This window comes from Leopardus geoffroyi, chromosome A2 (genome assembly GCF_018350155.1).
Source record: "Leopardus geoffroyi isolate Oge1 chromosome A2, O.geoffroyi_Oge1_pat1.0, whole genome shotgun sequence".
NCBI classification, from domain to species: Eukaryota; Metazoa; Chordata; class Mammalia; order Carnivora; family Felidae; genus Leopardus; species Leopardus geoffroyi.
In genome coordinates, this window is record NC_059331.1 from 70,020,309 (window position 1) to 70,308,666 (window position 288,358).

General features: G+C 44.4%; 1 protein-coding gene and 1 long non-coding RNA gene across 3 annotated transcripts; one reads left to right on the plus strand and one right to left on the minus strand.

The window, feature by feature from the left end:
* Positions 1–6,632: 6,632 nt before the first annotated feature.
* On the minus strand, positions 6,633–10,331 carry LOC123606209. The gene is made up of 2 exons (XR_006716163.1): positions 9,316–10,331; positions 6,633–9,147 (listed from the first exon to the last, which is right to left on the minus strand). It is a non-coding gene; the product is annotated as an uncharacterized LOC123606209 (long non-coding RNA).
* Positions 10,332–10,362: 31 nt separating this feature from the next.
* On the plus strand, positions 10,363–223,665 carry EGFR (epidermal growth factor receptor). Of its 2 annotated transcripts, XM_045494307.1 has the most exons (28): positions 10,363–10,726; positions 156,813–156,964; positions 158,027–158,210; positions 161,357–161,491; positions 164,940–165,008; positions 165,861–165,979; positions 167,587–167,728; positions 169,769–169,885; positions 173,502–173,628; positions 173,728–173,801; positions 174,644–174,734; positions 177,532–177,731; positions 178,665–178,797; positions 181,043–181,133; positions 182,769–182,926; positions 184,963–185,001; positions 188,197–188,338; positions 189,225–189,347; positions 190,011–190,109; positions 196,616–196,801; positions 208,094–208,249; positions 209,165–209,240; positions 212,466–212,612; positions 214,061–214,158; positions 215,523–215,690; positions 216,101–216,148; positions 216,865–216,967; positions 217,640–223,665. In XM_045494307.1, exons 1-28 carry the CDS (start codon positions 10,639–10,641, stop codon positions 217,996–217,998), a joined length of 3,624 nt encoding a protein of 1,207 aa, XP_045350263.1. In that variant the 5' UTR covers positions 10,363–10,638; the 3' UTR covers positions 217,999–223,665. The 2 variants fall into 2 exon arrangements, with proteins under 2 accessions (XP_045350263.1, XP_045350264.1); XM_045494308.1 differs by lacking the exons at positions 10,363–10,726; positions 156,813–156,964 and adding an exon at positions 157,769–157,934.
* Positions 223,666–288,358: the final 64,693 nt, after the last annotated feature.

Genomic DNA, 288,358 nt, shown 5'->3' on the forward strand with positions numbered 1-288,358 from the left:
AGTCACCTGTCCTTGTCACGAATATTCTCTTCTAATCCCTTTATGACCTCATTCAATCTCAATCTTTGAGTAGTATCTGTATATTGATGGTCCCAATTTTTGTCTCTTGCCTGGACCTCTCTCTTAAAGCCCAAACTCGTAGCTCCAACTCCTAACCCAATATCTCCATTTGAAAATCTAAAAGGATCTCACACATAGCAAGTTCAAAACCAGATTCTTAGATTTCTCCCTTCCAAACCCCTCCCCCCACTCTGTTTTCCATCTCAGTGAAGACCACCATCCTCCACTTGCTGACCAGGAACTTCAGGTCATGCTTGGCTCCTGTCTTCCCCTCCTGCCCCAGATTCAACTCATCAATAATTTGTATCAGCTCCTGTATCTACATACAACCAGAATCTAACCACATCTCATCACCTCCACAGCACCAAGCCAGGCCCACATCTCACCTGGATTATTACAAAAGCTTCTTCCCTGCCTTCATTCTATTCTGGACTCAGCCACAAAAGAGATCCAGTCAAGACCTAAGTCAATCATGTATCTCACTTCTCTGTTCAAAGGCTTCCAATTTTTTCCCTTTCTATTTTTTAGGAAAAGCTGAAAACGTTACTATGCCCTACCAAGGCCCTGTGGTCTCCCTGCCCCTCTGACCTTAGCCCCTGTCTCTCCCATTCCCTACCCCGAACTCCATTCCAGCCACACGGGCCCACCTGCTGTCCCCTGTATAAACAAAGCCTCCTCCTCCCAGACCCCTGCTGGACTCACTGACTCTCCTCCATGAATTCACATGCTCCCCTTCTCACTGAGGCCCTCCACCCCATCTCATTTAAATTCATCGATCTTTATGCTGCTTCCTTACTTTGTTGTTCTGCACAGCCCTTATCCTATAATATTATGTGTACTGGCAGTCTTTTGCCGGTTAGAAAATGTGCTGGGCACTGTTCTCCCAATTTGGCAATGCACGAATAAGCAGTGCTCGGTACACAGAAGTCTCTCAACCAAGTGCATGTGCGCAAGTGTGATGACTGAGGAGTTTACTACACATTTAACTGGAACTTACGGAAGGCCATCTTCCACTCACTCTTCTCCTTAACCCCAAACAAGATGCGCAGAGGTCTGTTCTCCATAGCTCTGTGTGTCCCACAGCCGGTATAAGAGGTGATAAACCAAGGAGCTGTCTCGGGAGGCGACCGGAAGAACATCCCGCTGCTGCTGGAGAAAAAGAACTGGTGATTTCTGTGTATCAACCGCCTTGGAGAGGGCACAGCATCCTGGAGCTTGCCCTAGATTGTCTGGTCATAGCAGAACCCTAATTCCTCGGCCTTGGAGTCAGGTAACATTCGAGGCAGAATCCTGGAACCAGGGAAGGGGGCCCTGCATTTTCCAGAAGATGGTCTCTTTCTGTCTTCCGTACCCTAGAGGGCAGCCTTAGGTTCAGGGGAGGGTACATCACCATTGAAGATTGGTCCGTGAGGCTGTCTGATGCCACAGGATTTATCTTAATCTTTATCTAGAACGTGGGGTCATTAGATCTTCCAGGAATAGGTAAAGGTGTCACACTCCAGTAGAAACACAGCCAGCCGACCTACCCAAGGGCTGGTGGTACAGGAACTATAGGGATCAGGTGACAGGGAGACATGAGAGCTTCTCCGCTCCCCAGTTGTCATCTTCTCTCCTCCAGAAGATGTGGCTACTCTTCTTTGAAGTTCTAGCCTGTCACATAAGTCAGTTTAGAGGGGCTGTAGAGTTGGGGTGCGCAGGTTACCCCCTGGCACTCCCCTGAAGACTTCCTGAGGACTCTCCAAAGGGTCGGGTGTGTTCAGTCACTTTCTGGGAGAGGAGTTAAAATTGGTGGCCAGGGAGGAAACTGGTGTCTCCCACCTAGCACACTTACTCAGCACAGCTGGGTGAGGGGAGCAGGGCCAGGACTAGGGTGGGGGGAGGGGGCACTGGAGGAAAGGCTGGGCCCTATGCCAAGAGCAGGCTGACCAGGAGAACCCTGGCTCCGTCTAGGGTAAACTGAGAGCAAAACAACCCTGTAAGGGAGGAGAGGCATCTCAGGGCTTGTCTGAGGCACTACGCACAGTGGGATATGCCCTCCGTGGTGGAGGGCCAGGACCCCTAGGGTGGGGCTGGGAGCTCAAGCCACTGCTTTTTTCTCTGGTTCCCCGAGGCCCCAGGTGTCCCCTGGTCCACTCAATGCTGCCAGCTGAAAAAGAAACCACCCCAGCCAGTTGCCCTGGAGACATCTGGGCCCTCCCTCTTCTGCAGGTGCCGGGCAAGAGGCACTGCAGGAAATCGAACTAACAATTCCAAAAAGAAACTTGAGAAACCTTCCAAATCTCAGAAGAGGAGTTGGGGGTGTGGGGGAGGAACAGATATCCCCATTCTTCATCGTGCTGAAATCAAGCTACGACCCCCATTCTCCCAGGCTGGTCCGGCTTCCAATCTCTCATTTAAAAGTGAAAGATTTACAAAGAGACAAAAAGTTCCCCGGGGGGTGGGGGGGGCAAAAGTAGTAAAAGGAAGGAATTACAAAGTATCCCAAGGTGTGGCTGGGATGTGGGGCCTGCTGGCCACAGGTCTCGGGTGAAGCTCTACAGGGCCAAAAATCCCACGAAAATCCCGCCCGGGGGCAGGAGGCCCTGGGCTTTCCCCGGGGGACTGCCTCTAGTCTTTGTGGAAGCCCTCAGGGCACCGCCAACCTCCGACTACGCGCGCTGCACTTGGCCTCAAAATCCCTCCGGCTGGAACACAGCTAACTTCACCTTCACAGCTGCTCTGAGATCCCGATATCGGTCTGGAACCCGAGACTGCTCCCCACCCCCACCCCACAGGAAGGGAAGCGGGATTGAAAGCCACCTTTGAAGCCAGGCAATCGGGGAGCTTTTGTGCTGAGGCTCCAGCCGGGCTCCGAAAGTGCCAGTCGAAGGAGCCTGCGTGGTCCCCGTTAGCGCGTCCATCCGCAGGCGGCTGGAGCACCGACGGGGGGGGGGGGGGGGGGGGGGGGGGTAGGGGGGGGCGGCCCTTTCGGGACATTCATTGCCCCTTTTTCCCTTGCAGCTGCTGCACCAAATAGCAGTTCTTTTGAAGGCCAGGAACAAGGCTGGTCCTCAAAGTTCATAATTAGAAATCTCAGGGAGAAATCACTGTTGCTAAGTTATGCCATGGGGAAGGGGGTTTCTTTTTTTGTAATCAAAAAAACAGAACAAAACGAAAAACAACACTAATTCTATGTTTAGATTGTTCATATGACCATAAAGACCAACTGACGGATAAATCTAATGGAGTGCACTTCACGGCAGGGGGCTCAGAACAGAGCCAGTGAACTGTCTTTGTTTACTGCTGTCTGCAAATACAGAAAGCTTAGAAAATCTCCAGGGAAATGAAAGAATGTTATATATGCAAACCATAGTTCCAAGAACACATGTACATGGTAGGTTTTGTCAACTGCCCTGTGCTAGGTGCCTACATTATTTCAAGTCATAACAAACCTGTGGGGCAAATATTTATGACAATTTACAGAGGAAAAAAAAAAAAAAACAAACCTAAGGCTTTGGAGAGATTGAAAAAAATAAAGCATGCTCAAAGTCACATTTAGTTTATGGCAATTTTTACATCATATGGTTATTCCATGTCCCTCCCAAGTTAAATATATATATATATAAATATATATTTATATATTTATATATATATTTGTGTGTATATAATATATACAGAATATTAATATGTATATATTATAGAGACATATATATGAATGTATAGCAAACAAAAATAATTTAATATAAAGTATACATAAAATCTACAAATATTTAATTAGGGGTTGAATACTTCTTTTATAAATTATTTTAGTGTATGAGGGAGTAAAAAACAACCTGAAAATTCTGATAGCCTGATAAAGGGATCATTGCCTGGTACATTTCATGCCCATCATGTAGATGTGACCTATGTGTCCCCCCAAGAAGGATCTACTCTTTGCCATCAATTCCACTCCAGGCCCAGGTTGAGGAGGAAGCCACTCTCTGGAGCATTACCGGCCAACAAGATAGAGGGAGAGGTGTCACAGGAACACCTGTGACAGAAGGGGTGCCCGGCTTCCGAGAGCTTCTGCCCAGAAGTGACGTGTTTCCCTACATTACCATATCACGCAGCTGACTTCCAGGGGACCAGAAAGTACCACTCTCCCTTGGGGGTTGGGGTAGCCAGATCCTGAGGGACACACTCTACATTTTTTCCCCATTGGCTACCGTGGATTGTTCTCAGGCGAGGTTACTTGCCCAAGAAGGAAAGGCAGCAGGCACTTGCCCAATTAGCTCACCAGGTAACAAAACTAAATGGCACATTGTCAGAACAACTCACTAATCTCCAATGACATAGTAATTTCCCTAAATGTCAATGCAAGCATTGAGAATTCATTTTAAGTGGAATAGCAAAACATCCTTTTTTTTTTTTTTTTTTTTTTTGGTGGTGTTTAGAAATCAGTGAAATTGATGATTAAGGTAGAAAGGTTCTTTTTCTTACATACACACACATCTGGTTCGTCTAGGTGACCATTTACAGGCTGCTTATAATTTCTATGAGAGCAGGAACTGGTACCCGACCTCTGAGTAGGGTACTTCAGACTCACTGAGCAGACAGTAAATGCCATTTTTTCCAACTGTGAATTTTAATAAAATAGCTAACAACCCTGAGAACTCCTTTGTGTTTTATTTTACTACTGAAATATTATTAGTCCTTCCCCTCCCTGAAACAATTCATTTGGACAAGGTGCTCACCCTGTCATCTGCAAAATGGCAGGGCCCTCTCTCTGATGTCCCTGCCCAATCTGAGCCTTGACTCAGGCTTTCTTGTGGCTCAGTTCTACAGATTAACAACTGCAATAATTTCTAATTTTCAATTGAATTGCAGAAATAGAAAAGCAATTAACTTGGATTTCTCCAGCTCTGTTGATCATTTTTAATCTACAACATTCTACTCCTTACAGACCCTACAGACCCTGCCATCATCTAGAAATGCCACTTTGAGGGGTACCTGGCTGGCTCAGTGGGTACAGCACGTGACTCTTGATCTCGGGTCGTGAGTTCAAGCCTCATGCTGGGTGTAGAGATTACTTAAAAAAATAAAACCTTAAAGAAAAATTAAAATTCCACTTTGAATCTAACTTCCGGAGACCCCCTCAAAAGCGATTTTTTTTCCTTCTTTAGTACAGATCAATCCTTCATTCATTTCCTCTATATTCCGTATGAAGAAAAATAAAGTGACACAATTCTCTCACTTTGTGAAGTGCCCTGAATTCCTGTTTAGAAGAAACTAAGCTTGACAATAGGTCTTTGCCACATGACCTTTCTTACAAGAGAAAGGACACAATTATATTAATTAAAATAAAAATTAAATATAAATAAATGAAAATAATAAATACAAATAAATTAAAATAATAATATTAACTTATAAATAGCTAAAATACCTCAAAATGTCTCCTTAGTTGTTTCCTTATGAAGCACATATTCTATCATGTGTTACAGTTTATTATAGACAGATAAGCTGGGCAAAACTTGCTGATTTGCAATAATATTTAGTACACACAGCCTTCTAAGCCCTTACCTCCTACCCCCGATTTTCTCCAACATTAGCACATGGTCAGCTCACAGTACATGGTCATTGCACATACAACCATCCATTGAGAAGGTCCTTCTTTCTTTATCCTACGGTAGAACTCTATTTGTCTCCAATAATTTTTAATTGACATATATATTACATACATATATATGCCTATAGAACGTCAATCATGATAATGGTATAAGCATGAGCTTTGCGTTTTTTGGAAAAAAAATAGAAATATGCTAACGTTTGAAATATGCTAATTTAAAGTGAGGTCTATCTTGATATGCTATGTATTATGACTCGGACCGAAATCTATCCACAAATGCACAGGCATACTCACGAGGTGAGTGAGGATGAGCCGGAGAGAGAAGGGAAGATAAGGAAAACCAGAGATGAGAACCATACCTAATGCATCATTGGCATTAGCATCCTTTAACTGGGAAGGACACAGCTGTAAACTTGAATGCCTGCAGTAGCCATGAAGATCCATGGACTGATGAATCCAGCTGGTGTCATTGTGAGCTACAGACTTGATGTCCTTTCTGAAGGGGGCAGCTATGACCCAGCACATTGCCATCTCACTTGAAAGAAGACACAGTTGGCCAGCACTTCCCGGTTTTCAGGAGGAACATAAAATCTGGGGCACCTGGGCGGCTCAGTCTATTAAACATTGGACTTTGGCTCAGGTCATGATCTCGAGGTTCCCAAGTTCGAGCCCCATGTCAGGCTCTGTGCCGATGGCTCAGAGACTGAAGCCACTTCAGATTCTGTGTTTCTCTCTCTCTCTCTCTCTCTTTGACCCTCCCCCACTCACTCTCTCTCTCTCAAAAATAAAAAACATTAAAAAAAGAAACACAAAATCCATATTTTAAATATGAAATGTCCTGATTTTTAAATGTTGCTGTTAATTCGATTAAAATAACTATTGAATGGGTCACACAAGCCACATCCTGAACTTGGTCTTCAGGCCACTAGCTATAACCCTGAGGCTAATGCTTTCACTTATAACTATCCCTGAGAGAAGCAGTAATACCTTGGACAAAATTATTTAATCTCACTTTGGAACCGTTAACATGGGCAAAACATTGTGCTGTGTCCAGAAGCTTCCTACAAGATCCTTTGCAAAGTAATTAACAAACATCTCAACAATGCTAGAAACTAGCATTCAGAAATGTGATCCTGCTTTTCAAGCATTACGTAACCCTCAACCCTAGAGATAATGAAGAATACTAATGACATATAATGCTAATAAGAATACTAATGACAAATGAATGCCTCAGCAGTTTTGTGCTAGCCATATTATCCCCAAAAAAGCAGCAGCTTCTTCCCTACTCTCTGCCAGAGATGGCTCTCAACTCAGAGTCAAATGCAAATAACTTGACTCAAAGGGAGAGAATAAATGGCTGAGGAAAGGAAGAATGTCTGTAACCAGGAACTACCCCCCCCCCCCACCCCCTCAGCAGCAGGCCTACTGAGGTCACTGACCCTCACCTTACAGAAATAGGTACTGTTCACAGTACAAAATTGCAAAGGTATAAAAGGACAGTTGAAAAATAGGCCTCCTTCCAACCCCTGACCCCCAGCTAACTAATATTCTTCCCCAGAGGCAACCCTGTTACTGAATTCTTGCATCTTCTTAAAATAAATCTTCAGAAGAGCTGTTGAATGGATGAACATTGGAAACGTATTTTAGAAATACACGCTCTTTTGGAATTTTAGGATTCGAAGGGACCTGGTTCAGTCCTTAACTCGCAGCCTCCCTTAGCACTGCTCATACATACCAAGCTTTCTAAGGATAAGAAACCATTCCATTCAGAGGTGGCTCATTCCACTTTTCAATTGCTCTAGTAGTTTATAAAGACTATGTTTAAAAATTTTGAAATCTGCCAATCAGGTGTTTTTCGTCACCAATCCTTGCTTTGCCTTAAAAGGCCAGAGAAAACAGGTGGTCAAAGACCTTTTGCCTGAGAAGGAACTTAAAGTATTTGAGGCCCTCCTTTCTCTATTCTGTCAATAATTTGTTTCTCTTCCCTTTCCACAGGGTGTGTGGTTGCAGAGGACCCACCACCACGTTCCTTCTAGAAAAGATTAAGCTCTTACTTAAAATACTCAGGAAGCTCTTCTAAGAGGAAGACTGCTCGTAAGAGGAAGAAAAGAGTTTCCGATTTGTAGCTGGCCAAGAGAACGGACAGCCTGTGTCGTGAAAATTGATAGACCATATGAGATTTAATGTGGGAAGTACTGGGGTCTCAGTACATACTTGCCAAGATGGTATGCACGGATGCTTTATCCAGAAATTTTTTGGTCAAGCAGCAATTTTGGTTGTAACTTCTCTAAAAACTTGCCAAGATATCCTGAAACACAATTTAGGGTCCTGATGTCTCCACTTGAAATGTCGTAATTGAATGATGGAGGACACGGCCTGGATCTGGATTCAAGGCTGGCTTCATGACTAGCAAATCTTACTTTGGGACTTTTGGGGAAAATTATTTATTTAACTTCTCCAAGCCAGTGTCATCTTGCTGTAAAAGGCAAACACCGTATAACCTAACTAATGGGTAATCAGATGAGCTCATTTCTGATCAGTACTTAGCACGGAGTTGGGGTTGCCTCTGCTATTCGTATGGTGGTGGTGGTGGTGGCCTGGGGCCCAGGACGTGCCCCGGGAGCACTCTCCACAGAGACTGAGTGCCTGGGAATCCTTTATGCAAGGCCCAGTCTGGGCGAAGCTGTATTCTCTTGAGAGGATGTCATTTCTGCCAGCTTGGCCATATGGTTTTTCACTTCACAAATAACACATTATCAGGACACTCCACATACCTACCAAAGAGCACAAAATCATCTGGAACGTCACCCCTTCCATCACAAATTCAGGGGAGAAACTGAAACTTGAGACAGGTGCCCCAGGAGGATGTGAAGGTTACTCCTTCCTCCCCAGTCCTCTCCATTACTTGGGATCAACCCAATATCAGATTGTGTGCCTGAAGTGTCCCACTGCCTCCTCGAGTAATTGTTTTCATAAAGCTTTGCTTCCTGAGATGCCATCATATCATATCAAAGGTCATTGGAACAAAATAGCTCTAGAAAGCTTAGTACTATTACAAAAAGGTGGCTACTAAGAATTCTGAAGTCTTTATACATTGTCTTCTTTTGAGGAGTCCCTGGAAGAAATTGCTATGCGGTCTTAAAAATTAGTTGTAGCTTCAATTGATTAGTGTTTTAACCTATGGACAATATGATTTGTGCCACCCATCATATTTCCTTGACAGACGCCTTAGAGTCAAATCCGTGGCCTTGTTAAGTAAACGCACCGAACTTTGCTGTGTGCAAATCTTCTGTGAGACGCCGTTCCAGCTTCATTCCAGGTTCCCCTGTGGTGTTTCCGGTTTGCTCTCCTCCAGTTTGGGATGCTTCTGTAGTTGTGTTTCTTTGCAAAGTGCTTTCAGTCCTTGTTTGGAACACGTGGAGGGAACTAAAACATGGCCTGCAGAATCTTCATAGCCTTCCCCATCCAGGGGCTGAGTGAGTTCAGAAGGCTCAGTGGCTGTCCTGATTTGTTAAAACAAAGGAACAAACGAGAATGACTCTAAATTCAGGTGAAAAATATATATAGGTTCTATGGATGGTGAGGGGCCCTGTGCCCTGGACCCCTCCTCCAGCGACAGGAAGGTTCTGGGCTTTAACTCCACTTACTTTAGGTTAGTAATTCCTACTTACACAGTGGGGAGGCCAGAGCTGGATCAGACCCGAATGTCACTAGTGAATCTTGTGTGGAGAGGAGGGAATCCAGTTGTAGAATGGGGCCTGCAGGTATCTGTCAGGTCTAGGAAGGAGACTGTACTCTGCAAAAGAAATGTCGCTCAAGTTTCTGCTGCCAGAGAACATCTGATTTCTTCTGGCCAAACCCTTAGTGAATTTCCCCGTCATTCCTCCTGCTTGAGAGGCCTGGTTGTGGCAGAGAGGTGTGTCTCCACTAGCGTTTGTGTTGTCTTCATTAGAAGCCCTGTTGTTTGCGAAGTAATTTACCAAGCACGTTTGCTTTTCAGGTCCCCGTGGCTGGTTGATACGAAATGCTGTGGACTCTGTCGGTACTCATGCATTCATTCAACTAATATTTTCCAAGGCCTGTCTCTGAGCCAGGAGTTGGGTGCCCTCATTCCAGCGGATTTCTAGGTTGCTCGACGGGATGTGAAAGGTCCTCAGACTTGAGAGTTCCCATGTCAGCAGCCTGGCACTCCCGCCACGTGGGTGCAGCGTGGCCAGGCCAGCCTCTGACCCCCACTAGGGTCCCGGGGTGCTGTGGAGGAGTTGGGGGCCAGAATAAAGGGATGGTTTTCCATTCCTGCCGTTACCGGGTCTTGGGCCTAAGGCTCGGCCAGTTTGCCCTGGAGCTGGTACAAGTTTGCTCCGCAGGTTGGAGGGACGAAAGGCGGAAATGGGAACCCTGGTACAAATTTGGCTCCACGGAGGCTGGGTCACTGAGTAACTGCTCGAGTCCGCGAGCTCCGGGTCCTGAGGGACAGCGCAGGGAACGTCCTGAGGGCACCCGCTCGGCTCCCGGACATCGCCTCCTGCCGCCACCCCAGCCCTGCCCCGAGCGCTTGGACCCCACGCGGGCCACCGCTGTACGCCACCTCTAGTCGCCGCCCGCCCGAGGTCCAAACTGCCGGTTCTTCCTCCCTTCTCCGCGCTTTCTGCTCCTCCTCTGCTCCTCCCGATCCCTCCTCCTCCGCCTGGTCCCTCCTCCTTCCAGCCCAGCCTCCCCGGCCCCCGCCCCCGCGAGCTAGACGTCTGGGCAGACCCCGGCGCAGCGCCGCGGCAGCAGCCTCCGCCCCCGGCACGGTGTGCACGCCCGCGGCCAAGGCGGCCCGAGTCCGAGCGGGTGCCGAGCTGGTCCCGAGCGAGCCCCGGCGGCCACCGCCTCGCAGACCGGACGACAGGCCACCTCCGCGTCCACCCGAGTCTCGCCTCGCCACGCACTGCCGTCCGACTCGCTCGCGACTCACTGCGGAGACCCGGAGCCGGAGCAGGGGGGCAGCGATGCGACCCTCCGGGACCGCGGGAGCCGCGCTCCTGCTGCTGCTGGCTGCGCACTTCCAGGCGAGTCCGGCGCTGGAGGAGAAGAAAGGTAAGGGCGAGTCCCGCCGGCCCCGAGCCGCAGCCGGCCCGGCCCGCACCCGCCGCACCCGCTCGGCGTCCCGCGCCGCCCGCCCCTCCTTTCCTGTTTCCTTGAGGATCAGCTGCGCTGCTGGCCGGTACCGTGGGAGGAACTGGACGTTTCGTTTCTGGGCTGGGCGAGGCAGAGGCGGCCTGGGACCCGAGGCTTCCTGCGCGGGGCAGCGGGGCTGCGGGCGGGGTGTGGGAGCCGCGGGCCGGAGCTCGGCGGCCCGGAGCGCTCGCAACTTTCTGTCCTCACTTCCTTGGCCTCCCGCGCGGGCTCCGCGTCCGAGCGCACACACTTGGCGCGGGGCGGCTCTGGTTCCCGCGGTGCCGGCTCGCGTTCCCGCACGTGCGCCCCGCGCTGTCCTCCGGGGGGGGGGGGGCGGGCCGGGGGGCGCGCGCCCGGGGTGGGGGTGTTAGGGAAGCTAGGGAACAGCCCCCGGGACTCCATCGCACCCCTCTCGGACCTCCTAGGACGGGCGGTTTCCCGAGCAGACCCACCTCACATCTTGCCTACACCCGCGTCTCGCACTTAAGCCACCCCGCCGGCCCTGGCCCTGCCAGCGTTGCCAGGCCCACGTCGCAGGACCCTGAAAGCCCTTTTCCTAGGTGTGGTGCTGCAGCCCTGACCTGAGTGAGACGCCCGAGCGTCTCGTGTCTGCCTCAACCCGTGGCTACAGGGAACCGGGGGCTTCGTTTCCTCTTAGGCAAAAAGGGGGTGGGGTCGGACCCACCCCGTGGGCGCAGACCCCCGACGCTCGCCGTGCTGTGGGTCCTCCTATCGGTCAGGCTCCGCGACAGCCCAGGGCTCCCTCCCAGGCATCCACGCCCCTCGGGTCCATGGGCTTTTGTGAACTCGTCGCTTCACGGGAACTCCTGAGATTTGTCCCCACCTGCAGCCCTTTGGTTGCAGGCTTTGCTGTGGAGCCGGACCCAGAGGTGGGGCCAGCAGCCACGGGACAGCTGGGTCCTGCTGCCGGAACTTCCTAGGGGCGGGACCCATCCTGGTCAGGTCCCCACGGTTTTTCAAAATAAGGCTCACAGCAAACTTTCCTAATCAAAATCCCGAGATTTTCTCTTTGGGATGTTTCCTTTAGCTTTTTGAAGAATTTGACATTGGGCCAACCAAAATATTAAACATAATTTAAAAAAGCGGGAGGGGGGTGGTGGTGGAATTGATGTCCGTGGTTCATGTGTGCCAAATGTCCAGACCAAACATGAGCGAGTCTGGCTTCGTGACTACCGACCATAAACCCACTTGACATGAGAAACATGCCTCAGAAGGTTTAATTACACAATTTCAAAATCAAGCAACCCGGGTTCCAAGAGTCAGGTCTGTACTTGCTGTTGATGTCATTGGCATAGGGAGTTGGGGCTGGAGCTGAGTGAGTTTGCTAGGGGAGCGGTAAGGCATAGACCAGTGGTTCCCCAAACTTTGTTGCACGTTAAAATCACCTGGGATTTTAACCAAACAAAACAAAACAAAAACTGATGTCTGGCTCCCACCCGCAGACGTTCTGATTTCATTGATCTGGGATGAAATCTGAGTGTTCAGGAGTTAGAAAAGCACCTCTGGTGATTCTGTGGGGTGGCCAGGTTTGGAAATCACTGGCATAGAGGAGAAGCTGGTAAAGTGTATGGAAAGATTACCTGCCAATGTAAGGAACTCTTTTTGAATGTCTGGAGTTTTAACAGTCTTGCAGAATATAGGAAAAAGGAGGTGGGGGCGGTGATTTCAGTAATCAGGGATTAGTCTTTTCACTGAGCGAGCTGGTGGCAAGCTTTCTGTCCTCTAAAGAGTCTGAAGGGCTCCCTCTCCAACTTTGCTATGAGCCCTGGGGGCTGTGGTCCTGCTCCTGAATCAGCTGGCAATTGGGTCCTCTTAGGCAGGTGGTATCTCTCCCTCTCTGTCACAGGAGACCCCTCCTTTTTTAAATTTTAAATGGACTCTTGGAAGGCCTCCAAAGCATCACTTTTTTTTTTTTTTACTTGAAATGTTCACAGCGCTTTGCTGTTTGTTACCCCTTTGAACACTGCTATTAGCGCTTGGAGATTTGTTTCTGAGAAAAATATAAATACCACTTCATTTGACTGTCCCGTATCCACTTAAAACAGAATGCTCCTGAATAAAATTGTGAGAGTAGGCGGACAAATGTCATTCTGTTAAAGTAACATTAAAACACCCATTTCAAAGGGAAAATCATTAAAAATATAAAATGAAACATTTTTACAAAAGGTGTTAAAGACCTGTATCAAATTCAGTCAGTGCTGTGCAGGAAAATTTGCTCATTTTAGAGAGACTTGTTCGGTCTAAGACGGTTATCTTCTGTTCTCACTGCACCTGCTACTGTCAAACACTGTTTTAAGTGTCCTTTTATTCCTTACATTAAGCATATGTGGCGGGTATTCTGTTTATAAAAGGGAAAACTGAGGTACAGAGAAATAAAGCGACTACCACATTTAGTAGAAATGAACCAGGATTCGAACTCGGGCCTTCTCACCCTCTTGCCCTCCCCCAACCACCTAACTGAGCTGCACTGCCTTGTGTGAAACCTGGGAGAGTCAGGTCAGGTGTGTGTGAACGTTTCATGTCAGATGCTGGGAGCAGGGAGGAAAAACACAGGAACGGGCACGTTTTAGGATTGGACTCTGTGTGAAACTTGGAACAAACATCGGCCTGTGCGGTGGTCTAGACTCTTGCTCATGTACTCAGTAGTCGCTCTGCTTGCCTGTTGTGGAGGCAGCTCAGGCACCAGAGCAGTGGTGATGTTGGAGATCGCTTGGGGGATGGAACGGTAGAGGTGTCGCTCTGGAAGAGACGCTGGGTGGTATTTTGAATTGTATCCCAAGTGAGGATCCACTCCCCGCCTTTCTCTAAGGAGTTCAGATGTGAGGAAGTTCAGTTCAGTCCTGGCCTGAAGCCAGGACACCTGCCTTCTCCTTGCAGCTCTGAGTCAAGGTGGACATGTCACCGACCAGCTCCAGGCTCCTGAGTCCTCATTTCTGAATTCAAGAAGTGGTTATTGAGTGTATAGAGTGTACCAGACATTATGGGCTAAAAGGGGCAGGGGTGATTTTAATAGTTTCTACTGTTGCTTCCACAGTGTGATTCTTTAAGTCCCTAATTAAGTACAGATGGTCCCCGATTTTCGATGGCTCGACTCACAGTTTTTTTTGTTTTTGTTTTTGTTTTTGTTTTTTATGAGGGTGTGAAATCGATGCACGTGAAGTAGAAACGGGACTTGGAATTTTAAACTTGGTTGTTTTTTTTTTTTTTTTCCCGGGCTAGTGATATGTGGTACAGTCCTGTCCCGTGATACGTGAGACATTCAACACTTCATATAAAACAGGGGCTTTGTGTTCCAGGACTTTACCCACCCGTAGGCTAATGTAAGTGTCCTAAGCACGTTTAAGGTGGGTTAGGCTAAGCTACGATGTTAGGTATGATAAAAGCATTTCAACTAATGTTTCTAATTTATGGTGACATAACTCCATTATAAGTCAAGAAAGATCTGTATTTGGAAATTGCTTTTCAAATCCGAAAAGGAGACCAGGGGTCTGTGTGTCTATCATACATTCACAGCCGTGGGTAGCTCTGTCTAGCAGTAACTGGTTGAGCTCCGGTAGGTTTTTGACCATTATTTCTGGCTGTATCTATTTAGTTTCATAGTCTGTAATTTTTCAAAAATTCATTCTCAAGTTTGAAGAAACCGATGGCCAGAATCCACTGTGCTACATAATTAGACTTGGTCCGCGTGACAGCACTAACATGTTTTGAAATGTTTTTAGAGGTAGTGTCAGTAAAAGATGAAGGATTCCGCCCTGTTTAAAAAGAAAGTACTTTTTTTTTTCTTTTTTCCCTTTGATCTAAGTTCCAGGGCCAGCAGCTAGTCTGAAACTTTACTGACAGGAGGTCCGAGCCAACTCTAATATTAAGTTGGTGATTATGGATGTTAAGAGAAGATAGCCCTACCCTGGTGCCCCAGGTCCCGAGATTAGGATGGGATCAGAATGTTGGGGACGTGCGGCTTGTTGAAGGACGCACCTGGGAAATCATTTGGCCCTTGCCATGTAGCTTGCTGTGAAAGTTGTGTGTTTATGTGTGTGTTTTGATTTGGACTTAGTACAGTTGAAACGGGCTTATTTAAAGTTAGGTTTTTAGTAATAGAGGTATGTTTTGAGAAAAGCTCCAAATTCTAGAATATGGTTCACCCATGCATCGTTTCCATGTACACAGTTTCAAAACTAGAGTCTGCTCCTCTGATCTGTACTGAACTACTTTCATTTTGTTACCTTCTGTCACTTTTGGACATTTGAAATTGTCACAAAAGACATTTTTGGCCTCAGTTATTACCGGTTTATTCTCCCACCATCAACACACATGGAATAGAGTATCAATCTTGTTCTTGTGGGCCATTCCTATTCAACATCAGCACTTCTCATTCCTTCCTTTTCATTTTCCTCCTAAAAGGTTGTCTTTTCTAAGACAATTCCCACAGTTGCTCTTTGCACAACATCTGAGTCTGCCATCCAGCTCATGGCCATGAGCAGGTTAGTTTGAATTTGGGCAAGGATCCAGTCTTACGTCAAATAACCGGTTTGACTGAAATTTTCACTTTTTCAGAGTCGTTAGGTACAGCCTCCTTCCTACACATTTAGATAGACACACTGAATTCAGTTGTCTAGAAAGTTCCCTGAGCCAGCTGGGAGCAGGAGGGATATCTAGGGCCAGTGAGCAGTGGTGGCTTGTTTACTTAGCCCTGTTAGAAGCTAAGTGCTGGATTTGACATTTTAATCTCTGAAGGCCCTGAAGTATAATATCAAATGCCTGACTGGCCCTGTTGACTAAGCATCTGTGAATTGCATACGCTTAAAATAAATTTTACTCCTACCAAATTTCAGCAGCTTGCTTCGGAAAGTAGTATGTGAAAGCTAACACAGGGGGATTGAATTTCCCTCTTCGCTCCAAGTTCTAGCCCATGCTGGTGGGCCAGCACACCTGGCCCTGATTTAGTAGAAATAATTACCTAAGTTCACCACTATTGTTTGTCCTCTGAGTATAAGGACGAGTATTGCTACCTATTACAACTTAGGCTCTTATTTGCTTTATTTCCTCCCCCCATCCCCTTTGTGTTTGAGCCACAGTGAGCAGTTCACACTCTTCTATCCACATTTTGAGATTTAGGAATGAATCAGAGTTGGCACTTGCCCTTAAGTCTCTGGAAGTCAGTTCGGGAAAGAGGAATCTATAGGTGACAAGTGTAGAACAGCATCAAAGAAGCAATGGTAGGATTCTGTACAAGATGATAAATTCTTCTGGTGTTAGTCTTTGCTTTTAATTCTACCTGCAGAGGGGAATATCCCCCAACGGAAAGGTGTACTCATCTGAGGCTGCAGAGAGCTTTAGGTATTTCCCTGGAGAATACAGTCGGAAGACATCCCAAGAGTAGTGCCAGTAGTAGCAAAGGTCTGAGGAGCACTGGTTATTTAGTGCACTGGGAAGAGAAGGGGGAGATGGGGAGGCTCCAGTTCATAAGGGCTTTGCCGTCTTCCCCTGTGAAGGGGGCTCACTGGGGAGTTCTCAGCTGAGAACCCACATGATGGCTTTGAGGTTTAAGAACGAGGACTCTATCAGCAGCATGGGGAGCAGGTTGCAGTGAAAAATGGGGAGATAGGTGATTCCTGTGGGCCAGGAGAGATACAGAAGAGGGAGTAGCGAGGATGCAGAAAAAATGACTCAGGCTGACCTGGAGGCAGTTAATGTATAACCAGTGCAAGGAACATGGAATCCCAGGTGACACACAGCAGTTCTCACTTGGAAGGCAGGGTAAACACTGTAGCCATTCACAGGTTGTGAATGCTCCCGGGGTGGGGGTGGGGGTGGGGGTGGGGGTGCGGGGAGTAGAGTCAGCCAGGGGGATGTGAAGGGCTCAGATGGAAAAATCCAGGGGGCAGTAGAGTATACAGGTCTGGAGCCCAGGAGAGCAGCGTGGCCTTGAATTGTGTTTTATTAGATGTTTCAATTGCAGGCATTGTCTTTGGCCATAACACAACCCGCCTCCAGCCTGTCTCAGGCTCACTGTCTCCATCTGTTTTGAGTCAGGCTGGGTTCTTCTGGATTACCAGCTTTTTTCTTCATTAGGCTGCTGTGGTTACCAGCCCAATTAGTTGCAGTTATCAGCAACTGATAAGTAATATATCATGCGTATAAGTACATTGGGATTCCTATTTGTGTGATGCTGCATATCCTTAGATGGGTATCCCCCAGTTCTATCTAAGGCAGCATCAGACTACTTGGTGTGTGTGTTAGGGACTGAACTGAAAAGACTAGAGGTGACTTTTTTCCTTTTTTTTTTAAGCAGTAGCTTTTGAACCTTGAATGTACCTTAGAATCACAGGAGGAGGATGAAAAAGAGTGTGCCTCATAGCACCCTAGACTTCCGGGGGAAGGAGTGCCAGCATACGTGTTTTTAAAAATTTCCTAGGTGATCCCGATGAGTGCATTAAGTAGTGTGTTTCACTTCTGGCAGAGAAGAAGTTTTGTCTTTGTTCTCAGACTCACTGCCTGAGCTTCCTCAAGATCCAGGAACAGTGTTATATTTCATTAGTAAATCATCTCAAAGTTGATTTTTTTTTTCCCATGAATTCTCGAAAAGTCTATTGCAGTGGCTCCCAGAGTGTGTTACCCAAGAAACTTTGAAAAAGCTGATAGAAACGCACATTCTTGGATCCTTTACCTGGACCTCTGAACAGGATACTAGAACATGAACCCTCCGAGAGACACTGACACATGTCAGTTCCAGAACCACAGACACTACACGCAGACCTCATGCTGGGTTCTGGAAGTTTAAAGGGAATAGGATAACGGCTTGTCTTTGAAGCACTCACATTTGGAAGGGCTGAACAAGGAGAACCTATTGTAATGCAACATCTCATAAGAAGTGTGATTTGGGATTTCAGTGTGAGCCCCCAAAATGGGGTTCATTCTATTTCTGTGAGGGGGGAGGTTTCTCAGAAAGAGAACATTTAGCTGGATCTCAACGATGAGATTTTGCCCGTCTCCAGGCAAAGGGAAAAGCAGACGGACAGTTTGTGCACTTGGCGATCCATCAGCAAGCCCATCACTGGTCATTTTCTAAATGTGAGTGTCTTATTAGAGCTCCGGCTAAAGTTTTAGAATTTCCTGCTTTATGTTTCTAAACGACCATGAGGAAACTTACAATGTCAAAAGTAAAGTGCCTGAGAGGTAGCACATTTTACATTTAAAAATGAAAATGGCAGTTTTTTAAAAACTTATGGCCGGATGTGAAGAATTGAACTAGAATCTGGATTATAGTTGATAGTTTTAACATTCTTCCCAGTAGCATGACTTGGCCCCTAAAACTTGTTATGAATAAGAAAAATGATTACTTTACATTCTTGATTTGACTCCTACCACAGAGAGCAAAGGGAGAAAGGAAACAAAAGTCTGGGTAATTCTAGACGTTTAGTAAATACCCATTGAATCACACTGAATCAGAAAACGTCTCTCAGATTAATTGAGCTCCTGCCACTTGTAAGTTTGAAGACATCTGTGTCCTGATTCATTGTTGATAATTGCACAAATTGACCTGTTTATTTGCAGAGATCATGTGGAAACAAAGGGTAACATGTGGCTGTTGGTGCTACCTTGGGTACTCAGGCCTCTCTTTATGCAAGAGGAAATATCCAAGTGGTTCTAGACCGTTTTGCTGCACAGTTGTTTTAAGAGCATTTTTGAAGGATTTTATTTTAAAACCAGAAATACACGGGTGCCTGGGTGGCTTAATCGGTTAAGGGTCCAACTTTGGCTCAGGTCATGACCTCGAGGTTCGTGGGTTCGAGCCTCACGTGGGGCTCTGTGCTGAGCACTCAGAGCCCGGAGCCTGCTTAGGAGTTGGTGTCTCCTTCTCTCTCTGCCCCTCCCCCTCTCACACCCTGTCTCTCTCAAAAATAAATAAAACATTAAAAAAATTTTAAGATAATAATAAAAAAGAAACCCAGACAGGTGATACCTGAAGGTGTACCGCTCTGCTCATGGAGGCCTTCACGTGCTGGGTGATGTCATGACTCCCTTAGTGGTTGTGTTTTCTTAACATGTGATTCCATTAGAACTGTTTGAAAGTCCTTTCACCCCAGGTTTCGTAGAAAATCAATGCAGTGCCTATCATCAGTCTCTCCGATATGACACACTGACATTTTTATGTGAAAAACTGTGCATGTTTTAGTTTCTTTGCCCATAGTCATAAATTTATTGCTATTTTAGAGTCTGGAATAAAAACCAATCATTTATTGAATCTGTGCTAATCCTCAAGGGCGGGCGTGTGCGCCTGGAAAAATTCTTACCGTCGTGAATGAGATTTCAGAAAGGGTTTCAGGATTTTTTTGTAACATCAAAACCTGGTTTTGCTTCTTTACCAGGAAACATTCAATACCTGACAACTGCAGGGGAATTTCATCACCATGGCTTCTCTGCATTTACAGCGTCTCCTGATTCATTCTTATATATTGCAAGCCATAGCAGATGGATACATTGTTTTGAGCAAGATAAATTAGACAAACTATTTTAGGTGTGTTCTAGTATTCACTTGCAAGGTCCTTTTTAAAAAGTAGATTTTAATATAGCATTAGAAATTAAATTATCGTAACTTTTCCAGGAAAAGAAAAAAAAACCCAGAACCCCCCCGAATTTCATCGACTTTTGATTGCATCCAGATGAATGCCAGAAAAATAAAAGGTGGTTGTTGAAGAATTATCACTCCACCTGTTTGGTTTTTAAGATACTGATTTTAAGGGTCTTTTGACTATGATGAATTTCAGAACTTTTTCTTGGCTTTGATTTGCTGCAAAGTGAATGGAGAATCAGAAACCTTATCCTTACAGCACTTCTTGATTTCTTTAACTCTGCCTCCATTTCCTGGTACTTTAATAGATTGTATGCATGGAGCATATTTATGAGTGAGAATAATGTATTGCCTTAATCTGTCCTCCCTCCCTTCCTTTCCTGCTTCCTTCCTCTCTTTCTTTTTTGCAAGCTGTTATGGATAAGTCTTCACAAAGAAAGACTTTGACGTGTGATTATAAACGAAAAACCCTGACAAACGGCTGGAAAAGTATACTGTGTAATTTTTAAAAGTTAGGACGTCAAAGCCATTCGGTGTTTACGATGATTTTTAATACAAATATGAATATGCATGTATCATTCCTTCAAAAGTTGTATCGCTAAAGGAGTTTTTCTGAGGACATGGCTTCACGTGTTTTTCCCTGTAATCTGTTGTTAGTTATGATAGGAAGAGAACACAGGTTAGAACCTACCTTCCCGGTGTCATCTTCCATAAAATAACTAAACTAGATTGTTTGATGGAGCCTTCCAGCTGGAAACATCTATGAAATTAAAAGCAAATATAAATGCATGCAAGATATGTATTTAAACATTTAAATAATAAGTATGCTGTCCCTATAATTTAGATGCCAAAACACTGATGTCATAATAATCATAATAACACCTTGCATTTGTACAGCACTTTACAGTTTACCCAATGCCTTAACATCCATCTCTCCAAGCTTCCTAACAACCCCACAGGGTGGGAATAATTATCCACCTTTGAAGGTGAAGGACTCAAATTCTGCCGTTTGCCGATGATCACCAGGATGGTCAACATTTAGGTGCGGGGACAAACACTGCCTCCTGACACCGGTACCAAATGTCTCCAAAACTCTCCCTCTTCCTCCTTTAACACACCATTGCTTTTCTGTTTTTTTTTTTTTTTTTAATTTTTTTTTTTTTTCAACGTTTATTTATTTTTGGGACAGAGAGAGATGGAGCATGAACGGGGGAGGGGCAGAGAGAGAGAGGGAGACACAGAATCAGAAACAGGCTCCAGGCTCTGAGCCATCAGCCCAGAGCCCGACGCGGGGCTCGAACACACGGACTGCGAGATCGTGACCTGGCTGAAGTTGGACGCTTAACCGACTGCGCCACCGAGGCGCCCCTGCTTTTCTGTTTTTGATGTCTCCTCTCACTTTGAGTCTTATTTGTGAGTCAAAAGGCTAACATAAAATATTCTCAAGTTTTTTGTTACACTTCTATTACACCCAGTGCCCCTTCCAATTTTGGTATATTCTGCTCCAGTGTTGTTCTTTCCTGCTTTTTTCTTGTTGTGAAGCAGTTTTTCCTAGAGTTAAGTCTCATCTGTGTATTGTAGTTGCCCATTTCATAAGATACAGGGCAATACATTTATGCACCTTGAAAACATCTACTTTAGAAACTAGAACTGTGGCTTTTTGCAGTTATGTCATAAACTTCTGCAAGTTTGCCAGACCTATAAATACTTGAAGTAAAAAGGAGGAGAGAGAGGCGCCTGGGTGACTCCGTTGGTTGAGCACCTGACTTCAGCTCAGGTCATGATCTCACGTTTCGTGAGTTTGAGCCCCACATCGGGCTCTGTGTGGACAGTTCGGAGCCTGGAGCCCGCTTCGGATTCTGTGTCTCTCTCTCTGTGCCCCTCCCCCACTCACACGCTGTCTCTGTCTCTGTCTCTCTCTCAAAATGAATAAACATTAAAAACACATTTTTAAAAAAGGAGAGAAAGCAACTTGATGTAGCAGCTGAGTCAGTGAGCAGTGCCTATGGCAAGATGCGGTAATTCACTCACACAGATCTGGAGTCATTTATGTGATTTAAATGAAGCACACGCTTAAACTCATTAGGGTGTGTAAATAGCTCTTATGAAGAGAGACAAACTTAACAAGTTGTGTGTATTCCAGGATTGCTCATTTTCTGTATCAGACCCTTTATAAGAACGTTTTCTGCCCGAGATGATATGTGGAAGCATTGACTTTAAGGAGAAATTACTACAGAAGTCATAATTCTCACTTTGAGGTGCTTCATTGTTTGAACGAATAGAATTTGGAATGTGACACTTAGTGGGTCTCTCATTAATGGCAATATAGCTTTTCCACAAGAAATTTCAAAATACAGTGTGTGTTTTCCTCCATTAGGAAGGAAAGAACTTTTTGTGTTCTTGTTTATTTCTAACATCATGGAAACTTTTCAGCACTCTAGTAGATTTTCCCCTCAGACACATGTTTCTTTTTCTTTCTTTCTTTCTTTCTTTCTTTCTTTCTTTCTTTCTTTCTTTCTTTCTTTCTTTCTTTCTTTCTTTTTCTTTCTTTCATTAATTTTGGGAGAGAGAGAGCAGCATGAACAGGTGAGGGGCAGGAGAGAGGAAGAGAGAAAATCCTAAGCAGGCTCCACACTGTCAGCATAGAGCCCGACATGGGGCTCGATCCCATGAACTGTGAAATCATGACCTGGGCCGAAATCAAGAATTGGATGCATAACCGACTGAGCTATCCAGCCACCCCAACACATTTACATTTCTTAATTATAAAGCAGAATAGGAAAAAGTCTCGTATGTAAACAATAGTTGATCCTTAGCTGTCATCCATGTAGTGTAGGTTTAGAGAACATCACGAAGGGAAGATGTTGATTTTTTTTAGAGCCAAAGATGATGTATCTCTTGTTGAAGAAGTAAATTCTTGCAGCAAACAGGCAGTTAGTGTATTGATTTCAGGGTGGCTTGCTTCGTAACTGGCCTCTATGCATTGCAAAAGTTATTTGGGCAAAAGCTATGCCATTTCACCTTCAATCAACAGAAATCTACCCAGCCAAGACAGAACGGAAAGTTGAGCAATTTGCTGAAATGGGACAACATAGAGTCAGACTAGTTGCTCGTTTTTCACTTCACTTTTGACTTCTCAGGACTCTCGTTTACATGCAAATCTCAGCGCTGTGCCTGGTTTGGAGGGGACGCATTGAATGGGAAAAGTCCCAGAAGGATCCAAGACCCGGGTAGTTATTGGAGTCCATCTTCCCTCATGACAGTCTGGTTCTTAAAGTCTTGGCTAGAAACGACCGGCTTTTAGAGTGTTGGGCAGTGGCTACTACAGATTCATAATGTTGCCCAGTTGCAAAAACAGAATGTTCAAACAACAGCCAGGAAAATAGGTAGTCAGGGCCTGAACCATGCTAATGAAGCCAGTGAAAATGGGGTGCCCGAGTGAGGAAAGTTGCCGATAGTGTATACACTTCTTTTGCAACTGGGGAGATTTTTTTCTTTCCTCCTTGGACCTTGTTTTGGGAAGAGGTTGGACGTTATTTCCCCTCTGGGCTTGCATTCTCTCATCTAGGTGATAAGGGAAGAGGTAGGGGAGGTGCCAGCCACAGGTGAAGCACAGTGTTGGTCAGATAGGTAGCCGAAGCTGAACGCGGGTTTGTCGTCTGGCATCATCTGGCAGAAGCTTTACGAGCTGGGTGACTTCTGAACACTATTTACAAGGTTGACTTTCAGTTAAAAGAGAACCCACTAGGTGCCACGTAGTATAATAACAGTAGTCCTGATCTTATGATCGTCACTTGTGCTGTTCACAAGATGTCCTGCTAAGCCAAAAAAAAAAAAAAAAAAAAAAGCCTAGGCTAAGTTTAAGAGTAGTTTTACAATTAACAGAGGATAATGAATACCCACTGATGTTGAAGTGAGCCATCACATGTGTCAACTCAGCAGGGTCCTCTTAGAGATGAAGGGAGAACAGTGAAATTAGCAAGTCCATGTCTATTTCTGAGGAAGCCCCGTAGTATGGCCGGGCAGAGTGTTCAGTGCACCTCTGGGGGAGGAAAGTATGTCTGCGGGTGCATTTCCTTTCGAAGAGAGTTCGATCCAGTGAAGTTTCATTCTCCGAGGAGAGCTTCACCTGCACACACTTCTGTTGTGCCTTCAGAGGTTAGCTAGCAGAACCCTGGTATGATGAACATTGATTCCAATATTTTGGGGGGGGGGGCGGTGTATCATAACATGGGTGACAAGGGTACATTTATGGTTAGCACATGCTGAGCCCCGAGATATGTGGCGGCTTGCTCTCCTGGCCGTGTGCATGGGTCGCTGTGTCTCCGTCTGGCACTCTGACCGCATGCACTCCCTGTTGGTATTATTTTGCCAGCACATGCTTATGGTCGCTTATCAGCTAGATGTGCCCACTTGCTGGCATAGAATTGATTCTCCTGAAGAATCTCCGTCCATTTGCATTTTTTTGTTCTTGGTTGTAAACTGGAATGCGTATGTCATTTACTTAAAATGGGAAAAATGTTCTGGGGTTTCTCAACTCAGAGAAGAAAAGGGGACACTTCCTCAGCCAGGAGTTGACTACAATTTTGGGGTGAAGGGGAGTGACCAAGCCAGAGGTCAAAATGCCACCTGTGGGGTACCTGGCTGGCTCAGTTGGTTAAGCGTCCAACTCTTGATGGCAGCTCGGGACATGATCTCATGGTTTGTGAGACGGAGCCCCGCATAGGGCTCTGTGCTGACAGCACTGAGCCTGCTTGGGATTCTCTGTCTCCCTCGCTCTCTCTGCCCCTCCCCTGCTCGTACATGCACACACTCTCTCAAAATAAATAAATAGGGGCGCCTGGGTGGCGCAGTCGGTTAAGCGTCCGACTTCAGCCAGGTCACGATCTCGTGGTCCGTGAGTTCGAGCCCCGCGTCGGGCTCTGGGCTGATGGCTCAGAGCCTGGAGCCTGTTTCCGATTCTGTGTCTCCCTCTGTCTCTGCCCCTCCCCCGTTCATGCTCTGTCTCTCTCTGTCCCAAAAATAAATAAACGTTGAAAAAAAAAATTTTAAATAAATAAATAAATAAATAAATAAATAAATAAATAAACATTAACAAAACCCAAGCCACCTGTGCCAGTTGTTCGGGGCTCTTGGAATAACTCTGCTCTTAAAACAAAGGCTACCCTAGGTGGGTGTTTGTGAGGTTCCACTCCCTCTAAGTGTATCCAATGATCGTGTATGTGAATAATTTCCCCAATCTGAACATTGTTATGATGGGCTAAAGAATGTAACTAATCATTAACATTTGATGGATGTTTTTGTTGGTGGTGTCCAGAAAAGGCAATAATAACCCTTCTTAAATCTAGCATCTATTTGATGTTAAATTTTTTTATAAGGAGGAAAACCAAAATGTATACGTGGGACTAAAACATAAGTATACAAAACAATATGCCAAAGAAAAAAAATGTCTAGACTTTCTATGTGGTGCTTTTCTTTGGACAAAGGTGATGCCTTAAGAATTTGTCTCCACACACATAGGACGGTGCAGGCTATGATAGATAGGGGTGCTGTCTCGGACCCAGGACCCCTTTGGTTTCAGGGTGCTGTTGGCCAAGTTGGGTAACTACCATGAGGCCTGGTTTCCTCATCTGGAGAATGAAGGTAATAATGGCCCTTATCTCACAGAGCTGGTGAGAGGATGAGATGAGATGATTCATGTAGAGGAAGGAGCACAGGGCTCTGTCCCCGAGCACATTCCAGAAATGGTGGATATGATCACCGTTTGAAGTGCTGACTCTCACTGTGACCTCTAACCCTCACCGTGACCCTTATGATCCCTGCTGTAGGTGAGGAACCTGGGGTTTACAAAGGTTGTGTCACTCTCCCAAGGTCATCTGCCTAGGAAGGGGAGACCGTGGCCTCCGGCTTGGAGGCTGTGCCCTTAGCGGCCGCCTGCCCCTGCCCTAGATGTCTGCCCTGCCCTCAGGGCCCTCAAAAGGCCACAGGAACCAGGCAGGGTAAGGCTCAGCTCGCCCTGCCCCCCTCACCTCCTATCTCAGGACTCCCAGAGCCCAACCATCTTGACCCCTGTTTCCTTCCATGGTGGGTCTTCTTTTCCCTCAGAAGAGGATCATTGTTTCCTTGCAGGGCGCCTTTAACATGCTCTTCATTACAATGTGCAGCCTAATGGTTTATTCCTGTGCTGTTTTTACTTTCAGACTTTTGTTATGGCTACTGTGAAGGCTACTGTTTTGTCTGTTTTTTCCTGCCATCCTCTCTCCCCTTTCACGGCACTCGTGGCAGTCATGGCCACGCATACTTACCCAGTCCGGCCTTTATGTCTTCGTGGTCCCCTGGATACCTGGACCACCTCCCAAGGAGGGAGGCAGGCGCCCCGGAGCCCCTGGCCCTTTCAGCAACACTTAAGATTTCTAAAGAGAGAGAAGAATAGAATCTGTATTCTCTCTTTTATTATTTGACCTGAATTAACTACGCTGTCACAGGGAATGCTTCGTGCACTTGGCAGTGCGTTTTGAGCCACTGCATGCCCTTACCCAAGATACCTTCATCTGGGACTCCACCCTCACAACGTCCTTTGCTGCTGTCCTGTAATGTCCGTAATAGCAAGGCCTGCAGGTGTTTATATGGACCATGAAAACACATCAACTCATCTATCATCGTTTTCAAATTTTGCAAAGTGACGGACTGGTCGTGCATTAATACATGCTAGAGACTTGCTGTTTCCTCCCAGCAGTATATTATTCAAGTTATTGTAAAAGTTGTTTTAAATCTGCGAGCAAAAATAAATTGCTTTTGCTGCAAGAAACACCAAAAATGGAAAAGCTAACAGTTCAAAGATGATCATTTATCTCAGAAGCCCTACTGGCAGCATCACAGTTTTAAACAGTGAGATGATTTATGAGATGATTTGATCTACAAATGGGTTGAAGGGAGGTCCAACCTTTGTGCCACTTTTCTCTGAGCTCCCTGGACCCATAACGTCATAGTCATGGAGATGTGATATGCTTGGAGCGGTCTATTTGAAAACATGACAGACACAACGGGAAGATACGATCACTCCTGATACGTGAGGCTTGGGAGGCAAACTTTGTTTTCTTTGAACATTAACTTTATGGTTAGCATTTTTTTTTTTTTTTTTTTTTTTTTTTTTTTTGTGTTAAAGCAGTTGATGGGGGATGTGGGGTTAGGAAGGAAGGATTAAGGAAGTTAACTATCATGCATACCCTTGATAATGTTTTTGGGCATTAAATTCTTCACTTTCAAAACACATTTTAGAGTCAGTATTTGAACTTAGTATTTTGATCTTATTTCTTCTCAGTACTTTTTTAGAAGTTAGTACAGAAGTTAAGAAAAGTTTTAAAATTTGCTGTCGTTGGAAAAATCATACTGAAAACAAAGCACTGCCCACGTTATATAAATAAGAATAGTGGTTTGCTGCAAGACCAAAAGCTTTTTGTTGCTAGCTTTTTATTTTGAAAGAATTACAGATTCACAGGAAGTTGCAAAATAGGCACAGGGAGGTCGGTGCACCCTCTCCCTAACCTCCCCCCAGTGGTAACATCTTCATACAAAGTTTTAAATATTTAGTTTGGCATCTTTATCTAGTATTGACCTAGGCTAAATGCTCACTGTTTTCGTTAACTAGTGAGAAGATATTCTAGAATTCAGAGCCTTCACAATGCTGTTTAGAAGTTAATTTTTTAATGAAATTTTTTGGCCTTTAACATTTGGGGCTCTGCAGGAATGAGGAGGAAAGGGGAAGGAGGGCTAGAGGGAGAGCCTAGGTAGGCAGACAGACGGGCAGACAAATAGACACAGAAATAGGAAAACAGTATGGAGTTTCTTCAGAAGGTGAAAAATAGAACGACCTTACAACCCAGCAATTGCACAACTGGGTATTTACCCAAAAAATACAATAATATTAATTTGAAGGGATACATGCACCCTGATGTTTTTGGCAGCATTACCAACAATAGCCAAATTATGGAAAAAAGTCCAAATGTCCATTAATTGATGAATGGATAAAGACGATGTGGTACACACACACACACACACACACACACACACACACACACACACTAGAATATTACTCAGCTGTGAAAAAGAATGAAATCTTGCCATTTGCAATGACGTGGATGGAATTAGAATGTATTATGCTAAGCAAAAGAATTCAGTCAGAGAAAGACAAATACCGTATGATTTCCTCCTATGTGGAATTTAAGAAACATAACAGATGGACATGGTGGGCGGGGGCGGAGAGAGAGAGGCAAACCATAAACAGACTCTTAACTATAGAGAACAAACTGAGGGTTGCTGGAGAGGAGGTGGGCAGGGGGATGGGCTAGATGGGTGATGGGTATTAAGGAAGGCACTTGTGATGAGCACTGGGTGTTGTCGGTAAGTGATGAACCACTAAATTCTACTCCTGAAACTACTATAACACTATATGTTAACCAGTTAGAATTTATTTTTTTTTTTTTTAATTTTTTTTTTTAAAAAAATTTTTTTTTTTCAACGTTTATTTATTATTGGGACAGAGAGAGACAGAGCATGAATGGGGGAGGGGCAGAGAGAGAGGGAGACAGAGAATTGGAAACAGGCTCCAGGCTCTGAGCCACCAGCCCAGAGCCTGACGCGGGGCTCGAACTCACGAACCGCGAGATCGTGACCTGGCTGAAGTCGGACGCTTAACCGACTGCGCCACCCAGGCGCCCCAACCAGTTAGAATTTAAATAAAAAGTTGAAACAACAAAAAAAGAAAAAGGGAGAGAAAAAGTGAGATAGAGAGATGGAGTCGTTCATTGATTGGACCAACCAAATGCCCTCTTGTAGTTTTTGGACAATTTGCATAAGCTATGTTTCTATTCTATTCAAATCACAAATGGTTGGGTTTTTGTGTGTGCACCGAATACACATTCACTCTTGTTCACTCTTTATTTATTTTCATTTATTTGGCCTAACTTGCCGCCTTAATATTAAGTTTATAGGTGCCCTTGATGAGGGTCTTCTGGAATGCTGATAATGTCATGTTTTTGATATAGATACTGATTACACAGATGTATTCATTTGGTGAAGAATTCATAGATCTGCACAGTTTTGATTCGTACCCTTTTCTACATGTATGTTATACTGCAATGAAAGTTTTACATACCATACTCACAGTCACTTCCTAGAGAAGATAACTTACAGGAAAAGCTCATATTTTATGAGAAAATTCAGGATCTCAAAGGAGGTGTCAGATTTCAGTCAAGGCAATGCATTTCTTCAGTTTTGGTCTGTATGACAATAGTCTCTTTAAAAGTGACATGACTCTGGGGTTCCCCGGGTGGCTCAGTCGGTTAAGCATCTGACGTCGGCTCCGGTCACAATCTCATGGTTCGGGAGTTCAAGCCCTGCATCAGGCTCTGATGGCTCAGAGTCTCGAGACTGCTTCAGATTCTGTGTCCCCTCTCTCTTGGCCCCTCCCCCGCTCACACTCTGTCTCACTCTCTCTCTCTCAAAAATAAACATTAAAAGAATTTCAAAGTGAGATGACTCCTACTTCAGTTTGCTCTAAGGTATTATTTTACAAATCCGGTTAAAAGAGAGTAGCAACAAAGTAGCATGCTTCCCCTCCTTTACATTCATCTCTAAATCCCTGTAGGGAAGGCCTCTGGTAACAGGTATTAACCAAGGACAGAATCTTTGTGGAAAGACCGTGTCTCTGAGGGTAACCACAGCTTCCATCCCTGTCTGTTACTTCCCGATGTCAGGCTCTTGTGGGGCTAGATTCATACCAACCCTGGGAAAGAGAAAAGAAAGTCGATCCCATGCTACAGGAAAGCTCCCACTTTCACACACCACACTGCAGATCCTCTTGTGGAGTGTCCAGAACCTTCCAGCTCTCCGAGCATTCTGAGCCCTGATTCTTATACCTGTCCTATTGCACAGCCACAAACTAGGTTTGCAGTATGGCAGGGTGGTTTATTTTAGTAGATGGGTATAATTTGGCAGAATCTTCTGTGCATGTTTTGTTTTGAGTTTGCAGTTTGGTTCCACTCAGTAGGCATGCATTAAATGTTTACTGCATCCTGTATACTAAAAAGCTGCTGGGTGCTGGGCTACATAGAAAATGTAGCCTTTGCCCGTAAGGAGCTGTAGTCCAGCACCCCGTTCATTCTGCCACGTTCCCAGAAGTGAGAATTTAGTCTAGTGTGGTTTGTGAGTACTTCAAAACTGAATGATGGTCACAGAAACCACAGGGGGGTGTGTATGAATGTTAAGTGGAACATAATTTTGCAGAGCACTGTATAGCTTTCTCAGAGCCTTTGACACACTTGATCTCACTTGAATAATCATGTGATAATGACCTGAATTCGCTTTTTGATCTCTTGATCAGGGAGATGTAAGAGGTAACAAGCCTCCAGCTTCTGTGCTCATGGAAGAACTCAAGTAGTTCTGAAAATCTGCGTGTACTCTTCACATTCCTGTTTCTTTTTAATTCTTTTTTTTTTAATGTTTATTTGGAGAGAGAGATAGTGAGCCCGAGCATGGGAGGAGCAGAGAAAGAGGGAGAGAGAATCTCAGGCAGGCTCCGTGCTGTCAGCATAGAGCCCCATGAGGGGCTCGATCCCATGAATTGTGAGATCATGACCCGAGCTGAAATCAGGCGTCGGCTGCGTAACTGACTGAGCCGTCCAGGCGCCCCCTCTTCACATTTCTAAGTTGACATCTGAATTGTTTGTGACAGGCTTAATAGTTGTAAGAGAGAGAATTTGAATCATTTGCTAAAGCAGGTAGTCAACTGCTTTTCTACCAAATTGATTCTGACTTTTAAAAAAAAAATTTTGGGGGCGCCTGGGTGGCACAGTCGGTTGAGCATCTGACTTCAGCCAGGTCACGATCTCGCGGTCCGGGAGTTCAAGCCCCGCATCAGGCTCTTGGCTGATGGCTCAGAGCCTGGAGCCTGTTTCCGATTCTGTGTCTCCCTCTCTCTCTGCCCCTCCCCCATTCATGCTCTGTCTCTCTCTGTCCCAAAAATAAATAAACGTTGAAAAAAAAAATTAAAAAAAAAAATAATTTTTTTTTTTTTATGTTTTATATTTGAGAGAGAGACAGACAGAGAGCAAGTAGGGGAGGGGCAGAGAGACAGAGACAGAATCCGAAGCAGGCTCCAGGCTCCGAACTGTCCACACAGAGTCCAACGCGGGGCTCGAACTCACAAACTGTGAGATCATGACCTGAGCTGAAGTCGGACGCTTAACTGACTGAGCCACCCCGGCGCCCCTGATTCTGACTTTTTTAAAAGTGATTTTCTGCCAGAAAGATTCTGATTTGTTTTCCTGATCAAAAACAGAAAAAAAAAAGTTTGTTGTCAAAAAAAGTTTTTGTTCATACTTTTCTCAAAAGATCTAAGTTCTGACTGCCCGTTCTAGGATGGGTATTTGACCCCACAGATGCGAAGGTGAGGCAAAGTGACACATTGTGAGTTGGTCACCTTCGGCCTCAGTATTTCAGCGCTGAGTTAGCCTCTCTGCTGTCCCTCCGTGCGGCACCTGGAAGGGCTTGTCCTGGAGGCTGAAGCACTTCCGGTGGGAGCAGGTGAGCAGGGGGACTGGGAAGGGGAGGAGAGCCCGAGCCCGTGGCGCCCGCAGGCGGGTTGGCTTTAGGAAGGAGCACACATGGAAGGTGAGAGCCTGGACGTGGCTCTGTCGTGCCCCTACCCCTGGGACGTCCCTGCACTGCAGGGAGACACCCCAGTTTGGGGACTGCCGCCTCGGGCCCGAGGACAATCCACAAGGCCGTGGTGGGAATTGACACCCGATGAGATTGAAGGGAACACTTGACACTCTTGGCTGTCAGGAAGCTTCCCAAAGAGGAAGCGCCGGCCCCTGGGTACCGTGCGTGCCGTTGGGTCCCCTCGCACCACAGGTGCGACGGTTTATACGGCAGCCTTGCACTGAGCACCTGCTGCTATGTGTCATGACCCGCGTTTGCACCTGGGATGCACACACATGTGTATTTGTTATCCCCCCGTCAGGGAAGCTGTAACGAAGCAGTGGCACAATGATGAATCTGCTCCAGGATCATTTTCTCAAACTGGCGGCCACAAATGTACCCTTGGACAAGGGCCCTGGAATTTTATCCTCTTTTTTTATACTACTTTAACATTGTGTTTATTCATTTTCGAGGGCGATCTAAATTCTTGCAAACTTGGGTGCAGACCGCTTTAGAGCAGTAAATCACGATTATCGCGTATGTGCGTATATGGTAAACTCCACCTTGCAGTGATATTCTAAACAGTCACTTGTATCCTAAGGGAATCACGAGGGAGAAAATATGTATTGACTCACATATTTACATGTGTTTCCCTTCTCTTAGGTCATTCAGTCCTGCCCTGCCCCATTGTCTGTTGCCTGAAAACAGTTGCCCCAAATATTTTGCTCGGTTTTCTGGTTGTTTACAGCAGGAGGGTACATCTGGGAACAGTCGACTAGTTGCTAGAAGCAGAAGTGTATGGCTGAAATTTTATAACTGAAAAACTCAGTCCCACGGTCAGTGCTTCTCCAGTTGGGGTCTGTGGAAGTTGTTTTTCTGTAAAAAGGACCAGTATGTTATTAAATTTGAGAAGTATCACTAGAAGCTCATGTATAAGATGTCGTGGAGCTCAGAGGAGCAACGAGATGGGCCGTCTTGTTCCACATGATATGTTAGGGAGCTGATTATACACACACACACACACATATATATGTATTTATTTATATACGTGTGTGTGTGTGTCTGTGTGTGTGTGTATACACACACATATATATCTTTCTTTTAAAGTTTAAGAGAGAGAATGCAAGCAGGGGAGGGGCAGAGAAAGAGAATGCAAGCAGGCTCCGCACTGTCAGCACAGAGCCCGACGCAGGGCTCGAACTTGCGAACGCTAAGATCGTGACCTGAGCCGAAATCAGGAGTTAGATGTTTACACAACTGAGCCACCCAGGCGCCCCTGGGAACATTTTTCCATTGGAGAGGAGCTTTGGTAAATACAAAATGGATGGGATAGGCTTTTGCAATTCATTTTACCCATTGGTATTTTTATTTCAGAACTGATTTGAAATATTACAAAATAAAATGTAAAAGTGCTTTCCTAAACCCTCCTTTACTCTGCATTTCATCATTGGATGAGTAAATAACTGGAGAGAGAACTTTCTTTGTTTTTGTTTTTTGGTGTCTACTTAATAAAAATATGTTGTTGTTGTTTTTTAACTACCGTGTTTTGGGGACAGCATGCCTTTTCCCAGAAAAATCTCAGGTTAACATTAAATAGGCACTGGCTGTTTATCTGATCTTGTTTATAGCAGCATGAGAAATTCAGTAACCTTGTATATACTTTATGCTGTTAACTGGGTAAGAGGTCATTGGAACATTTAGAATTCCCTTCTAAACTTCTAAGAATATCAGGTGAGGGCTGCTGTGTCGGTATCAGAAGATGTTTGTTATTCATCTAGGAATAAAATTAATGATGTGAGAAAAAATATATGTGGTTCTCTTTGGAAATCTCCATCCAGTGACAGACACCCTGACCAAACTTCAAGTCTTTTCCAGAGTTAACAAGGGCCATCTGTCTGGACTGTTCACAAAGGTGTGCGACCTTAGTAAATTCAGTCTCAGCTTCTGTTGTGGTAAGTGTTGTAACTACACACGTGATATCAGAGTCACTGATTATGAGTCAAAGTTATATATGTATAAATAAACACGGGGTGAGCCTGAGGAACCCTGTACTTCTTTGCCGACATTCTCTACTGCATCATCATTGTTTATATTCTGGTGGTAAAGCTTTCTCACTAGATCGTAAACTCCACGCAAAAAGGAGCTGAATGGTTCATTCAGCCTCATAACTCACAGCATCATGCCATGTACACAGTGGGTACTAAATAAGTACTGAGTGCATACACTGAACATATCTAAGGCATGACTGCATTTCAAATAAACCTCTGAAAACCTAACATATCTTCATTCACTGACAAGCATAAATGTAATTATAAAAGGGGGGGGTGGCAGACTTTGTTTAAAGCAGCAGATTATTAGATTACAGTGATCTCAGTTCATGAATTTCCTCATTGGCCTTCTTTATACTTAATTTGCAGAATATAGAGAAACAAGCATGTCTAAAAGAGTATGGCAAGTGTTTTCTGGCTTGTTTTACTTTTCAGACAATTCATCTGTAAAGTATAGAACATGCATTGGTTTAAAAGTATTTTTAAGGAATTGGTAGTTGGATTAAAATTGGTTTATCAAGGAAGAGTATCTTCACTTCATATAATCATGCTTAGATCTCTTCATAAAGAGGGGTCTAAGAGTTATCTGCAGTATTTGCCGTCATCCAAACAACACAGAGGTATAGATTCCTTTTTTGTTTTTTTTTTTTTTGTTTTGTTTTTTTTAAATTTTTTTTTCAACGTTTATTTATTTTTGGGACAGAGAGAGACAAAGCATGAACGGGGGAGGGGCAGAGAGAGAGGGAGACACAGAATCGGAAACAGGCTCCAGGCTCTGAGCCATCAGCCCAGAGCCTGACGCGGGGCTCGAACTCACGGACCGCGAGATCGTGACCTGGCTGAAGTCGGACGCTTAACCGACTGCGCCACCCAGGCGCCCCTCCTTTTTTGTTTTTAATTCAAGTTAGTAGAAATTAGCAGGCAGTTCAGAGAAATATATGAACTTCAGAGTCCTCTCAGTAATGAAAGGAAAACTATTTTTACATCAATTATGATAAAATGAATTTAAGTGCATAATAAAGGTCATAACCATGATAACTCTTAAATATTACATCAAAGAAAAGTGAGTTTGACTTTCATTTACTTGGAAATAATAATTAACTGTAACCTCAAGAAACACTATGAATGGTGAGCTCTCTCCCCACCGGAGTGTTGTAAAAGTCAAATGGCTGGTGGTTATTTACTAACAACAAGAGGCAGAAGTCATGCGCTGTATGTCTTTGTGTGTCTGGAACTTCCCAGAGTTGGCACAGCGATGATAAGGCCACCATCACTAAATGACGAGTTATTAGTGAAATAAAATTGAATTTCAAGGACAGGGAAAGCGAAGTTTATTTAATTCTGTGATTCATGTCCTAAGTGTCATATGCTTTTACACATTCAGTGCAAGATATCACATTTCCTATTTTTAATTGAATTTTATTTTTCGAGCTAGAGTGCAAGTGGGGGAGGGGCAGACAGAAAGGGGGACAGAGGTTCTGAGATCTGAGGTGGGCTTTGCACGGACAGCAGTGAGCCCAGTGTGGGGCTTGAACTCATGAACTGTGACATCACGACCTGAGCCGAAGTCTGACGCTCAACTGACTGAACCACCCAGGCACCCCAAGATACCCCATTTTTAATTATATTTCCATGTGGTATGGATGTGGGTGGGAGTCTCATTTAGAAAAAGAGTTAATGCAATGTATTCCGTGTAAGCATATGAGAAAGTAGTAAGATAGAAAATTTTGAATGATCAGATTTTGAATGATGAGATGATATTTTGAATTTTCGAAGCAAAAGACATAAAATTGAGAGAATCAAAAGAAATATTTAAACAAAATAATAATAGTGGGTCAAACTTTGCTGCCACACGTGAGTCTGGAGAGGAGTATTGGCTTGATCTTGTGCGTACAAGCTTAAAAAAATGGTTATTTTTCATTTTACCTCTGGAAATGTAAATTGGCACTGTGAATGCCTTTATTGGGATGTGGAAGCTGTCTGTAAACTTCCTTTGTTATTTTTAAAAAATGGACTGCTCCATTTCAAATGTGAAAAATTAGGATAAATCGTCATCCTTTTGAAACATAAAGCACAGCCCTCTGGTGTGCATTCCACCTCTTTCAAATGGTAGAGCATCTGTCCTTCAAGCTGCCATTTTGTGTCTGTGTGCTACCTGCAAGGTGTTACCCTCAAAGTTAGGACTTAAAAGGTGGCCAGGACTTGCGTCACCAGTCAAGCTAATAGATTTCAGGCATATGGAGGTTTAGACCAGTGGTTCGTAACTGGGGACAGTTTTGCCCATCCTCTCCCCTCCGCCCCTCCGAGCGGTGTTTGGTTTTCACCCTGGGTTGTGTTACTGGCATCTGGTGGGTAGAGGCCAGGATGCTGCATAGGACAGCCCCCACCACAAAGAATGGTCCCCAGCCCATGATGTTAACAGTGCCGACAGTGAGGAACCTTGGGCTAGGCTGGGCCAACCATACTCAGCTCTTAGCCATTTCTTTAATATAACAGCAGAATCCATTTGTATTCTTTATGCCTGTTGCTGTGGGGTTAATTATGCCTTTGCCTGGGTTTTGTATGCGCCCAGAAGTGAAGCAGCCAGCGTGAAGGTTGGCGTTCCAGACAAGTCGCTTTGCCAGCATTCCAGCCTCACCTGCACCATCTTGTCCAGCCTGAAAACTCACCAAGTGAAAGCAAGAGTCATGTGAAGACGCCTTAATTATACCCACTTGTAAACTTGCTTAAAAAGGAATCGGCAAGGCCCTGGGAGTTGGAAATTGGCCCCTTCGCTGTTGTCGAATCAACGGAAATTTAACATAAAGCACGTGCTTTTCTTTTTCCTTCTTTATTCCCCCTCCCAGGCGATGTAAGAGCGCCATTGGGTAAACAAGTCTTTCACCACGCTGCTCTCTCAGAACCCAAAGAAAAACCAGCTTGTTCTAGCACAGATTTGTCATGGACAGACGGCAGCTGCCCTATTCTGAAGTCTCCTTTCTCTGGGTAGCAGCCTGCCCGAGGCTGAAAACGTGTTGAATAGTGTGAGTTGCACAAGGGAACCGTAAATGTATGCCTGCTCCTGCTCTGTGGTATGCTGTTCGGGCTAAGGTTTTATTTACTTATTTTTTTAAAGTTTATTTATAGATTTTGAGAGAGAGAGAGAGAGAGAGAGACAGTGAGTGTGAGCCGGGGGAGGAGCGGAGAGAGAGAGGGTGAGAGAGAGAATCCCAATCTGCGCTGTCAGCACGGAGCCTGACATGGGGCTCAAACCCACGAACCGTGAGATGGTGACCTGTGCCGAAATCAGGAGTCAGGTGCTTAACTGACTGAGCCACCCAGTCACCCCCTTAAGGTTTTAGATTACTACACCTAATGGCTTAGCAGAGGGACAGGCAGCCTCCTCCAGGCAGAGGTCACCAGGTCAGAGTTGGGCCTTGACCCACCAGTTTCTTGAAATCCCCCCAAGGGCTGAGAAGTCCCATGCCTTTTGCCATACCTGAAGGGAGTTACCAGAGTCTCGCAACAGAGCCACACACCTGTGGGGTGTTCCCTGGACATTTGCACAGGACAGATGACCATTGGTCCTGTTGGAATTTAGAGGCCAACTTGAAAACCAAATCGGGTTGTGAGCTTGAGTTGAGTAACACCGGTCTTTCCCTTGTAATTCACATGTATCATAAAACACAACAATTTCTTTAATTTTACAGCCGCATCCTATAATAATGCCTAGCATACACCAGGTGCTCAATAAATATTTGTTGGGTGAATGAATGAGCTCAGAACTGGATGGGATCTTGGTCCAAGTCTCTCATTTAACACGGAAAGAAACTCAAAGTCCACAGAGGTTCTGTAATTACAAAGGAAAAAGGGTGCTTTCGTGGCCTGTGGTTTGTGTGGCCCTGTGAATCATGTGCTCGTACACCCAGAAAAACACGCCACAAGCCACCCTGCTGGCACGGGTACTCTCCTGGTCCTCTTCCCAGCTTTCTATAAAAGGGCCTCCAAAATTGCTTCAGCTTTAAGTTCCCCCAAATCTGCATCACACCCAGTTGAGAAAATCAAAAGAATGAATAGTCAGGGGGTTGAAGACCTCAGTATAATTATTAGTTTCAAAACAATGAAATAGATATTTTCTTTTCCTTCTCTTAAACGTTTATTTATTTATTTTGAGAGAGAGCGACCGAGCAGGGGTGGGGCAGAGAGAAAGAGAGAGAGAGAGAGAGAGAGAGAGAATGAATCCCAAGCAGGTTCTATGCCATCAGCACAGAGCCTGATGCAGGGCTCAAACTCATGAACCATGAGACCATGACCTGAGCTGAAACCAAGAGTTGGGCACTTAACCAACTGAGCCATCCAGGAGCCCCTGAAATAGATATTTTCAAATGTTTGACTCCATTAAGTAAGATTTTTTTTTAAGTTTACTTCAGCATATGTTAGTAATTGCTGTGTGTAAATGCTATGCAAGTATCCTGTGTAAATTAATAAGTTTTAGAGAATCAAACATAATTTTTCAAATACATCGGACAGATTCTAATCAAACTTAGTGTGACTACACCCAGCTATATAACTGATTGAACTTAATTTGAATTTGCATATGATGTTTTTTCCAACAAAAGACTCGAGTTTTCCCATCTGTAAAAAGAAGGGGTTAGATTGCATGGTGGCTAAGGTCTTCCAAGTCTAAGAAAAGTAGCCTAAAGGGAGGATTCTGGACAGTGTTCACTGCAGGGGGTGGGGGAGGGGTCCCAGAGCCCCAGAGATAGTACCATCACTTGGTGGCTGTGTGGTCCAGTGGAAACACCTCGGTGTGCCTTAGTTCCACACCTGCCAAACACCCAATACGATGGGATCTAAGGCTGAAGGCTGTCATGGGGATTCAGAGAGGTAGAATATGAAAAGTACAAGATGTATAGAAGGTGTTCAATAGATCTTAATCCTTTAATGCTGCTGCAATTATTGCTGTTGTAGTTTCTAGATGACTGCCATCCAATATGGTAACCGTGAACCCCATTTGGTTGCTGCTGAGCACTTGAGATGTGGTTCATCCAAGCTAAGATGTGCTGATAGTATAAGAGACATGCTGGATTTTGAAGACTCAGTATGAGAGGAAGGATGTAAAAAATCTCATTTAAAGCTTTTTCGAATTAATGACATTGACATAAAAATATTTGGAGCGTTTGCAGTAAGTGAAATATATTGTTAAAATTCATTGTGGTGGTTCCATTTTTGTTGTTTTTAATGTGGCTACTAGAAAAATTTCGATGATGTATGTGGTTCTCACTGCATTAGAAATGGTACAGTGAGTAATCTATATGGTTATGGTCTGCAAAATGTGCTGCTTGTTTTGTTATAACCTTAAAGTATCTCCTAGTCTCCTCTGCCTCCAGCCCTTGCATCTTCATTGGACCTGAAATCTTTTATTTTTTTAGCTTTATTTCTCTGAAGGGTTGGCATAGATTGAAAAAACAAAAGACAAAAACAAACCTAAACATCTAGGCAAACATGAATTTAATTTGTTATCTGACCATTCTATTCTGGCCGAGAGAAGTATGATCTAGGCGTGAATCTGCCTCCAGTAATTAAAGTGAGGTGCAATCCCTTCCTCTTCAGGGTGCCCACTGAGAAAATGTCACTGAACTTGCTGGGGTATCCTTAATGGGATTGGGTGTCATTATCAAGGGCAGCACTTTGCTTGGTACTCCTTCAATCAGTGGCTCCCAGCTGTATTCCTTAGACACATGTTAGTCTTAATAGAAGTTCTTGAAAAAAAGTATTCTGCAGTCAAGTAAGCTTGGAAAGCACTGTGTCTACAAGACCACTCCTTGTGTATGTTTTATATTAAAGATTCTCAGAAGTCCTGCAATAAAGAGGCCGGTCTAACATGTTACAACCCACAATTACTTACATTTATTTGACTACAGATCAGTTTTTCAAAGAACGCCTGTAAGACACACCCCACTGCTTCAGAAACACTGTTTCAGAAACACTCTCTCATATAATGAAAAGGTCCACTCACCTGAGCAGTGTTTTTAGGGAAGGGTAGGTGGAAACAGTTCCTCTGAAAATGTTTGTGAGGTCACTGTTTGCAGGAAGAAATCGCTGATAAGTATGTGTCTCCGGAAGGTGAGAAAACAGGGGGATTGCTGTTTTGTAAATACGTCCCCTTTTCATAAAAGAATGCCTTGTTGACATAAGTAAAGTAAGGAAAAAATTACAAAAGTTCTGCCTTAAATTTGTATTTATTTATAGTCTATTTTCTGAAAAGAGTTGACACATCTTATAAGTGTTACAAATATGACAGGGCGCCATTCCAGCAAAATGGTTAGGTAAGGAGAATGCAGTCCTAAAGGAGCAGAGATGGCACTATTAGAAACTAGAGGCTAACGCCACTGAGCAGGAAAGTGAGTTCTGAGCCTCCCTGCTGCAGAGAAGCCTCTGCAGTTTCCTGACCCCCACTCCAGACCTGACCTGATTGCTGCCTAAGTTATAGTGTGCAAGGTCAGCTCTGGGAGTATCTCCTCGAACATGTAGTTACTGCAGATTTCAGTTTATAGGACTTTGCATTATTGGAGAAATTGTAATGCAGAAATTCTTTAAGATAGAATAAACCTAATGCCTATAAAGAAACCTAATGCTTTCAATGAAAATGTTTTTTGGTTTATTTTTTTTAATGTCTATTTATTTTTTGAGAGAGAGAGACACAGAGTGTGAACAGGGGAGGAGCAGAGAGAGAGGGAGGCACAGAATCCGAAGCAGGCTCCAGGCTCTGAGCTGTCAGCACAGAGCCCGACACGGGACTCGATCTCACAGACCTTGAAATCATGACCTGAGCCAAAGTCAACTGAGCCCAACCGACTGAGCCACCCAGTCGCCCTATCATTTCTTATTTCTTAATGTGCAACATACATTAGTACACTATATAAGTGCATTATAATTAAATAACATTTAGTAGAGGGATGTTCTCAAAATGTTTTTTGCAAGCAAGGAATGATGATTAAGAATACTTAGACCTTCCTGCTCTATTTGATCCACTGACTTATCAGTAATGAGAGATATTTATAAGAAGTTTTTAAAATGGCATATGCCTTATTATGGGATGAAAGGTCATAGGTGACAGTCGTGTGTCATGGAAAGCTGTGTAAGCTGGTATCTGGGTCCTGCTAGGAATGTGTCTTACAAGCAATAACGAAGTTGACAAAGTTTAGGGAAACACAGCTGGGACTGCCGTGATAGCCTTTGGGTGACCTTGGACATCGCTGTAATTTACCTTTGGAGATGCACACGCACATCTTTTCAGCATTATAGGACCTTCCATGATGCTTTTCAAGTGGTTTTGATTGTTTGTTTGTTTTGCTCAACAGACTTTTCGTGGAGCCAATAGAATACGGTGGTCAGAGGCATCTCTTTGTAGACAGACTGGGTTCAAACTGGGGTTGCATCTCACTGGCCCTGAGACCTTGGATGTGGTCCAGTGTCAGATTCCTCAGCTTAGGACGGAGGGTTGAGCCTTTGCCTTCTGTTGGAGGCACTGAATGGGGTAGCTTAGTACAAATGTCCATGGTGATTATATGGCACTAGCTGTGGCCCAGCTCGGTAAAATACAGTAGCAGCTGATTCAGAATTCAAACAAGGAGAAAGTGAAGTAAGGGACCTAAAACAGGTTTCCTTCTTTTGAATGACTTCCAGAATTAAAATAGCCTAAGATGCTGGTGGCTCTAGGAAGGAGCTGTGCATCAAACACGGCCTGTCCCTTAATTAAAGGAAATGCAGCCTATTAACACAACTGGTGTGAACATGAACAAGCCATGTATATACACCTCGAACCAAGGCTCACCAAGATCTCCTTTTTCTTTTTTTTTTTTTTTTTTAAATTTTTTTTTTCAACGTTTATTTATTTTTGGGACAGAGAGAGACAGAGCATGAATGGGGGAGGGGCAGAGAGAGAGGGAGACACAGAATTGGAAACAGGCTCCAGGCTCTGAGCCATCAGCCCAGAGCCTGACGCGGGGCTCAAACTCCCGGACCGCGAGATCGTGACCTGGCTGAAGTCGGCCGCTTAACTGACTGCGCCACCCAGGCGCCCCGATCTCCTTTTTCTTTTAATAAATACTTCCCAAACTGTCCACTCTGATTTTTTGGGCAGACACCAAGTTGTGTGTCCTGCTCTCAAGAATACCTGCTAAGGACCCAGAGGGGATCGTTAGTTTTAGGGGCTGGGTGTTTGAATTCTTGTATAAAGTGGCAATAAAATCACCCGACTGTTGTTGCCTGAACTTGGAGACACTACAGTTATTTTTTTAAAAAAAATTCTTTTTTAACATTTGTTTATGAAAAAAAATTTTTTTAATGTTTCTTTATTTTTGAGAGAGAGAGGGAGACAGAGTGTGAGCGGGGGAGGGGCAGAGAGAGAGGGAGACACAGAATCTGAAACAGGCTCCAGGTTCTGAGCTGTCAACACAGAGCCCGACGCGGGGCTCAAACCCATGAACTGTGAGATCCTGACCTGAGCTGAAGTCGGGCGCTTAATGGACTGAGCCCCCCAGGCGCCCCAGGAGCCACTGCAGTTAAATCTTGTCCACGAGTATATTGTGATGCTGGTGGCAACCTGGCTGCCGATACAGTGTCTCTGAAACATACAAAGGGTAACCACGTGTGTAAAATCAACTCCAAACAAGTTCTTGTTCTTTTTGCCTTTTAAAGCGCTTAATTCTCTGCACACTGTGTTACAGACAGGCAAGGGTCTATTGTCTTGGCTGTGCTTTAACTGAGCCGATGCTTAAAATGTTCTCTGAGTTTAAATTGTACAGAAGCCATATTTCACTTTTCCAAATGTTTATTACTGGGTCACTTTTAACCAGCCTTCACTGAAAATTGAATCTATATTTAACTTTTAAAAACGAAGAAAAAACTTTGTTATGAGTGTCTGTTATGTCTAACACCCACCTCCCTCTGCACAATTAAAATTAAGCGTGTGTGGTTAGATTTGCCATACGAGACACATTCGTCCAGTCTCAACTATTACATGCACACACGCTCTCTCGCAATTTGAAAAGAAAAATAAATCTGAAAAGCAGGTTGAAATTCTTTTATTAGTCAGAAAAAGGTGCTGCGCCAATATTTTTATTAGCTGTGAAAGATCGGTGAAAATGTAACCAGAATTGGTTCGTGCGTTCACCAGCTTTTATAGAATTGGGTGCTGTCTCAGGCACTGGTATACCTAAGGTAATAGGGTCAGGAGATCACGTGACTAGTTAGCGAACACTTATGACCAAAGCCTAGATCTTTAGACCTTTGTTGCTTCTGTAACATCAGAAAGAAGAAAGTCATTTAGGAAAAAACCCAGGCTGTGAGGATAACAGAATCTCACTAGCTTATTTCTTGCTAAGAAGACATTCCTGTAGCGTAGACTCATGGAGAGGCTGTGTTTTAATAATTGGAAGCCCAAATGTCCCGCAGTTACATCCAAGATAGAAGTGGAAACTCAAAATGCTATTTTAAAATAATATATATATATATATTTTTTGAGTGTCGTTGACACACAGTGTTACCTTAGTTTCAGGTGTACAACATAGTGATTCAGGTTCTCTAGACATCGTGCTGTGCTCACCATGAGTGTAGCTCCATCGGTCACCATACGACAGCTTTACAGTATCCTTGACTCGATTCCCTCTCCCGTACCTTTTATCGCTGTGACTTATTCATTCCATAACTAGAAGCCTGGCCCTGTCATTCCTCCTCACCTATCTTGCCCATCCCACGTCCCCTCCCCTCTGGCAACCATTGTTTGTTCCCTGTATTTATAGGTCTAATTCTGCTTTTTGTCTGTTGGCCTATTCATTTTGTTTCTTTGTTTTAGATTCCGCATAGGAGTAAGATCATATGGTATTTGTTTTTCTCAGTCTGACTTTTCACTCAGCATAATCTGCTCTGCGCCCATCCACGTTGTCACCAATGGCACAATCTTATCCCTTTTGATGGCTGAATAATATTCCAGTGGATTTTTAAGTAATATTTTCAGCTCTTTAAAATAAACAGAAGTGTTATTTACTTCTAGTATGCATGCTTTAGCAATATGAAGTACTTTGATCTTGCTAACGCAATTACGTGTATTCCGTGGCTTTTTATGCTCAACCTAGTGAAAGTAGGGATTCCACCCACAGTATAAATCCTAATATGATCTTTTATAGACTGACCATAGGAATAACGATCTTTGATATCTGCATAGAAAGCTCTACTCCATGTTTGTAACCTTCAGTAGGAGGCACAGAGAAAATAGAATTTTATTTTATTTTTTTTTTCAACGTTTATTTATTTTTGGGACAGAGAGAGACAGAGCATGAACAGGGGAGGGGCAGAGAGAGAGGGAGACACAGAATTGGAAACAGGCTCCAGGCTCTGAGCCATCAGCCCAGAGCCTGACACGGGGCTCGAACTCACGGACCGCGAGATCGTGACCTGGCTGAAGTCGGACGCTTAACCGACTGCGCCACCCAGGCGCCCCGAAAATAGAATTTTAATATGTCTTCCATACGGGGAAAACTTGAAACTCTCGCACGTTTCTGCCTCAGGGGATTTCATAATTTCATCTTCAGCACGAATCCTTGGAGAACTCGGCCGACTGGGCCTTTCCGACAGAACCCTGCACGCGGGCTTGGACCTGGGCCTGTACATACCTCCAGAGAAGGAAATTTGATACTTCTTTCCTAGTTTGTTTCTGACGATTGGGGATTAGGTGTTCCTTCACATCAGGCCCTCGCTTTCTCCTTCACTTTCCCCCCCCCGCCCGTTCCCTTGTCAGCAACTAGCTGAGGCCACTTACGGGTCCGGTCCGTGCCACTGCCAGCCCTGGCCATCCATCATGGCCGTTCCAGGCCTTTGAGATGCATGGAACCAACAGAACAGGGCCCAACAGGGGGCCAGCAGGGTTCTTTGATTTATAAATGCATAAATTCAAACAAAATATGGACTGTGTGTCCACTCGATCAGAGGAGCGTAAGTCCCTTACATGTGGCGTCGAGGACAATTTTTTTTTTAATTTTTTTAACATTTATTTATTTTTGAGAGACAGAGAGAGACAGAGCATGAGCGGGGGAGGGGCAGAGAGAGACAGGGAGACGCAGAATCTGAAGCAGGCTCCGGGCTCCGAGCTGTCAGCACAGAGCCCGACGTGGGGCTTGAACCCACAAACCGTGAGATCATGACCTGTGCAGAAGTTGGCCTCTTAACCGACTGAGCCACCCAGGCGCCCCAAGAGGGCAACTTTTAAAATTAGCCTGGACCTGGAATCTGGGCATCATCTTGACTGCAGAATCCCCACGTGTGCCCTCACCTCCACAGGCTCCCACGTTGTCTCCGGAAATGCTGCTTGACTCTGTCCCTTCACGCCCCCCACCTTCCACCACCCTGGTCTCACTGTGTCACTGTGAGCAGAGCATTGTGACAGTCTCCTGCTCCTCTGCCAAGCCTCCTTTGATCAGCCTCACCCTCTGTCTGCCTGTCTGTCTCAAACTGGTTTTGGTTGTGATAAAATACATACAAGACAGCATTTGCCATGTTGACCATGTTAAGTGAGCCCAGTGTCCATGGCTGAGTGGACCTTGCATTTCCATCGCCCTCTGCCTGTGTCCGTGCTCTGTTCTCCATCTGGAAGCTGATTCCTAGATCTCTGCATGGTGAGATCTTATTTCTTCTTAAAACATGACAACACAACACCTAGAGAGCTCAAGCGTCCTGGCCTGAGGTACAGCATTCAGCAGGGTGCCTGTTCCCTGTCCCTCCCTCCACAGTCGCACCTTGTTATGTGCGTCTGTGTCCGTGTCACCTCTGGGACCTGGGCTCCTGGACGGTGGGCGTAGCATCTGCTAAATCCTGGAAATCCTCCTCTCAAATTAAGTGACCAGCTTCCTGGAACTCACTTACTTCAGGGGTGTGACAGCTCCTGGCCCACATGAGAGCCCTTCTGAAGTTGTTATTCTGTAGATTCCACTTGTTGCCAAGGTCTTTGCAAGAGTTTATCTGGTCACCGGAGAAATGGCCCGTGTGGCAGGTGTGACTCTCAGAATCTTCTATGCAAGACCGGCTTTTGGCCTTTTTGGGTCAAGTTAGGGTCATGAACCTCTCACATCTGCTTGTCCAACATTAAAAGGAACTTTTCAGGGGGCACCCGGGTGGCTCAGTCGGTTGAGCATCCCACCCGACTTTGGCTCAGGTTGTGATCTCGCAGTTCGTGAGTTCGAGCCCCACATCGGGCTCTGTGCCGACAGCTCGGAGCCTGGAGCCTGCTTCGGATTCTGCGTCTCCCTCTCTCTCTGCCCCTCCTCCGCTTATGCTCTCTGTCTCAAAAATAAGTAAACATTAAAAGGAACTCTTCAAGAGCTGCACTCAGGCTGTGGCCCCACCAGCTCTCGAGCGCATGCTGTCCGACCCGCTGTCCCCTGGCTCACTTGGCTCTGGCCACACTGGCCTCTGCTTAGTTTGTCACACCCAAGTTCTTCTTCCCTCAGGGCCTTTGCACAAGCTGTTCCCTCTGCCTGGAAAACTTGTTGTAGGATCTCACTTACCTTGCAAGAGTTGTTGCAAGGTAAGCACCTTTGCACAAGCTGTTCCCTCTGCCTGGAAAACTTTGGTTGTAGGATCTCCCTTACCTTGCAAGAGTTGTTGTTTGCTCTTTATTTATTTATTTTTTTATTTAAAAAAAAAATTTTTTTTAACGTTTATTTATTTTTGAGACAGAGAGAGACAGAGAGAGACAGATCATGAATGGGGGAGGGTCAGAGAGAGGGAGACACAGAATCCAAAACAGGCTCCAGGCTCCGAGTTGTCAGCACAGAGCCCGACACGGGGCTCGAACTCACGGACCGCGAGATCGTGACCTGAGCCGAAGTCGGACGCTTAACTGACTGAGCCACCCAGGCGCCCCTGTTGTCTGCTCTTTAAATGTCTCTCTAGCTAGACTGTCAACACCAGCAGGGCGGAGCTCCTATCTGCTTCTCTCACCTGTGTACCCACAGAGCCCAGCACTGTGTGGCAGCTGGATGGACATGAGATGTGCTGGGTTGAAGGTGAAAGAACCCGGATCCTGGCTCTGTGGCACCTTCGGTACCTGTGTGAGTTTGGTCAAGTCCCTTATTCTCCCTGGGACTTAGTTTCCTTTTGTGTCAAGTATGACCAGTTCCCCTCCCTGGGCTGTCTTGGAGGACTCATGTGCAAGGACACGGAGCCAGTGCCTGCACACTTAGGTCAAGGAACACAGTTCCAAGCCTTGCAAGAGAAAAGGCCGCAACACGCCTTCCTCGTGCACAGCTTAGCTCTTTAATTAGATACGTACGGAGAGATGATTTCTCAGGAAGTGATTGATACGTGCTCAGCCCTGATGGCGAGTCTTGGTCTTTGATGTCCTTGCCTGAGCCCTCCACGTTGCAACTTTTGTTGTTATTCTTTAAAAAATCAGACTTTTCTTTCAAGACTTTCAGTAATCAATCAATTCTTCATAGCAGTAATCATAATGAGAGTAATCCTGCCCCGCGCTGGCTGTGTTGTATGAAAAGCAAACTACAGGGGCGCCTGGGTTGCTCGGTCGGTTGAGCTTCCGACTTCGGCTCAGGTCATGATCTCACAGTTCAAGCCCAGCATCGGGTTCTGTGCTGACAGTGCAGAGCCTGCTTGGGATTCTCTCTCTCTCTCTCTCTCTCTCTCTCTCTCTCTCTCTCCCCCCCCCCCCGTCCCTCCCAAACTTGCACTGTCTTTGTCTCTCTCAAAATAAACTTAAAAAATAAAAACAAACAACAAAAAAAACCAGGGGCACCTGGGTGGTTCAGTCACTTAGGCGTCCGACTTCCACCCAGGTCATGATCTCACGGTTCGTGAGTTCGAGCCCCGCGTTGGGCTCTGTTGCTGACAGCTCAGAGCCTGGAGCCTGCTTCTGATTCTGTGTCTCCCTCTCTCTCTCTGCCTCTCTTCCCCCACCCCCCAAATAAGTAAACATTAAAAAAAAGCAAGTTACGTGCTGCTCTCCTCAGAAACCTCAGGGAGATTGCCCCGCTCAGGTGTGTGGGTCCCTGATGGCTGAGGAAAGGTGCAGGCAGGTGGAGAAGTGCTCCTGGCCTCCCCCTGCATTTGCCAGGCTTTTGCACAGGGAAGTTGAACCAAGGGGCCAGGGAGCAAATTCTGGGCAGGGCTGTGAGGTAAGGAGAGGCTCCCAGTGGGATTGGGGTGGAGCCGGCTGCCACGTTATAATGTGGCTGTTCTGGAAAAACAGCAGGTAAGCTCTCTAGTCTCCACTCCTTGTTTCTGCTTCCCTGGGGTGGGTCAGCTCCCCAGAGATCCTGAAGACCATGAAGTTATCAGGAGAGGACCCACACAAGGAAAACTGGACTTCCCCCATTGGACGATCCCCCTCCCCCCTGTCTGAAAACAGTGCCCTTTAGACTTTCGGGGGATACGATTTTGAGGAGCAAGATGTTATCGTAGCTTTCTGATTCTTAGAGCATCTTTGCCTTTCTTGGGTCAGGGAGAAAATGCAACCCATTGCACCTTCTTCAGGGCAGACTATTTTAATTATTACCAGTTTAATGTGTGCTTTGCTTATTTAAGGAAAATCCCTGTGGTTCCCTGACATGCTTCAATGTCCTAACTCCGTGTTTGGGTAAATAAGGCTTCACAGCCTGCCTCCTGCAGGAACTAATCCTTTGCGTTGAGGCCGGGGAACCTCCATGACCCCTGGGTGGGAAGGTCGTGCCTCTAGAAAGGAGGCCAGCCACGCAGCCGAGGTCACCTTTGGCAAGAAACGAGCATGTTCTCTGCTCCAAAGGATGATGCCTTGTCTGCAAGTGTGTGTATTCCAGAGCATTCCGTTTGCCTGTGGCAACTTTGCGAGACCATTCTGCAAGTTGGGTGTCTTTTGGCCTTGTCCAGAATGTTCCAGTTTTGATAGTCCTTAGAGCTCCCTCCGCCCCACCCCCACCTCCCGTGCCTCATTTCTGTTCCCAGGAGGTTCACCAAGGGATCACAGAACGAGGCATTTCATTAGAGAGCTCCGTTTACACCGCTTTCCATGTAGAAACAACGCAGTCAACCTGGGCTGACAGGTTGAAGGGACAAAAGCCAGGCAGCAGCTGCCTGCTGGGAGGCCTGTGTGCCAGGAGCTCTAATAGCCATCCTCAGCCTGTTGCTGTCCCCTCCCTGGTAGACCTGGAAGAAATGTGGATTATGTAATTATTTGCTGGTTTCCCAGGACCAAAAAGGAAAGGTTACAATTGAAATGCCAGGGTTGGTGAACCCTTGGATTCCTACCTCCCCTGCTCAGGCCGGCCCTGCCCTGTCTTCTCCCCAGCCCTGCCTCCCCTGTGTCCCAGGTAACCTCAGTGGGGTGGCACATTTCCTAGGAGGACATTTGATTCCTGGCCATTCCCTTGAGGTGATTCACATGAGCTTACAGTGTTTTTTCTTTTCTTTTCTTTTCTTTTCTTTTTTCTTTTTTCTTTTCTTTTTTTCTTTCTTGCTTTCTTTCTTTCCTTTCTTTCTTTATTTCTTTTTCTTTCTTTCCTTCTTTCTTTCAGCTCTTAACCGATCTGCTTTACACTGAACTGGTTTTGTTTGAAGCAGACAAACCCAATCCCCTAAGGACAGTGATGATTTCTTCAGTCTCTAAGGAGGAGTTTTCATTTTCCCCAACATGCAAGAAAGACACGGGCTCTCCCTGCCCCTCAGTGGAAAGTCTCCCATTTATAATGACAATTGCTGAGTGCAGTATGGGTCAGAAACTTCGGTGAAGCCTGGAAGAGGAAAATGTTGCCTACCAGGCTGCCTGTTATTCAGTCTCTGCCTCGGAGTCCCCATTTTCCCCCTTTCTGGAAGGTTTAAGCAAACCCGCTTACAGCTGGCATTTCCTCTTTACTCTTTTAGACCACCTCACCTGTGTCTCTCAGATCCCCCAGGGCCCCAGCCTGCAGCTAGAACCTAGGAGTTCTGGTCTGACACCCTACTTGACCTTGGGTGACCTTGAACAAGTTTCTGGGAATTTCATCCCCAGGTTGTCCTCACTTTGGTGTGTAGGACTTAAGTTAACACCACATGGAAAATACCACCTGAGGACTGAAACCCGTTCTGAAGACAGTAGGAAAGGCCACGCTTGTCCAGACAGGCATGGCATGGGTCTGGGCAGACATGGCTTTAAGGTCACCCTGCCAGGAGTCCCCCGTTATTTCTGGCTCATCTGTGGGGGCTGGGGCTGCATCTCTCAACAGTCGCTCTAGATGGTCAGCAACTATGGTGGTGCTCCAGGCACTGCTGGTATCTTTAGTTCCAAAATTGGGATACTTAATCTGAAGTAGAGCTTGGCAACAAGCTCGGACGTGTGAAAAATGTTTGGGAAAGTCTGGAACACCTGGAGGCCAAAACCCTGAACACAGACCAAGGGGCAGCGGATACTCCGGTGCATCTGTGTTCGCCTTCCTCATGTGGTTGTACGTAGGTCCTCGCTGTCCCTCATGGCATTACCGCTCTTATTTTCACGTCAGGATCCCCCCACCCCCATCCTTGACCTTCCCACCTTGTTCCGAATTCTCCTCTCCATGCTCATGTTTGGAGGCGGCCTCTGACTCACAGATGGAGAGGGTCCTGTCTGCATTATTGTTTTGGAGCCCCCGGGAGGATATGCTGGCAGACCCCGTACCCACTTCCAATGGACCTCCTCCTGCAGTACAGTGGGGCTGTCACTCCTGTTTACTTACACACCTGAGTCACCGGAGCCACTCTAGACGTCCCCAGTTTCCCCACTTCACCCATCTTGTCCTCTGGGTCCCCGTGATGATGGTCTTGGGTCAGCCCTCACCATCTCTAATTGTGTCCTCCCTGTCTCCCCTGCTCTGTCTCAGCGCTTCCCTGCTTTGCTGCCAGAACCATTTCTAGAACAGGGGTTCACAACCTTGGCTGCACATTGGGATCCCCGGGGGGAGTCGAGACGACTCCTAATGCCAGCCCGACTCCTGATATTCTGCTATAGTGGGTCTTAAAGGAGCCTTATAGGTATCTTTTGAAAGTTTTCCAGGTGGGAATGTGTAGCTAGGATTGTTCTAAAATGCCAGTCTGATCATGTTACTAACTCTGTCACTCTTTTAGGTAGCTCCCTTTATCTAAAGTTCAAAATGGAACATATCTGGAATTAGGATACACATTTATACTTGTGCATTAAGTCATTCAGCCCACGGGCATTATTTAGGAACTCTTTACTGTAGTTGTAGATAAGATGTGATATGCTTAATAGTACACATGGTTATTTTCCTCAAAAATACAGGACAGATGGGTCTGTCCTTGCACTGATCCACATCTGGTCATCCACTTTCCCCTCTCCCCTTGTCCTCTCCTCTCTCTGGTCCCCCCGACACACACAAACACACACACACACACACACACACACACACACACACACACACACGAGGATCCACGTTAACTACATTGAACTTTATCTTGAACTCCTTTAAGTCTGCGCGATTTACTCTATTGTTCACCCGCATTTTCTCTTCCTAATTATATTTCCACTTATTTGAGCTTCAGGCATTCACATGCTTAGAAAAGATCTCAACAAATCTGAAGGAAGGAAAGGCAACTTCTGGGAGCCTCAGTATCCTCATTTGTATAATAAAGCATTGGGTTGGCTGATCCACTGGGTTCCTTCAGTTTGCTCTGAATAAAGTGATTCTGCAACAGTTTATCTGTTGAAAAGAGAATACAAAAGGTGAGTTATCTCTTTGGCTTGGAGCAAATGATTCACAAAACGTGGAAAACCAAATAGGTGAGGGCAGATTGAATGGAAGGCATCTTATAATTCTGTAGCAATATTGTTAGTTTAAGAGTTTTATGGAAAACTTGTGGAGTATTTTCAATATATAAGTAAAAGGGTAGTCATCCTGGGTTATGTGTAGTTCATACCTGGAAAACTAAGGAACTTGTCTGACGTGTCCTAGTCAATAAAGTAGTTACCAGTGCTACTTATATCATTTCTATGAATAATCTTTTTGACCGAAAGGTTCGATTTCCACTGATTTTCAAATCTGACTCTTAGAAATATTCTTTGTGCCCCTCTGAACAAACTCATTTGAACATAAAGTGAAACGTTTGACCTCATTTGTCTCGTGCGATCCACATTTCACAGACCACTGGATTTCGGTGAGGTTGTTTTGCCTTTGACAACTAGCCGATAAATGACACAGCTAACTGTTAAATTAACGTGAACACATTTAATTTGAGGTTCACTTGCAGGTCAAACGTTCTTGCGTTTCCTTAATCTGTTTGTCGCCCCATCATCTTATGGAAAATTGTCAGCTTTCGGTGTGGAAATAATTTTCTTGAAGGCAATATTTGTTGAATGGCTGACGGAATGAAAAACACCGGTTGCGTAAGTGTGAAAAAGATCTGGGTGTTTTAGTTGGCTGCGAGTTCAACATGAGCCAACAACAGTCTGACGTTGATGTTGGAGTATGTTAATAAAAGTACAGTGTCCTGAATTCAGGAGGTAATCATCTGGCTAATGCCGTGTGCTGGTCAGCATGTGTGTGGAGGTTACTAGGTGATTCAGGGCCCGTTTTAAAGGGACCTCGGCAAGTGGAGTTTGTGAAGCAGGCGTGGCCAAGGGGGTAGAGGGTTAGAGTCTGTGCAAAGAGGGACGCTCGGCACGGCCGACAGACTTCTGGGTGCTGTGACAGCCGTCCTCAAGCATTTGAGATGCTGTGATGTGGCCAGGGCAGCCGGCTTATTCTGGCTGCAGAGCACGGAACAGAGACAAATGGTATGAAGTTGGAGGGCGGCAGATTTTGGATCAACATAAGAAAGAATTTCATAAACAGCTACAGCGATCCTAAAATGGAATTTGCGGTTCATAAATTTGTAAATGCCGCGCCCTGGAAGTGTTTAAGCAAAGTTGGGATGGGCAGTTAGTAATCTCCTCTCCCGAGAGGAGATGCCAGCATTCGCTAGGAATTTGGGCTTCACTGGCCTTAAGTATCTCTTTGCACAAGCATCTCCCGTCAGTTAACAAACTCAGGATGGAAAAGAAGCCGTTTTATTTACGTTGAGTTCCACAGTCTGGGTTTCTCAGGAACGCCGTTGAGTAAAACGTACCTACTTTTCTGCAGACACTACAGAAAAGTTGAAGATTTTTGGTTAGGGTAAAACTGGAATTTGAGAGAAAGGTGGTGGGTGTGGCTTTATTTTCAACTGACACTTTTGTGCAAAAGACAGTTACCAGGCCTTCTTCTGTGTTTGGGTCAAGTCATGTAATGTGACACCCCAGGGGTTTGGTTTTCTTACATAAAATAAGGGCGATGCTGGAACATTTCAAGTTCTTGTGGGCTGTACCCTAAATTCTGCTAGGTCAGTACCCGAGAGGTATGGCTGCATTTCGGAAAGCCAGGGGGGATGCATTCTTGCCTTAGGATAGTCACAGAACCTCTGTTTTGCGGGAAACACTACCTGGCAAAGAAGGCACAAAGATCGATGACATTGAAACGCTAAAGCCCATTTCGCTAAAGAAATGAATTCTTGGGGCACCTGGGTGGCTCAGTTGGTTGATTGTCTAACTCTTGATTTTGACTCAGGTCATGATCCCGGGGGTATAGGGGTCCCCACTGAGCATGGAGCCTGCTTAAGATTCTCTCTCTCTTTCTCTCTCTCTTCCCCCCTCCCCCACTGGCACTCTCTAAAATAAAATAAAATTAAAAAGAATTATTTTAAAATAGCTGATTGGGGGCACTTGACTGGCTCAGTCAGTGGAGGATGTGGCTGTTGATCTTGAGGTTGTGAGTTCAAGCCCCGTGTTAGGTGTAGCATACTTAAAAAATGAAATCTTAAAAAAATAAATAATATGCAGAGTTTTGTAAGACTTCTCCATTACGTCATCATTATGAGAAAACAGCGTTGTCCCAGAGATGTGCGGAGGGGACACTGGCTGTGTTCTTGGCTCAGGTAACTAGCTGGTTGTGGAGGAAAGTTGAGTGGGAGACACACAAAGCCAGTTCTCAGTTCCTGGCCCTGCTCGGCCTCAGGGGAGCATATGTTGAGTTACCTGCTGGCAGCGTTGGGGGATTACAGGCTAATCTGTGTTAAAAACACCTCTACCCCCAAAAGAACAACATAATTCTTTTCTTTTTTTAAGATTTTATTTTTAAGTAATCTCTACACCTAACATGCAGCTCCAACTTACATAACTCAGACGTCAAGAGTCAAGGCTCTACCGACTGAGCCAGCCAGGTACTCCCCAAAGAGTAGCTTAATTCTAATTTATTTCTGTCACTTTCAGTTTTCTTAACTTTTTCAATGCACAGGTTTATGAACGTTTAATCATGGAATTCACATTTATAGTCGTATGATTTTGTTTCATTTTGTTAACGTGTTCTGGTTTGTTCAACCATATTTTCATTGGGCTAATTTCTGTGGTTGTGCGATACTTGTGTTTCCAATGGTGCATCAGTAGTTTTACACAAAATTAGTTTTCTCTTGTGGGTTATTTCCATACAGTATAGTTCAAGAAGTGAAATTAATGCAGTCTTGTGGTAAATTTTGGAATTTTACAACGTAATGCTGATTTTTTTTGATGTTTATTTATTTTTGAGAGAGAGAGAGAGAGAGAGACAGAGCATGAACAGGAGAGGGGCAGAGAGAGAGAGAGACGGAGACACAGAACCCAAAGCAGCCTCCAGGCTCTGAGCTGTCAGCACAGAGCCTGACATGGGGCTTGAACCCACGAACCGCGAGATCATGACTTGAGCCAAAGTCAGACACTTAACCTACTGAGCCACCTAGGCACTCCTACAATGTAATGCTGATTTTTAAAGTTCCATATTCTATAAGGAAAGTGTACTGAGGCACAAAAAAAGCTTTAAAACTTGACCTTTTAAAAGTATCTTTTCCATTTATGTTTGTATTCGGAATATCTGACTACTTCAGGAGCTCAAGATCTAATAAATACCCCTGAATAAGTTTGGCCACTGTGGGTTTCTTGATATTTAACCTCCATTTCTGGAAAACATTTTATAACATTTCACCTTCTTTCACTTTTGGGAGCCATAGATAGTTATGGGCAGGAGGCTGGCTGTATAATAGATGCCATAGTTTTAGATGATTATTTGAGATGGATCCCAGTGTAATAATGCAGTTTCCTCTGAAAATTCAATGAGTAGACTTTTGGAGCTTTGGATGCTGCATAGCCTGGAGAAAGAGTGTAGGCTTTGGAGCCCTAGAGACCTGGGCTAAATCCCTGTTCTGCCCATTACCAACTGTGTAACCATGTGTTCCTTAAAAATTACATGCACGCTTTGGTTGGCATAGGGTAGGAGCTCAGTAAATTATTTTTATTTTCAATTGTTCACATGGACCTGGTCAAATCCACTGTATTTTATCTTCTGCCACATAACAGTCTTTTTTAAAAGTTTACTTATTTTGAGAGGGACTGCGTGCACGAGCGAGTGCACACACATGGCGGGAGGGGCAGAGAGAGAGAGGGAGAGAGAATCCCAGGCAGGCTCCGCACTGTCAGTGCAGAGGCAGACATGGGGCTTGATCTCACTAACCGTGAGATCATGACCTGAGCTGAAATCGAGAGTTGAACGCTTAACCGACTGAGCCACCCAGGCGCCCCCTGGCACATATCAGTCTTTTAAAGTGACTCTAAGCAAGGTAGACTATATGTTGGGAATTACTCCTTGTACTGTTTGAGCAGGGTGGTGCAGACCACAGCCAAAGCCCCCACGCAGGCTGCTCTTTACCATATTTCCATCAGCAACATTTGTGTTGAAAACCAGTTTTCCACTGTGAATCATTTTCAATGAATCCAGTGGATTTTGCTCGTTATATTTAACACGCCATCGTAATGGACGTTGGGTCTCTTGTGTGGATGGGGATTCTGCCTTTTTTGTAAGATATGTGCTGCAATTCAGCCGTCGGGTCCCAGGCCTGGGAAGGCTACAGGGCCTTTATAAACTGGCCCACCCACGGGAAGGAAAGCGATTGTCCAAATGTGGATGGCTTTGCCTCCCACTGTTCTCAGCTGTTTCCAATTAGCCCCGATATACATAACCCCGGGTTGTATCTTTATCAGTGCAATTCTCCCATGTCGATGCAAATTTTAAACCACAGAGGAAAAGGAGACAACAATGAACATGCTTTTATAACACAGCTCTCTCTTTCATTGCAGCTCTTGCACGGCATAAATTTCCCTTCTCTGATTGAACTGCTTCATAGGCCAGATTGGTTGTTTGTGAGGCGAGCTCTTCCCTACCACGGATGAGGGTCCCAAAGGATGTCACAGATACAAATCACCATATAAATATAAACATATCTCTGTGTGAAACTTCATTTTCCATATGCAAATTTTTGGAACCAAGACAAGTGGAACTTAGCCACAAGACTGAAACCCGTAGACTAACTATAACCTGATCTCCTTGACCTACTAGGCAGTTTGTTATAACTCGATTGGCATGATTTATGTGCCATCCAAGAAATGAGTCTATTTATGTATTGCAAGCAGCAAAGTCACTAATGGGTATGGTTTTTGGAGATGAGTGGTTTGCTCTAACCATTCCTCAAAAGATCCAGTGTTTGGTGATCACTTTTAGTTGTAGGTTGGAATGGGGGAGCAGGGCCCTATTTGCCCAGGGCGATGGAACTTTAATTTCTAATTTGGGAAAATTTAGGAACCTGGAGGAGGGACCGAAAGACCCCAGTGAGCCAGGCGAGGAACTCAGTGCTGGGGAGATAAATGAAAAATAATAGCTCCAGCTTTAGGAGCAAGAGAACCCAAAAGCTAGAAGCTAGAGGTATAATGAAGAAGGAGGTGAGGAAGAACTGTTCTAGAACTAAGTCTCAGCCCGAGCACCAGCCGCATCCAAGACTTTGTAGAGAAGGAAACTTCATTTCTGAACCCTGATTGGTCTTCAGAGTCACGGGAGAGGATTAAGGTACTTATCTCTTGCCTTCATGGTCCACCGTGTAATAACAAGGAGTTTTGGCTTTGGATGTGTCTGAATCAACATCGGCATAGTCCGTGAACATGGAAGGGTTAAACAGTAGAGAAATGAAGGATTTCACATCCCAGATACCCTTTATTAACCCTATTTAATTAAGATCATAGCCCTACTCACTCACAGCAATGGATAGATCATCCAGACAGAAAATCAATAAGGCCACTTAATGGCCTTAAGTGGCACATTAGACCAGATGGACTTAACAGATATTTAAAGAACATCCCGTCCAAAATCAACAGAATACACATTTTTCTCAGGCACGCATGGAACAATTCCAAGATAGATCATATGTTAGGCCACAAGGCAAGTCTCAATACATTTCCGAGGATTGAAATCATCTCAAACTTTTTTTCTGATCACAGTGGTATGAAACTAGAAATTAATTACATAAAGAAAAATGGAAAAATTACAAATAAGTGGATATTAAATAGCATGCTGCTGAATAACCAGTAGGTCAAAGAAGATATCAAAAGAGAAATAAAAAAAAAAATGCCGCCTGAGTGGCTCAGTCAGGTGAGTGTCTGACTCTTGATTTTGGCTCAGGTCACGATCTCATGGTCATGGGATTGAGCCTCATGTTGGGCGAGGAGCCTGCTTGGGATTCTCTCTCTCCCTTTCCTTCTGCATGCCCCTAAAATACCTTGAGAACAATGAGAATGGAAATGTAACATAGCAAAATTTATCGCATGCAACAAAAGCAATTCAGAGAAGGAGGTTGATAGTGATCATAGGCCTACCTCAAAAATCAAGGAGAGTCTCAAATAAGCAACTGAACTTTACCCCAACTGAACTTCAAAAAGACTAGAAAAAGAAGAACAAACAAAGCCCAAAGTTAGGTAGAAGGAAGAAAATAACAGACTAGAGGAGAAATAAATTAAATAGGGACTAAGAAGGCAATAGAAAAGAGCGAAGAAACTAAGAGCTGGTTCTTTGAAAAGATAGACTAAATTGACAGACCTTTAGGTGGACTCCTCAGGAAAAAGGAGAGGACTCAAACAAATAGAATCCAAATGAAAGAGGATTTGTTACAGCTGACACCACGGAAATATAAAGGATCATGAGAGACTGCTGTGAACAAGTACGCACTAACATTTGGACAACCTAGAAGAAATGGATAACTTCCTAGAAACACACAACCTGAATTCATACCAAGACCGAATTATGATGAAATAGAAAATCTGAACAGACTGATTGCTAGTAAGGACTGAATCAGTAATCAGAAACCTGCCAACAAACAGCAGTTCAGGACCAGACAACCTTGCTGGCAAATCTGTCAAACATTGAAAGAATAGCAATCCTTCTCAGACTCTTTAAAAAAATGGAAGAGGAAGGTATTCCCCTAAACTCATTTTGCCTGTCGTATCCTGATACCTTGATCATAATAAAGACCCATGTGATAAACCCACAGCTAACTTCATACTTGACAATGAAAAGCTGAAAGCTTTTTCTCTAAGAACAAGAATAAGACAAAGATGCCCACTCACTACTTTTACCTAACATAGTATTGGAAGTCCCAGCCAGATTTAGGCAAGAACAAGAAATAAAAGACATCCAAATTAGAGAGGAAGAAGTAAAATGGTCACTACTTACAGATGACATAATATTATATATAGATCATTGTTAAGACTCCATCAAAAAAGCTGTCGGAACTAATAAATTCAGTAAGGTCGCAGGATACAAAATCAATATGCAAAAAATCTGTTGTTTTTATACACTAATAATGAATTACCAGAGAATTTAAGAAAAAAAATCCAATTTACAATTGCATCAAAAAGAATAAAATGGCTAGGAATAAATTTAACCAGGGAGGTGAAAGACTTGTGTATTGAAAATTATAAGACATCAATGAAAAAAAATGGAAAAAGATACAAATAAATGGAAAGATATTTTATGCTCATGGATTGGAAAAATTAATATCATTAAAATATCAACACTACCTAAAGCCACCTACAGATTAAATGCAATCCCTATCAAAATTTTTTTTTTTTTTAAATTTTTTTTTTTTTTTTCAGCGTTTATTTATTTTTTGGACAGAGAGAGACAGAGCATGAACGGGGGAGGGGCAGAGAGAGAGGGAGACACAGAATCGGAAACAGGCTCCAGGCTCTGAGCCATCAGCCCAGAGCCTGACGCGGGGCTCGAATTCACGGACCGCGAGATCGTGACCTGGCTGAAGTCGGACGCTTAACCGACTGCGCCACCCAGGCGCCCCCCTATCAAAATTTTAATAGCAGTTTTCACAGAAATATAACCCACGATCTTAAAATTTGCATGGACTCATAAAAAACTCCAAATAGTGAAAGTGGTCTTGAGAAAGAAGAACAAAGCTGGAGGCACCATGCTCCATGATTTTAAACTATATTACAAAGCTATGATAATTAAAACAGTATGGTAGTGGTGTTAGAAAAGCAGACACATGGGTCAGTAGAGCAGAATAAAGGGCCCAGAAATAAACTCACATGTATACAGTCAATTGATTTATGACAACGAAGCCAAGAATATATGGCAAGGAAAGGACAGACGTCAGTAAATGGTGTCTGGAACGTGAACAGCCACATGCCCAAGAATGAAACCGGAGCCTTACCTCACAACAGGAATTACACACAGGAATTAGTTGAAAATGGATTAAAGACTTGAATGTAAGATCTGAAACCATAAAACCCCCAGGAGGAAACATAGGCGGTAAGCTCTTTGACATTGGTCGTGGCTATGATATTTTGAATCTGACACCAAATCAAAAGCAATAAAAACAAACATAAATGAGTGGGACTCCTTTAAACTAAAAAGCTTCTGCACAGCCATTGAGGCCCGCACAGATCCCAGCCTGCTTGTGGTGTGGGATTGCTACCTGGATTTGGCATCTTCTGGAAATAGGGAGGCAGGGCTTGAGGCCTCATGAGTCTGGGTTTTCAGCTGAGGGAAAGAGAAGACAGTGCTTATAACCAGAAAGTCTAGAGCCAGGTGCAGTGCCCTCCAGGACTCGTTACCGTTAACCCAGTCTGGGCTTCATGACCATCATAGAAGTGGATTCCTTAACAATAAAATAATGCAGTTAAAAAATAAATAAATAGAAGCCTCCTACACAGCAAAAGAACCCATCAATGAAATAAAAAGGCAACCTACTGAATGGGAGAAAATATTTGCAAATCATATCTCTGATAAGGGGCTCATGCCCACAATAAATAAAGGACTTGTACAATTAAAATACGGGAAGAAGATCTAAATAGACTTTTTTTTTTCCAAAGAAGATATACACATGGCCAGCAGGTACATGAAAAGATGCTCTACATTACTAATCATTAGAGGAATGCAAATCAAAACTGAAATGAGATGTCACCTCACACACACTTCTGGTTAGTTATAGGAGGAAAATGAGTTCACTAACTCAAAAATGTCTGTACTGTCATGTTCATCACAACATTATTTACAATAGCTAAGGTATGGGAACAATCCAGTGTCCATCCATGGATGGATGGATAAAAGAGGTGTGAGATATATCTATATCTATATCTATATCTATATCTATATCTATATCTATATCTATATCTATATCTATATCTATATCTATATCTATATCTATAGATAGATAGGTAGATACACATACACACACACAAAGTAGATATATATAGACACACACACACACTGGGATATTATTCAGCCATAAAAAACATGCCATTTGCAACAACATGGATAGACCTCAAGGGCATTATGAAATATGAGAAAGAGAAATACTATATGATCTCTCTTACTAGTGGAATCTAAAATATATATACACACACACACACACACTATATTAGACATATAACATACTCCATACACTATATAAAAGATATATAACACATTCTATACACACTGTATATAAGATATATAACATATCCTATATGACATATAGGATATGTTATATATGTTATATGTATAGAATATGTTATATATGTATGAAACAAGTTCATAGATACAAAAAACATTAATAGTTGCCAGAGGTGAAATGGGGGGGTGGGGCGGTGGTGACAAGTTAGAGAAATGGGCAAAACTCTTTTTGGTTTTGTTTTTAGTTTAAATAAATTGAATTTAAGAGAAGAAAACAACAAAAGAACATAGCCCTGAACCTATTTTATAAATAATCCACTGTCGACCATGTATATCTTATGTTTTCTCTTTCTTTTATCACTGCTCATTTGCATGGAAAAGGGTGCATGGGCTTCTAAATATAACTTTGTGCTTCTTTCCATTATATTTGTGCCACGGATCATATTTGATATGCAGGCAAACGGCCATGTATTACTGCACATTGTTAAAGAACAAAAATCGACCCGAGTAAATGGAGTAAATGTAAAGACCTAATTGGCATTATTTAGTGATTCGTGAAGTGGAGCTGTATTCTATCGAACAAAGAGATGGGGGCTCTGACGAGTTGTGTAAAATGGAAGCTCTTATAAGCAGAAATGGGGCAAGACAAGAGAGAAAAGAAAGGATTGTTTCAGGCAAGGTCACCTTCCTTTAGGGCCAGGGATCTTATTATGCAGATTACTTCAGCGGTGCGGATCAGGAAATTCCAAAGTGATTGGCTGAAGCTTCCGTTAGGTTAGGTATTAAGTCTGGTGGGGCTTAACGTCAGCAACTCCATTTTCAGCTGTTTCTTTTTAACAAGGTTCGCATTGTTATTTTATACGGAGATGGTGGGGCCAGGGGATGCTTTGGATTACCAGCTACCTTCTTTTCTTCTCCATTCTTTGAAAACATCAGAAACTGACTTTTGGCCTCTTTGCAAAGCTACTTCAAATGTAATGCTAGGCCCTGTGCTAGAAAATGTGCTCTTCATACAGAATTTATGGAGCCCTTGCTTATATGAGATGGATCTTACCATGTTGTGGATGCTTGTCTCGTGTGCTTTAAACCCGGCATTTCCTCATGTTAGTGCTTAAAATTAGCCTGCGAGAGAGACACCATGGTTCCTTTTCATGGAGGATCAGAGAGGTAGAGTGATTTCTCCAAACTCACAGAGCTAAAACCGGAGCCCAGGGCTGTGAGCTGCGAAGCGTGTTTACCCCTCTACACAACGCTGCAGCTCCAATCTCATCATCTAGGGTCAGATGGAAAGAACAGATGGGGTCAAGTTTCAAACAATAAGAGAAATTAAGAAACCTGTGCCCGGAAGAAAGAATGTCTGCCCTCATTAAAACTGGCTCCGTCCACCTCCTCTCATCCCCATTCTTTTCTGCCTTTTGGCACTCTTTCTCTTCCCCCGTGTTTCCTCCTTGATCTTGTTTGAAACCCCTTCTCTGGTGAAGTCATTAGGCCCAAGCTTTTATATTACTTTGGCCCATAATTTAGATGGAACCACATGTGCTGATGTGATTATGGAAATCTCTGGACAGCAGTAGGATTGTGGAGGGGTCGAGCGCGTGTGTTTGAGAGTAAAAGACCAGGTGTAGGAGAGGAAATACAATAAACAAAAAGTAGGGTTTTAAAAAATGAATACTAAACCCGCACTTACGGAAAAGACTCCCTTCCCAGGAGATCCTCTCAAAGTATCTTACCATTGGCACACACGGAGGTTACCCTCAGTCTCCTGAGCGGGGGCCATCTTGAAATCAACTGGAGGACAGATAGCGCCAGCCAGGCCAACCGAAGGTACGTCGTGAGCGCAGAAGCAGGTACAGATTTCAGCGCCGGATCTGTGTAGTGAGAGGAGCAAATCACGTGGATGGAGTGACTTACGAAGATATGCTATTCATGAGGAAGATGAAACAGTGAGGCAGACAAGGGGCGCCTCGAGATCGGAGGCAATTCCTAACTTGTCCTGGATTGTGAATTCCAACCGTTCTCTTCTTAAACTAAACAATGCCGCTAAATTGGCACGGCCATTCTTGGCGATGATCTGCTGGGTGCTACACATTTTGTCTAGTCTTCATTGGCTTCTCACCTCCACGTGCAGACCTCAGAGAGTAAAAACCTTCATATGAAACATTGATTGCCACTGGTTTTCATTGCTGATGGGAAGGTAATTCCTTTCAGTATTCTTATTTCAGCCTCCCCATGTGTGATGAGCAAGTGGCAGGAAAAATGTATCAAGTATTTTAGGTTTGTTTGCCTGAACATAATAGGAAATTTACTTATTTTTTTTAAGGTATGCTGTAGACCCATAAGTATAGAGAACAAACTGGTGGTTGCCAAAGGAGAGGATGGACAAAATGGGTGAAGGGGAGTGGGAGGGAGAGGTTTTCAGTTGTGCAATGAATAAGTCACAGAGCCGAAAGGTATAGTCTAGGGAATACAGTCAGCGACCTTGTAATAGCATTTTATAGTGACTGTTGATGGCTGCACTTGTGGTGAGCATAGCATAAACCGTGGCCGTGTGGACTTACTGTGTTGTACGGTTGAAACTGATGTAACATCGTGTGTCAGCTCTACATCAAAAATAAATGTTGTGTCTTTCACCGACCACAGAAACTTCCAGGACCAGCTGGACATCAGTTTTTGATGTACAGTTTTTTTTTTTTAACATTTATTTATTTTTAAGAGACACAGAGAGACAGAGTGCGAGTGGGGGAGGGACAGAGAGAGAGGGAGACACAGAATCGGAAACAGGCTCCAGGCTCCGAGCTGTCGGCACAGAGCCCGACGTGGGGCTTGAACCCACCAACAGTGAGATCATGACCTGAGCTGAAGTCGGATGCTTAACCGACTGAGCCACTCAGGCACCCCTGTACAGTTTTCGATGTACAACAGGATATAGTTCTTTAAACTGTGTCCTTGATATTCACAGTTTAATTTAAAAATGCATGCAAGTTCTGGGGGCGCCTGGGTGGCTCGATCGGTTAAGTCTCTGACTTTGGCTCTGGTCCCACGGTTCATGAGTTCAAGCCCCATGTTGGGCTCTGTGCTGACAGCTCGGAGCCTGGAGCCTGCTTCGGATTCCGTGTCTCTTGTTGAATTCTAGAAAGTCCCAGGTCGAATTTTGAAACAAGGGAATGGTCAGGGGATAAAGGACATGATGACAAGTCGATACAACCTGGTAGTCTAGGTCATTCGTGTAATGGCAGATAGCAGAAGCCCAGGAGACCTGTTTGTCCTAGCATCGCCCGGGTAATGTAACCAACCTGTACTGCCATGGAAAAGTTCAACTACACGCCATAGCACAAACCCAACATAGTAACATTGGAAGGCATATAGCAAGTGTTTTAGGGATGTGAGTATCCAGAAGCATTAAGCAAGATTCTCAAGTCTTACAGAAGTCAACCTGAGTTATCTAGAAGGTGACTTTTTTTTTGATGATGGCTTGATCCCCAAGAAGTGGGAAGAACAGAGGGAGGGGATTTCCTCTCTCCCTTCTCAGAAGTGTAAAGTGTAATTCTGGAATTCCTTTAGTCTTCCTGGAGATCCTTGCTGCATTCTGGGGTTTTCATGTGTAAACACTTGGATGTTCGAAGCAAGTAACTCCCTAGAGAGGAGAGGGTGGAAAAGGAGTAACCTTTCCTTGGTGACTCATGAGCTGGGTGGAAATTCCCTCCCTGTGCAAGAGTGCTGCCTGAGTCTAAAGAGTTAATGCACTTGCAAAAGCCTCTAATTTACTCTTCCCGCAGAGTAATTGACTCACCAGAAGTATCTGGGTGCCTATTAACACATTTGTAGCCTTAAGATCGGTTCTATTTTAAGATTAAAAGTACAAAGCAAGAGCTGGAAAGTCATTAAAAACTGACGGCTGGTTTCCCCGTTTTTTGCGAGTAGTCATTAAAAGGTTCCTGTTGCAAAAGGAGCAAGAAATTGCTTGGGATCATGGCACCGTGAATTATATTGTAAACATGTGAACTCTGGCTGGGGAGAGGTCTGTGAATAAAACCAAAGGTAAGAGGAAGCATCACTGGAGGGTGTTGGAAGAGGCAGGAGACAGGGACCCAATATCCCTTCTTCTCTCCACTAACAGCCTTTAGATCTACATGGCAGGGCTGAAAGGCACTGGGGGACAACAGCGTAAGTGAGATAATTTTTCTACCAGATGAAGTTGAGTCATATAGGCTCTGCCATTCTAAAACTATCCTCTGTTACTATGTGCCTCTCACTGCTGCCTCCCTTTGTAATTCCGGAGAGGGGTTCCTGACGTGTGTCCCCCTTACGTATTCTGAAAAAAAGTAAACGATTCCAAATAGTTTCACATTGTTTCCTAGCAGTGACTGCATGATGAAAATGCGGTGCAGATGTGACACCTGTATACAGTGCTAAAAATGTCTCCAGCAGCATTTGGAGAAGTCCCCCTATGCATTCCTTTCTAGCTTCCCTTTTTTGCAAGTTAACATCTTCCCGCTGTTTAGAAAGACTCTCTTACCTTTCAGCAGGTGATGCTCTCATCTTCGGAAATATAAAGTAACATTTGCAAATCACTATGATCGAGATTCATTTCAGAGACTTACAGACCAGGTTAAAAAAACAACAACATAGAATTGGTGCCTAAAGAATCAATGCTGTGGTCCTAATATAGAAATGACGTTTGATAGAAAATGAGTCATTGCCATGATTTCTATTGTTTTCAGACTTTGGCTGTACTTAAAAAAAAATACAAACAAATGCTTTGGGTGAAATGTGCCACGGATGGGGGCGGGACTAGTGTGCTCAGGTCGTAATCTCAGATGCACCACAGCCGAGGAGTGTCGTGAGCCTGTACCAGACAGAATTCGGTTCCAGTATGAAGCCAAGATTTCTGGATGCAGTTTAGTTCAGAACTCACTGTAACAGATTCTCTTGTCCTTCACAGAGGCGGCTCTTTTCACTGTCAAGTTTGGTTTGCTGGGTTACAGAAAAGGGCAATTCAAAAACTTTGATTCTTAGATTGATATGAGGAAAATAAGATAAACTTTTCCTGCCTGCTCGGGTAGGAGGCCACACTCGAGCTGAGTGTCTTTTCACTGCACTCAGTGTTGTGGATTTGTAAAGCCCTTCTGCACCTGAAGGTCGAGTTCTCTGGCGGCCCCTGAGGTTGGCTGCACAGTCCTCTTCTCTGAAATACACTGCAGCCTAAGCTAATGATGGGTGTGATTCTTTTTTTTTTTCTTAAGATTTTATTTTTAAGCCCTCTCTACACCCCATGTGGGGCCCGAACTCACAACCCTTAGATCGAGAGTCGCGTGCTCCACCGACTGAGCCAGCCGGGTGCCCTGATGTGTGTAATTCTTAAGCTTGAAAATGATACAGCAAGCAAAAATACATCATTTCACATTCACAGGACATCCCAAAGCTTGAAAGTAATTAATGTACTCGTGTACAGTGGACATTATAGAACTTGGGGTTGAGGTTGGTAATTGCCAGGAGGCAGGTGGTGAGACACAGGTGGTAGCAATCCAACAGGTTCCTGTGGATGCCTGAGCTCCATCACCCATGGCTGACTAGGTGATATGAGCCACTTCCACATCCTCAGGCATCTCTTTTGCTCCACTACCCCTGGGATGGTCGGAGGGGAGGCTGCGTCAGAATGAGTACCATTCTGCTGTTTCAGAGCAAATGACGAAGGTCAGGGAAAAAACCCAAGATGGAAAAGGCTGTTGTGCCCTCAAATGCTTTCAAGATTAATTAGGGACGCCATATGAGGGGGGAAATGGAACCCATGAGAGTATTATTAAAAAGTATTCCACTTATTAGACAAAGTCAATCAGTCTGGAAATGTCCAGTAAACGAATGAATGGCCGAACAGACAGAATCGTGATAAAAGCCCCCGGAATGCTAGCCACTGGGTGATGGTGTTCAAAACCTGCGGTGAGAACGCTCCAGAACAGTCATTGCTTTGGTTTGGCTTCTTGTTTTGGAATCTCAGAACAATGATAATTTTCCATTGACAACATTCCTCAGTTAACACTCTCGTTCTGTTTCAGATATTCCTCATAGACTTGGGGCTCGATAGTGAAATTCTTTTCCGAAAGCAGAGAAGGATACAAAGACGGGATTCAGAAATATCGACGGCAGCCCCACTCTCTTCATCTCTCACTTTCTGCTATCTTGGGTTTCCTCGGGTTAGCGTGCTCACTGGCGTCGGTAATCCTGTCAGTAGCTGCATCAGATAGACAGTGGTTTTCCTAAGAGACAGCCTAGAATGAACGAGCCACCCAACAAGGTCAAAGCAAGGATTGTTGGTGTCTGCCTGTGCAGGGCACAGTGACCGTCAGCCAGCTGGACGTGCCCTGAGGTCTTGGCCTTGGTGGTTGCTGTCCTGTCCTCAGGCCAGTCCTTCAGAAGCTCCACCACTGTGCTGGGGGTCGGGGGGGGGCATCATGTCAGTGCCTCCAAGGACTGAAGTATGGAAATGCCCCATCGGCCAGGAGGCAATATTCTGTCAACATCTGAGAACAAACTTGGATAAAGCTGAAAGGAGAGAGAGAGGAACCCATGAAAGGCTGCCTCCACGCTTACTGGAAATGTATAAAAATGAGTTTGGAGAGTAGGGATGGGACGGGGAGCATGGGGGGAAGTATCCAGCCATGTATTTCGAGTAGAGAAGTCTGGCTTTGTTATTGAATTTCTAGGACGCTTTGGGAACAGTATTTGTTTCTTTTTGATACTGTTTATTAAAAAAGTCTTGAGACTCAAGTCTTCTTATAAAGCAGCTTGAGACATTCAGTTTCAGATTGAATACGGAGGAGTGTGAAACTATTGTTTTTACCGTATTTTTTTAAAATGAAATTCTCACTTCAGGAAAGGCAAAGAAACCTTGTGAAAGCTCTTCAGTCCATTTTTCTAAAATTCAACGTTTATTTATTTTTGGGACAGAGAGAGACAGAGCATGAACGGGGGAGGGGCAGAGAGAGAGGGAGACACAGAATCGGAAACAGGCTCCAGGCTCTGAGCCATCAGCCCAGAGCCTGGCGCGGGGCCTGAACTCACGGACTGCGAGATCGTGACCTGGCTGAAGTCGGACGCTTAACCGACTGCGCCACCCAGGCGCCCCTTCATTTTTCTAAAATTCAGATAATTAAGGCCACTGATTCTCCTGAAATTGTTGTGCTTATAAAAGAAAAACATTTTACACAGGTGTCTCTTGAGTTCCATGAGCTCAGCTGCAGAACAAAGTCATTCGTGACTACCCAGCAGTAGACGACTTTTAGCTCTTGCAGGGGTTTTGCTACACATATATGTCCAAAAATAATTTGTTGATTGAATAATAAACAGCCTCAGGAAAAGAGGCAGTAAGTGTTTGTCTGTGTATGGTGCCGTGCCTAGAGCCCTCATCTGGCCCCATGGGGCCCCGGGGCCCTGGTGAGCAGGGCACATCACACCGGGGTCTTGCTCAGTCCTGGAGGCCACAGAACCCACAGCTGTTTTACCTGCTAAGACCCAACTCCCTGTCCCCCCTTAACCTTGTCTTCCTTTCAAGGACTGGAGACCTCCTAGGTCATGATACTGTGATGGGCAGGGATCTTCCCTTTCCCTCCTCACCGGTCCAGCTCCCTGAGACACAGTCAGTGGGAATTTAAATAATAGACCACCGACAGCACAATTGGGTACATGTGGTGAACCCAGGGAGATGCCTGCATAGATTTCCGATGTTTTCAAGGAGAAATCGTTACAGGGCACCCCAAAAAGTTACCTGCCTGAAACTTCCACCAACCCCAGAGATTTGATTACATACAACCACGTATTCTCCCCTCTCCTCCCTCCCTCCCCCCCCTCTCTCTCCCCCCTCCGTCTCTCTCTCCCCCTCTCCCTCCCTGCCTCCCTCCCTCCCTGTCTCTCTCTCTCTCCCCCTCTCTCTCTCCCCCTCTCCCTCCCTCCCTCTCTCTCTCTCTCTCTCTCTCACACACACACACACACACACACACACAATCTTGTTGCTTAGCTTTAAGATTCTTCTTCCAGAAGTTTCCAGGGATACATTCTGTACCAAACTGAGATATTACCGAAAGCTTCTTTAGATCAACACATGATACAGGCTGTGTTATTTTTCACACATCACACTTGAGAACACATGACCACACACATACGTAGAAAAACAGGTGTTTTTTTTTTTTTTTTTAAGTTTATTCATTTTGGGAGAGACAGAGACAGCTCTAGTGGGGGAGAGGCAGAAAGAGACGGTGAGAGAGGGAGAATCCCAAGCAGGCTCCGCATTCTCCGTGCAAAGCCCAACTCAGGCCTCAAACTCATGAAACAGTGAGATCATGACCTGAGCTGAAACCAAGAGTCAGACGCTTAACCTACTGAGCCACCCAGGCGCCCCAGAAAAACAGGTTTTAAACTATTTATTTAAAGATTTTTTTATTTTTAAGTCATCTCTATACCCAACATAGGGCTTGAACTTACAATCCTGAGACCAAGAGTCTCATGCTTTACTGCCTGAGCTAGCCAAATGCCTCTCAAAATTTTTAAAATGGAGAATAATGCTATTTGGCTCATCCCACCTTTCTCTGAAGGTTCTGTTTCTTTCTCATCCTAGGCTGCATGCATGCAGAAAAGCAATGTGCTCTTTTTTGAATAATGAAGCCGTGCGCTGCAACCCCCCACCCCCCGCCAGTCACCTTTCAATGCACAATACTGTCCTTTATTTCTGGTTAGACAGGCACAGGTGTTGATAACTAAAATTATATGCTTCTGACTCTGCTAATATCATTGATTTTTTTTTCTCTTTTAGGCATCGTAAGAATTGCTAACTTTCCTGCCTCAGCAAAACTTCCACTGCCTAAAGTATAGTAAAGGGACTCATTCTTTAAAGGGTTGCCACAACTAGAATGGGAACAGAACCAGCACGTGGAATTTCTTATCTAATTTCCACATAGAGTTCTGGAATTTAAGTACATGTGTACACACATACATAAATGCGTACAGAAGAGAGAGTAGCACTAGCCTTTATTTATTTATGTATTTATTTATTTAATTTAAATTTAAATCCAAGTTAGTTAACATATAATGTAATAATAATTTCAGGAGTAGAATTTACTCACTTACATATAACTAACACCCAGTGCTCATCCCACTAAGTGCCCTCCTTCATGCCCATCACCTCTTTAGCCCTTCCCCCCACCTACCCCACTCCAGCAACCTTCAGTTTGTTCTCTGTATTTAAGACTCTCCTACGGTTTGCCTCCCTCTCTGTTTTTATATTATTTTTGCTTCCTATCCCTTATGTTCATCGGTGTTGCATCTTAAACTCCACATCTGAGTGAAATCATATAGTTTTTGTCTTTCTCTAACTTACTTCGCTTAGCATAAGGCACTCTAGTTCCATCCACATAGTTGCAAATGGCACAATTTCATTCTTTTTCATCGCCAAGTAGTATTCCATTATATATATATATATATATATATATATATATATATATGTATATATACATATATATCTATGTATGCATGCCATATCTTCTTTATCCATTCATCGTCGATGGACATTTGGGCTCTTTCCATACTTTGGCTATTGTCGATAGTGCTGCTATAAACGCTGGGGTGCATGTGCCCCTTCGAAACCGCGCTCCTGTATCCCATAAGAAAATTGGATAAATACCTACCAGTGCAATTGCTGGGTCGTAGGGTGGTTCTATTTTTAATTTTTTGAGGCACTTCCATACTGTTTTCCATAGCGGCTGCACCAGTTTGCATTCCCACCAGTAGTGAAAAAGGGTTCCTCTTTCTCCGCATCCTCACCAACATCTGTTGTTGCCTGAGCTATTAATGTTAGCCATGCTGACAGGTGTGAGGCGGTATCTCATTGGGGATTTGATTTGTATTTCCCTGCTAATGAGTGATGTTGAACATTTTTTCATGTAAACTAGCAGTAGACCTTAAGGTGACGGCAAGACGCTGGAGTTGGGATGGGACTTTGCTCCAGCTCAGTGGTCACCTTTTATAGACGGGAGACAAATGTGGATGGTTCAGTGTATGTCATTATTCATGGCTAGTGCTTATTAGCAAGCAAACCCGTGCAAAAAGAAATCCCTCAAGCTAGGGCTTGCATTTCCTCCTATCTTGCTGTTTCTGTCCATACACAGACTATCTGATCCAAGGCTCCATTTCTCTTATCCCCCCGTATCCTGTCTTGTAGACAGGAAAGGAGGTGGAAGAAAGAAAAAGAAATGGACAAAGCGTGGGCTCTCTTCCCAGAAGAATCTTATTTAATCCCAGCTTTCTAAAGTGTTGCTTCATTCCATGGCAACGTGGGTATATACACATCCCGCTGGACGCTTCAGTGGTTTGGAGCAGGTGAGGTCTGTGCCAGATTCTCGGAACTGGAGCCAATGAAGGTGAGCCCCAGAGTTAAAATGCCGGCTCTTTTCTTATCCCCTCCGTGTCTCAGCCTAAAGATCTCCCTACTACCAACCACTGAAGCAGAGCAAACAGTCTGGGCAGTTTGCAACACCGTTAGGAAGAAGTGACAAGGAACTGGGAGGATTTGTGTTACTGTTCAAATGCAGGAAGAGCTTGTGAGTAAAAGGGGCCTGGCACTCCCATTCCATTAATTATATGTGACAGTGGAAAACTCATAAAAGATACAAATACATATGCTTGTTTCCGAAATTAACTTTGTGTGTTTTTGTGTGAAGACTTTTAGGGGCAAGAGGAAAGAAGCAATCATTTTGAATGTATCCTTCAGTTTGCCTTCTGTTACCTATAATTCTGTTTCACCTGTTCTTTTTCTTTTTTAAAATTTGGAATCTTCTAGAAATCAATGGAAAGTTCTCTCACAATTTTTTTTTTTTGAAAAGATAATTGAAAACCGGTAGTCTGAGTGTATTAAAATACAGGGCCCAGGTTCTTCTGTTCCTTACAACCTTTCTGTCTAAGTCAGTCAGTGGTTATTAACTTGCTCCCTTCAATATTATTGTCTCTTTCCAAGTGTAAATGTTCTTCCTTTCTAAACAGTCTACCAATGTGCCTGTGTGTGTGTGTGTCTGTGTGTGTGTCTGTGTGTGTGTCTGTCTGTGAATGCACTGGGTAGCTCACAAGGACACTAAACAGATGTATTTCTGCTAAAATACTAATATGTTTGCAATCTTTATTTCAAATATTTATTTTTTGGGAGAGTGCAAGTGGGCGAAGGGCATAGAGGGGGACAGAGCATCTAAAGCAGGCTCTGTGCTGACAGGTTGACATCAGCGAGCCTGATGCTCAAGCTCACAAACCGCGAGATCGTGACCTGAGCCAAAGTCGGACGCTCAACTGACTGAGCCAGCCAGGTGCCCCTGGAATCATTATTTCTAATCAGTGCAGAATCACATGATTCTCTACAAATTGTGTAAGAGAAAAAATAACCAACATTTATTTTACAAAAATACTCTCAGCACATTTAGGTCACATATACAAAGATGTTCCAGAATGCAGCTTATCTCTTTAAAGACAACACTGTTTTCTGGGCAAGTCAAGGCAAAATATTCAGTAACTTAGCAACATAAACAGAATAAAGGTTGATATTGCGGGACATTTTTCTCTTGGATTGGACTGGAAAGCACACAGAGGAAACCGTGAAGAAAAACCTGACCTACATCAGTGCAGTTCCCAGTAGGTATACTGTAGGAATACGAACGGGCATGCTCCCCAAAGGTCCTCGGCCAGGACTTGGAGTGCAGCGTTCATTTGGTGTGGAACCTACAGGAAAGGGGAATGTGTATACTTTATAAATTTCAATTGCAAACTTCATTTTAAATTTACATAACATTAAGCGTCACAGCTGTGGCTCTAGTGCAAAGTAATTTGAAACTTTCTTCTTCGAGGCACTTTGCTCAGACGTAGACGCATATACCTTCCTGAACGTGTTTGGACGTTTGTGCTTTATTTGTAGTGGAATTTGTAGTGGAAAAGCATGTACCTCGGGGTCAGAGGAATGAGGTACAAATCCTGGCTCTCCCACTCAGCAGCCGTGGGATTTTAGTAAATGCCGTAAGTTGTCTGGTGCCTGTTTTCCCATGGGACTATGGGTGTGATCATTGCACTTCCCCTGAGAGGGCTGTGGCAGGGTGAGTTTGCTAGCATGTGTAAGTAGAGAGGTGCCTGGTACATGGAGTGTTGGCTGCTGTGGTTAATGATGCCGCCGATGGCCTCCCTTTCAGGGAAGTGACTTGTCCTTGCAAAGGCATAAGGATAGTTTCGTGTCAACTCATTTATCCATTCTTTGTTTCCACGAATAGGGCTGGAGTCAACTGCTTGGTTATGTCCCCATAAATACTGACACATGTTTTTAAAAATCTGATGTTTTGTGTCCTCTTGTGGTGCTTAAAGAGATCCCTGAAAGATGACAGCACAGATAAAGAGATGTCAGGAGTCCCTTGACGTCTCCAAGTGAAATTTGCCAGTTTCTAAAATGTCATCTACAACGGACATCCACCAATTTATTTTAGGCACATGGCTGCAGTTCAGTTCAGTCCGTCGTCTGGAAAGTTCCCTAAAAATCAGACTAAAATTTCTCATGTTAACATCTCATTTACTTTCAGGTCAGAAATATTCAGGCTTTGCTGTGTCTGATCACACTTGCAGGCCAGGCTTTCCGCTAACTAGCTGACCTTTTTTCTGTTAGTTAACAATTTAATTACGATTTTCCCAAATACTCAACTCTGATACGTCCAGGATCCAAGCAGGGGTGGTCAGATATCGGGGAACAGCATCACGCGATGGCCGAGTGCTGTCGTCCATGTCATGCTAGTGGGTTCTGTGTGGCCTGGAATAGCGTCTCACCTGTCAGCCTGTTTGCTCATCTGTGAGGCTGGTGTGAGTATGGTGCCTCCCTGCTAGGATTTTTTGTGAGAGTCAAGACTTTAGCACAGTATGTGGACAAGGCACGTGCCGTAACAATTCTGCCGTCACTGGGATTGATGCCATGCCTCGTGTAGACACTGCAAGGATATATGCGTATTACCCCAAACTCCCTGACCGTGACCTCACAGGCAACTCACGGTCTGTGTGTGGCCCACAGGGAAGTGAAATGTGTGATATTTTATAAAGCTCAAGTGTGAACTCAGTTTTGAATTTACAGAACATTACTGGCTCTTGGCTGCTGGCAAGAACATTTATGTCTATGTATGCTGTCCCATTTTTCCCTGAGGGCACCAAGGAACAAAAATTAAAGTACTTTCTAGAGTCATCTGAATCCCATTCCTGTTCTTTTGCCACACTGTTAATTATACAGAGACATCCACCTCTACATCAGATTTGGTTTTCCCTACCTCTGAAGATGTTATCGGCTTCGTATTAAAAGAAAGAATAATAAAAAGCAAACGTGCTGCTTACTCTGTGCCCTCAGTCGAGCAATTATAACAATTATAACATTTTTCTTTCAAGACGTTGTGACAGAGATGTGTGTCCTCTACAAGGATTACGTTTTAGGCAAATTATGATTACGATACTGTTTACATCTCTTTCCCTTTAGAATCGAAATAATGATTTCTTGGATTGGGTTAAAACAGGCCCGGAGCCTCTGTCAGCCTGGTTCTGATGCACATGAGGCAGTGGCCCAGGGGTCACCAGTGGCTCTCCTGTTCACGATTTGTGGTCCTTTGGTAGTATACAGCCACACTGTGTCATTCCCACAGCACCGTGGCTCGCTCCAAGGTACACACTATTAACCCCAAGAGAAAACAAAGAGCCTGGCTCCCCGCCCTTTTTTCTGGCTCTGAGTCATGCTGAAAATGTTTCAGGATATCTGTGTGGACAATAAGTGCTCATCTGGAACCGCGAAAACCTTCTAGAGGACCATTTGTTTACTATGACATCTCATTTTGATCCCACCCCCTCCGCCCCAGCTGATCGATTACTTCATGACTTTTACGCCCTTGCTATGTTCGCATGCTAGCCCTCTCCAGGTTAGAGTTGAAAATATAAAGATGTCATCGAAACAGAGCCCTGGGTGACAGCTGGTTCCCTGGTTGGGGTTGTGTATATAAAACAGAAACAGAAAGTGTAAGTAGTGACATGGTGTTATTTCACTCATTGTGAAAACCACTGGAAGTTTTTTCTGAATGATTTTTGACACAGATTTAAAAAAATTTTTTTAATGTTTATTCAGTTTTGAGAGACAGAGAGAGACAGAGTGCAAGTCGAGGAGGAACAGAGAGAGGGAGACACAGAATCCAAAGCAGGCTCCAGGCTCTGAGCTGTCAGCACAGAGCCCAACACGGGGCTTGAACTCACGGACCAGACTGCGAGATTGTGACCTGAGCCGAAGTCAGACGTTTAACCGACGGAGCCACCCAGGTTCCCTGACACTAACAGATTTTTAAAAAAATAATTATTTTAAACATCTTTTTACCAGTTCTCCATACACCTGATGTGTTTGCCTAAGATATATAGTGTTATTAAAGAATATATAATATTTAGGGATGCTTTTTTAAAATTATAGACTACTACTACAAAATGATCCATTCACTGAAGTCAAAAGAAATTTGTAATTAAGTAGCAAGCTGATTAGCTGGCAAAATCAAGATTATTTTTGCTTAAGGCAGCTGAAGAATAATGGCTAACCTAACATTCTAATTACTAAATAAAGAGATCTCTTTGGAAGGCTATTTCAACAAAACGTTTTCATCCAGAATTTGAACCTTAGGATTGCACGGTATTTTAGAAACTATTTTTATATTTTCAGTGAAAGTTCTTACTGAAAATGTCACATGAATGGAAAATGAGTATAAAAAAAAAAACCTCAGGAAGACACCTCACGATACCAGTATCATCATTTGTAACCCTCTTAAAACTTTTACAGAACACTTGTAAGTAACTAAATAGAAGGTCAATGGTGTATAGGTAACTAAAACCTCAACTAGCTGCTACAACAGGATCCAGCCGTTCTGGTCTTCATTCTCTAAAGGGAGGACCGATTTGACACAGCAGAAGGCAAAGCTAAAAGAAACAAATGTTTTGAATAATCCCACCAACCAGAGGGCACCACCTGAGACAATCTGGGCCTCACTAGTTTCCGTCCTTGTTTTAGGATGATCAGAGCCTCCGGCTTCTTCAGTACCTCTGTAGCCATGTCCGCGTGTGTCTTAGCCCTTCGGATGGAGGCCATTTTATCAGTTGACTTGTAGACACAATGACAGAAGTTCCCGTCTTAGGGCTTTTATAATAGAAAAATTATATTGAATTGCAGAATATGCTCACTGGGGAGTGGACATAGCAACAACAAGGACACAAACGAAAAAGAAACCCAGTGCCTTTTGGAACAAATTTGTCCATCTGATTGTTTCCCCAGATTCAGTCACACATCACAGCTGATACAGAGCTGTGCCCCTCCCGAATCTTGGGAACACATCTTCTTGCACTGGATGACCACAGGGTACCTGAAGCTCCGGTTCCTCCGACAGGGACACCTCAGGGGGCAGAGCCGGCCACAGTGGTGAGGACGATGCTTAGGGGCTACCACAAGCGCCCCACAGCTGCCTTCCCTGGCAAGCTCCAAGCTACACAGTGTCCTCTGGAGTTGGAATGCTTTATGTTTTTCAGTTGGTTTGTAAATAGCATTGCACAAAAAATCCATGCAAATCAACTCTCCAAATCAGAATTTGCTCAGCTGAGAAGACCATTAAATTAGATGGACTGGCTTTCAGTTGGTGGGGGTACAATAATATAACTCTGCATAACAGTCCTTTAAAAAAGACAGGCAAGCACATTACATGATAATTTCCATTAAACTGGAAATGTCCAAGCCTGTTTCCCTCAATTAATTGTCCTTGTCTACTTCTCCAGCCTAGCAATTATCCATTAGTAATTAGTTACGAATAGGGCATTGGAAATGAAAACATTTGAGGTACTGCTACTGCTTATTATCACATTCTATTACCATTTTTTAAATCAGCATGAAGTGTATTAAAATCCAAAGTATATATGAGCTTTATTAGTTTTTTAGGTGGCATACCTAACTGAAATTCTGAACTGAAATACGATTCTCATCATGATAAGGGGCACTACAAGACAGTTTTTTTAATTTTAAGTTTTAAATGTTTTATTTATTTTTGAGGGAGAGAGAGAGACAGAGTGCAGGTGGGGGAGGAGCAGAGAGAGAGAGGGAGACACAGAATCCGAAGCAGGCTCCAGGCTCCGAGCTGTCAGCACAGAGCCCGACGTGGGGCTCCAACCCGCAAACCATGAGATCATGACCTGAGCCGAAGTCAGACGCTCAACCCACTGAGCCATCCAGACGAGCCGCAAGACAGTTTTGTCATCAAGATTCAGGGATCCCAGTAAAAGTTGGTCATGTTGATTAGAGAGAATCCCAATAACCACTGCATTTATTCATTTTTATGATTAAAATTTTCAGTATACTGTGTGGATTGTATTTAGGAATGCAATGTCGACAATCAATGCTTTTATTTCTATCATCTGGAATACCTATTTTCACACGCACTTCTCCACACATACACACCAGCAAAAACAACCAGGCAAACACACACACACACATTCTCCCTCTCTCTCTCTCTCTCTCTCTCCCCTGCCTTCACCTATTTCGTTTATAGGAAATATACTCACCTGAATATGACCTACTTAATACTTGATCCCTGCTTCTTGCAACAGTCTTTTTCCTGCCACGAATACTTTTCCTTTGAATTTCATTTGTAGAGTATAGGGCCCATTCTCTCTTCAAGGAGTTATTTGTATATATGTCGTCCCTCCTCTCCTAGAATATAATGTCCATAGAACTCCGAACACCCCTTTATTTATTTGGACCTATGTAATGCCTGCCATCCTGTCATCGACATTGTCCTGTCGGCTGTCCATAAATATATGATAAGTAAAATAGAATGAGGGAAATTGGCAAGCCACCAAGGGTCTGAAACTTCTCTGCTCTGGTGTTTGAAAACTGAGCTCACTTACCATTATAGTACATGAAAGGCAGAATGAAAATTGTACAAAAATCCACATTCATATCAATATGTCAGTACAGTTGAACAAACAGCCATGTAGTGAGGCGTTGATAAACCTTATTTGATGTCTTGATGAGCTCAATTACAGATAATTATTTAGGTGAAAAAATTCCAACAAAAAGAATATTTAGGTCAGATCTTCAGCCTTTGTAAATATAAGTGAAAATTGGCAGTTTAGTATTCTGCACTAGATGTGGCATTTTTTAAAAGACATAATCTGTGTGCCTAGCATCGGACCTCGGGCACACGGAAATTCTTTGATAATTATAGAATAAAATTTCAAGGTGAAAGCATATTAAGACTGTGAAATTATTTTCCTGGGTGGTGAAAAGAGTAAATAGATATTTTGCACAAAATAAGTTGTACAATTTTATTGCTAAATTTTCTGATCTTGGTCTTGTCAAAAATCTGTCTTCTGTATTTTCTTCTCTGATTGTGAAAAATATGTGAGTGTTGTGTGCCATTTCACATGCCCTACCTTACAATCCCTCGGCTAATACCTAGATTGATTGTGCATGATTATAATGTAATCAAATGACAGAAACATTGACCTCTGAGTGGAACTAACCCAGTCTTCAGACTAAATGGCCGAGGTCTGGCAGAGAGCTGGAAAGCAGGCAAGAGTAGAAATATCAGGTCCCTCCAGAAAAGTTCTGGAAGGCCACGGAGACTCTTCAGTGCCAGAGTTGGTTAAATGCTCATAAAAAGAGGCCTTGTGGAGGTACTTTTCTGGAGGTAGCCTTGGTTTTTCTTTTAAACTAAGGCAGCAGCAGACAGCTGGACGTTGTCCCCTGGGCTGGGCCTGGAGAGTAAGCTCTGACGCCATTGAGTTTTGTTTTGTTTGGGTAGCAAGGCTTCACACAATTGTAATGTTTCACCAGCTAAACACCATGGTAGTGAGCCAGAGGCTCTGTGGGTGTGGAGGGGGAGGAGGAAGGGAGGCACTTTAGCTGGCTCTCTTGGGGTAAAGTACACAGTGGGCCTGGCTTCCCACTCTGAGCGGAGAAATAGTCTAGAATAGGCTGCGTATGCCCCGCCTGGCTTTCTAGAGACTTTGGAGTTTTTATCCCTTCCCCCTTGGTGATACGTTCCAGTTCCTGAGCCTTCTGTTGCCTTTGGGCGTGTGGGGAGGGGAAGGTAGGGGAATAGGGGAACAGCTGTTGTGGCCAATGGTGGGAGGGCCTGCCCTCCAGGCCCCCCCCCCCCATACCTTCCCTCAAACCCACAGCAGTGCCAGAAAGCTTTCCCCTTACAGCCATACCTTTAGGTACCACACTGTCTCTAGAGGTACCATATACATTTAAAATATATATATATATATTTTTTACTTTATTTCCCTTAATTCTTAGGATGTATGCTGAATGTACTATTCCAAATAATACTTAAGTATACAAAGAGTTTACAAACTGTCCTTTCCTCTGATCCCAGCACCCTGCCCACAACATGGGGCTCTGCTGAGGACAGAAGTTTGGGCTGCCGTGGACAGCCCTAGGTTTCTGGGTCCTAGAGCATCACCTTCGCCCTCTCCACACAGAAATGGAGTAAGAAAGACAAGAAAGAGTTTCAAGAACTCCACTGTTTTGTGGAGCCCCCACGTCTTCCGGTAGCATGGCGTATCTTTCACACGTCTTTCCCCACCTCCAGGTACCAGGCAGGGAGCTTACGTTCAGAGAAAACGAGTTCACCGCTCAGGAGTCCTTCACTCTTTTCTGCTCTGAGCCACAAGCATTCTGGATGCAGTGGCTCCTAAGCCTGGCCAGCAGGAGGGAGCAGGGAGTAAATTAGCCCACCGGGGAGACTGAGGCAGGAATAGATGGGCCAGCGTCTGGGGCTGGGTGGAGAAGAAACACCCACAGAGGGGCTTGGAATGGAGCACCCGGAGAGGGGAGAAGACAGAGCAGGGAACCCTGGGTCGGAAGGGGGCAGACAGGGGAGCAAGCCGACACTTTGTGGGGGCTCAGTGCTGCAGGGCAGAAGAGGGGCCTGGAGTGGCTGCCATCAGACGCAGGAGGAGCACGAATGGTCCTCATTATGTGCTGAAAATCACCTGAGAAAATAAACTGAAACTCCCACCCCGAAAGCTGTGTTCTTTCCATTGTTTTTCCTTCTGTGGCCAGAATTAGGTAACGAATGAGGTGGACATTGAATCCTGTGTGCATTACATTTCGATACTTGGTCCATCACGGATTTTATGACATTAATTCAGGTTATTAAAAATATTGCAAGAAGGCGCCTGGGTGGCTCAGCCGGTTAAGCATCCGACTTTGGCTGAGGTCATGATCTCACAGTTTGTGGGATCAAGCCCCGTTGTCGGGCTCTGTGCTGACAGCTCAGACCCTGGAGCCTGCTTTGGATTCTGTGTCTTCCTCTCTCTGCCCCTCCCCTGCTCAAACTCTGTCTCTCTCTGTCTCTCTCAAAAGTAGATAAACATTAAAAAAAATTTTTTTAATATTGCAATAAATATTATTTGTCCTGATTATAGTCTTTTGGTGCCCCCTTAAATTTCACACCTGAGACGTGGGTCCTGTTTTCTTCTTCCCTTCCATCATTGGTGAAGCATCTGAAATACCTGAGGAGAGAAAAGGAAGAGGCCAATCATTTGTGAGAAACTAGCCCTTTCTCCCCTGGCCCGGGCATCTTCCAGAGGTGGAAACATTTAGGCTGTTGCCAGAAGTGAGCATTTGTATATTTTGGGAGCTTCTTGTGTATTCTACATATGAGTCTTTGAGCAGACACGTGGTTTTCAAATATTTACTCTCAGTCTGTAGCTTTTCAACCCCTTTATAGGGTTTTTTGCTGAATAAGAGTTTTTAATTGTGAAGTCTGATTTCTCCATTTTTTTTTTCTTTCATGGCTCGTGCTTTTTATGTCACATCTAAGAACCTTGTACCAAAATCCAAATCTTGAAGGTTTTCTCTTATGATACCTTCTAAAAGTTTCATAGCTTTGCATCTGAGACTTAAATCTGGGATCCGTTTGGAGTTAATATTTGTATAGTGTGTGAGGGTTAGTTAGAAGGTCATCCTTTCGCCTCTGATGTCCAACTGCTCTAGCACCATTTGGAAAAAAGACTACCTTATTTCAAGAGTTATTATATAGCTCTAATCATCAGAAGCTCGTTTATATTTGTTGTGTTTTTAACAAATATCAGTCACTGCAACCTGGGTGTGGTAGGAACAAATGGGGAAGATTCCTCTATGTTGAGCTACAATCTAAGGTGACCCAGTGACATTAATCATTTATCAGGAGGTGGGGGTGCTGGTGATGGTAAGCTCCCCCCCCCCCCACATACCAACCCATGTCACTGCACATTAGGAAAATGCCCTGCAAAAGGTGTACATCAAAGAATGAAAGCTCAGTCCTGTATTTTGAATGCTTGGAAAGTACTCCTGATTGCCACGTTTATATCAAAGAGTTTTCCAGGTAGGACTTTTTTTTTCTTTACAGGTAGAATTTTCCTCATGGAAAAAGCAATAGCCGTTTAAACAGAAAGCATTTTGAAATGTGCCTTGCTTGGCAAGGCTCCTTGCAGATAGGGAGTGGAAATGATTAACAGGGCAGTTATCAATTGTGGGCTTTCGGGAGCAGAAGGAACATTATCTTCTGATGTAGTGTCGGCCTGGGACATGTACCCTAGATATTGGTGATTGCCAGATTACCCTGGAACAGGAGTGACCATTTCTGCACAGCTCCTGGGTGCCTGCTGGCAGCAGAGTGGGTGACGTTTGTTTGTTTTTAATTTGCAAGCTGTTTTCCTCTCTCCGGGACATGCTGTTAAGTGTTTTCTTGCTTATTCTGTAAGGAGTTTTGAAGCCACGTGTAGACTCACGAAAAGTTGGCACCAGAAAGCCTGCCAAATAGAAATGTTCAGTGGCTTTTGAGCATTTTTAACCAAACCAAAGTACGAAATGCATTTTGAAATCATGACATATACATATAGCTGTATGTAAAGTTGCATGACATAATTACTGTGTTCACAGGACCTGGTTGAGTAGAGGGGTAGCCTTGAACCTCATGCATCTACAGGAGATGCATCAACCTCACCTTATTCACCTTCTCTTCTTTTCCCTTTTGCCCCCCTACCCTACACTTTCTTCCTAAGCATCTTTGTTTTCCTTTCATTTCCTTTGTCTCCTACCTATGACTTGCAAAGAAACAGCGTGTTTAAACTCAGCTGGTGGCAGATTCCTCAGACACAAAACCACCAAGGGGAGCAAAGCATCTTCATATGGTTATTTTCCAGAACCTCAAACATGATTTGTTTCATGAAGGATTACTGTCCAAGGTCTGCATTTTCAGCCCCCTTATAGACTGTCAGTCCCTCTGTCTACATATGTAGTAGGCCACTCCTTCACGCATTTCTGGAAGTCACCTCTGTCTGAGACCCTCACTTGGAGGTATGGTGGGAGTGGCCGGTTCCGGGCAATCATAGTGTATTAGTTCCCTAATAACTAATAGCAAATACAACCAACCATAGCAGATTACAACCAACTGGGTGGCTTAAAACAATAGGAATTTATTCTCTCCCAGGTTTGGAGACCAGAAGTCCAAAACCAAGGGGTTGGCAGAGGCTGGCTCCTACAGAGCCTGTAGGCGAGAATCCTCCCTTGCGTCGTCTTAGCTTCTGGTGTTGCCAGAAGTCCTTGGTGTTCCTTGCCTTGTGGACGAGCCACTCCCATCTTCGCCTCCATCATCACACATCATTCTCCTCTCTGTATACGTGTTGAAACTTCCCTCTTCCCGAAAGGACACGAGTCGTTGGATTAGGGGCCCACCCTAATCTAGTGTGACCTCACTTTAACTTACTTACATCTGCAAAGTACCAGTCTCCAAATAAGGTCACATTCACAGGTACCAGACAGAGATTAGGACTCGAACATGTCTTACTGAACAATTCAACTCCCAACAGTCGTTTACACACTCCTCCTTGGGGACTTTGATTTTGGTGGTCTCAACCACTGCAGTATCAACAGGGCCACAGACAGATGAACTGTGGGCCCTCTAAAGTGAAGGACTTTCTTTGGATGTTCTTCACGACTCACTCCACTGAGCCCACGCCATAGTCCCGGAAGGACTGTAGCAGATGCCTGTGCCAATGGTCTAGAGCTCTCTGTAGAATACTGCCTTTGATGAGCGCATTATGAGAATGACAACCATTAGTTCGTACAGGGGCAGGAAAACCTATCTGCACTGTAACAGAAGTGATCCCGTGAGGCATCATACGTATCCAGAGCTTGATTCTAGGCCAAGTGGAGACCTATGGTGGGTCTACCGATGATTATTGGAAACTGAGGAAGGAGAATTCTCTTTTCCCTAAAAATAAATTGCTACTCATTAGCCAAAATTGTGTTTTAGAAATATGTGCACTAGGGACACCTATGTGGCTCAGTCGGTTAAACATCCTACTCTTGCTTTTGGCTCAGGTCGTGATCTTGCGGTTGGTGGATTCAAGCCCTGCATCGGGCTCCGTGCTGATGACACAGAGCCTGCTTGGGATTCTCTCCCTCCCTCCCTCCCTCTCTCAAAAATAAATAAATAAACTTCTAAAAAGTAAAAAAAAAAAAAAAAATATATATATATATATATATATATATATGTTCACTAATATAATGCAACCAACCATTAACATTTAAATATACTGAGGAGTCTTTGGTGAAATGAAATCCCCTGTGTCTGTATGTTATTATGTACATGGGTCAGTGGCAGCATGCTAGGAATGACTGTCCAGGTTCAGTGAGTACCCAGGTTTTCTGAATACAAGAAATGAGGAGAGATGATAACACACAGGTTGGCTAGATGAGGATCCTAAAACATAGCCCACGATAAACAGAACAGAATTAGGGACTTTATCCGTGACAAGGTCAGGCCAAAGCCAGCTGCCGAGACACAGGGTAGAGAAAAGCTGGCTAACAAATAAATGCACCTATGAAAAACAGTTGGGGTAGTTTTTACCATAATGAAATAAAAGCCCAGACCGTGATGTTGTCACAAGTTACCACAAATGTTGTGGCTTCGAACAACACACACATATCATCTCACTGTTTCCATGCCTGTGTTCCTGGGGACTCCCAAGGCTGTGATCGGGCCAGGTTCTCATCTGGAGCTCACTGTTCTCCAGGCTCATCCGGGTTGTTGGCAGAATCCAGCTCCTGGAGGCGGCAGGACTGAGGCCCGTGCTCCTAGAGGCTGCCCCTTTCCGGGGCCTGTTCACAGAAGAACTGTTTGCTTCTAGTATCTCCTGCCAGGAAGGGCGCAGACATTTGTTAAAAGCTTTCACCTGATTGAGTCAGGCCTACCCAGGCTAGCTCCATTTCGCTTTGGGACTTTAATGACTTCTGTAAAATGCCTTCCCTGCTGCCATTTGCCTGATCGCTAGAGTATTATCCATCTGTCATTTGGGTTGAATTGCAGTAAGGGATAAGAAGGAAATGGGAAGCTGGACAAGCTTCTGTCGGTTAGAAGTGCTCAGTTCCAGAGCTGCACGGGGGAGGGGTGTTTGCAAACCGGACCAGGCCCAGAGGTGGGGAAGGCACTGGGAAAAAGTCACAGCAACAGATAAAGGTGGAGCGGGATGTTTTTCTGAGGGAAAACAAAGGGAGGATATAATAGTTGTCTTCAGGTTGCTGGAGGGCAGTTACGGGGAGGAGGAATTTGGCATGCTGGTGTTCTGGCCTCCGATGGGAGTGAGGAGGTGTCCTGGGGCACTCATTCCAGTCCGGTGCTCGCCTGCATTCCTTCGTGGCCCCCTCAGTTCAGTGACTTGTCTGAATTCCAGAAGAGTACGGCCGGTCCATAATCTTTAACAAACAGAAAAACAGCAGAAACGTGGCAGTGGCACGTTTTCATTGGAATGAAGGGCATGCTCAGATCCAAGGAAGTACTTCCTTGCCTTCTCTGGGTCTCTAGATCCTGAGATGATCCTTGTAGCAACAGAAAATCAGGACACCAGCAGCCTTCGAAAGTGGACAGCAGTCAGCCTGCCTTGAATAAAAACATTCGCACAGGTAGTTCATATTTAATCGTGTAAGGGACTCATACCAGGTTGAAAAAAAAAATACTAACAGCCACATTATGAGTTAGATCTTGCCGGAGGCATGGGAGTTGACACGTAGTCGCCCTCTTTGCACTGCATTCCTATAAATCCTCTCAATATTACAAAAACCCAAGTCATTCCTGTATTCTTGAGGTCTCCAGCGTGCATTTGTTTTTCCACGGGTTTCTGTTTGGTGGCATGGAAAACGCATGGGCTCCCGGGTCAGGTAGGCTCTGTGCTCTTTGACCCCCAGACATGGCTGCATCTTACTGGGCCCATTTGATTCTCTATAAAATGAGGATGATTCTCTTCTCCAACGGAACAAAAGAGTCCAGTACTTGGTTGGTGCTTCAAAACTAATATTTCTCCTACTTTCTGAAAATATATCTGAAGTAACTGGACAAGAATCCCTGAACATTTAGAAATTTAGTTTTAGCCATACCATAAAGTGAGTGGTGTGAAAGTCTGCTAAATAAGATTTGCTAAGTATCAGGACAGAGGAGAGAATTGGCATTTGAGGTTTCTGTCTCCTGGCAACACTAGGTTCTTTATACATCATACCTCTTTTTCTTTTAATTTTTTAAAATTTTCTTTATTTTGAGAGAGAGCACAAGTGGGGGAGGGGCAGAGAGAGAGAGAGGAGAGAGAGAGAATCCCAAGTAGGCTGTCAGCACAGAGCCCTGTGTGCGGCTTGAACTCATAACCGACTGAACGCCTACATTGTATCTCTTAATTTTCACAAACCCACTTTTTACTGTGAAGATAAGGAAATGGGGGTTCATCCCGGCCCCACGAGACACAGCGGGGATGCAGAATTCAAGCTCATGTGTATTTAGCCCCATGTTTCATGGGACCCTGAGTTGGACAATACTCATGATTTGAACATCACTCTGCCCCAGGAACACATGACCTTCTTCCACTAACGACTTCCTTTATGCCTTGGACCTCGTTTAAAACCATTATTAATAGTATTTTAAAAGCTGCTGTTGGGGTGCCTGTGTGGCTCAGTTAAGCATCTGACTTCGGCTCAGGTCATGATCTCACGGTTTGTGAGTTTGAGCCCCGTGTCGGGCTGTGTGCTGACAGCTCAGAGCCTGGAGCCTGCTTTGGATTCTGTGTCCTTCTCTCTCTGCCCGTCCCCACTTGTGGGCTCGCTGTCTCTCAAAAATAAACAAATGTAAGAAAAAGAAAAAAAAAAGCTGCTGTTTGTCAAACACTTACATATACCAGGCCCTGTGCTAAGTAATTTTCATGAATTGTGTAATTTCTATATTGGTTCACAATTTCCCTGCTTAATATCTCCAGTGTCCAGTGGAGGAAAGTGAATCTCAGAGGGTGATTTGCTCAGGTTCACGCAGCTGGTCAGTACAGAATCAGGGGCTTCTGAGCCGGGGACACTCTTAATGCCTTAAAACCATAATGACAACTTGTAAGATTTATAAAAAAAAAAAAAAAAGAAAGAAAGGAAAAAAAAAAAAGCCTGTGGTAATCCAAAAAAGTGAGATGATTTTGCTCCCTTGGAGGAAAAGAGAGCATGAAAAGACGTATCACTAGAGTCTGGGAAAAAATGAAGCTGTGGCTTTTCTGTCGGCCACGTCTTTTCTTTCCTGGCAGTCTCTTGGAATGAAACCATCTATTCCAGAGTTTTCTGCTTTAATAGGAGCTGCAGGGTGACTCTTTTCTGTCTTGCTTTTATCGCTCTCCCCTTCCTTTTGTCTGCCCGCCCTGCTGCTCAGGGTACCGGGGTGAGACCCCCAGCCTGGGCAACCTTGACTCCCCTGCCCAGGCAGGGGGGGGCCAAGGATGGAGGGTGGCCACCCAGCTGTGGACAAACAGCAGCTGGCAGGCCGAGCCGGAGGGACGTGTGAGATGTGGGGCTTTGACGGCCCATGAGAGAACAGCATTTTTATTTTCCCTTTGTGTTTTCCCTTCTAAGCCGTGAATCGGTCTCTTCCTTCTTCTCTCTCCCCCACCCCGTGCCCCTCTCCCTCGCTCTGTCCACCTCCTGTTGCAGGCTTGCATGCTTGCATTTTTTTGGTACACAATCCTATCCTAATATTTCTCTTTCCTGCAGGCAGGAAATGAGAGACCCATTTTTTTTAGAGCCATTCAGGAAGTCGTCCAGAGTTATAATGGCCCATTATCTAATGGTCAGAGTTTACTTAGGCTTTCACTGCTCCCACTGCCCACTTGAAACAAGGGAAAATATTTCCCCCACCGCCACGAGGGTGCTATTCACATCTGACCACAAATGCTCAGAGGCTGCGCGTTTCCATCGAGAACTCGAAGTCGGCAAAACCGTGTTGTGGTGCCCAGCACAGCAGTTCACGTGAGCACTATTTTATATTCATTTCGAGACGCTTCTCAATTACGTGTGTATAAGTCTGTGTTCTGAGCATGATTCACAATCCCTTTAATCCCAACGTTTCTTAGCATTAACGCCAGCAATGGCACTTATTAAAAATGCATAATCTGGGGCGCCTGGGTGGCTTAGTCGGTTAAGCTTCTCAGTCGGATCTCGCGGTTCGTGAGTTCAAGTCCCGCTTCAGGCTCTGTGCTGACAGCTCAGAGCCTGGAGCCTGCTTCGGATTCTGTATCTCTCTCTCTCTCTCTCTCTCTCTCTCTCTCTCTCTGCCCCTCCCCCATTCACACTCTGTCTCTCTCTCTCAAAAATAAATAGACATTTAAAAAATGTTTTTAGGGGCGCCTGGGTGGCGCAGTCGGTTAAGCGTCCGACTTCAGCCAGGTCACGATCTCGCGGTCTGTGAGTTTGAGCCCCGCGTCGGGCTCTGGGCTGATGGCTCAGAGCCTGGAGCCTGTTTCCGATTCTGTGTCTCCCTCTCTCTCTGCCCCTCCCCCGTTCATGCTCTGTCTCTCTCTGTCCCAAAAATAAATAAACGTTGAAAAAAAAAATTTTTTTTTAAATGCATATTCTTAGACTCTGCCTGGTGCCTACTGAGTGAAATTGTTGCAGGGTGGGGATCTCAGGGATGTTCACTCTAGGAGTCTGAGTCTATGTGACCACAATAGGAAGGGCCATCGCTTTAACAAAAGGCAGTTTGCACCGGAAGCATGGAAAGCATTTAAAAGGTATGGCAAAACGTGTTTTACGAACACCAAGGATTTATGATTTTTATTAGGAGTGTTCAGAACAAGATCAAACTTTGAAGGAGGAATCAGAGAGTGGCATTTTTCTCATACGATTTTTGTGATGTTGTGACGAGTTAGAAGGTTCCCCATGAGGTTTATCAGAGCGTGAACACCGGTGTCCCCAGGTTAGCCCCAGCCCTGCCCTGCTCTCGTCAGGATGCAGAAAGGGCTGACTGACTCACAGCTTACAGGAACTTGTGCTGGTGAGCGGGAGACATCCTAACACCCGATGTCTCTCCTCCTCCTCAGCTCCTCCCTCCCGTGTGGCGGGCCATGGAAGAAAGGAACTGGTTGTGGTAGCTTCTCTTCTTAATCGTGTAATCAGAGGGGGGAAGGGAATGTGTGTTGGCAGCTGATTGAGGTGGCCCACAGGGAGGGAGATAAATGTAAATCGTGATCTTCTTCCTCAAACCTTGATATAAGGGAGGAGAGTAAAAAGCTCATTCTTCCCCACATCTGTGGCACCTGTGCTACCTGCTCATTCCTCTCTCATCTGCATAAACAGCCCATGAAGCCTGAAGTACCGAGTCAGGAACACGACGGTCACCTCCAAGAAGAAAGCCTGTTTTCAGACTCTGTACTCTGGGTTCCCATGTGCCTCTACTCTGAAGATGGGATCAATTCAGGGGAGGCCCTCTGGGCACCAGGGACCCCAGGAAGACCCCAAAATCTAATCTGTGAAGCTGCAAAACATTTCCTAGGAAATGTTCTAGGACTTCTTCATGAGTCAGAACACAGGTGCATCCAACACCTTTGCTGGAAATGTCACCCCACAGCCTGCAATTTCCCATGTGCAACTCTCCCTGAGGAACCCTGGTCACACTTCTGGCTGTTCAGATTACACAGGGGTAATTTCAGAGTAATTTTCACGTCAACTGCCAGGCATCTGCACTTGCAAATTAAATGCCTGGCCCATGATTTTGCTAAGGTAATAGTTCATTACGATACAAATTACAGGGTGCACCTGGGGCATGTGGCCTCCACAGTCATCTGACTTTCCCTGTGATTACCCGGGGTGGTCATCCTTGCCTGTCAATCCTGATGAAAGCCTCCTTCATTCTGCTAATGGGGACCTAGCTCCATTATGAACCCCGTTTCTTTAATGCTGACATTGTTTTCTTTTTGGAACAAAAGGCCTTTGCCACTTGAACTAGAATGTCGCCTGTCTTACCCCTGGCCCTTTGCATATGAAAACATCAAGCTCTGGAATTCACCAGCTTGCCTTGCTGTCCTGCATTCCTTTAGTCTTCCCTTTGTCTTCCACTCCCTCCCTTTTTTTTTCCTGTCTCTGTTTTTTTTTTATTTATTTGGCTGTATTTAAATTTTTTTAAAGTTTTTTTTTAATGTTTATTTGTTTTTGAGAGAAAGAGAGCAGAGGAGGCGCAGAGAGAGAGGGAGACAGAGGATCCAAAGTGGGCTCCATGCTCCACACTGGCAGCAGAGAGCCCGATGTGGGGCTTGAACCCGAAAACCGTGACATTACGACCTGAGCTGAAGTCAGATACTTAATCGACTGAGCCACCCAGGGGCTCCTGCTCCTTTTTTATTTATTTATTTATTTATTTATTTATTTATTTATTTATTTATTTTTAAACATTCATTCATTTTTGAGAGAGAGAGAGAGAGAGACAGAACCCGAGCAGGGGAGGGGCAGAGAGAGAGGGAGACACAGAATCCAAAGCAGGCTTCAGGCTCTGAGCTGTCAGCATAGAGCCTGATGCAGGGCTCGAACCCACAAACCGGAAGATCATGACCTGAGCTGAAGTCGGACGCTTAACTAATCCACCCAGGTTCCCCAATTTATTTATTTATTTTGAGAGATAGAAAGAGAGAGTGGGTGGGGTAGGTGCAGAGAGAAAAAGAGAGAGAGAGAGAGAGAGAGAGAATGTCAAGCAGGCTCGATGCTGTCAGTGCAGAGCCCGATTTGGCTGTATTTTCATGACACAATACAAAAACACATCCTCTTGGGGAAAAGTTCAGTGGTTACAGGAAGTTGGATGTTAGTAAGAAGCAAGAACCATGCTTTCAGATGCCCTCGGATCCTACTCACACTATCAAGCGTGTGGGAGGTGTCCTTCCAGAAGTTTTTCTCTGTATTTTACATGCAAATGCATGTTCACATAAAAATAAGTTTTGTTCCTACTTTTGTACAGATGGGTTCATATACTTGTGCCATCGTTTTCTTTTTAACTTAATTTCACTTGAGAGCTTTCCAAATTGCAGTAGGTATGAAACAGCCACCTTTGGGGGCGCCTGGGTGGTTCAGTCAGGCATCCAACTCTTGGTTTTGGCTCAAGTCGCGATCTCATGGTCTGTGGGTTCGAGCCCCACATCGGGCTCTGTGCTGGCAGTGCAGAGCCTGCTTGAGATTCTCTCTCTCCTTCCCTGCCTCTCCCCCACTCGCACATGCACTCTCTCTCCCTCTCTCTCTCTCAAAATAAACTTAAACAAAACAAACAAACAGCCTCACTTGTGTGATTACTGATGGATACTTAGATTGCTTTGGATTTTTTTTCGCTGATAGACTGAGCACTGCCATCAGCATGTTTAAATAAGCCGCTCTGTTGCACATCGGAAGTAGTTTTCCAGGAGAGATCTGGAAGGGGAGGTGCCACCAATGGACTTTTTAATACTTTTTATTTTTTATTTCGCTTAACACTCAGAAGTCAAAACACACACCCAGAGCCCCTGACCGTCAAGCTTATTTTGCCTTTCATCATCCACCCTTCCGTGTCTGAAATAGTTTAAAACCAGTCATGTCTCAGCTGAGGAATCATGTCATGCAGCACTCCAGCCTTCACCCTGAGCATCTTCAAACACACAAGACTTAACCACCACTCTTTTATGTCATGTACCAACCAGTGCATTGGCGTTTCTCAAAATGCCTTTTTACTGGTAGATGGCTGGAACCGTGATCCCCAAATTGGGCCCACGCCTCACCTTTCCTCGTGCTCTCTAGCCCCTCGAGGGGACAGCCCCTTTCCGTGGTGTGTGGGCGACTGTGGGAACCGGCGTTCGCTGCATCAGTGCTGGGAAATGCCCCACCTGCCAGATTTGCTTCCCATGCTTCCCTCCAACTTGCTGGGCTGTTTTCTCTACTTCCTGTCACCACAAGCTGCCCAAATTTGATGAGATGCAAATTCAGCTTTCCAGCCTGACTGCTTGCTAGGTAATGCTCTGTACTTCATAATGCATCAAGGGTGACATGTGTATTTTTAGTTTGATCGTAATGTCTGTTTTTTAAGAAAAGACTTCAGATGGTCTGTAAGGTGCACACCCTTGTTTGCTGATAGAAAAGCTGCCAGTACAAAGGTGTGAGGTGGCAGGCTAAGGACACACAGGCAAGAAGCCTTGTCCCCAGGCCTCTCCTCTGTCTGCCGTCCCAGAGGAAGTGCTTTCTTTAATACCACTTTTCCAGCTTCCCATGGAATTGGGATTCATGAAATGGCCATGCAATTGAGGATTCAGAGACAATGACCAAATAGTAGAGAAAACATAACATAGAAGCCTTGAAAAGAGTAGAAAACATATGACTTACAAAAACACCAATTTTACAGCTTGAAAGATTCACTAGACTTTTGAAAAGTGCGCACGTTAAGCCCTAACTAAAAGTCAAAGCTTAACTTAGATGTATGGCTGGAGATACCAAGGAATGACAAGCCATGTGTGTTGAAGGAGTAATCTGTTACTATTTGGACTTCTAAAATACTGTATATATCTTCTCTTTCTACATCTTTCTTTTAAAGACAACCATCTCATGGGGCACCTGAGTGGCTCAGTCGGTTAAGTGTCCAACTTCGGCTCAAGTCATGATCTCGCGGTCAGTGAGTTCGAGCCCCGCATCGGGCTCTGTGCTGACAGCTCCGAGCCTGGAGCCTACTTGGGATTCTATGTCTCCCTCTCTCTCTTTCTGCCCCTCCCCCACTCGCACTGTGTCTCTCTGTCTGTCTCTCTCAAAAACAAATAGACATTAAAAAGAATTTAAAGACAACCGTCTTGACTTCAAGGTGCGAGGCCACTGAAAGGTAAAATTTTATCTGTAGGCAGAAATACCCCTTAGTTGTAGAAGAAAATCTCGTTTTAACTCTGAAAACCCAAACAGCATTCTGGTTTTCAAGGACCTAACCTATAGCTGTGCATTTTATAAAAGACAAACTATACTTTCATATGTGAGGTTTTTGGGTATGTGGATTTTGATTTTTCCAGATATGGGATATTCTTCTAGATGTCAGGCGCCGTGCCTGACACCTCTCCTTTGATCATGATCTCATCTGAGCTTCTCAGCAGCACAGCTAGAGAGGCACCACCCTGGGCTAGGAGAGCACCATCCCTGTTGCCCAAGATCACCAGGTTGCCAAATTATAAAGCCAATATTTTCAGCCCAATTTCTAATGTAAAGATTAGTATCATTTTCACGGTATCATGCTTTATTTTTTTAATTTTTTTAAATGTTTATATTTATTTTTGAGACAGAGACAGAGCGTGAGCGGGGGAGGGGGAGAGAGAGAGAGAGAGAGAGAGACAGAGACAGAGACAGAGACAGAGACAGAATCCGAAACGGGCTCCAGGCTCTGAGCTGTCAGCACAGAGCCCGACGCAGGGCTTGAACTCACGGACCGTGAGATCATGACCTGAGCCGAAGTCAGACGCCTAACCGACTGAGCCACCCAGGCACCCCTATGGGATTGTGCTTTAAATGTAAAGGAGGATGCCCTCAACTTTGCAAAATGGGCCCTTCGAATGAAAAGGATCAGCAATATCTAGAAAAGAGCTATGATAATAGAATATCATCAATAAGTCTTTTACCAATAATTGTGGGATAAAAAGTGATGGAAGCTGTTGTCTTGAAAGATTCTGCTGATAGCAGTTCCTAATGCAGAGAGGTTCGTGGGTTGAAAAACTAGCAGCAGTTCGGGGAAAACGAGATGACGTACCGGCTGGAGGGAACACATGGTCGGCTGTCATCCCCTCCGACCTGCTCTCGTGTGCATGCCTCTGATCGTCACCTGCCAGAGAGCAGGGCTGAGGAGAGGGGGATATTTCAAGAAATGCCAAAGCCGTCGGTCGAAAAAGCCTGGACTGTGTTCTAAACTCTGGCCCTGACGAGTTGCAAGCAGGCGTCCTTGAGGAGCACTTGAACTTGCCTCAGAGAAGGCCCATCATTCTTCCGAAGAGCTGCACACTGGTGCCACCAGGTCCAACACTAATTTGTTGTGAGCACCCACGGGAGAAGGGTGTGCTGGCACGAAGCTGCCTCTGTCCTCCCCTTGGGCCTGAGATCCCTGCTGTGCTGAGAGCAGAATGGCCTATAACGCAATACTGTGGGTGAGATTTTGTACACTTGTCCCTTGCTTCTTTTGCATTTGGCCCGACAATTCAATTAGATGCTGAGTCCTGCAGATGTATTTGAGGAGTACAGGAAATGCCCCAGAGGGTGAGATTAGGTGGCTCCCTGTCAGGCTGAGTGTTCACCTTAATTACTGTAGCAAGATCTACATCAGTAGCATTAGCTCCAGCCTCATTTGGAGTCCTGCGGTGAAGCCACATTCAGTGGGAAGCGTGCTCCCGTTTCCCTGTTATTCCGTAGTGCAGGGCCCATGCAAATACTAGACCTACAGTCCACTGCTCTTAAATTTTACACAGCCCCACAAATGCAGCAAATAAGATGAAACTGGTTTTTATTCCCCAGAACTGCCTTTTCTTTTCTTTTTTAAAAAAACATGTATTGGGGCGCCTGGGTGGCGCAGTCGGTTAGGCGTCCGACGTCATCCAGGTCACGATCTCGCGGTCTGTGAGTTCGAGCCCCGCATCAGGCTCTGGGCGGATGGCTCAGAGCCTGGAGCCTGTTTCCGATTCTGTGTCTCCCTCTCTCTCTGCCCCTCCCCCGTTCATGCTCTGTCTCTCTCTGTCCCAAAAATGAATAAACGTTGAAAAAAAAAATTCAAGTTTATTTAAAAAAAATAAAATAAAAAATAAAAAAACATGTATTTTTGGTGCGGGGGGCACCTGGGTGGCTCAGTCGGTTAAGCGTCCGGCTTTGGCTCAGGTCACGATCTCACGGTTTGTGGGTTTGAGCCCCGCGTCAGGCTCTGTGCTGACAGCTCGGAGCTTGGAGCCTGCCTCGGATTCTGTGTCTCCCTCTCTCTCTTCCCCTTCCCCCGCTTGCACTCTATCTCTCTCTCTCAAAAATAAATGAATATAAAAAAAAATTGCTTAGAAAGAAACATTTTTAATGTTTTTATTTTTGAGAGAGAGAGAGTGCGCGCGTGTGCAAGTTGGGGAGGGCCAGAGAGAGAGGGAGACACAGAATCCGAAACAGGCTCCAGGCTCTGAGCTGTCAACACGGAGCCCGACTCGGGGCTCCAATCCACAAACCGTGAGATCGTGACCTGAGCTGGAGTTGGATGCCCCACCGACTGAGCTACCCAGGAGCTCCTGCCTTTTCTATATTTATTATAGAAGCATTGGTTTTGAAGAAAGTGTTTGAATTTTCTATCACCCGAGTTATCTCTGGAATCAAGTTTAGATACTTTTTCAACAGTTCAAAACATGCTGTCCTATCAAATGTCACCGAGCACAGTGGCGAGCAGATGAATGTCATTTCTGTGCAGGGCTAATGACAGCCGCCTGCCCTTGGCGTCAGCCACTGGTGGGGCCAGCTGGTGCTGCATCTCGAGCAATTTGCAGATAATGAATGTGATTCTGATGATGCTGCTAAAGGTCTGTTCATTCTGAAATTGGATTGGGTGTCAGAGATTCAGAGGGCTTCTCTCGCTGGCAGTTATATGGTTAATGAGAGTGTTGTGGGTTCTAGCCCCAAAACCTATATGGAAACCCATATAGGACAAAAGTTTACTCAGTTGGTCACCTTTATGTGTCCCACCTTTCTAACTTGCCCAACATTTTCAGGTGGGCCATTTAATTTAATCAAAAGAATCCAAACTTAAATGGTACTTTGAGAAACCATTTAGGCTGTGTCTTGATTTCCTCAACTGATATCTAGAGAGAGAAGATGAAGTCACTGGTCTAATGGGTCCCTTCCAAACGTACGTGCCTGTGAAGTGCTCACGAGGGGGTCAGGCCTGTAAAGCCCCTTTGTCCGTTGTAGCTGATTTACCTTCTACTCTTTTAGTTCTACGTTCCATGTTTGAAATTATAGAGGTCACATTTCTGTGCTTTTTAAATGGAATTGCTCTTGTGTTCGTGGTTGTGTTAGTCATGTAGCCCGGAGAATCGATAACAAAAATTGGTAACACACAGTTAGTAATAAATCACATAGGTGGGGCGCCTGAGTGGCTCAGTCGGTTAAGGGGCCGGCTCTTGGTTTCGGCTCAGGTCGTGATCTCACAGTTCGTGAGTTACAGCCCCACGTCAGGCTCCACAATGACAGTGTAGAGCCTGCTTGGGATTCTCTCTCTCTCTCTCTCTCTCTCTCTCTCTCTCTCTCTGCCCCGTCCCTGAGCTTTCTCTCTCTCTCTCTGAAAATAAATAAACCTTAAACATCAATCACTCAGTCAATCAATCAATCACATAGGTGCCCAAATCCATGTACTCATTTCACTACTTTTTTGCAGGTTTGAGTCCTAGTTAATGACACACAAAGCAAGAACGTCTCTCACCCGATTGTGAGGCACCTCTCACTACGTTTCCTTGTGCTTTCACAATGTGACCCAAGTTTCTGTTCCTGGAAACAGTAATTTCTACTCACGTCTACACACAATCAATCATGAAGACGTGATTTTTGGACAAGGACGCTGCATTTATGCCCATTCTAATTCTGACAGGAGACTTTCTGCCGGAGACCGGGGTTTTGTTTGTGTTAGGGTTTTTGTTTGCTTTTCATTTGCCTTGTCTTAGCATCTGAGAGTTCTCTTCATTTAGGGGCGTGAGGAAATTTGTGTCTGTTATCTCAGCACGAACGTCTCTTGAGTTTCTCTTGGGCGGTGTGGGTTAAGGCCTCATGCTTGAGTTCAGTCTATTCGTGGCAGCAGCATTTTCCTGCGGGTGTCGTAACTGTTCCTGGAAGCCCAGGGGTTTGCTGAGGAAGCATGGGAGTGTGGAGGTGCCGACGGACATGGAGCAGTTGGCTCCATAAAATATCAGTTACGTCGCGGATGATGGCAAAACCATACGTGGGACAGGAAGCGCGTCCACCAAGAACTAATAATACAGCCAACGTGAGGCATGTGAAACTTTCATACAGAACTGTGCACAGGCTCACCAAAGTTACATTTTCTCCGAGGCTGAGGAAAAGTTTGTTTTCAAGAAGGGCTGCTTGACAGGATGACATCTGGTGATAACATTGATTCATTTGGAAATCAGGCTTCGAGTGAGTTTCCGTTGACTGGCGAGGAGGAAAATGAATTGACCTAACTAGCAAGCAGCTCCTTACTCTCAGGAGAGCCTGTGGCCAGTCAGGAGAGGCAGCTGCCCGATTGGAGCGCCAACTCCAGAAGCTTTGCACAGTGCTCTTCCTGAGCACTGCAGTGGCGCCTCACAGGCGTGGGCCCTCCTCTCGAGGTGGTCATTTGGGGACAGACTGGCCTGTTGAGTAGGAAGTCTGGTCATAGACGGGTTTCCAAGGAGTTAGGTTTGGAGCAGCCGAAGACCAGTGCTCGGAGAATCCTAGTTGGAGGCCAATATCTAGGTCATAGTTTTCTGTTAAGAGTCCATAGGAAATAGGGAAAGGAATGTGCTACAGAGCATTCCAAAAATTCCCTTGGAACTTCATCTTTCACAGGGCTAGATCCCCTAGGGCCGCTTATCTATGCTGTTATCTCAGGTCTGTGTGGAAACCAGGTGAAGAGAAGTGAGTGCACAGTACCGTAGGTGTATTTTTGGCCTCAGAATTGCTCTGGCATTACATTTTCACGTGTGTTTATCTTATGGGCTCTAGACAGACCCCGCTCTTTGGCAAATGAGGCAGATATCTTTGGGATATGAGAAAGGCCCCAGATGGATTCTGCAGAAGCGTTTTGGACCGTTCGAAACCAGGACTGGTTTGTAACACAGGGCTGGTTGTAACACAAATTCATTGACTCTAACTTCAGTTAAACAAAAAGAAACAGTTTGGCGGGGGTGGGGTGCAGTGCAGACTTGGGATACTGCTCTGTAGACTTTGGAAGACATGGCGGAGGGGGCTCCCTCCTGAGTGGTATGCCTCTTCTCCTTTCTCAAGTGAGGACTCCAATAATTTGGAACTGCCCCCTTCCAGCTGAAATGCCGTGCAAGTATGAAGGAAAAGACAGTAGTGATTTCCTTGAGGATACCAACTTGGTCTTACTCGTTTGTAACTGACCCGGTGCCCAGACTCAGGGCATTGATGGCATGATCTCTTGAGACCATCTCTGGACCCCAGAATGCTCACTGCAGTTCACGGGTACATACACTTGGGAACTGTTGGGAGAATGAATTTATGACCTTGGAAACAGCACTATCTCCGGTAAACAGGAAAATCAGGGATGAAGGCAGGTTGACGCTGGAGCTTTATCCACTTTCAATACTGATCAGGGAAGCCTTTCTGGAAGATTTGGTTGGAAAGATGTCACAGATAAATGAGAAAATTGTATTTTATAACTAAAGTCTGTGTTTTATTTACTTTTGACTCAGTAAGCACTACGGAATGCCCTTCTAGAAGCCATCCTGTGAGAACTGAATGTTTTAATTTTCAGTTCCTAGTGGCACTTACAGAGCCAACCACAACTTTGGGAAAAGGGGCTTGTACGGCCCCCTACGTGGGCCCGTCTTGCACTCTGCTCCTGGTTACCAGCTTCCGGGAGTTGCCTTCTCTTTCTCCACCCGAAATCAGTGACATTCCAGTTGTCTCCACAAACACAGGGCAGGTCTCCTGACAGAGGAATCCACCTCAAAGAACTCTCTGGGTCCCACTCAGATGCATCCCGCACACCAGAGAGTCAGCATTTCAAGTGTCAGGCGCTCCAGGTGGACTAGCAGAGCGAGGTAGACGAGCAGGCCGAGCAGGCCGGGGCTGGCCTCAGATCCCGTAGGAGCCAGCAGGGAGGCAGCACCGGGAAATCCCTCCCCACACGCTAAGCCCAGGGTGCGGCCTAGCGCCAGCAGTCTTATCTCTTGGCTCTCTTATCTCTGGCTTTTATTTCTCCTCATAAAAGAGAAAAAAAGACTTGTGTCTTAAAGAAAGCCAAGACTCGGAGGTGGGCTCCCTGAGAAACTAATGGCACTCAGGCTTCGGGGCGGCTCTTGCACGGGCCCGCCCCTTGGTCCGGCTCCTACTCTCCTTACACATTCATAACTTGGCACTGCTTTCTTCAGCCCCAGCCCACACTTACCAGCTCCAGGACCCACCCTTACAGGCACGTCTTCTCCTCTGTCACAGCCCTGTAACTCAGTTGTCCCTGCGCCATGCAAAATCCAAAAGGTCAAATCACTTAACCTTTCTAAAACTCCATTTCCTTTTCTCTAAAGTACGGAAATTAGGAGACGGTTGTACGGATTCAACGACTGGAGCTCCCACGTGATATGAGCCCGATAAGATTAGCAGCTGTTCTTATTGTCATTAGCGTCCTCTCTGTTTTTAAGCAGGCACACCACAGAGGACTCACTTCCCTGAGCTGTTGCAGGGGCGCTGCTGTTAGCTGCTGTGTTAGGCCCTGTCGTCTGGGACAGGCAGCCCTGCTTCCAGTGACCGTGGTCCTGCTCTGTGCAGCTGTGGGAGTTCAGGCCGGCTTAGCCAAGACGCCTCAGTTTCCTGATTTGTGCAATGTCAAAGGATCACATACAGGGACACACAAACAAACACATATACGCACATGCACACTCAGACTCACATACACACAGACACAGACACAGACACGCACATACTACACACACACTTAGACACGCATACATGTACACACATACAGACACATGCAAAGAGACATACAGAGACACTCACAGAGGTGAAGTAATATTTACTAGTCAAGCGGGAGAAAGTGGATCTCGTTCCTCTCCACTTTTTACACAAGGAAACATGGAGACTCAGTGCAAGGCGAGTAAAGTACAACACAGAAGTGTATCCCAGGCCCCCTGTGAGCCCCGTCTCTGTGGTATTTTCTCTCTCTCACACGGACACACGTGCTCAGATATTTTTCAATGTCTTTTTTTTTTTTTTCGAACTCGTAGTCTTAGCACGATCTGATAGCAAGAAATGGTAATAATTATGCAGGTTACATCAAAGGGACCGAGGATAAATGTGATAAAAACACATCCATGCCTGAGAAGCAGAATCTCCAAGTTAGGAAAACCAAGTCACAGGCACAGGGGAAAGAGCAGAGAGGCTCGTGCACAGTAAGGCGCTGTGAACCCCAAACAATTCCTTATGTGTGCATCTGTCTTCATAATTAAAACACACAGGCACACACAAAGTCAGTCTTATTTAGATCAGAGCCTATATTAATACCCAGCAGATGGGAGCATACAGCATCCTGACGGAAGCCAGGTAGAACACAGAAGTCAGGTGACCGCTTCTTTCTGCCAGAAAGCGCTCTTCCCTTCTCCGACCCTTAGTTCAATGGTTCTCAGCTCCCACTGGTCAATGAAATCATCTGAAGAGGTTTTACACATCAGTGCCTACCCTAGAGTGATTAATTCAGACTCTGCAAGTAATATTTTTTAAAAGCCGTCCAGTGGCTTAGCATGACTTACTGAATATCTGACTCAATTAAGCCGTCGACAAGTTTTTTCCCTTTAATTTTCTTATTTGTCCATGGGAGCTCCCTACCTGGTGCCTCCCAGGCCTGGTACTTCTTGATTCTATTTCATAGCAGCGTTGGCTCCGCCAGTCAGAATTCAACTTACGACATGTTTCTAGAAAAGTGTAGGGGGATTTGTCTCCTTGGCACATAAAAAGGGGTGAATTTGTACATTGATAAGTTTCTTCTTCCGGATGGCAGTTCTCCGATTATTGTGCAGTAATTCTGTTTCTAGTCAGCTGACAATTACATTGGATTTAAAAAAAAAATGTGTCGACAAACCCTGAGTTATCGTCAGTGGTGGCTAGTTACTAATGGATGCATTCGCTCCTTTAGTTCAACAAAGGAACTTTAGTAGAGCAAACATTTGTTCAACACCATCTATCAGGTGTCTACTGAGTGTTTATTGATCATCAGGCACATGTGGGCACGAAGATGTGGAAGAGGCCCCGTCCTACCTTCTCATTTCCCCCGTTGAGACAGTCCTAGTTGGGCCGACTCAGTCGCTAGTGTTAAGTGGATTGAATCCCCCTCTTGGTGTCGTGACAAACCCTGTTCTCACCTCCCTTGTCTGTTGTTGACTTGAATCGTATCTTTTGGATTCACTTTCCTCGTGTGTGAAAATTAAATATTACTGTGGTGCTGCTCGCCGGGTCCTTAACCTGTTCTGCAACAAATCACTTACCTTCAGCTCATTTGTGGCTCCCCGCCTTTTTCTAGTCTCACCCCCCTGCTCTGTGTTTCCTTCCGCACTTGTGACTCCTAGAGGGATGGATGGCCCTTCATGGCTCTCCTGTGCTCTCTCCAGACAGTTAGGTCCCCACCTCCTCATCCTCCAGGCTTATCATGCAGTACTCAGGAGGATGACTCATTCAGAACTCCAAGGATCTTCCACTCCAGATGGCTTTTTCTCCCCACTCCCAGGGCATTGGAGCTGTTTCACAAAAATCTTGAAGTTTAATATCCCCCAACCGAAACTTAAACACTATGGTTAAGAAAAAATGCTAGGGTTGCACCAACACCTATTTCATTTTTTCATAGTGAAACTCTCGTCCCTTTAAGGATGTGACCCCTTTTCCCTCCTGGTTAAATTCTAGTCTTCAGGTCTTCAGTCTGTCTTCATCATGTCTTCAGACATCTTCCAGTTCAGCCCCTCTGTCTTGCTTTGGTGGGGGGGTGGGAGGGGACCAACTGGTGTGTGTGCAATTCACCATCACGATGGTTTCGAAATCAGCTATCAGAAGATCAGTGCCTCTTGGTATTCTCCGGACACTGTTTCCTTTTCTATAGACGTGCGGTGTGTCGGCTGTGAAAAGTGCTGCAGGCGGCTTCCCTGGCTGAGGGTTGCCCGTGGCCTTAGGCTAAAAGCGATTTGGACGAGCTGATGAGGCACGTTCATTTCTTCTGTGTCCAGCTTTCCAAGCATCCTGATAATTACTGTCATTCCTCCTGCAATTAGAAGCCCTTTTTCCTTATGCTCATTTACATAAAATTCACTTTGCAGATTCTTGACCGAAGGAAGACTTTAAACTCTTAGTTGAGATGGCTTTCCATTTATTTTTTTTTAATTTTTTTTTTTCAACATTTATTTATTTTTGAGACAGAGAGAGACAGAGCATGAACGGGGGAGGGTCAGAGAGAGGGAGACACAGAATCTGAAACAGGCTTCAGGCTCAGAGCTGTCAGCACAGAGCCCGACGTGGGGCTCAAACTCACAGACCGCGAGATCGTGACCTGAGCCAAAGTCGGCCGCTTAACCGACTGAGCCACCCAGGCGCCCGATGGTTTTCCATTTATATCGACCGAAGTACTTGGTAACAAGTGAGAATCCTCTGAAACATACCCATGCATATTGAAATTTGTTTTAGGGTTAACTCTGGGGCACCTGTAGATTAAAGTGTGAATGTGTATAATGGAGATAAAATGTCTTCCCAGTCCATGCTTACTTTTTCTGCTCCTTCGTAAACATTGTATCAAGTGATGGGATTAGATAGCGGTGATCACCTCTTGTTTAAAAACAGCAGATTCTATGTATGGCCATTTGACGTCCAGGAAGAGATGGAAGCATTATGATCCCAGACAGAGACCAGGAACCCAAAATGTTTTTTCCGCCCTGACATAAATTTCTGTTCCGGTGGGAGTTCGAGGCCAAGCTGCTCCTGATTAAACTTCCACGGTCACATTGGTAAAGCAGAAATGTATTGGTTCCCTTTCAAAAAGACAGCGCTCCTCTCCCTTACACAGGTGACAGTCTGCACCATTTTAAATTTTTTTTTTTTTCAACGTTTATTTATTTTTGGGACAGAGAGAGACAGAGCATGAACGGGGGAGAGGCAGAGAGAGAGGGAGACACAGAATCGGAAACAGGCTCCAGGCTCTGAGCCATCAGCCCAGAGCCTGACGCGGGGCTCGAACTCACGGACCGCGAGATCGTGACCTGGCTGAAGTCGGACGCTTAACCGACTGCGCCACCCAGGCGCCCCAATCTGCACCATTTTAGAATCCTGTCAGCTCCCGTGTGGCTCAGGGGGCAAGCAGAGCTTTGGGGTGACTGTATTTCTGGAGCGCCCCCTTCCTGAAGGTACTGGAAGGGCCTGCCTGGATTAGATACTAATTAAAGTCTTCATGCACCAGGCTTGTGTAATGGACCTGATGGAATGGAATGACTGTAATGAAATCCATTACCCCAGCTCCTCACCGATCCTCAGGCACGTGTTATTAGCTTCTTGTGACTGCTAAGGGAAATTGTGACTTACCCGAGGCCACATGACCTCTGCTCTTTCTGAAACCTGAATTACTGGTTCTAGAACTTTAGCATACAAAGAAGGTTCTGAGGATGTTTTTTTCAAAATGCAGATTTCTGTGCCCTACCCCTCAACATACAGAATCGGAGTCTGTGGAGTGAATCCGATGACCCTTTGAAAATCACTTGCCTAAGGTGCTACCACCTAGAATGCAGAGCTCCAGCCTCCTTGCTCCTGGCCTGTGGCCCCAGTGTTGTCAGATCCACAGAAGAAGGGGGAACAGCAAAATCAGTGTGGGGATGGCTTCAGCGGATAAAGCTTCCCCCTCAAACATTTACCCAGTATTGTTTTCGTAAAGCAACAACACAAAAACTGTAACCAACCCAAATAGCCTTCGGAGCCAATGGGCCAGTGTGTCACCCCACAGTCACTTAGAGGGGATTTACTCGAAAGCGAATTAAATGTACGCTCCTTCTGAGGCCCTGGGTGGTCCCAGCAGTGTGCTGGCAAGGTCCTATATGTCACGAAATTTGCAAAAGGAAACATTTTGTCACATTTGGGGGACTTCTTGTTCTAGTACTCACTTTCCCTTTGTCCCTAATTTCGTATGCAGCAGCCTAGGACCCACAAACCCCGCGTCTACCTTTACAGTCACCCAGGGGACACTGCACAGCAGCAAACAGATTGACAAAGACGACAGTGTGCCCAGTGAGCAGTGTCCAAGGTGGATTCTGCACTTTGTCCCACAGTCTCCACAGGACGATTCTGTTTGTGAAAAAAATATGTATTTGTGTCTCTAAAAACTATGTATTTTTTTGCCATACCTGTCTGTACTCTTGAGATCCCCAAACGTGTAAAAAATGACATTCATTCTATTATTTTTTCCCAATTAGAAAAGGATAGATTCTTTTTCGTAGGACGTTTGAAAAGTAATTAAAAACAAAATGAGGAAAAAGTCTTAAGTCGGTAGCAGTAACTACCGCTAACATATATGCAGTTGGTGTTTCTTCCAACGTCGATCCCAGAGTTGCCCTTTGCATTGGTGATATAGTCGCTGGAGAAAAAGCCTCCTAACTGTAGGTTCTGTTTGGTTTCAGACCCCGAAGAGAGGACAAAAATAAGGGTGTTGGTAGCCTTATCAGAAGCTGACAGCTCATTGATTTTCAACATATAAAGAGCTCAGGTTTCTCTGAATAACCAGTTTGTGGACTGGTGGGAAGGGGGTGTGGCACTCCTACTCACCTACTGGTGGTGCACCGGCTTGACTGGAAACATGCGTGACCTTCCAATAACCAGGGAGGGATGGGTTAAGTACCTAATGGTTAAGTATATAACTACATATGCTAGACAGTAAAAACTATTGTGTAGATAAATATTAAAATGAAAACTTTTGCAATATAGTGAATGAAAAAGGGCAAGTGTCAATGAGTGTATGTAGTAAAATCCCATTTTTTATAAATAAATTCACCTACCTGCCATGTACATATAGAAGAAAAATTCTGAAAATATAATTACCATATGGATATTGTTGTTCATTTTGTCTTTTTCTCTATTTGCTTATCTGTAATACCAATTTGCTTCAAAGAACATGTTACTCCATCAATCTAAAAGAAAATAATTAAGGGTGCCTGGGTGGCTCAGTCGGTTAAGCGTCTGACTCTTGATTTCGGCTCAAGTCATGATCTCACCGTTCATGAGTTCGGGCCCCACATCGGGCTCCGTGCTGACAGTGCAGAGCCTGCTTGGGATCTTCTGTCTCCCTTTCTCCCTGACCCTCCCCTGCTCTCTCTCTTTCTCTCTCTCAAAGACACAAAAAATTAATTAATTAATTAAAATAATTAAATTATATTCAGAAAGAACAGGCAAACCTGGTCCTCCAAGCTGTCATCCTTGGTAATGTGAAACTTGTTTTCTTACTTGTTGGAAAGGTTCAACAATGCACGGAGATAGTATTTGACAAAGTGCAACATCCATTCGTGATACAAACTCTCAACAAAGTAGATTTAGAGGGAACATGCCTCAACATAATAAAGGCCATACACAAAAACTCGCAGCTAACATCATTCTTAATGGGGAAAAACTGAGAGCTTTTCCCCCATGATCAGGAACAAGGCAAGGATGTCCACTCTTACCACCATTGTTCAGCATAATACTGGAAGTCCTAGACTCAGCAATTAGACAACATAAAGAAGAAAAAGGCATCCAAATCAGCAAGGAAGAAGTCAGACATTTGTTATTCACAAACGACATGATACTCTACGTAGAAAACCTGAAAGACTCCACCAAAACACTGTTAGAACTTACACACAAATTCAGTAAAGTTGCAGGATACAAATCAATGTACAGAAATCTGTTGCGTTTCTATACACCAATAACGCAGCAGAAAGAGAAGTTAAGAAACCTGTTTGCAATGGCCTCGGAACTAGTGAGATAGCTGTGAACAAACCTAATCAAAGAGGTGAAAGGTCTGTACTCTGAAAACTATAAAATGCTGATGAAAGGAATTGAAGATGACACAAAGAAATAGAAAGACATTCCATGCTCATGGACTGGAAGAACAAATATTGTTAAAACGTCTATACTACCCAAAGCAATCTATGCATTTAATGCAATGCCTATCAAAATACCAACAGTGTTTTTCACAGAGCTACAACAATCAGGGGCGCCTGGGTGGCTTAGTCTGTTAAGCCTCCGATTTTGGCTCAGGTCATGATCTCGCGGTTCATGAGTTCTAGCCCCACATTGGGCTCTGTGCTGACAGCTCAGAGCCTGGAGCCTGCTTCGGATTCTGTCTCTCTCTCTCTCTCTCTCTCTCTGCCCCTCCCTCACTCGTGATCTCTCTCTCTCTCTCTCAAAAATAAAATTAACATTAAAAAATTTTTAACAAATCAACCCTAAAATGTGTGTGGACCCACAAAAGACTCCAAATAGCCGAAGCAATCCTGAAAAAGAAAAAAGGAAAGCTGGAGGCATCAAATTCTGGACTTCAACTTCTATCATAAAGCTGTAGTAATCAAAACAGTATGGTACTGACACAAAAATAGATGCATACATCGATGGAACAGAATAGAAAATCCAGAAATGGACCCACAACCATATGGCCAACTTCTCTTCAACAAAGCAGGAACGAGTATCCAACAGCATAAAGATAGTCTCTTCAGGGGTGCCTGGGTGGCGCAGTCGGTTAAGCGTCCGACTTCAGCCAGGTCACGATATCGCGGTCCGTGAGTTCGAGCCCCGCATCAGGCTCTGGGCTGATGGTTCAGAGCCTGGAGCCTGTTTCCGATTCTGTGTCTCCCTCTCTCTCTGCCCCTCCCCCATTCATGCTCTGTCTCTCTCTGTCCCAAAAATAAATAAACGTTGAAAAAAAAAAATTAAAAAAAAAAAAAAAGTCTCTTCAACAAACTGGACAACAACATGCAAAAGAATGAAACTGGATTGCTTTCTTACACCATACAGAAAAGTAAATTCAAAATGGATGAAAGACCTAAACCTATGGAATGGGAGAAATTATTTGCAAATGACATATCCAATAAAGGCTTAGTATCCAAAACATAAAGAACTTATAAAACTCAACACCACAAAAAAATAATCCAATTAAAAATGGGCAGAAGCCATGAACAGACATTTCTGTAAAGGTATCCAGACGGCCAAGAGTCACATGAAAAGATGCTCAACATCACTCCTGCAGGGAAATGCAGATCAAAACTACAATGGGATATCCCCTCACGCCTGTCAGAATGGCTAATATCACCAACACAAGAAAAAGGGAACACTTGTGCACTGTTGGTGGGAATGCAAACTGGTGTAGCTACTGTGGAAACCAGTATGGAGGTTCCTCAAAAAGTTAAGAATAGAATTACCCTATGATACAGAAATTGCACTACTAGGTATTTGCCCAAAGAATACAAAAACACTAATTCAAAGGAGTACACATACCACTATGTTTATAGCAGCGTTACTTACAGTAGCCAGGATATGGAAGCAGCCCAAGTGTCCACTGATTAATGAATGGATAAAGATTGTGTGTGTGTGTGTGTGTGTGTGTGTGTGTGTGTGTGTGTGTGATGGAATATTATTCAGCCATAAAAAATAATGAAGTCTTGCCATTTGCAGCAACCTGGATGGAACTAAGGAGTATGATTCTAAGTGAAGTAAGTCAGAGAAAGACAAATACCATATGATTTCACTCATATGTAGAACTTAAGCAAAACAAACAAGCAGAGATGGAAAAAGTAAGAGAGACAAAGCTAGAAACGTGCTTGACTATAGAGAACAAGCTGATGGTTACCAGAGGGGTGGTGGGGGGGGGGGGGATGGGTTAAATAAGTGAGGAGGATTAAGGAGTTCGCTTGTTGTGATGAGCACAGGGGGATGTATGGGAGGGTTGAATCACTAAATTATAGACCTGAAACTAATATTACACTATAAACTATAAATGGAATTAAAATAAACATTAGAAAAAAATAATAAAGATTTTAAAAAAAGAAAATGTTCAACAAGGTAATGAAATGATATGTGAGTAACCACACCTTGAATGGTGTTCAAGTGTTTGTCCATGAGTCCATCTATTAAGTAATTCGACTCCTGACTCCCAAAGTCCTCTGATTCCCAGGCAGCAGTGGGCACAGGAGAGTCTTCTTTTGACTCACTGTCAAGAATAGAACCTTGAAGGTTCCTTCACAGCATTCAGCCCTTAGCTGGCTCTTAACAGATGTGTTTTCTCCCCTCTTTCATTCTTCCTTCTCATGGACTTAAGAAGGAAATTCAATTTCTAAATATTCCTGTTTTCTTTCTTACCTGTTTTTTGTGCATATAATTGTGGTGCTTCATTTTCTTTCTATTCCTCTCTTGATCCATTCTCTGGAATTAATTTTTTTTTTAATTTTTAATGTTTATTTATTTTTGAGAGACAGAGAGTGAGCAGGGGAGGGGCCGAGAGAGAGGGAGACACAGAATCTGAAGCAGGCTCCAGGCTCTGAGCTGCCAGCACAGAGCCCGATGTGGGGCTCGAACCCACGAACCGTGAGATCATGACCTGAGCTGAAGTCAGATGCTTAACCGACTGAGCCACCCAGGCGCCCCATTCTCTGGAATTAATTGAGTCATGATTCCATGCCCAGGATGCTGTGAATATAGTGGTTGATCACCCCCCACCCCCACCATCTCTTTCAATTGCACAGACATTTCAGGTGATATCACAGGTGCTTTTTCTGGGGGGTGGGCGGCTTCCTTTGACTCCTTGTGTTTTGGGGGCAGTCATGGGCTGGGTGATTTTTTTAATGCTACATTCTTTTAAGAATTAAAAGCCACCATTTGGCTGTCAGAGTTTAAAGTCAGTGTGACAGTACAAGCCATGAGAGTGAGGGCAACATTCCTTTTTATGAAGAGGTGAAATGATTGCTTGAAATTGCTGAGCCAGGACATGGTCCCAGAGGCTTTGGAGGAACTCTGCATTAGCCAGGAAGAGAGCACTTTGCACGTCGTAACCTTGAGAGCTACAGTCAGCCGCTGCAGGACTCACTGCTGCCAAAGCCACCTTGTTGAGGGCTGCCCGGCTGTCACCAGCTGTGGCTCCTCTTTGAGAGCAGCCTCACCAGGCTGTGGTGGGGTGGGAGGCATCCTCCTCAATCTGATCCGTGAGAAAGCGCGAATGGGTTTCACAATCGTTCCCAGTACCTTCTGCCAACTTCTATGAACAGATGTGGAATTGTGGAATTTAAAAAAAAAAAAAAAGGCTAAGGACCTTCATTCTCAATCTTATAACCGGAACATTTTTGATAGAAGAGCACAAGCTAATCAATTGCTTAAATACATCAATACGGATGTATTACATGCACTGGTGTTTACAGAAATTACAAGGTGGGCTGCATTTTATGGTTTCTCTCTTTAATAACTTTTTTTAAGACATTGTGTCTAGGAGCACTCCATGCAATCCACCAAGCTGTTTTGTCAAAAGGAGGTCAGTTTTCATCATGGACTTCGTGGCCGATCTGAATGGCGAGCTCATCTCCGAGAGTGCCCCAAGAGTGGCCTGCCTCTTCAGTGGAGCGAGCCTCCTCTGGACTCCTGCCCATGCTCATGGAGAAGAGAAAGCACTAGAAAATCACAAAGCTTTCTGCCCAAGCTGTGCTGGGCCACCTGACCTCGTTTTTTGTGTGTGTGTTTTTTTTTCTAATTTTAATTATGTCAAGTGCTTCACAAAGACGGTAGCTCCCTTGGGTCCCTCATATGAGCTCACGGTCATGAGATTGCTCCCATCACAGCTGTGTTGTGCACACAACGATCCTCTATGACCCAGCAGATGTTCTGTGTAAACAGTTGTATTAATTGCATCTTGAAAACATCGTCCTCCTCAGATTCTCCAGGGTTGGGTGAAGTCTGAGGTGGGCGGGAGGGCCCTCGAGAGAGACATGTCTGCAGGAAATTCTCTCCTTCCCATTGCTGTTCTCTAAATTGTCTTCGAGCCACCACAGCTGTTTACTGCACAGGGGCCCTGCTCACAGTTGTGGTTACGCGGGGCTTTGAAAGGGGAGTGCAGGGGACTTCATTGTCAATCTGCATGTGTCCTTGAAGTCCTGCGCTCACTGGGACGCATGAAAAGGAGCCTGCCACCTGAGCCATCGAGCCACCACAGATGCTCTGTGCTATGTGGGAGTCAGCCATGAGTCTTACAGAGCACCCCTGAGGGCTGCTGGGTCCCTCAAGTCCATTTGAACACTTAGAATGACAGGGAACTTAACCACCACAAGAGACAGTCTGGGGGAGAGGGTTATGTTTTTGTGGGGTTTTTGTTCGTTTGTTTTTTGACAGCTGTAATGTTTTTTAAAACAAAAACAAAAAACTTGTTAACATGAGTCCCTGCCTCACCTTTATTCTTGCCCTCTAACATCACATACTAAGATTTTTTCCGTCATGCCAGCCCCTCAATTTAAAGACAGCTGATTCTCCTCTTCCAGGGGCTGAGCAGCCCCCTCCCTGCAAGCAGCTGACAGTTGGCGTCACTTTGACAAGCTCTGTGAGTGCTGCCCGGAAAGGGACCCGGTGCTTTCTGAGCAGCCCAGGGTGGAAGGCATCCATGGGGACCTGTTACCTTTACCACTGCTGCCCTCCCCCATCCGCTGCACTCTACCTGGGTCTAATCGAGGCTCGGGGCCTACAGAAATTTTGAAACTTAAAAATCCTTTTAAAAAATTACTACTGTTGTCAACACCTCTAAATTCCAGCTCCTCGGGGTCACCTCAGACCCAGTTCTGCCGCCCGGCATACAGAGTTCTGCTTGACGTTGCTTCATTGTGCTTCCTAGGGCTTTATGCACTGTGCATCGGATTGAAAATGTGGAATGAGGCTCAATTTTCCGTTATTAACTGTAGTACCCCTCATCTGTTTAGAAATCAATCCACCATCAATGGGCTTTGTTGACACTACAGGAATCCGTGAAATCCTATCAGCCAGCACATCTTTGCTTTGAGGCAGACTTGCCAAGTACATCATTATCTGTGTAGCTTGCTGACCTCAGCTACTGCCTGAGGTCTGTCAACTTTGTGGTGCTGCCCCCAAGGTGAAACAAGTTAACCACATATGATCTGTGTTACTGGACTCCTTCGATGTACCCGCCACCAATCCTTTGTCTTTAAAGGCACATACACCAGATTTTAATAGCTATATTTTTCCTGAGGTAGGTGTTTATCCTCATCTTCCTTCCCTTCTTGAAAATGAGAGCATTTGCCTGTCAACAGTTTTCAATCTTTTGAAACATTCCCTAAGGTTGAACAATGGTGGTTCAGCTATTTTGACCCATGTTCTTCCCATGAGGTTCCCATTTCATTTATATGTCTTGAATTAAGATTTAAAAAATTATTCAAGAATTTTCTTCATGTTCATTAGTCTCTACCCAAAGGAGTTGAAAACTTATGTCTATACAAAAACCTGCATAAAGATGTTTATAACAGCTTTGTTCATAATTGCAAACCTTTGGAGACACCAAGATGTGCTTGAGTAGGTGAATGGATAAATAAACTGGTATATCCAGACAATGGAATACAATTCAGCATTAAAATGAACTCTCAAGCCATGAAAGGGCATGGAAAAACCTTAAATGCATCTTAGTAAGTGAAAGAAGGCAATCTGAAAAGGCTACATACTGTATGATTCCAACTGGATGACATTCTGGAAAAGCAAAAATGGAGTCAGTAAAAAGATCAGTGGTTGCCAAGGGTTGCATCAAGGGATGAATAGGCAGGGCACAGAGGATTTTTAGGGCAGGGAAACTACTCAGTATGATACCACAATGGCGGGTGTTTGTCATCGTAGATTTTCCCAAACCCATAGAATGTATAACACTCAGAGAGGAGCCTCATGTAAACTATGGACTTTGGGTGAGAAGTCCGTATCGCTGTAGGTTCATCAGTTGTAACAAATACACTACTCTGGCAGGGATGTTGATAATGGGAGAGGCTCTGCATGTGTAGGGCTGGAGGTAAATGGGAACGATCTCCCTGTACCTTCCCCTCAATTTTGTTGTGACCCTTAAACTAATTTTTTATAGTAAGAATAGCCTTGATGAAAATATAAGACACATTACGTAGCTGTCAGTTGACGTACTTAGCTAAAATCGCATACTTCACGTGGAGGATGGAAAATCAGTCCCTGCAGATTTTGAAATCCTTATATTTGAGAGGGAAATTTCAGATGGTGTAGTAAAAGGCCACGTGATTTGGCTCTGGATTTTAAATACCTCCCTGTGGTTTTCTCTTTCCTTTGAAGAAACTGGGACGTTTGGGAAGGTGGAGAAAAATGTAAGGAAAAGAATTCCCAAGTGGGCCACAAAGGCTCTTTTGCATTGATGTTCTTAGGTTTGGTCTCAGTATTGGTTCATGGAGGTGGCGAGCTGCTTCAAAACTCAAATCTCGCACTTCTTTGAGGCCTCCTCTGTTGGTAGACATGCAGCACATTCCTGGACAAGCAAGGCAGACAGATACTTCTCACTAAGGGATTCTCTCCACATCCGGTATCTTCAAAGACTGAATTGCTAACTACGAATCCCAAAGAAATTCCCGAGACTTTGATTCCTTTTGAACCGTTCTATAGGAGAGGCGGAATGTTTTATTAAGTTGGTAATCATTGCCAAGTCCGGACAAGTCCTTAAAAAGTGTCCTCTCTGAGCATTATCCGAATCATGTGTTTCATGTATGGGAAGGGATGTTTTATTTTGGCATCATTCTTTAAAAAACGAATTTACGGATTAATATTATGGTTTAGCTAACTAGACGGCCTCATTGAAGAAGTTCATAATTGTAATATGTCTTAAAATATCTCTACCTTTTTCCCCCCTCTAACACTGTCTAATGCCATGTAAATGTAAAAGATCCCCTTACAGAATTAATCAAACCTCATGAATGTGTAGTGTCACATTAAGAGAATGAGTCGAAGGCTGACATATTTCATTTGAAGCTTAATCTGATGATGGAAGTTTGAATAGACAGAGCCATGCAGATAGAGCTCTTTGGGAAGAAACGAGGTGGTGGTTGGTGGTGGTGTCCACACCTGAACAAGGAACATGACCAAGGAAATTTAGACATCAGACTATGTTCTTCTGAATACGAGAGTCTATACAATAATACTCTATAGAAAAACCCTCAATATTCTGGAAGCTGCCTATTCCTTTTTTATATCTTTGCGTATCATTGAACCTAAACAGGATTTGGGAATATTCACACAGGTTTTGTCATTTCTGTTTGCAAGAATGAACAGTGCTGTAGGGGAAGGTCACATCTTTTTTTTTTTTTTTTTTTTTAATTTTTTTTTTTTCAACGTTTATTTATTTTTGGGACAGAGAGAGACAGAGCATGAACGGGGGAGGGGCAGAGACAGAGGGAGACACAGAATCGGAAACAGGCTCCTGGCTCCGAGCCATCAGCCCAGAGCCCGACGCGGGGCTCGAACTCACGGACCGCGAGATCGGGAAGGCCACATCTTTTAATTCACGAGAATTCTTTTTTCTTGAATGATGTAGTTTCTAAAAATTCATTATTTGAATTACATTTTCATTATTCCATGCCAGACTGTAGACGTGCCCGTGCTCATATTAAAAAACAGCCACGTAGGGGTGCCTGGGTGGCTCAGTCGGTTGAGCGTCCGACTTCAGCTCGGGTCATGATCTCATGGTTTTGTGAGTTCGAGCCCTGGGTCAGGTTCTGTGCTGACAGCTCGGAGCCTGGAGCCTGCTTCAGATTCTGTGTCTCCTCCCTGTTCCTTCCCCCCACACAGTCTGTCTCTCTCTCTCTCTCTCTCTCTCTCTCTTCTCTCTCTCTCTCTCTCAAAAATAAATCAACATTAAAAAAAATAAAAAACAGCAGTGTAAATCCATGCCTAAATCTGAACCCAGCTTAGAGGAAATATAATGCACCTAGAAGTACCCACACTCGCTGAGTATATAAGCATATCTGTTGCTACTAATAATAGGAAATATTTATTGAACGCTTACTGTGTGGTGGGCACTGTCCTGTGGGCTTTAGATTCTCAGTAACAACCCTGGGTGGCAAGAAGCATTTTAAGCAGTTCAACATGAGGAAACTGAGGCATAGAAACCAAGTAAATTTCTGAAAGTCAGGCAGCCAACAACTTGCCAGGCTGGGTTGAAGCCCTAGGATGTTAGTTCCAGAGCCCCCATGGGCTCCATCTGGATAGATGGAGAGTTGAAGTCCCAGCGGATGGTGAGACAGACGGGGTTTAAAGCCTCCCCCAGTTCTCTATAGGCTGTGTGACCTTGGCAAAGTCATTTTCCTGAGCTTCGTTTATCATCTATAAATTAAGATAAAAGATGACACTCCCTTTAGGGTGTCATCTTAAGGATTCCAAAGCTGTGCTCAGTACTATCCTCAGTAGAAAGAGGCCAGAAACGCCAAATCACACGGCCACCTGTGCCTGGCTTCGCTGTGCTGGGTGATTAGCCCACCTTCCCACTTTACCAGCTCCTCACACCCCATAGTAAGGAAGGGTTCAGGTCAGTAACTTGGGAGAAGCACTGGCTCCTTTCATTCAGATGTATTTTTCTTGTTTTCTGTTGCTTTCCCATGAAGCAGGAAGTGGGCAGCCTGGCAGGGAAAGTGATTTAGAATCACTTCCTGTTTATACTTTGGCATCATTTGATCTAACGCAGATCAGCTGCTCTCAGAAAGTTAAATGAAGAAAAGGTTTGGGGGGAGTGGATTTGGGTTAGCCATCTTTTTGGTGAGAGAAATACTATTAAGAATTAATAACAACCTTTTTCGGTCAACATGGTCAACTTATACCACAGAGTCCCCCTTACACATTAATTGCATAGTGGATATTTGCTTTTGATTTTAGGATTTGGAGTATAATCTGTGTTTTAAACTATTATGGTGTGGGATTATGGTTGTTGTCTGTTTGTCTTTGTTGCTTATTTTCAGCTATCTGCCCTGATGTCAAATACTTCGGCAGGAGTAATATGTTCAGTTGTAATGTAGCTTCTTCAGAACAATTCCATGTACTTTTTTGGTGTGGTTTATGGCTGAGAAGAATAGAGACTGTGCATGTGGGAAACAGCAGAAAGGCTGTGCCTTAATTGCTTCAAGTACTTGAGATGAAACCAGTTCATTTGCTCTTACTTTTTTTTAATCTTGTTCCAAGTGGTTTTGTAAGTCCTCCTAAGTTTTAAAAATGGTTTTCTATTGCTAGGAGAGAGGGATTTACCTTATAACCTTATAAAACAGAGGGTTAGCGGTATCTTCTGTGATCAGACAGAAGTTGGGTCTGGGGGCGGGGAGGGGAAACGGGGAGTTGTAGGTCCAGTTTTAAGACGCATAAGTTCTGAGGATCTAATGTACAGCACGGTGTCTATAGTTAAAATAAGGTGTTGTGGATTTGAAATTTGGGGCACCTGGGTGACTCAGTAGGTTGAGCGTCCGACTCTTGATTTTCGCTCAGTAATGATCCCAAGGTCATGGGATCGAGCCCTGCATCGGGCTCTGAGTTGAGCGTGGAACCTGCTCTCTCTCTCTCTGTCTCTCTTTCTCTCTCTCTTCCCCTCTCCCCACCCCCTGTTCTCTCTCTCTTTCTGTCTAAAATTAACAAAAAAAGGAAAAAAAAAGAAATTTGCTGAGAATAGATCTTGTGTTCTCCCCTCCCCCCCCCCACAGCCACACACACACACACACACACACACACACACAAAAGAATTAACTATGTGAGGTGATGGATGTGTTCATTGTCTTGATCTTGGTGATCATTCCACAATGTATACGGATATCAAAGCATGACGTTGTGCACTTTAAAAACATACAATTTAGGTTTTTCGATTATTCCTCAGTAAGGCTCGCAGAAAAAAAAAAAAAAAAAAAAAAAGAACCTGTATCTAGCAGTTTCATGCCCTACATGTAGACACTCCTTTTCATCGTGAAAATAAGGCCTGCATAAATGATGCACAGAAACGCATGAACCATAAGCGCACCTTAAGGGGCATGTGGGGAGCTCTGGTGCAAACCTAGCCCACCTCAGTCTGCCTCTACGGGATTTATCCGTATCCGGGGCGAACCACAGAACTTATTCTAACCAGAGCCTGTGAATAAAAAGAGTGAAAGAATCCTGATTGTATGCTAAAGTTCTTTTATAGTCAGCATTATTCCAAATGTATAAACTATTTTAATGTAGCTGTTTTGTGAGATAGATCTATTTGATAGATGGGACATCGTTTAAAATAAATGTTCTATTTAATGAATAGGTTTTTTAATACAAGATATCTTTATTCTTCCCTTTGACAGAAGTAGGATGATGAGAGTAAGTAATAAAGACCTGCAGGCTGGACCACTTCAGACAAGATCGGGTGCGTTTAGGGTGGTATGGCCTTGCACGAGGCTGGACCACTTCAGTAGGAAGCCACCACCACAGCCATTGTAAAGAGCAGATGGAAACCTTGTGTCAGGATGCAGAACTCAAAGCCTAGGTAATCCTGATAACACATAGCTGGATATTAAAGAAAAACGTAAATGCTTAGTCTTCCCCTCCCAAACACCATGGGGAATAATTCGAGCCCAAGTGTCTCACCATTGGCTCGTGCCCTCTCTTGGCTCAGGAGTGAAAGCTGTGTACCTCTCACCCCAGATCATGAATTCGTTCTGGGTCAGAATCGACGGACAGTGTCAGGAAGGCTCTCCAGTGGGCCATACCTGTCCTTTCCTTTTGTACTTGTAGCAGTTGATCTGTATTTCATAATGAGTTTTGCCCTGCTCCTAACATGACATTGATGTCGTTTCTCTGGGCACCAAATCGTCCAGTGGTTGTTCGTCAAGACTCAGTCATTTCCCTTCACACATCAGCCCCTGTGTCTGGAATGCTGTGTGTGCTGCACAGTCCACAGGTCTGAGAGAATGTACCTTTGATGTCACCCTTAATGTTTGTTTATTTTTGAGACAGAGACAGAGCATGAGCCAGGGGGTGGGGCAGAGAGAGAGGGAGACACAGAATCCGAAACAGGCCCCAGGCTCCGAGCTGTCAGCACAGAGCCCGATGCAGGGCTCCAGCCCACAAACCATGAGATCATGACCTGAGCCGAAGTAGGACGCTCAACAGACTGAGCCACCCAGGCGCCCCAATGTCAGACTTAAAGTAAAAGCTTTCAAACTGTTTCATGTGGAAGTCTAGACCTGATTCATACAAAATGACTTTTTGGACTTTAATTCTAAGACATTGTCCCCCCAACTTTGGGATTTTGTTGCACCCTATCAACACGTAACCTTAATGCAGTAGTTTCCCCCCCCCAAACCTACATTTTACAATGTATAATTTAAAATCAGTTTTTTTTTTATGGTATTTGGAGATGTTAAAAACCGAGGAGTCAAGACATCACCCTATTAACCACAAATTGTCTTCAGTTGTTGTAACTCAAATATTCCTGAACTCGTTTTCATGATAAATGCATTAAATATATATCTGTAAATAGAGGCTTATGTATAATGCTTCCAACTTTGTACCTTTCCAAGAAAATTATAATACAGGAAAAGTCAGTCTGTCTTGTCAGAAAAAATCTATTAAGAGGCATAATTAAGAAGCATCTGGTTTATTAAAACTCAGACATTCTTGGGGCACCTGGGTGGCTCAGTCGGTTAAGTGTCCAACTTCGGCTCAAGTCATGATCTTGCGGTATGTAAGTTCGAGCCCCACGTTGGGCTCTGTACTGACAGCTCAGCCAGAGCCTGGAGCCTGCTTTGGATTCTGTGTCTCCCTCTCTCTCTGCTCGTCTCCTGCTCTCTCTCTCTCTCTCTCTCTCTTTCTCTCTGTCTCTTAAAAATAAATAAACACATTGGGGCGGTCTGGGTGGCTCAGTCGGTTGAGCGTCCAATTTCAGCTCAGGTCATGATCTCACGGTCTGTGAGTTCGAGCCCTGCACCGGGCTCTGTGCCGACAGCTCAGAGCCTGGAGCCTGCTTCAGATTCTGTATCTCCCTCTCTCTCTGACCCTCCCTGTTCATGTTCTGTCTCTCTCTGTCTCAAGAAAATAAATAAACATTAAAAAAAATTTTTTTTTAATAAATAAACATTAAAAAAATTTTAATAAGAAAAACTCAAACATTCTCATCGTTTACACAAAATAGTTAATGTTGTAACAGTTGTTTCCTTCCCTGTCCGTGCGTCCTCTTCCTCTCCATTTTTTTCTTTCTGATGCTAGGTATTTATTTTTTTTCCATTTCCACTGACAAGCCACGGGATAAGCAAATGATCACTAGAAGAGTTTTATTCTCTCAGTAAAGAAAACTCCATAACTCCTATGGAGTTAAGTGCTATAAAGCCTCTATTATTTCAGGTGTTTAATGATTTCACATGAAATATTGGCAATTTAACACAAGCAAAGGAAATATGTGAGGAGGAGACGCCATAGAGAGTGAGGAATGAGTACGGGGCTCCTGACTGCCTGGCTCTTGTATCGTCCTTGCAGTGTCCTGCGGACAGAGCATATTGTGAAGTGCAAGGGTCCGGACTACATTTGACTTCCAAATTCCTGAGGTCACAGATTGGGAGACAGAGCAATGTTTGCATAGGAAATCGGAAGATGATTTTTGCACAAGTGTCTATCTGTGATCTACAGTTTGCCTGTCCAGTCTGTCGCTCCCTGCCTGTTATCTGAAACAATCTACTGACGAGACAGGCCTGCTTGTAAGATAAGTGATCTGCAAACTAAGAAAAATGTTTAAAATCCATATAAATAGTTATACTATCTTACATTATGTGTAAAAATGCCAATAAATAAGGAACAGGTCCTAAACAATTTCACTGCTGTGTAAATGAGTCATCTTTTTACTGGATCCCACTGGAGCTCTTACAAAGATATGTGGTTCCCCTTCAGTTATCCTTGAAAGGTGAAATTGCAACAAAAGTTCTATTCTTTTTAAGTTGGCAGAACTTCTGAAAGGTGATTCTTTGCTGTGTACCACGACTCATCCCAAATGTAAAATTCTCTGACCCAGAGCTAGCTCTGTGTTTTATGTAGGAGCCTAGAAAAAGCCATGAGTGATGGGACATGGCCATGTGTAGGCTCCTTGGCAAAGTGTGGGCCAGGTGACGGGGACAGCCCAGCAGTGGGGTTGACTGCAGGCTTCATGGGAGGCCACATGTGGCTGCTCCCGTCCCCACCCTGAAAGCTAGTGCACACTCATGGCGTTCCTAAACAGTCCTCTTGAGATCCTCTTAGGAGTTAGCGGGAGGATGCCTGGTCTTCAGAGCAAAGGACAGAGTAATCCTGATCTGTGTTTCCCAGCCAGACCACTTCTGGAATAACATTTTGCTTCTCCGATAGTCAAAGTGACGTTAGACTTATATATATATTTGTAAAAACCTTCCAAAATTACAGAAATACGTAACGTGAGGTAAAATATCCCCATAAACACATCCCTACCCTACTGAGGAATAACAAGTTTATAGCTTTCCCCCCAATTTTGCCTTTCATAAGCACATGTATGTGTGCATGAATATATATACATATATATACATATATAATGAATTTTTAACAAAACTAGAATCATATTTATGTTTGAAACCATTATTTAGAGCTTACGACTCATGTTCATAACCATGTTCTAAAAGTTCCTTTTTGCTTTAACTTCATACCACAACTTGAAAAGATTTCCGTGTTGATCCATCAAGACCCATCTCGTTCTTTTATTAGCTGCCTTGTATTGCAGTGTGTGGGTGATCCCCAATTCATCAAGTCCTCTGTTGTCGGATATTTGGGTTATTTCTTTTTTTTTTTTATTGTTTATTTACTTTTGAGAGACAGAGAGAGAGAGAGTTGAGGGACGGGCAAAGAGAGAGGGAGACACAGAATCTGAAACAGGCTCCAGGCTCCAAGCTGTCAGCACAGAGCCTGACGTAGGGCTCCAGCTCACTAACCGTGAGATCGTGACCTGAGCCGAAGTCGGATGCTTAGCTGACTGAGCCACGCAGGCACCCCTGCTATTTGGGTTATTTCTATAAAAGGTTACAATGAGCATCCTTGTTCATACATTATTATGTACTGGAGCAAGTCTCCTTTGGACAAGTGCTAGAACTGAAATCTCCAGTCAGAATGTGTGTGACAGGGGCGCCGGGGGGGCTCAGTCAGTTGAGCATCTGACTTCGGCTCAAGTCACGATCTCACGGTTGGTGAGTTCGAGCCCCACGTTGGGCTCTGTGCTGACAGCTCAGAGCCTAGAGCCTGCTTCAGATTCTGTCTCCTCTCCACCCCTCCCCTGCTCACGCTCTGTCTCTCAAAAATAAACATTAAAAACAAAAAACAAAAAAACCTCAAAGTGTTGCGTGATAGTTTTAAGCGCTACCCTTGAAGAAAGTAAGAAAGTGCAGTAAGACTGAAGAAAAGTAGCCAGCCTGGGACTCGCGTATAGTAGTCTCAAGGGCTGAGTGTATTTATCTTGAAAGCAGAGAGAGGGAGGGAGTTGCAGGTATGACAGCCACCCTCAAATGTTCAAAGAACTGTCATTCAAAAGCAGAATATGATTCTCTGCTGACCCTTGAACATCGTGGGGATTGGGTGGGGGGGGGGGGGAACCGACCCTTGAAAATCCAAGTATAACTTTTGATTCTCCCCAAACTTAACTACTCATAGCCTACTGTGGACCTCACTGATAATGTGAGCAGTAATGCAAGTAACATAATTTTATGTTACATGTATTATATACTGTACTCTAACGACAAAGTAAGTTAGAGAAAAGAAAATGTTATTAAGAAAATCATAAGGAAGAGAAAACATGTTTATGGTGCTGGACTGTAATTATTGGGGAAAAAAAATCTGCATCTAAGTGGACCTGTGCAGTTCAAACCAGTGTTGTCCAAGGGTCATCTTTAATCTGTTAGGACCTCAGGTGGCAGAATATGAGTAGTGAATGGTACCAAAGTTTGACTTGATACGCAACTCCCTTAGGCTTGGAATTATCTGAATTCACCAGTGTCCTCAGTGCCCGGCGTGCGCTAGGCCTTGGCAGCGGGAACACAGGCCGGGCAAGCTGCCTGCTCTCAGAGAGCTTACACTTCAGTGGGGAAGATGCAAAATGAAGAAGTAAACTTATAAAAAAGAAAAAAAAAAAAAAAAAAACAAGGAAATTTCCCATAATGGTCAATGCTCGTTGAATAAAAAAAAAAGAAAAGAAAAAAATAGGGTAACATGATAGAGCGTGAGGAGAAGGGAGGCAGGACAGGGACATTTCATAGGACACACAGCAGAAGCTCCAGTGAGGAGCACGCTGCCTTGTTGGACAGTCAGTTCTGCATTCTTGGAAGTTACAAAGGGGATATGTTAATATGCATGGAGGATTAAATCACGGGATCTGCAAAGTCGCTTAAAGTCTCTTTCCACATAAGATATATTGATGTCATCCAAACACAAGTTATCGACAAGGGTTCCTATTCTTCCCAAGTATCAAGTGTTATTGTAGTTAAACTGGGATGCTGACATTCTTGTGGGGGAAAATTGCGAGGAATATCCACAGGAACGAAAGATCTTCGGGCATTGGGATGTGTTCCCAAGCGACGGTGACTTCAGGCTGATTTTGCCCTTAAGTTGCGGCCTCGTGGCTGTCTTCAAAACAACCAGGGGCCTGCACAAGGCTGTTCCCTGATCTGAGCGCTCCCACTGCCAGAGACCAGGCAGAAAGCAAGATAAGACAGGTCCTGAAGCAGTAATTCAAAGCCTTCCTCTCTTTTCCCATGTGAGTCATTGTTAGTGAGAATATTACCTTTGCAGAGAGGCTTAATTCCTTTCAGACTTTAAAGCCATACTTCCTCTTGGCTTAGGTGTAAGCTTTTGTCTCAAAGGACATACCCTATCAATTCTTTGAGCTTGGGATTGTGGGCATTTGTTTATTTGCATGGCAAAGACGTCTGTTTGGCATTTCAACAAATAAAAACAGACATATAACACCATTCTTTTTTTTGAATGAGTACCAGAATAGTTCTCATATGAACTTGAGAAGGAAGTGGAAACCCTGGGGTCCTACTCTGGGATTGGCTATGCATCTGTTATGTGTGACCTCTGACGGGTTTCCTCTCTGTACTGAACAAGGTTATCTAGATAAGCAAATGTGAAAGTACATTGGGAGGCTTAACAAGATAGAAAAATATGGGATATAATTATATAAACCTATGTTGTTGAGAAGTGTAATGCTATAAGATTCTGTTGGGGAAAAAGGGAGTAGAGAGGATCCATATGAATGTTGTGAGAAATTTCAAAGAGAGAAAGGAGAGGGAAGTGTTTTGTGTTTTTTTAAGTTTATTTATTTTTGAGGGAGAGAGAGACAGAGAGAGTGGGGGAGGGGCAGAGAAAGAGAGAATCCCAAGCACTCTCCATGCTGTCAGCACAGAGCCCGATGCGGGGACTTGAACTCTCGAGTTGTGAGATCATGACCTGATCTGAAAACAAGAGTTGGACGCTTAACCGACTGAGCCACCCAGGTGGCCCTGAAATTTTAAATTTTCATAGGAATGTAGCCAAAGTGAGAGAAAAAGGATCTCTATAGAGATGGATGCCTCTGTGACTTGATCATCACTAATCCCGGTAGATAACAAAACAAAAGTGTGTGTCTGGGTCCATGCAGCCAAGCCCACCTGACCTTCTGGGGACAACCCTTCAGCATGGTACAGCCCTTCCCTGCCGTCGGCCACCAGGAAAGACTGGCAGAGGTTGGGCACGGCCCAAGGTTTCCACTGGCACCAACCAATGATTTGCAGGCCTTTGTTTTACCTCTTAAATGTCTTAAGATTACTAAATTACTTATAACTCAACGAACATCTATCTATAACCAAGAAATTCATAAGAGACTATTTCATCATGAACAGAATGAAGGACCCAGGCAACTCTCTATCTTGTAATTACCGGGTTTCCATGCTGCTTCCTGTTCCTATCCGGAAGTTGAATTTCAAATACTGCTTTTCAGACTTTATTTGGGACCAATTTTAGCTCCGATTTCCTTTCTCCTGCCTCTCTCTGCTGGCCATCGGCCACCAAACTGCACAATGACCAGCTGGCCCCTGGCAGATCTTGGGCCCAGGTGTGAAGTGGCTGGAGAAGCGTTTCAAAGCCAAGAAGGGAGTGATTTCATTTTCCATTGACACTATGCAGAAATGAAGGGGATTCAAGTGCCTTCAGAAAAGCTTCCTTCCAGTGAGCGGAGTTTTGGGGGGTTTCCAGACTTCCACCGCTTTTATTCTTGGAAGCATCATTGTTGCTTTCCCCCTTCCATTTATATCCCAGGAACTGATTCAGAAACCATAGAAATTGGATTTGGAATCGCTGAATGCTAGCAGACAGCTGACTGCACTCTTCCCAAGAAATCCTGCCAGCTGGGTTAGGCTATCAAGTGGTGCATGCCCTTCTGGGCTGGTCCTGCCAGGGCCTCTAACGCCGCGGACTGCCATCGTACAGCAAAGTGTGCTCCAACTCAAGTGTTTTGCTTCATTCTTTAGACATTTTGTGGTTTGGGGCTCAATCAACCGGGGTATGATTTGCAATCCACAGTAACCGGTTTCGGAACAGCTGCCCAACTAGGCGGGTTTCATCTTGCTTGCTTGCGGATTTTTTTTTTTTTTTTTTTTTTACCCTCACACCTTTTTTTTTTTAATTAGACTTGGATTTCAGTTTCCTGAGCTTTTCAGTGACCGTGGAATCAGCCTCCGAGCAGGACCTGCCGGCCTTCCTGAATACAGTGAGGCAGTGAATGTATTTGTAGGTTTCAGTCTGCCCAAAGTGTGCTCTAAGAATCACTAAAAATATTGTTGCCGTCTAGATCGGATAAAATCCTATAGAAAGGAATTCCTGGACTTGTGTAAGAGAGCTGGCTTTACCTCAGGAGTAAATGAGTTCAGTTGAATAAGTTAAATTCAGATAAGATCACAATGGATGAGTGTTCACCAGAGAAGCATTTTGGAGTCCTTTCTATTAGAGAACCCCTGTGTGAAAAGCCCGGGGCTTTTGTGTTAGCAGCCCACCAGGTAAATACCGTATAAACACTACATTTAGGAGGGCTTGGGATGGTGCCAATAAAAGGAAACGGTTTTAAAAACAGGAAGGAGGTGAAATGTATGCCCCTTGATTACATGTTACTCCGTGCCAGGCATTGTGCTAAATGCTTTTGTTCACATTATCTTGCTCAACCTGAGAGCCCACGGTTGGTGTTAGGGTGGGGATACAGGAGCTGGGAGAGGCTGAGGGATGGGCTTAAGATCTCATGCTAATGCCTGACCGAGCTAGAACTGGAACTCGAGGTGACTGATGCCAACTCCTGGGCTCTCCAGCCTCACCTAACCGCCATCCCCACCCCCACCCCGATCAGTAACCGAGATTCATAGGCAGTGGGGCAACCAGGCCATTCCACCTGATGCACAGAAGCTTCCTTTTACCTACTCCTTCTCAGGCCGGAAAAAAACCCACGCAGTAGAAACAAGAATTCAGTCTGTGCTCCACAGCTGACCCCCGCCGCAATATGAAAACACCTTCACAGAGTGGTGCCTTTCCATCCTTCCATGTCGTGTGGATGCCCATGTTGGTGTCAACACTGTTTTAAGGGTGGTTTAGTCATGATGTTTTGACTGCCACATCTCAGTGACCTTCCCGCGTCCCAGCACTTCTGTGCTCTGAGTGCAGCCAAGACGTCAGTGCCCTGCATGGCGGGGGACAGAATCTCGGGCCAACCGTGAGAGCACAACAACCAGACGACTGAGGCAGCTGGTGGGAGGGGGTCTATCCTCAAACCCGTAATTTGGGGTCAAAACAAACAGATGATTAGCTGGAGGTTGTCACTTTCAATCAAGGGCTTTAGCGTCGTCTAGACATGGCCTCAGAACCTGTTGGGCCCCCTGGCAGGCTCCACGGCAGACGGGGAAGCAGGGAGGAAAGGCTACAGCAGGTCCAAGTCAGAAAGCCGGGCCACCCTGTCTATGCCTCAGTAGTTTCACAGGAAAAGGGAGAGGGGTTTTCCTACACGTGTCTCAGGCTTGCTATTAGAATTGAAAACTAAGAAACGATGAGTATGGATACTGTTTGGAATATGATATCTTGACGATCCTTGTATAAGCTATGAAACTGCAGCCCACAGGGCTTTTGAAACTGGCCAAGGTCACACAGGCACTGGAATTGTCTCCTGACCTTCACTATTCACTCCTTCCCTAGCCACTTTTCATTTTGCCCCAGAGCCTTCCAGTCAGAGTCCTTGGACTCCAGCCTTGGTCTTCTATGATAGGCATCGATTATATCATGGAGATCTTGAGATAGTCATCAAAGGAAGATAAAATGCCATACAGACTCAGGGTGTCCATATTATTTTTCCCTCCAAACCAGGGCACTTTTGAGAGTGAAAAGAGAGAAAATGACCAGACCCTGGAAACATAGCGCGTCCCATACACTTCAGAAAGTTTTTCAAAAGTCAAGATGGAAAGAGGCTTCATTACTCAGCTTCTAGTTAAATAGAAAGTGCAGTGAATTAGAACAACTCATGGCATACACATGCTGACTAATCATGAGAGTGCTGATAACACTGCTATCTCGGTCCCATGGTTGACTAAAGAAGATAATGTGCGTGCTTAGTGTATGGTGAGCAGTCAGGAAACGTGTTTATCCCATAAAAATATTTCCTAGTCAGATCACTAGTGTCCAGGCCATTTCCTTATTTATTTCCCCAAGTGAAATAGATAGTCGAAAACACCTTGATAGCTCTCACTTTCCCCATGTGTTTACAGGACGGTGAGTTTAGTTTCATGTTACCCCTAAAATAGTGGGAAGAGTCTTTGGTGTATATAAACATTATGTTTTTGTCCTGTAGGTAGGTAAGTAAATCACCTTCTCCCCATATTCCCAATATTTTTTCAATGGATCTCCTCCAATAAGTAATCAATAAGGGGAAATTCATTGAAAGCTTCAGTTAGATTCACTCTTGACCCGAAAACCTAGCTCAGAAATCCAACCTTTTTTTTTTTTAAGTTTATTTATTTTTTTGAGAGACAGAGAGAAAGAATGAGAATCTCAAGCAAGCTCTGTGCTCAAACCCACGAACCGTGAGATCATGACCTGAGCTGAGATCAAGAGTCAGATGCTTAACCAACTGAGCCCCCGGGGCTCCCTAAAATCCAACTTTTATTCAACATTCTTGCCCTGTAAGTTCACAGAACTTCAATTCTATAGAAACATCCCTGAATATTTAGTTTTGACAAGGACCCCAAGGTGATTTGATAAGAAGCAGGGCTGTTTGGACTCTGTAATTTTTTGATGTAAGTTCAAGTCCTGTCCAACCTCTAGAAAGCAGAAGACATGCTTTACTGCAGTGACCCTGGGCCTACCTAGGGAGCTTGGAACAAAGACTGCCCAAGCCCCACCCTGACATTCTGATGTCCTTTGTCTCTGCTCTGGTGGCAGACGGCTTTAACAGCTTCCAGGGACTCTGTGGATCCAGGGCAGGAAACTCTGCTCCAGAAAGATGCTACTGATGCCTTCTTTCCTTTCTGTCTGCACTCTGTACCTTCTCCTTGACTTAAAAAGTAAGACGTGGCCATTCAGGAATATTAGAAAAATATAGAAAAGCATGATGTAATAAATAATAACCACACAAAATATTGTTATCCAGACACCATTATTAACACATTTGTATGTATATGGTTTTTACTCATTAACAAGAATACTGAAATTTTTCTGTGCCATTTAATAATTTGAAAAGATGTGTCCAATAGACTGGAAGTATTAATATATGTGGTTTTTTTTCCTGGCATTACCAAAAAAATGAAATATATTGTTACAACCTATGTAAATGTCCACTTTTTTTTTTTATAATTTAAAATTTTTTTAACGTTTATTTATTTTTGAGACAGAGAGAGACAGAGCATGAACGGGGGAGGGGCAGAGAGAGAGGGAGACACAGAATCGGAAGCAGGCTCCAGGCTCTGAGCCATCAGCCCAGAACCCGACGCGGGGCTCGAACTCACGGACCACGAGATCGTGACCTGAGCTGTAGTCGGACGCTTAACCGACTGAGCCACCCAGGCACCCCGTAAATGTCCACTTTTGAGAGGAGACTGCATAGAAATAATGAAACGTTGCTGCCTTTTATTTATTGTTCTTTAAGTTCATGTGAAAAGTTAAAGATGATTTCAAAAAAATGCCTTAAGTTAAAATATCACCAAGACACTACTTAGGCAAAAGTACAATAAAAGTGTGTCAGATACTTTAAAGGCATGATCTTTTTTAACCCCATGATAGGTTGGCAACAAAAGGATTTTACCTGCTAGGATTACTGTGAAAACATCATGCGTACTGCCAGCATAAAGTAAATATTCAGTCAGTGGTTGCTATTTTTATGAATTCTGTTTGACAAGTATACATTGTCCCGTATCACATTTAAGAAGTTGTATTATCAGGGCACCCGGGTGGCTCAGTCGGTTAAGTGACCAATTCTTGCTTTTGGCTCAGGTCATGACTTCGAGGTTCGTGAGTTTGAGCCCCACATCGGTCTGTGTGCTGACAGCGTGGAGCATGCTTGGGATTCTCTCTTCCTTTCTCTCTGCCCTTCCCCTACTTGCACTGTCTCTTTCTCTCTCAAAATAAATAAATAAACTTAAAAAAAAATCCAGAAATATTATCATTACCTAAGATTTTAGATATTCTATCTTTTAGAAATAGATTGATTCTTTTTTTTTTTAATTTTTAACGTTTATTTATTTTTGAGCAAGAAAGAAAGAACATGAGTGGGGGAGGTGGAGAGAGCAATGGAGACAGAATCTGAAGAAGGCTCCATCCAGGCTCCTAGCTGTCAGCACAGAGCCCCACACGGGGCTCAAACTCACGAACCCTGAGATCATGACCTGAGCTGAAATCAGATGCTTAACCGACTGAGCCACCCAGGCGCCCCAGAAATCAGTTGATTCTATAATCAATCACAGGATGGGAGAGTGACTCACAGATCTCCAATCTCCAGGGTTTTCTGGAAGCCTTCTCGAAGGTGGAGACTGTTGGGAATCGATCAGCACCTGGCATAGGGACCAGCAGGGACACAGGCTGCAGGTTTTGCTTCCACCCACAAGTTTTCTCCAGAAGAGCAGGCTGCTGCTACGGAGCTTTGAACAAATACTGACCTGGTTATTTATTTACATCTGTCCTGTCAATTACGTGGAGAACTTCCTGTGTCCCCATCCCTCTGCCATCTGAGTCCACTCACAACAATATGCCTGTGTCTAATGCGAGGCTGGACTGGTCGGCCCCTGATTGCAGAGCTGGAGAGGAGAATGACTTCAGTAACCTTTATAATCCCCAGGGCAATCGTGTATTGTTATAACTTTACGTTTTAAAGGACAACAGGTGACGTATAGGAAGATGGGTGTGCACGCACACACACATATGCACACTTTCCAAGTAATGTGGATAAGCATCTCAGGTTGGAAACAGAAGTATTCCTAAGTGAAGGTTTATTGTTTTTTTATTAGTTTACTCAGTTTGGAATAGGGGGCAGGCATGTGGGTTCATAGTTACTGTTAAAACCTTGTTTGACACCTGAACATATATCTTAATCATGCTGGAAAAGAAAGATTACCATATGAAAAGCATGGTCAATCCCCTGATACCAAGTTCTGGGAGCGGTCAGGTCTTTAGGCCTGTTTGTGCTCGAGGGCAGGTGATTGAGATTTCTGAGCCTATAGTGTGCTCAAAACTCTACCCGTGGCAGCATTCCAGAAGGAGTCTGGTTGTACCAAGCTTCTCATCTTCTGTGGGTAACTTAGTGAGGGGTCCTGAGCTGGATCCCATCATTCTGGCCTTTCTCTGCTCCCCTATTCGTGTCCCAGGCCAGCCACATATACAACCCCATTCTGAAACCCTGAATGCCTGATGAGGGATTCCATCCCACTAGATAGCTTTTCTCAGAGGAAGCAGCATTCCTAGAATTTTTTTCAAGTACACTTTCAATTCAAGTATAACATAAAATCAGAAAAGTCCACAGACCAAAGATGTACCATTCAACGAATTTCACAAACCAAACTCCCTTTGGAACCAGCACCCAGATAAGGTCTTTTGTGCCTCCTTCTGGGATATAGTAATCACTATTCTGATGCCACATCTGTGGATTAGCTTTGCTTATTATATATATATTTTTTTAATTTTTAAATGTTTATTTTTGAGAGAGAGAGACAGACAAAGCATGAGCAAGGAAGGGGCAGAGAGCGAGGGAGACACGGAATCTGAAGCAGGCTCCAGGCTCCAAGCTGTCAGCACAGAGCCCGACACAGGGCTCGAACTCACAGACCAGAAGATCATGGCCTGAGCCAAAGTCAGACGCTCAAGATACTGAGCCACCCAGGCGCCCCTAGCTTTGACTATTCTTGAACTTCGTATATATGGAAATCATCCAGTATGTACCCTTACGTGTCTGATTTCTTTCACTCAACATTGTGTGTTCAAATCTGTCCATGTTGTTCTGTGTAGTTGTTTCAGGCATTCTCAGCTGTACAGTTCATTGTAAAAGAATACCACAGTGTCCATTCTCCCATGTTTGGGTTGTTTCTCTTCTTTTGCGATTATGGGACTGTGAAATCATCATCGTGTTTCTTGGTGCACTTGTGTATGCCACAGTGAGTGAGGTACCTACGAGTGGAATTGCCAGGTGGTAGGGTATGAATTTGCTCAGCTTTAGTAGATACTGCCATAAGGTTTTCCAAAGTGGTTTTAGCAAACTACATTCTACCTGCAAATGCTTGAAAGTTTCAGTGTCTCTGGATCTTCCCCAATGCTTGTATTGTCTGGCTTTTTCATTTTAGCTGTTCTGATGAGTGTGCTCCCTAGAAATGTTATGAAAATTGCTATTAATCAACTTTTTAAAAAATTAATTAACTTCCTTAAATTCATAAATATAGACTTCTTTGCCAAGGAGGCAACATGGGACCTTGCACAGTGTATGAGTGTGTATGGAGTCAGGCAGAAATGGGCTTGAATATTGCTTCTGCCTTTTGTCAGCCGAGTAACTTATCTCTAAACCTAGGTTTCTCCTTTGGAAAAATTAGAATAAAGGACAGGATTGAATGAAGATTAAATGACAGCGTGTAAAACCAGTAAAGCCCTGAGCCACATGGTTTCTTGTTTATACCCCACTCCCAACAGATTCTCTCTCTCTCTCTTTTTTTACATTTATTTATTTATTTTGAGAGAGAGTTTGATCAGGGGAAGGGCAGAGAGAGAGAGAGAGGGAGAGAGAGAATCCCTAATAAGCTCCGTGCTATCAGTGCAGAGCCTGACGTGGGGTTCTATTTCCTGAACTGTGAGATCACGACCTAAGCTTAAATCAGGAGTCGGACGCTTAACTGACTGAGCCACCTAGACGCCCCAGATTTTCTTTTTTTTTTTTTTTAACACAAATTTATACTTGTTACAGAAAAGCTTTCTTTCCTTAGCAGAGTATGAGGGTTGTGTATGGCCATGAGCCACTATTAACCATGACCAAGAATGGTGAACTGACATACAGTCTCTGCTTTGTTCTCTTCCTAGATAATATGAATTTTCATAGTTTTCCCACGGCCATTTCTAAAATTATAGAGGATGACACTTAAAAGAGAGATTGGAAGCCATCCAGCCCAACAATTCACTCCCCTAAACCGGAACTGAGCCTCAGCGTGGTTGAATGACTTTTCTAAGACCCCACAGGTAGCTGTGGTCTAGAAGCAAACGGAACTCAAACTCTCTGATTCTAGTCTAGTGCCAGTTTCACAGTGTTTGGTGACTCCAGTAATTCGGCCTCTATCTGTTCTTAAGTGATAATGAGAATTAAAATAACTTCTGACAAAGGCAGTTACTGTAATTAACAAATTGTTCCCAATAAACCCTAAAAGACTGCTGTGTACATCTGCCACACCAATGACTTCATTATTCAGCAAATCAAATTCAAAGGGAAATTACTTGCTCTTTTGATTCAAATGGTTTATAAAGTGGGATCGGGACATGATTAAAGCTACCTTCTTAGATCGGTAGATGGCGATTGAATGAATGTGAGCGATCGAGTTACCATCGTCCAAGGAAAGATGTAACAATCTAGAACAGAGAAGCATTTCCTCTGGGAAAACCCATGCTTTCTAACTCCCACATTTAGGAAGCATGTTACAGTTAAGCTGCAAAAAACAAACAAGGCAACTCGTCAAAACGGAAGGACTTTTGGCCCTAGCTGCAGCAGCAGTGGGGGAGGGGGGCGGGGGACATTTGATCCCAGGAAAGCTATGGCAGGCCTGGAGAAAAGGCTCTGAATGAGCAGTGAAAGCCCTCCGGGAACAGGGCCCTGCCCTAACTGAAAGAACTCTGTAAAATACCCAGAGAAGCCACAGCAGGCATCTTGCTGAGAGCAATTTGCAGACTGTTTTCTCAGACTTTTGCACACAACGTTCTGCAGAATGCCCTCAGCAGAGTGTGAAGCAAAACCTTGTCTCTTAAGGTTCACGTTTGTGCGTATTTGTGCCATGGGGCTTGAGAGTGATACAGTGGCTGCTGAAAACCACCAATAAGGTACAGTTGAGGTCTTGGAAATTGCAAAAGATTGGATTTTGCAGACAGAAAAACGGAGCAGGTATCATAGTTAGGACCCTCCGTGCTCACGCCAGGGAGACTGGGGTTAGGGCCCATGCAGAACTGGGACCTGGAGAAAGGAGGAGAAGAAGAGGCCCTAAATATGGACTGTCCACCCAGACTCAGTATTTGTAAGTTGCTGTTAGAACGGTATTATAACTATACCCTCTTACACTGTGGGTGGGTATGCAAACTGGTGCAGTCATTCTGGAAAACATACGAAGATTCCTCAAAATGTTAACAATAGAACTATCCTACAATCCAGCAATTGCATCACTAGGTACTTACCCAAAAGATGCAAAAAACACTGATTTGGAGGGACACATGCACCCCCGTGTTTATAGCAGCACGATCGACAGTAGCCAAATTATGGGAAGAACCCAAATGCCCATCGAGTGATGAATGGATAAAGAGGATGTGGTATGTGTATACAATTGAATATTACTTAGCCTTCAAAAAGAATGAAATTTTGCCATTGGCAGTGAGGTAGCTCGAACTAGAGAGCATTATGCTAAGCAAACATAAGTCAGTCAGAGAAAGACAAACACCATGTGATTTCACTCGTGTGTGGAATTTAAGAAACATAACGGATCAACACGGAGGGGAAAGGAAGAGAGGGCAACCAGAAAACAGACTCTTCACCGTAGAGAATAAACCGAGGGTTACTGGAGGGGAGGTGGGCAGAGGGATGGGCTGTATGGGTGATGGAGACTAAGGAGGGCATTTGTGATGAGCACTGGGTGTTGTATAAAGTGGTGAATCACCAAATTCTACAGCTGAAACTAATAAGCTGTATGTTAACTAACTGGAATTTGAATGAAAACTCAGAAGCAAAAAAAAAATAGTCGGACCCTTACGTTACTGGTCGCTTTAAAAGTCTCTAACACAAGTTGAATGTTTATTAATTAATGAGTCCTCCATGTGACTTCATACAATGCTTAGCAGGAAGCCAGTTACCCCTTCGGATTGTAAGCAGAAATGCTAGCGTGTAGGGCCAGTAAGGAGCCAAGGATGCCATCCAAACCCCAGAGGAGGAAGATTCCTTCCACCACACCAACATGCCCGCTCCCTGCTGCTTAAAAAGCTTATCACCTTTGGCTTGGTCATTCAGCAAACACATATCAATCAGCAACCTCCCTCCACGTGTCAGCGACCGGCAAGGCACTGGCCGTAGCAAATCCGATAAGACACCCTGCCTGCCCTCTAGACATCTCACATCCCCCAGACACATGGACCAGTAAATCAGTCATTCACAGCCATAGCATAAGTCAGGGGGCTGCAACCAGGATGGGAGACTGGCTGATCCCTCGGGAAGGCTCCCAGGGAAGACTGAATATCGAAGTGACAGATGAGAAGGCCCACATGTTGCCCGTGAATGTTTTCTCAGTACCAGACTGTCAGGAAAATTGGTCAGGTTATTTCGCTTAAAAAAACTCCAACTGGAAAGCTAGAGTTTAACTTTAAAAATACATTTCAAAGACATTTTTAATTTTTTTTTTCATTTATTTATTTCTGAGAGACAGAGCACTAGTGGGGGAGGGGCAGAGAGAGAGAGAGAGAGAGAGACAGAATCCAAAGCAGGCTCCAGGCTCCAAGCTGTCAGCACAGAGCCCAACGCGGGGCTCGAACTCACAAACCGTGAGATCATGACCTGAGCCGAAGTTGGACACTCAACCGACTGAGCCACCCAGGCGCCCCAAAGACATTTTTATTTTTAACAAAGCCTCCCTTTCCTCCAAAGTCAAGGACTAAAGAATAAGGCTCCATGGTGGGGTGGGGGGGGGGGGGAGATCAAGCAAGCCTGAAAAGATGGCCTTTCCCACCCCTTCCCCTACTGCTCATTTTACACCTCAGGTGTTACTGTGATACACTGAGTACTCTTTTTTCTCCACATGCAGTGTGTACAATGGCCGCCACATCTCTCTCCCAGGAGCTGTAACATAGTGACAATACGGCCTCAGAAGGGAAGTCAGACTCTGCTGTGCTTTGATGCAGTAGAGATATGACATAAGTGCCTGATACCAACACAGCCTTTGGAGTGTTTAAAAAATATATGGTGACTATAGTTAATAATACTGTAGTGTATACTTGAAATTTGCCAGCAGAGTAGATCTTAAGTGTTCACACTACCCCCCCCCCGCCCCACCCCACAACAAAAGCTAACTATGTGAAGTGATGGATGTGTTAATTAGCTTGATTGTGGTAATCCTTTAACATCATGTACGTATATTAAATCATCACGTTGGAGGCCCTAAACATAGAGCTTCTACTTGTCGATTACACCTCAGTAAAGCTAGGGAAAAATACGGGGGAATAACGTTGGCTCTGGAGTTGCACATCTCCGGCAGATGTTTAGTGCTTGGAAACTAGAATTTCAGTGTCATCAGAGATGATCTTATCCCAGTAGATGTCGTGAGAAGAGAATTTCACTGTGCATTTGCCTCGCCTATTCAATGCCTGAATTTTTGCGGGTTACAATCTCTGTTCTAGCCGCTCCACTGAACCTTACCCGGAAAGGTTTCAAAGAATTTACCACCACAGTCACTCTGTAGCTGGATCCGGCACATGCCTTTGCCCCTTTATCTGCTAGATCCTTTTGCAGGATTTGACAACATGGTATCTGCTTTTGTCTTTTGCCTTGGGGACAGGCCCCTCCCTGTCCAGGTTCTCCTGTCTCCTTGAGGTCTCTCCTTGTGTCTTTAGCGGCCTCTCCTGTTAGGAGGACACTGTTGCAATCCATGAGCGGTCAATCTTCCTAATGCCTCCTGTGATGAGCTTCCCCTGGAGCTTGTTAGAAATGCAGAATCTCAGGTTCCCTGGAAACCTCTGAATCGACGTTTGGACAACGTCCTGGGCATTTTGTGTGTTCCTTAGGCTTTGAGAAGGGGTCTAATGAGCTCCTGGAGTACAAATATTGCTGAGGTCAGTGTTCTAATTGGGCGGCTACATATAAGAGGGGAATCTTTGTGTTTCTTGCCAGCCTGAATGGACCCAAGGCCATCCACCTGGGCCAGAACAGGCTGTTCCTTCTTGATTTCTCTCTCACATTGCTGTGTCTCTCTGTAAGCTCAGGTGCTGTCCTTCCTGGCAGGAGGGCCATGGACAGGATGAGCTCCCGGCATTTCTGATAACACAGCACACGTGTCTGTTCCCCAAGACTGGGGTCCCCGCCCGCCTGCTTGGCTTGTCTGTGTACACCTAGCTGGCCAAAGAGGGCTTGTGGCTCGTGTCTACTTCCTGGTGTTCTGTGTGGAAAACTGAGCTCACTCCATGGATGTTGAGCAACGTGATTAACGGCCAAGGGAAGTACTTTCTGGGTTTGACACATAATCGCTCCCATCCTTTCGCTTGAATAATTTCTACTAGATTATTCACTTTGGTAGAAAAAAGAATGTATGACAACAGTGAGGACATTCACGTGTAAATGACCTGCCTGAAAAGGCAAGTACTCATTTTTCCCTGTTAATCAGCAAGTAAGTGGTGCTGTGAGACGTACTGCAGTATTGAGTGTCTGTCTCCCTTCCTAGACTCTCAGCTCCATGAGGGCAAAGATCCTCTGTATCTCCAGCAACAAGCACAGGACTTGGCACATGTTCGGGGCCCAGCGAACGTTTGATGAGTGGCGCATGGACCCATTCGTTCTCCTCGGAGCACTGTTGACACATCTTCACTCATCAGGCTGTGTGTTATTATTGTCTTATTTTCCACTGGTTACAGTGCCTTCAGACTTAAAAGGCATCATTAATATTGTTCTTCAGAAGAAATGTTGATGGAAATGAGTCAAATGGCAAGATGGTTAGAAACTTGCCAGGTGTCATTTTTGGGAGATTAGATAACCTGTGTTTTCTGGTGGAGTGAATTGCCTGTTTGTTGCAAGTGAAGACTTTGCTGGACTGGTTTACAGGGCCAGGGGGAAAGAGATAAGTGAGTCTTCTAGTGAGAGGTCATCTGTTTTGAAAGCGGGGAAGATTCCATGAACTAGATCCAAGGGTTACAACACAGGGAAATGTCTCAGACTTCAGGGCAGTGCAGCCCCCGACCGAACATTAAACATAAAAATTCTTCACGCCGTCGTCTTTGGAGAACCCACAGAGCTATGAGCGCTTGGATGTTTACGGCCGTGAGTAGATTTGGGATAAAACGCTGATACCAAAGGAAACGTGAATCTTTAGCAGGTATTCACGGGAAAAGGCTGTTCCCTCTCCTTTCCTTGCCTCTGCCCTTTCGGAAGCCATTCCAACCGAGGCGATGCAAACAGACATTCCTACTCCTCCGCCAGAACTGGAACAAAACCGAGCTGTCACCTCAATGGCATCATATGCTTCCCTGCCTCTCAGGTAATGGCTTGACCATGACAGGAATGTCTCAGGCATCTTTGTGTTTGCCTTCACGGGAAGAACACAAAGGTCCAGACCTTCTAGAGATTTCATTTGTCCTAAAAAGCCGCCGGCTGGGGCTGTGCTTTCTGCTGCTCTGTCCCCCTCCCCACTCCCCTGCCCAACCAAACCACTTTTACTTTCTTTCTTTCCATAGAACCCCTGGTTCAGAGACTTGCCATTAAAAACAGACCAGAAATGCAACCCTCTGCAGCATAATGGGTGGTTTTTGTCTTTTGTTTTAGGTTAACAGGCTCTCCTGGATACGTTTGATTCATGGAACCTAGTATGAGGAGAACCTTCCCTTACCACAGTGAAAAGACATTTCAGTGATGCAGTCAAGTGTGTGCTGTAATTAATTCAGTCATCTAACAAGTACATTTGTCATCCTGATGTGACTGGTGACCTTGACTGGGAACGGAGAGCCTCCTGTTAAGGTCTCTTCAGTCCAGGGGGCTCCTGGCTGTCCGATTGCATCAGGTCATATCGGATTGTGCACTTCAGACTTGTTATGAGGATCAATCTCACGTTAAGTGTCTTACCACAATGAAGTGTTTAAAAATTAAATAGGCACACTGTTTGATTTTTTGAAAAGTCAGTTCAGACCATTTGCGTCTCTTTAATCCACACTAGGGGTTCTTTAATATCCAGAAGGATTGAGAAGGTGGATCTGAGCCCACTTTCTGGAAGAAATGGTAACAATTTACTTGGGTAATCTTCACGAATCAGGCATATAACTCACCAGAGGGCTCTCTTCCCAAAGAGCCCTCTGAGACCTTCCCACACCCAGAAGTCTCGCTCCACCTCTGTGACCTCAAACAGCCACGTTTCCCTCCCTCCCCCGCTTCCTCCCTGCTCTCAGCCTTGCCCCTGGCTCTCCAGACCACAGTCACCCTGTCCTTTGATAGCGTGGAATTTCCATCTAGCAGCTCCCGTGTAGACTCACTCCCATTTTTAAGTAGACTACATTGCTCAGCGTTCTTGCCCATCGGGGGCGGCTCCCCCTCTCCTCTCACTGCCCCAGCCCCTGCAAAATCTCTGGCCCTGCTGCCTTCTGGGCACCCTCTCCCTTCCAGTCAGTGTCAGGCTCACTTAGCGGCTATTCTGACCAGCATCCCCTTCCCACTCTTCAGTAGACGTGCTTGTGTGTCTTCTCATGCTCCGTTCCTTTGCTTTCTCTTTTCCTCTGTGCACCTGCAAGCTATTCTTCACAATACAGCTCCAGCATCCCCTCCTTTAGGAAGCTTTGTCTGTAAGTGCCTTGCATCCTCTCCTAGCTGAGAACCAGCAGTGTGAGTGCTTGTTTTAACGTCTTTCCCAGCATGTCGCCTTCTGTCTCTGTCATTGGCTGAGTTCCTTTGGGGCAGGGGCCAGTGTAGCGTCTTGCCTTCAATAAATAGTGACGGAGGGGGGCGCGTGGGTGGCTCAGTCGGTTAAGCATCCGACTTCGGCTCAGGTTATGATCTCGCGGTCCATGAGTTCGAGCCCCACGTCAGGCTCTGTCTGTGCTGACAGCTCAGAGCCTGGAGCCTGTTTCAGATTCTGAGCCTGTTTCAGATTCTGTGTCTGCCTCTCTCTTAACCTTCCCCTGTTCATGCTCTGTCTCTCTCTGTCTCAAAAATAAATAAACATTAAAAAATAAAATAAAATAAATAGTGATGGAGGATTTAATTGACTAGTTAATTAATTAATAGTTTACAAGTAGCATACCTTGGGTGCAAAGATCACTTTAAAATAATCCACATGCTGGGTTATTTTCCAATGATGACTAGGCTAATCTATGATCAGCAAAAAGTCATTAGACTAGGTCACAAATTCCTTTTTCGTCTACTGGCTTGCTGTAGGAGATATTGGTGCCTCCATTTTACCAGTTTCATCTTAAATTTCTTGTCTAGAAAAAAATGGCATGACCTAGTAAGACTAGATAAATTAATGAAATAACAGGGACATTGTGGGGAAACCAAGGAATCAAAGAGTCATTCTTTGGCACATAAATATCTGTTCAACCAAGTAAGAAATTAATGTTCAAAATTTACTGATAGTAATTAGCATCATCATTTCTTTTATAAACCTATATAAAGAAAACTTAACTAAAAGTATTTTATATTTCTGCTTCAGATTTTATGCCCCAGAACGGATGTATTCTTACAAGCTTTTAGGTCCCCCATTCCACTTTAGTATAGAGTCTGGGGAAATGCATTTCTTCACATTTGAAGTGTACCTACTTGTAAGATGTCTTCAGAGTTTACTTGTAGGCAAACAATTGCAGGCAACATCCTGGGGAGTCTTATCTTGTATTTATCACATGCTTCATTTTATGAAGAGACGAGCTGCGATGTCTCATTGATCTAAATGTCAGTGCAAATCCAAGAAAAGGAAGGCCTGCAGGAGAAGACACAGACAGGGATCAAAATGTGGGGGGAATGTAATAAAAGATTAGAGCAGCTGACTTGTCCCAGCTCAAACACAGAATCAAAGCTGTGTGTATGTGTTTGTGTGGAGGGCAGTGTGTGTGTGTGTGTGTGTGTGTGTGTGTGTGTGTGTGTGTGTGTGTAGTTCCAAAGTCTAATCAGGGACCGTACATGAAGGAACAAGGATACGAGCAAGAAAACTATAGCTTAAGTTATAGGAAAAAACTTTGCTCTAGATCGGTCATGTTTTTCAGATGCCCGGGCTTGTTGGTATTTTCCCCTTGTGCTATTGGCACAAAATGTTCTTGTGACATCCCATGGTACTTCAGTCAACTCTAAAAGCTTTGTTTCAGCATGTTTTATGGATATCAATATGTTTCCAATCTCTGCCAGGTTTTTTAAGGCACATTAGGCATGAAATTGACTAAATCATTCAAACCAGAGGCCACAGACTACATCTATGGACCGAGCAAGGCTCCAGAGACTTACTGGACTGTGTGTGAAGTTTTCAGATTTCCAAAATCTCCAATTTAAGCCCAAAGTTATCATCGTGTGTATAATCTTCTTTGGTTGTAAAGTATGGTTGGAAAATGATAGGGGACCCTGTGTGAATCCTATGGATCTTGGGATCCTGATGAAATGTGTGTTGCCGTATGTGGGTTTGGACAGGGTATAACTAAAGCAGAGGGTAAAACCGTCACGGGCAGTGCACTTTGCTGACTCAAGCCCAACAGAACAGTGAAGAGCCATCACCACCTGGTTGTCCTGTAAGGGCTCTGCTGTTCTCCACAGCCCTAGCAGGGACACACTGCCCAAGGATGTCTGCCCTTCTTGCCCTGGCCAGACTGAACTAAAGTCTTCCCCTGTGATCTAGGCCTTTGAACTATGATCTAGTCCCCTGCTGCTTGAATATTCCAGATTTTTACCTGGAAAGATCCATGGCCTCTGACAGTCTCTTGTAGTTCTAGAACTAAGCCATCCCCAGTTCTGTTGATTCAGACTCCTTAATATTTGTCAGGGTTGTCTGTGACCCTTTCACCATTCTGGCGCACCGCGTGGAAATCTCGGTGCAGAGGCATCTCCTGGAAAGCTTGTGAAGATGCGGATTCTGATCCTGAGAGTCTGTGGGGAGGACTCCCCATCTCTAACAGGCTTCCAGGCAAGGCTGATGTCACTGGCCCACACACTGCACCCAGAGTCATGAGGTTCTAGATTTCAGCTGCAGTCACCTAACTGGTCTGTCCACACTCCCTCTGGAGGCCACACTCCCTTCTCCACATGGTGACAAGGACTTTCTTTCTTTTTTTAAGTTAGAAGAGGGAGATTATTTAATTTTACCAAGATGCAGCATGGCACGGAGAAAAATAATTCTTAGTCATAAACCAAGTATGCACCATTGAAAAACCACATGCTTTAAAAAATAATGGCTTCTTCAAAAATAAAGAAATACTGACAAAAGGGGGGGGCACCTGGGTGGCTCAGTTGGTTAAGTGTCCGACTTCGGCTCAGGTCATGATCTCGTGGTTTGTGAGTTCGAGCCCCACACTGGGCTTGTGTTGACAGCTCGGAGCCTGGAGCCTGCTTCGAACTCTGTGTCTCCCTCTCTCTCTGCACCTCCCCCCATCTCAAAAATGAATAAACATTAAAAAAAAAACCAATAATGGCTTCTGGGGGCTCCTGAGTGGCTCAGTCGGTTAAGCATCAACTCTCGATTTTGGCTCAGGTCATGATCTTATGGGTTTGTGAGATCGAGCCCCGCATCGGGCTCTGTGCTTGGGATTCTCTCTCCCTCTCTCTGCCCCTCCCCCACTTGCTCTCTCTCAAAATAAATAAGCTTAAAAAATAAAATGAAAAATAAAAAATGATGGCTTCTATCTTTATAAGAAAAAAAGTCACAGTGTTTAAAAAGTATAAGCTATTATGCGTTACTCTATCCATCCCACTTAGAGGATGAGTCACCTGTCACCAAGGCATTGCCAAAACCCAAGCTCATTTCATTACCAGTAGCACCGTGGGCCTCCAGCATTAGGGTGCTGGCTCTTCCTGCAAAGCTAACACATACTTAGGGATGACTGTTTTTTGTAAGACCTCGCAGTTTGTGAGTTTGGGTCCCACATCGGGCTCTCTGCTGTCAACTCAAAACCTGGAACCTGCTTCAGATTCTGTGTCTCCCTCTCTCTCTCTGCCCCTCCTCTGTTCATGCTCTGTCTCTGTCTTTCTCAAAAATAAAATAAACATTAAAAATTTTTTTTTAACTTTTTGTTTTGAGGGAAGTATAGATTCACATGTTGGTGTAGGAAATAAAACAGAAAAGTCCCATGTATCTTTTACCCAGTTTTCCCCAGCAGGAACATGTGATATCACAAGCAGGATATGAATGGCAACACAGATTTCTTTCACCACAAGGACCCCTCCTCTTATAGACATGCCCACTTCTGGGCACCATCTAGATCCTTCTTTAAAAAGCAGCAGGTATTTTAAAAACACAAATCTGAGCAAGTTCCTCCTTGTTTAAAACCTGTCAGTGGCTTCTTATTGCCCTTTAAATGGAATCAAAATCCGGGGCGCCTGGGTGGCGCAGTCGGTTAAGCGTCTGACTTCAGCCAGGTCACGATCTCGCGGTCCGTGAGTTCGAGCCCCGCGTCGGGCTCTGGGCTGACGGCTCGGAGCCTGGAGCCTGCTTCCAATTCTGTGTCTCCCTCTCTCTCTGCCCCTCCCCCGTTCATGCTCTGTCTCTCTCTGTCTCAAAAATGAATAAAACATTAAAAAAAAAATTTAAATGGAATCAAAATCCTTCTTAACAAGCTCCTCAGCTGGCCATCCTCTGCCTCCCAATTTCTGGTACTTTCCCAGTTTCCTCTGTACTAGATTTCTGCTCAGTCACAGAGCCTTTCACTATGGCCACTCCTTCCGCAAGGAAGCCCCGAGACTTCTCCACACACTTTGCCAAGCTCCTCTTGTCCTTAAGAGCTCAGCTGAATGGCCATTCCTCAAGGAATCCTGCCACAACCTGCCAGACCAGGTCGAGTTTCTACATTCTAGAAGCATCCGCACAGCCATGATCACAACTGCAGTTTGGTCCCGAATTGTTCAACAGTTTGGTGCAAGTCTGTCTTCCCCACGGGGTTGTTAAGTTTCATGAGGCAGGAACAGTGTCATTGCTATCTGTGCATGTCCCTGGACCTCGAGTGTTGTGTGGCACACAGCAACACCACAGAGATGATGACGACAATGACGATGGTTCACAGGAGCCCAACACTCTTTTATAGATGTTAACAACTGCACCTCCCATGAGGGAGGCGCTTCTTATCCTCATTTCACAGATGCACAAAGTGAGGCTCAGCAAGAAGTAATTTGCCCAAGGTGACACCACTAGCTTGTTCACAGGCAGGCATCCAGAACTGGAGCCCACATGCTTCAGCAGGACAGCCTTCGGCCCTGATGGCTGACCTTTGTGCACTTGGCCACCATGCTGGATGAATGGTGAAGGGAAATATTTTCTGAGCTGGATCTGAATAACCACTTGCATGGAAGTCACAAGTGGATGAAGATTACAAGGAGCATTTTATTCTGGTGGACCTGATTCTCAGTGGTTTCCTTATTAGGTTTTTTTTTTAATAGCTTACGTGTTAGACATGAATTACAAAGTCTAGATGATTTGCAAGTATGAACTATAAGGCATTTTGTAAATGTGATTTTATTTGTGAGTGGATGAGTGTATACTGAGTATAGCATTCATTATATGACAAGTATTGTGGGATTTAGGAATTGTTTTATGAAATAACACCAACATCCAGCAAAACACAAACACCCCTATTTAACCTCAAATCAACACTCAGTAATAAATGAATAGACTTCAGAGGAAAAAAGCAAGTGTATTTCTAATGGTAAAAACCATTTCCAGTGAAAATTAATTAAGTTAATAAGAGCTCCTCTCTCGCTTGGCACATTAGTACTTACTCCTAATTGTTATTTGATATTTTCGGTTTTGTATTTCTTTTGCAAATTGAGGCAAGCATTTGATGAATGACCGGGTTCTGCTACCCAACTTTTGGACTGTTTCCAAGCATGAAATTACAATTCCAGATAATCCTGTCACAAAGATCTGGGTTTCATTAGGAGGGAGGGGAGCTGGGAGATGTCCCAGTCTGGCCTCCCCCAAACCAAACATCCCTGGCTTTCTCTAGTTCTACAAACGATTTAAATTTTTTAGTAATCCTAAAAATTGATGTGCTTTTTCCATGAGAGGAAGTGTGGCCACATTTTCCAGAAGGGGCGGCCATATTCCCTCATGCTCTCATCCCCAGCCCCTCACCCTGGCCACCACCCACATAACATCTGTAGTTCTTCAACTAAAAGCACAAATTATTGTAAAAGTTAATTGAGCTTACAAAGAAATGCTTGTGTAGAAAACTTTCTCGGCTTCAGGGAAAACAATCTGATTTGAGTGGCCATTCAGCAGAGTAGAAATTAGTTCACTGGAAGGCACTCCTACAGCCCCCTTCTGCAGCCACCATTCCCCGCCCCGCCCGCTCCCCCCCTTTCTCAAGATTTGACAACTTGCCAGAATAAACAGATTAAGGATGAGTTCGGTTAAGGCATAAAGCACATCCTTACAGTTTTTTACTTCTCTGGTTACTGGCCTCAATAACCAGAGAGTCAGCTGGAAAAGCAAAAACAAACAAATAAACAAACAAAAAAAAACACAAACAAAAAAGTGGTTTACAGATTACTGAGTTATTGAAATATGTCCAGTATACGGGGCCTAGGCCTCCAGCCATTTCAAAGGCCGTCGGATGCCACCCTCACGCAGCACTGGCCTTGCAGGGACATGCAGAGCCCCGGGTTGCCAAGAATGACTTTATCTTCATCAACATGTTCTGTCAGATTGAATGGGACAGCCAGAGAAGCCAGGGCTGGCACGAGAACAAATAGAAAGGTTTCCGATCTCCTGGAGTGAATTGTTGAGCCAGGATTTGGTCCTTAGATCACAGGGGTAAGGAGCTTTCATTCTTAGTGCTTTTCTCGGCCCGGTGACTTGGCCGCAGGTTCCTTTCACCACATAGCATCCTGGTGGACTTCTTATCGCTTCACCTAATAGCACCTGCATTTTGAGAGACACTTTTGGCCCAAAGCAGCATATGTGCCTCCTGGAGATTAGTCTTTAATTGTCCCTGCAGGGAAAAAATCAAATAGTTTCTTACTAAGAGATAAGGAAGTCTGCTCTAGTATTCTTTGGCCTGGACTTTTTTTTAATCGTGGTGGAACAGTTCACCTTAGTCATTGTATTTAAATGTGAAGGCTGTTTAAGAAAGCTTAGGGAAGAAGAGAATCACAAAATGTTTTCTGTTAGCAAGATAAAAATGTAAGAGAAAAGTGGACGGTAGAAATTTCTTCAAAGGAAGATATGAAATACGTTTTGTAAGTCACCTGGATGAGTTGTTTTTATGTATTCTGTTGGATAATAATAATGGAGCAAGGATGGCAATGATATGTTTTCTTATTATTCTAACAGACTCATGTTGGGGGAAGACATTGATTGCGCTGGTTAAATCTCAGATGTATTCAGTCAGAAGATGGGCTTTCAACGTCAGAATTCTATATCTGCAGTCACTAGCCAGTCTAATTATCTTAGGCTACTGGGATGTGATAGAAACGAACATGTAAGAGAGACCCAAGCAAGGAAAAATACTTCCTCGTCCAAGTTGGAGAGGAATTTACCGTCAGCCCTACTATTAATAGATGCAGCAGAGAGATTCCATTTTCATTGCTCAACTGCCTTATTAGTTATTAAACTTAAAAGAAGTGAATCAAGTCTGAGAACTCACATGTGACGTTAATGCAGAAATTTGAGTAATTCAGCAGTATTTATTCGTCTTTCATTCCTTGCTGAATTTCTCAGTATAATGAACTAAATGGGAGCCAAGGGAGACAGAATGTTTGCTGTTGTTCTCAGATGACACATTATTCTTTAAGAGAGACAAAATGTGCTGTGAAACAACAGAATGCTCTCACCGCCCAAGTATGAGCAAGTGCAAGTCCGTAAGAGTCAGCCACAGGACTGAGGACCTGGGAAGAGGAGCTAGCTGGATGGGGTAGTCTTTCCGGAGGATGTCGCTGTGAAGGCAGACCACACAGGGTGAGAGCAGTGAGAAGCATTCATTCATTGTCTCCCCATATCTGCAGGGCTGTAAGGTAGAGGAGAAATAAATTGCAACTGTGTTAAGCCAGAAATTATCAGGGGCCCAGCTTCAGATCACTGTAGGGAATGATTATGTGATAGAGTTAGAAATACAAGTATATTGCTTCACAAACGCGTAGCAGGATTGAAATTCAGGACAGACTAGCAGGACTTGATAAACATTTGCCATGAACATGGAAGACCAGGATTCTCAGGTGGGGAGGTGTAGAGTTGGACATGCACTTCTAAAAGTAAACGATGCCTAGCGTAGAACTGCAACACCGCCTACACAAACACACGTCAGTGACGATTCCCAGCCCCTGCGCTTCCCGATCAGTTTTTAGTACCTTGTTATCTTCAATTCCTCTATTTAGCTGATGAAATAGGAAGATCTTAACCCTAAGAAAATTCTTTTTTTTATATGAAATTTATTGTCAAATTGGTTTCCATACAACACCCAGTGCTCATCAAAACAGGTTCCCTCCTCAATGCCCATCACCCACCCTCCCCTCCCTCCCACCCCCCATCAACCCTCAGTTTGTTCTCAGTTTTTAAGAGTCTCTTATGTTTTGGCTCCCTCCCTCTCTAACTTTTTTTTTTCCTTCCCCTCCCCCATGGTCTTCTGTTAAGTTTCTCAGGATCCACATAGGAGTGGAAACATACGGTATCTGTCTTTCTCTGTGTGACTTATTTCACTTAGCATAACACTCTCCAGTTCCATCCATGTTGCCTCAAAAAGCCATATTTCATTCTTTCTCATTGCAACATAGTATTCCATTGTGTATATAAACCACAATTTCTTTATTCATTCATCAGTTGATGGACATTTAGGCTCTTTCCATAATTTGGCTATTGTTGAGAGTGCTGCTATAAACATTGGGGTACAAGTGCCCCTATGCATCAGCACTCCTGTATCCCTTGGGTAAAACCCTAAGAAAATTCTTTAGGAGTTTGGCCTTGGAGGAGAATGATTCTTTTTAACCACATGTACCTTCTAGAAAGTACACAGAAAAGGGAAATCTAATCGTATACTTCCTGACCTCCTCGTAGGCTTTCCTCTAATACAGACGTTGGTGAAGCACAGCCCATGGTTCAAATCCAGCTACTGGCTGTTTTTGTAAACAAAGCTTATTGGCACAGAATGCCACACGCCTGCTCATTTGCTTAAATGAATTCCAGCTACTGGCTGTTTTTGCCTGCCAACAGCAGAGCTGAGAGGTTGAAACGGACACTTTATGATCTGCAAACCTGAAAATATTTACTCTCTGGCTATTCTCAGAAAATGTTTGCCAGCCCCTGCTCTGGAATACCATAAAGGGTGTTTCAGGTTCTCTCTTTTCTAGACTTAGACCTGCTATTTCCTCCTTTTTTCAGGCAGGTGATGCATCTAATAGCAAATGGTTGCATAGGAGAATGGCTAATGTTAATTGACAGCTCTCTTCATGGAGGGGTGAATATGTTCTAGAAACAATAGTATATGAGCGAAAATGAAAATTCTCCTGTGGCAGAAACTTGGCTTGGGCTTCTCCTGACTTAACTTAGTGTCAGTGATTTTCAGGTCTGTTTTCATCTTTGTCCATGAACCCGGGAAGTAGGCTTGGGCACACGGAGCTAGCTAGGGAAAGAGGCTTTGGACCTCCCCCACTGGGACCAGGTCTGTCCTCCTAAATCTGCTCTCTGCACTGCTATTTCCTCTTCTCATTTGAAAGTGAAACTTAAAAGGAATATTTAGATTAAGTAGGAGTAAATGAAAAAATGCCCATTTTAAAGCAAGCATTAAATAAAAACATGTGCATGCACACAGCACAAAAATCCAACTACTCTTACGAAACCACCACAAAGGGTCAGACGAGGCTTTTTCTAAGTGAAAAATAACAGTAGAGAATGTTCTGAGCAGCAAGTTGGGAGTTCTCTTAAGGGAATTCTAAAAGGCATGTAATAGGTGTGGCTTCCTCAGCTTTAAGCTCCCAGCACGGACTCCCTGGGCAGGTATGGGTCCAGACACCTTCCTTTCACGCCATGGGCTTGTCTCTGGACCCAGGCAGACTGGGTAGCTCAGTGGCGAGAGCTCACATCTGCTGGCCAGGCCACACACAGCTTGCGAGCAGAAGGCAGAAGGGTCCACCACTCAGAGCGCTCGGAGGAAGGAAGCAATTCATTCTACTCGGGTCCAGTCTAGATGTAATTCGGATTCAAGCCATAGTCCTATTTGTTAAGGGTCTGCCACATGTCAGGTGCTTTGCCCAGGGGTTCTGCAGTCTCATTGAATCCTCCTGAGTCACAAGTCCCTGTTTCATAGATGAAGAAAAAGAGACCAAACGTGATCAAGAAGTTGCCTCTGTAATGGTGGAACCAGAGTTCTAATCCAGACCTTGTGACTCCAGGGTCACTGATCATTGACAGATGCCAGTGAAAGTTTCCTTATTGTTCTGTAGCCAGAATGGCTAGGGGATGGTTTTCCACGTTTTCCTTTTTTAAATTTCTTTCTTTCTTTCTTTTTTTACTTAACTTTGCTTTATTTTTTTTTTTACATTTATTTATTTATTTATTTATTTATTTATTTATTTATTTATTTAACTTTTCAAATCCTTTATGGCATAAAAGTGAAATACTGGTTCATACAGTTCTGCTGAGGTCCTGGTATGTTTCAGTATCTTGAAAAAAAAAGGCAAGCGGGAGACTCTCCTCGTTAGTGAAATCAAGCCACTAATCTTTGTAAGCAGATTATTTTTCTTCCACTCCCTGCTTCTCATTTGTTCCCAGCAGCAAAAGGGAGGAGATGATGACACAGAGAACAATTCCACCCCAGAGTAGCATAGTGCACGCTCAGACGGAGAAGCAGCTTGGAAACCTCAGTTGTGTCCGCTTTGTACCCCCCACCCCGACGAGCCCCCTGTACTCTGACCCCGTCTCCCAAATCCATCTGTCTCCCAAGAACCCCCTATAAAATGGCTCTGCTTCCTTTTGCCTCCAACATCTATGCTTCCTTTCCCCCTGCTCCTTTGGGCACTGATTGTTCTATGTCGATGCTCAGGGCAGATTCCAGATCCACCCTTGCTCCTGGAGGTTCCCAGGTAGAAGTGCCCTTTGATCTCCATGCACTTCATTTCCAGGCTTGCCTGTGGTTCTGCAAGAGCCACCTTTGGGATCGCAGGCCAGCTAAGGAGCTAGTCACACCTTCCCATGGCAGGTGCTGCCTAGCGGAGGGGACGGAGGAGAGCTGGGACTGTTTTAAGGAGGAAACGTGGGCGTAATGGCCTTTTCCTGGTGTCTTAGTGATTGCTCCCTTGTTTCAATTTTTATTGTCATTTGCTTTGTTTTTTGTTTTTTTGGTTTTTTTTTTGTAGGGGTGGTGGTGGCTATTTCTGTGTTGTGGTTTTTTTCTAATGCTTATTGGTAAACCAACTTAAATGCGTGTGTATTTATTTTTTTAAAACTTTTTCAATTATGTTTTTCAGTTTTTATTTATTTTGAGAGAGAGGGAGAGCACGAGCAGAGAGGTGGCAAAGAGAGAGAGGGAGAGAGAGAATCCCAAGCAGGCCTCCGCATTGTCAGTGTGGGGCTCGAATTCACAAAATGTGAGATCACGACCTGAGCTGAAATCAAGGGTCAGGCGCTAACCGACTGAGCCACCTAGGCACTCCAAATGTGTGTGTACTTAGAGACAGACTTAAAGACAATTGTGCATTGCAGACTGATTGTTTAAAAACATGGATAATAATAGAGGAAAAAGTTTAAAAGAACATTTAAGCCATCTTGGGGTAGGGGTAGACATGAATTGCCTCATAGAGTTGCAGAGAAACTCTTGCAAAAAAAAGATCTGTGTCCCCTGTTTCTGGATTGGAAACCTTTTATTTCCTTGCAAATTATGAATCTTTTTCAGAATTTTGTTCAGGAAGAATGGATGGAGACATGACGCTTACAGATGACTATAAACAAACTCAGGAAGGGTCACTTGTACCCCCAAATTAGAATACGGGCAATGACCCCGAGGGGGAGAACGCAGAAAAACAGATAGGAATGGAAGAAACCCGATTTTCTAGGTGTGGTATATTGTGGGACTGTGTATGGTAGTCACCAAGCTCATCACCTGGCACCTGTGAGCAACTTTTTCTTTCACTCCGAACGTAAGTAAAAGAGTATCATGTTTCCATTTGCTTGGTAGTAAAGGATACTGGAATCCCTTCCCCAGATGACTCCAGATTGGCGATTTCTCTGCTTTTTGACTTGTGTTCCTTTAGTATGTCTCTACCTCGAGTATCTTTGGGATATCCTGTGATTATTTCATGTGTCATCTCCCCAGAGAGCGAATATATTCCCTCAGGGCGGTGAGTACTTCTGAGCCATTCTTGGCCACTGTGCTTATACTATTTTATGAAACATGCTTTAGTTCACTAAGTGAATGAACAAAAGAACACCCAGGCCCTCGTGGCCCAGGTGAAGATCACAGAGCACTGGGGACTGAACCCTTACTAAGAGGCTGTAGCAACACCTAAGGGTGAGGACTCTACCTTGCCATGATGCTTCTCAGCCATGCATGGCATTCAGATGAATTCTGGAGGGACAACTCAACCAGCCACTAAATAGCCCAATGTGAGGAATGTTACTCACCCTTTGTCATTAGGGGGTGAGTCATGCGGACCTGGGCAGAATATAAAACAGAAGGTATGTGAGTCGGGTGAGGACTGTGCCCAGAGGAGTGAAATCTTGTCAGCCCGGCTTCACTTCACCTCCCTGTCACCTTGCTGAGAAGGACATAGATTGTGAGGCTGTATCTACGGAGAGAAAAGCTGCACCCTGAGATGTGACACTAGAGAAGCTGTTGTCTACTATGAGAAGCTGTTGAAGGTGTAGTAAGTCGCCAACCAAGCACACCGAGGGCTCTGGCATGCTCTCACCCAGCCTTCGCCTTTCAGACTGTGTTCTGCTTACCAGTTCTCTACTGAACAGAGTCCAGCTAAGTCAGAATTGAAAGGCGGTGCTAAAATGAGGGCAGTCTTGAGGTAGACTTTCTCACAGGTTTGAAACTCGGTTTTCAAGCAGTGTCCTTGACACCAACCCCATCTTGGAATTTTCTATTTTCCACTTTCTCCCACCAGCCCTTCTCTGGGCTTACTGTCGGTGGCAATCATTTGTGTAACTTTTACCGCCCATCCCACCCCCTACTGCCCCATCCCTTCAAGTCCCCTCATCGTCTGTGTGGCAGACAACGAGTTAGATGGGCAAGCCCATCCTTTCAGTGGGTTCTTCTATGGTAATGGCTTTGCCACAGCTCTTCCTCATCCAGGGAACAGGCAGGTTTTAGGGCAGCCTTCATGGGAATGAGCTTTGAAAACTGAAGGACTGTGCAGATGTCACACACTAATGTTATTCTTGACTCTGCACTGCCCTGCACTGGTAGGTCTGAGAAGGCAACAGAACTCTGAAGAAATAGGTCAGAAGTATGAAATTGCAGTGGAGGCAAAGGATATAAGCAAGCGGCGGCTTGGCCACCAGACTTTTGGAAGGGAAGTGGTATTAGTCACTTCAGAAGTATTCTTATATGTGAAGAGAGAGCCCCTGAATATGAGTCAGCAATAATCCCCAGCTAGGAGATTAGAAAAACAGAGCTCGGGCCAGAGAGGAGGAACTTACTCATGATATCTCTAGAAAGGAAAAACCAGACACACAAAACTCATTATTGTTTATATTTTCACATGGAGCGGTTTTAAACCAAATCCAGTGCTCTCTTTTCTTCAGGGTGCCCTGCTCAGCATCCAGCATTCAGTGAAGGTATATGTTAGCCACCTGCAACCCTAGTTCTATATAACCTGATGTAGATCCTGATAGAGAATCTGATACACGTAATTCCTCCATCCGTGGATTTGTGTTCAGTATATGTCACCATGTTTAAAATACAGAGACACTGGCCACCAAGACAGAGTGCTGCCAGACACACAGTAGGTGTTCAAAAGAGATTTATTGGATTGAATGAATAAAAGATGGATGAGTATTGCCTTATGAAATCATTTTTAATCCAAATCAGTTTCTCATAGTCCAACAATGTAGGTCAAATTCATCTCTGACTAGCCATTCAACTACCTATTAAAAAATGGAACGGATTGCCAAGCCCTGTGGTTTAAGATACTTAGTTTCCATTGTTAGGGCCAACCTTTGGATAGTATCCTGTAACAATGAGAAGTGATGACTTTTATTTCAGGATTTTACCTTAGGATTTTATTTTATTTTTTAAGTAGGCTTCACTCCCAGTGAGGAGCCCAACGCAGGCCTTGAACTCATGACGCTGAGAATAAGAACTGAGCTCAGATCAAGAGTCAGATGCTTAACTGACTAAGCCACCCAGGTGCCCCTATTCCAGAATTTTAAAGCATCCCAGATTTCAACACAACTCCTCAATTCTGCTGAGTCTATTTAAAAAAAAAAAAAAATTTTAAGCCCCCGGGGGAAAAATAGTTTGTTGGTATCATTGAAAACATAGGCAGAAATAGGTTGCAAAGGTTTGGTTGCTGTGGATACTGCTAGGGTGAAGCTTCAGTGTCAGACATAATTTATATTTTGAGAGAGTTGTGATTTATGAAGTACTTCCGTGTCCATGATCTCATTACTGCTCACCCTACCCTGTCAACTATGCTGAATTGGTCCCATTTTTAACCAGTCAGGACACTGAGACCCAGAGAGTTAACTGGTGGGAGACCATCCCATAAGGATACTATCGCCATCGTCAATCTGATAGATGTTCAATGTCACTGGAAGCATATTCCACGGTCTGTCATAGAACTGGACTTCCTGGGGTTCGGACACATTAGTTAATTCCCAGGAGACTGAACACACTATACAAAGGTATCCCAACTCCACATATTGTTTAAAGGTCATAAACTTGGCTTGGGATTATGTTAATGGCTAGGAGGAGGGTCATGGGAATGGAAATCAACCAGTTTTGGTGTTCTCTTCCCTAACTCAAAAATAAAAGAGATGTTATTTTAAAATCTTCTGCTTGATAACTTAATTGGAGTGACTGTAGTTTGCCGTTGTATTGGATATGCCAGAGCTTGGTAGATCATCCAATACTCAGGAGGACTTTTTGACTATTACATATGCATTTCCAAATTGCAACGTAGATTCAAATTCAGCTTGATGACTATCTTTGGATGCCTACAAGCTGAGAACTGCTGGTTAGTTAAAAATCAAATATGACAAACGAACTACTGATAAAATATAAAGTTTTGGAAAATAAGGAAAAATCCTCATAATAAATTAGAGACTTTTCCCCTTCTACAAAACCTACAAAACCTTTGGTTAAACCCCCAATGAAAATTTATTTATTTATTTATTTATTTATTTAAACATTTATTTATTGTTGAGAGACAAGCGAACGAGGGAAGGGCACATAGAGGGAGACACAGAATCAAAAACAGGCTTCAGGCTCCAAGCTGTCAACACAGAGCCTGATTCGGGGCTCAAACTCACGAACCATGAGATCATGACCTGAGCTGAAGACAGATGCTCAACCAACTGAGCCGCCCGGGTGCCCCACCTCCAATGAAAATTTAAATGCTACTTTGTATTTACTTTTATTGTTTTCCCAATTATTTTATTATGGCTCAACCATAGATTTTCTGTGTTCCCATTACAAGCTGTTGTGTGAGTTAAATCAGTTTCATAGGGTAGTGTGGTACTGTAATCACACTTTATAATATTTTTCCATGGGAGAAATTTACCCTGTGCTCCCCAAAACCAATGTAAAAAATAAATTTGTAGATCAGGGAAAAAATGAAATTTGAGAAGCCCATCACTGTTTGGAACAGAACTGTCTCTGCGTAATGCATGGTGTTTTCCAAGGGCTCCAGTATGCAGCTATTCAGAACAATGAGGTGAATAATCTACAGCTTACTCTCTCTTCTAGCATTTTCTCTATCTAGCACTTCACCATTCATCAATTATTTCTAATTTTTAAAGCACTTTTATAAAGCTGTTTAACACAGATAATGCAAAACTTTGAGGATCTTCGTAGCTGTACTTGATCATTGCTCCTCTAAAAATGTATTTTATTAAAATGTCTTTCTTTTGGCTTTATTCAACATGGATTTTTGCAAATTTTCCCCTTGGTATTTTTTTATTATAAAGGAATGTATGATCACTACAGAAAACTTGAAAAAATATAAGGAAGAAATAAAACACTCAGAATCCCACTGTTCATAAAAGAGCATCATTAACAACTTGGAGTATTTTCTGGGCATTTTTAGCATAGTTGAGATGTACATATGTACACGTGTTAAAATTACCACCACAATACAGTTTCAGTACGGCAAAAGAAATGAGCAGTTCTGATATGATAAAACCTCTGGCAAGTTCTCTGATGATCTTTTTCTTCTATTTTTTTTTTAATTTTTTTTTAACATTTACTTATTTTTGAGAGACAGAGTCAGAGCTTGAGCGGGGGAGGGACAGAGAGAGAGAGGGAGACACAGAATCCGAAGCAGGCTCCAGGCTCCAAGCTGTCAGCACAGAGCCTGACACGGGGCTCGAACCCACGAACCACGAGATCATGACCTGAACCGAAGTTGGGCGCTTAACCGACCAAGCCACCTAGAAGCCCCTTTTTCTTCTGTATTTTAAAATCAAGTGTATAAATGTCATCTTATTTGGGATTTCCTTAAACCTCTTCAGCATGAAAGTGGAAAAAGTCCTTTGGCTTTTAAGGCTTAATCAAATATGTTACTTAGACTAGAAAGATTTTATGGTGACCAACAAGAAGGTTGTGAGGACAAACCCTCTTGTAAGACATCCTGCCTCCACCTCCTCTATCAGACATTTGGAAACAATAAAGGCAAAGAGACCCATGTCAAGTCATGTAAGACTTTCACGGTCACATCTCTGTCATCCATGATCACACAGCCACCCGTTGCTTTCCCACTGAAAATAAACATGCAGGCACACATGTGCACGTCTCACAGTAGTCAGGGCAATGAGATACCCATATATCTATATAAAGTCCACCTCTCTTCACCATCTAGATAAATGAATAAATATATATATTTGCAGAAACAATAATTTTAAGTGGTGATAAATTTACTAAGAAGTAAAGAAAGGGTGACGTGATAGAATGTAATTACGGTAGATACTTAAGCTGATCTGGTTCTAGGATAGGCTTTTCTGAAAGGATGGCCATTGAGTTGGAATCTCAATGATAAAAGGGAGGCCAAGATGCACACATCTGGAGGGCAATGGAAGAACATTCCGGGCAGATGGGACAGCCCTGAAGTGGGCCAGAACTGGGCCAGCTGGAGAGAACTAGGGGAGTGAGCAGTGAGAGGCTGAGAAGGCAGGCTGACCAGAAAGGAGCTTGTACTGTGTTCCAATTACACTGGGAAGCTTTTGGTTCGAGCCAAGGAATAGTGTGATGTGATTTCTGCTTCAAAACAAGGTGTTCTGTGGAAAATGGGGCACGGATGAAAGCAGAGATAATTTAGGAGGCCAAGGGGAGAGATTTACAAGAGCCCAACTGCTTTGGCAAACATTAATATGTAGTTGAGAAAACAACAAATTAAGACAATTATAAATTTTCTTAGGCAATTTCAGAAGTGTCTAAGTGGGTTTGGGAAAATCTGGAGAAACTTGTTTTAATGTTGTGTCTTAATCAGCAGGACATATTTGCCCAGGCTTGTGGGGAAAGAGAGGTGTCCACCCCCATAATGACACGGGAAAGCCACAGGCCCTAACCCATAAAGTCAGGGGTATCCAAGACTTCAAGCAGGCATATTGTTTTTATTTTCAGTTAAGATAAACTGGGGGGTTCTTAAGAAAAAGAACGACCAGACTGTGGATCAGCCTTAGATGCCCAAGGATAATACACAGATAACTTCCCATAAAACACTTGTCTCGGGGCGCCTGGCTGGCTCTGTCGGTTAAGTGTCCATTCGGCTCAGGTCATGATCTGACATTTCATGAGTTAGAGCCCCGTGTTGGGCTCTGTGCCGACAGCTCAAAGCCTGGAGCCTGCTTCGGATTCCGTGTCTCCCTCTCTCTCTGCCCCTCCCCCGCTCACTCATGCTCTCTCTCTCTCTCTGTCTCAAAAATAAACATTAAAAAAATTTTTTTAAATAGTAGACTATGAAATAAGCCTTACACAAAAGGGCAAGACTACGTAATTCCATTAATATGAAATTTTACAATAGGCAGGACTGTTCTTAGTGAAAACAAATCACCGTGTGGTTTATGGTATACAGGGGCCAGGATTGCCTGGGAAAAGGCATGAGGGGGCCCCGTATGGATGATGTTCTATGTGGTGGTAGGAGTGCAGGTTACGTGGGTGTGTGCATTTGTTGAAACTCTCAAATGCTATACTTACGGTTGATTACCTCACAGTTTGTGGATGTTGCACAGTTGTGGATGATGTCAACAACAACAACAACAACAATAGCTGTAAATTAATCTTGAGCTGCGATCAGTGGTATGCCAGGGTGAAATGTACTGACGTTTATACCTTACTTTAAAATGCATCAAAAAAAAAAAAAAAAGTAAGATGGATAGATATGTGACAAAATGAACACAAGGCTAATCTAAGGATATTCACACTATATCTTTCTTTCAGCTTGTCTGCCCATTTATGAATCTTCATAATAACACTGGAGGATGAAAAGCCAAGTGCTTTGTAGGGCCTGTGTCCCGGGGACTGCTGCTCTTGATTCAGTAGAACTTGTCTTCAGATTTGTAAGAGGTAGAGCGAATCAATAGCATTTTGTATGGAGCTGGATACACTTTTAATTGTCTTGGCTTCAAATGTATAGCCCTAAAGTGATACCAAACAGACACGGAGAGACAGAGTGCGAGCAGGGGAGGGGCAGAGAGCGAGGGAGACACAGAATCCGAAGCAGGTTCCAGGCTCTGAGCTGTCAGCACAGAACCTGATGTGGGGCTTGAACGCACAAACCACGAGATCGTGACCTGAGCTGAAGTCGGATGCTTAACTGACAGAGCCACCCAGGCGCCCCTCAATGTGTATTTTAATGAAATCATTAAACGTGTTCCTTTTCTTTCCCTTCCTTTTCTGATACATATTCTACAGACAGAGTAATCTAATGCCCAATATTTGAGTCAGGTTGTCTGCAGATACAAATATTCCCAGTTCAGGCAATACCTTCGGGCAAGTTTATGTCCACAGAGGTCCACTAACATCTGTGCAGTTGCATCTTGCATCACAGTCACAGTTCTCAGTAGTTAACTTTAACAAAAGAAAGCTGAAAGCTTTTGTGTTCATTCAGCCTTTGAAACAGTTCTGAAGGTCAGTATTAGTTTCACCATGTTTGCTACTTGAGGAAAGCCTGCCGCAGAGAGCTTAGAGAAGTCATCCAGGGTCACATCATGAGGAAGTGGCTAAACAAAAACTTTCTCCTGGATGAATTTAAAAGCTCTTGCTCTTGGCAGTTTTGTCTTAAATCTGCCTGCTTTGTGATTTAAAACATAATAATTTTACTAATTCAATGGTCTCGCATTTAAATCTTTCCATTGCTTTATAGTCATAATGTGAGACGTTTGGTATAAATAGAGAGCAAAGATTAGCTTTGTTGAATCAGGAAACCTAGGTCAAATCATTCTGATTGTCACTCTGGATTTCACTTGGACACTGTCATCCCCTTTGGGGCACATGGCAGGAGAAAGCCCCTGAAGAAACACCTTTGTAATGATTTCTCTTGATCCTTTAGTAATTAATCCTGGAATAGAATTCAAGACGGACTTGCCTTACGCTGAATCACGCAGTGTATCAGCTGCCTTCTTGTTCTCAAGAATACACGTGACAGGCAATTGAACATTTAGGGCTTTTTGCGTTTAGGTTTTTTTTGTTTTTTTTTTTTTTGTTTTTTTTTTTGCCATCATTTAAAAAAAAACATTTTGCATGAAGCTTTTTTGAAGCATATTTATTTCTTTACACAAGTTGTCTAGTTGCTTCCCAAAATGTTTTATGAATAAAGGTTCATATCAATATTGTGCAATGCTGCTATTGCTTCCAAATATAGCAGCATCTGGTTTTCTGAATATAGAAGTAGTTCATGCTAATTGTAAACAATGACGGATGATGGTAGAGATTCATCAAACAAATATTTTAGGAGCTCATTTGGCACTTTTTTGAATGACTGAATGAAAGCACAAATACAGCATTTTTGAAATTATTTTTGCTATGATGTAACAGTCTAAACTTAAAGGGCATGTTTTCTTTTTTTACTGACAAAAGTTACTTTGTCATTGATTTAGTAATGAAAAGTCCGGGGCACCCCCTGAGAGAAATTTACAAGCTGAAATCCTTTATCATTTAAAATGAGAGCAATCGTTACTGTTTTTCATTTCTCTGTGAACTGAAGAAACTCTTCTGAAGCGCACTCCAACCCTGAGTTCTAGGATGCTGTTCACCTGACTGGGATGAAGGCGTGACCAATACTGAGCTACTTCAAGAATAGCCAATCAGTTAGGATGAAATTTAGGGACCGTAGTCTCCCAGCAGGGAAAGCAGCTTTTGTTTACCCGTGTGTCGACTGAAAGGTCATGGGTTATTGTCACAACCCCATACCTACATTGGTGGTGGCATCTTTAAGGACCTTGGAATTGGGAAAGCAGTCTGGCCCCATCTATGTGATTAGTCTGGCCCCAACTGTGTACAGCTGTCCCAAAGTGAGGTTGCAATCAGAGCGGCCCATACTCCTGAGTGAAAGCAGCCCCGAGATGTTGGGTCCATCCAGTGTTATAGTTGGAAGAAATATGGAATCATTCTGTCCCTGGAGCCAGTAGATAGAGGTTTAGTCTTGTCGACTGTCGAAGTTCCCATGCGAGCGTTCTCTCTACCGCCAGATTTGAATGAGACCACAGAAGAGCAGAGGAGGGAAATCCCCACGGAGTTGCAGAGGCTGTGGCGATTGCTTCATTTTTAATGTTGGTGTAAATGCTTTGGGTTGAGAATGTGGTGTCTCAACATGTGCTCACGGCCGTGGCACCAAAATGTGAGGGCAGACGGTCAGATGGTGCCCTTCGGAGCAGTCCCCATGGGGAGGGAACAAAGACGTCTATAAAATGGAAATGTAAATTTAGAAAGAGTTTCCGAGGAAAGTACCTGCGTATTGACTTTGGCCTTGGTTTTGCGTTCAGCCACCTGGTTACGGATTGCAGCCATGCCTTCGCACATGTAGAAGAACCTGGCTAGTTCTGAATCTAACCTCCAAAGCCAGAGGCCATATTTCTTCACTCTTATGATAATTTTGGTTCAAAGTATAGTCGCTTAACAAGCTCCCTGCTTCAAAAGCCCCAAACCTCTTTGTTTTGTTATGCTTGCTCAAACATGCCTTTCAAAGAGCTATGACTATTATAATCTCCTTTGCTTTTAAATATAGACTGTCAAGTGTATTTCCATAGTCTAACTTTGTCCCCCATTTTACTTCTTGTATTAAGTTAAAACATGAGGGAGGTGAGCATGCCAAGACTGTGTACAATTGTGTCTCCACCTGTGCTGGGTGGATTCACATAGAGTGTGGACAAATAGAAGGACGTATTGGTTTCTCAGTACCTGAGTGTGTTTTTGCCATTTCATTATTTTCTAGATGTATAAGTAGACCTTTGATTTATTCTTTGATGCATTAGTTTAGAAGAATATTTTTAATCTCTGGCCAGTTGGATTTTAATTTACACTCTTGTCACTGATTTTAAGTTGTACAACACCGCGGTCAGAAAATATCAGCTAGCGTATGTTATGTTTGTAAATATCCTTTGGGCTCACAGTAATGTGATAGTCTGTCTTTTTCGTAATGTAAAACATTCATTATATAGTTATTAATTCAACATTGTAATTATCTTATTATCTAATGATACATATGTTTTTGTCTACCGAAGCTCTAAAAGACTATTGTGTCTTAAAGATTTTCATAGAATTTTCCCGTTTCCCCTTGAATTTTTAACATTTTATAAAGATTCCATGCATTATAGGGATGAGCTATCTCTTGTTATGAACTGTATACCTTAGATAAACACTTTTGGCCATATTTGTCTTGAGTGACCCTTTACCAGAATTAATATTGTAAGTCACTGAGACTTTCAAAGTTTGTTGAAATTTGTGAACATTTTATGTTATTTCTGCTACTCTACTTGGCATTTCATGTGATATCTTTTTCTCTTTTGTTCTTTTGCAGTTTGCCAAGGCACAAGTAACCGGCTCACCCAGTTGGGCACTTTTGAGGACCACTTTCTCAGCCTGCAGAGGATGTTTAATAACTGTGAGGTGGTCCTTGGGAATTTGGAAATCACCTACATGCAAAGGAATTATGACCTTTCCTTCTTAAAAGTTAGTTCAATGAATTTGACTGTCTTACCCACATATGATGGAAGGAAATAGAAGTAGACAAAGACCTTGACAGAATTTAACTGGAAGTCTATATGCTTTTGCCATGGCAATTATGGGCCAATTACAGGTTTTATCAGAAAGCCACTTCACCAGCTGGTGTGAAGTTAGAGCTACGAAATAATGTCAAAGAGAAGGAGGCTAGCCTGACGCTCCTCTATCATCATAGACACTGATATTAAACGTTTAACCAGTGCTTTAGCTGGGGTATCCTGATATATTGGCTCTTAAAAAAAAAAAAGTCCTGCTTTGTACCATTTGCCTATTTCCTTTGTGTAAATACTTCCACTCTGGTTGGTTTCAGTGACACCAATTCACAAATTTCCCAGCTATTTCACAGTAGCCTCTTGTGAGTCAATAGGAGCCAGCTGGTAAGGCTTCAGATGTTGGTGATAGTTGAACTTTGGATTTGATTGGCCTCCTTCTAGGCTTCTCTTTATTTTCTTTCTTCCTTTCTTTCTTCTTTCCTTCCTTCCTTCCTTCCTTCCTTCCTTCCTTCCTTCCTTCCTTTCCTCCTTTCTCCCTCCCTCCCTTCCTTCCTTCCTTTCTTCCTTTCTTCTTTTCTTTCTTCCTTCCTCCCTCCCTCCCTCTCTTTCTCTCTCTTTCTTTCTTTCTTTCTTTCTTTCTTTCTTTCTTTCTCCCTTCCTTTCTTCCTTCCTTCCTTTCTTTTTCTTTTTTTCTAATAAGAAAGCATGCAAGAAAGACACAAAATGAATTAATAAAACATTTTCATTCTCTTCTGAGTATATTGAACACCAAGTAAAATGAGTCACAGCATTCCTGAATAATGTGCATTGCCCTTTGGCTCAAGAGGTGAAAGTACAGGAGTCATCGTAAATTCTGTCACCTCCCATGTCCCCACTGTAGTTATCTACATGCTTTATGTTTGTCAGCACTCATGTGCATAGCTCATGTAGGTGCTGTGGGCTTTCTTGACCCATTTTAGATCTTGCATTCTTGACTTCTACACAAGAGAAATAACGTGTTCATGTTTTCTCTCCTTAGACCATCCAAGAGGTTGCCGGCTATGTACTCATTGCCCTCAACACAGTGGAGAAGATTCCTTTGGAAAACCTGCAGATCATCCGAGGAAATGTGCTCTATGAAAACACCCATGCCTTGTCCGTCTTATCCAACTATGGCACAAATAAAACCGGACTGCGAGAGCTGCCCATGAGAAACTTACACGGTGAGAGGCCAGGGTACAGGGAGGCTGTGGTTGCAGAGAGCCACTCAGGTGGTACTCAGCGAAACTGTCACTTTTCTTTTCTTTTGTTTTTTAAGTTTATTTATTTTGAGAGAGAGAGAGAGAGAGAGTGAGAGCGTGCATGAGCAGGGGAGGGGCAGAGAGAGAGAGGGAGAAAGAGAGAATCCCAAACAGGCTCCGCACTGTCAGCACAGAGCCCCACACGGGGCTCAAGCTCACAAACCATGAGATCATGACCTGAGCCGAAATCAAGAGTTGGATGCTTAACCAAGTGAGCCACCCAGGCATCCCCTCAGTGAACCTGTCACTTTTCTTCATGCCACTCGAGAAGACTTTTATTCATCAAATACAAAGGTGTTGAGTGCCAACTGTGTGCAAGATACAGTAGATGGAAGTTTTTAAGAAGATGATAGCTGATGAATGTCAAGAGAAGATTTAAGCCAGGTACCACTTCCTTTATATTCATGGAAAAATATCCAGACGACCTTGGCTGGAATGCAGGCTGTCTGTGCCTAGGGAGTGAATAAACTGCCTATCTTACTACCTGGACCTCGGGTATAAGGGATACACATTAAAAACCAACCCCTATTTGAGACCATGTCTGGCATAATGCTGTTATACAGAAATTCATCTGTAAGTTAAGGGCAGGGAGTGACGTGATTACAGAAGAAGTTTGAATTCCTCTGAGTAGGACACTTGTGAAGATCCTCTGAGTGGGAACTAAGGAAGATCATAGAAGAGACAGGAAGTGGATTTAAACAAGACTGAAGATAATGACGACCGTGCCCTCGCTATGTGGCAGGCACAGTGCCGCTCATGTTAAATCAGGAACTCCGTGCTCACCACCTCCCCTCAGGGCAGGCGTTTAAACTCCCACCAGTTTATACATAAAGATATGGTGGCAAAGTAACTCTCTTAAGGTCCCAAGTTAGTGAAAAAATGGCCAGGAATGGCCACCAAATGTCTGCCCCCAGAGTCCTTACCCTTCCCACATGCCGTGCAGTTCTGATGGGAAGGGGGCTCACCAGGAAGTGAGGGGAGCAGGGGTGACAGCAGAGGATGCAAGACAGAGTCTGGGGTCGGTGGAGGCCTGACAGGCGACAGTGCTGGAATGTGCCAACACATCCAAACCCGGGCGTGCAGGCGGCTGGCACACCACACGAGCGGGGCTCCTGGTTTGGCCATTCTATAAAACCGCCCTAAGACTTTCCACCCACCGCTTCAGCTGCTCAGAGCGCCCACTCACACGGTCTGTGTTTACGCTAATACTAATTTGTGCTATTTACACATTTTGCGAAAGAGTATGTGCATTTAGCGTGTCTCGATCTGCCTGTCTGGCCTCATGCTATCTCATGGTGACAGGCAGATGTGGTTAAGAGCGTGGACCCTGGAGCCAGACTGTCTGGGTTCCAGCCCCTGCCTCCATCACTCACCAGCCAGATGCCCCTGGAGCAGATTCTCTCTGTGTCTCAGTTTCCTCCTCTTTAAAAATGTGGGTAGCAATGGTAGCACACATCCTAGGGGTGTTGAGAAAATTAAGTGGATTGCCATAGAAAAAGCACTTAGAAGTTACTCCCATTGTTGGTATTATTTCTGGTGTTGGCATGGGGTTGTGGAAATGCGGATTCGTTAATGTTATTAAGTAATTATTGTGAATTTTTTAATATTAAGTACTGTTGTTAATAATTAACTCAGTGCCCACCACCAGGTATATAATCATGAAATACCGAAGGTTAAAGGAATGACGGAGATGGATCACCTCTTTCTCTTCTACGTGCTCTCTGCCTAGGCAGGGGCACCTGAATTGCCCGGCACCTTTGCTGCCTTCCTTTTCCTTGTCATGATTGGAGATAGTAGGTACTCTGTACGGCCCCACCGTGACCTTCCATCGCGCACTCTTTCTTGCCACCGTGGTCTGTTGTCCTGATTGTCACAGCAGCTCTGATGCCCCTAGTGTGCGTATGCAGTGCTGACCTCTCATCAGAGATTCGTCCTCTCCACTCTGGCTGCCTCCTGGCCGGATGTTCTCTCTTGATGGTCCTGCTGTCATCTCTGACTTTATACCCAAAGCTCCACAACTTGGCCCTTTGGACCTCCCAGCCTTCCTCCCGTGATTCCTTTGTTCCCCACCACCCGCCGAGGAAAATGCCCGCCTGTCTCACCGACACACGTTGGCTGCGGTCTCCTGGCGAGAGAAAGCCGGCTGCGCCCTCCCTCCGTGCTCCTTCAGAGTCCACTCCTGTCTGTGTTCTGCGAAATGCCGTTCTTTCCAGCAGCCTCAGACCCCTTCTTCGGGAGACCCCTTCCTTTTCCATGATGGTACTTTGTGCACAGAGAGTCCTGGGACCATTCTGAAGATTAATTAAGATAATGTGTTTGAATCAACTAGCAAAGTACCTGGCCCCGTCGCATGGCATGCACGGTCTTCTGTGGCATGACCTCATCATGTGACCTGCCCTGCTCCCCTTGCCTGTCGGCAACTAGATGTGCTTCATCCTCGCAGGGTCCACAGCTCTTGCTGCAGTGTTTCGTGCCACTGTTTCTGTCTAATGTCATCGACGCAATGCTCTCCCTTTGCTCACGCTCGAATCTCTTCTTAATCTGCCCTGATTTTTCCTGTCCTATCAGTTCTTCCTTTGAAACAATCATACGTTTTTTTTTTCATGCTATTTGCATTCCTAGTGTCTGCCATCTCTTCATCATGCATGTAGATTCTTCTCAGACCCCTTCACTGCCCACCCCACCCCCACCCCGCTTTCTCCAGTGAGGAGCTCAGAGGCAGCTCACAGCATCGCCCCCTCTCCTGGCCTCCCCAGCCCACAGTGAGTGACTGCCATGGCCCTGCCTTCCTGGTTGCCCCTTCACATCATTGTACAGCTTCCTTCCTCCTCACATTTCTGAATTCTGATAGTTTGCTGATCGAAGGCCCATTTCGGGGTGGGGGGAACCTAACTCCTCCAAGGCACTATCATCAACTCATTTTTCAGCTGCCCCCACTAAAGCTCTATGGGGAGTCTCGTTTGCACACTGGCATTTTAGCAGGACTCAAAATGTAAAGAAATGAGTGTGTACTTTGTGGGAGTGTAAAGACGTGGTAGATGGCTGACTGAGGTTCTTTGCACGTGCAGAAATCCTGCAAGGCGCTGTGCGGTTCAGCAACAACCCTGTCCTCTGCAACGTGGAAACCATCCAGTGGCGGGATATCGTTGACAACGATTTCATAAGCAACATGTCGATGGACTTCCAGAACCACATGGGCAACTGTAAGTGTTCTACAGACGTCCCCTCTGCCTGTAGCTCCTGTGGTGGGACAGAGCCGTGGTGCTTTGGGGTCGGGAGGGGGTGGGGGTGGCGGAAAGCCGAGCCATTGTTTAAGTCACATTAATCTAAACCCAAGATATCTAGCGACAGTTGATCTGCCCACGAGAAGAGCACCTATTTAAGACAGAGGGAAAGTCTGTTTTGGCAGATCACCCCTGAGACAGTTGAGCCCTCGTGTGGCCATTGAGTCCTGGCACGGGGGCTTCTCCCGTCCTGGCTGGAGGAGGCAGACTAAACTTTTGTGTGCTTCTGACTTGCTGCTGAGCCTCAGAGTGATGCCAGATCCCTCCGGAAGCACTAAGCTGACCTCTGCCCTCCTACACGGAGCCTCAGGCAAGGTTGGGCACAGCACACAGGGCGGGAGTCTGTCCATATTCCCCCTAATGCCCATGACCTAGTCACTGCCATTCATCAGTAAAGCGGCCCGTGGCAGGGAGAGGCTGGCAGGGGGCCAGGCTGTAGGTCAAGGCTGTACCCCTTGGCTCCCTGGCAGTGCTGTGTGGGAATCTTCAGACACTTGCCTACAGTTACCAGGCTCCTCTAAGAATCCCCCTTCCTGATCTCCCTCATCTTTTAAGCCTTTAAAATAGGAAGCCATCCCCATTTCCTGCTTCTCTGTTTCCCTAAACTATGCCACGGATGCATGTTTTTGTTTGGGGTTTTTTCTGGTTGTTGTTGTTGTTGTTGTTGTTGTTTTCTTTGGTCTCAAAGAATTTGGAGGGCACATAGCTCTTCAAAATTGACTGGAGCCCCTTTGTGGGGATTTCACTTAATCTTACTGATTTGTTTGTTTGTTTGTTCGTTGTGGTGAAATACCTCTAACGTAAAATTTACCATCTTAACCATTTTTAAGTATACAGTTCACTGGTATTAAGTACATTCACACCATGGTGCAATCATCACCACCCTCCGTTCTTCAAAACTCTTTTCATCTCACGAAACTGAAACCGTGTCCCCATCAAACATTAACTCCCCGTCCCTGCCCCCAGCCCATGGCAGCCACTGTGCTACTTTCTGTCTGTGTGAGTGTGGCTGTTCTAGGGAGCGCGTACAGGTCGGGTCACATAGTTTTTGTCTTTTTGTGGCTGGCTTCGATCACTTATAATGTCCACGAGTTTCATCCGTGTTGTAGCATACATCAGAATTTCTCACCTTGATGTGGATGAACAGTATTCTGTTGCATGTGTATACGGACCCACATCCCACATGCTTTGTTTCTCCGTTCATTAGTTGATGCGCTTTTGCGTTGCTTCCATCTGTTGACAGTTACGAACAACGCTGCTATGAACATGGGTTTTGAGCCCCTTGGTTTGATAAGTAGATTATTCCCACACATACTCAGCAGGGCACCTACTGTGTTTGCAAGAAACTGAAACCTGTATTTCACGACACAAGATTTTGTGTTATCCATCACATCAAGGTTAACCTTTCCCTCGCTATCTGATGGACAATGAGGAAGTTAAATCGTGCACATTTATGACTACAACAACAAAAACAAAAACTGACACAGGAAGGCTATGAGGCTTATATGGGTTTCCTGTACGTGAGGTCAGACAGCCTGAATGGCACACGTGCCCCCATCACACCAAGACCATGGGAAAGACCCGGAAGAAAGTGTTGGGAAGGAAGAATGACAGGTGCACGCAATAACAAGATTCAAATACAACAAAGCCACAAATTGCAATCTGATAGGATATTGGGTCAAGAATAGATATGTAACAATAAGCCACCAATATGTAAGAGAAAGACAGTAAGAATAAACCTTGCTAAATTAAATGTCCATGAAGAAATGACATTTCAAGCAAATAAGGGAAGAATTCATTATCCAGTAAATTCCTCCAGAATTATTTAACTGTTAAGGAGAAAATGTCAAAGTGACAGAACTATAATGATTGTTTTAAAAAGGAACACCATTCCCCGGCCATCCTTATTAATCCCCTGACCGGTGACAAGTGCAGGAGTCTGCTGCTGTCCTTGTGGAAAGGGAAACCCTTCCCTTTCCAGCCCTTTTCAGGTCACACATACCTTCTGAGAACTTGTCTTCTTAAATTTTTAGCCAAAAAATCTGATAAGGTGATTTAAGTATTTTATGGACAATGGATTTGAGATTCAGAAAGGTTATCCAGGGTGCCCCTACACTATGTTATTGTTGATTTGTTTGGCAATCAAAGTTATATCAGGTGGGTTTACTTAAGAGGAAACTAAAATAAATCAATCATCCACTTTGTACATCCATATCAATCCCAAATCATATTATATGTAATAAATCACTGAATATATATGTAAGTGCTAGAAGGAAACTTAAAGGTGAATGTGTGTCATATCAAGTTGGAGAAAAGCCAGTCAGATACCATAAACCGTGTTAACGACAAACAGAAAATATTGTGCGTCATCTGCTTGCCTTGGAAAGGGCTAATATTCTTGATGATAAGAATGTATAAAGTAGTCTTAGGAATCCCAAGAAAAAGGTGAACCTCCCAATAAAAAAAGAAAAATGGGCCAAAGACATGAACAGTTTGTATCTCCCCACACACAAGATGGCCAAGAAATAAAGAAGTTATTTCTTACTGTAATTTTAAAAGGGTCAAAATAAAACAAAGAAGCATCATTTTTGTCTTTGCTAAATATTTGGATTCCTTTTGAGTTTTAGATACTCAGATCAGGAAGGGTATGGAGAAGCAGAAATTCTCATATTCTTCTTGTGGGCATATAAATTAATAAAACATGGTCAGGGATAGAATTTTGGCAATATGTATTGAAGCTTTAAAGTATGCCCCACCCCCCGACCTATGAACTTCATTTCTAGGAATAATAAGAAAAAATAATAAGGAGAATGAAAATTATAGGATATAAAAAAATTTTTTTTGTACAAAAATATTCCTTGCAGCCTTATTTATAATGGATTTTGGAAGGAACTTATATATCTAAAAATAAGAGATTGGTTAAAGAAATTATGGTACAACCATGCTAGTAAAAATACTGAGAATGTAGTCGGTGCATAACAGCCCCACCAGATTAGACACACTTAATGTCATGGGAGAAGCTGAAAACTTCTCCCAAGCTTAAACAAATATGGGAAACTGGACCATTGAGTTCATTTGAATTCCAGTCTTCATAGCCTGTGACAAGTCCATAATTACTCTCTGTCTCAGTTTCTACAGCTGAAATGTAAATAAAAGCAGAACGTGGTTCATCTTTTTTTTTTTTTTTTCTTATCAAAGTCTTTTGAATCATCTTACAAGTCAACCAGCAAATAAACAGAGAATAAGAAATGTGAAAGCTGTTCCTTGTTTCTAGAACATCAGGTTGCTCAGGGGTTTGGGCAGTCCCTGCCATCAGCCTGCTTGCTTCCTCTGAGATACGAATTCAACTATTACCTTTACATTTTAGGCCAAAAGTGTGATCCAGGATGTCCCAATGGAAGCTGCTGGGGTCCGGGAAAGGAGAATTGCCAGAAATGTAAGTCAGCAAGCAAAATTTCGGATAAATGTGTGCCCACCTTCTTCCCCTTATGCTTAGCGAACTGTATGTGTTTTCCCTTTGAAGATTCCTAAACGCAGTCTTGTTTTAAGGCCAGATGTGAGCAGTTATGTGAATGACATTCTTGCAGATCTCCCTGCATGCAGTTAATCCAGAGTGGGCTCTTTGGGGCACTCCAGCCTGTCATAAGTGAGTGAAAGCCAGCCACACGCATCCAGCCACTCTCTCTGAGCAGTATGTTTGGCAGATCTTCCTGGGAACAGAAGACTCGGCCATGTTACCTGAGCGTCACAACACTTCTTATTTTCTCTCTCTTGGGAGCCCGCCTATACAGAAGCAGGAGGAATGCTTCTCAGGAGGGTTTTTCTGCAGGAATCCTAGTTTACGAGCATGGGTGGCCTAGGGATCTGGGGAGCTGTCACCTTAAAAGTTCATTATCTGTCCTTCAGTTTAATTGTGATGTGAGGGTTTCGCCCTTTTAAACACTCCTTTCTGGCAGCATTTCTGTTATTTGATGTGCTTTCCATATCATCCAGAATCTCAGTTCTAACTAACATGTAATTATCGAGCAGGTCCAGAAGTCTAGACTTGATCTGGTTAGTTCTCCTAAGTGATTAAAAATAAGTAGAAAACAGAGGCGCAATAAAGAAATGTCATGATTCAGTGTGATTAGGCAGAGCGTGAATGTTTGGGAACATTTTAACGAGCCGGGAATCACTAAATTCATCACCTGGTTCACGTTTTCATCTGTTTCCAAGTGCTCTGCAAGGTTCCTGAGGAATGACCCTTCCCTGGCTCTTCAGCTCACAGGTGACTTTCGCTCCTTTTCAGTGACCAAAATCATCTGCGCCCAGCAGTGTTCCGGGCGCTGCCGCGGCAGGTCCCCCAGCGACTGCTGCCATAACCAGTGTGCTGCCGGCTGCACAGGGCCCCGAGAGAGCGACTGCCTGGTAAGGCTCACCCCTCCCCCAGCCCGACCACAGCATCTGGTATCGTCCCGCCTTCACCACTCACCTTGTGACTTCAGGCAAATCATATGACCCCTCTGTGCCCCGGTTTCCTCCCCTGACGACGGTGGATAGCAAATACCTACCTGTTAGGTTATTTAAGTGACACAGCGCATGTGCATCCATAACCGGGACCTGGGCATCGAATGAGCATCAGAATAAATACGAGCTCTCTGGGGTTAACGTGTGTTGCGGCCAGCAGCACTGTTCTCACACTCTTTATTGTTCCATGTCAGTCTCAGTATAAACCTATGGAGTTGATTTCATAAGGCCCCCAACCTGGATACAGAGATGTTACACGACACATCCAGAGCCACACGGATCTCAGCACGGCTTGGAGCTATGTTTGGATCTTCTGACCGAGTCCCTCTGCTCGTTCCACCACAGCTCAGAGCCTCTGCCCACACCCCCAACACAAGGTCTTGAAGCAGTCGCTTTTGTCCCTGTTACTACAAAGCCCTGACAAAAGCCTTGTGTCCCAGGGGCTGCGGGCACCACATGTAGGTGGTACCTCAATTGTGGGCACCATGGGAATCCTGGAGACACCAGGGCTGGCAGATGTGAGTCTGGAGGCAGCACCAAGTGCTATGACACCCTTGTGGGCTCCAGGCGAGGAGGCCCACCTAAGGTGGAATCCAGAAGACTCCCAATTTGAGGGAAGGGAGGATTTTTAAAGTCCAGAGGCTGGACCTGGCCAGGATTTTGACTTGGTTCGTCTGGGCTGATTGTAACGTGCCCCTGGAAGGGAGACGGCATGTAGGTCTCAGGGCCATGACCGTGTCTGGTCTGGTCCCCTCTGCATGGTACCCTTCCTCATCAAGGTTATCTGTAATTTGGCAGTAAGTGCTAAAATATATCCTCCAGGCTCTGCGCTGGGTGTGAAGCCTGCTGAGATCCTCTCTCTCCCTCTGCCTCTGTCTTTCTCTCCTAATCTCTGTCTCAAAAAAATAAAAGTAAAAATAAAATGCTTTTTAAAAAATGGGGCACCTTGATGGCTCAATCCAGTAAGTGTCAGACCTTTGATTTCGGCTCAGGTCATGATCTCACAGTCACGAGATCGAGCCCTGCATCAGGCTCCATGCTGGGCCTGGAACCTGCTTGAGATTCTTTGTCTCCCTTTGCCTCTGCCCTGCCCCAAAATAAAAATAAAAAATAAATGTTTAACATATATCCTCAAGTGTTCCTTATAAGGAAACCCAATGTAAATTGAGTTTAAAAATAATTTCACTCTATAGTTCTCACTCTAGTATGTGAACTCCTGCATCCTTTCGTAGTTAATAAAGATGTATTTTTTTCCATCGTAAACCATAAATTATCACAGCTAAGACAGTGTAAGAAAAATCATACCTTTAAGAAAAAGGTCTTTCTGACTCTACTGAAAGTACTTGGCCAGTTTTTTTTTTTTTTTTTTTTGCTTGTTTTTGTCTTCTTTTCTTGCTTGAATCAAATTCCTGGACATTGGGAAGTATAACCTGAGCTTTCTGCACAGAATTGACACAGTGCTGAGTGTCCTTGCCAGTTTGACCAGTGCATGTCCCTCCTGTGAACAGGTCTGCCGCAAGTTCCGGGATGAAGCCACGTGCAAGGACACCTGCCCGCCACTCATGCTCTACAACCCTACCACCTACCAGATGGATGTCAACCCAGAGGGAAAATACAGCTTTGGTGCCACCTGTGTGAAGAAATGCCCCCGTGAGTTCATCACATGCAAAACCCTTTATCGACATCCATTTCCTGTTTTGTCTCCTACTAGAATCCTTGAGTCCCTCTGTCTTGGGTAATTTTTTTGTCCGTATGTTTGCCTCACAGACAGGTGACCGTAGGCCTGTCCAACGGTATAGGGGACGGGTTAGGACACTGCCACAGGTGACAGACGATGGCTGGTGCCCTGTTCACCACCGTCAGTTTTCACACCCATGGTGGCCAGGACAAGAAACACACCCTGGGACCGAGGTCCAGCTGTACTGGTCCAGAATATCAGTTGTCTGATTGGCACAAACCCATGGCCACTGGGTCATTTCCCTGTTTAGCTCTTGCCCCAGTAGACCTAAGTTAGAGAGTGTGTCACAAGACCCGCCCTCTTTAGTGGTTAAAATCCTGGTCAAAATTGTGCCTTCTAGGGGTTCTAACACTGCACAGGAGGGGTTTTGTGTATTGGTTTGTTTTGTTTTAATTGTTTTGGATTGGGTTTTGCTTATTTGTATTTGCCCTCTACAGATGGCTATAGTATTCAGGGAAATGGTGATAGGAATTATGTCCTAAAAGAGAAAGTGTAGAGTTGTCTAATTAAAAAGCTTTATAAACCATTCCTAATTTCTAGGAGGGAAAATTAACCAAGAGAAAAAAACAATTGTAGGTACCATTATGAGAGGGAGCATTGCCCTACCAGATTTGTGGACATGTAAACCTTTAAATTCTATACAGAAAAATAATTTACAAATTGAACAGTACACCATGGTAATGGGACTAACTGAATAAAATTTCTAAAAATTGCCACAGTTATGACACAGGTATCATTTTTGATGGAGGGCTTACTAGGTAGAGTTTAAAAATCCACAGGAGGGGCGCCTGGGTGGCTCAGTCAGCTAAGCATCCAACCTCGGCTCAGGTCATGATCTCACAGTCCATGAGTTCAAGGCCCACGTCGGGCCCTGTGCTGACAGCTCGGAGCCTGGAGCCTGCTTCTGATTCTGTGTCTCCCTCTCTCTCTGCCCCTCCCCCGCTCATGCTCTGTCTCTCTCACTCTCAAAAATGAATAAATGTTAAAAAAATTTTAAAAAAATAAAAAATAAAAATCCACAGGAAAACAGGGCACCTGGGTGGCTCAGTCAGTTAAGCGCCCGACTTCGGCTCAGGTCTTGATCTCATGGTCGGTGAGTGTGAGCCCCGCGTCAGGCTCTGTGCTGATGCCTCGGAGCCTGGAGACTGCTTTGGATTCTGTGTCTCCCTCTCTCTCTGCCCCTCCCCTGCTCATGCTCTGTCTCTCTCTCTCAAAAATAAATAAACATTAAAAAAAGAGAAAAAAATAAATCCACAGGAAAACAGAACCTGGGAGAAAAGCAATTTACAGAAAGAAAAATTACAAATGTCCAAGAAATATGTGTGAGGACATACTGGAGGAAGTCAAAACAGGAACACTTAGAGCTCCAGAAACATTGATATTTATGTTAAATTAAGTCAGCATGAGGGGAGGCTTGGAAGATGACCCATGTGCCTGGCTTCATGCAGCACCAGCTGGTGGTCCCAGCCCCCAGCAAAGGGAAGGTTGTCAGCTGGACAGAACCACAGAGGGCAGCAGGTCTGCCACACGAATTATGCGTATCCCCAGATGAGGCAGCTTCACTGGAAGAGTGGGCTTCGTTCGGGGTCACTTAGTTTTAATAAGTATTCAGGCTTTAACATGAAGGTCCTGAAGGTAGAACGTCCAGAAAAATGAGCTGTGAGGAGACGTTTCCAAACTTGTGAGCAGACACCACGTTCTACCTGACACGTCCGTCTTCTACGTGCTGAAATCTATTTCTCCATGTCATGGCTGCGTAAGCTGTTAAAAACTCTTGAACTGGATACTTTGTCTGTTTGCAACCTTTCGTTCTTTGTCCTTAAAGTAAATAAAAGCAGAGGGTGATAGGCCCCTTTCATCCGCCCCTTTGTAGGAGAACAGGTGACAACTGTGTGAGGCCCAGAAACACCTGTTGCTGCTTTCACCACCTTCCTTTCCTTGTCTCTCCCCAGGTAACTATGTGGTGACAGACCACGGTTCGTGTGTCCGTGCCTGCAGTTCTGACAGCTACGAAGTGGAGGAAGATGGCGTCCGCAAGTGTAAAAAGTGTGAGGGGCCTTGCCGTAAAGGTAGGAGGCCTGTACGGGGTGGGGATGAGGCTTTCTCTCTGGTCACGAAGCTGGGGGTTTTCTGCCCTACCTCCGCCGGACCCCCCTCGGCATCAGACTCGGGAAGAGATTTGAGCAAGTCTTTTTCTTCAGGCTCGCAAATTTGTTCCTTCATCCCGTGCCCTGTTCTTGGAGTATCCTCAATGCTAGCGTGCTCCTACTTGGGCTTTTACTTTATCATTTTTGTAAAAGTTTTTGAACCCCCAGAAACATCGCAGGTATGGTGCAGTGAACACCATATGCCTCTCATATATGAATTCGCCACTGGTTGGCGTTTTGCCACATTGCGTTCACTGTCTCCATGTTTGTGTGTATGTGTGTGTGTGCGTATGTGTTATGTGCGCATGCATGGGTGAAATTGTTCTCTGATCTATAGGACAGTTACAGATATTGTAACACTTCACCCCTACGTCTGTCAGCCTATTTTCTTACAAAGGGGGCCATTCTCCTAAGTAAAGAAAAGACCAGGTTCACACTTAGGATTGTTGAACATCGACTCAATACTCTTTCTAGTATTCTATGTAGTTCAGACTTCCTCTTTCTGTCCCCATTATGTCATATTTAGCTGCTTTTCAATCCAGACCCCAATCCACAATCATGGGTTTCAGGTAGATGTCTTGCCCCCATTTTCTTCATTACTTGACATTTGTGGCTCAGCTCCCCTCCCCCTACTTGCTTTCCTTCTGTCTTCCGTGACCTGATGTGAAGAGTCTAGGCCAGGTATTTTGCAGTAGGTCCCTCAGTTTGGCTTCACTGGCTGTTTTTCCTCATGGTCACATTCACGTTGAGCTTTTTTGGGCAGGAGCATTATACGTCATGTTGACTTCCTCTCATCGTCTCACAGCAAGGGACATAGGATGCCATGTTAGTTCATTACTAATGATGACAAATCAGAAAAGATTTTTGGGTGGTTATAAAAGAGTGACTTCCTATTTCTGCCATTTCTTCTACATTTATTAGTTGGCATTCTTTTTAAAATTTTTTTTTTTACCTCCTACATGAGATCATGGAATCCTTCTTTATTCAATTTCTTGTAATTCATTGCTGTCATTCCTTTGGGTGCTCAAATTAGCTCAACACGTGGCCAGTGGGAGCCCCTACAGCTGGCTCCTGTGTCCCAGTCGTGTCTTCTGCTCAAAAGCCACTGTCTATGCTCTTTGTACTTGGCTTCTTAAACTTCACATATCCTAGAAATCACTCCGGATGAGTCCATGTAAATCTTCTTCATTCTCCGGGACAGCCGCATAGGCTCCCCTCTGTGGCTGCACCAGAATTTTTTCAACCCATCTCGCTTTATGTGCTCATTTTGATTGTTCCACTATTTCGGTGTTATACACAGCACCTCAGTGCCCAGCTGCTTACCTTGATATCCACGGGTGCCGCCTTCCCAGTGAAGCTATCCGTCTTTTCGGTTGAAACTGATTGCTCCCCTTTTTACTCCCATAGACATTTGACACGCATTCTCCACGGGGCCAGCTTAGCCTCCATGTCATTGAACCCTCCCAACACCTCTGTGTTATCATGATCCCATTCTACAGATGAGGACACTGAGTACCAGGGAGTCTAAATGACTTGCCCGAGTTTCAACAGCTAAGAATAACAGCCAAGATTTGAAGTTCATGCAAGCTTGGTCCTAGGCCAGACCCATGAGCTAGTCGGCCCGGTCCACCTCTTCCCGGTCTTATAACCCCTGGGGGGCAGGCGGGTCAGTGCCCTGATGGATGAGTGTCCTTTGGCTTCAGGAAACTGTCTGGCAGAGGAGACATAGAAGGAGGAAAATAAGAATGTGGGGCGGCACCTGGCACAGAGGGAGTAAGAGAGAAGAGTCCGCTGAGGAAAGAGAGGGTTACTGTCAGCGCCCTCGCACGACTGACATGATCAGAGATGGTTTGGATTTGGTTTTGTCCATGTTGTGTTCAAACACATTATGTGTTCAAACACGTAAACAGTTTGATTCTCCTATAGTGATTCTGACCTATTTTTCTGCGTATCCCAAATTCAGAGCCCTTCAGGTATAGGGCAATACCACTGGGTAAGGATGACGGTGCAGGAATGTCTAGGGGTGAGTACATAATTTATCTCTGAATTTAGGAATTAAAGTAACCCTGCCCCCACTATCACACACAAGCAGAGAGAGAGAGAGAAAGAGAGAGAGAATGAATATTCTCTCAAACACATGGAATTCTCTGCCAGACCTGTAATTAAATGGCAAGTCCTTATATGGCCACCTCATTCTCCATTGTCAGCCAGACCCTATGAATCCTAAAGAAGCCTGGCCATGAATCCCACAACCCACAATGTGTTAGGTGCCGCACAAGAAGGTTTGAGTGAGCCAGTCGACACAGGAGTCCTTAGAGGAGCCCCCTCCACCCCCAGACCAGAGAGGAGGCTGGCACACAGAGTGAGCCCAGAGACCCAGCAGGACAGTCATGGCTGCCAGAGTGGAAGGTTCTTTGCGACAAGGGACTCCCAATGGAGCAGAGCACAGAGGCGGGCGGTGGGACAGCGGGGCTTGACTGTACCCCCTAGAAGTCCAGGGGGAGGACAGGATAGGACCTTATCCTGAGCAATGAGATTTTCAGTGACTGTACTTCAAAGTCAAGATAGGTCTGGAAGATAGGTACCGAAATTTATCTGCAAATTCTAGAGGGAGAATTACAGCAGATAAATATGGGCTTTAGGGCAGAGATGGCATTTGAGATGGAAATTTAGGAGTGGATATAAATTAATAAATGGGCTCAGGGTGTGGAAAAGGGCATCTGAGACTGATGTAGCAATAGGACACAGATCAAAGCATTTGGCTCAAGTAAACACAGGGGAAGAAAAGCAGTTAATCTGATAAAAGTTATTACAGTATTCCCTATGATGTAATATAAGACAGCCATTAACAATCACCTTCAATGAATAGTTTATATGATATGAGGAATGTTCACAGCAGAAAAAGCAAAAAAAAAAAAAATACATATCTGGCGTGTCATCACCACGGAGGATAGCTGGAAGGAACACTTTTCAAAATATCCTAGAGTGGAATTTCTGGTCATTTTGGTCCCTTTATTCTATTTTTCAACATCCTCAGAGGAACACACCTTACTCTTACTAATTAAAAAAAATCTGTGCCCATTGTTTCTGTAAGACGGATGACAAAGACGTAACCAGGTTAGAACAATGGAAAGGTGTTGAGTTTTAGGGGAATGCCCTGACGAGAGCCGGACAGAGGCGGTGCTGGCGGCAGCCCGTGGATTGCACTGCCAAGGACACAAACCAGAGGAAGCAAGAGTACTTAAGAGCAATTAGACTAAGTCTAGGAGGGAGATCGTGAGGAAGAGAACCCAAGTTGAGGGCAGCAACGGCAATCAACGAGGACAGCATCACCTTCTCCAACCGCTTAACTCCAAGCCCTGCCACAGTTATGGTGCCCAGCCGGCCTCCGTGAATGTTTGTTGAATGAATGAATGATGGCATGGCAGTGATAGTCTCATGGCTACAGTTCCCTTCCCGCTTCCCTCTGCCTGTAGATCCCTAGCTACTCTTAATCCAACATATGTGAGTGGAATAAACATCTCCCTTCTCTTTATAGTTTGTAATGGAATAGGAATTGGTGAATTTAAAGACACACTTTCCATCAATGCTACAAATATTAAACACTTCAAAAATTGCACCTCGATCAGTGGAGATCTTCATATCCTGCCAGTAGCATTTAGAGGGTAAGTAACAGATTAAGGCACTGGCAGGGAGAAACACAAAATCCACTTTGTTCACTGGACGAGATTGTTAATCAATAATCATTCTGTTGCTTGTTTCAGTGACTCCTTCACGCATACTCCACCTCTAGATCCAAAGGAACTGGATATTCTAAAAACTGTAAAGGAAATTACAGGTGTGTGCTGCTAACATATCCATCAACATAAATGGAAAATGGGTGTTGTACAGAGAGAACTTGTGGATGTAATCTCTTCTCTCTTGGCATAAAGACATTTCTTCTGAACGTCTACCACTAATGACTAATGGGTTCTTTGATCATTTTCACAAATGCGCTTCCCCTGCACATGAAGGGTAAACACTTTAATCAAAGACTTGAGTCATTCCCGATTTTGTGTCCTTGTCTTCTCGGCCCCGGCCAGCCGTCCTGATGGCCCAGTGACTTTCATGGGTAGAGGGAGAGGAAAGGCAAAGTGCTGAAGGAACAGCACAGGCTCTCGAGCCTCACAGACTGGACTTCACGTCCCTGCTCGGCCACCGGCCAACATTTGGTCCATGACTGCCATCAGAGCACCACTGCCTTCATCCATAAAAAGGAAATAATTGGACCTAAATAACAAGATTGTTTGGAATATTGGAATTAAGTCAGGAAAATCTGTGAATCTCATTCTGTGACAGCTTAAGACATGGCACTTGTCATCAAGAAGCCAGTCTGGGTCATCAGATACGGAGCCCAGCAAGGCTGTCGGGGCTGTGGCACCACGGGACCGCCTGTGGGGGTGTTGGGTGGTGGGAGAGATGCAGGGAGGGACGGGGGATTCTACGTCAGAGGCAGGATGTCCGCTGTATAATTGTGCCTTGGCTTGTATCAACACGTGGGTAGGGTAAAGGTTAGAAAAAGAATCCAATCAGATGTCCACCTTTCTTGGTCCTGTTACAGTCTCTCGAGAATCCTAAAATGTCTCATAAAAAAGAAACGTATAAGCGGTGCGTGTCTGAGCCTTCCTTCTGCCTTTGTAGGGTTTTTGCTGATTCAGGCCTGGCCTGAAAACAGGACTGACCTCCATGCTTTCGAGAACCTAGAAATCATACGTGGAAGAACAAAGCAACAGTAAGTTGACATGAGCCAAAGCCTGGTAGATTAAAAAGCAATTTTTTTTTTTTAATAAGACCAACAGAAGAGTTTGAAATTAGACTTCTAAAGCTGTTACAAAGATCCTGCAGAGAGCTGCCATCAGTCCTCTAGCCAGCTTCTCACCGAAGCATGGCACGAGAGGCAGAGGAAGAAATTAACATCGGCACATTGCTGTGACCTCCACCACCAGACGTCACTCCAATGTCACCAGTTTGCTCGTGAATGCCACGTGTCAGTGTGCAGTCCAGTACCCCGCACTGCACTTGGTGGCTGTGTCTCCTTAGTCCCTTCCAATCTGTAACAGTCCCTGTGTCTTTTCGTCTCGTTTATGGCCTTGACACTTTTAAAAAGTACTGGCCAAGCATCTTGTGGAAGGGCTGATGTTTTCTCATGATTCGATGGAGGTCGTACGTGTTTTGGTAAGAGGAGTCCTGAAATGACATGTCCTTATGAGCACACCGCGTCAGAGGGGGCTGACAGACTTTTTAATACACGACTGGTTCAGCGGTTCCACTTTTCCAACTCCGACGGTGGCATACTCACGTAGAAGCATCTTGAATATAGTTCAGAGTAATAATGGTTTGAGAATTTCTTTGTCAGACCTGCCTTGGAAACAGTCTGATGCTGAGAACTATTACTCATTAATTGTCCTTTAAAACTACTACAGAATATCACTCAATATTAAAGAAAATCATGGGGCGCCTGGGTGGCTCAGTCAGTTAAGCGTCCTACTCTTGATTTCGGCTCAGGGCCGCGATCTTACAGTTTGTGAGTTCGAGCCCCGCGTCAGGCTCTGCACTGACAGATTCTCTCTGCCCCTCCCCTGCTCATGTGCACTCTCTCTTTCTCTCTCTCAAAATAAATGAACATTTTAAAATTATATTAAAGAAAATTAGAGTACAGTACACATAAAATATATACTGCTTTTTAAAAACATTCTTGGCTGTGTATCTCTGATAATAATCATTGCTTCCCAGAAAGACCCCTTTGTTCTGAGTTCTCAAGACCACTTCTTTTGAACCACTTCTTTCATAGAGACAAGAGATTTAGATCCATTTTCTTAAGTGACTGGCAGGTGCCAGTTGGCTTACATTTCGGAATTTAAACAAAATTAGAATTACTTTTTTTTTTTTTTACCTTTTCACATTTATGAGAAGTCCAGAAATACACAGTCCCTCCTGGGGCAGGGTGATTGCTGGCTCCAGGTACAGCTCATCAGAGCCAGGTCTGGCCTGCACGGAAGACACCAGCTTTGTCCCAGTGCCTAGGCTTCTGTGGGCACATGTTGAGAGAGAATTCCTAAACAGTAGAGTTACAGGTCTTCAACACAGGGCTCCTTGCTTTCCACAGGAGCCAGGTTGTGGGAAGGGAGAAGGAGGAAAGGGTCAGGAGAGAAAGAGAAACAAGGAGAGGAGGGGTCTCCAAATTCAACTTTTGTCATCTCCTGTCTGATGACCCCTCATTGAGTGCTGCCTCAGCTGTTCTGTTCCCTGTCCTGGTGTCCAATGAGCTTCCTAAAAATGCAAGTCTCTTTCCTGTAGTTCCGCATCATTTGCACACAACAACCAAGCTCAAAGTGTGCAAGGTCTTCTGTCACCCTCCCTAGATCCCTTGCCCAAGCCTCCTCACCTCCAGGTTTCTGCTCCAGCAGGAGCTCCTGGTTCTCAGCACCCCATCAGATGCTTTCTTGCCTTCCTGTTCCTCCTGGTGGTTCAGGATTTCCCTCCTTTTAGTCTGAATTACTTTTATCCAGTCTCTTGATGAAAACATATGGATAGTCTTATAGAGTTCTAGCACAGACAGAATTGGATGGTTCAGATGTTTGTTCAATATATGGATGGATGGGTTAATGGATGGATTGATGGGTCGGTGGATCAATGGATGGATGGATAGATAGCTGAGTGGATGGATGGTTGAATGAATTCATGGATGAATGGATAGATGAGTGGGTAGATGGATGCATAGATGAGAGGATGGAAGGGTGGATGGATGGATGGCTGGATAGATAGATAGATAGATAGATAGATAGATAGATAGATAGATAGATAGAAAAATTGATGGATGGAAGCATGCTTGCCTAGATAAGTAGATGGACAAATGGATCAATAGATGGGTGAGTGGATGGAAAGATAGATTAATGGGTAGGTGGGTGGATGGAAAAAATGAACCTATGATTTTTGAAGTGTATTTGGATATTTGAGGGATTAGAACATGCTCTCGGGGCACTTGGATGGCTCTGTCAGTTAAGTGTCCAACTCTCAATAGGCTCAGGTCATGATCTTCAGATTTGTGAGTTAAAGCCCTGCATCGGGCTCTGTGCTGACAGTGTGGAGCCTGCTTGGGATTCTCTCCCTCTCTCTCTGCCCCTTCCCATGCATTCCTTCCCCCTCCCCCATCTCTGTTATGCTCTTGCTCTGTGTCTCAAAATAAATAAATAAACATTAAAAAAGAAGAAGATGCTGTTCAATTCCCAGGCAAAAAAAAACATGCAGTAAATATAATAATGACATTAATATTTATTCACCTTCAGTATTCCACTGGGGTTAAAGATAGTAAATGGACAAGGAACTAGCTTTTCCCTGGAGGAGCTTAAAAAAAATCTGTTGTCATTTTCAAAAGTTGCAATACAGACTTCCTGCAATATGACTTACAGTCACTGGGAGGGGGACTGTAGTACATATAAGGTGGTCCAGAAGAAAATTAAAATAAAGCTTTTAGTGATAGAATTTTTTGGTCATTTTTCACGATGTTATTTTTCTTCCCTCCACTGTAGTGGTCAGTTTTCTCTTGCGGTTGTCGGCCTGGACATAACATCCTTGGGATTACGCTCCCTCAAGGAGATAAGTGATGGAGATGTGATCGTTTCAGGAAACCAAAAATTGTGCTATGCAAATACAATAAACTGGAAAAAACTGTTTGGGACTTCAAGTCAGAAAACCAAAATTATAAACAACAAAGATGAAAAAGGCTGCAGTAAGTAATCACTTTGGTTGATCATGGAGACGGTTCACGGGGGTCATGTATGTTGATTTAGAAGATTCCCAAACATTTAAATTATATTTTTCATTCCTAAAGAAGCAGATTAAAAGAAATCTGTACAGTCCTCCATGTGAAGTTATCATAGGAAGTTCACCGGAATTGTTTCCAGATCATTCACATTTCATAGGATGAATTTGCCTGGAGGTTTAAGCTGTCAATTATTTGTAACATACAGAACTAAATTCAGCATTAATTATTTTACCTTTCAGCCGTTCTCCCTGTGCATTTCAGCCTCTAATGACTCTAGCTGGCAACACATAGAGGCATACACACACACATGCAGATAGAATGAGCATTTTACAGTGACATTTCCTCATCTGAGTTTAGAGCCACAGGCTTCTCTTGAAGCCAGGCCATGCACATTTCTTTTTACCGAGACCCTGGTCACTGGGAGAAGCAGATCTGAGTTCAGATTCTGCCTCTAGCCTTTCCTAGCTTCCAGATCTTGGTCAATGTACTTAATACCTTTAGGCTTTGGCTTCCTCATCCATGAAATGGAGACCGCAGTGATTCCCACTGCTAGTGAGAGAATGAAGTGAGATTTTGTATATAAAACTCTTGACATGGTGCCCAGCACACGGCAAGGAACCACAAACCTTCCCTTGTGTCTCCATCAGCTATGACACTCATCAGCAAAGTGCTTCCCAGGTCCGGACCAGGAACCCTTGACTCCCAGTCCGGAAAAGGGAACTTGAAGTTGGCCTCTAGAATCCCATTTTGTGTCACTGCTTCTTCCAGGGACCCCAGCATGTCTGTGCAGCTCAGGGTCACAGAGAACCCAGCACCTCATTTACAGGTGTTGTCTTAACTGGCCCCTCTAGTCACTGTCCCCTAGCTGACTCCTTGTGGCTCCCTGTGTCTTCTCAGAGGCCATAGGCCATGTCTGTCATCCGTTATGCTCGTCAGAGGGATGCTGGGGCCCGGAGCCGAAAGACTGCGTGTCCTGCCAAAACGTCACCCGTGGCAAGGAATGTGTGGAGAAGTGCAATGTTCTGGAGGGGTAAGGTTATTTTGTAACCCCTTTGTTCTGATAAAAACTAAGGCGATTGTTTTTATAAGTTTACTGTTGTTCACTTTGATACTTTTCCTTTTTTTCTTTTTCCTTTGTTTTTGCTTATTTGTTGACAGCTGTTAATCACCAAAGGAAATGAACAAACTTTTTGCATTACTTAATCCAATCCACTAATTTATAGAGTCTCGGTTTTGGAACTATCTAATCTCTTTCGAAGCCACACAAAGTTCCCAAGAGAAATGGAAAAGCCATAAATGGTTCATGTGGCCAAGACCACAGTCACTTAGACTTTTCTTTGCAGTACATTTTTCCTGGTGTGTCAGAATATAGTAATACAAATTATATTTCCTGGTTAATTTTTGTTTTATGTTCAAGCAATATCGAACAGTGCAAATAACTTGAAACATAACCACGGACAAAGAAATAAACAATCATATAAACTTTGTTGGATTTTTTTTGCTATCGGTTAAAAGTACAGTTGCTTGATTCTATGGGAATCTTGATATTGATGTAAAGCTCTGACCACAAATGACCACAAATAATGACTAAAAATAAATTAATAGGAAAGTAAAATATAAGGATAGAGAGAAGCGGAGGCTTTTTCCTTTTTAATTTAAAGAAAAGACGGGGCGCCTGGGTGGCGCAGTCGGTTAAGCGTCCGACTTCAGCCAGGTCACGATCTCGCGGTCTGTGAGTTCGAGCCCCGCGTCGGGCTCTGGGCTGATGGCTCAGAGCCTGGAGCCTGTTTCCGATTCTGTGTCTCCCTCTCTCTCTGCCCCTCCCCCGTTCATGCTCTGTCTCTCTCTGTCCCAAAAATAAATAAACGTTGGAAAAAAAAAAAAATTTTTTTTTTTAAAAAATAAAAAGAAAAGGGGACATTTTGTGAGAGAGGAGAGCCATAGGAATTACAAATGGCTACGGGAAATCTTCCTTCTTATTTTGCTATCAGGGCTTGGGCCACAGCACGGATTCAGAAATATTCAGGGGACTCCTGGGTGCCCAGTCTGTTAAGCGTCTGTCTTCGGCTCTGGTCATGATCTCACGGTTCGTGAGTTCGAGCCCCGTGTCGGGCTCACTGCTGTGAGCGTAGGACCCACTTCAGATCCTCTGCCCCCCTCTCTCTGTGTCCCTCCCCAACTAGTGTTTACTCTCTCTCTCTCTCTCAAAATAAAGACACATTAAAAAAAAAAAGAGAAAGAAATATTCAGGATCAGAATGAGAGGACCAGGTCTAATTCTGTAGGAATCCTTTAGCAAAGACGCCGAGTAACCTAGCAGAGTCCTCTGTGTAATTCAACAATATTAATGCAATCCTTACTGCTATGAATAGACGTGAATGTCGTGTTTTCTACATCTTTTTAAAGGGAGAGGGAATTAAAACCACCATGTTGTTGGTGCCCATGCCTTTCGGCAGCACTTTCTTGGTTTGCAAGATGGGCTCCTCCGGCCGGCATCATGACCCAGAGAAGGAGGGAAGGAAAAACTGGGCACGTTTGGTTTAATTGATGACATAAGGGAAGACTTAGGGAACATGTTGCGGGGTGTAAACATTCCTTGTGTTTCCTTGTTCACTGGCGTGAAAGCCTGCAGTTAATTACCAGGCGGCATTCAGTCTTAATAGCTGTCACAACTGTTTTGTCTTTTCAATCAAATATCATCTTCTTGCTTAATGTCGACCCATACGTCTTTGAGGAACAGGGAAACTAGTTCAAGCAAAAGTGTTCACACCTGTGTTCCGTGCTTCCTATTTTTACTAATAATCATTGAGTACATTTTAATATCTCTCCTTCCTTTTCCTGTGAGTCAATCTACAGTTACCATTTCCTTCTAGCTTAATTTAAATATCCATGAATCTGATATTGTGGGGGGTGGGGGAGGTGGTCACCTCTTCCGGACTATTACTTTTTTCATTTGTTGACCTGTTTGCCTAATAGACAAAAACTGTGCCTTATAGAAAAATGTAGGGAAGATATTTTGATTATAAATGAAGCTTGTGCATTTATTCGGAGAGGATATGACCATGGATTCAGTTAACACATCGGTTTATCATATTGCAATATAATCCTAGATTCCCTACCGTTAAATGTTTACCTAAATTTTTCTCGCATTTCTGAGAAAGGTGTTCTGTGTCACCTGAAATTTCAGACAATTGCAACTCAGACAGTTGTAACCTGCCGGCATTTTGAATCAGGATCTCTAGAGATAGCACTGATCGGTTTTCTTTCTTCTCTCAGGGAGCCAAGGGAGTTTGTGGAGAATTCTGAGTGCATACAGTGCCATCCAGAATGCCTGCCCCAGGCCATGAATATCACCTGCACAGGACGAGTAAGGAGCACGCTTGATGTTATTCACTCCTACGTCCAAGGGAAAAGCCTTCCCAAGCAGCAGAACCACAGCAATGAGCCAGCATCACTCTGCGGCTACCAAAGAGGCAGCCATGCCCATACAGGGGGCCTTTTGACCTCCCAGCTGGGTCACAGAGGCTGTGGTTGAGTTGATGTCATCATGCAACCCACCTTGTAGGAGCACTCACCCTTTCTGTCCAACACCCTCCAACAAATCTAATAACATCTACTCTTTTACCAAAAACCGGGGATGCCTGTGGGAGGCTGGGGACATCGACAGCCAGTGTTCACTGTTTCTGACATCTGTCGTCATTGCTTCGTCATCTTAATCAAACATCATCAGATTCTTATTTAACATTCGTTCATAATTATTTGAAGAGTTCTTAAAGAAACACCTAGCGGAGCACCTGGGTGGCTCAGTCAGTTAAGTCTCTGACTTTGGGCTCACGTCATGATCTCACGGTTCGTGGGTTCGAGTCCCGCACTGGGCTCTGTGCTGATGTCTCGGAGCCTGGAGCCTGCTTCGGATTCTGTGTCTCCCTCTCTCTGCCCCTCCCCCACTCATGCTCTGTCTCTGTGTCTCTCAAGAATGAATGAATGTTAAAAAAATTTTTTTAAAGAAACACCTAGCAAAACTCTTCAAAATTCAGGTTTCTATTTACATAAAGAGTATATGTGAGAATTCAGGTCCTCCTCACATCAATGTCCCAATGTTGTTCATTCTCAATATTATTTATAAGGAGTTCTGTTTGTATTTGAGCTTCAACAGCCATATCTAACTTCTAATTGAACACATTTTTCAAAAGCTGTCTCTAAATCGGGCTGAAGGCTGTGTTTTGAGGTGTAGGCTGCTAACAGGGCAGTTTACAAAGTAAACCATTGGTTTATAAGTTTACATGGTGTTAGGTTAAATTTTCATCATTGAAATAAGTCCGTTGGTGATTCTGACTTAGTCATCTGACCGTTCTGGTTCTGGGAACGCTCAGTCTTTGGACAAAACGGAGACATCAGAGAACTTCACCAGTGAGCACATCCTTCCCTACCAGATTTATTTCACTCCCTTGATGTAGGGCACAACCCGAACAGTCAAGTTTCACTTCTGTGAGTTTTTCGGAGTTTAGCAAACGGAATCAAATAAACACAGTATACAGTTAATTATGCCCCCACCGCTTACTTCCACTTACTGCCTTCTTGTCCCTGGAGAAACATAGATGTGGGCTTTCTTCAGTTTGCCTCAGCAAGCCCAGCTTCCCACATAGCTGCTCTTTAAGTTCAGATATGATATGCAAACAATGCCATCTGAGCGATAGAGATGTAAACGTACACGTAGACTCATCAAGATTGTTTTGACAAAGAAACTTGCCCACAGTCTGTTAAGTAAACTGTCACGAAGCGTACAGTATAGTTTCTTTTTTGTTGTTATATCGTCAGTGCATTCGAAGACTTCTCCGTAGGCTGTGAACAGTGGTTCACAGTCACAGACAAGCTTGTGTTTCTGCTTTAAGAATGTCTGTTGTTTAACTTCTTTTTCACACAAAGTATTATAAGTAAAAAGTTACTTCAGTTTCGAAAGAGAAGGAAGCCTATATACATGTCTCTGTCCGTCTTGGTGTAGGGACCAGACAGCTGCGTGCAGTGTGCACACTACATCGACGGCCCTCACTGCGTCAAGACCTGCCCGGCTGGCATCATGGGAGAAAACAACACCCTGGTCTGGAAGTTTGCGGACGCCAATCGCATGTGTCACCTGTGCCATTCAAACTGTACCTACGGGTGAGTGACAGCCTGACTGTGGTGCAGACGACGCCGGGCAGAATGTTTCCTGTTTTCATTGTACGTAACCAAAAAAGAAGAAGTCAAGTAGAGGACAGAGAATCAGTTTTCTGACGACGTTAAATGATAGCGTGATATGGGCTCTTTTACTTCATATTCAACAATTGTTTCTGCAAAATTATGCAAAGGTGTTATCAGCTTTCCCAAGGGGCTCGAGCTGGGTACTCAAATCAAGACTCTTCCAGCGCCTGTCCTGTCACTGTCCTTGTCAAGTCACCTCTTCAGATGTAAACTGGCTTTTCTTTCCCCCTGAGCTACTTCTGCATCAGTAGCTTCTCCCTAGTAACCCCTGCTGTTTCCCCTGCAGCACCTTCAGAGGCTGCCAAAAAAAACCAAAAAAACAAAAAACAAAAAAACAACAAAAAAACCCCGCGTGTGGTCCCAAAATGGACAATTTCAATTTGCACTCACTTTGTGTAGTATTCCCTCTTGGAGACTGCGGGGCATTGTGGGGGAGAAAAAGCTAGTGAGCGGGGAGTTTATCAGTGATCACTCATGAGTGATGCCTTTTGTCTTTGAGTTTTGGTTTCCCTAGGAGATAATAGAGTGTGAAATAGGGAGGCCTCCCATGCATCCACTTCCTGAAAAAGCCTGTGTGTGTGTGTGTGTGTGTGTGTGTGTGTGTGTGTGTGTGTGATGTAGGAAGGAAGGCCCAAAGGCACTGGGGAGAAAGGAGCAGGACAGCTTGAAAATGGGGGAGGGAACAGACCCTACCCACCGGGAGGAGTGTACAAATCCCAGCCCTTGACTGAGGTAGGAAATGGGGTGCTTGACAGGCGCCTCTGGCCTGATCACATACTTGAAATGTAGTCCTTCATCCTTCCCCAGGCCATGAAATGGTAGTGTCCCCCATCTCCTTTTTTAAATTGATATAGAGCTTACACACAATGTTCTATTCGTTTCAGGTGTACAACATAACAATTTGACAATTCTATACGTTATGCAGTGCTCCCCACAATATGTATAGTCACCATCTGTCCCCAGACAAAATTATTACATTATGGACTATATTTTCTGTTCTGCACTTCTCATCCCCATGTCTTATTTATTTTATAACTAGAAGCTCATACCCCTTAACCCCTTCACCCATTTAGTCATCCCCCCTGTTTCTCTGTGGCAACCACCAGTTTGTTCTCTGTATTTATGAGTCTGTTGCTGTTGTTTGTTTGTTCGTTTGTTTTATTTTTTTAGGCTCCATTATATAGATGAAATCTTATGGGATTTGTCTTCTTCCGTCTGACTTGTTTCAGATAGCATAATTCTCTCTAGGTCCATCCATGTGCAACAGCATGAGTTGTCTTTTGCATTTAATTGGAATATTCTGTTTTCCTACTGATGTTTGTCTTGGCAAATGTTGCCATACTTTAAAGCCAATGTATTCTGCCTTTTTATATCATTCTGTAATCAAAATAAGGGACGGTGGCCTCCCTCACTAGAACGGGGACCCAGCTTCTCAAGAGTCATTTAAGACCAATGCCATCTCTGCTGTATGTAAGACGTTTCAGTCCTGTGGGAGGAGAGGAAACCAGCTCCCGTACTGCCCCTGGATTCCAGGGTCTGAAGTCATCACTGCCGTTGCCCTGCCCCTGAGACTCATCCTCACACATCGGTTCCTCTCCTCCTACCCCTTAATTAGTATGGCTCTAGTCTTGGCCGCCTCTCCTCCCCTGCCTGTACTGACATCCTAGAGCCAGATATGAGACAGCTATGCCTATATCATAAAGTACGCATGAACGCATTTCAGTAACAGAGGTCAGAAAATGTCCACTCTGCTAAATGCTAGAACAATCCGTGTCACAGAGTGCAGCATTCAAAAATACGTGCCAAGTGAATGAACGAATGAATAAATGCAAAATAAATAAATAATTAACTGCTGCCCCCCAAATTGAGATTCATGGTGATTTTAATGATTTGAGAGTAATTTAAAGCACGTTGACTTATGATCAAAATGTGTATTTCTCCCTCAATACCCACAGCTGTTCTGGGCCAGGTCTTGAAGGCTGTGCAACAGATGGGTAAGTGTTCTACTTGAGTCTAGTGGACCTTCTCAGAAATGACCAAACACTCTATCTGCACAGATTATGTTTTCCTGCATTTCTGATTCCCTCTGCCTTCACAGGTTCTTTTTTTTTTTTACAGATTTTTAAAAATGTTTTACCTTATTTTTTGAGACACAGAGAGAGACAGAGCACGAGCAGGGGAGGGGCAGAGAGAGGGCAAGACACAGAATCCAAAGCAGGTTCCAGGTTCTGAGCCCAACGTGGGGCTCGAACCCACAAACGCGAGATCGTGACCTGAGCCCAAGTCAGAGGTCTGCTCAACCGGCTGAGCCACCCAGACGCCCCTTTTACAGATTTTTTTTTTTAAGCTTATTTTTTTTATGTTGACAGAGAGCACTCGCAGGGGAGGGGCAGAGAGAGAGAGAGGGAGAGAGAGGAAATCCCAAGCAGGCTTCGCACTGTCAGCGCAGAGCCCGAGGTGGGGCTCAGTCCCATGAACTGTGAGACCGTGACCTGAGCCGAAATCAAGAGTCAGACGCTTCACCGACTGAGCCACCCGGGTGCCCCTACCTTCACAGTTCTTATTTCTTCTCTGGGCTGGCACAGCATCCCTGGCAGAGACCATCCTGCTGGTTGCACCCACCTCTCCCATGCCTACTTTGTCATGTGCTTCGGCGGAAGGGATGCAGGATGTGAGCCCTGGGGCCTGTTCCACGCCCGGCTCGTACTTGGTACACACAGTGCTCCTCTTTATGTGGAGTCTATTTATGACTTCTTGGTCACACCAGTTCTGCTAGAGCCTCCTTCTAGCTTCTCTTCTTTTCCTGCTTGATGATCCATTTGACCGTATCACAAACCTTCCTGTGTGATGACAGCTCCAGCTTGGGGGGACTTTCTCCCCTTTTCTAAACAATGACTTCCACTAGCATTTCAGTTCTGATTCATTTGCTATCATTGCTTGAAGTGCTGCACTAGGAAAGGCAGAATCGGGAATGGCTGTTCAGACTCCTCAGGACAGAGTGGTGTTATCGACCAACACTGTCTAGCGAGGACTCAGAATGATGTACAAGGCTCCTCTTTGTCATTCCTGATGTCCCCAACGCTAACCAAACCTCCATCTCTTCCATTTCTCATCATGTCTACAAAATCCCTTCAATAACCTGCCCTCCCTGTCAGCTGACTCTTCTGCCCCAGAATTAACCCTACTCTCAAGTGAAACCTTAAAGACAAGGCAGTCTCTCGCTTCCTCTTTGCTGAGCCTACCGGGATGTCAGCAAAATTTGTCCTATCTTCATGCTACACTCGGTACCTTTGTAATGAGATTTTCCATCAAAGCCCCACCTGGAAACTAGCCAATGGCCATTCTTTGTGATATTTACTCTTTTTATGTTTTTCTTCCTTTTTTATTCACTCACCCTTACTACAGCTCCCCATGGAACAGATAGTCTGTAACCAATTATTCTTTATATCTTTCTGGTGTTCTTTTCAATATAATAAAAACCCATTAATCCAAAGTGCATTCACTGGGGAGATGGGATAATGCAGGAGATGACTTTTTCACTCACTGAGAAGAAAGTGTTGTAAATATCATTGTCATGAAGTACCTTTGACCCACTTACAAGCAATTTATAAGGATCTTGGGATAGTTATGTGCTAATGATACTAATTAATCTTTGATGTTCTTTAACATTTCTTCCTAAAAATACAAAGTTTGCCAGAAATTCAAATAGAATAGATACTTGAGAACAATAATTTTAAGATGATTTTTATAGAATTTTAATATGTAAAATTAAGTTATTTTATATTAAATTGATACAGGTTATATTTATAGGACTTGAAGATTGTATTATAGTATTTCTAGAATCTATAAATACAGATTATATTTACGGAATTTGAAGATTCTAAATTCAGAACCCACGAATTCAGATGGTTGTTTCCTCAGTGAGCTCTAGAACCTGAGTTTTGAGTTTTTGCTGTCCCTGAATCAAGCACCACCTTTGTGGGAAGAAGAATGTGGCAGAGTGGTTTGATGACATGGTGACATGGTGACATCACTCATTTATGACAATGATCTTTTTTATGTTGAAATCCTATCACATGATAACCTCCCCCAAGCTTATTCATAAAGCATTCCACATGGCTGTCATCCCATCTTGAAAGCCAAGAACACTTTGAAGAATCTCAACATTATGGAAAGAGTCCCTTCACCTAGGCAAACCAGTAGACAATGCGTGTCTTAATACATGTGATGTGATGGGGCGCCTGGGTGGCGCAGTCGGTTAAGCGGCCGACTTCAGCCAGGTCACGATCTCACGGTCCGTGAGTTCGAGCCCCGCGTCAGGCTCTGGGCTGATGGCTCAGAGCCTGGAGCCTGTTTCCGATTCTGTGTCTCCCTCTCTCTCTGCCCCTCCCCCGTTCATGCTCTGTCTCTCTCTGTCCCAAAAATAAATAAACGTTGAAAAAAAAATTAAAAAAAAATACATGTGATGTGATGTTCTAGGCTTCGTATGTATGGAGATACTCTGGGGATACATGAAAATTCATATAAAAAGCATTACTGAAGTCTGAGTTACTTTTTGAATTATGTGGTTTCTTAAAAGATTAAAATATAATTGTCGGGGCACTGGGTGGCTTAGTTGGTTAAGCGTCCAACTCTTGATTTTGGTTCAGGTCATGCATGATCTCATGGATCAAGCCCATCTAGGTGTGGAGCCTGCTTGGGATTCTCTCTTTCCCTCTCCTTCTGCCCCTGCCCCATGTGTGTGTGTGCATGTTCTCTCTCAATAGATAGATAGGTAGATAGATAGATAGATGATAAGAAAGAAGGAAGGAAGGAAGGAAGGAAAGAAAGAAGGAAGGAAAAAAGAAAAGGAAAGGAAAATAAGGGAAAGAAAAGAAAAGAAAAAGAAAAGAAAAAAGAAAAGAAAAGGAGTCACATGGAGATGTCCAGATGATAGGTCAATTTAAAAAATGCAAAAAAAAAAAAAAAAAAAAAACCTGGGGGCAAAGCCTCTTATGCTCAAGAAGGTGGAAACACTACCCTAGAAACTCTTTGCTTTCTTTCCTCTCTGTAGAAGCCACATGGTATCTATTTTCTGAGATGATGTTAAATGATGTCAATGTACCAAAACATGCAGGAAATACATACAATGCCAATGTAATAGAGTCTGTCACCAAACCTCACTTTTCCACGTCTCCCTCTTGTTCCAGGCCCAAGATCCCATCCATCGCCACTGGGATTGTTGGGGGCCTCCTCTTGGTGGTGGTGGTGGCCCTTGGGGTGGGCCTCTTTCTGCGCCGACGCCACATCGTCCGCAAGCGCACACTTCGCAGACTGCTGCAGGAAAGAGAGGTGAGTAGGTGCCCAGGCCCCGCACGCCCACCAGTGCCCCTCTCCTCAGAACCCCAGACAGGAACGAAGGCTCTCCTGCCAAGTGTTGCCAACTCTTTTAAATATGTAATTGTATTATTATGCCTTATGTATGTATTTTCCATGCTTACGATGGAAAAACCAGAAAGAATCTCTGAATGTCCAGGTATAAACAATTAATGACGTTTTGGTACCTCTCTGGAGTGAAATGCCAATGTTCCTATTATAAGTCTCACAACACAGATACAAAAGCCATAGGAGTCCTGTTTAACATACAGCACTCAGGTACATGCACAGGAGAAGGGCTTGCAAACAGGTTGTCTGGTGATTCCTGTGAAGGCACATGTTGAGATGTTACTTTGGCAAATCCCATTGTCTACAATAGTGCCGTTCCATTTTGAGCTCTGTTTGTGACTCACTCTACTGGTGGGTCTTCGGCCGGCCTCTTTGTGTCCAGCAGTGTGTCAGAAGCCAGAGTCCCTGGGAGGAGGGACCCGTAGCAGCTCATAGCACAATGGCACTTGTGTGCGTTAGGAGGCCCGACAGGCTACCAAAATGACCAACCATATCAAAACTTCCCTCACCAGAATTCTCTCAGTCCGGCTTATTGGCTGGAAACAGAAATCGAAATTGCATTTGTTGAAATGGAGCTCTTCTGTGCGAGGACACCTGTATCAGGGAGTCCCTGTCCCAACATATCTTTTCTGAAGTCCTAAAGAGAAGGTGTGCGTTCCTCCTTCCGAGTGAGCATGGCGGGTTCTTGGTGCTGACGCCCATCCACACATGGCTGTGTCTGGGCCTGGCTCACACCTCCTCCCATGTGGGCCTGAGCATTGAGGCCGCGACCCTCCTTCCTTGTCTCTCACAGCTTGTTGAGCCTCTTACGCCCAGCGGAGAAGCTCCCAACCAAGCTCTCTTGAGGATCTTAAAGGAAACAGAATTCAAAAAGATCAAGGTGCTGGGCTCTGGAGCGTTTGGCACAGTGTACAAGGTGAGGCCACCAGGGCACCGAGACTTCTGGGGATCCAGGTTGGTGGGCATATTCAAAGTCCTGGGCTGTCTACTGTCTATCAAGCTTGTCTACTCTATGTGTAGCTCAGGGTTTGGGAAATTCTGATGTTTTCCCCAAGTCGTCGAGAGGGAATCTTTTATACTGGTGACGTATAAGTGGTCCTGTGAGACCTGTACACAGGCAACAAAGTTATCGTGGAGGACAGCATTGACTTTGTAAAGGGGTGAGTGGCAGGGATGGAGTCTGAAGGGGGACTGCCTCTCACTGCATGACAGCATCCAAATAATGCCCAGATCAAAACAGCTCTTAATTTGTTTTTCCTGTTATATCAAGTCTGATTTCTGTTAGACCCAGAGCCAGTATCTCAGAATTCTGGACAAAATGATCCACACTGGTTTTATAACTAGCACAAGCTTTGGGTTTTTTGTAATCTAACTACTCTGATTCATGGAACACCATCTAGCCAAAGAGCTGCTGAGATGTCATGGCTCCTAGCACTGGTGACCTTGGAGCACAGAGCTGTGCTCAAGGTCCCTCACCCTTTCGGATGGTGTCACTGGTAAAGTCCGTGCATCTCGTGAGTCAGCATATTGCATAGTGTGACAATCGCCAGTTAATGTCTTCTCTCCCTCCTCGTCACAGGGACTCTGGATCCCAGAAGGTGAGAAGGTTAAAATTCCCGTGGCCATCAAGGAGTTACGAGAAGCCACATCTCCAAAAGCCAACAAGGAAATCCTTGATGTGAGTTTCTCCTTTGTTTCCTAGTTATCCACAGGCGTGGACATCAGAAGCCACATTTTAGAAGCCACACACTGCCCTGTTTTAGACTTTCTCCATCACCACATTCTAAATGTTCACTTTCATGTCTTTTTTTCCCTTCAGGCTGTAGTTGGTGTAATTCCCTCTCAGGGCTTCTCCGATAGAGAAGACTTGGGTCCTCCATTCTGCTATGTCTCCCCAAAGGATAGAAACTCACAATCGCTGGCTGTCCACCAAGGGCCAGGCTCAGGACTAGTTGCTTTGCACACGAGGAACTCTCCCCATGAGTCTGTGGTGCAGGGGTTAACACTCAGTATGCTTTGCAGGCATAAAGAAGCTTGTTCACGTTCACACAGTTGGCACAGGATTCCAGCCTATTGTTATTTCTGCCCCTGAAGCACGTATCCATTTTGCTCTACCAAGTTATCTTTGAAGTGGCTTTTTTAAAGGTGCCTGTGATTATAGTATGGATGCTCTCTAGAAGCTCTGTAAAGTGTTGCCCCTCTTTGGTGCTTTCCCCCAAATAGCTTAAATGTTATTTCCAGTGTTCTCCGTTGGTTTATGGGGCAAGACTTTGAAATGTGCCACAAGATTATTTGCACGTCTTTACTTTCAGTACCACTGAACTTTCGTCATCTTCTCTGGATCCTCACCGGTCGGCGAGGGCACTGCATCCCTTTAAACAGCAGTTGGCTGAAAGAGGGGCCACCATGGAATGTGGCCGAGCCTGCTTCAAGGGATGCCCGGGAGGATCCAGCGGACAATCCCGTTGGGGTGTCCTTGTGAACACCATTGGCCTCTGTTTGCTGTGGGTTGATGCAAACTTTTGCTCCTGTCCCAGGGCAGAGCCAGAGAAAGAGAAGCTGGAGAGGCTTAGCGGGAGGTTAGGGGAACAAAGTCAAAGCGAAAGAAAACCGACTGCCTCAAAAATCTAGAGAATTTGGTTATCCTACGGTGGGGAGGGACAGGAGGCAAAGGTAATACTCCCCCATCTTACATCTAACCCACAGGATATATACCAAACAAAGCAAACATGGGCCTTTTAAAAAATGTGTTTAGACACAATGAGCTTCCCAGTGGCATAATACTGTATACACTTCAATTACCCCCAGGTGACTTCCCTCCTTTATAATAGGAGATTCCCACTCTGGCACACCCTAAATGAGAGATGATGTATTAATAAATAAAGTGCAGTAGCAAATCGCACACATTGAAGATATACGTATCGAGCAAAATTACCTCTCATTTTCAATGGCTTACAAATTAACGTGAAGTCCAGTTAACATATACCGTCAACTCTCATTGGCATAACCGCAAGAAATATGTTTGCGAAGGCTCTTGACTTAGAACCTCCAGCTCCCTCACGTATTGCGTTGAAAAGAAAATCTTTTTTGCGGAGTCTGCTTCCTTAATTCGTGTTTTACTCATTCAGGGCATTCCAATAAATCTCACAAAACAATGTTGAAATGTGAATTTCAGCAATGTTTACAACCCAGAGTAAGGGGGATTTTGAGGACAATAGGTGTGCTTTGGGGGGGAAGTCGTTTTCACTGAAAAGGACCTCCAGGTCCCCTGAAACCGGAGGAAATCTGCTGTGGTGGGGTAGAGGAGGGGTGGACAATAAAGTAAACCCTGAAAAGTTTACAAAACACGAGCCTCTGTTTACCTCTTGCTCTGCTTCTCTGCTGCTCTCTTCTCTCTCCATTTTGGGGGAAGTTTTGTTTGTTTTGTTTTGTTTTTTGCGTTTTTTTCTCCAGGGTTACTGAGATATAATTGGCGTAAAGCATGTTGGCCTGACTTACACATACTGTGACGCGATACCGCAGTAAGGTTCACTAGCGTCTTCGCCTCATATAGATACAATAAGAAAAGCAAAAAAAGAAAAGTTGCTCCCTGCCTAAGAACTCTTGGGATCTACTCTCTTAACTTTCTTGTATACCATACCACAGTGTCAACTCCTTTTCTCTACCCCCCTGCCCCCCATTATTTTGTTCCTGCCTTTGATTCTTGTTTCTACTGGACTCTTATCTTTTCTGATATCAGATATCACAGCTGTCACAGTTCATGGGTGACACACTTGAGAACTTGTCATTTGCTTTTCCTGAAGCCCAGTCTGCTCAGAATTCGCAAGCAATCCCATCAGGGCAGGGTGATTCCTGGGTGATGGAGAGCCCCTGAAGGAAAGGAGGAGCTGGTAAGGGAAGTGATTATAAGGCCAGTTTCAACAGTGAGCTAAGGGCAAGTCAGTTCTGTGACAGGACCGCCCGATGGGGCTGAACGTGTCCTTTGAAGTGCTCATACTCACTTGTAAATGGTCCCATGCACCCAATACTGGCTACCCTTCTTCCCCTACTGAGATCAGGCACTGAGATCCAGAACATACACGCGGCAGCCTCTGGTTTAAGCTGCTGGTGGTGCTTAGTTAACTGGTACAGTTTCAAAAATGTAGGGGCACCTACCTTTCATTCTTAAGGTTCAGTGTATGTCTTCCTGAAGGAGTTTAAAATGTAGTGGAATCCTTTTCCCCAATTCTTTTTTTTTTTTAATGTTTATGTATTTTGAGAGAGAGCAAGAGCCTGCGAGAGTTCATGCCAGCAAGGGAGAGGCAGAGAGAGAGAGAGGGAGAGAGAGAATCCCAAGCAGGCTCCATGCTGTCAGCACAGGGCCTGATGTGGGGCTCAATCCCATGAACCGTGAGATCATGATCTGAGCCGAAATCAAGAGTCAGATGCTTAACCGACTGAGCCACCCAGGCGCCCTCTTTTCCCCAATTCTTTTTTTTTTTAATTTTTTTTTAATGTTTATTCATTTTTGAAAGACAGAGAGAGACAGAGCACAAGCAGGGGTGGGGCAGAGAGAGAGGGGGAAACAGAATCTGAAGCAGGCTCCAGGCTTTGAGCTGTCGGCACAGAGCCCGACGCGGGGCTCGAACTCATGAACTGTGAGATCATGACCTGAGCCGAAGTCGGATGCTCAACCGACTGAGCCACCCAGGAGCCCCTCTTTGCCCCAATTCTTAACCTAAAATAGTTCACAGCTGAAGGAGAAAAGTGAAAAGGAAGGCATCAAACATCATTTTGGCAACCGGGACAAAATAATAGACTTTCAAGGTCCCAAAGCCTCAGAGGCACCCTGCCATGTGACTCAGCCTCGGGGTCTCCGAACTGAACGTGGGCTCTGCCTGCCGGTCTGTGCGCGTGGCTGGCGTGTCCAGTCCAGACACTGTTGTGGACTACCATGCATTCTTTCTGCAAGTCACAGTGCACCTTTGAGATTCCAAGATAAACAGCTCAGAACAAAGCTCACTTCAACTTCTGTGCACACCAAACAGGACACACGACCAAACAGCGTGTCCATTGTATTTGGGGGCGGGGCGGAAGCGATGACCTAGTTCTGTTGCACTATCGGATTTTAATAGGATCGGGGACCTGGCAGGGCTCCAGGCTCTGTGTGGCCCGACACCCACGCCCCGTGCTCCGTTCCCCGATCCCCCGGTCCAGGTCAGCTCCTCGCGGCCCCACAACAGATGGGCAGCTCAAACTGCTCTGCTCTGCAGATTTTTCTCCCCTCGAAAATGAATACAACATGTTTCCAAATCTCAACCAGATCTTGAGAAAATAGGAACGGCCAGAGGACTTCTTTGGAGTTATGGTTGTACAGTTTCCCAGACTTGGGGGAGAGACGTGATTTGTGCTTTTCTGGCAATCGCGTGGCCTCTTAATTTTTCCATAGACTTCCCAGTTTAAGTTTAGGGAAGGCAATGGAAAAAGAATGCAAACATTTATATATGTGCTGTGTGTGTCACGAGGTCTCCGAGCTTTCTGGTAGCCTGTTAACCAGAGCGCTCAACAAGGCATCACAGGAGACCACGGGGTGCAGCGTGTGGGGTGAGGAGGGGGCTCGTGGAGGGTGCCTCCCTTGTGAGGAGACCCTTCTGTGGGCCCAGCTCTGACACAAGGCGTCTCCATTCGCCTCCCTGGGCCTCAGTTTCCCTTTCAGGCAAGTAACGGCCTCAGAAGAAATGGGACTTGCAGGACCCTCCAGTTCTAAGTTTTATAAATAGCCCTTCTCCAAGATTAAACGATGTTTGAATGTGCATAAGTGTCAAATGTCTACCCTGCCCTTAAATGTTGTGATACGATGTTTATAATACAGAAGAAATACCAGCTCTCCCAGCTCTCCCTGCGAGGAGAGGGCCTAGGCCTGCAGGAAAGCATCCACACAGACGTTGGCAGCGAATGTTAAAAGCTAAGGGAATTTTTGTTGCTGTTGTTAATGGGAGTGGCACGGTCTCTGATTTGCTTTGAATTTCTGCCTTTGTATGATTTCAGTGTAGTTCAGTCCTGACCGTTTTGAGGCACTTATGTGCCTAGACAGGTGTTTGGTACCACTGGAAGGACAAAAGAGGAATAAATGTCCACCCTCGCGCCAAGGCATTAACCCCACTTGCTGAGGCCTCAGGTACATGCAGGGGATATTGAGGCGACAAATGAACAGCGTTTGCCAACAAAATATGGCGCTAAATAGGCAAATGACAGGAGCTGAGAATGTAGTCCTTTCCTCAAAGAGCTTGATGGGGAGGGAGGACATTTTCAGAATCACACAAGTATTTAAGAGCAGATTATGATTAGTGCTCCTGAGCACTCAGAATCCCCTGGGGGGTTTGTTCAAACAGATTGCTGGGCGCACCTCCCGGCATCTCACACGGTAGGGTAGGCCTGGGTGGGGCCCAGGAATTTGTATCTCCAGCAAGTTCCCAGGCAGTGAAGAGCCTGCTCCCCCAAGGAAAAACTGCGAGATGCCAAGAGAGGTTGAGACTGGGGAGTCGGGAAGGCCCCTCGGAGGAGGAGTCAGAGAAGGAAAGAGGAGGTGGAAAGACATTCCAGGCAGAGGCCCTCTTGTGGGCGAGGGCCTGAGGGAGGTTGAGAGAGCCCAGAGCAGGAAGAAGGGGAAGGAGGGGGGGTGGGGGGTTCCGGAGGAGGGGCTGACGTTCAAGGCCTGGGGCTGCCCAGGAACTGTGAGGCTGGAGAAAGGCTGAAGGCAAGAAACATGATGCGATCAGGTTTGAGTTTGGGAGTATGTGTATTGCCCTCCACCCCCAGCCCAGCGACCTGTGTCCTCGGTCTCCTCTGTCACCCCTGGCTCCTGTGATGTTCTCACCCAAGCATCCCCCTTCTCCTGGGGGCCAAGTCCACATTTCGCCCTCAGGAGTGGTGGGAATATATGAAAGAACTTCTGAGCTCTGTGTTGCAGGCCATATGGTCCCTGTCACATCTGAATTAAAGGTGTTCGAAGGGAGGACAGAATTTATGGGTGCTATGAGACAGAAGAGAGGGTCCCATTGTGTGCGCAGTTGGAAATAAAACCTGCTTCTTGCACCCAAGAATAGAAGGGTTAAAATAAAGTCTGTAGTCACAGTTCTGTGTCCCAAAAGGCCTCTGCCGTGACAGCCGGTTAAATGAGGGAGGGGGCACTTTGCAGAACAGCAGTTTCCCATCTTGAGACTGAGGCACAGTGGCAGCATCGACCCCCCTCTCTTGAGAAATGAATCCTGGGCAGGGGCGCCTGGGTGGCTCAGTCAGTTAAGTGTCTGGCTCACAGTTCGTGGGTTCGAGCCCCACATCAGGCTCTGTGCTGACGGTGTGGAGGCTGCTTGGGATTCAGTCTCTCTCCCTGCCTCTCTCTGCCCCTCCCCCACTTGCTCGCATGTACGCACGCGCTCTCTCTCTCTCTCTCTCTCTCTCTCTCACAAAAATACATAAAAACTTAAAACAACAACAACATCAACAAAAAACAAATGAATCCCGGGCAGCCAACAGAGTCTGCAGTCACTGTAACGTAATGCCCTCTGTCTGGTTCAAAGCCACCCAGAAGGGCCTCTCTGGCTCTACTCCCAGGACCATGGTGGTGCGGTGGACCATTGCCCGCTGAGACCCGGCCTTGTTGAGAAGTGAGGTCTCTCTCCGGGGCCACTTGCGGGCTTGTGTGACCTCTGCTGGGAACTTTCACCATCATACCTCTGCACGCGTGTCTCCATTCAGCGAGAAAGGCATTACCAAGGCGTGGGGGCCCAGACACGGATTTCTGCAGCCCTGACAACATTTCAGGGTGCAGCAGCTTTGGCCTTCGGACAGAGGTCTTAAGAACAGAGACGTCAGCGGGTTCCGTTTTCATTCAGTGTGCTGTTGCCAAATGCTGCGTGGGTCTCTCTGTAGACGGAAAGCCTTGCTTCACACTCACAGGGTCCCGTCTTCCACTCACGGGTCCTTTCACAGCCTGATATGTATGCAGTAGACCTCGCGTGAATGTAAATGTCCGTTGCGTTGAATCTTTCATGGGCCGCCCCGTCCTCCACAAGTACACATTTTGGAACTCAAAATCACGTTTGCGCTTTGCTTCTTTTTACCCGGAAAGGGCTCTGCCTGCCTCTCCCGTCAGCCACCATAGGGGGACCTTTCTAATGCTTTCCTCTCCTCTCCTTCATGCAGGAAGCTTACGTGATGGCCAGTGTGGACAATCCCCACGTGTGCCGCCTCCTGGGCATCTGCCTGACGTCCACGGTCCAGCTCATCACACAGCTCATGCCCTTCGGCTGCCTCCTGGACTATGTCCGAGAGCACAAGGACAACATTGGCTCCCAGTACCTGCTCAACTGGTGTGTGCAGATTGCGAAGGTAAGTCGACGTGGAAGCCCACCCAGAGGGGTTGTGCACAGAGCAGGGCCCGGCTCCGAAAGTAGGGCAGAGATGCCCACTAAACAGGAGGTGCGGCTGCCTTCGCTCGAGGTGCCTGTCCCTCATTGGCCTGGGAGGATGCGGTCATTCATGGGAGCCCCGAAGAAAAACAGCAAGGGGAAAAAAATAAAGACAGCTGGAAAATCAACAATTGGGTTCTCCATCCTGGGACAACTAAGTTTGCTGCGAGGGTACATGCGTGAGTGTGCGTGTGTACCCAGACACACAACATACGCTCTCCTTTATTTTGGTTTCAGTTGAATTGATTGCCTTTGGCATCAGATCAGTGCCTGTCCCACTGCACGTTGAAGATCTAATGATATGACTACATTTAAACAATTTTCTCTTTATTAGGCGTTAGTATGATTTGATGGCCAATGCTCTTATTTCTCTGGCGTCCTTTGTGTTGACTATTACGGTCAAGATGTGGCTCTGCCCAGTCGGGACTTGATAACAAGGCAAGCAGGGAGGCTGAGGCCGAGACTGGGACTCGGATGGCAGTGTGGCTGTGACGACAAGGGCAGGTGCTGGGTGCGAGACCCGGCAGGTGAACAGGTGCTTCTGCTGCTTCACTGGGACTCCTCATGTGCCCACCCCTCCTCTGTTAACAGGCCTGATCCAGAGCGAGAGAGGGCAGCAGATAACGCTGACAGTGGCCAGGTGGCCCTACCTGTGTGCTGAGGACAGAGGCAGAGCCATGTGCTGGGTATTTAACTACCCATCTGGCCTCCAAAGGACTTGTACTTTAATCTCAAAACTCCCCCCCCTTTTTTTTTTAATGTTTATTTATTTTTGAGAGAGTGCGAGGTGGGGAGGGGCAGAGAGAAGGGGACAGAGGATCTGAAGCGCACTCTGTGCTGACAGGCCGACAGCAGTGAGCTCGTTGCGGGCCTCAGACTCACAAACGGCGAGATCATGACCCGAGCCGAAGTCGGTTACTGAACCGATGGAGTGGCCCAGGCTCCCCTCAGACCTCTCTCTCTTGATCCCAGCACTGCATCAGTTATTTGCAACCCAACTGGCCAAATTCTGTTTTTTCCTGGCAATGTTTTACTGGGTTGAATTTGGGGAGTTTGTGGGCAGACCCCTTTCTGAGCATGTATGTCATTGACATTGTCTGTCTCTCCAGTGCGGCAGGGTGTGGAGGGGTGTGCTGGGGCCACAGAGTCAGAAAGTCTGTCTTCCACCGGATGTTGTTTGGTTCCTGCCTGCTCACATCACCCCGCATCGTGGTGGTAGTCAGTCCTGTGGAATTACTCTGGCAGTTGCTCTGATCTTAATTCCTAGCAGGTGTGTGAGGTGACTGATAGGACAAATAAAACATGTCTGGGGCACTGGCCAGCTAGTGGATGCCCATAATACCACAGGACAGACTCTTGCTGAGAGCACCAGCACCAAGGGAAGGCAGGCTCCTTTCCTGAATCCAGGGTTCTGGGCCATGTTGGCCAAGTGGGAGGCCACCTCCCAGGATGACCAGAGAGCAGCACGTTGCTGTTTATTCCGGTGCCATCTACAGCTGCCGGAGGCTCCCAGCACCCTGGGAAGTGGGGGGGCTCTCCTCCTCTCACCATCTCTAGTCTCCTGGTGTTCCTGTCATTCTCCCAGCCGTACCCTGGCCACAGAGCAGAGAGGTTATTCGTGTTATTAGAGAACAGCCCTGGCAGTGGGGAGCCATGCCTCAGATGCTGTGGTTTCATGAAAATGCTCATTATTTCTGTGACTGGTTTAGTTTCCTGAGGCTGCCACAAATTGTCACAGACTGGTAGCTTACCACAACGGTAACTCACCCTGTCACAACTCTACAGCTCAGCAGTCCAAAATCAAGGTGCCAGCTGGGCCATGCCCTGTCCGAAGGCTCTAGGGAAGAATCTGTCCTTGCCTTTCCTTTTTTGGTAGCTCTAGACATCCCCAGGCTCCTGGCTGTGTCCCTCCAACCTCTGCCTGAGTCTTCACATAGCCTCCTTCTCTGTGTCTCCGTCAAAATTGCCTTTTCCATTCTCTTAAAAGACACCTGTCACCCCTAAATCCAGGGTGATTTCATCCGAGACCTTTACCTGGTTACATCTCCAACACCCTGTATCCAAACAAACCAGGTCACTTTCTGAGGCTCCTGGTCAGCATGAAACTCAGGGACCCTATTCAGTCCGGAACAGTGGCTGATCTGGGGGAGGAGGTGGTTAGCCTCAAGTAGGTTTTACTGAATATAGAATTATTCCTAGAGGTCTGCTCATACGCTGACTCCTGAACCCAGAAATTCTCACTTAGCTTTCTTCCTTGATTATCTAAGGCAACAAAAACTGGGAGTATGGCCCTCCGTACCTTGCTTTATTTGCTTTATTTTCTTTTAAGCACATCTTGCTACCTGGGAAGATGTGGCTTATGTACTTGTTCACTCGAGTGTGTGCCCACCTGCCCCATCTGGAAGGTGAGCCCTGGAAGAGTGGGTGTCCTGGCCGCATCGCCACCCGGGGCAGAGCGTCCAGATCTCTGTATACCTGCGGCCAGCTTCTCCTCCCAGATTCATGAGGCCCACTTCACCAGAGGGTGCCAAGAGACTGAGCATTTCTTCTCTAATTATCTCATGGCAACCGCCAGCTCCACGAAAGTGACATTTCTTGTGATGGGGCACATAGCCTCAGCAAGTTTTGTCCAATACAAAACTGTGTTTACGAGTCAGCGGAGTGTAGATTCAAATCTTAGTGGTGGCATTTATTAGCCATGTGACCTCTGGCAAGTTGCTTGTCTTTTTGTGCCTAGTCTCTTTGGCTGTAAACGAGATTCTGCCATCGGTCCTCCCGGGTGGTGAGGACAACCGCATTTAGCCTCTGTGACGCATCTATCATGGTTCCCACATGCATATGGTGCTCACTGAATGCTCCCTCTCTCCATTCCTTGCCCCGTATTTTGGCTAAGTTTTGTTGCATCAACAACTGAAATCTAAGCTGAAATGCTGTCTTCCTCGAGTTGTACATCCGCTTTCATTTAGTAGAACATCTCCTGTTTCCGGATCTTCTTGCAGTCGTGAGTTTTTTTTTTCCTCTCTCTCCTTTGCAACCTTACGTTTCAATCTGCCTGACCCCTGGTGTCTACAAAGTTGGAAGTGTATTTTACCCTAAACACCAGCTTCTCCGACCAAAATGGAAAAAAAACACACAAACATAAATATGCTGGTAGCCACAGCAAGGAGGAATTCAGCTTTGCCTGGGCCCTGTCATAGGAGTTACCAGAGTCCCCGAGTTGAGTTTCCAGGGCCTGAGAGTTTTGCAAGATCGTTCTCCGTATAACGTTACTCACAATTTCAGCCCGTTAATTGAAATCCACTATTCTGTCTATTGTACTTTGTTTAGCTCTACTTCACATTGATGTTCTTCCAGGTGGTGGCTGTTAGTGGTCTGGGATAGATTTTGCTCTCTAATTCAGAAGAGAAATCTTTTCCCACTCTATTTGAATAGCTGTAGTGATGGAGTGCCTGTCCCGGAGGGAAAGGAAAATAATGGTTTCCTCAGTTGTGAAGAGAGAAATTTGCTCTTGGGTTAGTGACTTTTTATCTAAGTATGAAATGCTGTTTTTGAAACCACCCAGGAACACTTAGTGGCTGACCAGAAACTAAACTCGTGGCATTTTTAAAGTGGGATGCATTGACTTATAAACGTCCTGCATTGATTTACAAAGGCATGGACTCTCTTGGGAAGTTTTCTCAATATTGATGGAGAGCTGGCCACTGTTAGGCAAGTTTATTTTCCTGGCTGAACTGCTGAGAGGACAAATTATATCACCTGGGCAAAAGGAAGAGAAAAGAGAAGAAGGAAGGGACTCGGTCAGGATGGGACTGGGAGAGCAGAAGAGAGCCACAGCCCCTCACCATACACGGTGAAAATGGATTCTATTCTCCGGTCTCAGGACCGCCACCTGCCCCCAGTCAGAAAGATCTTTGTTTCCTAAACTCCTGGCTCATGAGGCCGGGTAGCTCCCACTAGCTGGGACTTAGCTGCTTCAGAAAGTGTATCCACTCTTTCTGGCTACATAAGGCAGCTAGTAAGTCCGAAAATATATCAGATGGCACAATAATGTTATAGTATGTTCTAATCTGAAAGATCCTATCATCCTATCATCCATCTCTTGGAAAAATACCCCTCAGAGTATCTGTTGTCCCGCACATTATTGCAAAGTCCTGCAGGAAAGCAAGCTCTCCGGACTGTGCTTAATCCGTCATTTTCCCAAACCTTTGGGACAAAAGAACTTTCTCATCACCTAACCCCGATTAAGATCTCACGGAGTTGAGTTTTCAGGGAATTGGCATACATCGAGGATCCTTGGGATCAGGCCCCAGTGGGGTTTGAAGACAGAAGGCAGGAGGCGGCAGAGGCTCTCGGGAAGACATGGGCTGCAGGGCCATTCTCTGACCACAGCTCGATGGGCACCAAACCATGCTTAGGTCAGGCTGTGAGATACAGTTTAATAAGGATAAACTTAAAAAGTTAGTTCAAAGCTTTCAGTTTAGAAGTACACGGGATTACTTGGTGTGGTGTAAGTTTATTTGAAGAAGCCCCAGGTGTTTTCATGGGCCACACATTTGTCAGAACCGTCACTGCCTGGGAGCCGCTAAAAGGGGGAGGAGACAAGATGGGCAGAGCCGTTCGCAGGTTATCAGGTCCAGGTGAGGAGAAAGAAGTGCTCGTTCTACCCTGATGTAGCCGGAACATTCCAGGCCACGTATGTTCGGTTCTGGGTGCCCCATCATGAAACCCATGTTGACAAACTCTACTGTGGTCATAATAGATGAGCAGGGGTGTGAGAGAATGAAAATCATGCTGGCTGAAGAACTAGGAAAAGAGCTACAGTCCGTTAGTCTAACCAGGGTGTCGTGGCAAAGAGACACTCCATTCTCTGGAACTTCAGATGCACAGGTTCCTGGTCCTGCCTGGGCTCTGGCCTTCCCACTCAGGTCAGCTCCCTCTACGCTCCAGGTCAGGATTCATCAAGGTGAGGTTCAAGGTGCAGCCCAAGGGTGCTGATTCACCACTGACCTCTGCTCCGTCCTCAGAAAGGACGACTTCCAGGAGCTGATTCCCCTGCAAAGCACCCTCCTCCGTAAACACCTAGGCAACAAGACAGATCAGCAACAGAGCCAAACAGTAGATCCAGTTACCAGACATTTCAGTTATTTGGATTATTTTTTACTTATTCTCGAATGTTCCACAAAAAGTTACAGTTGCATTTAATCAACCTAAATGATCGCTTTGCAGGAAGTCATTAAAAAGCCAAAAGTTACTGTGCTATTAAAATATCAAAGCATCAAAATACCAACGTTTAGATATTTCACTTCGTCATTTCTTGGGCGTGTATGTGCCAGTATTAGGAATCGTGTGAAATAGATGTATAAATAAGATGAAATTTCTTATCTCCCCAGTTTATAAGCCAGTGAGGGAACCGGAGCCACACAGCTAGCAGTGTTGCAGGGAGTGAATGGTCAGAGCAGGAGAGCTGGGTGCACGGAGGACAGACTCCCGCAGGCTGCTATGAAGAACACATGGGGTCCGGCAAGGTGGGCTCAGTCTGTCAGCCAGGCACCAGGTGCTGTGAGGACAGTGGGGAAAGGACAGGGCGGGGGGGGGGGGGGGGGGGGGAGGGGGGGGATGGGCAGGGGATGGGCACACCAGCCTGTGGCTTAGCCTCGAGAGTTCTGTGCTGGAGATGTGAGTGAGAGGCCTGACCCGCCTGTTGGCAGTGAGCACACAGTGAGAGGTGGCCATCCCACAGTGTCAGGAATGCAGAGCAGCTCAGGGGCTGAGAGCTGGGCTGCTGTGGGAAGGGAAGGGCAGGGTGCGGAGCTAGAGAGGAGGAGGGGAGGCCCCGGCAGAGCCCTGTAAGCCCCAACAAGAAGACAGCTTCGGATGAAGAAAGCAAAGGGCGCCTCTCGGGAATTTGTTCACGATCCGACTTTTTGGCAAAGTGGAGGAGTCGCGGCCTAATTCAAGCTCACGGCAAAAGGGAGGGAGAAGTGTGGGTGGATTTGGCAGTTCGGGGGGAGATGATGAAGGGCTTTCACTGGGCACCATCCTCAGTGTTCTACATGGATTAACTTATTTAACCCTCTGAGGAGCCCAGTTTACATATGGGGAAACTGAGGCACAGGCATGTGTAAGTCACTTGCCGAGGTCTTGAGCTAGTAAGTAGCAAAATCAGGATTGGGCCCCAGGCAGCCAGTCTCCCAAGTCCATACTGTTTTGTATTCTTTTCTTTTTTTTTTTAAATATATTTATTTAAAGTCAAGTTAGTTAACATAAAGTTTTAGGAGTAGAACCCAGTGATTCATCACTTACATATAACACCCAGTACTCATCCTTAACAGGTGCCCCCCTTAACACCCATCATCCATTTAGCCCATCCCCCACCGACCTCCCTTCCAGCAACCCTCAGTTTATTCTCTATAGTTAAGAGTCTTTTATGGTCTGCCTCCCTCTCTGTTTTTATTTTTCCTTCCCTTCCCCTATGTTCATCTGTTTTGTTTCTTAAATTTCACATATGAGTGAAATCATATGATATTTGTCTGACTTATTTGGCTTAGCATAATACACTCTAGTTCCATCCACGTTGTTGCAAATGGCAAGATTTCACTCCTTTTGATGTCCGAGTAAAACTCCATTGTATATATAAACCACATCTTCTTTATCCGTTCATCAGCTGTTGGATGTTTGGGCTTTTTCCATACTTTGGCTGTTGTTGATAGTGCTGCTATAAACATCGGGGTGTGTGTGCTCCTTCAAATCAGCATTTTTGTAGCCTTTGGATAAATACCTAGTAGTGCAACTGCTGGGTTGTAGACTAGTTCTATTTTTAATTTTTTGAGGAATTTCTGTTCTATTTTCCACAGTGGTTGCACCAGTTTTCATTCCCACCAACAGTGCAAAGGGGTTCTTCTTTCTCTGCATCCTCGCCAACATCTGTTGTTGCCTGAGTTGTTAATTTTAGCCATTCTGACAGGTGTGAGGTGATATCTCATCGTGGTTTTCATTTTCCGTACTCTTGCATTTGCTGTCATGGCTCAGGGCAGAACCCACAGACCAGTGAGCCTGGCTGGTCTCCTGTCCCCTCACAGTAGGATGTTGGTGCCAAACGAGCCCTGTCTGGGATTGGAAATTCTGACACTTTCTACCTCTTCTGGGTAGGGGCTCAGTGGTAGGTGAAACATACTATTGAGTTTACTCTGCCAAAACCATCTGCCAACTTCTCTACTTCCTACTTTGTGCCATTTCCGTACTCACAAAGTCAGGGGTCAATGGACTCCCCATGGCTGTTTATGAAATAGAACAGAAATGGATCCCAGCCTCTCACTCTGGACTCCTCCCAAGAGTTGTAGGATGCTGCAGCCCTCGGGGAAAAGAGTCTGTAAATGTCAAACCCAACCACCCCCAGTCCTTTCTTCTTCCGTAGGTGGTATGCCAGAAAAATCCTTAATATCCGTGTGAAGCATATCCCTGGGCTTCTCTTGTGTGCATACAGGTTCCAAGCTGGCTCTTCAAATTCCCGTATAACCTTCATATTTCAAAATTTATCCTAGCTGTCCTGTAGTAATTAACAAAAATAAATATGTTGATTTAAATTAAAGAGAAGATCTCTTCAGGAAATGAGCTCCCCAAAGAGGCCCTACCGAGCCCGTGCTGATACAGCTTCCTGTGGTTCTCTGTGTAGATGGGCTCTTATCACGTCTCTTATCTTTGCTGACTGGTTACAATATAACTTCACTGGGCACTGAGATGGTCTTTGAAACTGCCTCTATAGTGTGGGACAGAGACTTGATGAATAGAGTTTTATCTAAGTTCAAATGAGCCTAATCTTGCCGCCCCCAAATCATCTCTGTTTTAAACCTCTCTGGCTGATTAGCTGGTGCTCCAGAGGATGTAAACGGCTCTTTCCTCCCCATTCCCAAGGCTTCTCTAAAGACCGATGTTCTAAGAAAACGTCACAATTTATTAAAGTGGTTCTGGTCCTTTAAAGACTGGAGGGTCTTTTTGTTTGTCTATTTGGAGTTTCTTCGACATCTGAGGCAGCCTTTGGGCCAGCATGCGAGTATCAGTAGGAAATTAGGTCTGGGTCCCAATGGTGGTCTTAAGGACCCAGAGCACTTGGCCTGACCGACCTCTAGACCCTCTGGGGTGGCTCTCAAGGTGGTCATGTGGGTGCTGGGACCCCAGCACCAGAGTGGCTTTCTTTGGAGGTGTATTTGAAATGTCTGGCACATCATCAGTGCTCACAACTGTCCACTGCTCTGATCATTCATTCATTCATTCATTTTTCAACAACTTTTGTGCAAATGTGTCCAGTGCACAGATTGTTAGGCATTCCAATAGGCAGAATGAAAGGTTTGAGATGGTAGTTAGACGAAGCTGGAAATTCCCTCTAACGTCCCCCCTTGGGGGTCTTGTGAACTCAGAGCACAAATTTGAAATAAAGCCAGAGGGATAGGGCAAGGTTGACGGGCTCCCGTGTGTCAGGACTTAATATGTGATCATTACTATATGAATGTGCAACAGCTACGTGATCCCTACCACTGAGGCAATCTTCGGGAAAGGTCTGATGAGCACGCAAGCCATGCAGGGTGGAAGGAAAAAGAGAAAACAAGGGCAAGAGAGAGAAGGAAGGAGGGAGAACAAGTGAGCTAATACAGCCTGGAATGCACATGTTGCGCTAACCAGGCGAGAGGCCAAGCTCAATTAACCCTTTTGGAATGGGTAAGAGTACACCATGTTTAATAGAGGACTTACTCTTGTATAAGAGACAGGAGGACCAAGCAGGAACCAAAGGAGAAAAGGAAGCTGATGAATGGAGCCCCCTGTGAAGGGGTCGTGGGGAGAGGTGACAGGGCGTAGTAAGTCAGCCTTCTGTTTGGAAGTGTTTTCTCAGCTTCTGTTCCTTCCCTCTCACTCTCCACATGCCATTCCTAAATAATAATCCCTAATTTGGAAACGCTGTCCCAGGGAGAGCCTGCTGGTTTCCTCTTGAGTAGACATGAGCCCTATTAACCTTATTATGCAGCACCTGAGAAATCTTAGAACGGGGGCACTTAAGTCAAACAGTATCTTAAACATTCAGGAACTTTCTAGATAGTACCACAGAGAAGGGAGACATGGGAATTAATCATTTTTTTCCCAAGGAAAGAAAAACATTGAAGCCCTCAAAAATAGCCCGCAAAGACTAATTACTGGTAGCATCTTCCTAAGATCCTACTTTCCTATGAGGGTTAGTTTTGCTCTAGAAAGAAAAAAATTGGGGGCGTCTGGGTGGCTCAGTCAGTTAAGCGTCCGACTTCAGCTCAGGTCATGATCTCACAGTTCATGGGTTCGAGCCCCGCGTCAGGCTCTGTGCTGACAGCTCAGAGCCTGGAACCTGCTTCGGATTCTGTGTCTCTCTCTCTGTCTGTCCCTCCTCTGCTTACTCTCTGTCTCTCTCTCAAAAATAAATAAACATTAAAAAAAAATAAGAAGAAAAAAATTTTAATGTCACTTCACTAATAATGTTTACCTAACATCCATGCAAAAGGAAGCAAAGAATTTGCCAGAAAATCTGGGAATCCATACCTACCTACAGGTACTCCCTGCCATTGCCCCAACATGGAAGTCCCGCCATAGCTACGAAAAAGCTAGAGAGTAACGCAGGGTCAGTGAAGCCCATTTGGTTCCATTTCATGCATTTCAATAAGCATTTCTGTGCCTGTCTTTACTGGGGACCTCATGAGTGTTGTCTGTAAAGGAGGTTGGAAACCTGGCCCATTCTCCCGGCTGGAGAGAGAGAGGCACATTTGTAAGTGGGAGAGAATGTGGGACAAACAACATCAGATGTCTGCAGAACTTAATGGCTTCTCCCACCTGCCAGACTGGCCCTGCACAGAGGTGAGAGCTGCCATGCTCATGTCAACAGGTTGGAACTTGGGAGGGTCCCAGGGAGCTTGGCTGAGCCAGGCAGGCATGGAGCAAGGAGGAGTCGCGGCCGGAAGTGACCTCACTTGCCAGCAGGAAGTGCGCGCGACAGACCCCAAGAAAGCTGTGGGCAAGGACAGGAGTTGAGGGGTAACACTTCTGGGAATTCAGGTGTCAGGCAATGTGCTGGGTGCTTCTCAAGTATTCTTTCTTTCTTTTGCTTTAGCAGTGACTCTGGTTACAACAGAATTAGGGCGGCAACCCAAAGAGGGGGTGGGAAGGGCCACCTTGTAAAAGCAGATGCAGTATCCACGTGATTGCAATGAAAAAAAAAAATCAAACTGGAAAAAGAAACAATCTTCTCCATTGGTAGCGAATCCCGTCAGGTCGTCCAGGGAAGCAGGGGGGGAGTGTGGCTTCACATCACCCAGAAGCAGGGCTCTGCCCCAGCCTGGTGAGCACCCTTACCTTCCCTGCTTCGTAGATCAACTAAGCACAGGGAAGGGGACACCAGGCAGGGGGTGCGGTTGCCCGAGTCCAGACAGTCGTCCAGCCAAGTTTCAGCCCTACAGCAGACTTCTGGCTCTGTCACTATTTAGTAGGTAGTGACTGGGGCGCGTGGGTGGCTCAGTTGGTTGGGCGTCCGACTTCGGCTCAGTTTGTGGGTTCGAGCCCCATGCCGGGCTCCGTGTGACAGCTCAGAGCCCGGAGACTGCTTCGGATTCTGTGTCTCCCTCACTCGCTGCCCCTCCCCTGCTTGCACTCTGTCTCTCTCTCTCTCTCTCTCTCTCTCTCAAAAATGAATTACCGAGGGGCGCCTGGGTGGCGCAGTCGGTTAAGCGTCCAACTTCAGCCAGGTCACGATCTCGCAGTCCGTGAGTTCGAGCCCCGCGTCGGGCTCTGTGCTGATAGCTCAGAGCCTGGAGCCTGTTTCAGATTCTGTGTCTCCCTCTCTCTCTGCCCCTCCCCCGTTCATGCTCTGTCTCTCTCTGTCCCAAAAATAAATAAACGTTGAAAAAAAAATTTAAAAAAAAAAATGAATTACCGTTAAAAAAAAAAAAAATTTAGTAGGTGGTTACTAGTGTTGAAGGTGCAAGTAACTGTGTCCTACAGGGGAAGCACACAGATGGGTGCAAACACAAGTCCCTGATGCAGAAAGCTCAGAGCCTGTGTGAAGATGGCCGCAAATCCCTGTGCGCAGGCACCAGCTCTCCCAAGGGGAGCGCCTTGCCATCTTTGTATGAACCCAGGTCTGCGCTCTCCAGGGGAGTCGGCTAACCAGTGCGTTCCCTCACCGCACGGCCCCATGTTTCAGGGCATGAACTACCTGGAAGACCGGCGCTTGGTGCACCGTGACCTGGCAGCCAGGAATGTCCTGGTGAAGACGCCACAGCATGTCAAGATCACAGATTTTGGGCTGGCCAAACTGCTTGGCGCCGAGGAGAAAGAATACCACGCGGAAGGAGGCAAAGTAAGAAGCTGGCTGGTAGACCAGCAAGCATTTTCTTGCCAGCAAACTGACCCATGTAGGGGACCTTCTCAGAAGTTCTGGGTGAGGTCACAGCAGCTGCCCTGACACCTGGGTCGAGCCAGGGTCGTCTTCTGGCCGCGCAGGCTGGAGGCGCTGCCTTGAGAGCAGGATTTGCTGGGAGAGTGGGTATAGATGCTTCTATCACGTCCAGAGGCCAAAGCCACAATCGCGAGCCAGCTCTGTCTTCAGGTGACCGTTGGCCAGGGTTAGGTTTCAGCCTCCTCCTCCAGGATATAGCGCCCTTCAGAGGAGCATCTGGGAAGTGTTACAGCCAATTTGGTGGCACACAGCTCTTGAGGACATCTTAGAAATATGGAAAATTCCCCATGCTGTTCTAGAGCTCCTGAGGGTCTCCGTGACTCTTGTAGAGTTGGCTCCCTCCTCCCAGACAGGCTTGAGGGTCCTCCGGGGGACTCTCTCCCAGCACTGAGGGGTGCAGGTCCCCCAGGATATCCGAAGCGGCTGTACCCCTCTTAAGCTTCATTCTGGCCTCTATGGCTCCAAGCAGCTTCAAACACCGCTAAACGTGAGGTGGCTAGGACCACAGTGCACGACCAGGGCCCCCAGCCCCCAGCAGGTGCACCCAGTTCACCAGAAGAGCCCACAGACCAAAGGTCCTCAGCTGAGGCATTTATGAAACTGCATGTGGGGACCAACAGAATAGCCCTGTTTTCTACCAGGTATTAAACTTGCTCCTCCCGCTGGCGGGGGGAGCACTGCTCCTGGGGTACTGGGATACAGTGGCCTGGCTCTCCCACATTTGTCACTTGTAATTTGTTCCAATGTGATCTAGTTTTTTTTCAACAGAGGGAAGCTAACAGTTTACCTTACTACTTTTTCTCTCATCCTTCCAAGGTGCCTATCAAGTGGATGGCTTTGGAATCAATTTTACACCGAATTTACACCCACCAAAGTGACGTCTGGAGCTATGGTGAGTCAAAATCTTGATGCTAATGAATGCGTACTGAGACTAAGCCGGCTAGTATCGTTTGTTGATTTACATTATATGCTCTGTCATCCAAATACTGTGTTTTGAGACAATGGCTGATAATAGTGTCCTCGTTGCTGTCTATTATACTAAGGACATGACAAAGGAAATTGAGTCTAACTACCACATGCCTGCCACTGGAGATATCAGTGAACTAGTCAAGAGGGGGGAAAGGGAGGGAGAGAGAGCTTGGACTTAGGAAATGCCCGTACCTGCAACATCAAACCAAACTTGACCTCTTGCCATGGATTTGAAGTGAACCAAAGGCAGATGACAAATGAGGTTTCATGGGGAAGAGTTTCCGGGTAGAGAAATGAGGTCTTGTGACAGACTAACTCAGTGGCTGTTGTTTCCTGCAGCGAATGGTGGTCTGTGTGTATCAGAGAGAATGACTTGACAAGAGTGCACTGTGAGGATGTGTCTGTGGGGAAAAAAATAATAATAGTAGGCAAGGGAAATAGTTACTGCTTGTGGCTCTAGTGAGGACATCTCATCGGGACTGACTCTCTGTTTCCCCCCTCCAAATCTCCCCATGGCCCTGCACAGGCCTGTGCCTCTCCTCTCAAACACTCCTTTCCCATTCTTGCCTCATTGCCTTTGTACAAAGGACATCCTGAGCCTACAAGGGCCTCACCATTTAAGAAAGTGTCACTAGCACATTTTCACTGACTGCTGTGCTAGGCACCCACACTTGTTCACAGTCAGCCCTCACAAGTCCAGCAATCTGCTGGAAGGCTGCCAAACAGCTCATCTAATATATTTATCCATGAATTATCCGTCTATTTCCACTATTAAAGCAATGGGGGTGAAGGGGAGGGGCCACCCCCTCCGTAGAAATGGGTACTTGGGGAGAGAAATATTGAAACAAATTTCCAAGAGTAATTTAGTTATTATCACAAAACCAAATCATTCAGGATATCATCTGTTTAGTGTTTTTTTTTCATAGTACTATTGACTTCCTAATATTCTAAATGTGCTTTAATTTCATGGATCTTTGTCTTCTGCTGAGAATGCAAGCTTTACAAAGACAGAGATCTTTGTGGGTGAACAAGTGAATTTTTACACGTGCCTGTGAGCGGGGCTGCCTGCCATGAATGAATCAGATGAGGAAATAAAGCTCTTCTGATGCCTTGTTAGTTTAGTCATTTCCAAGATATGTCTACTCCCCAAGAGGGATAGGAGGAAATGCTTCTTTTCCTGATCCTGAATCCCGGCCAGAGGCATCCGCATTGTCACCTCCCTCCCTCAGTGACACCATAGCAAGAGTTGCCATGGGTCTTTTCTCTTCCTGTTCTACACACATTCATCTATTCTCCAGACAACAGGCAAAAACTATTTTTAAACTAAAGCAGGCTTTTACTTCTCTGAGTATCATCCTTCTTTGGTTTTCCACGTACGTTCCAAATAAGACCTGAGCCCCTAACCACGGTGGGTGAGATCACAATCACGACAGGTCTGGCTTGTCCAGGATCATGTGGCCACGTTTCCGTCCTTGCCACTGGCGTGAGCCAACTCACAGTCCGTGAGTTGATCCACATTTGTTGAATCGATGAACACTCTCTACAGTTCTGTGACTTAATACCTTTGAATGATTACAACCAGTATCAGAGACTCAGCATCACTATGGCGGTCATGTGGTTTTCATTTCGGCGGAAGATGTGCTGTCAGCCATTAGGATCGATCTGCTGTCCCTGGCAGTACGCTGGAATTGTAAGCCTGAAGTTTTAGTTTAGAAAACATATCCTGTTACCCCACTCTCTAGTCCCCACTCAAGACAAAATATTTTAATAAATTAGGAATGTATGTGTTATGCTTAGGAGTTGAAAAGAGAATTCGTGCCATGTTTCAGGCCCACTCAAACCTTGACTTCCCAGAGGAATTGTGCACATTTAAATTTTAATGTTTCTTTATTTTTGAGAGAGAGAGAGTAAGGCAGAGGGACAGAGCACGAGTGGGGGAGGAGCAGAGAGAGAGGGAGACACAGAATCCGAAGCAGGCTCCAGGCTCCGAGCTGTCAGCACAGAGCCCGACGCGGGGCTCGAACTCACAAACTGTGAGATCATGACCTGAGCCGAAGTCGGACACTTGGCCGACTGAGCCACCCAGGCACCCCTCGATGTGCATATTTAAACACAATGTCTAAACCTAGTTATAGGAGAATTCATTGACTTCATGGATCTGGAGATATTTTTTCATCCAGTCCATATTGACACTGGTGAGGAAGGACAGGAGAATCTACTTTCTTACCCCTGAACCATTACTTTACTCCATTTTTCACTCCTGCATGTTGCATATTCAGGTCATTCAGTTTGGTGATGGCCTCTGGATGATCCAAGCAGACCTGTGGTAATAGGTATCTAGAGGCCAGCTCTAAAGAAAGTCTGTCATCAGACCAATTGGATTATCAGGAAACTGCCAGGATCCTGTGTCTGTCCCTCTCCATGCAGTCGGGGACCTGGGCTCAGTCCCACTGGACTCCTCTCTGAGTCTCCCCAGTGCTCCTTCGCTGTCCAGGTTTCTAGAGCAGAGAATTCTGTCAAGGGAGGAGGCACAGAGATGGAAGGATCGTCAGAACTCAGGGAGGGCCTGGAAAAACACCAATTCTAAAACTGCTTTGCCTTTTTTTTTTTTTTATTTTTTTAAATCATGATGCTTGATGGCTTTTTAAAATAAAAGGTATGGTGTTTTTAGGTTTGTTAAAAAGATTATGGGGTTCTCTGGTTTCCAGTTTTTATTATCATTTTAAAACGTGCAGTGTATATAACCCTGTCTGTAAGTCTCCATCTTCTGTAGATCCAAGTCGTTTAGGGGAGATGTCTGAGTGTGTGACTCCTGCTTCCTTGCCTAATAACATGTATGTCATTACGGTGCTTGTGTTGTCATTGTTGCTGTTACTGAAGTTTACCATTTATTGGCCACTTACTATTCACCTGGCCTTGTCTGAACATTTCCGTTGTGTTATCTCATTTGATCTGCACAACTGTCTTCTAAGACAGATGCTGTTATTATCCCACTTTACCCAAAGGTAAAATGAGTCTTCCAGCACTCAAGCAAGTGGCCCAAAGCCACAGGAACATGGGTTTTTAAATGTTAGAAACATTTAATGATGACTAAAGACAAGGCGGTGTGATTATTATTGACTCGTAAAGCAACTCTTCATCCTCTCAGGAGTCACCGTTTGGGAGTTGATGACCTTTGGGTCTAAACCTTACGACGGAATCCCCGCAAGTGAGATCTCGACCATCCTGGAGAAAGGAGAGCGCCTCCCGCAGCCACCCATATGCACCATCGATGTCTACATGATCATGGTCAAGTGTGAGTGATTGCTGTGGCCATCCACTCTTGCCTAGCTGGACCTTGGCACTCAGAGCCCCTTGTTGTGCCTGGAAAGGCATCACTGCCCTTAGCCAAAAAAATTGAGGCCTCTGATTCCCTGAGGAAATATTGTCACATCTTTACAGCAGGCACTCAAGTCCAGGAACATCTGTAAACACCCTCTCCCAACATTCTTCAGGAGGCACTTGCTTGACCCTTTGAGCACTGTGACCTGGCATGTGCCCATGTTTGGAAGCAAATAAATAAAATCAAATTCCTCCATAAGCCATTACACCGAAATATTCTAGTCTCTGAGTTGCTCAATGAAAAAGGCACTCCGCATTTTGAGGCCCGTTACCAGAGAGACAGAATGTTTTTAAATGCCTGACAATGAGTAAGCACATGAGGCTAACAGAGTCAACATTTGTGTCTTGACTTCAGCCTTTCAAATAATAGATCAACGTGAGGTCTTGTGCAGTGTAGCAAGTACACATTTTAATCTAAATAAGAGTGTGTAACTTGATTGATGCTGTTATTCCACGCGTTCAGCAGGCTCTGAAGGTAACGTTATACTGATGAAACAAGGGAGCACAGGGGGTATGATAGGGCCAAGTTGATATAAATATTACTGCCTTTCTGAACTTCAGACCACAGAGGTAAGCTACTCTCACTTCCTCGCTTTGGGCCGGGGAAGCTGGGACCCAGAGAGGTTACATGATTCCTCTAAGGTCACATAGCAGTCTGTCCAAAAATAGCTTGACATCCTGCTGATAGAAAGTAAATGTGAACCCTCAAGAGACGCGAGGATTTCCAGCTGAGAACCGTTCCTCCAGCTTGTTTGATCCAGACTTAGATCGTTGTGTAATCAAATGTGCCAGCGAGGTTAACATGTGTCTTAAGGAAGACTCGGGAACACCCCCCTCGCTTGCGTGCTTGGTTACTGAATATGTAAGACAATGAAAGCACCAGGATGGGAAGTTCCCAAACCCTGAGGCTGTTAAAGAAAGTCCCTAACTTTCTCTAAATTGAATCTAGTGTCCAGCTTGCAAGACTGCCAAGTGAATATAGACGAGCGTGGACGTCCAGGGAGGACTTTGCCGGAGAGCCTGCACGCCGGGGGCTGCCTACAGTCAGAGCAGTTCACAAATAGTGCGGCCCCCGATGCTGGGTCACTTGCGGTGAAAATGCCGGCACTACGGCTCTAGGAAGAGTAGGCATAGAAAATTAGAGGATGCTCCTGTCATTCTGATTCAAGCGTACTGTGTCATCACGGTCTGTAAACTGTGACCAACGCTCGTCTGCCAAGACAGAAACGTCTATCACGGAGATTAGGTTCCCGCATCACTTATTTGCCTCAAAGAGGTCACCATAAATGCCCCCGTGAAGCAGTGCCATCTCTATCATTTCTTTCAGGCCTGACTGTACTGTTTTCCTCATTCCTTCCCCAGGCTGGATGATAGATGCAGACAGTCGCCCGAAATTCCGTGAGTTGATCATTGAATTCTCTAAAATGGCCCGAGACCCCCAGCGCTACCTTGTCATCCAGGTACCGGATCACAGTCTGAACTTCCACTGGGAGAGGTCCCTCTGATGGGCGTCATAGGTCACTGTGTTGCATCGTGGGCCCGCTCGGCCTCCCTGTCTCCCAGGTCCCGTCCTTAAATCCTCAATGCATTTGCAGCAAGCCTTGAACTAAGAGGAGGGCATGTGTGGTGCCTCCAAGTTCATTTGCCATTCCCTTCTAAAGTCTAGTGCCCAACACACCCCCTCCCATATGTCACCTTTACATTTCAGTTAGCCAGAGCCTTCGCACGGTCTGATGGAGAAGCGGGGCTTGGTGTCAACCAATCTGGCTTCAGAGCTCTGGCTCTCCACTTCCCACTTTAGGTTAAAACCAAACTCACGGGGCTGTTTTAATTGAGTCAGTGAAACAATGAATGCAAAATATATCGCATAGCACCCAAAGGTGCTGCTTAGCATTCCGGTGTGTGTTGGGGGGTGGGGGAGAGGGGGTCTCCACGCACCTCCACGCAAGCAGTTCTCTGACACCAGCTGGGTGTCTCTCCCCAAATCTCCATGTGTGCACCGGCCTCGAAGCTCTCTGACCCTGGTCCCTGTGGGTTTATATGGAGTCTTCATTAAATAGGCATTATTGATTAAGTTACTGACCGTGGGGACTGATGCAACCTCCAGCCCCTCCCCCATTCCAAGACATCAGGGGTGAGACGGATAGTTCCAGTCCTTGGGTGTGGTCCTAAAGCCACTCATTAATGTAGCAAAAGACACCTTTGCAGCTCTCATCACTTCAGAAATTCCTGGGGTCTAAGAGTTCTGTGTCCTGAGTAGGGATAAATTTCTTATTACAAATGACCACAGCACCTAACAGCATAGTAACACTCAATAAATGCTGCTGCTTCGCCCCTGTCTTCTTCCTCTTATGCTGTTTCTATTTTATTCAGGGTCTTTTATTTTATGTTTATTTATTTATTTTTGAGAGAGACAGAGAGAGCGTGAGCATGCTTAAGCAGGGGAGGGGCAGAGAGAGGGAGAGAGAGAGAATCTCAAGCTGGCTCTGTGCCGACAGAGCAGAGCCCAATGCAAGGCTCGATCTCATGAACCGTGAGATCATGACCTGAGCCAAAATCAAGAGTCAGACGCTTCACCAACTGGGACACCCACCCAGGCGCCCCTCATCCAGGGCCTTTAAAACATCAAAGAACTTTTAGTGTCTTAATGTCAGTAGGGGAGGGAAGGAAGCGGCTAGACTTCAGAGAACCAGGGTGATTTTGTTATAACTAAATTGGCGAACAAATAGGCCTCCCTGTTTGTGACCACAGATCCCTCCTCTAGGCAGGAAGTGGACTAGCCTCTCTCTGGGCCTCACTAACTGTCTCACAATCTCTGCACCAGGGAGATGAGAGAATGCATCTGCCAAGCCCTACAGACTCCAATTTTTACCGCGCCCTGATGGACGAAGAAGACATGGAAGACGTCGTAGATGCCGATGAGTACCTCATCCCCCAGCAAGGCTTCTTCCACAGCCCCTCCACATCCCGGACCCCCCTCCTGAGTTCTCTGGTAGGAAACATCATTCACTCTCAAGCTGTATCCACTGGTTTGAATGACATGTTGAGAGAAAGTGAGAGAAAATGAGAGACCCATCTAGTGGAACGTACATAGAGTCAAAGAAGTAAATTTCAACCCAGTGGTCAAGCCAATGTCAGAATGAACCAGTTAAGTGTATGAATTCTCTTATTGCATTGCCTCTACTGGATCATAACCTTTTTAGGTCTACTAAGGATTAGGATTAAATCAGAATGAAGCCTAGTTTTCTAAAGCTAATCGGTCAAGACGAAATTAAGCACCTTTAGTTGTATCCCCTCCATGAGACCCACCGGTCAGTGGAAATGGGAGAGAAGATGCAAGTGTACGATCAGCAATTTTTTGTTTACCTTTTGTTTGTTTGTTTGTTTGTTTACCTCTTTCAGAGTGCCACCAGCAACAATTCCACCGTGACTTGCATCGATAGAAATGGGGTATGTGTGAACACCTAATAAACCAGGATTAAACAACAGCTCTGGATCATGGCTCTCTTGGACATAGAAAATGCCTGTCTTAACCCAACTAATCTTGATTTTCCTTCCTGTATCTCCTTCCTTTCTTCCCTGGTTGGTTTCCCTGACCCCCACTCTGAGGTCAGTAATAGCTATCACTTATCACAGTGCTGTTCAGTATGTGGTTTGTGGACTTGGGGTAGCAGCATTACCTGGAAGTTTGTGAGAAATGAAAACTGTCGAGCCACCGGCCCAGACCTACTTACGTAGGAATGCTGGAGGCAGAGCCGAGCCATCTGTGTTTGAGGCGGCCTTCCAAGGGGTGCTCATGCTTGATCACATGAAGCCTTGATCCAGACCCATACTTACCAAGAGAGAAGCCGCCAGCCACACGTGTCTGCTTCAATTTCGATCGGCAACCACTGAAGAGCACAGATTATGGAACATTTCTGTTGTTGCCAAAATCCCTGCTTCACAGCACTGACCAGGTCCCTGCCACTTGCTCTGTGGTCTGTGAGCCAGCAGCACTGGCATCATCCGGGGGGTGGGGGGGAGGGTTGCTGGAAATGCAGAATCTCAGGCCCTCTCTAGGGCCTGCTGAATCAGAATCTGCATTTTACAAAATCTCACGTGATTTTTATACACATCGAAATCTGAGCAGCACCGACTAATAACCTTGCCTTCTTCCCTCCCCTCAGAGCTGCCCCCTCAAGGAAGACAGCTTCTTGCAGCGGTACAGCTCAGACCCCACTGGCACCTTGACTGAGGACAACATGGATGACACTTTCCTCCCGGCACCTGGTGAGTGGCTAATGCTGAACACGGTCATAGGCTTCCCCAGGCAGCAGGGCCAGCCTCCGTCCCCTGGTGCCCAGAGGACATACTTCGTTCAGGCTAATCCGGAGGTGGGGACTCTGGCAAATTCACAGACACAATGTAGACAGTGAGAGGCAGAGAAATACAAACCGAGCACACGTGAGGGTCTTTGTATTGAGCTCAAGTCACGTCCAGGTTGGAGGTGTGCTTTTAGAATCAATCAGAAGACGTTCTAGAATTTGAAGCAGGCATTAAAGGCGTGTGTGTGCGTGTGTATGATTGTGTGTGTGCCAGTGAGTGTGTGAACACGTGTGACAGATTCAATCCTGGCTCCATTCTTGGCCCATGAAACATGTATTTTCCTAATCTGAGCTTTATCCCCAGACGTACCATACCTGTGTGCACACATGTGCCTCAAGGCGGGCCATCTTTTTCCAAACTTTAAATTGGCAAGAGACAGATGTGCCAATTGCTTTGAGAAATACAGAAAGGAACGTAATTTACTTTGCAGCAACAGCCAGAGAATCATCCTCCCAGCTGTCCCTACACTTGGTTGCCTCAGGGAAGAAGATTGATAGGGTTCAGATGGTACACAGGAATCCTGCTTGGGACGATGCTTTGCTGAGTTCTTCACCTGCGATTTCTTTTCCATTTCAGAATACATAAACCAGGCTGTTCCCAAAAGGCCTGCGGGTTCCGTCCAGAACCCCGTCTATCACAATCAGCCTCTAAATCCAGCTCCTGGCAGAGACCCTCACTACCAAAATCCCCACAGCAATGCAGTGGACAACCCTGAGTATCTCAACACCCACCCCACTTGCGTCAACAGTGTGCTCGACGGCCCCACCCTCTGGGCCCAGAAAGGCAACCACCAGATTAGCCTGGACAACCCTGACTACCAGCAGGACTTCTTTCCCAAGGAAGCCAAGTCAAATGGCATCTTTAAGGGTCCTGCAGCTGAAAATGCAGACTACCTAAGGGTAGCACCACCCAGCAGTGAATTTATTGGAGCATGACCACAGAGGATAGTGTTGGCCGTCACCATCTCCAATGTTTCAGTCCCTGGGTCAAGCCACGGCAGCTACTCAGTGCTGATAGTCATGCCCACGTTAACTCTTGGACCCGTGGACTGGTTCAGCCATATTTGCTCTGATGGGACCCATCTTTCGTGCAGGAAGTTCCCCCTACTTGGATGCACTTTGGGGAAGTTTCTGGGACATTCCTTTGTCTTCGAACTGTGAGGCCTCCACAAAAAAGGCATCCAGCAAGAATATTGTCTGTTTGGGCAGAAGTTCACCTTGCCATGAGGTATATCTGATGAAACAAGCTGTGTAAGGAGTTTTATTGCTTGGGGGCCCTTGGGGTTTTTAATTGTCATTGTTGATTTTGTTTATAATGGGCTTTTCCAATGAGGAAGAAGCTTGCTTGTAGCACTTGCTGCACTGAGTTGATCCAGGCCCAACTGTGACCAAGAAGCAAGGGTCAGCGTCTTCCAGCTAACATTTGATTCCACTGACTCTGCTTCGTGATTCTTCCATTGCAAGACAAAACTAGAAGTGCTCTATGTCCTGAGCGGGACTTATTGGTACTGTATCAAATCATACCAGGTACGAGAGGATAAAGCCACTTTGAACCCTTCCTGACTGAAGAAGAAACGGAGGGGGGGAGAACTCTTCTTCAGACTTCTTTTTATACAGGTTTCCTCATGGTACTTACTCTCCATTGGTTGTCCAGTGTTTTCTAGTTATAAGTATTAGACTTACTTGTTTATTTTCCATTCCATTGAAACTCAGTATGCTTTCCCTGTCAGTAGGAGGAGACGGTACATCAAACCATAACCAGCATCGGCTCGTATTTAGACCAATAGCCTTTAATCAAGATGGAACAATAATGCAAAAGTTCACGCAAGAACATGGCTCTCAAATTTGAGTCTCGAAGGAAATACATCAAGTCCCTTAGGGGTCAAAGAGTGGCCATATATCGGGACACTGCTGAGGTACAGCCGCTCCTAAAACACTTTCAGCCTCCCACCACCAAATTAGGCTACTTATGGGAGATAATTTTCTTTTTATGTCACTTTAGAAGATTTTTACTCAAAGGGTACTTTTTTCCTTTCTGATGAGCTGCCCCAAAGCGCCCGCCTCGCTCTTTGGGAATGAAGGGATCCAGGCCCTGAGGCCCCTGTTGCGGGAACGCACAGCCCTCGCCGCTGGGGGGCGCATTTTACAGGTGGAAATAAAGACAACATTATATATAGGGGAAGAAACTGGTAAATATGAAATCAGAGTTTGAAATTGATGACAATGCCTTAACGACACCTACGGGTATTTTAGAAAAAAAAAATTCCCTCTTAAAACAATTTCCCAGTTATTGGAAGATCCAGATAATTTAGGACGTTAAGTGTTTTTCCAAACTGTGTGTCCCTGTAACCCGATCGGTTCACGGCAGTGCTTTGTATACAGTGTTTTAAACACTCTTAGTCAACATCCAGCTTATCAAGGGAAGAATGTTGCAGACAGTATTTCCGGCCTACGGATGTGTTCAGCCACACACACACACACACGCACACACACAATTGTCCTTTTGCTATTAAATTATTGACTGTCAGGTCAGGGCCGCACAGCTTTGTTACCAAAATATTGATCTTGTCCCAATGGTATTCAATACTCTTAAGCAACTATCCCAGCCCAGCATAAGCACTAACGATAGAAAAATAAATAAAACATAATCCCGATTCCAAGAAATTCACAATTTGGCCGAGGGAATTGACTCATAAAGGCCAACCTTAAAGCAACATGATGGGATGGTAGGCAAGACAGGTCTGCCAAGCACGGACAGCACAGAACAGGGAATAGTGGATGGGCCCTGCCTGGGGGGACCTGGAAGGCTCTTCGGGGAGGGAGTGGTAGAGTTGGGTCAAAGCAGGACCAGGGTCTTAGCCACAAGGGAAATGGGACGTGTGTTCCAAGCAGAGGAAAACTTGACCAAGAAAGCATCTGCCAGAGGAACCACTAATGAAAGTGGGAGAAAGCCTGCCTTAGGTGGTCTTTACAAACTGTCCCTTTAAGCCTGGGAACTAGCCTGTAAAATTTCCCAAGTGCCCTACATGTGGGTCTTTATGGAGATTTGAAAATGATGAGCAAAAAGATTAAACATCGTTCTAAGAATCTAACACTTTATGCCATTGTCAGTAAAGCACTTCTGTTATTTATTCACCTCAGAACATAAATATTTTGATCAGAAGTTTCTCCAGCCCCAGGAAACAGAATGATGCACATTTTTGTCACCACTTATTCTTCAAGAAGCAAGGGACTAGTGAGGGAGAGCAACTGAATGTGAGTTCAACTGTAGCAGTTAAATCCTAGTATTTTTGTAATTTGCAATATTTTACTATAACATAATAAAACGGCAAAAACTATTCAAGCTTTTTCTTTTTTTGTATTTCAGCTTTCCTGCATAAAATCTGGTTGCTAAATTCTCTTAATTGTAGGACTGTGTTTCCCAAAATGTCCTCACAATGGCTGTCCAGGGAGGTGCAGAGGGGGCTTGTAGATGCTTCAGAACCTGAGAATGCAGAGCCCGAGTCAAGAGCCCCAGCCGTCACTGTGGGCAGATGAGGAGAGGGCTCCCCGCAGCACCAGTATTTCCATTTCATGGCCCTGATTGGCCAGGGTTCAAAGCTTCTACTCTGTCTCTTCAGTTCCTCCTTGTTGACACTGGGTTCAAAGACCCTGGAGAGAGCTTGTTCCTTCCTCAGTTCCTGGAAACGTTCCCCTTGACCCCACCTTAGATTTGGTCTTTGGAAACAGTTCAGGGAAAAGTAGTTGGAAGTGAACGCTTACAATGGGCCAGCGTCCTCACACGTCTCGTATAAACTTTAAGGAGTCCCTGCTGTCATACTCTATGAAACACACTTTTGTCACCTCACAAAGTAAAAAAGATGAATCTTCCAAATTCTAGATTTGCTGAGTGCCAGTTGTCACTGGTTTTATAACCAGGAGCATTGTGGAGGCACCATATTGCGTTCCAATTGATAACAAGGCTTAGGTATTTGTTGAAAGTGCTTAATCTGAAGGATTCTGACTTAGTTTAGCTCAGGTGCAGCCTGGGCCCATGGGCTTTTCAGAGCTTCCCCAGCTTATTCTGATGAGCACCAAAGTTTGGGGAAACACTGGTATAAAGGAAAGGCCTATGGGGAGGCCCGTCCCTCAGCTGGAGGCATCCCGCTGGCCTGTTGCACACTCTCCAGGCCTCAGGTTACACAAGCAGGGGTCAAGTTGCTGAGTTATGGTGACCCACAGATCTCACCCTTGCTGCCAAACAGAATCACCTGGTGAGCTTAAAAAGCAGGGGCAGGGTCCCTGCAGACCAATGAAGGGGACTCTCAGGGCTCCCCACGTGATCCTAATGGGCAAGCAGAGGTAAACCCTCACCTCTAAGGTGACCTGTAAGGTCGTCTATACCATGCCCCCAAGTCAGGGCCGAATAGAAAAGCCTGAGTCAGGTAAAGGAAGGTGGTGGAGTCCTTAATATTCCTGAGACTTGCCCACTCGCGACCGTTCCAAAGCCTCTAATTCTTCATCACCGGCAGCTTACCCTGAAAGTGGCAAATACCCAAACCTGAGCCTCCGGAAAGCCCCGAAACAGTTTGCGTTTTCTAAGAAGTTAGAAAAATCGTCTCTCTCACAGTGAGGCGCTCACCGCGTGACAGCTGGTGGAATTGCCCTCAACGTCTACTTTGCATTTCTCTTTTGATAAGTGAACGTTTTTATTACAACGTAACAATCTGTTTATATTTCCTTGCCCACGGGCTGTAAAATCTTACTGAAAAGAAATCCTTGCCTCTATTACCAGCCACACCTGCCATATCAGGGGCATACATTTTTGTACTATGAAAGACACACTCACATAGGGTTTGTAAATGTTAATCTATTTTTGTAACTTTTTTTTGAGGAATAGTAGCCTCTCTTGTAGCACTGAACTTTGTAAGGTATGTTTTTAGAAAAACTCATTTTTCTACTAAAAGACTGAAATAGAATCAAAAGTCGAAACGGAAATCTTTGAAGGGATTTAAAGCAATGGAACGCTCCTCTTTCTCGTAAAAAGGCACAGCCTCGTCGCAGAGCTAAGCTAGGTCATTGTCCTGATAAAGAGGAATCATGCCTTTTATATTTATAAAATGAGAAAAGGTAAAAAGCACATATGGTTTAGTCTTCCGCTAAAGCAGGCTCTCTCCATGTTAGAGAAAAAGAATGATTTTGTTATTGCTAACACGGATCCAACTGCATGCTATGCTGTACTCAACTGCCAGCATGATCCTGTCGATGTAAAAAAAAAAAAAAAGCAATAATATAGCACTTTGTTGGTTTATATACACTAATCTGACTTTGATACAAATTATTTTTATTTTTATATTTATAGCTGATATGCATTTACCAATAGACTAAACAGATCTGCAGAACCCTAATAATGTTCAGCATGTTTTGGTTACTCAGTACACTGATGAAGTCCATGTTTCCCAAGCCTTCTCATGACCTCACCTTCCCATTCCCGAAAAAGTGTTCTCAGCCCCTGGCTGCACAGTGAAATCCCTTGGGGAGCTTTTGAAACTAGTGAGGTCCAGCTGCACCCCAGACCAATTCAATACAAATCTTTATGGGTGAAATCCAGGCATCCGTGCCTTTGAAAGCTCCTAATGGTCATTCTGATGGACAGCCAAGATTGAGAACCACCAACCTAGGTGCCTGGACAACTTAACGCTTCAAGGACCTCAGTGCCAGTTGCTGCGGGGGAGGACAGGTTCCGTGACAAGCTGCCTAAGCACTAGAAGGGAGAGGTTTAACCAGCTGATGAAAAGGGAAGGAAATGTGGAACAGATAGGTTTTTCCATTCCCCCTATTAAAGGTGGACTAGTGGTATAATAAAGGTAGAGAGCATTCTCGCTGCTGGTCCAACCAACATGGCACCCATCATAAGCAGGTAACTTTTGTTTGCCCGGCTAAAATAAAACATTGACATATATGGTACATTATAAAGGGGAGACATTAAGAAGATTGTGTAAGTAGCTGGATGGCTTTTACAAAACAATAGTCCAAGAAAAGGATTCTTGCTTTAAGAAACACTTTTATATATTTTCCATAAATTGCATCTGGGGAAAAAAACCTAAAGCAATTAGGATTTTCTCTTCCACGGTTAAAACTTTACAGCCACGTTACGCCCTCCGAGGTCACAGGTCTATCCTGTCTAAATTGCCCACAAAAGTTCTTACTATGCATCCCCACCCTATCACCTAGCAGACGAAACTTCAAGGAAAAGCATACTTTTTTTTTTTTTCCTTAGGTGCATTTAATTGTTATTTTTAAACCATTTGATCTGATTTGGTTACAAAATAATCTTATACTGTAACACCATCTCTTGGAAATGAAGAGATCCTATAGATCTGATGCCTGATAATCAGGGTGACCATGTCCAGTTAACAACAGACAGCAATACCTTCATTTCTAAAACAAGCAAGCAATAGCTTTATAGCTTCTATATATGGTACGTCTTAACAATGTAAAATTTTGCTGTGATGAAAGCAATATGTGTACAAATGAAAAGCAAGATTCTCTTTTATATGGTTTACACTGTTGATCAGAACATGTTGATTGTATATTGCGTATTAAAAAATTAGATGTATATTATTCATTGGTCTTTTCTTATAAGTACCTTATAAATAATAATATTGTATCCTTCGTTAGCGATGCAGTGTTGACAGTAGTTATTAATCATATCTGACCTACTGTAGATGTTCTTTCCCGATAACTTTTTTAAATTAATTAATAAACTTTATTTTTAGAGCAGTCTTAACTTCAAACACTGAACAACTGAGCGGAAACTACAGAGGGTTCCCATATCCTCCCTGCCCCCCACTCCTGCCTCCACTGTATCGCGTCCACACCCAAGTGGCCTGGGAACTTTTTAATGTTTGGAGGTTTCCTGTGCGAGACTGGGACTCCTCAATGCCGTGCTGTGTGGCAGCAGCGTGCGGTCTGACCGGGGTCTGCAGCCTCTTTGCACCTGTTCCTAGGACCTCCCCTCCCCTGATTTCCTTCATGGTGGAGAAACACAGAGCCAAGGGGAAATTCCTTTTTTTTTTTTTTAATTTTAATTTTATTTATTTTTATTTTTTTATGAGTATGATTTGTTGTCAAATTGGCTTCTGTACAACACCCAGTGCTCATCCCAACAAGTGCCCTCCTCAATGGCCATCACCCATTTTCCCAAGAGGGAATTCCTCGGTGGATGGGATTTTCCTATGGCAGACACCAAAGCAAACAGAAGTTTTGTTGCGATTCTGCTAAATCACAAATGCTAGAAGCCTGAAGAATGAACGAGGCACACCCTTGTGTGAGGGTCCCGCCCCCCACTCTGGGCTGCACGGCATACACCTTACCACCCACCTCCCTTACATCTGAGGGCTTTCCCAGTCCATGAGGACTCCATGTGGCGGAAACACTTATATCCTATGCTTCCTGTGAGCCAGGAAAGTAACCACCAGCATGGAGGGAAATTGTTCTGCCAAAGTCAAGGTAAAAGTTCTGTAAGAACCCGGTTCTCCAGCTAAGTACTTGAACACGTAAGGGAATAAGCAGTTTTCTCATCTGCAGTAACCACAGAGTGCGAGTCAAAGGGTGTAAACCCATCTCAACAGCTGAGGAAAAGCCAACTTGGTGATGAAGCAGGTGCCAGCACTGGGGAGGAAACTAGAAACGGGACCAGCAGCTGACCAGCTGGGAGGTGGGAGGGCACAGGGCAGGAAGAGGTGGGCGTGCGGTTTTAAGTTGGCTTTAGATTGTGGAACTAGCACCTGGAATCCCCTGGCCCTGGCCTGGAATCGTCCACAGGGCTTCAGATTTCTTTGACTTTCAGTGCTCTGACCCCAGAGAATAAAGCCCCAACTCCCTCTGCCACTGCTTTCTCCTGGACCAGCTGGTCGCCACACAATGCTCTACCTTGTTCCTGTTACTCAGGAGGACAGAGAGCAGGAAGTGGGGCTCGGCTGGCTCACGACCACCACTGATCCCTGCAGGGTTGACTCTCATCATTTCCAGGAAAATTGCAGCTTTGTTTTTGTGTTGTTCATTCAGAAGATCATCGGTCGCCTACATACAAACGGAGGGCTGAGAGTAAATTGTAATTCATGTGGAAGCAGGACTTCAGGATAACCGGGTCCCTGAAGAATAAGCAAATCGGGAACTTTCCAGTTCCCCATTGTAGCCCCAGGCTCCCCTGGCTTCCTGGCCTCCTGACCTTCCACACGCTGGTATTGTCAGGCACTCGGGAAGGAGTAAGCCTCTTAGAGCTCAAAGCCTTCGATTAGGGGGTTTAGCCCCACATAGAGAAAGGCAAATGTCAGCAAATGAGGTAGACTTGGAGAGCATTATGGGGCACTGGCCCCCTCAAGCCTCCAATGTCATGCCCAAGGGAAGGCCATGGCTTATGATCCCAGAGGAGTGCCCTTACCTCAGGGCCAACTCCCTAACACCATAATCTCCACCACCGCCCCACCATCCTGCTCCCCATAATTCTAAGCTGAAGCTCAGGACAAATGGAGTTTCAGCTTGAAGAGATTTTGCTCTGGGCCAATAATCTTGTGAAAGTAATTATAACTACCTGGGGAAAGAAAAGTTTTCCCAAGAACTGGAGGGTCTGAAAAGGAGGACAGAATTCTTTTTCTTTGGGTGTCCCTTTGCTCGGGGCTTGGGCAAGTCCTCCAGACCTTGCTCCTCTCAAGGTTTTTCCTCTATACCCAGAAAGGACATCTAAAAACTTGGGTAGACCGGGCGCCTGGGTGGCTCAGTAAATTGAGCGTCCGACTTCAGCTCAGGTCATGATCTTGCAGTCCGTGAGTTCGAGCCCCGTGTCGGGCTCTGTGCTGACAGCTTGGAGCCTGGAGCCTGCTTTGGATTCTGTGTCTCCCTCTCTCTCTGCCCTTCCCCTACTTGTGCTCTGTCTCTCTCTCTCTCTCTGTCAAAAATAAATAAACATTAAAAAAAAACTAAAAACTTGGGTAGAAAAGCCCTAAGAACAGATCTGATGTCCACCCTACTTTCAAAAATAGTAAACAAAATACGAGAAAGAGCCTATGTGCATATTTGTAATTAGTCCCTTGAAGGAGCCTCCCACTCTGCTCCCCATTAGTCACACTGAGAACCCTGAGAGATACAGATCATGGGGAGAACAGCCAAGTCCACATTCTGAAATGCTTCTACAGATTCTACCTTGAATCTCTCTCCTTGCCCGGGACACTGAGCTAGAAAAGCTGGATGCTAGGGTCTAAAGGAAATAAAAATATATCCTTTACCCCATTCTTGAAAGCAACCCTTCTGAGCCCAAGCAAAGCGCATCCCTAGTCCTAAATCCAACAAGTGTACACCTGGAGCAAGAGAACAGGTGGACCCGTGGTGCCTCCCACTGTGTTGTCACCTGTGGCTCAGTCCCCCACCGTGTAGGCCACCCCTGGGCCACTCTTTGGCATGAGATCAGCGCAGGTGAAGATGCTGAACAAGCCTCCAGCCTGGGACCACTTGGCAAGAAATCCCCAGGATCCCGGACCTGAGCATGGGGCAGGAGAGGGAGGGCAGGCTCCAGGTAGGTGCTCCCTTGCCTGAGAAAGGGTACAGTCCATGGAATGGGAGGGGGAGGCGAGAGAACAGACTGGGGAGACTGGGGAAGTCTACAACCCAGGGTCCCCAACACCTGGGACCAGATGTGGTCCCATTTGCTCAAGCAAATGAGACCTGATAACTTAATAGAAACTGGGTTTCTTTGATTCCAGTTTCCAGGAGCCTAAAGGCCAATTCAGTTTCTTAAATGCACCATCCTTTCTTTTCTTTAAATAGTGATGTAGGGGCGCCTGGGTGGCTCAGTCAGTTAAGCATCCGACTTCAGCTCAGGTCACGATCTCGCGGTCCATGAGTTCGAGCCCCACGTCGGGCTCTGGGCTGATGGCTCAGAGCCTGGAGCCTGCTTCCAATTCTGTGTCTCCCTCTCTCTCTGCCCCTCCCCCGTTCATGCTCTGTCTCTCTCTGTCTCAAAAATAAATAAACATTAAAAAAAAATTTAAATAGTGATGTAAAAAACAAAAACAAAAACAAAACAGTGATGCTCCATCTAGGTGAAAGCGAAGGTTGGAAAAAGAATAGCATCCTCCCTTCTACTTCAGATAGAGCTTAGTGCCACACCTTACCAACTGTTTTTATTTCTAAATGGCTTGCTTTTCCCTTTGTTATGTTTCCAGAGCCTTCTTCTTTTATCTTTTTCTACTGTTGACCACAAACAGAAATGGGCAGATAAACCAACAAGGATATTTTAACCTACAACAACTTTCCCTCAGCTCTTACACCTGGCTGATCAATTTCCACAAGGGCAAGTCTAAGTGAAATTGACCTAATACAGCACACAACCAGGCTTCCAGGGGAGAACACTGTTTTTCACATAGAACAATAACATAAAAGAAATTGAAATGACAAAGGTTCATCACTAAACACTTCACTAGACTCAAAGAGTTTTGGGGCGTTCTGGGCAACGTGTGAAGAATAGTTATTTTTTATGTCATTTAAAATATTTCAGAACAGGGGCAACTGGGTGGCTCAGGCAGTTGAGCATCCGACTCTTGATTTTGGTTCAGGTCATGACCCCAGGGTCATGAGATAGAGCCCCACATTGGGCTCCACACTTAGCATAGACATTCTCTCTCTCTCTCTCTCTCCCTCTGTCACTCTCCCCTGCTCACACTCTCTATAAAATAAAAAAATCAATCAATCAATTTAAAAACTAAAGTATTTCAGAACATAGAAAAAGATGGAAAGTTGCCCTATTCATTCCACAATGTTGGAATAGTACTAAAAATCAAATAAATACACAAAAAGGAAATCATGGCTTCATTTATGAATGTAGGTGTAGAAATCCTAAATAAAGGAAATGGAGCCATTTATTCCAGGAATTCAAAGATAATTCAACATAAGATATTTTGTTTATATGCATGAAAAACAAAATAGAGAAAATGTTAAGATTAAGAGATGCTCACAAAGCTCTTGATAAAATTCTTTCATATTGCTGTTAAAATCTCTTAGTAACCTACAAATAAATAACAACATCTTTAACTGGGTAAAAATATCTATCAAAAATTTAATAAGAAACATTGAATTAGGGGTGTCTGGCTGGTTCAGTTGGTTAAGCGTCTGACTTCGGCTCAGGTCATGATCTCACGGTTCGTGAGTTCGAGCCCCGCATCAGGCTCTGTGCGGACAGCTCAGAGCCTGGAGCCTGTTTCAGATTCTGTGTCTCCCTCTCTCTCTGCCCCACCTGCTCACACTCTGTCTCTCTCTCTCCAAAATAAATAAACATTAAAAAAAAATTTTTAAGGAAACATTGAATTTAATGGTGAAATACCAGCACCTTAAATAAGACCAAGAGCACTTCTATTTTTCAACACTGTCCTGAAGTTCACTGTTTTAGCAACAAGGAAAAACATATTATTTATGTATGATATACTTGCATCTTTAAAATACAGTCAGCAAGACTTGTCCCATACCCAAGGACTAAATCCAGCCAGCAGGCTGTTTTTTGTAAATAAAGCTTTATTGGAACACAATTGAACCCATTCCTTTCCATATTGTCTATCACTGCTTACACACTATAATGGCAGAGTTGAGTACTTCCAACAGGGATCCTATGATCTGCAAAGCCAAAACTATTTCCCATCTGGCCCTTTACAGGAGTTTGCTGACCCCAAAACAACTGGCTGGAAAAAAATTATTAAAACAAACCCTGAGAGACTCTTAAAGACAGAGAACAAACTGAGGGTTGATGACTAAGGAGCCACTTGTTATGATGAGCACTGGGTGTTGTATATAAGTGATGAATCACTGAATTCTACTCCCAAAACCAATATTACCCTGTATGTTAACTAACTAGAATTTAAATAAAAATTTGAAAGAAAAAAAAACAAGAAAATTCAATAGGGTGGCCATGTGTAAATATAATCAATAGTTTTTGCATTTACCACCAATCATTAACTGGACAATATAATGGAACGAATCTTATTTAAAATAGCAACTAAAACTACAAAATGCCTAGGCACACACTTAAATGTGCAAGAGGAGCATGAAAACAAAAACCACAAAATTTTGCTAAGGCATAAAAAAGAACACTTAAAAATATATTACAGTTGTGGATGTGGGGACTTAACCTTGTAAACATACCGATTCTCTCTATTATATAAATTCAATGCAATTCAAATGAAAATTCCAATTATTATTTCGGGAAGTAGAAGTATTAGAACTTGGAATCTAGAAAAGAAAATGCACAACAACAGCCAAGACCAGGTGAAAAACAATTGAGTTTTCAACTGATATCAATGATATAAAAACACACTATGTAAAACTTTAATAATTGAAGCTGCATAGTTTACCAATGCTGTCCAGGACACAAATTAATGGAAATACTTCAGAAGTTTGGAAATAGACACGTACTATGTGTGTAAATGCAACATATGACAATGATAACTTTCCAGAGAGCGGACGAATGGAGGACTGTCCAGTAAATGGTTTTAGAGAAAACATCTATGCATTTAAAAATTAATTAGAGCTCTATTTCACACCTTACCCAAAACAAATTGCAGATGGACTAAAGATCTAAGCATAAAAACCAAAACAATCCAAGGATTGGGCAAAATGTATGTGAGTATTTTTGAATCTCATGATGAGAAGCTGCTAATGCATAACAACAAAACCCCAAAGCCATAGAAAAAGATTGGCAATGTGGCCACCTAAATTTCCTTTTGTTTTTCTTTTTTCTTTTTTCTTTTTTTTAGTTTTTAAAGAAAAAAAGAATAGCTAACCACCATTCAAAAAAGTCAAAATTCATATGAGGAAAAAAATTTAAGATACAGCAAGGATTAATATCTTAAAATATGAAGAATTCCAATGAGCCCATAAAAAGTTAAACACCCACCAAAAAACTCTGACAGTGCATAAATGGACAATTCGTGGAAAAATTACAAATGACTAAAACATTTATGCAAGTGTGTGTTCAGCCCCTCTAACAATTAAGAAAATTCCAGTTAAAATGAAATGATAATGTCATCTCACGACACATTTTGGTGGGAATAGGAAGTGTCACAATCTTTTTGGAAGACAATCAAAATAGTAAATATGTGTATCCTTTGATATGCAGTTTCACTTGCAGAAATAAAAACTTTACTAAAATATTGTTATTGACTGAATGTGGGTCCCCTAAAATTTCTATAGTGAAGCCTTAACCCCTGGAGGGTCTTTGGGAGGTGATTAGGGTTCGATGAGGTTGTGAAGCTGGGATCCCATGTGGGACTAGTGTCCTTATAAGAAAATAAGGTCCTCATTTTACGCCTGATGAGGACACCGCAAGAAAGCAGCCACCTGTAAGTCAGGAAGAGTGTTCTCACCAGAACCAGACCATGCTGGTACCCTGATCTCAGACCCCAGCCTCCACAATAAATGTCTGTTGTTTAAGCCACCCAGTCTGTGGTATTTTGTGTTTTGGCAGCCTGAGCTAAGACGATATTCAAACAACTATGCAAAGATACATGAATAAGAATGTCGACTAAAACATTATTTGTAACAGGGAAAAAAGTTTTCAATGTCCATCAAAAGGGAAATTATTAAATGAGTCATGGAGCATGGTAGTATGGAATTCTGTGCAGTTGTTAGAACAGGATAAATCCATATGCAGTGGGATGGAGGTATATTCCCTCCTTATGATATATGATATACGATATACAATATGTGATATACAATATGTGATATACGATATATAAGACTGTATGATATGGTTTTAAGTGAAATGAAGCAAGATGCTGAATAATATTTTTGGTTTTCTAAGAAAGCTTATATTTGTGTATATACCTACTGCGTGAGCGTGCCCCTACGTATACAATCTGGAAACCATCTGGAAACATTAATGTCAACCCATTAATGGAGGAGACCTGTGGTGAGTAGGGAGCAAAATGTGAATAATAAAGTAGCAAGGAGGGAATTTTACCTTTTATGTTCTATACTTCTCTGTTGTTTGGATTTTTATAATGAATGTGTATTACTTTGGCAATTGTGTTGGGACAAAATTTAAACTATATCAGTTCATAGCCTGTCCCTGCCCTCCACTCACAAGACATTTAGCAATTTCTAGTTTAGCATTCTCTTCTTCCTGATCTCTCTGTCCGAGAAAATCCTTGTGGCAGCGTCTCCTGGGAAAGCCATCAGTGGAAGGAGAATGCAGTCCTCGGGCACTGTGTGTGGCAGGGAGGATGTGGTGGGCAGAGAGCATCTGGGGCTGAGTGCATGGGTTCTTGCGATGACCAAAGACGGACATGCAGCTAGGATGACAGAACCCCTCTAGTGTGACAGTGTCTTACTCAGCTCAGGCTTCCATAAAAAAAATACCACAGACTGAGTGGCTAACCATTTATTTTTCACAGTCTGAGAAATCTAAGATCAAGGTGCTGCTGACTGATTTGGTCCTGGTCCAAGTCCTCTTCCTCGCTGTGTCCTCACATGGCAGAGAAAGCAAGATCTCTGTTCTCTTCTTAGACAGACACTAATCCTATTCTGAGGCCCCACCCTTGAGATCTCACCTAACTCTACCTCCTGAAGGCCCCATCTCCAATTACCATCACATTGGCGGGGAATTCAACATAAGACTTTGGGGGTGAGGGGAAACACAAACACTCAGTCTATAACAGAAAGTCTTCTTTAATTTAGGAGCAAGAGATTAGGGAAGAGGAGAGGACTTTCCTGAGAGTAAAGTTCTATAGTTTAGATGAGATCCAAATATGGCCTGGAATTTCTGTTTGGGTCTTGTTTCTTTAAATGAGATATTGATTCAAGCATCCAAGTGTCAGCCATTAGAGGTCAAAGTTCCAACACATAACATTTTAAAGCTTAAGAAACAAAACAATATATTTTTTTAAGTTTATGGGCCACAGGCACGAGCCACGGAAAGATTTAGAGGGTGTTTTAAAAAGTGAGTTGGAGTAGAAGGGGGTTAGGAAGACTTTCCTTAAATATAATTCACTTTAAGCAGCACATCCTGAAGCCAGCCTCAACCCCATTCCACAACAGAATTTAGCCCTGATGCTGCAGGAATCCACTGTATGTAGCTAATAACTTCTCCCCTGCCCTTCTGGAACTGTGCTAGTTATGCACCATCCTTGGGAGAATTGAAACAATAGTCACTTAAATCATTTTCTATAAGGTTTAATTCTCTCCAGGTACTCCTGCTGGCCACCAAAAATAAACGATGATTCCATATTTCACCCATTACATTAATCAGAGGAATATGCTCAATAAATCAGTAAAGTGCCAATTAATCCTTGGAACAATGAAAGAATTAACTAACGAAACAATAATAATTGATAGTATATATAAATATAAACAATATATATACTTATATATTAGACACTGTGCTTAGTGCCCATCTACACTTAGGAAAGAGAAAGGATTTTCTTATTTTATAGATGAAGAAGTATTTAAAATGTAATATTCTGCTACTATTTTGGACAGAGGAAAAATCATGTCACCCTTGCTCAAGACCAGAGCCTACAGCTGGAGTATTTCCTAGACATCAGGTACCACACTTCCTGGACTCCAAACCCAAAGTAAAACCAGTCATCTCTGGTGTAGGATTGGTTCCAGGCCCCTGAGAGTGCACAGACACAAAGTACTAAACCAGCATGCAACTAAGACTCTCAGCTCAGTCAACAAACATTAATTGACCCACTCTGTTCCAGAACAGGTTTTGAGCTCTGTGAAAATACCAAGACTAGTGTTGCAAAACAAGTAAAGCTGCGTGCATGTGCACACGCCCCCACACATGCACACACATCAGAAAGTTGGCTAGGAGCCATGTACGTGGACCCCCTCCTCCTCAGCTGCCAGGTGGGAATTCAGACAACCGGAAATGGTTACAGTTCAGCTGAAATCATACACCCTGATAAAGGGCAAGCAAAAAAGAAAAAAAAATCAACATGGCAGCCAAGATAATATTCTTTAGCATAAAAAGTACAGACCATAGCACAAGATATACAGAAGCAGAGTTTACTTTGATGAAAATAAAAAAGATCTTCTTCAAGGAAAGAGAAGTATATTTTCAATAAATTCTCATTTGTACTTCTGGTAAAGACTTCTAAAGACAGCCTTGTCCAGCACACCTCCTCTTGTTGGCACATGGGAGATTGCATTTCCTACTCCTATGAAGTGAATGGGCCATGTGGTTTTTCTGACTATCAGGCTATGAAGAAAGTGACTCCTGAAACTTCTAGAACAAAGCATTACATTGCAGAGCAGAATCCTCCAGCACTGTGTCCCCAGACCCTAGCGTGAGATGGGCACAGTGAGCTCGGTTAAGGTTCTCTTATTACCCAAAGATGTAATTTACCTGTGCTTTTAGACCTGTTACCCATCACTCCACCCACCTCACCACCATCCTACTTCTACACAGTCTCTTATTTTCAGTCCAAAACCAGAGGTTTTTGAGTCAAAGGGTTATATCTTTCAGCACCCATCCACAAATGACAACTTTCTGTTTTCCAAAAATAGCTTTAAATGTCCATTTTGTTCTCTTTTTTTTTTAATCATTTTTTACAATACTCATGTAGGATATTACCCTGGCTGAAACTATTTGCTTAGATCTTACCAATAGAAAATTTTGATTCATTCATTCATTCATTTTCTCAACAAATATTATTGAGCACCTACCATGTTTCAGGAACCGTGCGAGATGCTGGGAATTTGATGGGAACAATCCAACAAGGTCATGCCTTCCTCCAGGAACATACAGCTTATTTTTTAGGTTCCCTTTTTCCTGTGAGGGTACAGATGACTTGAAATATTTGGGTCTGGGAGCGCCTGGGTGGTTCATTCAGTTAAGCACCTGACTCTTGATTTCAGCTCAGGTCATGATCTCACAGTCATGAGATCAAGCCCATGTCTGGGCTCTGTGCTGGCTGTGGAGACTGCTTGGGAATCTCTCCCTCTCCCCCCATCTTCTCCTCCCTTGCTCTCTCACTCTCTCTCAGCAATCAATCAATCAATCAATCTCTGGATCTGAAAGCACCAAGGAGTTCCCAGAACAGCCCTATTGGATTATTTAGGTGGTTCCTATTCCTCAGGGAGATATTTATTCATTTTGAAGACCTCCAAACCCCCCTCAGTGAGCTTTCCTTTAAGAAGCTCATGCCTTGACAAAAAATCTACCTTACCAGGTCTAATGTTATCTAACCAGGCCCAGACTTCCTCTTCTTCTTTATTGCAAACCCTAAGGAAGTACAGACCGTTTGTCATTTCTCACCTGGACCCCTGAATTATCTCCCAACTTGTCTTCATAACTCCAAGGATGACATTCCTCTGCTGCCTGGGTGATTTATCTGAAGCTCAGATCTGACCAGAGTACTCACCTTCTTGATCCTCTACATTGTCCGAGAGGATGAAGTCCAAGCTCCTCAGCATGATGTCCGAAGACCTCATGACCTCCCCCGTTGCCCCACCTCGGCTCATCACTCCCCCTCACTGCTCTGTTCAAGCACTGCTGAGTGGCTTTTGGTGTCCATTACTCATACTATATCATGCAGCCTTTCCCTCTGAATGTATGGCTTTCTCCATTTTCCTTACCAAATCCAACTGTCATTCATTCATCAAGAACCTCCACATCAGAGTGCCTAGGTGGCTGTCAGTTAAGCGATTCTTGATTTCATGATCTCACGGTTTGTGGGTTTGCGCCCCACATCAGGCTCCACACCGACAGCTCAGAGCCTGTGTGGGATTCTCTCTTTCTCTCCTTCTTTCTCTCTGTCCCTTCCCTGCTTGCACGCGCTCTCTCTCTATCTCAAAATAAATAAAAATAAACTTTAAAAAGAAGGAAGCCACTTCTGAACCCCCAGTTTGGACCAGTGCTTGTTTTTAGGGCATTCATAGCACTCTGTACCTCTATTCTTACATATCACATTAATACCGAAAATTCTGTTGTATGGAGCCTTTTCCCCTACTAGAAAAAAGCACCTTGGAATTAAGGATTTGTCCATATTAATCATTATTCTCTGATGCCTGAAGCAATAATGCTGCTTAGAAAATGCTCAGTAAAGATTTGGTGAAATGAACTAATACAATCCCATGTCCTTCTTCCTCACTTAATAAGCAATCTTTCATATAGATCCAGAAAGGGGAGGCACCCATAGTGACTTTCTACTTGCTCTGTAAGATTAATTTTTCAATAATAAGAGTCTAATTAGGGGCGCCTGGGTGGCGCAGTCGGTTAAGCGTCCGACTTCAGCCAGGTCACGATCTCGCGGTCCGTGAGTTCGAGCCCCGCGTCGGGCTCTGGGCTGATGGCTCAGAGCCTGGAGCCTGTTTCCGATTCTGTGTCTCCCTCTCTCTCTGCCCCTCCCCCGTTCATGCTCTGTCTCTCTCTGTCCCAAAAATAAATAAACGTTGAAAAAAAAAAAAAAAAAAAAATAAGAGTCTAATTAGCAGAATGAAATGACCAAGAAAGTTCTAGTTGAAATCTCTCATCATGAGATGTTCGGTATCACATCTGTCTTCCATGACCTGTATCAGGAACATGTCGATTCCTTTCTTCCATCCTGTTCCACACAAGAGTCCTCTTTTGCTCCACCTCTGTCCTTTAATAAATGTTGTAATTCTTGCATATAGCCCTTAAGGCTTATATTCATGTAATATGTGTTTATGTGAATTCATCCTTCTTTTTAAAAACTAAAATATTGCAGACAGCAATGAATTTTTTTAAGTTAATTTATATATTTATTTAGAGAGCTAGAGAGAGCTCAAGCAGGGGAAGGGCAGAGAAGAGGGAGGGAGAGGATCCCAAGCAGGCTCCACGCCTGCTTTGCCACCAGGCAGAGACCTCCAGGATCTATTGCTTAAAGAGTGTGGATGCAGAACTCAATCCCATGAACCTCAAAGATCATGACCTGAGCCAAAATCAAGAGTCAGCCACTTAACTGACTGAGCCACCCAGGTGCCACTGGATTTGGTTTTTTTTAATGTCGAGGGTTAGTCACTCTTTTATAATCCTGTAGCTTCCTCTTTTCCTTCAGCAATATGTTTTGGAAACCTCTCTCATAATGGCATAGAAGTTCAGCTTATTCTATCTAAGTATTTCCTAATACTCTGCAGTGTGACCATAGGTTTTTTAAAAAGCAGCTATCTTGGGGTGCCTGGGTGACTCTGTCGGTTAAGCGCCAGACTTCAGCTTAGGTCATGATCTCATGGCTTGTGGGTTTGAGCCCTGCGTCAGGCTCTGTGCTGACAGCTCAGAGCCTGGAGCCTGCCTTGGATTCTCTTACAAGCAGGGAAATAACGGCACAGCTGACTACTAGAAGGTGGTGCTGGTGTTGTAACTGCTGGTTTTAGAGGCAGTACTGGAATTCTTCTACTCATATAAGTGAAGGGACAATCTGGTTTAGTACATTTTGCATCATATTTACAATTTGGATGAACAAAAAACACTTCTCGGCAAATTTACAATTGGGGAAGGCTTTGCAAGGTGAAACAGGATGATGGTAAGCACACTCATCCCCATTTTTACAGGCAGGCCAGTACTTGCAATGCTCCAGAAGTTTTTCTGGTTTCTGGGCCACACTCAGTTCACTCATCTCAGCATTTGCAAAGCTACCATTTGGGTCATCAAGCTGCCTGCTCATCAACCGCAATTGCTGTGGGTGGAGGAGACCTCTGAGTCCCTTGCTCGCGGCTGCAGTTTGGTTTACAGGTTTCATTCCTTCAAAGCACATGTCCTCCTCTTGATCTGACATGTATCCTGGGGGGCTGGGGACACCATCCAGCATCACTATAAACTTGGGACTTGCAGGTTTATCTGGTTGTACAAGATCTCGTGTCTGCATAAGGTGTCCTGAAAGTACCCGAAGGGTATCTGCAGTCTTCATCCCCGACTCCTGGTTTGGTGCCACTACTATTTCCTCAGACAGCTTTGGCTTCTTCAGAATAAATGATCTTGTGTCTGCATGGACCATGGATTCCTCTCTCTCGGCCCTTCCCCTGCTCACGCTCTGTCTCTCTCTCTCTCTCTCTCTCTCTCTCTCTCAAAAATAAATCAACATTAAAAAAGTTTTTTTAAATAAAAAGCATCTATCTTTCTGTTGATAGACTTTGGTAGTTTGCTTCTAAACTTTTACTATCATAAATAATGTTGTGATGAACATTATTTTGTATCCCCTCTTGTACCTCTGCAAGGCTCTCTCAGGGGTTCTGCAATAGGAAATTGCTTTGTCAAATGGTGGGCTATTTTAAATAGAAACTATCAAATTGCCAGGAGAATATGAGGGACCCATTTCTTCACATCCTTGCCAATTCCTAATATTATCAAATTTTGTAATTTGTGTCAAGTCAATGGAGGTTAAATAACTGGTTTGTTTTAGTTTCTGTTTTCTTTTTCTTTTTGTTTTCTGCATTTTCTCAGTGAAGATCAGCATCTTTTTAGTGTTTATATTTGCACATCAAATATGCTTATTTTAAATAAAGCATACAATAAATATAAATAAAAATACATACAATATGTTTATTTTTCTTACTTTATTACCCATTCAAATTTCATTTGTGGCCTTTTTTTTTATTGGTATGTCTGTCGCCTTTTTATTGACTTATAGGAGTTCATTATGCATCCTGGATTCTCATTTTTAATTTTCTAATCACATATATATTGTAAATATTATCATTGGTAAAACATAATTTCGACTTTTTTTTTACATCAAATTTATTTTTTTCTTTGTGGTATTTCCTTGTGCATCTTGTTTCAGAAAGCCTTTCTTTTCCTCAAGGACATAAAAATGTTTCCCGTATTTCTCCTGTCCGCAGGCTATTTTTACTTCCACTTGATGAGTTTCAATGGACTACCTACCATTTCTGGTGTTAGACCACACACCCTGCTGATGAGGCCGTTTCTTCTATCCTGGGCACTCTGCACTTGGCCCTTCCAGGCCTCAGTCTCCGTCTGACCAGGTCTGTGTCCTCCCCAGCAGCTCACATCCACCCTCACAGCCTCCCACACCACCCACAGAACCTCAAAACCAAGGAGAAACCCTGGGACTTACCTCACTGATAGGAGGTTCATGTGATTCTTAGACAATCCTTGAAAACGCTTGTCTGGTGTTTCCTGGCAAAGTAATATGTACCCACAGAAAGTAACAGTGAAGGGATCTGAAAAATCTTGGCAGGTTCTGTCATGGCCTGAACAATTTTTTCCAAGAAGAACTCAGGTGCTGTTGGCCACCAGAGTGGTACTGAGTTGCCTCCATAGGAAAGAGTCAACCACATAGCCAGGCCTTTCTTCTTCCTAGGGCTGGAAAGAAAACTCCCTCACACCCCCAAGTGCCTATAAGGAGTCCCCACTTCTCTGGAGCCTGCAGACTTCCGATTACTACACTTTTTCAGCGGGAGAGAACTTCTCCTCCGTCAAAGACCTTCCCTTTTGTCAGAAAACAACCTAAATTGCAAGGATCCAAGCCTAAACGTAAAAGAATTTAGTTTCCTTATGGTGAGCCTGAAGGTAGGTAACCCAAGGCTGACACAGTTGCTCAGCACTGCCTTCGGGCACTGGACTTTTTTCTTCCTACTCAGAAAGCAATGGCTTTCATCAACAGACGGCTTTGCGGGATAACTGCTGCTCCCCCAGATAATATAGAATTCCAGGCAAGAAGATGGGGGGAGGATAAGGAGGTAAAGAGGAATTCCAAATGAAGCTAGTGCCTTTTGATCAGGAAGTCTAGAAATTGGTTGTAGATCATCTGCTGGAACACTGGTCAAGGGCAACAAGGGCACATAACCCTTGTAGGGCAGTCATGTTGCATCCATTTGGGCTAGAGCTCTCACCTGCCTTCCCAGGATCAAGGAATTTCTGCCAAGTGCCTGAACAATTGGGGATTCTACACCAGATGATAAGAGAGATGAAATGCTGTCAGATAAGTAATAGCCAGTGAACACAGCAAAGGGAAATCTGTGGGAAAACAGGACTGTGGTAAAGGATATAAATTCTCCAGGGTGGTGATCAGTGGCCCTATCACAACTTCCATCAGACAGACTGGAAAACTCAAGCTTGATGTAGGGAGTGCCCAAGATGAGCTGGGATGTGTTTCTAGAAAGTTGGGGGTGCCAGGGCTGTTTGAATCCTACAATTATGTTGTATATTCTACCCAATGTGGAGCAGAACCCTGGAAAGCTAATGGGGTTAAGAAGAACAGAGTCCAACCCATAGAAGAGGGACTGGAACAGAGTGTCTAGGCCCAGATAAGTGGGTCACAGAGCAGGATTCAGCAGCAGCTTCAGGAGGAAGCTAGAAGACAACTGAGAAATCAAGACATAGATGACTCTATGGCCCAGGCAGACACAGCTAGAATTAAAAAGGAAAGGTCAGACTTTGTAGACATCCTCTGACCCAAAATTGCCTCCAGGTGTACCCCAGGAATGCCAAGAATAAGGTTTAAGCAGGAAGACTGAGTGTAGCCTCAAGACACTGGTTGAGATGAGGCTCTCTTAGTCTTCCTGCCCCTGCCCTTGCTGGAAATGACCAGGCCTGTTAAAGCTGTTCCTAATTGAGGTATCAATGGCTAGAGTTGGAAAATCCAAGGAAACAGGAGGTAACACATTCTATTCAACTCTTCCTTATTCATCATACTTCTCTGTATCCATCTCTATAGTGAAGCAGACAACCCACTCTTTCACCCCTTTTCATCCATGTTTATGGTTCTAGAGGAAAGATGGAAAAAACAAGCCTCCTTCTCTTTTATTCCCCTTTACTTCCTTCCCATTCTCTTGGCTTAGGTTTTGACTCTTGGCCATGCTGCACTTGTGTACCCCCTGATTTTATTTATGCGTCATTGCTCTCCATTTCATATAGGAGCGCTCCATCTACTGAGTTAACCTAGAGTGTAGACAGACATTAGAAACCTGCAAATTGTTTATGCTCCAGGCCTCCTACAACTGGAATCTGGAACCCCTTTACTTTTTTCCCACCCCCTTTCCCACCTGGAATTGTAACTTGTTGCTTGGAAGTACAGTGGCCATCTTGCCACCAGGAGGGATGCCTAAAGATTTTCTTTTAAGACTTTGTCATCTCTTGCATATTGCAGCTCAGTTTTTACCCTCTACTTGTCTTCCTCCATATAATAGAACATAACATGATGAGCATTTACTACAGAGCAAGAATCAGTGAAGCACTGTGACACATGGCTTCATTTATTTTGGGATTTTCATTCCTAAACAATATAGAGTATAGGGTATCTTCTTGCTAGTAAATTACCTGATTATTAGAATAAGACATCTTGCTTAATAAAGACACCACAATTGTTATGAAGTCATAAATTCTATCCAGAAGTTGGCTTAATATCTTACCCCTCCACTGCTTTTTGACCCACTACCCAACTCATTATTAAGAACATCACCAATTCTGCCTCTCTCCTATCACATTCCCCTGTGGACTTCTCAGATATAACCACCACCCTGAATTATGTGTTAAATCATTCCCTAGCTTTTTCTAAAAAAACAATGATCATAAATGAAATGTACTTATAGACAATATATTATTTCATCTTGTTTGATCTTTATCACTCTAAAAATGAATCCCTAGTTTAGGCAGTGTCTCAGGGTTGCTTTTCCCAGCCTGAATTATGTTGGTGAGATTCCTCCTGTTTTGTCGAGTTGGAGTAAATTTATTTTCAGTGCTGTAGTGTCTTTCACATTCAGTAAGAGATGAGGAGCATTACAGGCCCTGTTCCTCCTACTTTTAGCCTGCGTGGCATTCTGTCCTCCACGATGAATCTTGTGATGGTTCACCCTTTCACGATGCAATATTGGGGTATTTGCGCTGCCAGGCAAGTGAGGGCTGGTGCATGTGTGAGGTTGCTAAGTGAGACAGGAACCACTTTTCTAGTTTAGAAACAATGTTATTGCTCCTCTGGTATAGAACAGTTCTTCAGAAAACAGAAATTGTCATGTTATTTCTCAAGAATGCATTTAGTGGGTTCTAAGATGACAATGTCATAACCGATACAGTTAAGAGAGGGGACCCCCTGGGAGACCTCAACACAGACAGATCTCATGATGAGTCACATTTCTCTTGGTCTTGAATGCATATAACTTGAGGCTTAAATTGCTTTCCATGTGACCTTAATCAATAAGCTTCCACAAGAAAACATGAATGGAGCACTGTGGGCACTACGGACACTCTGGGCAGAGAGCATCATCTGGAATAGAAGCCACAAGACCTGCGCTGGTCCCGAGTCTGCAAGCCATTCACTGAATGGCCTTGAGTGGACTTTCCTTCCTGGCTTCAGTCTACTCCTCTCTGAAATGAGGGGACTGGGCCAAATGGGCTTCACTGAGGTCCCTTCTGGCCCCAAAATTCTAGCACACCTTATCTCAGAAAAAACTAAGAAGGTAGAACCCTTGCTGCCCAAGTCCAAGGTGAGAAAAGGGTTTAAGCTGCACTATCTGTTCTGCATGCATATTCATCAAAGTTTCTCAGCAGCCAGAGATGCCCCATCGTTTTATTAATCTGCTTCACTGAGCGTAAGTTTGGTTTGGAGGTAGACCAAGACTAATTGGCAGGTGACGGAAGCTCCAGTTTTCTTTTCTTCCCAACAAAACAATAAAACCCACCGTCTGGGTTTTGCCCAGCTATATGGTTTTTCCAGTAACAGGCACTTTGAGTCAGTTTCAAAAGCATGAGCTTATGCTGACCTTACAGATTCTAAAATTAGGAAGTAGAAGAAATATCCGCACTTATCCCATAAGTGTGGTTTTAGCTCATAAATGGACAAGGAGCAGACCTTTCCTTACTCACCCAAGGAGCTCATCTGGTTCTGCCACTCAGTTCTGGGTGACTGTAAGTAAATCGTATATCCCCACACCCCCTACAATGAAGAAGATGGGCCAGAAGGTCCCTGAAGTCTACCACCTCTGAAGTCCCAAGGTCAGACAATCTGTCTAGAATAAAAGAAACATATGCAGATATCTATTTGAGGAGAGTTCAACATACAGAAAAAGAAATTTGGATCCAGACATTACCTTCCTCTATGTCTTGGGTATTCACTGAGCATCTATTCTGTGCTGGACACAGGCATTGTGTCTTTATACACCCTGCCAAGATTATTAAGGTGTCAGTAATATTGTTCCCATTTAACAGATGAAGAAGTTGCATCTCGAAGAGAGTAGCTAACTTTCTTAATAATATGAGTCCCACAAATACTGCGTGCCAGCGCTAGGATTTGAACTGAGGCCTGCCCCAAAGTCCACATCATATTTTTAATGTTTTTTTTTTTTTTTAATTTTGAGGGAGGGAGCGTACGTGCCAGCAGAGGAGGGTAGAGAGAAGGATAGACAGAGAATCCCAAGCAGGCCCTGTGCTGTCAGCACAGAACCCCATGCAGGGCTCAACCTCATGAACCATGAAATCATGACCTTAGCCGAGATCAAGAGATTTGGCCCTTAACCAACTTAGACACTTAACCAACTGAGCCATCCAAGCGCCTGCAAAGTCCACAATCTTAAAGCGATAGATCCCAGAGATCTTCGCCTGGTGGGAAATAGCACCGCATGTGTTTTCGTGGTGGCATGCTGTTAAAATGTCTACACACAGTGTCCCTGTGGGATGTGTGCACTTCCCAGCAGGCCAGCTGCTCCCATTGTCCCTGCTTTAAAAAACATAACTGGGAGTGGCAGGGGGGTGGAGGGTGGGGGTGGGGAGGACACCTGGATAGCTCAGTCGGTTCAGTGTCTGACTTTGACTCAGGTCATGATCTCGCGGTTCGTGAATTCGAGCCCCATGTCGGGCTCTCTTGTGTCAGCACAGAGCTGGCTTCAGATCCTCTGCCTCCCTCTTTTTCTTCCCCTCAAGCTCTCCCTCTCTCTCTCTCTCAAAAATAAAATAAACATTAAAGAAAACATAACTGGGAAGAAAGGAGATTGAGAAGCTCTATGCTGCACGTCTGTAATGAGCCTCATGCAAAGGGCGGGAAAATGCTGTTTTATTTACCTTGTTTTATGGTCTTTGAAAAAAGGAGGAAGCCAGCTTGGATTGCACATGGGCTAACACTACTTTGGCAGTGAAGTTTTCAAAGTAGCCATTGGTGTGATGTTTACGGGTATATAGGAGCTAAACACCAGGGGGCCAGAAAATGTGCAATGATTCCACAATGATGTGCCTTATCATTTTTAAAAGACTCATCTTGAGGCAAATTTGGACTTTGTAATGTCCTAACACAAGTATTTTCTCACTGACTGTAAGTAAATATTTTCTAGAATGCCTACAAGGCCCAGCCTATTCCCCAATGTTAGGAAGCCATAAGCCATAAGGGGACCCCAATGTTGTGTACAGGATAATATAAAATGAGATTCTCTTCCTGTAAGTGGGGAAGAAGAACAAATGGAAAGAGCATATAACTATTTGGATTTGAGTTTGGGGACGCGGACTGTACCAGTGTCACAAGACACTGCCAGGTCTAGTCAAAAGTGAGCCCCAGGGGCGCCTGGGTGGCTCAGTCAGTTGAGCTTCCGACTTCGGCTCAGGTCATGATGTCATGGTCCGTGAGTTCGAGCCCCATGTCAGGCTCTGTGCCAACAGCTTGGAGCCTGGAGCCTGCTTCACATTCTGCGTCTCCCTTTCTCTCTGCCCCTCCCCCGCTCAGGCTCTGTCTCTCTGTGTCTCGCAATAATAAAAAAAAGTTAAAAAAAAAATTTTTTTTAAAAAGTGAGCCCCAGGTTATGACGGAACAGTGAGCCAGAATTGAGAAAAATAAAATGCAAAGCTGCCTCCACCTCCTTTCCCTTCCTTCCCTCTTGTGCCACTTTGTCTCGCCCCCTAGAAGATAAATCAGAGTGGGGTAGAGTGGGACAGGCAGACACAGAGGTGGCCTTGGGCCAAACGTCTCCCCAGGACAGCACGAAGCCATTGGCTTCCAGGGTGGTGCTAGACCAAAGTCCCAGCGTTCCAGCAGGGATTCTGGAACAAGGCTGAGTTTCATAAGCTGATTTTCTGAAGGCAGAAGTGTCTGGCCGAGGTGACAGGAGAGCCAGGTGGCTCTGTCCACAGAGAGGAGGGGAGCTGGAAACGCCCGGCCACAGCACTTTGTGTCTCCCTGGACTCCTGCCAACGCGGGCCCATGGAGCCCCCAGCTGCTGGCCTGAAACCTGGAAAGGATGACATTCCCTGCCAGACATGTGCCGAGGTGCTTTGCAGCCGTCCCACGCTTGTGTTTGTGAGCAAAGAAATTCATTTTGCGCTAAGGGGAGGGAGAGAACTTGCAAATTTCTGCACCCACCTGGGCTCCCTGATTTTAATCTTTATTCTGTCTGCCACGCCTGCACGAGCCTCTGTCCCTCCATCACTCTTTTCAGTCTTGCTGTCCTTTAAAAACACCACCATCGGGGCACCTGCGTGGTTCAGTTGGTTTCAGAGTCTGACTCTTGATTTCAGCATACGTCATGATCTCAAGGTTCGTGAGTTCAAGTGCAGAGCCTGTTTGGGATTCTCACTCTCTTCTCTCTCTGCCCCTTCCTCTCTCTCAAAATAATAAATCAACTAAAAAAAAAAAAAACCCACCTCCATTGGTGATACAGGAAGAGAAACATCGGCCGTGGACACGTCTGGGCTGGAATCCTGACTCGGCCCCATGGTGGTCTTGTGATGGCAGATGACTTTAACCATACGGCACCTCACTTTCTTCATTAATAAGAGAAGAGAGTAAGGCCCCTGATGCGTGTGACAGAATTGAGGGGTAGTCTGGGAGAAGGTTGCTGGCTGCATGGTCCTAAGTCCAGGACCGTGCCTCCTCCAATCACTGATGTTACAGCGGCCAGTCTCTTTCTGCACAACTGCACTGTGCCATGCTCCTGCTCATCAGCCTGTGACCTGCCCATGGGCATGTGGCAATGACAATGCCTAGCGTGAATATTGCCCGATTCAGAGACACACAGAGTCACTGCCATTGCTCAGGTTCTGCTCGTGCACCCATGAAAGCAGAGGGTTTTCCACCTTGGGACTCAGCCAATCACGTTTCCTTGTCACCATGGCCTGGCCCGGCCCCGGTGCCAACCAGGCTGCACCCTTGCCAGGGCTAGCCCAGGGGCTGTCGTAAACACAAGCTCTCCTCAGTACTGTGTGCGCTCTTATTTGTGCCAGGAAAGATCATAAAAACAGGGGGTTAGACCCCATTCTACTGTAAGTGAGGAGCGCCAGGACATGTCTCACGGGATTGGCAAGGCAGCCCATGAACTAGTGTACGAGAAGAGCCCAGTATGGGACCTCGTGCTAGTGAGTGCCAGGAAATGTTACTTTCCTTTTCCTATTCTGTCACTGCTTCTTTACGCTTGTCTGTGTCAGATGGCAATGAAGAAGAAAGAAAAAAGAAGAAAGAACCAAGTGCGTTAACCAAAAGTTTTCCTCTTTATGGGTACCAGCCATATTTCTTTTTTGATTCTGACTCCGTGAAGACAGGAACTGTTTCACTTGATTTACAAATATATTATGAATGCTAATGTCTAATATCAGTATCAAGGAGAGTTTTAAAATGTCATCTCTGGGATGCCTGGGTCAGTTGGTTAAGCATCCGACTCTTGGTTTCAGCTTAGGTCACGATCTTATGGTTTGTGGGTTTGAGCCCCACATTGAGCTCTGAGCTGACGGCATGGAGCCTGCTTGCGATTCTCTCTCTCCTTCTCTCTCTGTCTCTTCCCTGCTTGCTTTCTCTCCTTCTCTTTCAAAATAAATAAACAAATTTTAAAAAAGAAATGTCATCTCTGCACAGGAAACCCTTCCTGTTATGCAACCTGATTTCTTGAGGAGTCAACAATCTGTGAACACGAACTTGTCAGTAGGACATGGTTGAAATTCTAGAACAATACAAATTTTGATGAATCTCCTGAAATGAAACCTTGCATTACAAACTAATTCCATTCCAGGCAAAGGTCAAATGAAGCGGAAGGTTGAAAAAGTGCTGTTACGTACACAAATCCTGTTACGTACACAAATCCCATGGTCCAGACTCTGGGTAAAGCTCATAACCAGAGCTGTCTTTCAAATGTTTTAACTTTTTTTTTTTTTCATCAGAAAGACATGTACGTGTTTTCTAAAAATCAAATAGTGTAGAGACACAGATAAGGAAAAACAACTGTCCCCTGCCTGCCCCCCCAGCCTCCATCCTGGTCTCCAGAGGCAATCATATTTAATAATTTCTGATTTAGTTCTTCTGTGCCTGAAGTTCTCAATAACAAGCTCATGGAGCTATTTCTAGATTCATCAGCCTTATATATTATCCTTAAACTTTCTGTTGTGCTACGTGACAGTTAGTTTGCTTATACCCCGATATCTTTCTTTATAACACATTCACCTGCTATATACATATGTATGTATAGGAAATATATGTTTATAATGCCTTTTTAACTCATTTATTTATTATCTTTATAACTTTATATCCTTACCTCTCTCTATATTTTCCCATCAATATAGACAGGATGTATTTCTCTCTTTTTGAGCTATAATCACTAATACTCATTTATTAATCCAAATCAAATGGGAAATAAAAATAAATATAAAACCACTAGACAAATCCCTTTTCTGCTCTGATTTAGGATTTAGGATTCCTAGCTGTTGGAGACAGTAAGCACTCAGCTGGACAAGTCTACTGACAAATGTAGATTATCTTAGTGGTGCGAGCCTTGATGATCCATATACGTGGACTCAGATTTACGGCTGAGCTCCTTTATGGGATCCCTTAAGCATCTTCCAAATATCCAAGACCTGTAATTCTGGGACTCACATGTGCACTCCTGTAGGCCCTGCTCATCCTACACCAATAAGAATGTGCTGCTTTCTCAGACTAGGAATAATTGCTTTTCATCAACGTTCCAACCTTCTTCGGAGCTCTCTTGAATTGGACCCACTATTTCCTGGATCCTACAGCTTTTTTTCTTTTTTCTTTGATCCTAATATTTGCTACAGTACAGTTTCCCAGGACGGACACAGAAAAGTAAATGCGGATTTACTGTGATGCTAATGAAGCATAAAAGCTTTAAGGTCCCCAACCAGCATGGGCTTCTTCCAAGGCCCAAGGAAGGAACGGCCTTTGCTTTAGCATCACATGATTGTGTGCTTTTATAAAATCTGCAAAAATAAAATAGTTTAACAATAATTGTTTAGGACAACATCTCTCTCCTTTTTTTCCTCTGTCACACGTATGTTGCTAGGTGATGATGCAGTGGCCTAGAAACGTGTTGAAAATTAGGTAAGGGGAAGCTGAGTTGGCGATACAGAGTTTGGGTATAAGAGTCATGGCTACCTCTATGTATAATTGAGTACTTGTGAATTCAAAGAAATGGCTTCCAGAAAACTCTTCTCTCTGTTTCTCCTCCTTCTCTCCCTGTCAGCCTCACCAGCTCAGAGCCTGAGGTCATATCTCAATATGAACACATTAGTTTCCTATACTATCAATCAGAAATAACAAATTTTGGTCAACCATAAGAGCACAGAAAAGACTGAATATTTCTATTCTTTCTATAAAAATATAAGCCTGGGTGGCTCAGTCAGTTGAGTGTCTGTCTCTTGATTTTGGCTCAGGTCATCATCTCATGGTTCATGGGCCTGAGCCCCAAGTTGAGCTCTGCACTGATAGCACAGAGCCTGCTTAGGATTCTCGTTCTCCCACACTCTCTGCCTCTCTCCCACTTGTTTTCTCTCTCCCTCTCTCTCTCTCTCTTTCTCCCTCTCTGTCTCTCTAAATAAATAAATAATGACAGAAATCAGTGAATCAAAATTTTTCTGGATTTTATAATGTTTATAATATTTAAAGCTAATATGTTTGTTTAATTGTGATTTCTTCATGAGTCTAAGTAAATATTCACTTTTGAACCTAATTACAGAGTAGTAATTTATTTTTATTTAAAAAAATTTTTTTAATACTTATTTAATTTTGAGAGAGAGGGAGAGATACAGAGCATGGGCTGGGGAGGAACAGAGAAAGAGGGAGATACAGAATCTGAAGTAGGCCCCAGGCTCTGAGCTGTCAGCATAGAGCCCAACGCGGGGCTCAAACTCATGAACCTGTGAGATCATGACGTGAGCCGAAGTCGGACACTTAACCGACTTAGCCACCCAGACGCTCCCAAAGTAGTGAGTATTAATGCTTTTCTTAAAGAGAAGCCCCCCCCCAATTTGCATAAGCTTCAGGCCCCACCAAACTTGAATCCATCACTCTACTGGAAGTACATTTCCTGAGGCCTTGCAAGTCTAAAAATGACTTTTATTGATGGATAGTGTGGCCAAGTCAGATTTCTAGTTTGATTTTTTTTGTTTCTCAGATACCCAAAAGCACCGAACCAGTGCTGAGAATACCATTTTGATTCAGTTCCCTACTCTGGTGGAGTGGGGTAGAGAGTAGGCAGAGTGGACAGTCAGATGTTTCACACTAAGATGTTTTGCTAAAATACAGAAATTCTTCTGTAGCAGTAGGTACATGGCCAGTGTCCTCTAGCGCCCCCACCCCCACCCCGCCAAAGTCTCCCCAAGCTGTCCTGGCCTCTGAAGACTTTCCTCTTGGACCCCCTAGACTTCCCACAACCCAAACAGCTAACGGGCTAATGCCCAGTACAGCAAGACACTATTTTAGTGTTACTTCTAGTAGCATCCATTCTGATGGGTCAGTTCCCAGGCCATACAAAGTGTCAAATACTTTGACTACTGCCACTTGAGGGTGGGACTTTGTTGTTATCATTGTCTGTTTATTTTAGTCTAGAAGCTGTCAGTATTTTCTTTTGTTGTATGAATTCTGAAATTTCACGATCATGTGGCTCATCTGAGTCTCTTTCCTTTCATTGGGCTGGGTCCTCTGCCGTGGATGTCTACAGTCAGTCTGGGACTTTATCCTGACCCCTCTTCTGCAGGAAAGCTCATTCTGATTTTGATAGCTGTCCAGGCTGTAATGGGATTATAAATTCTTTCCTTAAGGAATTGCCCTGAAACTGTCAAGTCAACTGACTCTTCAGTTTTCTTCCAGAAAACACTGTACACAATTAGGCCAAAAACTGGGTCTTCACCTCGCGCCCCCCCGCCTCCCCTTCCCAGATCAGCACACACTAGTCTCCCACCCTCTCCACTTGCATCTAGCCCTTTCCTTCCTCCCACATCTCTTTCACGGACATGATGTGGATACTTTTACTCCTAAATGGTCTCTGTGTTTTACTCTTTCTTCTGAAGCACAGATGCTTACCTGTCATTTTTGTCTTCCAAAATTATACAGAACTGTCCTTCGCATGCAAAATATTATCTATGGTGTCCAAAGATGTCTAGAAAGTAATCTGTGTCTGGTTTCTAGATTTGCATGATAATGTCCACCATCACCATCCCAACCTGCCCTCTGTGTCATATTCCAATCCCAGTTTGGCCTGAGGAGACCTTTCTCCCCAACCACCCTATAGGATTTAGCTTTCCCTCCACCTTTGCCATAAGGTTGTCACAGATCCAAATATCCCCCTCCCCACTACCAAAGGAATCTCTCCCTTATCCTACTCCCATTGAGTTTCCAATGTGTTGAGTTTCCAAAGATTTTTACTTTTAGGTTCCCTGGTGGGACTATCTTTCCCTATGTTGTGAGCATCTGCAGGCAGGGAGCTCTTTCCCGGCTGCCAGCACACTGGTTTCTACATTACATAGTATCTATCATTTAATTTGAGAGAATGGAAAGAGAGGGGGTTCTGTGAATGGAAACTCTTTGGGTAAAAAGGTCGAGAAGAGCCAGAAAACCAGAGCTCTGCAACTTTTTATAATGGAGGCTTAATTCCATTTGCTGAGACTCCGCATCTCTGAATTTCAGACTTCTAGAAAGGGGAAAGTTGGAAGAGTTAAAAAGACTTTTCCTCTGGTTTTGCCATCAAGCCTTGTTGTTCAGCTGCTCCTTTTATTCCTGACCCAAGTTTAAGGTTAAAGGAGGAGGATCAGGCAAAGGGATCTGTATGTCCCACTAAGTAAAAGGAGCTTGCAGATTATAAAAACAGGAGGCTAGCCCACACCGTCTGAGAGCCAGGCCATTGTCCCTCCGGAGGATGTCAAATGATTCAGGCCTCAGAACTTGGAGGCAGGCACACAGCCCCCCTCCCACCCTGCATTGGAACAGCCCCAGACAAGGGGCTGGGTCTGGGGATGAGGAGGCCAAGCTCTTGACTCGCCAGCGACCACCTTCGTCCCAGGTAAAAACATCTGATCAGCTTCCTGAAAAGCAGGAATATGGAAAAGAATCAATTACCACTTCCTCCTCTGCTAGATCCTTAGTCTTTATGACCCTTTACTCCCCTTATGTCGCAGTCAAGGGAAGCCTCAGAGTTCAGATACTTTGTAGGACAGCAGGACTAGTTAAATATGAAGCTCAAGGCTTGAGCATCTACAGAGAAAAAAAAAATCTGGGGTCTAAATCTGACCTCTGCCACAAGTATTCCAAAACCCTCTTTTTTTTTTTGTTCCTGAAACAGTCGAGTACTTTAAGAATCAAATTATCAATTATTTTATTTATTTTCTCTGATATCAGAAAATACTTGAAGTCTTAATAGATAAAGTAAAATTTCAAATAGGTCTCAAATGGTGGAATTTTATGTTATGTTTGATTACAAAAATAATGCAGGTAGAAACAAATATAATCAAGAATTCTTATAATTTTTTTTTAAATTTAAATAATATTTTGCCCATCCATGAGGAGCCCTGTTTTCTCTCTTTGGCTGTCCCTGCCATTCCTCAGCACAAAGCTTCCATGTCTTAATCCAAGATGGCTGCTCTAATTGCAGCCAAAATATCCACATTCTGGGCAAAAAAGGACACAAAGGCAGGAAAGAGCTGTGCCATGAGCTCTTAAGAACGCTTCTCAGAAGTTGTGCCCACGCTTACATGTCATCCGTGCTATGTTCTCATGTAGCCACACCTCACTGTGACGGGGATGCTGGGGAACGGAGTCTTCTCTGTGCCCAGATAATATACTTGAGTTCATTTGTTGTAGAAAAGTGGGAGAGCAGATATTGGATACTACCAACAGTCTCTAGGACAGGGAGTAAATTCCAAGGAGAACCTTTGTCAGGTCAGCAAAGGGGTGAATGTGAAGATACAAATGGCGGTTTGTTCTGTCTTAGGGAAGAGATGGTGTGGGGGGTCGGGGAAGACAGGGCTGGAGCCAGCCTAGCCAGAAAAGCCCAGACGCACTGACTTTTACGTGGAGACATGAGACTGCTGACTCCAGGAAAGAATTCAGGCAAAAGGGAAAAAATGTAGAGGATTTTGTAATAGGGGTTTGCAATGAAAACCCTCTGTACTGAATACCTACACAATCCTCCCTAAGTATCGGTGCCTTGTTAATGTGGTGTGGAGCCGGATCTGTTTCGGAGAAGGACTGGGGTTGCTGCATCCTGCTTTGGGGGAGGCATGCAGTTGCTATACTGAGGCAGAGCTGCTCAAAATACCAGAGTTCTGCACGTTTTCTTGCGGGGTGTAATTGACCTGGGCAGGGAAAGATTCATTCATTCATCTTTGAAGGAAGAGATTCCTCCAGGTCACAGGGAGTAGAGAATGTCTCCAGCCCACACTATCCACATGTGTGTTGGTGGATTCTTTCTGGTTAGACATGGAGTTCTCACACATCTGAGTTTTTTCCTGGTGTCCTGGTGAATGCAGTCTTACTACCAAGAGCAGAAAGCAGTGTGAGTCCTCATGTTCTCTGCCTTCCTCCCTCGGGTACTGATGAAGAAGGCAGGGGCGTGCCTGGGTGGTTCAGTCGGTTAAGCATGTGACTCTTGGTTTGGGCTCAGGTCATGATCCCAGGGTCATGGGATCCGCACTGAGCATGAAGTCTGTTTGGGATTCTTTCTCTCTCTCTCTCTCAAAATAAATAAATAAACTTTTTTTTTAAAGAAGGCAGGTATGCACAATTTATAACTACTATTGGTGGCCAATAAGAGTGATGTCTGAATAGATGGGGTCTTGGCTTGAGGAATTGTTGGCGGGTGGGCTGGCCATCCTAGGAAGAAGTAACAAGGTGAGAAAAGATATGGAGTTAGGAGGGTGAAGCCTCAAATCAGGAACTAACAGCAAAGTGAGGATACAAGGTGCTATAAGAGGCAGGGCTAGAAAGATGCAACCCTCGGCAGATAAATCTGTCTCAGTTCAAGTGCCAGCTCCCATCAGCTGGAGGCAGTGGCTCCCCAGGGGTCTGAGGCACGGTGGACAAGAATGGCTTGATTAGCTAATGAGGTTCCGCCCAAGCCTGAGGAGACAGAAGTGGCAGGAAAGGAGCCACAGAAGCCTGTGACAAATCTGAGAGAAGAGGGTAGAGAGCCTCAGAGCCACATGAGGAAGTCTGAGGTCTGTCTGAAGGGACTTGTGATACAGCATGTGCCAAAATACATCTAATGATTTCAGAATCCCGGGGGACTGAAAATTAAACTGATGTACCCTTCTCCTAAGAGTTGGCCAGAGAGGTGGTGGGGTGGAATATAATCCCTGGGATTGTATTTGCTTTGAGAATAGTAATGACGGTCAGGGGCAGGTGCACGAGAGATCACAGGGACACGTGGGCCGGAAGGGGTGTTTTTCAGCTGCTTACTTGATAATGATAATGATAGCGAAGAAGCTCTGAGAACCTGGTAGAAGGAGACTCACAGTTTTGGGATTCCCTCCAACATCCCTCTCCATTCCACTCCTGTGGTTACCGCGGGAAGGATTCCACCCTCAGCTTCAAATCTCCAAGTGACCTCAAGCATTTGAAAAGGTCACTTTGCTCCTCCAATTTGCTGTCCTTCCCGTGAAAGAATTTACGTGTCACTGTGATTGTGCTCATGGCACAGAAGGGTCGCCACCACAGTCCCTAAGTGTTCTTTTCAAAAGCTGGTGTTCCTGGATGGAGTTTCATGTACTCCTAGAGATTCTCCCTCATGCCCAAGGGTAAAGCCACTCTTATTGCTCTATGTGTGTTCATGAATCTTATCCCAGTGTCTAAAAATCCAGACTGGTGGTCCTCAGACCATCTGGGCCATTTCTCAAAAAAGCACAGGAACTCCCATAGAAAGCATTCTCCTGGTGGTCACCTGACACCCCAGGCTTTCTGAAGTGTATATTCAAAAAAGACACCTCACCTAATAGCATGACTCTAGAAATACAGCTCTTTGAAGCTTTCACATTTCAATTTTCCCCGTCCATCAAAAACAAAAAAAAAAAAATTAAGATGCAACAATGGTGTCACAATTTCACCTGCCTGTCATCAGACTTTAATACAACTACCTGATCTTGGCAGTGTACCTGGTAGGGACAATGAAGTCTTCTTAAAACAAAAGCTCCTGAAATGGATGAATGGAATTTCTCATTTATTGGTGGAAGCCACTCCTCTTTTGCCAACAATGCCCTTTGGTACCCATTCAGTGTTCCCTGTCCTCATTATCTGCCTCCACGTGACAAAGTGTCCCAGTCTCTGTTCACACCCCCTGCTTTGCTGCCAGTTCTAATACTGACCTTAAAATGACCATGGGCATGCTGGGGATGGATGTTGCAAATAGAGGCTGCTTGCTTGTTTATTTACTTATTAAAAAACTCAGAGCTTTTGTCTAAGGACACAGTGCAAACAGTGATCTGCCAGCCTTTGGTATCTGATTGGCCTAAACAGGCCATATGTTTTTAGGTTCCTTTACTTCCAGACATCCTACTAATTTCCTCAAGGCTAATTTTTTTCTGACTCTATGTTCTCCCAGTCTTTTTCTGCCTCAGCCCCTTTTAGACACTGCTTGTCCATTTCTCACAGACCCTACTACCCACCCACCTCACTACCCCTCACTTAGACCATACGTCTCTGCATCATCTTTCTAACCTAGCAGTAGTTGGGTGTGTCACTGCTATCTTACATTCACTGGCTGTTCACATTCACATTCACTCCCTAGCCCCTAAAGTCTTTTTAGTTTGTGTTTCCCAGAGTAAAGTTAAAGAAGATATCCAAGAACATAATCCTGGAGAGCACTAACAAAGGGATGGACAGTGAAAAACAAGTCAGTTAAACATAGAAGAAATGGTCAAGTGGGGGATGCACCTGGGTGGCTTAGTCAGTTGAGCACCTGACTTCGGTTTAGGTCACGGTCTCACAGTTCACGAGTTCGAGCTCCACATGGGGCCCTCTGCTGTCAGTGTGGAGCCTGCTTCAGATCCTCTGTTCCCTCCTCTCTCTGCACTTAGCCCGCTCACACTCTCTCTCTCTCTCTCTCAAAAATAAACATTAAGAAATAAAAAATAAAAAAATGGTCCAGTGGATTGGCAGAAACCAAAGGAGAGGAGAGTTTCAAGGACACAGTCTGGGTCAAATACCAGATGGATGTGACAGAAGATAAGGACTGGAAAGGGTCTACCGAAGAGTTGTATTAAGTGGGTAGCTGGGCATGACCACAGAGGAACTGGGTCATTGGAAAACTGACAGTCTGGTCCTGTAGGCATGCAGCCTCTATAAGGCAGCTGGGCATTGTGGAAGGAACTTAGATTTTAGAATCATTCAACTTGGCTAGAAGCGTGTTCTGTCATTTACTAGTTCTGTGATCCTGGACAAACAGCTAAGCGGAGCCTCGGTCTCTTCTACGAATGCACATAAAAATACCTTCCTCAGAGGGCAACTGAGAATAGAGTGGAATGACACTGTGAATGCCGGGAGGTCCCGTTACCCTTCCATCTTGTTTCTTCAGTCAGCGCTATATTCCACCTCACTTGTTCACAATGTCGTCATGCGGTGACTTGTTGGTAATTTCAGCAGAGAAGAGGCTGCCTTTTGCCCTGCGTTCCGCCTCCTCAGTAAAGTGGCTTCAGAGGCAAAGCCCTGTCCCTGGCAAGGCTGTCAGCTCATGAGCACTCAGCGGCTAAGCTCCAAAGGGAGGACTCCCCCCCCCCCACCCGCCCCAGTTTCTGCAACCTCCCTCACCACTGCATTGTGTTTCCCACTCACACCTCTTGCGGCCCCTTTGCTGCCTTCTCCACTGGCTGTTCTGTCCCCTGTAGGGCCCTAAATCAGAACTTATCTCAATTTTCAATCCAAGCCCCCTCTCGGCTTGGTTTTTTTTACACCTCAGAGATTTTATCCACACTTAATTTATAACTTCCATATGGAAAACATCCAAATAGGTCCACATGCGCATCTACTGCATCTATAAACCAAACATCGTAACTTCCTCCTACCCCTGCTTCCCTCTAAAAAATAATTTAAAAAGAACAGCAAGGTCTTCAAGTCACCGAATCTGCAATTGGCATCACGACCCGGGCATCAGTTGCCATTCCTTCACCCATTTCTGCCCGCAGAGCCTTGCAGACTCTGCCACTGCTGCTTCCACAGGGGTCCCTATTGAGGCTGAGATCTCAGGACATCCTCTCTAACCTGTGGGAAGGAAAGGGGAGGGAGGGGAGCAAAGGAGAGGGGCCAAGAGAGGGGAAAAGGGGAGGGGGGGGAGGGGAAGAGAAGGAGGAGAAGAGTGGGCAGAGGGATATGGGGAAAGAAAGGAAGGGAAGGAAATTTTAATGAGAACCTACTTTGGGGCAGAAGCTTCCCGAGGTAATTTCTAATAGCTAATCGGAATTAGAAACCTTGGCTTGAACGATTACTGCACCACCTGCAGGCTCAGTCTGCTAGTTCAAGACCCAGTGGGAACAGAAAGCGCTCCACCATGTAAATTGCCCTTCCTATGCCCACTCACACACGCACACATAGTGCCACACACACACCAACACACACATGCACACGGAGTCCAGGGGGCGTGGACTCAGGCCATGGAGCTACGCCTCTGACTGCTGAGTTCCCGCCTTATTCATGCAGCAGTTCTAACTCCGCCCTCTGATCAAGGCCCTCCTGAGTCAAGGGACAAAGCTGTGCCCACCAGCTTGCCCATGTTCAAAGCACCCGGCCTCTGCTTTCATCCTGACTCCCAAGCCCCTTTTCCTATTGGGATTCCTATTTGTCAAACATAGCCGAGGACTGGCTGCCTCCAACCCTACCTAACTCCCAAACGCCCTCACCTGGAGACAGATCCTCATCACTCTGGCTTACTATGTGTCACATACTGTGCTAGATGGCTCTCACACAGTGACTCATTTTATTCCCACCACAATCTTGCAAGGAGGTCTTACTATCCTCAGGTCAAACAGCTGGAATGTGCAGAGCAGAGTTTCACCCCATCTGTCTGTTAAACTGTCCCGGGGAACCTTGCATTGTGGAAGGGCATGGATTCATTTGAAAGTGGTAATGTCACAGTGATGAATTGTTCTAAAAGAAGAAATAAATCCAGTTGTGGCCACCTGTTTTCTGTCAGCACAAATGGCAGTGTATTTCTGTGCCTGGATGACACAGGGACAGAGATATCCAGTGGCTTCTGCGGTACTCAGCCAATGCTGATGCTTCTCTAAACCTGGTTTTCAAATGAGCTTCCATGTGTCATAGGGATATCTGTCTCCAGGTTAGAGTCCATCACGATGTTTCATATCCTTTTATAAAATCCAGTGCCTTCAAACACTCAGCATATATTCTTAAAATTATGAATGCAATATCCCCATATTATATTTTATCAAATATTAATGCATTCCTTACAATGCCTGGACTAGAAACCAAAATTGCCAAAAACACCAATAGATTAATGGTGCCCTCTGCTGGTGGCACTTTGTGCTTTACAGCATAAAGGCCGAAGGTCATCAACGTTGAGATTCAGAAATGACAGTGTGACGTGTTAGAAGTACTCAGAAGTGAAGAAACTAAATGTCAGCCCCAACTCTTCTGCAAGTTGACTTCCTGACATTATACGAGTGATTTCCGCCTCCTGGGCCTCAGTGGTCAGTTCCAGAATGGAGTTTGAGTCAGGTGATCTGCAGTGCCTCCAGGTTCCTACGTTCCTGGACGGCACAGGACTCAGATGCACGCTCTTGCCAAAATTTGGGAACCAGACCCTTTTATAACCTGGTAGAGAAGCAATAAAACTCCCTGAACCACCATACCCTATAGGTCAATAACGTATCACGTACTTTATCATGACTTATTGACTTTACACTAGACTGGAGAGAAACCTGTGACAAAGGAAACAGCTGGCTGAAATTCCTGAACACACAAGTGACCAGCATGCTCACGGGCTTCCCAGTGGTCTGAATCCTGGGAGGTAATGACCCCGAGATAGAACAGTCACTCATCTTTCCACCTTGGGCATGGCTGATCCTTTGAATTTCTCTTTAATTTTTTCACTTGGAGGTATGCAGATTGTGCATTAACTAACACATGAGACTCTTAACTGCTGGTGAGGGTCATTGACAAGCTGTCCTGAAGCCAGAACTTTGGTTTGTTCCTGATGGGCCCTGGGCCTGGGGAACCTGGCAATGCTAGAGGCTCCAGTTCTGCTTCTGCCACCTGTGTGTCCTGAGTCTCCATTTCTGCATTGTTGAAAAAAGAAGGGGTTTTCCCGAGGAGCAAACAAGATAATGAACACAGTACTGCTTTATGAAGCTTGAAGATCATGCATGTAGATGTGATCGTTAGTATAGAAAGCCATCAAATAACCATCGGCCATATTTTCCCAGTAAAGAGTGAATCAAAGTAAACTGAAAAGGAAACTACAAATTTATGCAAAAAAGAAACTAGGAGGTCTTAAATAGCAAAAGCAAGATTATCTCAGGGCATCACTTCCCTAAATAAAACTCCCTTGAGATGCTCCCAAGATAAAATGATTGCACAGGCAAATAATTTACTCCCCTCTAGAAGATTCACAATTTCTGTCAGCATGTAGGACTGCATTTTGCGACCAAATTTGTTACCAAAAATGTTCCATTTTTCAGAGTTGTTTGGATTTCAGAATTGCAGTTAAAAACTTGTAAACCTGCATCAAAATCCATAAAAAGCTTTCAATCTAAGTGGCTCCCTGCTCTCTTTAGAAGAATCCACCTTTCCTCCTAGTTTTAGTTTACCTAGTTGTCAGTAACTTAGTAGTCAAAATAATCTTCCCAACTCGGGTTGAGTTAGGACTACATCGTCCAATGTATATAAAGTGCTTGTCATGTAACTGGGCAAGCGAGGGTTTAATAACTGTGGCTATAATTACCACCTGTGGTGGAAGGGGTTCATTCTGGCTCCAGGTCATGCGGGAGGGATTCGATACCAGAACTGTCTAAGAAAGAGGACCCATGCCCCCACTTCGTGCCAATATTCTGAATCCTGAATAAGGACTGGTGATCTGAGAATCACAGAATAGACTACTTGAACTCAGGACTGGCACAGAACATCTAGGATACATGGATGGCATGAGAAGGTGGTGTCAATTATTTAACAATTGTTCCATCCCACAAGGTCAGATTTATATCTGTCGTATAACTCTTACTTACAATATAAGATGAAGGAGGAGGGAGAATGATGATTTTACCCAATGCCTATGGTGAATGGCTCTAAACTTTAACTTCCTGAAATACTACCATGTGCTATGGCCTTCCTACAAATTAGGGTCTTTTTTCAGCTGGCACACACTTCCTTGTTTTGAGTATGCTGAACATAAATTCAAAAGAACCACTGTTCCCAAGTCAAGTCATGATTAAACACCAGTGGGTCCTGTTCTGGATATTCTCTGCTGTTCTTTTGACCTCTTTGTTGATTTTTCTGCCTGCGCCAAATGTCTTGATTACTGTAGAATTATTAACTTTATACAAGTGTTCAAATTGGGGAGTGTAAGTCTTCCAATTTTGCTCTTTTTCTCCCAAGATGGCTTTGGATATTCTAGGTCCTTTGCATTTTCATGTAAACTTTAGACTCATCTTGTCAATTTCTACAAAAAGTCATGTTGGGATTATGATTGAGATTGCAGGGAATGCCTATGTGGGGAGAATTGATAACTCCATACCACCAAGTCATCTAACCCATAGACATGGTGTATGTCTCCATTACGTAAGTCTTTAGTTTCTCTTAGCACCATTTTGTATTTTTCACCATAGAGGTCTTGCATATTTTTGCTGATTTATTGCAAAGTATTTTTTTTTCTTCCAAGATTTCATTTAAATTCAGGTTAGTTAACATATAGTGTAATATTGGCTTTAGGAATAGGACCCAGTGATTAATCATTTACATATAACACCCAGTGCTCATTCTAAGTGCACTCCTTAATGCCCACAACCATTTAGCCCATCTCCCGACCCACCTCCCCTCTGGCAATCCTCAGTTTCTTCTCTGTAGTTAAGAATCTCTTATGGTTTACTTCCCTCTCTGTTTTTATCATATCTTTCTTTCCCTTCCCCTGTTTTCATCTGTTTTGTTTCATATATAAGTAAAATCATACATTTGTCTTTCTCGGACTAATTTCCGTTAGCAAAATATACTCTAGTTCCAGCCACATTGTTGCAAATGGCAAGATTTCATTCTATTTGATAGCCAAGTAGTATTCCATTGTGTGTGTGTGTACCACATCTTCTTGATCCATTCATCAATTGATGAACATTTGGGCTCTTTCCATAATTTGGCTATTGTTAATAGCACTGCTATAAACATTAGGGTGCATATGCCCCTTCAAATCTATTTTTTTGATTTATATCCAAATTAGTTAGCATATAGTGAAACAATGATTTCAGGAGTAGATTCTTTAATGCCCCTTACCCATTTAGCCCATCCCCCCTCCCACAACCCCTCCAGGAACCCTCAGTTTGTTCTCCATATTTATGAGTCTCTTCTGTGTTGTCCCCCTCTCTGTTTTTATATTATTTTTGTTTCCCTTCCCTTCTGTTCATTTGTTTTGCCTCTTAAAGTCCTCATATGAGTGAAGTCATATGATTTTTGCCTTTTTTGACTGACTCATTTCACTTAGCGTAATACCCTCCAGTTCCATCCACATAGTTGCAAATGGCAAGATTTCATTCTTTTTGATTGCCGAGTAATATTCCATTGTATATTTATACCACATCTTCTTTATCCATTCATCCATCGATGGACATTTGGGCTCTTTCCATACTTTGGCTATTGTTGATAGTGCTGCTATAAACATGGAAGTGCATGTGTCCCTTTGAAACAGCACACCTGGGGGTGCCTGGGTGGCTCAGTCGGTTGAGCGTCCAACTTCGGCTCAGGTCATGATCTTGCGGCCTGTGAGATCAAGCCCTGCATCGGGCTCTGTGCTGACAGCTTGGAGCCTGGAGCCTGCTTCAGATTCTGTGTCTCCCTCTCTCTGTGCCCCTCCCCTGCTCATGCTCTGTCTCTCTCTGTCTCAAAAATAAATAAAAACATTTAAAAAAATTTTTTTAAAAAGAAAAAGAAACAGCACACCTGTATCCCATGGATAAATGCCTAGTAGGGCAATTGCTGGGTTGTAGGGTAGTTCTATTTTTAGTTTTTTGAGGAACCTCCGTACTGTTTTCCAGAGTGGCTGCACCAGCTTGCATTCCCACCAACAATGCAAAAGAAATCCTCTTTCTCCGCATCCTCGCCAACATCTGTTATTGCCTGAGTTGTTCATGTTAGCCATTCTGACAGGTGTCGGGTGGTATCTCATTGTGGTTTTGATTTGTATTTCCCTGATGATGAGTGATGTGGAGCATTTTTTCATTGTCGGTTGGCCATCTGGATATCTTCCTTGGAGAAGTGTCTATTCATGTCTTTTGCCCATTTCTTCACTGGATTATTTGTTTTTTGAGTATTGAGTTTGATAAGCTCTTTATAGATTTTGGATACTAACCCTTTATCTGTTATGTCATTTGCAAATATCTTCTCCCATTCTGTCGGTTGCCTTTTAGTTTTGCTGTTTGTTTCCTTCGCTGTGCAGAAGCTTTTTATTTTGGTGAGTTCCCAGTAGTTCATTTTTGCTTTTGTTTCCCTTGCCTCCAGAGATGTGTTGAGTAAGAAGTTGCTGCAGGCAAAATCAGAGAGGTTTTAGCCTGCTTTCTCCTCGAGGATTTTGATGGCTTCCTGTCTTACATTTAGGTCTTTCATCCATTTTGAGTTTATTTTTGTGTATGGTGTAAGAAAGTGGTCCAGGTTCATGCTTCTGCATGTCGCTGTCCAGTTTTCCCAGCACCACTTACTGAAGAGACTGTCTTTATTCCATTGGATATTCTTTGCTGCTTTGTCAAAGATTAGTTTGTGGGTCCATCAAATCTATTTTTGTATCATTTGGATAAATGCAAAGTTGTGCAATTGCTAGGTCATAGGGTAGTTCTATTTTTAACTTTTTGAGGAACCTCCACACTGTTTTCCAGAGTGGCTATACCAGTGTGCATTCCCACCAACAGTGTAAGAAAGTTCCCCTTTTGCCACATCCTTGCCAACATCTGCTGTTGCCTGAGTTGTTAATTTTAGCCATTCTGACAGGTGAGAGGTGGTATCTCATTGTGGTTTTGATTTGTATTTCCCAGGTGGTGAGTGATGTTGAACATCTTTTCATGTGTCTGTTAGCCATCTGGATGTCTTCTTGGGAAAAATGTCTATTCATGTCTTCTTTCCATGTCTTCACTGGATTATTCATTTGTTGGGCATTGAGTTTGATAAATTCTTTATAGATTTTGGATACTAGCCCTTTATCTAATGTGTCATTTACAAATATCTTCTCCCATTACATTGGCTGCCTTCTAGTTTTGTAGTTGTTTCCTTTGATGTGTAGAAGCTTTTTATCTTGATGAAGTCCCAATAGTTCATGGGGTGCCTGGGTGGCTCAACTAGTTAAGTGTCCAACTTTTGATCTCAGCTCAGGTCATGATCTCATGACTTCTGAGACTCAGCCCCATGCCAGGCTCTGTGCCTACAGCATGAAGCCTGCTTGGGATTCTCTCTCTATCACTCTCTCTTTGCCCCTCCCCATCTTGAGCATGCTCTCTCTCTTTTTTGTAATTAAAGTTTGTAAAAAGAATAAAATTTTGTAAATAAAATTTACAAAAAATTGTTCATTTTTGCCTCCTGAGACATTTCTAGTAAGAAGTTGCTACAGCCAAGGTCAAAGAAGTTGCTGTCTGTGTTCTCCTCTAGGATTGTGATGATTTCCTGCCTCACATTTAGGTCTTTCATCCATTTGAATTTATTTTTATATATAATATAAGAAAATTGTCAAATTCCAATCTTCTACATGTCACCATCCAATTTTCCCAACATCATTTATTGAAGAGACTGCCTTTTCCATTGGATATTCTTTTCGGCTTTGTCAAAGATTAGCTGACCATATAGTTGTGGGTTTATTTCTAGGTTCTCTATTCTGTTCCATTGATCCATGTGTCTGTTTTAGTGCCAGTACCATACTGTCTTGATGATTATAGCATTGTAATACACCTTGAAGTCCAGAATTGTGCTGTCTGTCCCCCACTTTGCTTTGCTTTTCAACATTATTTTGACTAGTTGAAGTCTTTGTGTTTCCATATAAATTTTAGAATTGTTTATTCTAGTTTTGTGAACAATTCTGGTGGTATTTTGATAAGGATTGCAATGATGTGTACATTGCTTTGGGTAGTGTAAACATTTGTACACATTTCAACAATATTTGTTCCTCCAATCCATGAGCGTGGAATATTTTTCCATTTCTTTGTGTCTTCCTCTATTTCTTTATACGGGTTCTATAGTTTTCAGAATACATATCTTTTACCTCTTTGGTTAGGTTTATTCCCAAGCATCTTATTGTTTTTGATGCAATTGAAAATGGGATCGATTCCTTGATTTCTCTTTCTGCTGCTTCATTATTGGTATATTGAAATGCAACAGATTTCTGTACATTGATTTTATATGCTGTGACTTTGCAGAATTTTTTGGTAGTCTTTTGGGTTTTCCACATAGAGTATAATGTCATCTGTGGATAGTGAAAGTTTGACTTCTTCCTTGCCAATTTGTATGTCTTTTATTTCTTTTTGTTGTCTGAGTGCTGGGGCTAGAACTTCCAATACTGCGTTGAACAACAGTGATGAGAATGGACATTCCTATCATGTTCCTGACCTTAGGAGAAAAGGTCTCAGTTTTTACCCATTGGGGATGATATTAGCTGTGGGTCTTTCATATATGGCCTTTATAATGTTGAGGTATGTTCCTTTTATCCCTACTTTCATGAGGGCTTTTATCAAGAAAGGATGCTGTATTTTGTCAAATGCTTTTTCTGCATCTATTAAGAGGGTTATACGGTTCTTATCCTTTCTTTTATTAATGTGGTGTATCATGTCCATTGATATGTGGATATTGAACCACCCCTGCATCCCAGAAATAAATCCTAATTGATCATGGTGAATAACTCTTTTAATGTACTGTTAGATTTGATTTGTTAGTATCTTGTTGACAATTTTAGCAGCCATGTTCATCAGAGATACTGGCCAGTAATTCTCCTTAAAAGTGAGGTCTTAGTTTCTTTATCTGGGAAAGGAGGCAGCTGAACACCATGGGACAGATCAGACCACTGCTTTCCAAGTCCTGCCATTGATCACAGGCTTGTGGGCATGTCCCTGTGCCTCTCTGAATGGGACCATCATTGTCAGAATCCTCCAAATACGAGCAACCTCATGTATTTGGATCAGATGAGAAAATGGACACAAAAGTCCTTCAGAAATTGCAAAATAGTGTACAAATGATAAGTCAGCTTCATCTCATTCTCCAAATTCCCTTTCAGACTCAATTAATTAACTAATTAATTAATTCAAGAAATATTTTCAGGACCTATTATGTGCCACACACTATGGTAAACCATCTATATCTATAGTGATAATCTATACAAACACAACCCCTGTCATGCTGCTGTGGGCTAGTGGGGGAGAAAGACATTAAATAATTGCACAAATATTTTTGTGATCCTGTAACACAACCTCTTTTCTTCCATATTCTTCTTTCCCAGTCACCTCTAACACCATGTGGTCCCAGTGGTGAATATTGAGGGGAGGGAGGAAGACTCACTCCCATCCCCACTTACCCTCTACTGAAGGGGAGCAGGATTCTATCACTGACACTGTGTAGAATTTCTAGCAAGTGGAGACTATAAAAAGCAGATGTATTTTAGTCAACTTTATGATGGTTTGTAAATTCATTTGAGACAGTCCACCCCTTATGGTCTGCACCCAGAGGGGTACCATGTCTGTACACCATGGGAACCCTATGCAGTTACCTCTCTACCACTGCCTGTGGTTTGGCCCACAGGCTGTCATATCTGTCAGGTGAGTGTCTCTTTGTTCTAACTACCAGTGTTCAAAATCCTAACTCAGCTCCTGTATGCTCTCACCAAACAAAACAAAACAAAACAAAACAAAACAAATTCACTCCCAACTATCTCCAAAAGAGGTCCATGTCAAATTTTGAACTCAGAGCCTTTCAATTACTAGCAGGCTTATATCATCTCAGCTCATTTAAGCACTTCAGTGCATGTAGGCCTCTGATTTCTAATATGTCACAAATAAAATGAGAAATATTACCACTCGCAAAATAGACTACACTCAGACAAGCTTTAGACCATAACTCTTGTGGTCAACAGAATAATATCCCCAAAATATGCTGTATTAGTTTGTGAGGGCTGCCATAACACAGACTGTGACACAGAAAGTACCAAAGACTGGGTGGGTTCAACAGGAGTTTATTTTCTCATGATTCTCAAAACTGGAACTCTGAGATCGAGGTGTTGGTGGATTGGTTTCTTCTGGGGCCTCTCTTCTTGGCTGTAGAGAGCTGTCTTCTCCCTGTACCTTCACATTATCTTCCCTCTGCCTGTGTCTGTGCCCAAATTTCCTCTTCTTATATGGACATCAGTCATATTGAATTAGGGCCCACTCTAATGACCTTATGTTAATTTAATTATCTCTTTAGAGACCCCATTCCCAAACGCAGTCACAATCTGAGGTACTGGGGGTTAGAACATCAACATAGGAATTCTGAAGGAACACAGTTCAGCCTATAACAGATATCCACATCTTAATCCCCAGAACCAGTGAATATGTTACTTTACATGGTAAAAGGACTTAGAAGATGTAATTTCATTTAAGGATATTAAAGTGAGGATATTACTCCGGTTATCCAGGTGGCCTCAATGTACTTACATGTCCTCAGAAGGAGGCTGAAGAATCAGAACCAGAGCAAAAGGTATGACAGCAGAAACAGAAGTCAGAGAAAGACAGACAGACTTAGAGAGATAGAGAACTGGCTTTGAAAATGGAGGGAGGGACTGTGAGTCCAGGAACACAAGTGACTTCTAGAAAATGGAAAATACTAGAAAATGGACTCTCCCCTAGAAACTCCCAAAGGAACACAGCACTGCTGGCACCTTGGTATTAACTCAGTGAAACTTCTGACGTCCAGAACAATGAGATAATAAATTTGTGTTATTTTAAGCCACTGAGTTTATAGGAATTTGTTATCGCAGCAATAAGAAAACTAATATAATTTTCCAGTCTGGATATATTTTAGAAGCTGTGAAAATGGGGAAACAATCAGAAGAATAATCAGAAAATAATGAAAAACCAGAGATCAAGGGACAATACCAAAGGAAATGAGGAAGGAAGAAACAAGGAGAAAAAGAAATTGAGAGAGAGACTTGGTAAGGAATTCAGAAGGTAGCAGGTCCTTCTGGCCTAGAGAAGATTATAATACTAGAGAATTTAAAACACAAAGCACAGAGTATGATAAAATCAGTTGTGGAACCTGGAGCCTCTAGGAAAGGAGCCTTATTCAACTGCACCCAAGACTCTGACTGCACTGATACAGCAATACCTGGGAAGAGCTCCCTCAGCAGGGACAGGCCACAAAACTAATCATCCAGATCTGAAAATAGCCCAGGGCATGCATGCTTTAGAGAAGCCACTGACCTAAACAAAACCTAGTTCTAAAACCATCTGGGTGAACAATTGGGGCATCCTCAGTGGGGGTGACCATAACAATAATAGCTACTTTTTAGAAGTTTGTTACTATGTCCAAGCACTTGAGAGAATGAACATATAAACAGACAATGGCCAGCCTACTTGTAAAAATAGAGCTAACCTACAACTTGCAGCAGGCAGCCCAGGAAGCCAGCCTGCCATAAGTCAGATTTAGGGGAAGTCAGACTGCTATCTCTGATAACAATCCAGGAAACCAAACAACAGCTTCTGTAACAATTGGCCCCAAAGGGCCAGGACTTGATTAACAACTTACAGCTTCATTAGTTTTTGCCCTTATTTCCAACTTAGGTCCAAGCAGAGAAAGCCAATTATACACTCCTGGTTACACATTGGTTATAAATGTAACCAATCACATAGAATGTCCTCCTTCTAGTACCCATCTCCAGCTTTGCCATGACAACAGCCTCCAATCAGGACACACTAAAACCTTCTGCTTTTTCCACAATGAAGCTTTCCTACTCCTCGTCTGAGTTTCTGCCAAAAGCAAGTTATGGTGGCTGACTCCCTTGCTATAGCAAGGGCTTGCTTATTTTCATCTTTATGGTCTTCATGTAAACACTTAGGAAATACTTTCTCACAGCTTCCCTAGAGATGATAATTTATATGATGGACAGATGGCAGCACCTAAATGGTCATTCTCTGATTGGGATCTGAGGCTCTGCATTCATTATCTGGGACTTGAATACCCAGAGAAGTTTAACTAAATAGTTTTTCCAGAGCTGACCACTAACCACTTTTGGGAAAGATCAAGCTAGAGTTTGGGAAAGATCAAGCAAAGCCACAGGTTGGAGCCAGAAAGTAATAGTTGAATTGGATACCAGAGCAGAAGGATTAAACACGGAAAACCAGAGAATGGTCAACATGAGGTGGTCACATGTATCTGGCCCACATCACAGGGGTATTTTGTTTTAGATATTAGCATGCTTTAAAATTTGCCCAAGTATTCCTGAGGGTTCCCCCAGGGTCTTGTCTCATTGTCAAGCACAGTCCAGGCTCTTATGCCACCACTGTGCTTGCCTTGATGCTTCTAAGACCACTGTGCTCCTGGGCCTAGAAGATGCAGATGCCACCTCTCTCTCTCTCTCTTTCTCTAGAAGCTAAGCACTAAGCACAGGGGCCTGCACTCAGAATCCCATATTGTTGCACTAGATATGGCACCACAGTCCCAAAATCAGGATGATCCATACCTACCAAACATCAGAGCCTTGATCAAACAGTCCCATCACAGACATTAGGACTTTCCCCTGACTCTGTCTCAGGCTCACCTCCCATGAGCCTTGTGCTTTGTCCAGCATCACTGTCATTCCAGATGATTGACAACAAAACATCTACTCCTTTCCTGCTATGATTCTGAAAGCCACTCAGTGATCTAACATTGAGACATTCCCATGATTGTCTTGGAGCAAATAGTTTTAAAATTAATTCCACAAATATTATTCATGCACTAAACTATCCCTCTTTTGGAGGATGATGAACACTGGGGATGGGGGCTGAGTTTTCATCTAAAAAGTAAAACATATTCAGTGAAGCCAGGAACAGGATTTCAAAGAAATTAACCCATCATAGCTGCCATCCACATCCCCACCATGAGCCCTTACCACCTGGGTTCCCTTTGCTGGGTGGGGTAGAATCTGAGGTGGGGGGGAGACATGCTGGAGAATAGGTCACCATGTAAATAAAAGGGCAAACCAAAGAACACTTGCCAAAAATTTAAAAATTCATTGGCAGGAAGCCAAAGCACTGTAAGATTATGGCCAAGTACCACATACTTGCATGTGGGAAGTCAGGTTTCCTTGAATCTCATCCTGTGTATCCATCATTTAAGACAATGCTCGTCAAAATCCAAAGGCAGCAAAGGTGCTAAAAGTATGATGTACAAAGGACAAAAACCAAGCTGCAATGTTTTCTAAATGGAGGCATCAGAAGGATAGCTATGTGTGAACTTGGCAGTGTGGAACCAAGTGGTCCCATTGTTATGAGAGTGGCAGGTACGATTCCTGATGCTCTCTTGCGTGTGTCAATACACCCCAGCTAAACCTCCCCACCTTAAGTGCATGCACTAGAGAAGTTAAATAGCAGATGTATTCACACTTTGGTCTGTGACACATGCTTTTCTTATGGAAACTTCTGCCCTCAAAATAATATTGTCAAGGCTGAAAACTGAGGATTGCAGCCTCTTCCATTATAAAGTTGGCCTATTTGTGTGCCCCATCCCTCCAGACTCTGTGATTGGTTAAGGGGTAAGATATGATCCAACAAAACCAACCAGAATATTCAGGCAGAGGGATGAGGGCATTAGGAAACACAATTCTCTTTCCTTAGCAGATTGCTAGCTATGGGGATCATGTAAACCTGGGGCATCTGGAAGTCATTTTTTCCACCACCAGGGAAGAGCTTCACAGAGCAAACCAGAGCTGAGAGAAAGAGATGAACCAACTCTTGACAACAAGGGTTGAAAACCAGAATTCTGCATTGCTGAAGAAACATGCTGAATTCTTAGTTCTAAGAGTCAGCAAAATCCCTTGTTTTTTCTAGGCAGATTCAACTTTTACTTTTGTCAATTAGTCCCAGCTAGAACAGAGGGAAATCTACTAAGCCTATACTTAAAATTAGGATGTACACTAACAACAGATTTCCTGCCTCTTCCCCAGTGCTCATGTCAAACAGTTAATCTGGGAAGGCAGCAGGGAGACAGTGCCTTCAAGAAACACAGCTCCCTGCTAGATCTGAGCCAGGACCAAGAGGAGGTGGTCATCTTACACTGGGCACATCAGATGCCTGAAATAGCACCATGGTGTCAGGAAGGCCAACATAAAGTGGCAAGAAAGGTGCTTTCCTCCAACAGGGCTTTAGCCTCAGGACCTGTAACACGAGCCCGTTTTTCCAGGGCACATAACTCTGAATAGCAGAACATGTCCACTTTGATGTGGTGCCCCCACCCCCAGAAATCCAGAGAACCAAAGTGAGCGGAGTCAGAAACTCATACTCCAGTGTGTACAACCACCTATTTGGAGTGGAGCCCATTTTTGTTTTCGGAGCCACTGGGTTATCTGGTAGAGCAACCAAACATCCCTGGACACAGCCTGTTTTGGACTCTAAAAGGGACTCATCAAGTCCAGGCGAGGCCATAGGATAGCTACAAACTTTATTGTGTCCCCTCCAAATTCATATGTTGAAGCCCTAACCTCATGTAGCTGATTGGAAATAGAGCCTTAAGGAGTTGATTAGGATAAAGTTAAGGTTAAGGGTAGAGCCCTGATCTGTTAGAACTGGTGTCCTACCGAGGAAGAAACACAGGAGACCTCTTTTCTTTCTCTCTCTCTCTCTTTCTCTCTGTCTGTCTCTCTCTCTCTCTGTCATGCAAGCATGCAGTGAAAGCCAGGAAAAGAGTTCTCACCAGAAACCAAATCCTGCCTTGATCTTGAACTTGCCAGCCTCCAGAACCATGATAAATAGATTTCTGTTGTTTAAGCCCTCTGCCTTCCTCCCCACATCTGTGGTATTTTGTTATGGAGTTCTGAGCGGACTAAGACATGCACCATAAAGCTCTTGGATAGCTATGTCCCAAGATCTCTAGTAGATATGACACCCATCTGATATTGTGGTTTCCTGACAAAACCTGAGATAGCACCTCAGCTAACCTTGAACTCCACATGCAAAAAGGATGGGGACTATGTCCTGGCTGCTGCCTGGCAGCTAGAGGCTGCAACTTCTGGAAGCCTCCACAGCTGGTCAGATGCCTGCCATGTGAGGCCAGCAGAACGGAAGGGTAGACTTTATGACCAGGAGTTCGATTTCCTCCCTGAGGAAGGAAATCAAGTCTGTTGGGTCAACTTTGAGGAAAATTAAGTGCTAGGCAAAGTCCTGTCTCAGGGCCCACCTAGTCAACTGGCTTCAAAGTTTGGAGTATGTCAAGTGGCCACAGACTGAAGCAGACCTTCCAATTACAAATGTCTTAGTTGTGTCAGAAGCTGGGCTATAGTCAAGAACCTTCTTCTGACAATTATTCAGCAGAGCAGCCACACTGGACAAGTGCATGGAAAATGGCCTCACTGGGTGGATCCCTGTCGGCTGTTCTCACTGCTTCCTTCCCAAAGTGTGGAGCAGAACAGGCAGGGAGCTGAATAGCTGTTTCCCTGATGAGGGGAAATAGTGGGGCCTTGGACAATTCCTGGCTGCTTTTCTGGCCGCTTCCAAGCAACAGTAACAGAAATGCCCCATTTGTTCTTACACCATGGGTGTCACCTGTCCTCGATATTCGGCCTGGTTTTCCCACCCTGTAGCTCTCTTCCTAGTTTTGTCAAGTGGAGGCAAATTCTCTGCCTCAGTTGGACTATTGCTTCCTCTTGGGGAGAGGGGGTTCTCTTCTCCTTTATAACCATAAATCCCAAACGGACCCTACCCTGCCCAGTCATCCTACCACATTGCTAGAACCCTTTGCTCTCTCATTTCCCCCGAAGGTTATTTCATTACTCCTCAGTGCTTGAATTTCCCACACCCCTCTCATGCTGGACCCCAGCATCTTGTCCTCACTAAATATGCAATCATTTCCTGCCACCACATCTGCTGATCTCCCTGCACCTAGACTCCTCCACTCCCTGTTCTCTCCATGGCAGGTAGCCAGCGGTCCTTGCTTCTTTCTTAAGCAACCCCTTTGCATGTGCTCTGGACCTTATCTCTCCTTTATACTCAAGGACGTTTCTCTTATAATTATCTTCCCTCCCTCTGGCATCATAAATCTACCCCTATATCCTGGCTTATTACCATAAGCATATAATATGTTCTAGTATCTCTCACCTTTTAAAAAAGTCATTTCTCTGGAACCCATGGTCCCCCTTGCACTGCTTCTTGCCTTGCTACAGCTCCTTTGTAGGGCCCTTCACTGGCTCCTCACCCTCTAAATGGAGCACGGGGTGGCATCTCTTCTATCTACAGTCATATGCCATGACATCTCATTGGTCCCTTGGCTTTAATGACACCAACGTGCTCATGATTATTGAAAGTCTATTTCTAGCCCAATGTCTTTTCTGAGATCCAACCTCAGATATCTCAGTGCTGAGTTAGATACCTAGTAGGTGTCTCAAGTTCAGTAAAATCACAACAAAACTCTTATCAGCTCTGCTCAAACTTGTGGGTCCCTCTGATCATCCCCATTTCAGCAAATGGTACCAATATTTCCCCCATTTTCAAATCAAACCCTGGGAATCCTCATTAACTTCTTTTCCCCATATACCCTGGAATTCTTCCTGCAATTTCTCAGCAGGTCACACTCATTCTTACTTTGTGAACCCCGAATCCAAACCCTCCTCATCACGACCTTTCAGCCATGTGTTCAGATTCATGGCACCTCTCAAGCTCTAGCACAGATTGCTGCCCATGCTGTGAACACCACAGCCCCTGAGGAAGGACAGATTGTGAAGAATAAGCAGGGTCAAGAGCAATTTCCACTGGCTACCACATGCAGGACCAGGATCACAGAAAGACAGTAAAGACAGTAAATAGAAGAGGCAGGAATTGAACCTAGGAAGTCTGGCTCCAGAGTCAGTGCTCCCAACCACACGATGCTAAAATAAACACAAGGGCTGGATAAGGAGAGTATCTGGCATAACTAAGGAGCTGTCCAGCTGACCTGCGAAACTTTTATTTTTGAGATGAAAAAAATAGGTTTACTCAAAACCCTCTCTATTTCACCACCCACACATTACCATGATGATAGGCCATATATAGTTGTAGGAGGTCATAAGGCCATTTTTCAGTCTTTGAAAACACTCTCTTCCCAGGATGAGAGGCTAAGTTAAAGGTTTGGATCCATCAAAATGACCATTTGGGCAATTGGTATGGTGGGGATAAGGACAAGGGGAGCCAGGGAATAAAGGAGTGACCAGAAGAGGAGCAAGGTACAAAATAGCAGTTCTTGAACTAACACAGGGACTCCCTTCTGGGATTACAGAGTCCCCCTTAAGTGGCCTGGCCCATGGGGACGAAATCTAAGAGTCCCACCTGGACCAGAAACTAACTGCCCAAGTCAAAGAGACCATACGTTCCTATTGTGACTACCAGAATTGCTTCAGGAGACTAAAAATATGGATTATATGCCTTATTGAATCAAAACATCTCAGGTGGCATCTGAGAATCTTTACTTTTAGAAGCTTCTCAAATGAGCCTGTAGATCATCCAGATCTGAGAATCACTGGGGCAGCATGGAAGAAGGAAGAGATGATTGAGGCCTGTAGTGACAGCCAACTTCTAGGCTGACCCCCAATAATTCAAACTTTCTGATAGTTAAACCCTGTAGAATCTCCTTCTACAATGAATAGCCCTGACCTGTTTAATCAATAGAATATTGCAAAAATTATGATGTGTGGTTCTAAGCTAGGTCATAAAAGACATCACAGCTTTTTTCCTCACTCTTTCTGGATCACTTTTCTGGCACTTTGTGTCATAGGGACACTCAAGCAACCCTGAAAAGAAGTTTACATAGAAAGGAACCCAGGCCTCCTGCCAACAGTTTAACATCAACTTCCTTGTTACATAAGTGCACCATATTGGAAGTGGATACCCCAACCCCAGTGAAACCTTTAAATGTTAGTTCTTCCTTACATGATTCCTCATGAAAGGCTCCAAGGCAGAATACCCAGCTAAGCCACTCCTGAATTCCTGACCCACAAACTGATATGAAGTAATAAATGTTTATTATTGTTTTAACCTGCTGAGCTTTGGGGTGATTCATTAAGCAGAAAGGAATGGTCAGGACCACTTCATGAAGGAAATGGGACTCTGAGCACTGATAAGAGAAGGGACGAGAAAGAGAAGAGACAGAAGGGGGAACATTAGGTAGAACAATAATCTAGGTCAGGAACAATATATTTCACTGGAAGTGAAATGGAGAAGAGCACATTTATTCCTATTTTCCCAGAAAGAGTCACAATGCTCCTCCAGGGTGCAGGAGGACTGGCATCATTGTGTTCAGTGATGTGGAATGCCCACACTGCTCCAACAAGTTGGCCTGGATGCTCACTGCCTTGGTCCCTGGGTCTCAAGCTGAGCTACACATTAAGGTCACCTGAGGAACTTTAAAAAGTATTGATTCCTGGACCACATCCCCAAAGATTCTGGTTTAATTTGTCTGGGCTATCACCTGGGCATGGAGGGAAGTCTTAAAATCTCTCCAGGTGATTGTAACATGCAGCCGTGGCTGAGAACCACTGCTATAGTCAAAGAGCTTCAGTATCTTTCTACGGCTGCACTAAATGTGTGTACAGTGAGCGTAAGCAGAAAACTGGGGGCCCTTTGTTCTAATGTAGCTAATGTGCAGGTGTGCTGGGACCATGCACACTAAAGTCAGCCCTCTTCTGAAGGGCAATAATCACATAGCCGATGGGATTGCTGTTCTGGTTATCCATCACTGTGTGGCATAAACCACAGTAACCATTTATTGTAATTATCACTCTTGGACTGGCCTCAGCTAGATGCTTTCTTACTTGGACTCTTTCATGTGGTTATAGAGAGATAGTGGTGAGGGCTGAAGTCCTCTCTAAGGCTTCCTCAAAGCTTGTCTGGTGGTTGATGCTGGCTGTCAGCTGGATCTTGTGTGCACTCTTGGTGGAACATCCACATGCAGACTGTTCATGTGGGCTGAGCTTCTTCACAGCATGATGGTTGGCTTCCAAAAGTAAGCATCCCAGGGAAACCCTCACAAGCTATAGAATCTGTTATAAGCCAGCCTTGGAAGTCATGCAACATCACCACATTTCGTCATCAAGGCAGTCACAAAAGCCCAAGATCAAGGTGCTGTGGACTGACTTGTGTCACCCCAAAAATTCATATGTTAAAGCCTAAGTCCCTAATGTGATGATATTTGCAATAGGGTCTTTGAGAAATGATTGTAATTAGATGAGGTCTGAGGGTGGAGTCCTCATAGAGACACCAAAAAGCTTGCCCCCTCTCTGTTTCTGCCAAGCGAAGACATAGCAAAAAGGTAGCCATCTGTAAACCAGGAAGAGGACGCTCACCAGAACCCAACCACACTGGCACCTTGAACTCAGACTTGGTCTCCAGAATGGTGAGAAATAAATGTTGTTTAAGCCCCAGCCTATGGTATTTTATTATAGCAGTCTGAGATGACTGGGATAAAAGAAGGGTCAGAGACTCCACCTCTTGATAGGACAAGTGTCAAGGAATGTGCAGACATATTTAAAAACCACCTGAAGTAAAATGGACAGGAACAACACCTCTTGGACACATCAAGATTCATACCCAGTCTGAAGCAGAGAAGTTTCTGGTATTTCATAGAGATGATCAGCAGTAGAATTATTTTGTAATCCATAAAGTTACTGTAATTGTAGGTCCCGGACCTTTTCGTGCAGAAATGAGAGGGGTGGAAGTCAACTTGGTGGTCTTACCGGGAAAGCAGCAGAAGAAATTCTCACTTGTTTTTAAAATTCCAACATACAGCACTCTGCCTAGTACACGGGAAGCACAGATATTTAGTGAACTGATGAATTCGGTTCTCAATTACCATCTCAGTTACCTACAATACTCATCCTTGAAAACCCAACAGAAAGGCCCTGTGCTTGAATCACCTCTATCCTATGTCTGGTATGGCTCTGCCTATTGCAGAACAGAAGATGTGAAGCGACAAGGGGTCCACCTGCTGCCCAGTGACAGAGATGGGAGCTGGCAGCAGAAGGCTGAGAGTGTTTAAGAGTAGTTACTGGAACTGGTTTATGCTCTGAGGGAACAGCGTGGGAATCTGTGAGGGGGATTAAGCTGTAGCTGAGATGCTATGATTCGTTTCAGATGTGGATGACAAGACACAGTGGGAACGGAATGCAGACAAACTCTCAGGCTGCCCTAGCCCTTCAGCTGCTGTGAGGTGGTCCTGTGACCAGACATCAGGCACTAATGGTGCCTGGCACAGGCACTGCTCTCAGGGCCCCTCCGGCCTCACAAGCAAAAGTATGGTGTAGATACAATTCCACTGTCCACACTACACTTGCATCCACTCAACTGGTCCCATTGGGGAAGGCAGATGGGAGGGCCAAGCAGATGGCAGGAGGCCCATGAAGGTAAAGGGCACAGGCTCAGCAGTGGCTGAGACACTGAAGGGAGGCTCATGCTCCTCAGAGCAGCAGGGCACTGAGAAAACAACCCCAGTGCTGCCATGGAGGGTGTTGGGTTGAGGGATTTGCTAACTGGGTGAAGAGTGAAAAGGCCACAGGGAAGGTGACCTGAGATGAAGTGGGAGGGGATTCCCAAGAATGAGGAGGCTGTCAACCATGAGGACTCTCAAAAGCAAAGAAATCAACACAAGTAATAACTTTTAACATTCTAAGGGCTTACTAAATGCCTGGCAAATGGCCTTCAGCCATCCAGAGCTGTGAATTGGCTATCAGAGTGACTGCACAGCCATTCATAAAACATACATTATTTAATCTCACAGCAAACTCTGAGGTGACATTATCCCTGCTTTGCATCTGAAGAAACTGAGTGTATTAGTTTCCTATGCTGTTGTAACAAATTACCACAAACTGAGTGACCTAAAAGAACAGAAATTTATTTTCTCATAGTTTGGGAAGCCAAAAGTTCAAAATCAAGGTGTCAGCAGAGTCATGTTCCCTCTAAAGGCTCTAGGGAAAAATCCTTCCATGCCTCTTCCTAGCTCCAGATGGCTTCTGCCAATCCTTGGCATTTTTTTGGCTTATAGACACATCACTCCAGTCTCTGCCTCTGTCTTCACACGGCATTCCTTCCTGTGTGCCAGTCTCTCTGACCTCTCCTTTTCTTTTTTTTTTTTTTTTATTTTTTTTTTTAACGTTTATTTATTTTTGAGACAGAGAGAGACAGAGCATGAACGGGGGAGGGGCAGAGAGAGAGGGAGACACAGAATTGGAAGCAGGCTCCAGGCTCTGAGCCATCAGCCCAGAGTCCGATGCGGGGCTCCAACTCACGGACCGTGAGATCGCGACCTGAGCTGAAGTCGGACGCTTAACCGACTGAGCCACCCAGGCGCCCCGACCTCTCCTTTTCTTATAAGGACATCAGTCATTGGATTTAGGACACACCCTAATTCAGTATGACCTCAAATTAACTAATTATATCTGCAGAGATCTTATTTGGAAATAAGGTTATTTGGAACATTCTCAGCTTCCAGGTGAACATGAATTTCAACCCAAACATTGAGTCTTAGAGAGATTTAAGGAATTACCCAGTTTCCACAGCCAGTAAGAAGGCAGTTTAGGGGCTCAGTCGGTTAAGCGTCCGACTTCAGCCAGGTCACGATCTCGCGGTCCGGGAGTTCGAGCCCCGCGTCAGGCTCTGGGCTGATGGCTCAGAGCCTGGAGCCTGTTTCCGATTCTGTGTCTCCCTCTCTCTCTGCCCCTCCCCCGTTCATGCTCTGTCTCTCTCTGTCCCAAAAATAAATAAACGTTGAAAAAAAAATTAAAAAAAAAAAAAAAAAAAGGCAGTTTAAATAGGGTTTGAACCCATAGAGCAAAGTCGTTGCACTGGTCCCAGCAGCCCAGAGTTGCCTCAGCAACAGAATGGTTTAACCCATTCTGTGAAACCCCCAAGAAGCATCACCACCACTACCATCACTTTTTAGCCATGGGGACAGATATTGTGCCATCAGCGTGAACTCCTGAATAAACAATTACCTATGCCAACAAAGAAAAATGTAAGCAGAATTTGGAGAAAATGAACTCTCAGGGAGTAAAACATGACACTACTCTCCCCATCATAAGCTGACAGGACCCACAGGGAAGGAGTTGAGGGAAATTTTGCCCAGTAATTTGAGGACATGAGAATGGTCTCATCAAGCTTGAGGGATATCATCCAACCTGACATCCACATTCCCACCCTCACTGAAATTACTGGGTGTAATCCCAAACTCTGCAGGACAATCTGGGACAGCCTCCAACCTCAAGAATTCTATGCAGACTATGGTGACCCCTGGTGGCCTGGAGGAAAAGTGCTGGTGGGAGATTCAAAGGCTCAAATGGAAAGCAGGAGCCTCCAAGGGATGTTTTCAACTCCAGGAGGGACCCCAGAATTCCAGGGAGAGAGAGCCTGAGGGAAGCAACACAGCTGGAGGGCCTTGGCATTATCGAGCTGGGACAGTGGCATGTGGGCAATGAGTAGGCGGGCCCTGAACAATGAGTAATCCTTCCTTCATCCAAAGACTCCAGGCTACACTGTGCAGCATGTTATCAGAAAGCAAGAATTAAACACAGCACAAGACAAAGGAATAAAGACCTTCTTCATGTACTCAGTGCTGTTGGCCTTCATAATAGAGGGGCTGGGATGAGGTCCCTTTGCTGTTAAAACCCTTTACCCTGCCTCCTGCTGGGTCTCAGACTATTCCCAGGGTCCCAGAGGGAAGGTGACACAAGCTAATCCTCTGGTTTCTGCCTCAGCTGTCTCACCCTTTAGCTGTTACCTCAGCCAAGTTGCTAGCCTGCTCTGGGCCTCAATCCATTCAGTTAAACAAGGAAAATAACAATACTGGCCCTGTCCACCTGACAGAATTATAGCTGGGAACAAATGAGACAATAACAAAGTGTAACCTGAAGCTCCCTTCCCAAAGAAAAGAAAGCAAAATGGATTTTTTTTTTTTTTTTTTTTTTTTTTACAAAAAAATGTTCTAGATAGTTCCCCAAACCAGGGAGACAGGCTGGAGCTCAGAGCTGGTTCCACGTCTTGTGGCCCAGGGAGTTGGCCTTGGCTGGAGCTCAGAGTGGGTGTCAGGAGTAGGGTCCCTAGAGGCTGTAGGGCTGAGTCCACTGCCCTGCCTGTGTCCCTGTGTGGCAGCTCTGTGACCCTCAGCAGGCTCCTCTAACTCTCCAAACCTCAGGGCTGAGGTGAGTCTCAAAGAAGCTCACACGGAACTTCTAGGCATCCATAGGTATGTTTCAGAAGTCTGCACATGTTCTCCAGATGATTATCTCTCCCTTAATTTTATATTCTGCTGCCACTTTCTAGTTTATATGATGTATCTTTTCAAGGGCATTTCTTTAGTCCTCTTTCTATATTCCTCACCTTGTCTCCGGCTGTACCTAGTGGTTCTCCTACTCCTTTCTCAAATGCTGAATTTTCCTAACTAGCGGGTGGACATTTTGTAGCTCAGCCCTGCACCCTCCAGCAGAGCACTCTAGGAGCTGTTGGCGGAGAGAAGTAAGTAAGGCAGTGCCTCCAGAAGTAAGGCACTCTTCTGGGAGCTGGAATTGGAAAGATTTAAACCCTCACCAGCACTGCAAACAGTAGAGGGCAGTGGTTCCTACTTATCAGATTTGGAGACGGGTCATCTCAGTTTGGAAGTCAGACTCAGGTTGGAAGTTGAAAAAGGAACATGGGATTCCCACCCACTCCCCAACCATTCCCCCACCCACCACGTTCTCCTACTTTAGACCCAGGCTAGGGAGGGAGTGGAAGAAAATATTAGGGGAAGTTGAAAGAGGAAAAGAGAATAAAACAAGTTTTTATTTCTTTGCCCTTGTGCCTCAGAGAGATCTACCCCTGAGGCGCACGGACAGACCAACCCTCACCCCAGAGCAAGCTGTAGCCTCCAGAGGAGGCTCAGAACCCTGTGGTGATTTCCTGGCAAGATTTCCCTGACTAACCCCTTTCCCCTCCCACATTCCACCCTACTGGCAAGTAGGGAAGTCTTTGGGAAAGGTAATTAATTAAAAGTTGTATACATTAAATATGTAGAGCTTTTTGTATATCAATTATAGCCAATAAAGTGGGTTTTTTAGGGCCCAAAACATGTACTTGTCATCAATTTCAATTGCAGAAATTTATTCTAAGCAAACAAACATGTCAAGAGGAATTATTTCTAAATTCTAATAATAAATGATACAATGAATTTAGTAATAAACTATGCAGCCATGAAATCTTGAGGGAGAATGTGTTTACATGGTAAAATGTCCAATATACATGGGCAAGTCAAAAAACAGATCATAAGAGTATGTATATTACGATCATAGTTTGCATTATTTAAAGGGGAAGGAATGAGAGAAGGAAGGAAGGAAGGAAGGAAGGAAGGAAGGAAGGAAGGGAGGGAAGAAGAGAGGGAAGGAGGGAAAGAACAATAACTCTATTAAACAAAATGTCAACAGTGATTAGTTCTCGTTTTCAATATGAGTAACATTTAATTTTTATAATTAACATATATAATCATATAACAAATTCTATGTTTACACAAAAGAACAAAAAAATTATCTAAATAAGTTTATGTCTAACAACCTCATGCCTCAGAAGTATTTTATTAAGGAAAAAAGTAAAATGAAAATTGAACCACAACTTTAAATTTCAGATGTAATCACAAATGAAAAGAGAAGGTATTTAGAAGTTTTCTGTCCTCCTCAAATCTCTGCGTGTCTTGATTTGAAACAGTAAGTCATTAGGAATTGAGAAGAAAATTTATGCTTTATCTATAATATTGCTTCTTCATAAGTCTGGTATTTAACTTCAGGAATTGTTCTACTTACAGACATGCAGCTTATCCCATTTTAAAATTAATGTTTACAAAAGCTCTAGCACCAAGACTCTTCTCGCCACCAGCAGGTAGCAACAAAGGTGCTGGGGATTTGCAGAGAGAAGACAAAGGGGAAATAGAGAAGCAGGAAAAGTCAATCAATAGCAGTGGTTCTCCAACTTTGGTGTTCAGCTCTCTTCAACAGACACTTGTTTGAATACAGCAGGCATCAGGTCTTTTTCCCCCCAACAATGGCTGCAAACCATTCATTCTGCCCTATCTTATTAACTCCAGAAGATCCAGGATCCCAAGCAAGTCCCCTGCAAAGCTTTCTCCACTTCCCTTTTGAGGCTGCATTGACAAATAGCAACATTGGGATTTCAAAATCTTACGAGATTAAAAAACCATCCTCCCACATGCTGACTGTTAAATTAGTTACCTTGATTTTACTGGGGTGCCTGGGTGGCTCATTTGGTTGAGCGTCCAGCTTCGGCTCAGGTCATGATCTTGCAGTTCATGAGTTCGAGCCCCACATCAGGCTCTGTGCCGACAGCTCAGAGCCTAAAACCTACTTTGGATTCTAGGTCTCCCTCTCTCTCTGCCCCTTCCCCACTCGTGGTCTCTCTCTCTCAAAAAATAAAAAAAATAAACATTAAAAAATAACTTTTATTAAGTTATTATAATTAGGAAATAGTAATATCAAAGAATATCTGTTTCATATCAGCTGTGCCCTGGCTGACATATTCAGAGTCTAGATTATATACTCTTATTTATAGAGTCAAATGGAAACTGCAGATATATGCAATGCATGGAGTTGCATTTGTAGATTATAAGCTGTGGGTGTAAAGTAGTGGAAATGCAAATAGAACAGTTGGCCACATCATACCTTAAAATCTGCCATTACAGCAGAAGTCCTGATCCAGCATCTTAGAGTCATCAGAGGAGGTCATTTGAACTGCAAATGCCTCCCAGAAATTCTGATATGTATCCCCAGTGCCCACTGAAGCACCCTCTTTCAGTGTCCCACTGCTGCTATTGAAGAGCTGGCATCATTTATCAGAGTGATGGGATGAAAAATTATTTAGTAACTGCTATCTTAAAACAACTAAAGACAACAGTGTGGTACTGGCACAAAAACACACATAGATCAATGGAATAGAATAGAAAACCCAGAAATGGACCCACAACTATATGGTCAACTCATCTTCGACAAAGAAGGAAAGAATATCTAAAGGAAAAAAGGCAGTCTCTTCAACCAATGGTGTTTGGAAAACTGGACAGCAGCACGCAGAGGAATGAACCTGGACCACTTTCTTACACTAAAATAAAATACACAAAAACAAATCAAAATGGACGAAAGAAGGGATGCCTGGGTAGCTTAGTTGATTAAGTGTCCAACTCTTGATCTCAGCTCAGGTCTTGATCTCAGGGTCATGAGTTCAAGCCCTGTGTTGGGCTCCATGCGGGGCATGGAGCCTACTTAAAAAAAAAAAAAGAAAATTGACTAGCACAAAATGGATGAAAGACCTAAATGTGAGACAGGAAGCCATCAACATCCTAAAGGAGAACATAGGCAGCAACCTCTTTGACCTCAGCTGGAGAACCTTCTTAATAGACACATCACTGAAGGCAAGGGAAACAAAAGCAAACATGAAATATTGGGACCTCATCAATTAAAAAGCTTCTGCACAGTGAAGGAAACAATGAACAAAACTAAAAGTCAACCTATGGAATGGGAGGAGATATTTGCAAATGACATGTCTGATAGAGGGTTAGTATCCAAAATCTATAAATAACTTATCAAACTCAACACCCCAATAACACATAACCCAGTTAAGAAATGGGCAGAAGACATGAAGAGAAACTTTTCCTTTTCCAAAGAAGACATCCAGATGGCTAACAGTAACACGAAAAGATGCCTAACATCATTCATCATCAGGGAAATACAAATCAAAACCACAATGAGGTAATACCTCACAACTGTCAGAATGGTTAAAATTAACAACACAAGAAAGAATAGGTGTTGGCAAGGAGATGGAGAAAGGGGAACCCTCCTGCACTGTTGGTGGGAATGCAAACTGGTACAGCCACTCTGGAAAACAGTATGGACGTTCCTCGAAAAGTTAAAAATAGACCCTACCCTATGATCCAGCAATTGCACTACTAGGTATTTATCCAAAGGATACAAAAATACTGACTGGAAAGGGTACATGCATCTCAATGTTTATAGCAGCACTATCAACAATAGCCAAACTATGGAGACGGCCCAAATGTCCATTGACTGATGAATGGATAAAGAAGATGTGGTACAATGGAATACTACTAAGCCATCAAAAATAATGAAATCTTGCCATTTGCAATGTTGTGGATGGAGTTAGAGTGTATTATGTTAAATCAAATAAGTCAGAGAAAGACAAATACCATATGATTTCACTCGTATGTGGATTTTAAGAAACAAAACAGATGAACATACGGTGGGGGGGGAGAAAGAGAGGGAAACAAACCATAAGAGACTATTAAAGGGGAAAGAGTTAAGATGGCAGAGAAATAGTGGACCCTGGGCTTTCCTCGTCCCTCAAACACAGCTGTATTGAGGCCAGATAACTTGGAAATCGATCTGAGGACTGGCGATCCTCAGAAGGATCTACATAGTTGGAGGGAGATAGCATGGCAGGTGCGGGGTGCATGCAAATGAATTGAGGGTGAGAAAAATGGCAGTGCCCCACAGGAGAGAAAACCCTATCCACAGAGGGACAAAAGGGAGGGGAATAAAAGAGGGGTTGAGAGACTGTGGCATCGGGTTCACGCAAAAGGAAAACCTCTTGGACCACTGATTGGGGAGTAAGAAGTACTGAGTGCTGCAGATTTTTTGCAGTGTGTGGAGCTCAAACGCTGACATTTTGGAAGTGCACAAAAATTTCCATGAAGCATATCTGTAGCACGCACTCCTGGAAAGGGGAGAGCTGGTCCTGGAATGTAAGCACGGTGTATGGGTCTCTTGCGTTCATTGGGAGAGAGCATTCCCCTTCCTGGAGTACTTTTGGAAGAGGGTATATTGCCTGTCCAAGGACAAAAGACCTTATAACCCCCAGAAAAAGGCCTACTTTTAACAGTAGGGGCAGAGGCACACGCAGAGGGCGTAAACCTTGTCGATGCTTTTAGCAGTGCTAAACCATAGATTCAACGTACCGCACAGGTGTCGGACTGTTTTTCTGAGACAAAAGACATCAGACACAGCACGCAGAGGCCCTACTGCAGAGGAAGGGGACAGATCCGGGTGGTTTCAAGTTTTGAATCCCAGCTGTGCACCAAAGGAAAAAAAATGCAGGAGGGGCACCTGGGTCGCTCAGTCGGTTAAGTGTCTGACTTCGGCTCAGGTCGTGATCTCACGTTTAGTGAGTTCACACCCCACAAGGGGCTCTCTGCTCTCAGTGCAGATCCCACTTCAGATCCTCCGACTCCCTCTCTCTTTCTGCCCCTCCCCTACTCACATGCTCTCTCTCTCTCCAAAATAAATAAACATTTTTTAAAAAGGAACTTCTCTTGGGGCGCCTGGGTGGCTCAGTCAGTTAAGCGTCCGACTTCAGCTCAGGTCATGATCTCGTGGTCCATGGGTTCGAGCCCCGCATCAGGCTCTGTGCTGACAGCTCAGAGCCTGGAGCCTGTTTCAGATTCTGTGTCTCCCACTTTCTCTGACCCTCCCCTGTTCATGCTCTCTCTCTCTCTCTGTCTCAAAAATAAATAAATGTTAAAATTCTTTTTTTTAAAAAAAGGAACTTCTCTTTAAAAAAAGAAAAAGAAAAAGACACAGGAGAACTGTGGCTCAGGGTGAACTTACTGCCCTCACTGCTTCCTGAACAGTAGGGGGTGTGAGACTTTTTGTCCAGGGATGGGAGATTTGGGTGGCACCATTTCACACCCACCACCAACAAGGTAGACTTCAGAGAACAACACAGCAGCCCCCAGTGGAGGCAGGACCCGCTTACACCAAACCCTGACCCCCTGTGCCCAGCAACTGCTTATTTACTGAGGCAAGACTGACTCTGAGCCAGTGCAATGGACCTTTTCTCCAGAAGACCAGCACAGGCAGCACCCCCCACCCCGCCCCCATGCACCAAGTACACTGAAAATCGAGTGCTTCAAAATTATACATGGAGTTCTGGTGGAAATAATGTGAGGATTCCTTTCTTTTTTCTTTCTTTCTTATTCTTTTTTTTTCTTTTGGAGTCAGACTCATAGTTTTTTGTTTGATTGGATTTTTCATTTCCTTTTCTCTGTTTTTTGGACCAGGTTTCTTTTTTTCTTTCTTCTTTCTTTCTTATTTTCTTTCTTTCTTTCTTTTCTTTTCCCTTTCCTTTTCTTTGGCATCAAGTTTATAGTTTTGATTGACTGGGTTTTTTTTTTTTCCTTTTCCTTCTCTCTCTCTTTCTCTCTGCATCAGGCTTTTTGGTTTTTTGTTTGTTTTGTTTTCTGTTTGTTTCATTTGTTTCCATTTTGGGTTTTTTTTGTTTGTTTTGTTTTTCCAGACTTATTTTAACAAACAAATAAAAACACACCAAGTAAAAACGCCCAAACATTCCCCACTGCAAGCAAGAAAGAACTCTTCAGAGGACTGAGCAGTAAGAAAGAGCAGAAAAACACAAAACCAGAGTGCACACAGTATATACCAGAGACCCTTCCTGAAGTGCCAGGCCCTGGACAGTGTATGACCCCTTCTCAACATAGCATTATTCTTGGGTGCAGAAAATATAACAAGATTTCAAAACACACAAAAGTGTGTTCTTGCCAAAATGACAAGATGGAGGAATTCTCCCCAAAAGAAAGGTCAAGAAGAAATCACAGCCAGGAACTTGCTCAAAACAGATATAAGCAATATATCTGAACAAGAATTTACAACAGTCATAAGACTATTAGCCGTACTTGAAAAAAGCATAGAAGACACCAGAGAAACCCTTGCAAAGAGATCAACAACCTGAAAACGAGTCAGGTTGAAGTAAAAAATACTGTAACTGAGATACAAAACTGACTGGATAGTCACAACAAGGATTGAAGAAACAGAGGAGAGAATAGGTGATACAGAAGATAAAATTACTTAAAATAATGAACCTGAAAAGAAGAGGGAAAGGAAACTATTAGATCACGAAGGGACATTTAGAGAACTTAGTGATTCCATAAAATGAAACAACATCCATACCATAAAGGTTCCAGAAGAGGAAGAGTGGGGAAAAGGAGGAGAAGGTTTATTTGAACAAATTATAGCTGAGAACATTCCTAATCTGGGGAAGGAGACAGGCTTCCAAGTTCAAGAGCACAGAGAACTCCCTTCAAAATCAACAAAAACAGGTCAACAACACTACATATCATAGTGAAACTTGACAAATACAAAGATAAAGAGAGAATTCTGAAAGCAGTTAGGGACAAAATGTCCTTAACCCACAAGGGTAGAACATAAGGTTAGTAGCAGACCTGTCCACTGAAACTTGGCAGGCCAGAGGGAGTGGCAGGATATATTCAATGTGTTGAATGGGAAAAATAAACAGCCAAGAATTCTTTTTTTATATAAAGTTTTTTTTTTTTTTTTCAGAGAGAGAGTGCACAAGTGGGAAAGGGGAAGAGAGAGAGAGAGAGAATATCCCAAGAAGTCTCCACACCACCAGCACAGAACCCAATGCGGGGCTCAAACTCATAAACCATAAGATCATAATCTGAGCTGAAGTTGGACACATAACTGACTGAGCCCCCCAGCTGCTCCACAGCCAAGAATTCTTTATCCAGCAAGGCTATCAATCAGAATAGAAGGAGAGATAAAGACTTTCCCAGACAAACAAAAACTAAGAGTTCATGATCACTAAACAAGCTCTGCAAGAAATTTTAAGGGGGACTCTTTGAGTGGGAAAAAAGAAAAAGACTAAAGCATCAAGGCATCAAAGCATCAAAGAATAGAAAGGACCAGATAACATCACCAGAAGTACCAACTCTACAGGTAACACAATGGCACTAAATTCATATCTTTCAACAATCACTCTGAATGTAAATGAACTAAATATTCCAATCAAAAGCCATAGGGTATCAGAATGGATTAAAAAAAACACCAAGATCCACCTATATGCTGCCTATAAGAGACTCATTTTAGAACTAAAGTCATATGCAGATTGAAAGTGAGGGGATGGAGAACTATCTATCATGCTAATGGAGATCTAAAGAAAGCTGAAGTTGCCATACTTAATTCAGACAAACTAGACTTTAAAACAAAGACTGCATCAAGAGATGAAGAGAGGGATTATACCATAATTAAGTGGTCTATCCATCAAGGAGATCTAACAGATGTAAATACTGATGCCCCCAATTTAAGAGTCCCCAACTATATGAATCAATTAATCACAAACATAAATAAACTCACTGATAATAATGCAATAATAGCAGGGGACTTCAATGCCACCCATACAGCAATGGACAGGTCATCTAAGCAGAGAATCAACAAGGAAACAGTGGCTTTGAATTGGCACACTGGACCAAATGGACTTAACGTATAAATTCAGAGTGCCCAAGGAACATTTTCCATAATAGATCACAACTGGGTCACAAAGCAGCCCTCTACAAGTACAAAATAATTGATATAATACCATGCATATTTTCAGATCACAACACTATGAAACTTGAAGTCAACCACAAGAAAAATTTTGAAATCCCTCATATACATGGAGGTTAAAGAACATCCTATTGAAGAATGAATGGGTTAACCAGGAAATTAAAGGAAAAAATAAAAAAATACATGGAAGCCAATGAAAATGAAAACACAACAGTCCAAACCCTTTGGGATGCAGCAAAGGCAGTCCTAAGAGGAAAGTACATTGCAATTCAGGCCTATCTCAAGAAGCAAGATAGGTCCCAAATACGCAACCTAACCTTACACCTAAAGAAGCTATAAAAGGAACAGCAAATAAAGCCTAAAGCCAGAAGAAGGGAAATAATAAAGATTAGAACAGAAATAAATGATATAGAAACCAAGAAAAAAAAAGTCAGTAGAACAGATCAATGAAACCAAGAGCTGATTCTTTGAAAGAATAAACAAATTGATAAACCTATATCCAGACTCATCAAAAAGGAAAGAGAAAGGACCCAAAGAGATAAAATTATGAATGAAAGAGGATAGATCACAAACAACACCACAGAAATACAAACAATAATAAGAGAATACTATTAAAAATTATATACCAACACACTGGGAAATCTAGAAGAAATAGACAATTCCTAGAAACATGCACTATCAAAACTGAAACAAGAAGAAATAGAAAATTTGAAAAGACCCATAACCATAAAGAAACTGAATCAGTCATCAAAAATCTCCCAACAAGAGTCCTGGGCCAGATGGCATCCCAGAGGAATTCTACCAGACATTTAAAGAAGAATTAATACCTATTCTTCTCAAACTGTTTCAAAAAATAAAAATGAAGGAAAGCTTCCAAACTCATTCTATGAAGCCAGCATTACCTTGATTCCAAAACCATACAATGACCCCACTAAGAAAAAAGAATTACAGGCCAATCTCCCTGATGAACCTGGATGCAAAAATTCTCTACAAGATACTAGCAAATGAAATTCAACAGTACATTAAGATAATTATTCACCATGATCAAGTGGGATTTATTCTTGGGCTACAGGGCTGGTTCAATCCTTGGAAATCAATGAATATGATACACCACGTTAATAAAAGAAAGGATAAGAACCATATGATTCTCCTTATAGATACAGAAAATGCATTTAACAAAAAGAAAGCATTCATTCTTTTTTAATTTTTTAAATCTAAATCCAGGTTAGTTAACATATAATGTAATAATGGTTTCAGGAATAGAATTTAGTGATTCATCACTTACATATAACACCCAGTGTTCCTCCCAGCAAGTGCCCTGTTTAATGCCCATCCCTCCACCCAATACCCTCCAGTGACCCTCAGTCTGTTCTCTGTATTTAAGAGTCTCTTATGGTTTGCCTTCCTCTCTATTTTTATCATATTTTTCATTCCCTTCCCCTATGTTCATCTGTTGTGTTTCTCAAATTCCACATTTGAGTGAAATCATATGATCTTTCTCTTTCTCTGACTGACTTATTTCAGTTCGCATAATACATTCTAATTCCATCCATATTGTTGCAAATGGAAGATTTCATTCTTTTTGATTTTCAATTAGTATTATATATATATATGTGTATATATATATGTATATATATGTGTGTATATATATATGTACATATATATGTGTGTATATATATATGTGTGTGTGTGTATATATATATATATATATATATATATATATATATACACCACATCTTTATCCACTCATCAGTCAATGGACATTTGTGCTCTTCCCATAATTTGGCTATTGTTGATAATGCTGCTATAAACATTGGGGTGCATGTGCACCTCTGAATCAGCATTTTTGTATCCTTTGGATAAATACCTAGCAGTGCAATTGTTGGGTTGTAGGGTGGCTCTATTTTTAATTTTTTGAGAAACTTCCATACTGTTTTCCAGAGTGGCTGCACCAGTTTGCATTCCCACCAACAGTGCACAAGGGTTCCTCTTTCTCTGCAACATTGTCAACATCTGTTATTTCCTGAGTTGTTAATTTTAGCCATTCTGACAGGTTTGAGGTGATATCTCATTGTGATTTTGATTTGTATTTCCTTGATGATGAGTAATGTTGAACATCTTTTCGTGTGACTGTTAGCCATCTGGATATCTTCTTTGGGAAAGCGTTGGTTCATGTCTTCTCCCTATTTTTTTCACTGGATTATATTTTTGCATGTTGTTTGATAAGTTCTTTATAGATTTTTGGGTACTAACCCTTTATCTTATATGTCATTTGCAAATATCTTCTCCCATTACGTCAGTTGCCTGTTAGTTTTGTTGATTGTTTCCTTCACTGCTCAGAAGCTTTTTATTTTGATGAGGTCCCAATACTTCATTTTTGCTTTTGTTTCCCTGTCTAGTA

Bases quoted from the DNA above. Each gene is read 5' to 3' on its own strand.
- EGFR (XM_045494307.1), top strand. From the start codon at position 10,639: ATGCGACCCTCCGGGACCGCGGGAGCCGCGCTCCTGCTGCTGCTGGCT. The intron at 185,002-188,196 runs GTAAGTGTTCTA...CTCTTGTTCCAG, and splicing joins GAAGGCTGTGCAACAGATGG to GCCCAAGATCCCATCCATCG. The intron at 188,339-189,224 runs GTGAGTAGGTGC...TGTCTCTCACAG, and splicing joins GACTGCTGCAGGAAAGAGAG to CTTGTTGAGCCTCTTACGCC.